The following is a 288,358-nucleotide window of genomic DNA, read 5'->3' on the forward strand; positions in this document are numbered from 1 at the left end:
CAAGTGTCATCACATGGCTTTCTTATAATGACGCCAGCCATTGGATTTAGGGCCTACCCTATTCCAATGTGACCTCATTTTAACTTGATCACATCTGCAAAGACTGTATTTTCAAATACGGTCATATTTCAAGGTACCAGGGTTTAGGACTTGAACATATCTATTTGGGGGACACAGTTCAACCCACAACAATGGGACTAGTCTATGTGTGGAGCACTGCAGACAACAGAGAGCCAATGCTATTCTATCTTAATTTTGCCAGTCTATCAGACAATTCCCATGGGAGGAGGCATTGTTCTAGTCTTAATCAGCTTCGGAAAGAGAGAAGTAGGAGAATGAAAGCTTAGTAAGTCCTACCTAGTCTATACTTCCTTATTCTAGCATGACATTGGTGCTGCCCCGGCATTACTCTGCTGATACCCTGGGATCAGCAAATAATAGGCTATTACTGTCTATGGAAATAATGGTATATATAAAGGGCTAATGCTCAAGAATGGGGGGGAAAGGTAAAAATAAAATTTTAAAGTTTTCTAAATACGTTCTTTCACTGCTGCCACTGTCTTCTTCCCTCCCTTCAGCTCCTGTCCTGAATGCCCACACATAAATCACACCTCTAGGGGTTTCTCACAGGTTTGGTTTTTTTTCTTTGTTGTTAGGAATGTTTCCCTCTCCATTTTGTAATTTCTCCAGAGTTGATTTTGGGATTCACCATCTTCATGGCAATTGATAGTCTGGCTATCATTTTTTTTCTTTTTTTAAATTTTTATTTTATATTGAAGTATAGTTGATTTACAATGTTGTGTTAGTTTCAGGTGTACACCAGAGTGATTCAGTTTTATGTATATATATCTATTCTTTTTCAAATTCTTTTCCCATTTAGGTTATTACAGAATATTGAGTAAAGTTCCCTTTGCTATACAGTAGGTTCTTGTTGGCTATCTCTTTTACTTATTCATTTATTTTGGCTGCACTGGGGCTTAGTTGCCACTTGCGGGATCTTTAGTTGTGGCATGCGGACTTCTTAGTTGTGGCATGCAAACTCTTTGTTGCGGCATGCATGTGGGATCTATTTCCCCCACCAGGGATTGAACCCAGGCCCCCTGCATTAGGAGCGCGGAGTCTTACCCACTGGACCATCAGGTTATCTATTTTAAATATAGTAGTGTGTATATGTCGATCCCAAAATTTATCTACACCCACCCACCACCCACCTTTCCCCTTTGGTAACCATAAGTTTGTTTTCTAAGTCTAGGAGTCTGTTTCTGTCTTGTAAATAAGTTCATTTGTATCTTTTTAAAAATAATAGATTCCCCATATAAGCAATATCATATGATATTTGTCTTTCTCTGTCTGACTTGCTTCACTTAGTATGATAATCTCCAGGTCCATCCACGTTGCTGCACATGGCATTATTTCATTCTTTTTAATCTGCCATCATTTTAAATCTGAAATCTTAATGTTTTATTTACAGGGAGGAATAAAATTTTTTCATCTATAATTCAGAAGCTAAGTAAATAACAAAATGAAGCCAGTAAAGCATCCATTGGCATCTAGTAGTGAATTGGCAAATGTTCCAGAATTAACATCAAAAAAGGAGTATTTAATTCACCATTGTCACCTAAACCAAGGGAAAAACATAGTGCAAAATTAGTACATGATAAACTTGAACCAGTGGTCTTAAGGTCTCCACCAACAGGGGAATCCATCATAAGGTATGCTTTGCCCATTCCATCAAGTAAGACAAAGGAGTTAATAGCAGAAGATGAATTGATCAGGAAAATTACCAAACATCTGAAGATGGTAAGATACTTGGTGCCTGGGTTGGGGGTCCCCATGACCATTGTCAGGTTTAGTGATTTCCTTCGAGGACTCACTGGACTCAGTATATAGTCATATTGATGGCCAAGATATATTATAGTGAAAGGGTTAAAAGCAAAATCAGCAAAAGGAAAAGGCACATGGGGTGAAGTCTCAAGGAAACCAGGTGCAAGTTTCCAAGATTTCTTTCCCTTTAGAGTCACACAGGACATGCTTAATTCCTTCAACAACAGATTGTTACAGCACATGTGAAATGTCTACCAGAGGAGCTCACTAGAGACTCAGTGCCCAGGGTTTTATTGGAGGTTGGTCACCTAGGTACTCTCTGCATAGCATGTACCAAAATTCCAGACTCCCTGAAGGAAAGCAGGTGTTCAGCATAAATCATATAGTTGGTACAATGAGTTTAGGGACAGTGAGCCACTGTCATCAGTCAATGAATAGTGGGAACCCTCCTGAAATCCAACTTCTGAGACACAAGCAGATCTTTCTAAGGATAGGCTTTTCTGAGTCTCATGCCTGCTCTGTTAGCTCTTCTCTGCACTTAGAAACTCTAGCTCTTAGTGTTGGGGAAAAAAAATCTTCCTATTTTCTGAGTTTCTTCCTTGCACAGTGATCCAGAATTGAGTTGTAAATGTACCAAATACCAAGTGAGAACAATGAGGAATAGCACAGATATACAAAAAATATATAGTTCATCTAACTTCCAAAATACAAGTTTGCTCAAAGTTCAGGGAGTTAGCTCAGAGAATTTCCTTTAAAAATGTATTGCTTTCTGGTCTCCATCTCTCTATTTTCCCCACTCTCTTCAAAGAGGAAAGCCACGTCAATTAGATTTTGAGGAAAACTTTGGTGGTAAGTAGAGTTGATGCTTCAGCTGTTCATAGACTCCCTTCAACACAGAAATGGAAGAGTCATAGGGCCTTCATTGCTAGGGAGGGATCAAGACCTATTGCTCATACTCCTTTTTCAGGATGATATGAGGTGGGGCATGAGATGGAAAACTTAAGTTTATGGTACTGGTAGAAATAAGTCTTACTGCTAAAATGGTTCTGACATGGTTAATTAAATATCTTTTTAGATTTAATGTAATATTTTTACCCTATATAAGTACATAATTTGCTTTGATTTTCTCATAGGTTGTTTCTACTTTGGAAGAAACCTATGGATTTAGCATTCCAAGTGGAGAAGAACCAGTTGTGAAGCCTGAACATGAAGGATTAACCTTTCCTGTAAGTATATGTAATGCTAATGTAGAGAAATTAATGCTGAAAAGGGCTAAGATTTTCTTTTAGAGTCTGTATATGTTCTCAGAATGAATCCCCCATCCATGAAAATGATCCTCCTAGGAAACCTGAAAATAGTTTACTGATTTTTCCATTCTCTGCCAACACTTATCTTAAAGTTTAATTAAGGCATGTCTATATCTTTTTTTTATTACTAAAGTATTTATTGGATTTCAATTTTAAATGTTTCCATTCATTTGTATATATTCTTAAACATTTTATTTATTTATTTATTATTATTATTTTCTATTCCTGTTAGTCATCCATTTTATACACATCAGTGTATACATGTCAATCCCAGTCTCCCAAATCATCACACCACCACATATCTATATCTTGAGCCTGCTTTTGATGCTAATGCATCCCTTGTTTAATATGTAAGCCTGTGGTTGGCTGTTGGTTTGCAATGTATATTCTTTATTATGTTAAGAAAGTATTCTTCTATTTATGGTTTGCTAAATAAAAAACCCCCAACATTGAAGAGATTACTGAGTTTTAATAAATCTCTGTGTTGTATATATTAAAATGATATAACTATTAAGGTGATTATGTGGTTCACCTTCAGTCTATTGATGAAATGAATTATTTTTACATATTTCTTAATAGTCGACTATACTTTAATACATTGTACTCATTGGTCATTATTCTTCTATTTTATAATTAGTTTTGTTAGTTAGGGATTGAGTTTGACTTCATGTAATAAAATACCTATGTTGGGTCTTTCAAACCATGAACATAATATGTTTCTCCATTTATTTGATTGATTTCATTGTCCTGTTTGATTTCTTTCTTCAGCATTCTGTAATTTTCATCATAAAGATCCTGTATATTGTTCTTCAGATTTATACATTAATATTTCATGTTTTTTGGAATGATTTTAATGGCATTATATTTTTAATTTCAGTTTCCACCTGTTTGTTATTAGTATATAGAAATATGATTGATTTTTGTGTGTTGATCTTACATCTTGCAACCTTGCTCAATGTACTTCTTTTTTTTTGAAGGTATTTTTTTATTTTTATTTATTTTTTTATTTATTTATTTTTTTTATTAGTTTCTGCTTTATAACAAAGTGAATCAGTCATACATATACATCTGTTCCCACATCCCTTCCCTCCTGTGTCTCCCTCCCTCCCACCCTCCCCATCCCACCCCTCCAGGCAGTCACAAAGCACCGAGCCGATCTCCCTGTGCTATGCAGCTGCTTCCCACTATCTATCTACCTTACGTTTGGTACTGTATATATGTCCATGCCACTCTCTCGCTTTGTCACAGCTTACCCTTCCCCCTCCCCATATCCTCAAGTCCATTCTCAAGTAGGTCTGTGTCTTTATTCCTGTTTTACCCCTAGGTTCTTCATGACATTTTTTTTCTTAAATTCCATATATATGTGTTAGCATACGGTATTTGTCTTTCTCTTTCTGACTTACTTCACTCTGTATGACAGACTCTAGGTCTATCCACCTCATTACAAATAGCTCAGTTTCGTTTCTTTTTATGGCTGAGTAATATTCCATTGTATATATGTGCCACATCTTCTTTATCCATTCATCTGATGATGGACACTTAGGTTGTTTCCATCTCCGGGCTATTGTGAATAGAGCTGCTATGAACATTTTGGTACATGTCTCTTTTTGAATTATGGTTTTCTCAGGGTATATGCCTAGTAGAGGGATTGCTGGGTCATATGGTAGTTCTATTTTTAGTTTTTTAAGGAACCTCCATACCGTTCTCCATAGTGGCTGTACCAATTCACATTCCCACCAGCAGTGCAAGAGTGTTCCCTTTTCTCCACACCCTCTCCAGCATTTATTGTTTCTAGATTTCTTGATGATGGCCATTCTGACTGGTGTGAGATGATATCTCATTGTAGTTTTGATTTGCATTTCTCTAATGATTAATGATGTTGAGCATTCTTTCATGTGTTTGTTGGCAGTCTGTATATCTTCTTTGGAGAAATGCCTATTTAAGTCTTCTGCCCATTTTTGGATTGGGTTGTTTGTTTTTTTGCTATTGAGCTGCATGAGCTGTTTATAAATTTTGGAGATGAATCCTTTGTCGGGTGCTTCATTTGCAAATATTTTCTCCCATTCTGAGGGTTGTCTTTTGGTCTTCTTTATGGTTTCCTTTGCTGTGCAAAAGCTTTGAAGTTTCATTAGGTCCCATTTGTTTATCTTTGTTTTTATTTCCATTTCTCTAGGAGGTGGGTCCAAAAGGATCTTGCTGTGATGTATGTCATAGAGTATTCTGCCTATGTTTTCCTCTAAGAGTTTGATAGTTTCTGGCCTTACATTTAAGTCTTTAATCCATTTTGAGCTTATTTTTGTGTGTGGTGTCAGGGAATGATCTAATCTCATACTTTTACATGTCCCTGTCCAGTTTTCCCAGCACCACTTATTGAAGAGGCTGTCCTTTCTCCACTGTACATTCCTGCCTCCTTTATCAAAGATAAGTTGACCATATGTGCGTGGGTTTACCTCTGCGCTTTCTATCCTGTTCCATTGATCTATCCTTCTGTTTTTGTGCCAGTACTATACTGTCTTGATTACTGTAGCTTTGTAGTATAGTCTGAAGTCAGGGAGCCTGATTCCTCCAGCTCCGTTTTTCGTTCTCAAGATTGCTTTGGCTATTCGGGGTCTTTTGTTTTTCCAAACAAATTTTGAAATTTTTTGTTCTAGTTCTGTGAAAAAATGCCAGTGGTAGTTTGATAGGGATTGCATTGAATCTGTAGATTGCTTTGGGTAGTAGAGCCATTTTCACAATATTGATTCTTCCAATCCAGGAGCATGGTATATCTCTCCATCTATTTGTATCATCTTTAATTTCTTTCATCAGTGTCTTGTAACTTTCTGCATACAGGTCTTTTGTCTCCTTAAGTAGGTTTATTCCTAGATATTTTATTCTTTTTGTTGCAATGGTAAATGGGAGTGTTTTCTTGATTTCACTTTCAGATTTTTCATCATTAGTGTACAGGAATGCCAGAGATTTCTGTGCATTAATTTTGTATCCTGCTACTTTACTGAATTCATTGATTAGCTCTAGTAGTTTTCTGGTAGCATCTTTACGATTCTCTATGTATAGTATCATGTCATCTGCAAACAGTGACAGCTTTACTTCTTCTTTTCCAATTTGGATTCCTTTTATTTCCTTTTCTTCTCTGATTGCTGTGGCTAAAACTTCCAAAACTAGGTTGAATAAGAGTGGTGAGAGTGGGCAGCCTTGTCTTGTTCCTGATCTTAGTGGAAATGGTTTCAGTTTTTCACCATTGAGGACAATGTTGGCTGTGGGTTTGTCATATATGGCCTTTATTATGTTGAGGAAAGTTCCCTCTATGCCTACTTTCTGCAGGGTTTTTATCATAAATGGGTGTTGAATTTTGTCGAAAGCTTTCTCTGCATCTATTGAGATGATGATATGGTTTTTCTTCTTCAATTTGTTAATATGGTGTATCACATTGTTTGATTTGCGTATATTGAAGAATCCTTGCATTCCTGGAATAAACCCCACTTGATCTTGGTGTATGATCCTTTTAATGTGCTGTTGGATTCTGTTAGCTAGTATTTTGTTGAGGATTTTTGCATCTATGTTCATCAGTGATATTGGCCTGTAGTTTTCTTTCTTTGTGACATCCTTTCCTGGTTTTGGTATCAAGGTGATGGTGGCCTCATAGAATGAGTTTGGGAGTGTTCCTCCCTCTGCTATATTTTGGAAGAGTTTGAGAAGGATAGGTGTTAGCTCTTCTCTAAATGTTTGATAGAATTCACCTGTGAAGCCATCTGGTCCTGGGCTTTTGTTTGTTGGAAGATTTTTAATCACAGTTTCAATTTCAGTGCTTGTGATTGGTCTATTCATATTTTCTATTTCTTCCTGATTCAGTCTCGGAAAGTTGTGATTTTCTAAGAATTTGTCCATTTCTTCCAGGTTGTCCATTTTATTGGCATAGAGTTTCTTGTAGTAATCTCTCATGATCTTTTGTATTTCTGCAGTGTGAGTTGTTACTTCTCCTTTTTCATTTCTAATTCTATTGATTTGAGTCTTCTCCCTTTTTTTCTTGATGAGTCTGGCTAATGTTTTATCAATTTTGTTTGTCTTCTCAAAGAACCAGCTTTTAGTTTTATTGATCTTTGCTATCATTTCCTTCATTTCTTTTTCATTTATTTCTGATCTGATGTTTATGATTTCTTTCCTTCTGCTAACTTTGGGATGTTTTTGTTCTTCTTTCTCTAATTGCTTTAGGTGCAGGGTCAGGTTGTTTACTCGAGATGTTTCCTGTTTCTTAAGGTGGGATTGTATTGCTATAAACTTCCCCCTTAGAACTGCTTTTGCTGCGTCCCATAGGTTTTGGGTCATCGTGTCTCCATTGTCATTTGTTTCTAGGTATTTTTTTATTTCCTCTTTGATTTTAGTGATCACTTCGTTATTGATTAGTGTATTGTTTAGCCTCCATGTGTTTGTATTTTTTACAGATCTTTTCCTGTAATTGATGTCTAGTCACATAGCATTGTGGTCGGAAAAGATACTTGGTACAATTTCAATTTTCTTAAATTTACCAAGGCTTGATTTGTGACCCAAGATTATGATCTATCCTGGAGAATGTTCCATGAGCACTTGAGAAAAATGTGTATTCTGTTGTTTTTGGATGGAATGTCCTATAAATATCAACTAAGTCCATCTTGTTTAATGTATCATTTAAAGCTTGTGTTTCCTTATTTATTTTCATTTTGGATGATCTGTCCATTGGTGAAAGTGGGGTGTTAAAGTCCCCTACTATGATTGTGTTTCTGTCGATTTCCCCTTTTATGGCTGTTAGTATTTGCTTTATGTATTGAGGTGCTCCTATGTTGGGTGCATAAATATTTACAATTGTTATATCTTCTTGGATCGATCCCTTTATCATTATGTAGTGTCCTTCTTTGTCTCTTCTAATAGTCTTTATTTTAAAGTCTATTTTGTCTGATATAAGAATTGCTACTCCAGCTTTCTTTTGATTTCCATTTGCATGGAATATCTTTTTCCATCCCCTTACTTTCAATCTGTATGTGTCTCTAGGTCTGAAGTGGGTCTCTTGTAGACAGCATATATATGGGTCTTGTTTTTGTATCCATTCAGCCAATCTGTGTCTTTTGGTGGGAGCATTTAGTCCATTTACATTTAAGGTAATTATTGATATGTATGTTCCTATTCCCATTTCCTTAATTGCTTTGGGTTCGTTATTGTAGGTATATTCCTTCTGTTGTGTTTCTTGCCTGGAGAAGTTCCTTTAGCATTTGTTGTAAAGCTGGTTTGGTGGTGCTGAACTCTCTCAGCTTTTGCTCGTCTGTAAAGGTTTTAATTTCTCCATCAAATCTGAATGAGATCCTTGCTGGATAGAGTAATCTTGGTTGCAGGTTTTTCTCCTTCATCACTTTAATTATGTCCTGCCACTCCCTTCTGGCTTGTAGAGTTTCTGCTGAGAGATCAGCTGTTAACCTGATGGGGATTCCCTTGTGTGTTATTTGTTGTTTTTCCCTTGCTGCTTTTAATATGATTTCTTTGTGTTTAATTTTTGACAGTTTGATTAATATGTGTCTTGGCGTATTTCTCCTTGGATTTATTCTGTATGGGACTCTCTGTGCCTCCTGGACTTGATTAACTATTTCCTTTCCCATTTTAGGGAAGTTTTCAACTATAATCTCTTCAAATATTTTCTCAGTCCCTTTCTTTTTCTCTTCTTCTTCTGGAACCCCTATAATTCGAATGTTGGTGCGTTTAATGTTGTCCCAGAGGTCTCTGAGACTGTCCTCTGTTCTTTTCATTCTTTTTTCTTTATTTTGCTCTGCATCAGTTATTTCCACTGTTTTATCTTCCACCTCACTTATCCGTTCTTCTGCCTCAGTTATTCTGCTATTGATCCCATCTAGAGTATTTTTCATTTCATTTATTGTGTTTTTAATCGATGCTTGATTCATCTTTAGTTATTCTAGGTCCTTGTTAAATGTTTCTTGCATTTTGTCTATTCTATTTCCAAGATTTTGGATCATCTTTACTATCATTATTCTGAATTCTTTTTCAGGTAGACTGCCTATTACCTCTTCATTTGTTAGGTCTGGTAGGTTTTTATCTTGCTCTTTCACCTGCTGTGTGTTTTTCTGTCTTCTCATTTTGCTTATGTTACTGTGTTTGGGGTCTCCTTTTTGCAGGCCGCAGATTCGTAGTTCCCGTTGTTTTTGGTGTCTGTCCCCAGTGGCTAAGGTTGTTTCAGTAGGTTGTGTAGGCTTCCTGGTGGAGGGGACTAGTGCCTGTGTTCTGGTGGTTGAGGCTCGATCTTGTCTTTCTGGTGGACAGGTCCACGTCTGGTGGTGTGTTTTGGGGTGCCTGTGGCCTTATTATGTTTTTAGGCAGCCTCTCTGCTAATCGGTGGGGTTGTGTTCTTGTCTTGCTAGTTGCTTGGCATAGGGTGTCCAGCACTGTAGTTTGCTGGTCTTTGACTGAAGCTGGGTGCTGGTGTTGAGATGGAGATCTCTGGGAGATTTTCGCTGCTTGATATTACGTGGAGCTGGGAGGTCTCTTGTGGACCCGTGTCCTGAAGTTGGCTCTCCCACTTCAGAGGCACAACACTGACTCCTGGCTGCAGCACCAAGAGCCTTTCATCTACCCGGCTCAGAATAAAAGGGAGAAAAAGTAGAAAGAAAGAATTAGTAGAAGAAAGAAAGAGAGAGAGAAAGAAAGGAAGAAGAAAGGAAGGAAGGAAGAAAGAAAGAAAGGAGGGAGGGAGGAAGGAAAGAAAAAGAGTGAATGGAAGAAGGGAGGGAGGCAGGAAAGAAAGAAAAAAAGAAAGGAGGGGCGGAGGGAGGGAGGAAGGGAAGATAGGAAAAAAGGAAAGAGAGCAGATAAAGTAAAATAGAATAAAGTATGAAATATAGTAGCATTATTAAAATTAAAATGTAATTATTGAAAAAAAACGGACAGATAGAACCCTGGGACATATGGTGGAAGCAAAGCTATACAGAGAAAAATCTCACACAGAAGCGTACACATACACATTCACAAAAAGAGAATAGGGGGAAAAAATCGAAAATCTTGCTCTCAAAGTCCACCTCCTCAATTTGGGATAATTCGTTGGAAAAAGAGGAAAGGGGGAAAAAGTCTGAAATCTTGCTCTCAAAGTCCACCTCCTTAATTTGGGATAATTCGTTGTAAAAAGAGGAAGAGGGGAAAAAATCTTAAATCTTGTCCTCAAAGTCCACCTCCTCAATTTGGGATGATTTGCTGTCCATTCATGCACTCCACAGACGCAGGGCACATCAAGCAGACCGTGGAGCTTTAATCCACTGCGTCTGAGGCTGCACAGAGAGATTCCCCTGTCTCTGCTCTCACAGCTCCCGGTTCTCAGCCTTGGACCTGGCCCCGCCTCTGCGCGTAGGTCGCCGGAGGGCGTGCGTTCTTCGCTCAGACAGGACGGGTTTAAAGGAGCCGCTGATTCGGGGGCTCTGGCTCACTCAGGCCGAGGGGAGGGAGGGGCACGCAGTGCGGGGCGGGCCTGCGGCGGCAGAGGCCAGTGTGACGTTGCACCAGCCCGAGGTCCTCCGTGCGCTTTCCCGGGGAAGCCGTCCCTGGGTCCCGGGACCCCGGCAGTGGCAGGCTGCACAGGCTCCCCGGAAGGGGGTGTGGACAGTGTCCTGCGCTCGCACACAGGCCTCTTGGCGTCGGCAGCAGCAGCCCCAGTGTCCCACGGCCATCTCCGGGGTCCGCGCCTTTAGCCGCGGCTCGCGCCCGTCTCTGGAGCTTCTTTAAGCAGCGCTCTTAATGCCCTCTCCTCGCGCACCAGGAAACAAAAGGGAAGAAGAAGTCTCTTGCCTCTTCGGCAGCTCCAGACTTTTTCCCCCCCGGACTCCCTCCGGGCTAGCCGTGGTGCACTAACCCCTTCAGGCTCTCTTCCTGCCGCCAGCCCCAGTCCTCTCCCTGCACTCGACTGAAACCAGATACCCGAGCCTCAGCTCCCAGCCCCGCCCGCCCCGGCGGCCGAGCAGACAAGCCTCTCGGGCTGGTGTGTGCCTGAGGGCACCGATCCTCTGTGCGGGGAATCTCCCCGCTTTGCCCGCCACACCCCTGTTGCTGTGCTCTCCTCGGTGGTACTCCGAAGCTTTCCCCCTCCGCCACCCGCAGTCTCCGCCCGCGAAGGGGCTTGTAGTGTGTGGAAACCTTTCCTCCTTCACGGCTTCCTCCCACTGGTGCAGGTCCCGTCCCTATTCTTTTGTCTCTGTTTATTCTTTTTTCTTTTGCCTTACCCAGGTATGTGGGGAATTTCTTGCCTTTTGGGGGGTCTGAGGTCTTCTGTCAGCGTTCAGTAGGTGTTCTGTAGGAGTTGTTCCACGTGTAGATGAATTTCTGATGTATCTGTGGGGAGGAAGGTGATCTCCGCGTCTTACTCTTCCGCCATCTTCCTCTCAGCCGACTCAGTCTATCTTAACTAAAATTTTTGTAAAGGGAAGTGATAGCTTTGTCTCAGCGAAATAACCGTATATGGCATTATGAATTCTTAACATAATATTATACCAAAAATTCATCAGGGTATAAGCAGGATAAAAGATGATTTGTGTTATAAATAAGTAATATTTTAGCGAAGTTTTTTGGGTGTTTGATGTATATTTTTTTAAATGTAAGTTTATTCTTCTTTTCCAACATGTATAGCTTTTATAACCAACCCATGTCTTCTTGCATTGGCCAGAACTTCCAAAATCAAATTAAATGGTTGTGATGTAGAGTGCAGGAGTATCACTCTTCTTTTGTGCTTTGAACTGAGAGTGCCTCTACACTTTCACCTGTGATGATAGGTTATCTGAGATAAATATTTTTTATTATGGTCAGGATGTTTTCTTTTGTTCAAAGTTTATTAAGAATTTTTAACCAGCAGTTGAACTCATTTTAATCAGTTGACAAAAATTTTTTCACTGCGGTAAAGTATACATAACATTTGACATTTTAATCATCTTTAAATAAAGTATACAATTCAGTGGCATTAACTGCATTCACAGTGTTGTGCAACCATCACTACGTCTATTTCCACAACTTTTCATCACCCCCCCAAAAAAACTTGTTAAACGACAACTCACATTCCTGCCTCCTTCCAGCCCCTGGTAACCTCTAACTTACTTTCTGTCTCTATGGACTTGCCTATTATGTTTCATGTAAGTGAAATCATATAATATTTGTCCTTTTGTGCCTGGCCTGTTTCACTTAGCATAATATTTTCAAGGTTCACCCACATTGTAGCATGTGTCAGAATTTCATTTCTTTATATGGCTGAATAATGTTTCGTTGTATGTACATACCACATTTTGTTTATCCATTCATCTGCTGATGGACACTTAGGTTGTTTCCACTTTTGACTATTGTGAATAATGTTACAATGAACATGGTGTATGGTATCTGTTTAAATCTCTGTTTTCAATTGTTTGGGTAGGAGTGTATTTGCTGGATCATAAGATAATTCTAGGTTTAGCTTTTTGAGCAACTGTACAACTGTTTTCCACAGTGGCTGACCCATTTTATGTTCCCAGTAGCATTGTACAATGGTACACATCCTTGCCAACGCTTGTTTTCCTTTTTGTTTAAATTATGGTTATTCTAGTAGGTATGAAATATATCTCTTTGTAATTTTGATTCACATTTATTTAATTACTAAAGATGTTAAGCATCTCTTTTTGTGCTTATTGGTAATCTGTATATCTTCTTTGGAAAAAAATGTCTATACAGCTCCTTCACCCTTTTTTTTTTAAGTGAGTTGTTTGTCTTTTGTTGCTGAATTGTAGAGGTTCTTTATATATTCTGGGTATTAAACCTTTATCAGATACATGGTTTGCAAATATCTTCTCTGTTAAAGTTCTGTAGCTTCCTGATTTCAGAGAGCAGGGCAAATCATCAGCTGGGGTCACTGGGGGTAGGTCTTACTGCAGTGACAGCTCCAGTACCAGGGAGGGGTTGCAGTGGCATGAACTCCAGTCATCTCTGTCAGCTGGCTTCTGTGTCGGTGAAGGCTGTGGGGTTCCTCTCATATCCATGGTGGGGAGACTTGCTGGGCTTCTCCTGCTCTTATTTTCCCTATGGGGTGAAAACCCTCTCAGGGCAGCTCAGGCACTGAGCTGCTCTGGATTGGGGGATGTGGTGATGCAGGTAAAATACTACCTACATTTTTCTGTGCAGCCATCCTTGGTTTTTGAGCTCCATGGGGTTTCTGCTGCTTCTTTGTTGGAGTCCAGAGCTTTCCCAGAGCTGTTTTTGTTGGTTTATAATTATTTATTTATTTATTTTGTTGTTTCTGTTGGGGAGATGAGGGTTGAGACCTCTTAGCCCTCCATCTCGCTGACATCACCTTCCCAGTCAGTGTTTTTTTTTTAATAGTTTCTTTTACTCTGTTGAGAATTACCATCAGTTCACTGACAATGTCCATCTTTTCCTTTAAATCCATGAACATATTTATAATAGCTTTTTTCAAAGTCCTTTTTCAGCTAATTCCATATTTGCATAATCTCTGGATCTATTTCTATTAACTTTTTTCCCCTGGTTTGGGGTCATATTTTCCTATGTGCATGTCTAGTATTTTTTAAATTATTATTACATGTTGCTTATTATGGATTCTATTTTTTTTAACTCTCAGTAATGTTTTCTTATTTTGAAGAATACTGTTTTTAGTTTTTGAAGGCATTTAACTTACTTGTGGCTCAGCTTTGTCCTGTTGAAGCTTGGTTTTGGGCTTTGTTAGTCCATGCCTAGACTAGTCCTTTCTTTAGGGCTAGAGTAGCCCTACTCCTAAAAAGGGCCTTTTTGAGCTCTAAGCTAAGCATTTTGGATATTAGCAAGGTTTCTCCGTTTCTCCACTCTGAATAATTGGAACCCCAGTGTCTCCCATCACTATGCAATATCTGTAAACTCCACTCAGCTCACAGCTCCAAAATAATTTATTTCTTCCAGACTTTATTGTGTGTATTGTTTGTGGGCAATTTAGTGTTTTCCCAAAGACTCAAAGGACTTTATGCAAATTTCAAGCGCTCTATGCTTATACCTTTCTATATGGTACCCTGTTCCACAAATTCTGTTTACCTCATTAGACCCAAACCTTGATCTCTGTCTCTTTTCAGTGAGATCCTTTTCCTGTATTTGAGCTGTACTTATCTGTACTACTAGGAATGCACCCTGAGAAGACCACCAAGATGAATAATGTGTTTCTCTGCTCCAAGGGATTACAGTCTTGTGCTCTCTGTTTCAACTGCCCAAAAGCATTTGCTTCCTATATTTTATCTAGATTCAATTTTCATAGATCATTGATTTATTATCACAGTTTGTACACTTAGCCTTTGTAGTTCACTGTACACATGCTAAAAAGGAACATATTGGAAACTCATATATGTTTTTATAATGAGGATATAACTCTTTCATGTGTAACTCTTCCTATTCCATGAGGAAGGGTCACATACTTTTTCAAAGTTTTCCAGGTACCTAGGTTATCGGAGGGCAAAAACCATGTACTTTTGCAGAACAGAAAATGGATAATGTAGGAGATAAAAATTTGCCTATGGATCAAAATTTAGACTCATATGTTGAGGTACATTCTCTCTATACCCACTTTGTTGAGAGGTTTTTTTTTAATCATAAATGAGTGTTGAATTTTGTCAAATGTTCTGCACTTGGGATGATCATGTGATTTTTATCTTTCATTCTGTTAATATGGTATATGACATTAATTGATTTGCATATGTTGGATCATTCTTGCATCTCAGGGATAAATCCCAGTTGGTCATGGTATATGATCCTTTGAATATCCTGTTGAATTCAGTTTGCTAGTATTTTATTGAGAATTTTGCATTTATGTTCATCAGGGATATTGGGCTGTAGTGTTCTTTTCTTATGTTGTCTTAGTCTAGCTTTGTTATCAGGGCAATACTAACCTCATAAAATAAGTTTGGAAATGTACAAAAAATGTACATTCACACACACACATACACACACCTGCTAGAATTTTTATTGAGATTGCATTTAAAAAAATTTATTTATTTATTTATTTATTTATTTATGGCTGCATTGGGTCTTCATTGCTGTGTGCGGGCTTCCTCTAGTTGTGGCGAACGGGGGCTACTCTTTGTTGCGGTGTGTGGGCTTCTCATTGCAGTGGCTCTCTTGTTGTGGGGCACGAGCTGTAGGTGCGTGGGCTTCAGTAGTTGTGGCACTTGGGCTCAGCAGTTGTGGCTTGCGGGCTCTAGAGCGCAAGCTCAGTAGTTGTGGTGCACAGGATTAGTTGCTCCAGGGCATGTGGGATCTTCCCGGACCAGGGCTCGAACTTGTGTCCCCTGCATTGGCAGGTGGCTTCTTAACCACTGTGCCACCAGGAAAGTCCAAGATGGCATTTTTTAAATACACACAAACACACACACACACATTGGAGAGGATTGATACCTTTTCAGTACTAATTATTCCAACCCATAAACATGATACATATCTCTATTTCTATACTTTTTAAAAAACTTCTCTCAGTAATAATTTTTACTTTTCCCTGTGGAAGACATGCATATTTACTGGAAAAGAGGAACATTTTCTAACTGTAAAGTGGTAAATTCAACTGGAGTACCCCTAAATTTATATGCAACCAAGAATACAGCTTCAAAATATATAAAGCAAAATGAAATAGAACCAAAAGGAGAAATAGAAGTTCCATAATTACAGCTGGAGATTTTAACAGATTTCTCTGTAAAGAAAAAGAAGAATTGAACATCAAGATTATCAAACATACATATACACATATTAAACATATACTGGATCATAAAGCAAGGATGAAGAAATGTCAAAGGATTAAAGTCATGTACACTGTCTTACGACCAGAGTACAATAAATCTAGAAACTAATAACACAAATTTAACTATGTCCACTTTATCTGATATTAGTAGAACCACACCAACTTTGTTTTAGTTAGTATTAGTATGATAAATCCCTTTGCATTAATAGAATAAAGTTTAAGTGATGCTGTATGTCTTCTTCATGTCTCTGTTGGAGCTTGCTCAGTCTTGAGAAGCTAAAGTCACAAGAAGGCCACATATAGGTCTTCTTATCAATAGTCCCAGTTGAGGCAGACATGTGAGTGATGAAGTCTCTAGCTCACATTGTCCTTTCAGTCACAAAAGTTTTATTTTGATGAAGTCCAATTTATCTGTGTTTTTATTAGTCACATAGAATTTTGGTGCTACATGGAAGAAACTATTGCCTAACCTAAGGTCATAAAGATTTACTCATATTTTCTTCTATAAGTATAATTTTAACTCACTTTTATGTCTGTAATACACTTTGAGTTGTATATAATGTGACACCGGAGTCCAACTTCATTCTTTTACATGTGGATATTCACTTGTTCCCATCACCATTCGCTGAGAAGACTGTTCTCTCCCCACTGATTTTTCTTTTGGAAAATCAATTGATCATAAATGTGAGAGTTTATTTCTGAACTCAGTTCTATTATATTAATATATATGCAATAGTAAGTTTTTAAATTGGAAAGTGGGAGTTCTCCAACTTTTTTATTCTTATTCAAGATTGTTTTGGGTACTCTAGGTCCCTTAAGTTTCCAGTTGAGTTTTAGTATCACCTTATCAATTTCTGCAAAATAGCCATCTGGGATTTTGATAGGGATTAAATTGAGTCTGTAGATTATTTGGGGTGTATTGTGATCTTAACAATATTGTCTAATAATCCATAACCAGGGGTTGTCTTTCCATTTATTATATCTTATTTAATTACTTTCAGTGATGTTTTGTCATTTTCAGTGTACAAGTCTTACACCTATTTTGTTAAACGTATTCTTAAGTGTTTTATTGATTTTGATACTATTGTAAATTTAATCATTTTTCTTAATTTTATTTCCAACTGTTTCTTGCTAGTGTGTTGAAATACAACTAAATTTGTATATTGATCTTATCTCTAACCTTTGCTGAATTTATTTATTCAAATAGGTTTTGGTTTTTTTGAGTGTGTGTGTGTATGTGTATATTCCTTAGATATTCTCTATGTGATTTTTTTATTGTTATTCTCTTCTCTATTTTATTTATTTTTGCTGTAGTCTTTATTATTTGCTTCCTCTGCTTGATTTGGGTTTACTTTGTTTGCTGCTGGTGGTCTCTTTTCTTTTCAAAATAAGAGGTATCTGAAGCTGTACATTTTTTTGTAAGCATCACTTTATCTGCATCCCATACATTTTGGTATGACACGTTTCTGTTTTCTTTCATCTCAAAGTATTTTCTAGTTACCTTGTGATTTCTTTTTGATTGGTCATTTAGGAGTGTATTGTTTCATTTTCACTGATTTGTGAATTTCCTTAATCTCCTTCTATTATTGATTTCTAATGTCATTCCACAGGGGTTAAAGAACATACTTTATATGATGTCAAACCTATTAAATTTATTGAGGTTTGATTTATGGCCTAGCATATTGTATATCTTGGAGAATGTTCCATATGCATGTGAGAAGAACACGTGTTCAGTTTTTGTTGGATGGAATGTTCTCTAGAAATCTATAGACCTCTGCAGAGCTCTAGTTAATTTACGGTGTTGTTCAATTATTCTGTTTCCTTCTTGATCTTAGTTGCTTTATCCATTATTTAAATTGGGGATATTGAAGCCTCCAAATATTATTGTTGAAATGTCTGTCTGTAATTGCGTATGGTGGGTCATGAAATACCACAACAAGATTTTGGCCTGGAGCTGGACTCCTCAATATACATACACAAATATAGATACACACATATTCATACACATATATACCTACAGAAACATACATGCATATACACATAGATATATTTAGAAATCATGGGTCCTCATGAATGTCTTCAGTTCCAGTCCATCTCCTCAGGTCTTTTTTCCTTCCTCTGTTTTGTATGTTTATATCGTTTCTTCTACAGTATGTACTTGACTGAACAACATCAACACATTTACTCATTTGATATATCCTATGTGCTGCTAAATTTGTTTCAGAATTATTTGCAGTTTTACTTTCCTTTTATTATTTTGTTGATTTAAGTTTATTTGGGGGGCAATATGTACAACAGTAATGTACTTCCCAAAGTCTAAGTGTGCAAAAGGTATACAGTTGTCCCTTGGTATCCACAAGGGATTGGTTCCAGGACCCTCCTAGATACCCAAATCCAGAGATGCTCAAGTCCCTAATATAAAATGGTGTTCTATTGGCGTGTAGCATATACACATCCTCCCAAATACTTTAAATCATCTCTAGATTACTTATAGTAACTGCTACAATGTGAATGATATGTAAATAGTTGTAAATACAATGGAAATATTATGTAAGTAGTTGCTGGCACATGGCAAATTAAAGTTTTCCTTTTTGGAACTTTCTGGAATATTTTTCTGAATATTTGCAATCTGCATTTGATTGAATCTGCAGATGTGGAACCTGCAGATACAGAGGGCCAACTGTACTTAGAGAAATATCATTCCTCCTATACTCCCTAGTCCTCCTGTCACCCCCTTGAAGGTAACTAAGTATATTGTTTTCTGATTTATCTTCCTTGTGTTTCATTTTATACAGATAAGTGTCTATTTTTGTCCACTTTTCCCCCTTATTTCCCATTTGTTCTTACTTAAAAGGTAACATACTAGATATCCTTTTTTTAATTTAAAATTATGTCCTGGAAATGATAAGTTTAAAACACAACCCCATTAAAACTGTTCTCACAATTTTCATGTCAGATCTAGCATCATGGTAATTTAATTTTATAAAAATGAGAGAAAATGCTGCTGTATATATGTTTTAAATCTAGAGATTTCACAATAGATCTGTCTTTTTTATTTAGTAGACTAAAATGTATCTCTTTATGTAGCTCCTGATAAAGAATCAGATGAAAATCTGCTGCTTGAAAATGAAGCAGTGCCAAAAACTAACACACAGATATTGAAACTAAGAACTTCTAGAACAAATAGCTGCAGTGGTAAGAATGATAATTTTATAGATCTTTAAATTATTTGAAGTTAAGCTCATCAAAAGATCCTTTTTCTTTGGTTTTCTTTAAATAATGGATAAAGCAACTAAGATCAAGGTGGAAACAGAATAATTGAACAACACTATATAGACGTTTGTACATATATTTTTCAGAAATTTTACACCTTGATGTAAGTGTGAATACCCTAAGATAACTAGAAAACTAAAATGAAACCTTTGATACCTTTTGTTTGCTATTTGCATGGTCAGTGACTACTGTGTAACAAGAGTGCCTCCACACACACTCGTGAAAACTACCCACACAAATTTCTCACTTCACTTCTAGGGTCTGTTTAAATATATCGTTCACTGCTGTAGCTTTGCAGTCCTCTTCCTTTAATGTTGCACAAATTAGAAGAAACTTTGCTGATGACTTGGTATATCCAGAGGTTTTATAATAGATCCATTTTTCTACTTAGCATTTCTTATAACTCAGCCAAAGGATATGCTGTCTCTTCAAGAGCAATTGCCTGAGGACATAGCTCTAATTTTAAAAGGCCAGTCTCAAATTAATGATGGAGCTACAGGAAGTGACAGTTTTGATAGTAAGTAATTAATTTAAAATCTTGAAAATTATTTTCAGTTAAATTCAGGAGAGCTTTGCTCCATAGTTCATGAATATATCTACAACCATTTTGTTCATTGGTAATTTATCTGTGTGTTCTATAATTTCTGAGTTGGATGGGTTAAATTTCCTACTATGATGATGGATTTCTCTGTTTCTTCTTATGTTGTGTCAAGTTTTGTCTTATATCTTATGATACTTTATCATTAACATTCATATAAATTTAAAATTAATAATTTTCCTAGAGGACAGACCCTTTTGGCCTAATAAAGAGACCCACTTTATCATTTTTATAGTTTTTGTTTGGTTTTTTTTCGCCTTGAAAAACTACCATGCCTGCTATTAAGGTGGCTCCAACTTCTGGCTGGAATTTGCATGACACATTTTTTTTCTGTCCTGTTGCTTTAATCTTTTTATATCATTATTATTTTTCTGTATCTCTAGTACGAAGCTTATAGCTGTGTATTTTTCAAATTCAGTCTGGTATCTTTGTCTTTTAATTAGCACTCATAATCACACTTCATCAAATTTTGGTATTTTGAGATTTAAGTTACATTTTCTTTGTGCTTCCTGTTCTTACTGTCTGATAAGTATCTTTTATTTTCTCTTCTGCTGTATATTTTTATATCATTACATTTTGTTCTTAGACATATCTGATACCTCAAATTTTAACTTAATTCTAAAGTGTGAATATACCAATAAAACTAAATATTTTAAATAATTAATATTAATATTAACCAATATTGAATTATTAATTTTACATTATTGATATCTCTGAGTATCTAAACAGTAACAAGACTGATTCTATTTGGAGAAGTGAAAAATGCAGTCACATGTGTTTATTCTTCAATAGATAGTCTCTTTTAATAGTTATTACCACAAAGTATGATCTGCTTATATTAAGAAAGAGACAAAATATTGTTGGGTAATTAACATATTGTATTGTATACAGTACTCACACAACTGATCTGGTTCTCTGGTGCATTTAAAACTCCTCTTATAGCTCAGAGTTTGGATGAAGTATCAGATGAAAATATGTTGCCTAATACTTGGAGCTGCTAGAAAGAAAAAATTCAGTAGTAAATATCATTATAAAAATTATTATATTATTGTAATTGAATTAATTGATTTTAATTGAATTAAGTGGTTCATGAATATGTAGCCTGATACACCTTAAAAATATCACTGTCAAGTTTTTAAAAATCATATTTAAATTTTTTATTTCTCAGTTTCCTTGAATTTGTGGTTGATTCTACCATTTACTGAAACATGCATGTTGAATTCTTTTACTATGATTTTGGATTTATCTATTTCTTCTTGTATTACTGGCCTCTTTATACTGTCTATGTTATCAGGTGTGTACAATTTTTTAAAAGTACATACTACTAGTGAACTCAACTTTTTATTTTTATTAAAGAGACCATCTTAATCTTTGGTAAGGTTCTTTGACTTAAATCCTGTTTTGTCTGGCATTGCCATAACTATAGCAGATTTATTTTGATTAATATATGCATACATATCTTTCTTCACCTATTTACTTTCCACCTTTCTGTATCATTGAGCTTTGGTATGGTGTATCTTATAAATAGTTTATAGTTAGATTGTTTATAAATCCAGTGTGACTTTCTTGTCTGTTCCTAGAACATGGAATCTGTCTATAATTATTAAAACTATTGATATATTGGATTTAAATATTCTGGGGTACTTTGTTTTTTCCCACCTAATCCATTTTTCATTTTTCAATTATGTTGAATCATTATTTTTGTTTATTCCATTTTTAAAATCAATCTTATGTTTTGAAATGTGAGAACTTAAAAAATGTGAATATGCTTAGAAAAATGAAGTGTACCTTCAACTTTCAAAGCATGTATATGAAATAACAGAGAGCCTATATGTGCTTTCAGTAAAAACACTCTCATGGTTACATTTAACCTCATAGTCCAGTCTTATTTTTTGATCATTTAAAAAATTGTAGTCATTTGCTTAAATTGTCATAAAAATGAATGGAAAATTTAGGTGGTACTTAGTATATCTTAATAGTTCAGAGGCTTTACAATAAAAGTTTCATGTTTTAGTGGATTAAAAGCTTCTTTTCTTATAGCTGAGAAAATGGATATTAGCTGGAAATATTTCACCTGAATATAAAGTTTTAACCTCAAAAATTCCATCTCAAATTAAGAATCTTGCAAGTTCTAGAAAATTGTTTTTGACAGTTTGACTATGATATGTGTATGTGTGGATCCCATTGAGTGTGCTTTACTTTGGTTTTGTTGAGGATTAATGTTTTTCATAATATTGGGGAAGTTAATGATCGTTATTTCTTCACAAATTCTTTCTCTCCTTTTCTCTCCTTTTCCCATTATACATATATTGATACTCTAGTTTCCACTAGTCTCTGAGGCTCTGTTCATTTTTCATTCTTTTTTCTTTCTCATCCTCAGACTGTATAATCTCAATTTACCTCTGCTCAGTTTCACTGATTCTCTGCCTTTTTAACCCTTTTGATTCTCTCTTTCCATTTCAGTTATTGTTCTTTCAATTCCAGAATTTTTAAAATTCTTTTAAAAGGTTTCTGTCATGTTATTGATACTATCTGATGGTGAGATATAATTTCTATACTTTCCTTTAATTCTTTAGACATAGTTTCCTTTAGTTATTGGAACATATTTTATAAAGCTCGTTTAAAATCTTTGTCTAGTAAGTTCAGTGTCTGGGCTTCCTCATTGAGAGTTTCTTTTGACTGCTTTTATTCTGTTCTGTGTACTGGCCACTCTCTTGTTTCTTTGCAGGTCTCTTACATTTTTTTGATTGAAGACTAGCCACTTTAAATATAACATGCAACTATGGAAATCAGATTACTCCTGTTCCCCGGAGTTTGTTTTTTTTAATTTATTTGATTGTTTAGTAAGTTTATTGGACTAGACTCTAAAGGCTGTATTCTTCATTGTATGTGGCCACTGGAGTCTCTGCACAGTTAGCTTAGTAGTCAGATAATGATTGGACAGAGATTTTCTTAAGTGTAATGAAATCTCTCTGCCCCTGTTGAGAGGCTTCTGTTATTTTAATGACTCTGTCAATTGTAATAGTTGATTATCTTGGAAATTTAGATGGAAAATTATACTAAGTTTATAGTACAGTGTTGTTCATTATAAGCACAATGTTTTACAGCAGATATCTAGAACATTTTTATCTTGCATACCTGAAACTATACTTACTGAACAGCAACTTTCCATTTCCCCCTTCTTCCAGCCCATGACAACCACCATTCTACTCTTTGGTTAGGAGTTTGGCTACTTTAATATCTCATATAAGTGGAATTCTGCAGTATTTGTTCTTCTGTGACAGGCTTATTTCACATAACATAATGTTCGAGAGGCTCACCTATGTTGTCACTTATAACAGGATTTCCTTCTTTTTTTTTTTTTTTTTTTTTTTTTGCTGCACCACACGGCATGTGGGATCTGGCATGCGGCATCTTAGTTCCCTGACCAGGGATTGAACCCACGCCCCCTGCAGTGGAAGCACAGAGTCTTAACCACTGGACCGCCAGGGAAGTCCCATGGATATCCTTCTTTTTAAAGAGTGAATAATATTCCACTGTATGTATGTACCACACTTTCTTTACCCATTCACCACTGATGGATGTTTAGGCTGCTTCCCCATCTTGGCTATTGTGAATACTGCTGCAATGAACATGAGAGAACAAATATCTTATTGATCCTGGTTTCAGTTCCTCTGGATGTTGTACAGAAAAGTAGGATTGCTGGATTGTATGGTAGTTATTAGTTTTTTGAGGTACCTCTGTACCATTTTCCATAGTGGCTATACCCTTGTACATTCCCACCATCAGTGTACATCCTCACTACCATTTATCTTTTGTTTTTTTGATCATAGCCATCCAAACAAATGTGAGGTGATATCTCATTGTGGTTTATTTGCATTTCCCTGATGATTAGTGATGTTGAGCACCTTCTTAAATACCTATTGGTCATTTTTATCTCTTCTCTGGAAAAATATCTATTCAGGTCCTTTGCCTATTTTTTAATCAGGTTGTTTTATTGTTGTTTAGTTTTAGGAGTTTCTTACATATATTTTGGAATTAACCCCTTATTACATATGTGGTTTGCAAATATTTTTCCCATGCCATACATTGACTTTTCACTCTTTTTATCATTTACCTTGCTGTGCAGAGCTTTTTAGTTTGGTTCCACTTGTTGATTTTGCTTTTGTTGCCTGTATTTTTGATATCATATCCAAGAAATCATTGCCAAGACCAACATCATAAAGCTTTTCTCCTGTGGTTTTTTCTATGAGTTTTATAGTTTTTGGTTTTACATTTAAGTTTTTAATCCATTTTGAGTTTATTTTTTTGGTACGGGTCCAATTTCATTCTTTTTCTTGTGGATTTACAGTTTTCCCAACATCATTTCTTAAAGAGCCTATCCTTTCCCCATTGTGTATTATTGGCACCTTTGTCACTGATCAGTTGACTATATGTGCATGAGTTTATTTTTTATCTATTTTCTTCTATTGGCCTGTGTGTCTGCTGTTATGCCAGTATCAACTGTTTTAATTACCATAGCTTTGTAATATGTTTTGAAATCAGGAAATGTGATCAAGATTGTTCTGGCTATTCAGGATACTTACCCTTCCACGTGAATTTTAGGATTGTTTTTCTATTTCTGTTTTAAAAATGCCATTGGGATTTTGATAGGGATTGCATTGAGTCTGTAGATCTCTTTGGGTAGAATGGCCATTTTAACGATATTAAGTCTTCTGATCCATAAAAACGAGATGTATTTTCATTTATTTGTGTTTTCTTTATTTCACCAATATTTTTTATATTTTAGTGTGCAAGCCTTTCACCTTCTTAGCTAAGCTTATTCCTGAGGATGTTATTCCTTTTGATGATAATGTAAATGGGATTGTTTCTTAATTTCCTTTTCAGATTGTGCAATGTTAGTGTATGGAAATACCACTGATTTTTGTATGTTGATTTTGAATCCTGCATCTTTACTGAATTTGTTTACTACCTCCAGAGTTTTTTGTGGCGTTCATGTCATCTGTGAATAGAGATAGTTTTACTTCTTCCTTTCTGATTTGGATGCCTTTTATATATCTTCATTGCCTAATTGCTCTGGCTAGGACTTCCACTACTGAGTTGATTGGCATGGCAAGAATGGACATTCTTGCCATGCTTTTAACCTCTGAGGAAAAGCTTTTAGTTTTTCACCATTGAGTCTGATGTTAGCTTTGGGCTTTTCCCTTATGGCATCTATTACGTTGAAATTTTCTTCTGTTACTGGTTTGTTGAGTGTTTTTATAATGCAAGATTGCAGAATTTTTTTCAAATTTTTTTTGTATCTGATAATCACGTGATTTTTTTTGAGGCTGGCTAACACAATGACTATATAACAATTTACTAATTTTTTATTGAGGTAAAATTGGTATATAACATTATATGTTTCAGGTGTACAACATTGTGATTCAACATCTGTGTTCATTACCAAGTGATCGTTACCAAAGGTCTAGTTACCTGCCATCACCATACACTTCACTCCCTTCAGACATTTCACCCACACCTCATCCCCCTTCCCTTCTGATAACGACCATCTGTTCTCTGTGTCTGTGAGATTAATTTTGTTTTTATTTGTTCATTTGTTTGTTTTAGATTCCACATATCAGTGAAATCATATAATTTTTGTTTTTCACCTCTGACATACTTCATTTAACATAGTACCCTCAAGGTCTATATTGTGGCACATAGCAAGATTTCATTCTTTTTTATGGCTGAATAGTATTCCATTGTCTATATAAACCACATATATGGTATCCATCTGTCCATTGATGGACATTTAGGTTGTTTCCGTATCTTCGCTATTGTAAATAATGGTGCTATGAACATCAGGGTGCATATATCTTTTCATATAGTGATTTTTTTACTCTTCAGATAAACACCCAGAGGTGGAATTGCTGTTCATATGGTAGTTTTATTTTTAATTTTTTTGAGGAACATCCATACTCTTTCCCACAGTGGCTGTACCAATTTACATTACCACCAATACTGCCCAATGATTCCCTTTTCTCCATATCCTTACCAGCACTTGTTATTTCTTGTCTTTTGGTAGTTGCTATACTAAGAAGTGTGAGGTGGTATCTCATTGTGGTTTTGGTTCGCATTTCCCTCCCGTTTAGTGAAATTGAGCATCTTTTCATGTATCTGTTGGCCATCTATATGTCTTCTTTGGAAAAATGTCTATAGAGACCCTCTGTTCATTTCTTAATCAGATTGTTTGTTTGTTTTGCTACTGAGTTGTATGAGTTCTTTATATATTTTGGATATTAACCCTTTTCAGATAAGTAATTTGCATATATTTTCTCCCATTCATTAAGTTGCCTTTTCATTTTGTTGATGGCTTTCTTCGCTGTGCAGGGGCTTTTTAGTTTGATGTAGTCTCACTTGTTTATTTTTTGCTTTTGTTGCCTTTGCTTTGAGTTTCAAATCCAAAAAATCTTCACCAAGACTGATGTCAGGGAGCTTACCACCTATCTTTTCTTCTAGGAGCTTTATGTTTTCAGTTTAACGTTCAAGTCTTTAATCTATTTTGAGTTAATTTTTTGTGTATGTTGTAAGAAAGTGATTCAGTTTCATTCTTTAGCATGTGTCTGTCCAGTTTTCTCAACACCATTTATTGAAGAGATTGTCCTTTCCCCACAGTACATTCTTGACTGGTTTATAATAAATTAATTGACCATATATGTGTGGGTTTATTTCTGGGCTCTCTGTTCTGATCCATTGATCTGTGTGTCTGTTTTTATGTCAGTTCCATACTGTTTCCATTACTATTGCTTTTTTTTTAATTTTCTAAAATTTTTATTTATTTATTTATTTATTTATTTATTTATTTGTTGGCTGTGTCGGGTCTTAGTTGCAGCATGCAGGATCTTTATTGAGACATGTGGTATCTTTCGTTGTGGCACGTGGGCTTCTTTCTAGTTGTGACATGTGGGTTTTCTCTCTCTGGTTGTGGCACATGGGTTTCAGGCCATGTGGGTTCTGTAGTTGTGGCACGTGGGCTCCAGAGCACATGGGCTCTGTAGTTGTGGCATGCAGACTCTGTAGTTGAGGTGCGTGAGCTTAGTAGTTGTGGCGCATGGGCTTAGTTGCCCTGCGGCACGTGGGATCTTAGTTCCCCTACCAGGGATTGAACCCATGTCTCTTGCATTGGAAAGAGGATTCTTTACCACTGTAGTACCAGGGAATTCCCCTACTATTGCTTTTCAATACAGTTTGAAATCAAGAAGCATAATGCGTCCAGCTTTGTTCTTCTTTCTCAAGATTGATTTGGCTATACATAGTCTTTTGTGGTTCCCTACAAATTTTAGGATTGTTTGTTCTATTTCTGTGAACATGCCATTGGAAATTTGATAAGGATTTCATTGAACCTGATGATTGTTTTCAGTAGTATGAATGCTTGAACAATATTAGTTCTTTGATTCATCAGGATGGAATATCTTTTCATTTATTTGTGTCTTATTCAGTTTCTCTCGTCAGTGTCTTACAGTTTTCAGTGTGCAGCTATTTCACCTTCATAGGTACTTTATTCTTTTTTATGGCTTTTTATTGAAATATAATTGGTTAACATATAACATTAATTTCAGATATACAACATAATGATTTTTTAAATTTAAATTTTTTATTGAATTATAGTTGATTTACAGTGTTATGTTAGTTTCTGGTGTACAGCAAAGTGATTCAGATATATATATATGTATGTGTGTATACTCACACATATATTCTTTTCTTTTTTAATCTATTTTGTTTATTTATTTTTGACTGTGTTGGGTCTTCATTGCTGCGCACAGGCTTTCTCTAGTTGTGGTGAGTGGGGGCTGCTCTTCATTGCGGTGTGTGGGCTTCTCATCGCGGTGGCTGCTCTTGTTGCAGAGCACAGGCTCTTGTCGTGTGGGCTTCAGTAGTTGGAGCATGTGAGCTCAGTAGTTGTGGCTCACAGGCTCTAGAGCACAGTTCAGTAGTTGTGGCACATGGGCTTAGTTGCTTCGCAGCATGTGGCATCTTCCCAGACCAGGGCTCGAACCCATGTCCCCTGCATTGGCAGGTGGACTCTCAACCACTGTGCCACCAGGGAAGCCCAGTTAGCCCTTTTTTATCTATTTTATATATAGTAATGTGTATCTACTAATCCCAAATTCCAAATTTATCTCTCCCTGCCTTTTCTCTTTGTTAAACATAAGTTTGTTTTCCATGTCTGTGAGTCTATTTCTGTTCTATAAATAAGTTCATTTGTATCATTTTAAAAGATTACACAAATAAGTGAGATTGTATGAGATTTGTCTTTCTCTGACTTACTTCACTTAGTATGATAATCTGTAGGTCCATCCATGTTGCTACAAATGGCATTATTTCATTCTTTTTTTATGACTAATATTCCATTGTGTGTGTGTGTGTGTGTGTGCATACATACACACCACCTCTTTATCCATTCTGTCGATGGACATTTAGGTTGCTTCCATGTCTTGGCTATTGTAAATAGTGCTGGTGTGAATATCGGGGTCCATGTATCTTTTTGAATTAGAGTTTTTGTCTTTTGCAGATATATGCCCAAGAGTGTGATTGCTAGATCATATGGTAACTCTATTTTTAGTTTTTGAAAGGTCCTCCAGACTGTTCTCCATAGTGGCTTTACCAATTTACATTCCCACCAACAGTGTAGGAGGGTTGCCTTTTCTCCACACCCTCTCCAGCATTTATTATTTGTAGACTTTTTGATGATGGCCACTTTGACTGATGTGACGTGATACCTTATTATAGTTTTGATTCGCATTTCTCTAGTAATTAGCAGTGTTGAATATCTTTTTCTGTGTGTGATGGCCATCTGTATAACTTCTTTGGAGAAATGTCTATTTAGGTCTTCTTCCGTTTTTTGATTATCTTGTTTGGTTTTTTGATATTAAGCTATATGATCTGTTTATATATTTTGGAAATTAATCCTGTGTTGCTTGCATCATTTGCAGATATTTTCTCCCATCCTGTAGGTTGTGTTTTCATTTGGTTTATGGTTTCCTTTACTATACAGAGACTTTCAAGTTAAATTAGGTCCCATTTGTTTATTTTTGCTTTTATTTCCATTACTGTAGAAGACAGATCCAGAAAAATATTGATGCAATTTATGTCAAAGAGTGTTCTGCCCATGTTTTCCTCTAGGAGTTTTATAAATAGTATCCAGTCTTACATTTAGGTCTTTAACAACATAATGATTTGATATTTGTGTATATTGTGAAATGATCACCACAATGTGTCTAGTTAACATCCATCACCATGCATAGTTACAAAACTTTTTTTCTTGTGGTGAGGACTTTAAAGATCTACTCTCTTAGCAAACTTTCAAGTATTCGATACAGTATTTTAATTATTATGTTGTGGTTTTGATTTGCATTTCTCTAATGATTAGTGATGTTGAGACTCTTTTCATGTACCTCTTGGCCATCTGTATATCTTTTTAGGAAAAATATCTATTCAGATCCTCTGCCCATTTTTTAATCAGATTAGTTTTTGTTCTTTTGCTATTGAGTTGTATGAGTTTTTCACATATATTACATATTAATCCCTTATCAGATACATGATTTGCAAATATTTTCTCTCATTTGATAGGTTGCCCTTTTGTTGTTGGATTTTTGCTTTGCCAGAGCATTCCAGTTCGATGTAGTCCTACTTGTTTATATTTGCTTTTTTTGCCTTTCATTTTATTGTCAAACCCCAAAAATCATTTCCAAGACCAATGTCAAGGAGCTTACTGCCTATGTTTTCTACTAGGAGTTTTATCATTTTAGGTCTTACATCAAGTTTTGAGTTAATTGTGTATGGTGTAAGATGGTAGTCAATTTCATTCTTTTGCACATGGCTTTCCAGTTTTCCCAGCATCATTTATTGAAGAGACTGTCCTTTTCCCCTTGTATATTCTTGGCTCCTTTGTCATAAATTAATTGACCATATATGTGTGGGTTTGTTTTAATTTCCCTTTTGGCTTGTTTTTGATTCACTGGTTGTTTAAAAGTGTATATTTAGATTCCACATCTTTGTGAATTCTCCAGTTTTTTTTGCTATTAATTTCTGTCTTTTTAATATTTATCTATTTATTTGGCTGCCCTGTGTCTTAGTTGTGGCATGCAAGATCTTTGTTGCTGCGCGCGAGATCTTTGTTGCGGCATGTGGGATCTTTTTAGTTGCGGCACGTGGGATCTTTTTCGTTGTGGCATGCAGGATCTTTTAGTTGCGGTACACAGGATGTTCATTGCGGCATGTGGGATTTTTGTCACGGCATGTGGGCTCTTAGTTGCAGCCTGCGAGATCCAGTTCCCTGACCAGGGATTGAACCCGGGCCCCCTGCATTGGGAGCACTGAATCTTAATCACTGGACCACCAGGGACCTCCCTTTGCTGTTTATTTGTGGTGTCCTTCCATTGTGGTAGGAAAATATACTTGAAGATTTCAGTCTTCTTAGATTTTTTAAGACTTGTTTTTGACCTAACATGTAATCTATCCTAGAGATGGTTCTGTGTGCACTTAAGAATAATGTGTATTCTGCTGCTGGGTGAAATATATGTACGTTTGTTGGACTATAGCGGTGTTGAAATCCTCAACAACTTTATAGAGTTGTTTTCCAGAGACTTTTTTTGTTCCTTTTTTGGGGTCATATTTCCCTGTTTCTTGTTGTTCCTTGACACCTGTGTTGCTATCTGCATATTTGAAAAAACTATTTCCTCTCCTTCTCTTTACAGACTGGCTTTCTATTATTTATTTTCTTGACTGATTTTATTTAATCTATTTATTTGTTATTCAGGTATGATTAACATATAAGACTTCTGTTTCCTTTTTTTCACCCTTTTACACCCCCCAGCTTTATTGAGATATAATTGACATGTAACATTTTGTAAGTTTAAGGAATAAAACATGGTAATCATACACACATATATTTCAAAATAATTGCCACAATAAGGTTAGTTCATGCATCAATCATCTGAAATATTTTTTGTGGCAAGAACATTTAAGATCTACTCTTTTAATAACTTTCAAGTATGTAATACACTGTCATTAACTATAGTCACCAGGCTGTACATTAGCTCCTCAGAACTTATTTATCTTATACCTGGAAATGTGTACCCTTTGGCCAATATCTTCCCATTTCCCCCACTTACAAACCCATGGTAACCACCATTTTACTCTTGGTTTCTGTGAGTTTGGTTTCTATGATGTTAATATGGGCTTGTCATATAGCCTTTATGATGTTGAGGGAAGTTCCTTCTATGCTCAATTTGTTGAGAGCTTTTCTTATAGTATTCTTATCTGGCTTTGGTATCAGGGTAATGCTGACCTCATAAAATGAATTAGGGAGTGTTTTCTCATATTCAGCTTTTGGAAAACTTTTTGAAGGGTTGGTATTAATTCTTCTCTAAATGTTTCCTAGAATTCACCAGTAAACCATCTAACCCTGGGTTTTTCTTTGATGGGAGGTTTTTTTTTACTCATTCAGTCTCCTTAGTATTAATTGGTTTGTTCAGATTTTCTGTTTCTCCATGATTCAGTGTTGATAGACTGTATGTTTCTTGGAATTTATCCATTTCTTCTTGATTATCCAGTGTTGGTGTACAATTTTTATAGTATTCTTATCCTTTTTATTTCTGTGGTGTCCATTATAATTTCTCCTCTTTGATTTTTTATTTTATTTGCTTGAGTCTTTGTTTTATTTCTCAGTTGAAAGGTTTCTCAATTTTGTTTAACTTTAAAAAAAACAGCTGTTACTTTATTGATTTTTGTATTATTCTTCTAGTCTCTATTTCTGCTTTGATATTTATTTCCTTTCTTCTGATAACTTTGGGCTTGGATTTTTTTCTTCTATTTCTAGTACTTAGTTGTAAAGTTAAGTTGTTTGAGATCTTTTTTCTAAATACAGATGTTTATTGCTTTAAACTTTCTTCTTAGAACTGCCTTTGATTCATCCCATAAGTTTTGGCATGTTGTTTTTATTTTCATTTTTTTCAAGATAATTTTTTATTTTATCTCCATTTGTTCTTTGACTCACTGATTATTTGAGAGTGCATTGTTTGATTTGCTCTTACCTATGAATTTTCCAGTTTTTCTCCTGTTATTGATTTCTTTTCTGCAACCATTGGGTTCAGAAAACATACTTGGTATGATTTCAGTGCTCTTAAATTTGCTAAGATTTGTTTTGTTACCTATTATATGAACTACTCTGGAGAATGTTCTGTGTGTTCTTGAAAAGAATGTGTATTCTGCTGCTGCTATTGGTGGAATGTTTTGTATATGTCTGTTAGAGCTCGTTGGTCTAACGTATAGTTCAAACTCAATGTTTCCTTATTGATTTTCTGTCTAGATGATCTATCCATTGTTGAAAGTGATGTGTTGAAGTCCCCTACTTCAACAGAAGTGTTTTCTCTTTTTTCCCTTCAGATCTGTTAGTATTGCTTAACATGTTTAGGTACTCTGATGTTGGGAGCATTTATATTTATTGTTTTATTTTCTTGATGAATTGACCCCTTTATCATCATATAATTACCTTCTTTGTCTCTTGTTACAGTTTTTGACTTAAAGTCTATTTTGTCTGATATGAGTATAGCTATACCTGCTCCCTTTTGGTTTCCATGTTGCATAGAATGTCTTCTTCACCTTTTCACTTTGAGCCTATGTGTCCTTAAAGATGAAGTGAGTCTCGTGGAGGCAGCATGTAGTTGAATCTTATTTTTTTATTTATCAACTCAGCCACTTTGAACATTTTGATTAGTGAATTTATTCCATTTACATTTAAAATATTTATTGAGAGGTAAGGACTTGCTAATGTGTCTTATTGTTTTCTGGTTATTTTGTATTTCCCATGTTCTTTTCTTCCTCTCTTGCTCTCTCCCTTTGTGAATTAATGATTGTCTGTAGTGGTACACTTTGCTTCCCTTTTCTTTATTTTTTTATGTATCAACTGTAGGATTTTGCTTGTCATTTTCATGAGGCTTACATAAAACATATTGTAGATATAACAATCTTTTTAAGCTGATAATGTCTTAGCTTTGATTACATATAGATATGCTACCCTTCTACTACCCCCCCAATATTTTGTTTTTGATGTAACAGTTTACCTCTTTTTGTATTGTGTATCCATTATCAAATTATTGTAACTATACTTATTTTTAGTAATTTTGTCCTTTAGCTTTCATACTAGAGCTGAGTGATTAACACACCACCATATTATAGTATTAGAGTTTTCTGAGTTTGCCTACATATCTGTCTTTATTAATGTGTATTATATGTTCATGTGTTACTAATTAGCATTCTTTCATTTCACACTGAATAACTTTTTTTTAGCATTTCTAATGTAATGCAAGTCTAGTGATGATTGACTTCCTCAGCTTTTGTTTGTCTGTGACAGTCCTTCAGTTTTGACAGATACCTTTACCAGTTAAAATATTCTTGGTTGCAAGTTTTTTTTTTTCTTTCAGAACTTTGAATATATTATCCCACTATCTTCTGGCCCACAAGGCTTCTGCTGTGAAGTCCACAGATAGCCTTATGAGAACTCCCTTGTATATGAAGATATTTTTTTCTATTGCTGGTTTTAAAATTCTCTCTTTGTCTTTGATTTTAGACAGTTTTATTATAATGTCTTGGAAATGATCATTTGGGGTTGAAATTTTGGGGTGACTTATTAGCTCATGAACCTGGATGTCCAAATCTCTCTCCAGATGGGAGGTTCTCAACCATTACTTTTAAATAAGCTTTCTACCCTTTCTCCCACTTTTCTCCTGAAATTCCAATAATGCATAGATTCTTTTAATGGTATACCATAGTTCAGGTAGGCTTTCTTCACTCTTTCTTATTATTTTGTTGTTGTTGTTTTCCTTTTACTGGATAATTTAAAACAATCCATCTTCTACTTCACAGATTTTTTTTCTTTAGCTTGATCCATTCTGATGTTGATGCTCTTTATTACATCTTTCATTTCATTAATTGTATTCTTCAGCTCCAGAATTTCTGTTTGATTCTCTACTATGTTTTCTGTCACTCCGTTAAACTTCTTATTTTGCTCATGTGTTGTTTTTCCTGATTTTATTGGATAGTCTGTCTGTGTTTTCTTGTGGCTCACTGAGATTCCTTAAACATTTTTTTGAATTATCTTTCAGGCTAAGTGTAGATATTCATTTCTTTGGGGTTAGTTACTAGAGAATTATTTGTTTCTTTGATGGTGTCATGTTTCCTCGATATTTCATGTACCTTGGCATCTTGCTTTCCTGGCTTTGCATTTGAATAAGCAGGCAACTCCTTCAGTCTTTACTTATTGGCTTAATGAGAGACATACCTTCATATGTCCAATCTGCTTGGTATTCTGGGGCTTTCTCAGGCTTTTTCTAGGGATTTGCCTGCTCCACACTTCTTGTCACATTTTTAGGGAGGGGGAATTCTTAAGATTATATGCCTTCTCTCAGTCCTACAAAGCCAGGCTATGTGCTGACACCCTCCCGTTTCTTTACTTTCCCCAGAGTGGTGCTGAATGATAAAATTTTATGTGCTTCCTTCCAATCTGGCAGAATTGAGGAAGCTTTCTGAACATGCTCACTGTCTACAAAGGCTCAATCTTGCTCCCACTGAGTGTACACAAAGTGATCCAGCCATGTGGTGTGTGTGTGTGTGTGTGTGAGGTGCACTAAGTGTTGATGGTGCCCACGGCAACTTGAGGGTATCCACAGGTGAGGCTTTCCCAGTGGCTTGTGGATGGGCTTCCTGATGATTCCACAAAGTGGTTAGTAGGATTAACATCCCTTTGATGCCTCCAAGAGTCCTGGATGCTGTTCTCCAAGCACTTCCCTACCTTCTAGTTTTTCAGTACACCTCACCTTTCTGGATAGGGTAAGAAAGAAGTTGGGCTCTTTGGCAGCATCCTGAATAGCTGGGAAAGCCAGTCACTCACACACATGCTCTCACTTTCTCCCATGGGAGAAATCATAGGCCAAGAAAGTCTCTCTTGGAACTGAGCTTTGCTTCCTTGGAGTGATGTGGTTAAAGAGAAACTAGTCCTCTTATCCTCTTTATTGCATCAAATCTTGGATTTTTGTTGTTGTAGTTGCTCCAACACTGTGCCGGAACTTCTCTGCTATACTCCCAGACTTGCACAAAGACACTTTCATCTGTGGGTAATTGTAAAACTTAGGTCCTTTGGGGAGAAGAGGGTAGAAAAGTCTTATTTTGCCATTTTGATGATATCACTCCTCTGTTTTCTTATTGATATTTTGTTTGATGTTCTATCCATTATTGAAAATGGGTATTGAAATCCACTGTTATTATGTTGCTCTCTCTTTTTCCAATCAGTTGTCAGTGTTTGCTTCATATGTTTGGAGGTTCTGATATTGGGTGCACATATATTTATAAGTGTTATATCTTCTTGATGAATTGGCCCTTTTACTATTATATGATGTCATTATTTGTATTTTTTGATAGTTTTTGTTTTAAAGTCTGTTTTGTCTGATATAAGTTTTGTCACTCTTTCTCTCACTTAGTTAGCATTTTTATGGAATATCTTTTTCATTATTTCACTTTCAGCCTGTTTATGTCTTTAAACATAAAGTTATTTTCTTATAGATGGCATATAGATGGGTCTTTAAAAAATTGATTCAGTTTTTAAAAATTGGTATCTTTCTCTGTGTGTGTGTGTGTGTGTGTGTGTGTGAGAGAGAGAGAGAGAGAGAGAGAGAGAAATAGGTATCTTTTGACTGGGGAGTGTATTTTTATTTAAAGTCATTATTGATAGGGAAAGATTTACTCTTGATCATTTTGTTAATTTTTTTGGTCTCTTTTTAGCTTTCTGTCTCTCTTTTCCTCCCTTGCTTTTTCCTTTTTGTTTTATTGATTTTTTAAAATTTTCATTTTCATTATTTTCTTATTTTTTCCTACATATCTTTTATAGATATTTTCTTTGTGGTTACTATAGGGCTTACATAAAGCATTCTATAGTTATAACAGTCTATTTTATATTGACAACAATTTGATTTCAATTTCACACAATAACTCTACTGTTTTACTCTCCTCCTTTTAATGTTCTTGTTGTCACAAATTATATCTTTTTTATATTTTGTATTTATTAACATTTTTATAGTCTATGTTTTGTATACTTTTGTGTTTCTGTTTAGATTACATTAATTTCAATTTGAATGACTCTCTCTGGTATTCCTTATAGGACAGGTCTAGTGGTGATAAGCTCTCAAGCTTTTGTTTATCTGGGAAAGTCTTTATTTTTGCTTTGTTTTTTAAGAATTGTTTTGCTGGGCCTCCCTGGTGGCGCAGTGGTTGAGAGTCCGCCTGCCGATGCAGGGGATACGGGTTCGTGCCCCGGTCCGGGAGGATCCCATATGCCGCGGAGCGGCTGGGCCCGTGAGCCATGGCCGCTGAGCCTGCGCATCCGGAGCCTGCGCATCCGGAGCCTGTGCTCCGCAACGGGAGAGGCCACAACAGTGAGAGGCCCGCATACCGCAAAAAAAAAAAAAAAAAAAAAAAAAAAGAATTGTTTTGCTGGATATAGTATTATTAGTTGGCAGGATTTTTTTTTCTTTCAGCACTTTTAATGTATCATCCCACTCCTTTTTTGTCTTCAGGGTTTCGGCTGAGTAATATGTTGGTAGTATTGTAGGGGTTCCTTGTATGTGAGAAGTCACTTTTCTCTTACTGATTTCAAAATTCTCTCTTTGTTTTAGACTTCTGATGCTTCAATTATAATGTGCCTTGGTGTGAACTTCTTTAGGTTTCCTTTTTGGAGATATTTAGGTTTCTTCAAACGGGGTATCAGTTTTATCTCCCGGATTTGGGAAGTTTTAAGCGATTATTTTCAAATAAACTTTCTGTCCCTTTCTGTCTCCTTCTGAGACTCTGTAATGTGTATACTGGTTTGTTTTACAATGTCCCATTTGTCCTTTCAGTTCTTTACTTTTTCATTTTTATCTTTTTGCTTTCTATGATAGGATAATTTCAGATGACCTGTCTTCAAGTTTGCTGATTCTTTCTTCTGTTTCATCAAATCTCGTATTGAACCCCTCTACTGAATTTTAAATTTCAGTATTGTATTTTTTAGCTCCAAAATTTGTGTGGTGTTTTTTAAAGTATTTTCTCTCTCTTTGTTGAAATACTCATTTTGTTCTTGCAACATTTTACTGAGGTAGTTAAGAGTTTTTATGATGGGCATTTTGAAATCTTTGTCAGGTAATTCATATGCATACATTTCTTTAAGATAAGTTTCTGGAGCCTTTTATTGGGCCATGTTCTTCTTGCTCCTTGACACTATGTGTTAATGTCTGCACATGTGAAAAATCTACCACCTCTCTGCATACTGGATTCATACAGAGGAAAACCTTCTCCCGTCAGCCTGGCTAGAGGTTCTGGAGACCTATCACACCTATTGTGTTGATGTGTCTTCTCTGGACTTGTGTATGTAAATTCTTAATTAGAAGGGGTTCCCTTTTGTACAGGAGTTCATGATCTCTTGCTCCCTCTGGTATCTATGTGCTGTTCTGCAGACCCTGTGGAGCAGCACCATACCACCCAACTCTTGTTTGTTTGTTGGTTTTGTTTTCAGCAGTCCCCAGACATGTAGTATACGTGGAGGCTGGTCAGTGCTCTGAGAGATACAAGACAGATAACAGTCCCTTGGCATAGTTCTTTAAAAGTCTGAACATTGGACATATATTTGAGTCTTCTCCTTCCTTCCCCAGGGAGAATCTTGGACCTGTTTTCTCAAATGCATTGTTCTGAGCTGGGGAGAGGAGCTTTGACTTTTGAGTGCATCCTGGTCTAAACTGTCATCTTTGTTCTTAGTGGTCCCTAAACAACTAGAATATTCTGGGTCCCATTAGTACATCAAGACAGGCAATACAGAAGCTAGGGCCTCAGGCATCCCCCTGAAAAGCTGAAATGTGGGTGAATGTTCCAATTCTTTCCCTCCCCAGGAAGAAGCTGGGATTGGGGTGGGGGGTTTGCCTGCTTGTATACTAGCTCATATTGGGTGTATACTTATTGAGTGTATACTAGCTCATATTATCACCTTTGTTCTCAGCAGCTCCCAACCTTGGGCCGTTTCCTCTCAGTGTTGAGATTCAAGCCAGACAGAAACCAGTCCCACAGTAGCCTCCCCAAAAGTCTGAACTTTGGACACATGTTTTAGTCCTTTTCTTCACTTCCCAGGGGCAAGCTGGGAGCTGACATTTTCCTCCTGATCAGTGGTGCTGTGATAGGAGGAAGGATTATTGCTAGAGGGTGTCACAGATTTACCTTCTGGCTTCTGTGTTGCTGGTTCATCTTCACCCATTGTGCAGGAACCTCTCACCTGGTCTCTGCGTTTCTCACAAAGAGAATTGGTCCTTGTATTGTTGTTGAATTGGTATCTCCATGGGGAGGAGAGTCTAGGGTTTTCTGTTCTGCCATCTTCCTGATGTCACCGTCTTAACTTCTTAACTTAGATGTGGCCATGTGATTTTCTTAGGTCAGTTTAGCAAGAATCGGTCATGTGTGGAAGCATTAGGGGCCAGTGTGTGCTTCCCTTCATTCTCTCTTTTCCTTTGCTGCTGTGGCTAGGAATGTTGCAGATAGTAAGATTTATATGAGCCCTAGTTCCAAAGTGATAATGTTGAGCAGAACCTTTAGGTAAACTTCAATGAACATGGAGTAGGGACAGGAAATAGATCTTTGTATTTAAGCCACTGGAATTTTACAGTTGTTTGTTACTTCAACATAATCTCACCTATCTCAATTTATGCAGTTTGCAATGATACAATCATAAATGATATGGCCAATTTTTTGTTCTGTTCTTTTTTAGTTTGGGCATCAGGATACTGTTAGCATTTTTAAATGAAATGGAGAAAAATGTGTCTTTTTCTAAATTTTTTATAGTTTATATAGCATAGATATTCTGTAATCCTTGATGGTTTCATAGACATTTCCCCTAAAACTCTTTAGCCTTATGACATTTTTAGCAGTAGATTTTCAGTATTTTCTCCTGAGGATATTAGTCTATTCAAGTTTTTTTGCATTTCATTAAATATAATATATTTTGTTAGAATGTTATTTACTTTGTCTAGACTTATATCATTTTTGATACAAAGATATATAAAATATTGTCTTATAATTTTTAAATATCTTCTATTTTCTATAGTTATATTCTTTTTGTATTTCTTGTATTTACTGGAAGAAGTAAAAGTAGTAGTTTAGAGCTCAGGCTCTGGAGCTGAACTTCTTGGGTATGAATTCAAGGTCAGCCAGTTATTAATCATATAACTTTGGTTAAACTAATTACCTTCTCTGTCCCTCAGTTTTCTCGTGTACAGATGAAGGAATAATATTTTGTGCTTTAAAGAATCATTTTGATAATTAAGACATGAGCTTGAGAAATTAAAGTGGTCCCGGACAGACATTTTCACAAGTTTCTGATGGAATCCAATGTAGTTCCTTCCCTTTTAAAAAATTTAGCTTTTTACAGAACAATAACAACACTGATAACAATAGTACTGTGTTATTGACAGGCTTCTAATGCTTCTTCAAATCCCAGAGCAATCATTCTCCTGAAATCAGAGTAGACAGAAATCATGAATTCTAATTCTAACTGGTGAAAAGTGGACTGTGCCCTTGGCACTCACTTCTTTTAAACTTCTAATTAAATTACTCTGTATGATTTTATAACTCATACTATTCTTCTTTTTTTAGTTCTAAGATTATCCTAGCATTAGCAAGTAGGAATTTATCCAAGATAATTACTATGGCTTTATGACATGACCCTAGTACTTGTAGTCATTGAGAAATTCCCTACTGTTTAGTATGACAAGATGTCCCATGCTGTCTTGCACATTTCCTGTCTTGCACATTTCCTGTCTCATAGCTGGAATCAGCTGTTTTTCCTAGGAGCTTTGATTTTTTTTAATGGGAAATGTTATTAGAAACCAAGATCTGAAAACTAATTGTGCCCATTGGTACTGGGGTAGCTTTGAGGTACATTGAGCAGTCAGACTAGAAAATACAAATACACATGTGTGTCTATATGTGTATATATATATTTATACATGCATACATATACATATTCGTACATACATATACCTACAAACACACACATGTGTGTATGTGCATTCATATATACATAGACATATTTAGAAATTATGAGTTTCTTACAGATACTTTTAATTCTAATCTATCCCCTCAAGGCTTGTTCTTGCCTTCTTCCACTTCCTATGTGCATGTCCCTTCTTTCATAGTGTAAATCCTGACTTCACACAACATCAGCCTATTTACTTGTTTGCTCAATCCTGTAAAACTCTAAAATTGTTTTAGAACTGACTGATTAGCTTATACCATTAGAAAAACAAACCATGTAAAATGTTTCATGATTTTATTTCTCTTACCCAAGATTGAGAGTGTAGTACTGTATTCATGAGTTAGTTGGATTAGTGCCTTTTTTATTTAAGTTCAGTTGATTTATTTCTTAAGTTGCTTTCCTGTTTACTGCACTCATCATATCCTTGTTAATATAATTTTTTGGAATATATAGAATATCAACCTACTTTCAAAAGAGACCGAGAGAGAGGGAGAGGGAGAGGGAGGAACGGAGAGAGAGAGAGATCATCTTTTCCTGAATACCTTCCCCTACATTCCCCAGTTTACCCCTTCTGTTGCAAGTAACCATCTATTATATCGTTTTCTGGTTTATTATTTCTGTATTTCATTTTGTAAATGTAAGTGTCTCTATTTTTCTTAATTTTCCCCCTTCCCCTTCTTTCTTACCTCAGAGGTAATATGCTAGATATCTACTTTTTCACTTTTATTTTTCACTTAACATTCTTTCTTGGAAATTCTTTCATGTCAGTTTCTGGAAAACTTTTTCATTCATTTTTACAGCTGTATATTTATAGTTTATAGTATATTTCTTAGGTTATTCAAGCAATAGTCTGTGAATATTTAGGTGGTTTTGAATATTATTCAATTACAAATGATGCTCTGGTAAGTAACCTTGTGCATATGTGTCTTCATTGTTTGGCGTATGATTGTAACCTAAAGTATAAATAACCCAAGAAAACTAGAGACTAATAGAAATATATTCAAAACACTCATTAAAACTTTTCTCACAATTTTCATGTCATATCTAGCATTATGGTAATTTTTTTAACTTTATCAAAATGAAAGAAAGTTCTGCTGTACACTTGTATAAAGTTGAAGTTTAGGTATTTCACAATAGGTATATTTTTTCTATTCAGTGGACTAAATGCATTTCTTGATGTAGGTTATGATGAAGCATCAGATGAAAAGATTATGCTTAACCATCAGGATTCAGTGTCAAAAACCCAAACACAAGTAAAGAAACAAAGAACTTTCAAAAGGGAAAGACTCTCTAGTAAGTACAATAATCATAAATAACTTCATATTATTTTAAATTAAACTCATCAGAAGATCTTTTTTCTTTGCTTCCTGAAGATATATCTCAGCATATATTTTGCAGAAATTTTACATGTTGATTTAAAGTATGAATACCCTAAGACAACTAGAGAGCAAAACTGAAATTATTGATACAATTTGGTTGGAATTTCTGATCATAAGACTATTTCATTCTCAGTATCCATTAAGGGCAATAATAGGTCAATAGTTGTCTTACTAGCTGTGTACCTTTCAGCCAACCTGGGAAATTTCTGCTCCAAAAGATCAGTAGGTGCCTCTGACCTATGTCAGTGTCTTTTTGCTATAGGCTTTGATGGGTGAAAAGAGGTCAGTAACTTAAAAACCAAATGGGGATCAGATGGGTCCGAGGGAAGGCAGCTTGAATGGCCTGTTGGAAGTCCTCCAGAGCATCCTGTTGGTTGGGTCTCCACTCAGAGGTAATAGCCTTTATGCTAACCCCACAGATATGTGCCATCAAACCCCTGTGGGCAGAATGCAAATGTGTTAGTAGTCAGAGTCCCATCAATATTCAGACTTTTTTTTTTAATAATTTGGGGAAGGGAGGGCCAAAAGATATGCAAACATCTCCTCTGGAGTAAGATTTTTATCTTCTACCCTGGAATTTCACTTGGATACTAAGTCCTTGTCTATATTAATGACCCAGCCATGTTGCCCCATATGGATCAACAGGGTGTGCAGTCCTGTGGGATGGTGCCTTTGCCTGGGCCCACCAGAAGGATGTCATCAATATAGTAGAAAGCTATTATTCCCTCTGTGAATGGGACATTTTCTAAGTCATGCTCTATCCATTGAAGATAGGCAGATGGGGAATTTAGGGAGCCCTGTGGAAGGACATTGGTGGCATATTTCAATTAATTCTACATAAGGGTAAACTGATCCTGGTCATTTGCATGAAGAAGGATGCTGAAAGAGAGTTCAAGTTGTTGGTTGCTATATACCAAGTTCCTTCACCTTGGGCAATAGCTTCTATGACAGTCACAATGCCAGTGCCAGGTTGGTACTAACACTGTGCAGCCTTAATTACTTAGTCTGTAGGCACCTGACGTTTTGTGCACAGGCCTGTTAAATGGAGAAATAGTCTATGGAATTTGTTGGCTTCTTTAAGCTCAGCAACAAGGGCAGTTATTTCTTTTTTACACCCAGGGAGTCAGTATTGTTTTTGGTAGATAGGGGCACTAAATTCTGGTAGTTGGGTCGCTCAAGATCTTCCACCTGCCCCATTAAAATATCCTAACTGCAGCAAATCCCGTCACAACATGAGAGTGAATGCGAGTGGTGGGTCACGTAAATAATACATCTATACTGACAATATATTCCATAGTAGAGGCCATAACAATGCACTGTACGGTAGTGTGGGCTGGAAAAGGTTTCTGTTTGTGGTGGTGGCCCCAAACCAGACAGCATTATCTGTTTTCCCCTCATCCTGGTGCCAGGGCTTGTGGGGATTACAGTTATCAGTGTACCGCCATCCAAAAGGCCCAAGAAATGTAATTCTCACCTGCCTGCAATTTGTACTGGAATAGGCCCTTATATATCTTTACTGGGGATGTAGGTACCTTGGTATAACCCTATCTTGTTTTTTATTTTTGAAAGCTGTGATCAGGGTCAGTGTATGTGGAGTTCTTTGATCCATCTCAGAATTCATTGATAAAGGTAGCGAGAATAGCACTTGCATTATTCATAGCGGCCACCACAAAGTGGACCATAGTGGGGCTACATGTTGGGTCCTCATGGCCCATCATCTAACAATGAGTACCTTGGTGGAGAGCATTAATTTCCTGCTTTGAGACCCCACTGTATGGTAATCAGGCCCATAGATTTTTAGGTAAGGTCATTGCCCATAACATCCAGCAGAGGGAGCATGATTACCATTTTTACATTTTACATTTTACATTTTTACATTATTACATTTTTTCTTTCTGGGCAGTAATTTCTGCATGCCTGAAAATTTGCCAATTAGGATCTGACTATGTCACAACTGACTGACACAACTTATGAGGAAATTTGATTCAGCTTGATAACCAATAGCATTCACAAAAGTGAACTTAGAAATCTGAGTCTGGTAAGACCCAAGTCTAAGTTCTCTCCAGGTCACTGGGCAAAGTGATTCCAAAGTCCTATACATTCTTTTATATTAAAGGCATGAGTCTTGGTGTCAGGACTTAGAACTAACAATAGTCATAGAGTATAACTCAGCTTTCAGGGTCTCTGATGACTTTTAGGTCTGTCTCTGGAGAACCATAGCCATTAGCTAGGGAATTGTTTCCCTAGCTCTCTTAAGAGTCCCTCTGTTAGATCTCTAATTTGACTCATTAGTGGAACTTGACCAGAGTTTGGAGGCTAAAGTGAAGGTCCAATGTTCCCTTCAAACTGAAAGTCTTATTTAACAATTTGTGAGAACTTTCTAAGAGTGCTCTGTGGCCTCCACCAGCACTTGCTGAGGCTCACTGGCTAAGTGTCCCACTGGATCCTCACACTCTTGCAGTTGATCCATTTGCACAGTCCCAGGGTGGCCCAAATCTTCTCTCACACCTCCTAAAAGTCCTTTGTAGGATCTACAGCATTATGTTGATCACTTTGCTCACTGTACCAGTTTCTCAGAGAGCTAGAGAGCTGCCGGTTGTCAAGTTGGCCAATTAAGATAACAAACTAAACAAAGTAAAATTCTGCCTTTTTTCGCTTACTCTGATAGTATAAGCAAGAATCTAAACAGAAAAGGGCTGAAGCTCTACCAGTCTTCCATTTTCCCCACAAAACAGCACTAGGCAAGGGTCAGGTGTATCATTATAGACAGGAGAGAGTGGGGGCAACATCTCACTGCCCCAAACAAAAGGCTCCTGCTGTTTTAAGGACACTGGGCCCAGGGGAAGGATGAGGAGGCAGAGTTTGGAGCAGATAAGTACTTTACACCGAATCAGACTGAGAGCAGTGTCTTCCAGGTCTGTCTTTAAGGTGGCATAGGTAGAGGCATCTGAACAGTACAGGTTCAGTACATCTGAACCTCTGAATGGAGGTTCCTAGGCCAGAATGCAGATAAATTTAAGATCATGGCCATCTAGAAGTGGAGGTTAAGGGTCAGCCTGACTGCAGCTACTTCTAGTGCGTGCAGTGTGTACATCAAGTCAGTGTGGGGTTGGAAGCTTTTCCCTATAAGAACTGCCAGGTAGGTTTGTAATTGCTTATGGGGCTGAAAGATCATATTACAGGGTTTGGACTTGCAGTTGGAACCTCAGTGTATGTATACACACACACACACACACACACACACACAGGCACACATTCATATGTACCTATACCTACATACACATAAAAGTGAACATATATATGCATATACACATACATAGGCATATTTAGAAATTATGAGTTCTTACAGGCACCTTCCATTCCACTTAATACCCTTAGGGCTTGTTTTTGCCTGCCTTCATTTTATATGTGGATGTCCTTCCACAGTGAGAATCCTGACTTTGAGCAACATCAACACATTTATATATTCACTCCATCCTATAATACTTCTAAAATTGTTTCACAGTCACTTAGCTGATACCACTAGGGAAAAAACCTACTAAAATTTTTGTGATTTTTTTTTTTTTTTTTTGCATCCCACTCTCTTGCCTAAGACTGAGAGTATATGTCAAATACTGTTGATGAACTACTTGGATTTGTGCTTATTTTTTCCAGCAGTAGATTGATTAAGGTTGCTTCCAACGTTAGTCTTTTTATTTTTTACTTTAGTTTTATTTTTGGAATATGTAAAACATGAACCTTTTCTAAAAGTAATAAATATGCAAAAAATATATATAAAGCATAATTCCTTTCTTATTCCTTCCCTACATTCCTTAGTCCTCACCCTCCTTTAGTAGGTATCCAACTAAATTGGTTTTTGGTTTCTCTTTTCTGTTTCATTGAAAAAATAACTTTTTTCCCTCTTTATGTATTTCTTTCTTATGTCCCTTTCTTTCTTTTACAAAAGATGAAAAAGATAGCATGCTAGATTTATTTTATTTTATTTTATTTTTTTTGCGGTACGCGGGCCTCTCACTGTTGTGGCCTCTCTCGTTGCGGAGCACAGGCTTCGGATGCACAGGCTCAGCAGCCATGGCTCATGGGCCCAGCCGCTCTGCGGCATGTGGGATCTTCCCAGACCGGGGCACGAACCCGTGTCGCTGCATCGTCAGGAGGACTCTCAACCACTGCGCCACCAGGGAAGCCCTAGATATCCTTCATTTCAGTTTTTTTTTCATTTATTGTTGCCTCCTAGAAATCCCTCCAATTCGTTTTATAGAGATCTTTTGCATTTCTTTTACAGCAGTAGGTACACTTGTTTATACTACATCATGTACCATAATTTATACTTTACCGTAGTTTATAATATATACTTTAAATTATTCAACCAATCTTCTATGCTTATATATTTTGCTGGTTTTAGCTATTTTGCAATTACACATAATACTGTAATGAAAAACTTGTACTTACACATTTTCTTTTTTTTTTAAGAAGTCAACATAGGTTTTTTTAAAAATATCTTTATTGGAGTATAATTGCTTTACAATGGTGTGTTAGTTTCTGCTTTATAACAAAGTGAATCAGCTATACATATATATATATATATATATATATATATATATATATATATATATATATATATATATATATATCTCCCCATATCTCCTCCCTCTTGTGTCTCCCTCCCACCCTCCCTATCCCACCCCTCTAGGTGGTCACAAAGCACTGAGCTGATCTCCCTGTGCTATGCGGCTGCTTCCCACTAGCTATCTATTTTACATGTGGTAGTATATATACATTTTCATTGTTTGGCCTATAAATATGTATTTAGCTAAAGTATAAATAACACAAGAAAACTAGAGACTAATATAAAACATATTTGATGCCTAGGAATATTTATGAAACACGGAGACCGTTTCAACATACATCTATCAAAAATGATCTTGCAATTTTCATGTGGATCTAGCATTGTGGCAATTTACTTAAAACTTTATAAAAATGAGAGAAGATGCTGCTGCATAATTATCATAAATTTGAAATTAGAGATTTCACAATAAATCTCTGTTCCCATTTAAGTGGAGTGAATGTATCTCTTTTTGTAGCTCATGATAAGTACCAGATAAAAAGCTTATGCATGAGAATCAGGATTCAGTGTCAAAAATCCAACAGCAAGTAAAAAAAGAAAGAAATCTCAGAAGGGAAGGACACACTAGTAAGTATAATAATTATAGATAATTTTTAAATATTTTAAATTAAACTCATCAAATGATCTTTTTTGTTTGGTTCATGGATATGTATTTGGGCATACGTTTTATTTTATTTTATTTTTTAAATTAAGTCAATTTATTTATTTTTAATTTTTTGGCCTTGCTGCGTGGCATGTGGGCTTAGTTCCCCAACCAGGGATCAAACCCACGCCCCCCTGCAGTGGAAGTGCAGAGTCTTAACCACCAGACCAGCAGGGAAGTCCTGGGCATATATTTCATAGAAAATTTCCACTCTGACCTGAAGTGTTAATACCCTAAGATAATTAGAGAACAGAAACAAAAGTATTGATACCTTTTGATTGGGATTTCTAGTACTAAGATTACTTTAAGGCCTTGGGTTATGTACTCAGTATGATTCAATAACAGACCATCAACTGACTCTTAAAGGGTGTACGCTTCTGAGCTCTCTCCAGGAGATTTGGGTCCATAAGTTCAGCAGTTGACTCTGACCTGTCTGTGGCAGTGTCCTTTAGTCATAGCCTATAGTTGGTGAACAAAGAGGTGCTGAGACCTGTAATTCAAACAGGAAATGTGGATCACAGGGACCAAGGGGAACGGTCAAATTCAATGTCATGAGATTTTTCCATATGTTTTCATCAAGAAATTTTATAGTTTTTGGTCTTAAGTTTCAGTCTCTAACCCATTTTGAATTAATTTTTGTGTATGATGTAAGGTAAACATCCAACTTTATTGTTTTACATGTAGATATCAGTTTATTCAACTATTTCTTAGAGACACTGTCCTTTCCCCATTGATTGGTCTTGACACCCTTATTAAAGGTCATCAACTATACATGTGAGGGTCTAAGCTCTTTGTTCTATTCCATTGGTCTGTATGTCTGCCTTTATGCCTCTACCACACTATTTTGATTACTTGTGCTTTGTAATAAGTTTTGAAATTAGTAAATGCTAGACCTATAAATTTGTTATTCTTTTTCAAGATGTTTTGGCTATTTGGGATCCTTTGAGATCCTGTATAAATTTTAGCATGGGTTTTTCTATTTCTTCTGCAAAACATGCATTTGGATTTTTATAGGGATTACACTGAACCTGTAGATTGCTTTGGGTAGTACTGAGACCTTAACTATATTAAGTTTTCAAATCCAGGAACATGGGATGTTTTTTCATTTATTTGTCTCTTCTTTAATTTCTTTCAGCAGTGTTTTTTTTTCTCTCAGCAGTGTTTTTTTAAATTAATTTTTATTGGAGTATAGTTGCTTTACAATGTTGTATTAGTTTCTACTCTACAGAAAAGTGAATCAGCTATACATATACATATATCCCCTCCTTTTTGGATTTCCTTCTCATTTAGGTCACCACAGTGCATTTAGTAGCGTTCCCTGTACTATACAGTAGGTTCTCATTAGTTATCTATTTTATACATAGTATCAATAGTGTATATATGTCAATCCCAATCTCCCAATTCATCCCACCCACTTCCATTCCACCTTGGTATCCATACGTTAGTTCTCGAGTCTGTGTCTATGTTTCTGCTTTGCAAATAAGATCATCTATACCATTTTTCTAGATTCCACATATATGTGTTAATATACGATATTTGTTTTTATCTTTCTGGCTTCACTTCCATGTTCTGGCTATCATCAGTAGTGCTGCACTGAACATTGGGGTGCATATAGCTTTTTGAAATACATTTTTCTCTGGGTATATGCCCAGTAGTGGGATTGCTGGGTCATATGGTAGTTACATTTTTAGTCTTTTAAGGAACCTCCATACTTTTCTCCATCATGGCTGTATCAATTTACATTCCCACCAACAATGCAAGAGGGTTCCCTTTTCTCCACACCCTCTCCAGCATTTATTGTTTGTAGATTTTTTGATGATGGCCATTCTGACCAATGTGAGGTGATACCTCATTGTAGTTTTGATTTGCATTTCTCTAATAATTAGTGATGTTGAGCATCTTTTCATTTGTTTGTTGGGCATTTGTATGTCTTCTTTGGAGAAATGTCTATTTAGGTCTCCATTTTTTGATTGGGTCATTTTTTTGATATTGAGCTGCATAAGTTGTTTGTATATTTTGGAGATTAATCCTTTGTCAGTTGCTTCATTTATAAATAGTTTTTCCCATTCTGAGTGTTGTCTTTTTGTCTTGTTTATGGATTCCTGTGCTGTGCAAAGGTTTTAAGTTTCATTAGGTCCCATTTGTTTATCTTTGTTTTTATTTCCATTTCTCTAGGAGGTGGGTCAAAAAAAATCTCACTGATTTATGTCAAAGAATGTTCTGCCTATGTTTTCCTCTAAGAGTTTTATAGTGTATGGCCTTACATTTAGGTCTTTAATCCATTTTGAGTTTATTTTTGTGTTATGGTGTTAGGGAGTGTTCTAATTTCACTCTTTCACATGTAGCTGTCCGTTTTCCCAGCACAACTTATTGAAGAGGCTGTCTTTTCTCCATTGTGTATTCTTGCCTCCTTTGTCATAGGTTAGGTGACCATAGGTGCGTGGGTTTATCTCTGGGCTTTCTATCCTATTCCATTGATCTATATTTATGTTTTTGTGCCAGTACCATGCTGTCTTGATTATGGTGGCTTTGTAGTATAGTCTGAAGACAAGGAGCCTGATTTCTCTGGCTCCGTTTTATTTTGTTTTTATTTTTTTACTGTGTCTTTTTTTTCTGGCTCCGTTTTTCTTTCTCAAGTTTGCTTTGGCTATTTGGGGTCTTTTGTGTTTCCATACAAATTGCAAAATTTTTTGTTCTAGTTCTGTGAAAAATGCCATTGGTAATTTGATAGGGATTGCATTGAATCTGTAGATTGCTTTGTGTAGTATAGTCATTTTCGCAATATTGATTCTTCCAATCCAAGAACATGGTATATCTCTCCATCTGTATCGTCTTTGATTTCTTTCATCAGTACTTTATATAGTTTTGTGTGCACAGGTCTTTTGCCTCCGTAGGTAGGTTGATTTCAGCAGTTTTATAGTTTTCAGTGTACATGCCTTTTGCCTCCTTGGTTAAGTTTATTCCTACATATTTTATTATTTTTGATGAATTGTTTTCATAGTTTACTTTTCATATTGTACATTAATAGTTTGTAAAAATGTAACTGATTTTTACATGTTGATTTTGTACCCTGAAACTTTGCTGAATTCATTTATTAATTCTCATGGGGTTTTTGTGTGTGTGTGTATGCATGTGTGAATCTTCAGGGTTTTCTATGTATAAGGACATTTTATCTATGAACAGATAATTTTACTTCTTCCTTTCTAATTTTTATACCTTGTATTTCTTTTTTTGCCCAGTTGCTGTTGTTAGGACTTCTAGTACTACGTCGAATAGAAGTGGTGAGAGTGGGCATCCTTGCCTTATTTTTGATCTCAAAGGAAGTTTTTAGTTTTTCACCACTGAGTGTGATGTTAGCTGTGGGCTTTGCATATATAGTCTTTATTATATGTGGGTATTTTGCTTTTAATCTTAGTTTGTTGAGTGTTTTGTTTAATCATAAAAGGATGTTTAATTTTCTGTATCAGTTGAGATGGTCATGTGTGGTTTTCTTTTTTTCCTTCATGCTGTTAATGTGATGTGTCACATTAATTGATTTTCATGTATTAAATCAACCTTGCATTCCAGGAATAAATCCCACTAGGATGTGGTATTTAATCCTTTTAATGAGCTCTTGAATTCTGTTTGCTAGTATATTGTTGAGTTTTGCATCTGTGTTCATCAGGGATACTGGCCTGTAATTTTCCTTTCATATAATCCCTTTGTCTGACTTTGGTGTCAGGTTAATACTGGCTTCATAGAATGAGTTTAAAAGTTTTCCTTTTCATTTTTTTGGATGAGTTTGATGAGGACTAGTGTTAATTTTGTTGTTGTTGTTGTTAATGTTTGGTAGCATTCTGCAGTGAAGCTGTCTGGTCCTGGGTTTCTATCTGTCGGGAGGTTTTTGGTTACTGATTTAATCTACTAGTTACTGTTCTTTCAGATATTCTGTTTATTCATGATTCAGTTAGTAGGTTGTGTTTCTTAGAATTCATCCATTTTTTTCTAGGTATTTCAGTTAGTTGGCATACAGTTGTTCATAATGTTCTCTTATAATAATTTTTATTCCTATGGCATTGGTTGTAATGCCTCTTCTTTCATTTCTTATTTAATTATTTGAGTCTTTTCCCTTTTTTCTTAGCTAATCTAACTAAATGTTTTCAATTTCGTTGGTCTTTTCAAAAAACCAACTCCTGGTTTTATTCGTTTTCTTTATTGTTTTTCTCTTCTCTGTTTCACTTACCTCTGCTCTAATCTTTATTATTTCCTTCCTTCTGCTATCTTTGGGTATAGTTTTATCTTCTTTTTCTAGCTCCTTGAGTTGTAAAGTTAGGTTGTTTACTTGAGATATTTCTTCTTTTTTAATGTAAGCATTCATAGCTATAAATTTCCCTCTTAGCACTGCTTTCATCGCATTGCATATATTTTGTTATGTTGTGTTTTCATTTTCATTTGTCTCAAGATAATTTCTAATTTCTCTCACAATTTCTACTTTACCCGTTGGTTTTTTTGAGAATATATTTTCATATTTCCCACATATTTGTGGATTTTCAAGTGTTTCTGCTACTATTAATTTCTAGTTTCTTTCCATTGTGATCAGAAAAGTTATTTTGCGTAATATCAGTATCCTGGAGAATGTTCCATGTGTACTTGAGAAAAATGTATTCTGATGTTGTTAGGTGGAGTTTTTTTTGCATATATCTGTAATGTCCAACTGGCCTATAGTGTTGTTCAAATCCTCTAATTTTCTTATTGATCTTTTTTCTGGTTCTTTCCATTATTGAAAATGAGGTTATTGAAGTCTCCTACAATTTTTGTTTTATGGTCTATTTTTCCATTCAATCTGGTTAATGTTTTCTTCATGTATTTAGGAGTTCTCATGTCTGATGAATATATGTTTATATATATAAACACTATAATGTTTATATTTATATTTATAATGTTACATATTCCTGGAGAATTGACCTTTTTCTTATTATATAATGTCTTACTTTGTCTGTTTAACAGGTTTTGACTAAAGTCTCTTCTGTCTGATATTATAGTATAGCCATCACTATTCTCTTTTGGTTACCATTTGCATGGAGTATCTGTTCCCATCCTTTCACTTTCAGTCTATATATGTCCTTAGACCTAAGTGAATCTCTTGTAGACAGCATTATAGGTGGGTCTTATTTTTTATACGTACAGCTAGTCTGTGTCCAGGGAGTTTAACCCACTTACATTGGTAGGTTGTGTGTTTCTAAGAATGTATCCATTTCTCTAAGTTATCCAGTTAGTTGGCATACAGTTGGATAGGAAAGGACTTACTTTTGCCATTTTGTTAATTATTTCCTGTATGTCTCATAATTTTTTGCTCCTCATTTCCTATTTTACTTTCTTCCTTTGTCTTTCATTGATTTTTTTTTGTAGTGACATGCTTTAATTCTCTTCTCATTTCCTTTTGTGTACTAGTCTTCTCAGGCTGCCATAACTGAAAGCCATAGACAGGATCACTTAAAAAAAAAAAAAAGAAAATTATTTATTACAGTTCTGTAGATGAAGTCCAAAATCTAGGTGCCAGTAAGTTAGATTTCATTCTGAGATGTCTTTTCTTGGCTCATAAGTATCCACCATCTATTGTGTACCCACATGACCTCTTCTTTGTGTGCAAATGGAGAGAGAGAGATAGAGAATGAAAGCTCTGGTGTCTCTTTTTATTAGGGCAGTAATCACATCAGATCAGGATCTTACCCTTATGATGTCATTTAACCTTAATTACTTCCCTCCCCCCATCTCCAAAACCATCATATTGGAGGTTAGGGCTTCAACATATGAATTTTGGGGGATACAAACATGTATCCATAACATGAATAGTCTATAAATGTTTTTGTTATGGTTACAGTAATCTATTTTATACTGGTAACAAGTTAACTTCAAACACATACATACTTCAGCCACTAAACTGTACTCCTTTAAAGCTCTTTCCCCTCACTTTATTTATTGGTGTCACAAATCACATCTTTCTATATTGTGTGCCCATTAACATAGATTTATAGTTATTTTATGCTTTTTCTCCTAATTCTATATAAGAATTAAAAGGGAAGTTATGCATCAAAATTTCAGTAATATAGGTTTCTACATTTGTCCATATATTTACCTTAACCAAAACCTTTATATTATCATACAGCTTCATGATGCCATCTAATATCCTTTCATTTCAACTTGAAAGACTTACTTTAGTATTTCTTGCAGAGCAGGTCTAGTGGTATGAACTCCATCAGCTTTTGTTTATCTGTGAAAGTCTTAATTTCCCCTTCAGTTTTGAAGGACAGTTTTGCCAAATATCACATGCTTGGTTGACAGTTCTTTTCTTTTGCAACTCTGAAAGTATCATCCCACTGTCTTATGGCCTGCAAGGTTTCTGAGAAATTCATTTATAATCTTATAGAGCCTCCCTTGCACATAACAAATTGTATTTCTCTTGCCTCTTTTAAGATTTTCTCTTTTTCCTCGACTTCTGACAGTTTGACTACATTGTGTTTTGGTGTTGGTCTCTTTGGGTTTTTCCTAGTTGGAGTTTATAAAGCTTATTGAATTTGTATATCCATTTCTTTTTTAAATTTGGTTAAGTTTTGTCATTTCTTCAAATAAACTCTGCTCCCTTTTTTCTCTCTTCTCTTCTGGGACTTTCATAATCCATATCTTGGTCCACTTGATAGGGTCCCATAAATCCTTCATTCTCTCTACACTTTTCTTAATTCTTTTTTCTTTTTGCTCCTCAGATACAATGATTTCACATGACCTGTCTCCCAGTTTGCTGACTTTTTTTTCTGCCTGATCAAGTCTGATGGTGAACCCCTTTAGTGAATTTTTCAATTCAGTTATTATATTGCTCAGCACCAGAGTTGTTTTTTTTTATAGTTTCTATATCTTTCTTGATATTCTAATTTTGTTCATGCTTCATTTTCCTGATTTCATTTAGTTTATATTCCTTTCAGCTCATTGAGAATTTTTAAGACAGTTGTTAAAATTCCTTGTGAGGTAATTCACAGACCTGTGGTTTTTTAGGGTTGGTTTCTGGAACTTTATTTTATTCCCATTATTGGGACATGTTTCCATGTTTCTTTGTATGCTTTGTCATATTTTGTTGAGATTTGGGAATTTGAAAACATAGCTATCTCTCTCAGTCTTTTCAGATACAGGGGAACACCTTGACTAATAAGCCTCACATGGAGGTTCTGATACTTCTCAAACCTTCTCTGGGGATGTATCTTCTCTGGGCTTGTGTGTACTCTTTTATTCTAGTATATATGACTTTTTTTTTAACTCTCCTGATTTCCCTAAGAGGCTCTCTCCTGTTTCTTCTCAGGAGCTTTTTGTTTTGGTTTCTAATGTATTCCTCCACCTGTAATCTCTTGCTCCTCCATCATTTGCAGAACTTCATAACCCCTGCAGCTCTAATGTGTGACGGCACTTGCCTTTGTTTTCAGCAGCCTCCCACCTGGTATCTAACTATGGAACTGTCCCCATCAGCTTTCCAGATCAGGCAGGACAGCAACCAATGACTCAGGCAGTGCCTAGACATGACAGAAAGTTGGATGCAAGTTTCACTCTTTTCATCCCAATGGAGGATCTGGAAATTGCGAGACTTCCTTGTGACTGTGGCACACTGTGGCACACTGTGCCAGGGAGATGGTGGAGCTAACTAAGCTGGGCAAAATGCCATGACCCTTCCTACCCTCTTTGGTACAGTTTTTCTTGGTCAGTAATGCACTTGGATGATGCAGTTTCTTAACTGGTTTCTAGAGTTCTCATAATGGTATTTTGATCTGTATATTGTTATTAACTTAGTGTCTCCATGGGGTAATGAGGGTCTGGAACTTCCTAGTCCTCTATCTTCCTGATATTTTATCCTATAATTAAGTTTTAACTTAAGTATGAAAGTCCTACGTAGGAAATATAGAGAATGATAGAAAGCACATGTGATGCCTAGCATTATTAATGAAATAATGAGACAGTTTTAATATATACCCATTAAAACTCTTCTCTTTTCATATTAGATCTAGCATTATGGTAATCTACTTATAAGTTTATAAAATTGAGAAGAATTTATGCTGTACATTTGTTATAAATTTTGGGTTCACAATAGATCTGTTTTTCTATTTACTTGATTATATGCTTCTCTTTATGTAGCTCAGTTTGAAGTACCAGATGGAAATCTTCTCTATGAGGATCAAGACTCAATATCAAAAACACAAATGCAAGTAAATACACAAAGAACATTCAAAGGTAAAATATACCTTAACAAGTATAATAATTACAGATGACTTTAAATTATTTTAATTAAACTCAGTAGAAAATATTTTTCTTTGGTTCATGAATATGCATCTGAGATTATATTTTATGCAATATTTATAGTTTCTTTGATGTTAGTTGTAAATACCCTAAGAAAATTAGAGAGCAAAAGTCAAAGATCAGCTTGGTGCTTTGTGACCGCCTGGAGGGGTGGGATAGGAAGGGTGGGAGGGAGGGAGACGCAAGAGGGAAGAGATGTGGGAACAGATGTATATGTATGACTGATTCACTTTGTTATAAAGCAGAAACTAATTTTTTTAAAAAAAGTCGAAGTATTCATAACTTTCATTGGTATTTCGGGTTGTAATATTATTTCACAGCCATAGGTCATATACTCAGACACCAAGGCTCAATCATAGGCCAATAATTTTCTCACAAAGGATGCATACCTTTCAGCAGACTGGAAGATTATAGGTCCAAAACTCCAAAGGGTGTCTGTCTGTGACCTATGATAGTAGCCTTCTACCACAAACTGTACTTGGTGAACAGAGATGTTGCTGAGAGCTGTAACTCAAACAGCAAATGAGGATCAGAGGGCCCCAAAGGAAGGATAGCCTGAGAGGCCTGGTGGAGGGCCTCAAGTGCGTCCTCTTGGTTGTGGCCCCACTGAAAAGAGTGGCCTTTGAAGTAATCTAATAGTAATGGATGTAATGGATGCCATCAAGAACCACACATGGGGACTGTGAGAGTGCAAGTATCCAAATAGTCCCACCAATAGCTGAGCCTCATTTTCAGTTGTTCAAGTAGAGTGTGTCAAAGCTTGGCAGTCTTCTCCTTTGGAATGAGATGTTGTGCCCCCCACAGATTTTGCCCAGGGATTTCAGTTAGGTACTGGGTAACTATGTCTTATCTGTAATAATGGTCCAGCCATGTTGCTACATATTGGTCTGTAGGATGTCTAGTCCTTGTTAAGTGGTGCCCTTGTATGGGCCTATTTGGATGATGTCATCAATAGACTGGAAGGCTAGTGCTCCCTCTGGGTGTAGGACATTTCTAGGTCATGACTGTTTAGTGAAAGATAGTTGTGGAATTTATGTAGCTTTATGGAAGGACATTAGTGAGGCATTGCAATATATTCCCCATATGATGAACTGATCCTAATCATCCATGTGGACAGAGACACTGCATAGGGTATTTGCACTGTCTATTACAGAATACCAAATTCTCTCACTATGGACAGTAGCTTCCATGACAGTCACAATATCAGATACAACTAGTGCCTGGGGACTACATCACTGAGCTGCCAATTATCACTGGAGTCTCTACACACACAAGGACATATGCCCAGGTCCACTGAGCTACTGAATGAAGAAACAGTCTCAGGGAGAATTTCTGCTTCATTAAGCTCATCAATAAGGACAGTTATTTACTTTTCTTCTTCACTCATTTGTTTTTGAGGAACAAAGTACTAGATTCTGGTAGTTGAGTAGTTTCACAGTCTTCCACTTGTCTTGCTAAAGTGGTAATTTCTATCAGGGTTTAGGGGTGAATGCAAGTAGGGGTTCATGTAAACAATACTTGTATACCAATAATGCATTCAACAGTGGGGGCCATAACAATGGAGTTTTGAGGTGGCCTGAGTGGGTACACTGTTGTGGGGTCTGGGTAAGTTTCCCATTGGTGGTGGCCGTGGAGTACCACCTCAGCATTATGTGTCCTCCTCATCCTGGTGTCAGGGGTTGTGGTGATCACAGTCACTTATGCACCCATGTCCCACAGGCTTGGAAATGTAATTCTGCACATCTCCATTGAACTCTAACTTTATCATAAGTCCTCACATTCCCACTGGATATATGGGGCCCAGCCTAACCCATAGTCTTGTTTATCTTGAAAGCCGTAAAGTCTTGGTAAAAGTTGGCAGAGTATTTTGATTCATGGCAAGGATCACTGGGAAAAGCAGAAGCCTAGCACCTGTGTTAGTCATAGGCCACAGTAGTGGCCTGTTGGGCCTCCCTTATCCCACTGCCTGCCCTTTGGGTCCTTGGTAAATATCCCATCAATCTACTCCTTTGAGACCCTGTTTTGGGGGTAACACACCCTTTGATCTCTTTAAGGCCTTTGCCCAGATGGTCCGGGGTGGTTACTAGACTACCATTTTTACATCATTCTCTCTTCTGGTCAGTCATTGCTATCTTGGCATTATTCACTATTAATTGTCCAGAAATTTGTCAGTTAAGGTCCAGATTGTGCCGTAGACCAATTTCCCTGACTTTATTAGGATGTTTATCGAGCTTGATGTCCAGCAATAGTGGCACAAATGAACCTAGGAACCTGAATCTGGTTAAAAAAAAAAAAAAAAAAACAATCTCATCATCTGCTGTCCTCATTCCCTCATTGTATATCTTAGGCACCACCAGGGTGGCCTTTTCAAGTATAGTTAAATCATGTTTTACAAAGGCAAGGATGAGCCATCTGTCAGATCCAAAACAGTACCCAGCTGAGGAAGGAGAGAGTCTTGGATGTCTGTATTTTTTCATACTCCTTTATTCCACCTCCTTGTGCAATGTGGCCATTGTCAAGGCTCTCCAAAAAATGTTTCTGTATTAGCAACCCGGCAAGGTTACATGATTACTTCTTTAACAAGATACTCCTTTAAATGTGAAGATGAACGACCCACGTCTATAAGTTCTCTTCAGGTCACTGGGTAAAGTGATCCTCAGCACTCCTTTTCATTAAATCATGAATCGCAGTAACCACTATGGCAAAGGCTGAACATAAGTTTCAGGAGCATTAGATCTAACAGTAGTCATTGAGTGCAACTCAGCATGCAGGGTCACCAACAACTTTTGATCCCATTATTGATGAAACTGTAAGTAGCCAAGGAATTGCTTCCCCAATTTTGTCAGAATCCCTCTGTTTGATGTTTAATTTGACCCACCCACTGGGCATCTTGGCCAGCAAAACAGGACTATTAAAATAGGAGGATCATGTAAACAATAAAATAACACTCTGCTAAAGCATGTCGCACAATCTGTCAGCAGTTCCTGAGACACATTGGCCTGAATGGTCATGTGCCCTGTGGGAACCTCAGACTCTAACAAATGACTCAGAAGTGCCCCCTTAGAGAGCCCTGAGGACTCACTAGTGCTCCTTCCAGAAAGGAATTGTGCTTCATTGACCACATTGCTCACTGTGCTAACTTGTCAGGGAGAGAGCTGCCAGTTTTTGAGTTGGTCAAGTAAGACAGCAAGTAACTTGAAAGTAAATTTAAGCGTTTATTCACTTACTGTAATAGTATGAGTCTAAACAGGAAAGGTTCCCAGCCACACCAATATTCCATTTTCCCCCACAGAACATCATTGGATGAGGGTCAGATACATCAGTGCTGACAGGGCTGGGGTGGGGGAAGATCATCTCACAACCAAAGGAGCTCCAAACAAAAGGTTCTTACTGTTCTATAGATCTGAGAGGAGGTAGAAGTGGGAGGTCTAGGAGGAGTGCAAAAGTACTGAAAACAGAGTCAGAGATAATAAAAATGTCTACAAGGTCCAATGAAAAGGTGGTCTATGTACAGGGTCTCAGCTGAGTCCTCCCCACATAAGAATGCTTCAGAATTGAGGCACTCAGACTAAGAATGCAGGTATGGCCTTAGTCCATGACTGCACTACTTCCAATGTCTGCAGTGCACTGGCTATGTCTCAAAGTCTAGTGTGGAGTATGAAGATTTTCCCCATGACAGCTGCCAGATCAAGCCTTTATAATTGTCTAAGGTTGGGCCTGACAGCTCACGCAGAAGATTTTGGCATGTTGTCAGTGCCTCAGTGTAAACACATATGCATGTCCACATACAGGTACACATGAAATACATATATGAATATACATATCCATATAGTCATCTTCATGTATGCTTACATACATAGGCATGTGCACATATATGTGTATATGCATATTCACAGACATATTTAGAAATCATGGTTTCTCAAAGACACTTTCAATTTCATTCTCTCCCCTCAGGACTTGTTCTTATCTTTCTCTGTTTCCGGTGTGTATATCCTTCCTTCCACAGTGTGAATCTGACTCTGATCAACATCAGTACATTTACTCATTTGCTCTATCTTATAATGCTTCTAAAATTATTTCAGAATGTAGAACCCTAGAAAAACAAACCTACTAAAAGGTTTCTGTGATTTGCAAACATAGAGAACAGATTTGTGGCTGCCAGGGGAGTGGAGGGTGGGGGTGGGATGGATTGGGAGTTTGGGATTAGCAGATGCAATCTATTATATATAGGATGGATAAACAACAAGGTCCTACTGTATAGCACAGGGAACTATATTCAATATCCTGTAATAAACCATAATGGAAAAGAATATGAAATATATATATATAACTGAGTCAGTTTGCTGTACAGCAGAAATTAACACAACATGTAAATCAACTGTACTTCAATAAAACAAATTAAAAAAATAAATTCTCCAATAAACAACTTACGGTTGAAAAAGAGGAAAAAGGTTTTGTGATTTGTTTACAGTTCACCCCTCTGCTCTTTTGCCCAGGAGTGAGGGTGTACGTCAAATACTATATTGATGATTTACTTGCATTAGTGCTTTCTTATTTCCTTCAGTAGATTCAGTTCTTTAAATTTAGTTTCAGTTTTAGTTCCTTTTCTTATCCTTTGTAATTTAATTTTTCTGTTGATACATAATTGACATATAACATTAGTTTCAGATGTACAACATACTGACTTGAGATATGTATATATATTACAAAAAATATCACAACAATAAGTTTAGTTATCATCTATCACCACGTATAGTTAAAATTTTTTTCTTGTGATGAGAATTTTTAAGATCTACTCTCTTAGGAACTTTCAAATATGCAATGCAGTATTAACTGTAGTCACCATGCTGTACATTTTATCTCCAGTACTTATTTATTTTATAACTGCGAGTTTGTACCTTTTGACCACCTTCACCCATTCACCCACCCTCTACCCCCTGCTTTTGGCAACCACTAATCGGTTCTATGAGTTTTGATATTGGTTTTGTTTTTGTTTTAATTCCACATATAATTGAGATCATACAGCATTTGTCTTTCTTTCACTGACTTACTTCACTTAGTATAGTACCCTCAAAATGCATCCATGTTGTCCCAAATGGCAAGATTTCCTTCTTTTTTATGGCTGAATAATATTCCTTTGTATATATGTATACTACATTTTCTTTATCCATTCATCTGTCCATGGACACTTAGGTTGTTTCCATGTTTTGGCTATTATATTATTATTATAAATAATGCTGCAGTGAACATAGGGGTTTAGATATCTTTTCAAGTTAGTGTTTTCATTTCCTTTAGAAAAATACCCAGAAGTGGAATTGCTGGATTGTAAGGTAGTTCTATTTTTAGTTTTTTGAGGAACCTCCCATAGTGTTTTCCACAGTGGCTGCACCAAATTACCTTCCCACCAACAGTGCACAAGGGCTCCCTTTTCTCCACATTCTCACCAACACTTATTTCTTGTCTTTTTGATAACAGCCATTCTAACAGGTATGGGGTGGTATTTCATTGTGGTTTCGAGTTGCATTTTCCTGACGATTAATAATGTTGAGAACCTTTTCATGTACCTGTAGGCCACCTGTAATGAAACATGTCCTTTCAAACCCTCTATCCATTTCTTAATCAGATTTTTTTCTGCTTTTGCGTTGTATGAGTTATTTCTTTATTTTGGATATTAACCCTTTGTCAGATATACGATTTGCAAATATTTTCACCCATTCTGTAGGTTGCCTTTCATTTTGTTGATGTTTTCCTTTGCTGTGCAGAAGCTTTTTAGTTTGATGCAGTCTCACTTGTTTAGTTTTGCTTTTGTTGCCTTTACTTTTGGTGTCAAATCCAAAAAGTCTTCACCAAGACTGATAATGTCAGGGAGCTTACCGCCTATGTTTTCTTCTAGGAGTGTTATGGTTTCTGGTCTTACATTCAAGTCTTTAGTTAATTTGCATTGATTTGTGTGTGTAAGATAGTGGTCCAGTTTCATTCTTTTGCATGTAGCTGTCCAGTTTTCCCAACATCATTTATTGAATACACTGTCCTTTCCTCACTGTGTATTCTTGGCTGATTTGTCATAAATTAATTGACCGTATATGTGTAGGTTTATTTCTGGAATCTCTGTTCTCTTCCATTGATTTATATGTCCATTTTTATGGCAATACCGTACTGTTTTGATTACAATAGCTTTGTAATACACAACTGACCCTTGAACAACACAGATTTGAACTGCATGAGTCTACTTATACACAGAGTTTTTTCAGTAAATACATGCTGTGGTACTGCATAATCTGAGGTTGGTTGAATCTGTGGATGCAGAGCCATGGCTATAGAGGGCCAACTGTAAAATTCTGTGTGGATTTTCGACTGTGTAGGTGGGAAGGGAGGTCAGTGCCCCTAACCCCCATGTTGTTCAAGGGTCAGCTGTAGTTTGAAATCAGGAAGTATGATGCCTCCACCTTTGTACTTTTTTCTCAAGATTGTTTTGACTATAAAGGATCTTTTGTGATTCCATACAAACTTTAGGATTTTTTTGTTCTATTTCTGTGAAAAATGCCATTGGAAATTTAATAAGGGTTGCATTTAATCCATACCTTGCTTTGGGTGGTGTAGACATTTTAAAAATATTAATTCTTCCAGTTCATGAGAGTGGAATATCTTTGTATTATTTTTGTCTTCTTTAATTTCTGTCATCAATATTTTATAGTTTCAGTGTATGAATACTTCATCTCCTTTGTCAAATTTACTTTTTTTCTTTTTGATGTCATTGTAAATGGGATTATTTTCTTAATTTCTCTTTCTCATAGTTTGTTGTTAGTGTATAAAATGCAATTGATTTTTGATTTTTTTATATTGATTTTGTATGTTGCACCTTTACTGAATTCATTTATTAGTTCTAACAGCTTTTTGGTGGAGTCTTCAGGATTTTCTACATATAGCCTTTATTGGGTTGAGGTAAATTCCTTTTATCCCTAATTTATGGGAGTTTTTATCATGAAAAAGCATTGAATATTTTCAGATTTTTTTTCTGCACCTGTTGAGATGATCGGGTAATATTTATCCCTTGCTCTGTAATGTGGTGTATGTGTCACATTGATTGATGTTGGACCATCCTTGCCTGAGTAGAGTAGATACCATTTGGTCATGGTGTATGATCTTTTTAATGTGCTGTTGAATTGTTTGCTAGTAGCTTGTTGACAATTTTTGCATCTGAGTTCATCAGGGATATTGGCTTGTCATTTTCTTGTGGTGTCTTTGTTTGGCTTTGGTATCTAGGTAATGCTGGCCTCATAAAATGAATTTGGAAGTTTCTGTTGGTGAATGTTTGTGTCCCCCCCATAATTCATGTGTTAAAATCCTAATGTCCAATGTAATTGTATTAGGAGTGGGGAGGTGCTTAGGTCATGAGGATGGAGCCCTCATGAATGGAATTAGCCCATTCATGAATGGGCTAAAATTTTAGAAAAATTTTCTGTTTTCTGTTTCATTTATTCCTGCTCTAACCTTTATTACTTCCTTCCTTCTGATAACTTTGAGTTTAGTTTATTTTTCTCTTTCTAGTTCCTTGAGGTGTAAAGTTAGGTTTTTTTATTTGAGGTCTTTTTTCTAGCTGCCCACAGACAATCCAGCTATGTTGATTGCTTCAGTGTTCTAATTAAGGTGAGATAGAAGTGGGCCTCTCAGGCAGCACCCTGAAAGGCTTTGAGAGCCTTATACTCACTTCCCTCTCTCTTTCTCCCATGGGAAAAATTGTGGGTGAGGGAATCTCTCTCTGTGTTGAGCTGTGCTGACTTGGTGGAGGGGTGACATAGGTAAAGCAAAACTGTTCTTCTTACCCTTTTAATGCAGCTATCTAGGATGTTATGTTCCACCAGCATGCTGGAACTTCTTGAGTGGACTCTGAAGCTCTCATAAATGTATTTCATCCATGAATTGTTAAATCAGTGTTTCCGTGGACTATGGGACTGCGATCTCTTAGCCTGCCATTTTGCTGATGTCACTGCCTGAATTATTTTAAATTAAAGTGATCAGAAGATATTTTTCTTTGGTTCATGAATCAGTATTTAAGCATATATTTTATAGCAGTTTTACACTTAGTCTAAAAGTGTGAATACCCCAAGATAGCTAGAGAATAAAAGCCAAACTATTCATAACTTTTGGTTGGTATTTCTAGTCATAAGACTATTTCATGACCATGGGTCATATACTAAATATACACCAAGGCCTTGTAACAGGCCAATAGTAGTCACTTAAAGGGTTTGTACCTTTCATCTGACTCCAGGTGACTATGATACCAAAAGCCTAATGGGCGCCTCTGGCCTCTGGCAGTGTCCTTCTGCCATAGGCTCTAATCAGCAAACTGAGAGGTTGCTGAGATCTGTAACCCAAACACAAATGTGTATCAGAGGAGCCAAGGGGATGGACAGAGTCAGAAACCTGTTGGAGGGCCTCTAGGACATCCTGTTGCCATGTCGTACTCAAAGGTAGAGACCAAAAATGGTATCCTAATAGACAAACGCCATCAAGATGACCACATGGTGAATGTCAAAGTACTAGTAGCTGAAAAGTTCCACCAATCTTTGGGCCTCCTTTGTGTTTGTGGGGGCTTAGAGGAACTAAAGCTTGGCAGTTGTCTCCTATGGAATGAGACATACTGCCTCTTCTCAGTTTACTCCCAGAGATTTCACTTGGGTACCAGGTCCTGGTACTTTTTCTGTATTAATGGCCCAGACTTAACTGTCACATGTAAGTCCACATGCTTTCTGTGTTTGTTGGGTAATTCCCTTGCCTAGGCCTAGTGGAGGTTATTGTTAATATAGGGGGAGGCTAGGGCTCCATGTGGGAGTGGGACTTTTTCCAGGTCATGGCCTTATGGAAGGACATTAAAAGTGCGTTGCAACCCATTACACATATGGCAGACTGATCCTGATCATCCCTGTGGACAGGGATGCTTAAAAGAGACATTTGTAATGTCAGTTGCTTTGTACTTGCCTCAGCTTGGGCCACAGCCTCTATGGCTGTCATAATTTCAGGTAACACTAGTGCTCGAGCTGCGTGACTGCATTGAGCCTCTAATAATCAATTGAATCTCCATACACCTGAGGCCTAATCCACAGGCCAGATGGGGCTACTGAGTGGAGAAATAGTCTTATGAAGAATTTTTGCTTCATTAAGCTCAGTAATGAGGAAGCTGTCTCTTTTCATCCTCTAGGGAGTTGCTTTGGTAGTCAAAGGGACTAGGTACTGGTAGACTGTTAGGTTCAGACTACCTAATAGACTACCAGAGCCACTGAAATGCCCTCAGTTGTAGTGTTTATGATCATGGCTTGCAGATAAGGATGGGGTGTTAAGGATGCACACTTAGACCATATATATATATATATATAGTTTTCCCTCATCTTGGTACAAAAGGACCAGGGAATGAAATTCTTCCTCACCTCCCCATTGAACCGTGACCTTGGCAAATGTTCTCATGTTCCCAGTGAGGACATAGGGACCTTGGCCTAACTCATAGTCTTGTTTATTTTTAAAGTTAAGAGGTTTGGGTAAAAGTAGAGAGATGCACTCTGATTTCAGGTCAAGATTCACTGGGAGGGTTGGAAGGAATATTATTTATATTAGTCATAGGAGTTGTCAGTATGTGGACTCTGTTGTGCCCCCAGTGGCCATTATCTAGTCACAAGTATCTGATGGAGAGTCTATCAGTCTCCTCCTTGAGACCCATTGTTGGGTAACAAGACCCATAGATGTCTTTGGGAAAGACCTTAACCCAATGATCCAGGAGTAAGTACCCAATTACCATTTTTACATCACTCTGACTACTAGTGAAAAGTTAGTGTCTTGCCAGTAGCTGCTTTTTCTTTGCTTGGAAATTTTTCATTTCACACATGGATTGTGCCATGAACCAAGTGACATCACCTTATAAGGAGGTTTAATTGAGACAGGTGACCAGTGAGAGTGGCAAGAATGAACTTAAATCTGAGTCTGGTAAACAATCTCATCATTTACTTTTCTTACTTCTCATTGTCAAATCAAGGAACTATCAGGTGGCTTGCAGAGCCCCTTATAGGTGGCCGTAAGAGTAGACCAAAAAAGTTTTCCAGTGTCAGAGAACTCACCACGATTGGACCAAACCAGTCCAAGAACAAATAATAGCTAGTAAAGGAAGGAGAAGGTCTCAGGTGTACATGACATTTCTCCCACCTACCTCCTTCTTTATCCTCCTTGGTCAAAGTGGCCATGGAAGATGTTCTGAAAGAGGGGGTTCTGTAGTAACACACCAGGAAAGGTGCTTCTGTCCTTAAATAATTTTAACAAGATTACTTGCTTTGTGGTGGAATCAAACTATCCAAATCTCTTTGGTTTCTTTGGGTCACTGGGCAAAGCAATCCTGAGGGCTCTACCTACTTTCTCATTAAATATGAGAAACATTTGTTGCATCAAGGATGTCATCACTGCCCGGGACATGTTTAGATTTAACAGTAGTCCTCGTGTCCTATTCTGCATGCAACTTTAGGTGACCAGCTACATTGTTTTCTGGTTTATCTTTCTTGTATTTCCTTTTCTAAAGGTAAGTATCTTATATTTTCTTTTCATTTCCCATTCTTTTCTTTCCTAAAAGATAGCATACTTGATACCTTCTCTTTTCATTTTTTCTACAATTAATCTATCTCCTAGCAGTCCCTCGAAGTTGGGTTATAAGTATCTTTTTATAGCTTTATGTGTAACTCTTTGTACCACATCATACACCATAATTTGTGTTACCCTAATTCATAGTATGTACCTTGTTTTTCAACCAATCTCACATGCTAGTACATTCAGGTGCTTTTGAGTATTTTGCAATTAAAAATATCATGTAATGAATAACCTTTACATATACATTTTCATTATTTGGTCTATGAGTATATATTAACCTAAGCTATAGTAATCTAAAACAAGTAGGGACTAATATAAAATATATTTGATGCCAACAAATATTTATGAAACAGTGAGTCTTACACACATTAAAATTTTCCTCACAATTTTTATGTCAGGTCTAGCATTATGATAATTTACTTATATTTTATGTTTATAAAAATGAAAGAAAATACTGCTAAACATGTGTATAAATTTGATATATAGGGATTTCACAATAGACCTGTTTTTCAGTTTAATGCACTAAATATATCTCTTTATGTAGCTCATGATCATGTGTCAGATGAAAATCTTATGTCTAAGCATCAGGACTCAAAGTCAGAAACAGAAATGCATGCAGAGAAACAAAAATCTTCTAGAGATGAAAGTCTCATTAGTAAGTATAATAATTATAGATGACTTTAAATTATTTTAAATTGTACTCATCAGAAGATCCTTTTTCTTTGGTTCGTGAATATGTATTTGGGCATTTTTTTTAACTAGTTAAAAGAATCATTGTATTTATTTTTTACACAGCACAAATGCAGGTGACACAGTAAGTCCATAATTCCTCACAAAATTTATTAACTTATCAACTGAGAATCTATGTTCTTAAAATCTGCATCATTCATAGCTATACACTCTATGGAATCCATTCCATAGTAGCAGAGGAGAACCTTAACTCAAAGCACCAAGTTTCCAGGCATTACTGCAAATATCTTGTTTGCATTCTCTGATACATGCAGTCAAATTGCCTATGAAGCAAATACCAATTCACCTTAAGCTCCAATGGATAAGGGAAAACAATTGGGAAACCAACATTATTCTTACATCTAAAACTGATTCTACCTGTTTACCTTGTTATATTTCTTTCCATGAACACTTTAACTTTTTTTTTTTTTTTTTTTGCGTTACGCGGGCCTCTCACTGTTGTGGCCTCTCCCGTTGCGGAGCACAGGCTCTGAATGCGCAGGCTCAGTGGCCATGGCTCACGGGCCCAGCTGCTCCGCGGCATGTGGGATCTTCCTGAACCGGGGCACGAACCTGCATCCCCTGCATCGGCAGGCGGACTCTCAACCACTGTGCCACCAGGGAAGCCCCATTTTAACCTTTAATGGAGCTATAATTAATATGAATATAAATTGAAACTTAAACATAATCTCTTACAGATTCATCTAACAATTTAGGACGTTCATATCTGTTTCATAAGTCCTGAGGAAAACAAAACGTGACCTCTAATCTAGAATATTCTTGCAATCTTTATTAAAAGTTAAATTAGAATTTTATAGCAAAGTAATATGGTCTGTTTGTCCAAATTATGGATTTAAAAATTCCTTAATTTATTTAGATTAAGATACAAAGCTGATTTCCAGTATATTTTATAGGAGTGTGTTTTCATTTTTTGAACAAGCAGGGTTCAGTGGACATTTTTAGGATCTTGCTCGCATCAGCCCTGTGTATACCCAGAGATTACTGGATCCACTAAATGGACAATGAAAACTGGTCGAGGCTGTTGATGAAAGCTTCAACAGGAATCTGATACACAGACACAGACTTTATTGTTATAGTCAGTGGAACTGAAGTCTTCCTTAAAACTGTGCTTCTGATAGGCTGAAGATAGAATAATGAACTGTTAGTTCTTTAAGCCAAAAATGCATGGATCTGTTCTACAAAGGCTTCATTCTCTGCCTGTGGTCAGTAACTTGAGGGTCTTCTGTAGATTCTGCACTGCATTGCTGACATCTTCATGCTGCAAAGCTCTGCCAGCGTTATTTGCAGTATTTCTGAGGTCTAGCAAAGTCCTCTGATGTTAGTTGGGTATCTCCCTGGGAAACTGTACTGAAAAGTGCAGGATCAATGGCCAGAATAGTCTGTGGATAGTGTTACTTGTTACACCTGTGCTGTGAGGAACTTCTTCTGGGGTATTAGCAGGAATGTGGGCACCGGGAGGAATTTGTATTCCAGTAAAGCTGCTTGATGGCATGTTGCTTGGGTCATACGTTGAAGATGACGACTGAGGGGCTGAGTGGGCAGAGAGGTTGCTCCAGCATTTTCATTTTCTTCAACATCATTATCTTCTTCAATCCCACCAGGCCCTGCTTGAGGAGTCTCTCCATTCTTTAAAAAATTATGAATATATGTTGCCTTCCACCTTGCATACTTTCTGTGTTTCACGTTTTCAACAGTGAGTTCTCCAACCGCTATTTCGACATCTATTAAAAGACTTTCAGTTAGAAGGACTTGATCATGTTTTTGTGAAATCGCCCAGCATGATCTTCATTATCTACGTACAAAAACATTTTCAAAGCATAAATCTCCAAATGGGCAGAGCCAACTATTTCTTGAGTTACAGCTTCATTATCACCCAGCTGTTTCATAAGAGCTTCTAACTGATCCATTAGCTTTGGTGAAAATGTACAACATTCAGGGGTTTTGCTATCAACCTTCATTCCTGTTTGCATTGCATACAAACGACAGTAATAAGCCACCACGGGGGGCCCCACTTGTCATGCTCCTGAGCCGTCCTCAGATGATGCTGTACGCTCTTAAACTGTGGGGGCAGTGGGGGCAGTGGGGGCAGCGGAGCAAGTGTGGACATCTCCACTCCAGGAATCCTATTTGGGCACGTTCTTATAGAAATTTTGCGCTGACGTAAAGTATGAATGCCCTAAGATAATTAGAGAACAAAAGCAAAACTGTTGATAACTTTTGGTCGGAATTTGTTGTCTTGAGACTGTTTCACAGTCGTGGGTCATGTGTTCAGTATCCCCTGAAGCCAATAATGGACTAATAATTGTCTCTTAAAGGGTGTGTACCTTTCAGCGAGCTGTTCCTAGAGATGATGAATTAAAAACCCCAACAGATGCCTCTGACCTGTGGCAGTGTCCTTCTGCCTTAAGCTCCAGTTGGTGAATAGATAGTTGCTGAGATCTGTAACTCACATGGCAAAATGGATCAGAGGGGCCAAAAGGAAGGGTAGCCTAGGTGGCTTGTTGGAGGGCTTGCAGGTCATCCTCCTTGTTGTGGCCCCACTGAAAGGAAATGACCTTTCTTGTAACCCTTTAGATGGATGGCATTAAGAATGCAAGTAGATGAAGAGTTCCATCAGTCCCTGGGCCTCCTTTTTAATTGCTGGGGCAGAGAGGATCAAAGCCAGTCTTTTCCCATGGAATGAGACAATGAGACTCCATACCCAGGTCAAGCCCAGGAATTTCACTTGTGTACTTGTACGTTTTCTGTAAAAGTGGCCCAGCAAGTTGCCACCTGTGTGTCAGCAGGGTGTCCAGCCCTTGTTGGGCTGTTGTCCAGCTCCCTTCTCTGGACTCAATAGGATGACATTATCAGTAGAGTAGAGGGCTAGTCCCTCCTCTGGAAAATCTGCAGATTTTCTAGGCTTTGATACATTGATGACAGATAGGAAATTCAGATAGACTTGTGGAAGGATATGAATGGTGAATTGTACCCATTCCACATAAAGATGAACTGACTGGAATCATTCCCATTCAGAGGGATACTGAAAAGGGCGTTTGTGATACCCATTGCTGAATAACAAGTTCCCACACTCTGGACAAGTTACTACGACAGTCACACTGTCAGATACCACTGATGCCAAGGCTGTCCTGTTGATTGAACAGCCAAAATCAATTGAGTATCTGTGAACTCAAGATCAGGTACACAAGTCAAGTGAATTATTGAATAGGGATATAGTCTCAAGGAGCCTTTGGCTGCATTAAACTCAGTAAAGAGGGCAGTTTTTCCTTTTTCTTTCCCAGGCAGATTTTTGGGAGACAGAGGTACTAGGTGCTGGTAATCGGGTAGGTTCACAATCTTCTTGTGCTCCTCTAACATGGCCTTAAGTGCAGTAATTTCCACCAGGGCTTGGAAGAATGAGAGTAGAGTTACACATAGACAATATGATGGTACTCTCCTGGAGAGCCCCATGGTGTCCACTAGCACTTCTGGAGGCACATTAGCCTGACCAGTGATGTGCCCTGTGGGACCCTTTGACTCTTGCAAATGATCCAGCAGTATGCCCTGAAAGAGTCTCACTAGCACCTCTCAAAGTGCTCCTTCCAGAAAGGAATTTTACTTTATTGACTACTTTGTTCTCTATGCCAATCTGTCAGAGAAAGCTGGCTGTTTTGACTTGGTCAATTAAGATAGCAAGCCAAACTGAAAGTAACAATTAAGCTTTTATGTACTTCCTATAATAGTATAAGCAAGAGTCTAAACAGGAAAGGTCCCCAGCTCCACCAGTGTTTCATTTTCCCCATGGAACCAAACCAGGCAAGGGTCAGATGTATCAGTGCGGATGGGAGTAGGGGTTGGCGGAAGATTATCTCATATCTGAAGGAGCCCCAAACAAAAGGCTCTTGCCCTTTTATGACCTCAGGAACCTTGTGGAAATTGATGTAGGATGGCTAGGAGTGTAAAAGTCCTGAATACTGTGTAGTAACTGAGGAAAGTATCTTTAGGTTCCCCCAGTAAAGTGGTCTACACAGAGGCACCTGAAAAGTACAGTGTATCAGCTGACCCCTCCCCCTTTCACAAGGAGGCCTCTGATGGAGGCACCTGTATAGGAATCCAGAATGCATAAGAGCATGGTATGGATGGGCCTTAGTCCTCCACTGCAACTACCTCCAGTGTCTAAAGTTCACTGGGTATGCATCAAATTTGGTGTGGGGTGAGAAGTATTCCCCCATGAGAACTTTCAGGTAGAGACCTTGTAATTGTCTATGGTTGGACCTGCAAAATCAAGCAGAATTTTGACCTGCAGTTGAATTCCTGTATATACATATGTATACATATATATGCAAATATACATACAGATATTCATACACACACCTACACTGAGTGTCCTTTGTGTTTGTTGTGGTAGAGACAGAAATAAGCTTGGCTCTTTGGAGTGCTTGAAAAAAGCTTGGCCTCCTTTGTATCTTGTGGGGGGTGGAGAAGGAAAACAGTTTCCTTGGAGCTTGGAGTAACAGTGTACCCCTTTCCACTTTGCCCCCCGGGATTTCAGTTGGGTATTAGATCTTTGTACCTTGTTTACATTAATGACCCAGCTGTGCTGTCACGTGTGGGTCATCATAGAATCCAGTCCTTGTTGGGTAGTACTCTTAGCTGGTTTCAGTGGAGGATGTCATCAATATAGTGGAAGTTTTAGTACTCGATCTTGGAGCAGGGCTTTTTCTAGGTCATGGGCTTGTGGAAGGACATTAAAGGTATGTTGTAACCCATTGCACATAAGGTAAACTGATCCTGGCCATTTGTGTGAACAGGAATGTTAAAAAGGGCACTTGTGATATCAATTGCTGCATACTTACTTGACTCACCTTGAGCAGTAAACTTCTGTGAAGGTCACAGGACCGTGTGATGCCAGTGTCTGGAGCTGTACTAGGGCATTGAGCCAGCGGTAATCAATTGAGTCTCTAGGCACCCAAGGCCTTACACACAGACTGAAAGGGCTTATGAATGGAGAAATAACCTCATGGAGAACTTTTGTTTCATTAAGTTTAGCAATAAGGGCAATGAGTTGTTTTTGGATGGTAAAGGTGCTAGGCGCTGGTTTTCCACATGCCCCCCTAAAATGGCCCTAAAATGCAATAGTTCCCATCAGGGCTTAGGGGTGAGATGCACATAGAAAATACACCTAAACCAATAATACATTCAGTAATGGAAGCCATAACAATGGAGATTTTTAGTGGCGTGTAAGGACATGCCTATAGTTGGATTTGGATAAAGATCCCATTTGGTGAGCTCAGACCAAAAACCAGTGAGCATTATCTGTTTTCTCCTCATCGTAGTGTCCGTGGTTATAGAGATCTTAGTCATATGTGCATCAGTGTCCAAAAGGCCCAGATATGCAGTTCTCACCTATCTCTACATTGAACCTTAGCACATATCCTCATATCGCAACTGGGGAGATAAGAATCTTAGCCTAACCTTAATTCTTGTTTATATAGAACACTGAGAGGTTGGGTAAAAGTAATGGCACGGGGTTTGTGTCTCGGGTTCATCTCAAGATTCACTGGGAAATGCAGAGGGAAGAGCACTTGTGTGAGTCATAGATGTTATCATCATTTGGACTCTAGAGTGTCTGTGTGTGGGGTCCCCTATGGACCACTACCTGGCCATGAATTCCTTGGTGGAGAGTCCATCAGTGTTCTCTGTGAGTTCCCGTTGTTGAGTAACTAGACGCAGAGATTTCCTTGGGAAACCACTTAAACAGGTCATCCATAAATGGGTTCCTGATTACCATTTTTAGGTCACTTTCTTCACTGGCCACATGATATCTATCTGTTGCTGGTTCTTCCTTTCCCTGAAATTTGTCAGTGAAGATCTGGATTGTCTTGTTGACATCACCTTATAAGGAGGTTTAATTGAACTAGGAAAACAGCAAAGGTGGCACAAATGACACTGGAAATCTGAGTCTGGTTACCAGTCTCATCGTCTACTGTTCTTGCTGCTCGTTGTTGAACCAAAGGACCATCAGAGTGGCTTATCAGGCACCTTCCAGATGGTTATACGGGTGGTTAAAACACCTTTTTTCAGTGTCAGGAAGCTCATCATAAGTGGGCCAAACCTGAGAAAGGAGCTGGGGAAGGAGAGGGAATCAAGTGTTCACCTCATTGCCCTCCCCGCTTCCTTGGGCAGAGTGGCACTCTGAAAGGGGGAGTCTGTTGTGACACATCCCTTCACCAAGTTTCACAAATTACCTCCTTTTTTTTACTGGGGTATAGTTGTTTTACAATGTTATATTGGTTTCTACTGTACAGCAGAGTGAAGTAGAGTTCCCTGTGCTATACAGCAGGTTCTCATTAGTTATCTATTTTATACATATTAGTGTATATATGTCAATCCCAATCTCCCAATTCAGCCCACCCCCACTTTCCCCCCTTGGTATCCATACATTTGTTCTCTGCATCTGTGACTCTATTTCTGCCTTGCAAACAGGTTCATCTGTACCGTTTTTCTAGATTTCACATATATGCCTTAATATACCATATTTGTTTTTCTCTGTCTGACTTACTTCACTCTGTATGACAGTCTCTAGGTCCATCCACATCTCCTCAAATGACCCAATTTTGTTCCCTTTTATGGCTGAGTAATATTCCATTGTATATATGTACCATGTCTTCTTTATCCATTCTTCTGTCTGTCGATAGACATTTCTCCAAAGAAGACATACAGATGGCCAAGGGGCACTTGAAAAGATGCTCAACATCACTAATTATTAGAGAAATTCAAATCAAAACTACAAGGCATCACCTCACACCGGTTAGAATGGGCATCATCAGAAAATCTACAAACAATAAATGCTGGAGAGGGTGTGGAGAAAAGGGAACCCTCTTGCACTGTTGGTGGAAATGTAAATTGATACAGCCACTATGGAGAACAGTATGGAGGGTTCTCAAAAAACTAAAAATAGAACTACCATATGACCCAGCAATCTCACTACTGGGCATATACCCAGAGAAAAACGGTAATTCAAAAAGACACATGCATGCCAGTGTTCATTGCAACACTATTTACAGTAGTCAGGTCATGGAAGCAACAAATAACCTCCTTATAAAGAGGAGAAGTACCCCAGTCTAACTGGTCACCTCAAGTCACTGGCAAAGCAATCTTGAGAGCTTTACATTCTTTTTCATTAAAAATGAGTCTCAAAAAATCACTGCATTATAGGCTGTCTTATCAATGCCAGGGACAGACTTAGCACTAACAGTAGTAATTCAGTGAGCATGGTCTTCAGTGTCTTTGGTAACAAACTATTTTGTTTTCTGGTTTATCTTTCTTATGTTTCATTTTGTAAAGGTAACTATCTCTTTTATTTGTTGGTTTGCTTTTTGTTCTTTCCTGAAAGATAATATACTAGATATTCTATCAGTTTTTTATTTCATTTAACATTATATACTAGACATTCCTCCATGTTAGTTTAGACATTCCTCCACGTTCGTTTATGGGATCTTTTTCATTCCTTTTACGGTTGTATGTACAGTTGTTTGGACCATACTGTACAGCATAGTTGATATTACCATAGTTTATAGTATATACCTTGGTTTATGGAACCAGCCTCCTACATTTCTACATGTAAGTGGTTTTGAGTATTTTACAATTGCAGATATGCTGTAATGAATAATCTTGTACATATACCTTTTCATGGTTTGGTTTATGACTATGTTTTAAGCTAAAGTGTTAAGAAAACTGGGGACCAAACTGGAACATATTTGAAACCTATGAATATTAATGAAATGGTGAGACACTTTGAGCAATTCATCAATCACAGTTTAAGTGTTCCTACTAGTCCTGACTCCAGTAGTGGGCTTCTGCTCCTGGAGTTCAGCTGCCAATAAACTATGCTTCTTATATCCACCTCTGTCTCCAATTTGGGGGGCAGCATTTTGCCTTGACTTTGATAAGAAAAAATATGTTTAATTTAAAAAGTTTGCTAGGCTTTTTCTTATTGTGAGAGTGGAAGTAGTAGTGACTTCCAAGCTCTTACATGTCGTACAAGAAATAGAAGTCCTCTCACTACTATTATTTTAACATTTCAACATCCTGTATGATTTAAACTCTATTATTTATGATTTAGCGGCCTTTCATGTACACATTTTTTCATTTTTAATTTATTGTACATTTGACATAAAACGTGTAAATTTAAGGTGTAAAACGTGTTAATTTGATACATTTATATATTGTTATATGATTGCCATTGTAGTGATAATTAGCACCTGTACTACATTATATAATTATTCTTTCATTTTATTGGTTGGAATAATTAAGTTCTAGCCTATTAGCAAGTTTGATGATTTTAGTACGATATTGTCTGTATTCATTATACTATGCATTAGATCTCTATTTATTACTCACGTTTGTACTCTTTAAACAACATTGTTTCTATCACCCCACCCCGTGTCCTGTGGTTAACCACAATTTCTTTCTCTGTTTTTACAAGTTTTGCTTTTTTAGATTCCACATGTAAATGATGTCATACTGTATTTTCCTTTCTCTGTATGACTTATTTCTCTTAGCATAATGTACTCATGATTCATCCATGTTGTCTCAAATGACAGGGTGTCCTCCTTTCACATGGCTGAATAATACTCCATTGTATATATATACACCACATCTTCTTTATCCACATCCACTGATGGACTATTTGGATGTGTCCATATTTTCCAGTTGTGAATAATGCTGCAATAAAAATATAAGTGCATATATCTTCTCAAAATCCTGTATTTATTTCCTTTGGGTATGTACTTAGAAGCAGAATTGATGGATCAGATGGTAGATCTATTTTTAATTTTTTGAGGAACCTCCGTATTTTCCATGGTGGGTAGACCAATTTACATTCCCACTAACAGTGTACAGAGATTCCCTTTTCATTATAGTTTTGCCAGCACTTGTATCTCTTTTTTTTTTTTTTTTTTTTTTTTTTTGCGGTACGCGGGCCTCTCACTGTTGTGGCCTCTCCCGCTGCGGGGCACAGGCTCTGGACGCGCAGGCTCAGCAGCCATGGCTCACGGGCCCAGCCGCTCCGCGGCATGTGGGATCCTCCCGGACCGGGGCACGAACCCGTGTCCCCTGCATCGGCAGGCGGACTCTCAACCACTGCGCCACCAGGGAAGCCCGAGCACTTGTATCTCTTGGTGATAGCCATCCCAACATGTGTGAGATGATATCTCATTGTAGCTTGATTTGCATTTCTCTGATAATTAATATTGTTGATCATCTTTTCACATATTTGTTGGCCATTTGGTTGTCTTATTTATTTATTTATTTAAATTAATTAATTAATTTTAATTTATTTTATTTTTGGTTGCGTTGGGTCTTCATTGCTGCACACAGGCTTTCTCTAGTTTCAGCGAGTGGGGGCTACTCTTCGTTGCAGTACATGGGCTTCTCATTGCAGTGGCTTCTGTTATAGAGCATGGGCTCTAGGTGCACGGGCTTAAGTAGTTGCAGTGTGTGGGCTCAGTAGTTGTGGCTCATGGACTCTAGAGTGCAGGCTCAGTAGTTGTGGCACATGGGCTTAGTTGCTCTGGAGCATGTGGGATCTTCCTGGACCAGGGATCTAACCTGTGTCCCCTACATTGGCACACGGATTCTTAACCACTGCATCACCAGGGAAGTCCAGTTGTCTTTTTTAGAAAAATAACTTGTTAGTTCTCTGCCGATTTTTCAATTGGATTGTTTGGTTTTTTGTTATTAGGCTGTATGAATTCTTTATATATTTTAGATATTAACCCTTTATCTGATACATGGTTTCCAAAATTTTCTCCCATTCCAAAGATTGCCTTTTCACTATATTAATTGTTTCTTTTACTGTGCATAAGGTTTTAACTTTGATGTAGTCCCATTTGTTGAGTTTTTCTTTTGTTGTTTGTGCTTTTGGTGTTATATATTTAAAAAAAAAATCATTGCCAACACCAGTGTCAAGGAGCTTCTTCCCTACATTTTCTTCTATAGTTTCATCATAATTTCTGCTCCATATATTTATCATACCAACTTTACCAGAACTAGGTAATTGTTAAAATGATAATAATTCACATTCTGGTTTTGTTTATAATTTTAATAAGAATATTTTTTGGTGCTTCACCATAAATCAAGGTGTTATCTGTTGGATTGAGACAGAAATATATTCTATATTAAGAGATTAATGTCTAGGAGTAAATCTATAATTCTAATTTTTCACGGAGTTTTATCAAGAGTAGATATTGAAATCTATTAAATGAACTTCTGACATTTATTGAATAATCATTTTTTCTCTTCTCACTTGATGTAAGAATATCTTCCTAACCTCTAGACATTATAATCTTCTTGGAATTCGGCCACAGTATGTGGTTTTCAGTAGTGTTTCTGTATTTAGTTTACTGAAAGTTTTCTTCATCTTGGTAGATCAAGATGCAGATGAACTCTCAGATGAGAATTTTATACTTGAAGATCTAGTACTAGCTAAAGGATACAAGGATAAAATTCAAACAAGTGGAGTTTATGAGTCTCAAAAATTAAGAGGTATGAATGATATTGATAAACATATTTTAAAAGTCATCATAAAATACTTGACAATTTAAAAATATATTTTAAATGTGCATCAATTAATTTATGTTTTATAGTTGAATTTTTTCCTTAGGTTAGATATTTTAGAATACAATTTAACAAAAATTGGAATTCTGCAGAACTAATAAATGCAGTAATGATATTAGCACCCCCCCATTCCTTCTTGTAGTCTTTAATATTCTAAGTATTATACTGTATTTCTTAAATTTATTGAGCAAGAAACCCTGCCTTTCTCTTTTTATGGAGTAGTGTTTCATAGAGAACAAGTTTAGGAGATGCTTTTCTAGGAATCTTACGGAGCTATTATAGTTATTTCATTTTTAAAAGTATAACTTTTACCCAGCATTCACATTTCAATTCTTATCAAGTACATTATCTGCTAAAAATATTTGTTATTATCCAGTAGACCTATTCTTTATATTGTTATATGGTTTCAAGAAGAGAAAAGGAACATTTGTTTTTTATCTACTGGATCTTACTCTTGATATCATTATATATTTTCTACTACAGCTCTTTGATATTAGTGTATTTTTTGTTGTATATTTTAAATAAATTTATCTGTTTATTTTTTCCCTTTGCTTAAAAAATGAATTTGAGGAAAAATGGACATTATTAGAAAGATTGGAAATTTTTTATTTGGATTTTTGACTTAGTATAACCGAAGATTTGGTTTATCTTTGTGCTTCTTAATTGGAAGATTGGGATTGACATATTACACTGTTGATACTATGTATAAAATAGATAACTGGGCTTCCCTGGTGGCACAGTCATTGAGAGTCCGCCTGCCAATGCAGGGGACACGGGTTCATGCCCCAGTCCAGGAAGATCCCACATGCCACGGAGTGGCTGGGCCCGTGGGCAATGGCCGCTGGGCCTGCGTGTCCGGCCTGTGCTCCGCAACGGGAGAGGTCACAGCAGTGAGAGGCCCGCGTACCGCAAAAAATAAATAAATAAAGAAAGAAAGAAAGAAAGAAAGAAAGAAAGAAAGAAAGAAAGAAAGAAAGAAAGAAAGAAAGAAAGAAAGAAAGAGAACATACTGTGTGTAGCACAGGAAGCTCTACTTAATGCACTGTGGTGACCTAAATCGAAAGGAAATCCAAAAAAGAGGGGATGTATGTATATGTATAACTGATTAATTTTGCTATACAGTAGAAACTAACACATTGTAAAGCAACTATACTCCAATAAAAATTAATTTTAAAAAAAGAATATTTTCAAGTGAAAAAAAAAAAGAACCAAATAAAACCTAGGTGTTTTAGGTTGTTTCTGTTACTTTTAATTTATTTTGAAATATAGAAAGGTATGATAAGAGTTAATGTAATGAACACTTGTGTGTCTGTTTCCCAGTTTAATAAATATACGTTAAATATTGAAGTCCGACCCTCTCTATTCCTCTCAGATTATTGCCTCCTTCTGTTCTGAATTTGATGTTTATCATTACCATATATATTTCTTTATACTTTTGTTAGGTATGTTTTCATCTGAAAAGGATTTATGCTATTGTTTTGTTTGTAGTATGCTGTATGCTTTCTTAAGCAACTTGCTTTTTTGGTTCAAGATCACTGTTGATAATTTTAGTTCTTATTCATTTATTTTTATTGCTGTATATTGACCTGGTTTATGAATATATTATAATTAAGTTGCCCATTCTCCTGTGGATGAATATTTGTGTTGTTTCCACTAGGAGATACCTATCTTATGAGAGGTAATGGTAGGGGTAGTGTTTAAAAGTATGGATGCTGGAAATAGACTGCCTGTCTTTGGTGCCTACCTCTGTCTCTTACTAACTGTGTAAGCTAGTTAATCTCTCCATGTCTCAGTTTCTTCATCTGAAAAATAGGGCTAGTAATAGTATGTACCTTACAAAATAATTGTGGGAATTATATGAAATACTTTAAAACAATGGATGCCTGAGAACCAGCAGATAGTACTGAACCCTGTATATACTGTGCCTTTTCCTGTGTTTCCTGTCCATAATTTATTTGATGGTCAATAGGTCATTATTAGTATAATAAGGGTTACTATAACATAAGTACTGCAATACTATGATGCTCGATCTGATAACGAAGATAGCTACTAAGTGTCTAATGGGCAGGATATACAGCATGGATACGCTGGACAAAGGGATAATTCATGTCCCAGGCAGGACAGAGCAGGACAGTGTAAGAGTTCATTACCCTACTCAGAACAGCACGCAATTTGAAACTTATTGTTTATTTCTGGAATTTTCTGTTTAACATTTTTGGAACAGGGTTGACCACGGATAACTGAAACTGCAGATAAGGGGGGACTACTGTATTTTTGACCTTGTAAAAGAAATAGAAAATTCCATTTTTATATGCTATAGCATAGGATTTAATCCTTTAAGATTTATGAAGAATTCTACCCATGAAAATATTTGTTCTTGGCAGTTTTCAAAAGTGATTAATTTAATTGCACATTTTAATTTTTACTTTTTCTTTCCATTTTTTTCCTGGCATATCTTGCTTTTTTTTTTCTTCTTTTGAAAGTACTAATTTCATCTAGATTTTAAATCTTATTTCTGTTCCTAGATGATAGAGATATATTGGTGGATAAATGATGATGTTTTCCAAAGAAATATAACCAGTTGTTGGCTTTCAAATCCCACCCACATGTTAGAATTAATCCTTTCCCAAGTTAGGTAATTCTCTTGTGGCAATAATTGATGATTTGTTTTATCCTACGAACATGCTTAAAACTTTTAAATTACTTGCAGATATTTTTAAATCTTGGAGTTCTTGTAACTAACTGCCTTTCTAGGTTCTCTTGCGAATTTAGATGACCCAGGAACCTCAGACCTACATTTGTAACAATCAGTGGGAGTTAATAGCTTTATATAAGATATGTACAGGCATACCTCAGAGATATTGTGAGTTCGGTCCAGACCTCTGCAATAAAGTGAATATCACAATAAATTGAATCACACAAATTTTTTTGTTTTCCAGTACATACAGAAGTTATGTTTACACTATACTGTAGTCTATTAAGTGTACAGTAGCATTATGTCTAAAAAAATGTACATACCTTAATTTAAAAATACCTTATTGCTAAAAACTGCTAACAATCATCTGTCTTCAGTGAATTGTAATCTTTTTGCAATAGTAACATCAAAGATCACTGATCACAGATCACCATAACAAATATAATAAAAATGAAAACATTTGAAATATTGCCAGATTACCAAAATGTGACACAGAGACATGAAGTAAGCAAATGCTGTTAAAAAGTGGCACCGATAGATTTGCTCCATGCACAGTTGCCTCACACCTTCAATTTGTGAAAAACGCAGTATCTGCAAAGTGCAATAAAGGTGAAACACAATGAAATGAGGTATGCCTGTACTCTCCATTTCATTTCTGCTATTCATGCCACTCCAAACATCATCAGGTTTATTTCACTCATATTACATTCTCAATCTCAGTAGACATTTGAGTTTACTAGCTAGAGTGTAGGTTTTAGAGTCTAAAGGAACAAAATTCATTTCAAACTTTTGTGCTTAATAACTATGTGACCTTCCAAAATATGCGTAATCTCTCTAAGCTCTATTTTCCTCATCTGTTAAATGATAATAAAAATACCTACTTCCTAGAATTCTTATGAGGATCAAATGAGATAATATTTGAAAAGTAAAGATATAATAATATCTAGCAACTAGTAGCTAGTAAATTTTTTAAAATTTTTAGACATATTTGTATTTAATTGAATAAGCAGTATGTTAAATAGTTAATTAAACAAGATTAAATAATTATATGGTAACATCATTCTAATTAACTTTATAATTTTATCCCAACAAAATGTTAGTTTTAAATCAACTAATCTGGCAATCTATTATTATTACAGTTAAAAATGAAGCAGCCTCAGAACATCCAGATACCGCAGAAAATCTTCCAGCAGTGAATCCATCAGTTAATGACCTAATATTTCAATTAGGTTTAAACAAAGTGGTAGGTAAGTAGAGATTTATAATGTTTGGGCACAGTAGAACACTTTCTAAGAGTTAAAGTATTTCAACTGTGTAGTACAGTTATTAAAACAAGAAATTCAAACATAGGACAACCTTTTTCAATTTAATACAGTTGGCCCTCTGTATCCATGGGTTTCACATCTACAGATTCACTTGACCACAGATCAAAAATATTCTGAAAAGAAATTTTCACAAAGTTCCAAAAAGCAAAACTTTGATTTTCCATGCACTGGCAACTATCTACATAGCATTTATAGGTATTTATATAGCATTTACATTGTATTAGGTATTATAAGTAACCTAGAGATGATTTAAAATATACAGGAGAATGTGCATAGGTTATAGGAAAATATTACACTGTTTTATACAAGAGACTTGAGCATCTTCAGGTTTTGGCATCCACAGGGGATCCTGGGACTAATCCCCTGCAGATACCGAGGGACAACTGTAATAATTTCATTATTTTATTAACCAATTGATATATCAATTAATATGTATCTTTTTTTTTTTTTTTTTTTTTCCTGTACGTGGGCCTCTCACTGTTGTGGCCTCTCCCGTTGCGGAGCACAGGCTCCAGATGCGCAGGCCCAGTGGCCATGGCTTATGGGCCCAGCCGCTCCACGGCATGTGGGATCTTCCCGGACCAGAGCACGAACCCATGTCCCCTGCATCGGCAGACGGACTCTCAACCACTGCACCACCAGGGAAGCCCAATTAATATGTATATTTAAAAGAATTTATAATGTGCTCATTACTCCACCAAACAGACATTAATTAGGTAATGCTTAAGAGTTTATCTGCTCATGAAAAAATATATATAGGCTTTTCCCTACATTATGAATTTTCATGACATAGACTAAATGCTATATTATCAGTTCGTCAGAGAACACAATTTTCATTACTTATATCATCTTTTATGATAAGACAATGAAAAAATGGAACTATCGCTAGATAGGCAATATGGCTGCTTTGTGATCTTCCTATCACAAAGTTGGCAAATTTCTAATAGTTAAGAAACCTGTGCTAGGGAATTCCCTGGTGGCCTAGTGATTAGGATTCAGGGCTTTCACTGCCGTGGCCTGGGTTCAGTCCCTGTTCAGAGAACTGAAATCCCACAAGCCATGCAGCACAGCCAAAAAAAACCTATGCTAAAGCTGGTGTGGCCAAAGGACTAAGTACTTAAGTACTTTGCAATAAGATAAATTTAAGTGTTCTGTAGCAGCTTCTAAACAACCACTTTAAAGCAGATGTCAGAAAAATGGCAGACTAGGAGGCCCTAAGCTCTTGCTCCCTGACGGAAACATTAAAAAAAAAAAAAAGAAAAGAAAAGAAAAAAAAAGCAGAAAGCCATCAGAACCAACTTTGTCAGAGCATTGGGAAACAGTGAAATGTTTACAGTAACCAAGAGAATGCACAATTAAGAAAAAGCCATCTTCAAACTGGTAAAATTTTGTGGAAATGTGAAGCAGTGCCCAGCACAAAAAAAAACTACAAAGAATAGGAGCACTCCTACCACTAGACCTGCTCTATAGAAAATGCTAAAGGAAATGCCTGAGGTTGATGTGAAAGGATGTTAGACAGTAGGTTGAAGCTGTATGAAGAAAGAAAGATCTACGGTATAGGTAAGTACATGGCAAATATAAAAGCCAGTATTATTGTAATTTTAGTTTGGAGCTCTACTTTTAATTTTATATAATAGTTTAAAGAAAAATAATTATAAGTCTATGTTATCGGGCACAAAGTGTATAAAGATACGATTCATAACATCAGTATCAAAAAGAGAGGGATTGAGCTGTATAGGAGTACAGCTTTTGGATGTTATTGAAGTTAATTGGCATCGATTTAAACTAGATTTTTTATAACTTTAAGATGTTATACATAATCCTCTTGGTAACCAAAAAGAAAATATCTGTAGAATATACACAAAGGAAATGAGAAAGGAAACAAAACTAGTACCTTAAAAATATCAATTGACAGACTTCGCTTGCAGTCCAGTGGTTAAGAATCTGTGCTTCCAATGCAGGGGGCATGGGTTTGATCTCTGGTTGGGTAACTAAGATCCCACATGCTGCATGGCACAGCCAAAAAAAAAAAAATCAATTGAACACAAAAGAAGGCAGTATTAGAGGAAATGAGGAACAAAAAAAATATAAGAAATACAGAAAACAAATAGCAAAATGGCATCAATAAGTCCCTTAAATGTAAATGGATTAAACTTTCTAAACAAAAGGCAGAGATTGACAGAATGGATAAAAAGAATATCCAACTATATGCTATCCATAAGAGACTCACATTAGATCAACAAAATTGACAAAACTTTAACTAGACTGATGAAGAAAAAAGAAAGAAGACTCACGCTATTAAATCAGAATAGAAATTGGGAACATTAGTGCCAATTTTACAGGAATAAAAAGCATTATATTTATTGAATAAAGAAGAAAACATTATATCTCAGTAAAACACTCTTCATAATATTTCCTTATTTGACATTTGTATCTTTAAAAAATACAAAAAGAATTTTAGCAATTTTATAGTAAAATATTTCCTCCAATATTAGAAATGAGATAAATGTGTATTATCACTATTTCTACTCATTTTTGTACTGGCAACCATAGTTATTACAAAAAAATTAATAATAAAACTTGTAAGCATTCAAAGAAATAAAACTCATAAATTGCAGATGATGTAACTGTGCAGGTATGTAATCTAACAGAATCTGTAGTCTACAGATAAACTCTTAATCAACTGGATTTATTAAAATTACTGAATATAAAATAAAAATGTATAAAACTCAGTTTTATTTCTATATACTGAGAACACAAAATTAGAAAATGAACATTTTTTAGGAATGATAAAATTTTGTATTAGCACCAAAACAAATAAAAAATCTAGGAATAATTATTTTTTAAACATATGCAAGACTTCTGTCTTCCACTTTAACATGTAAAGAACTTGGAAGTCCTCACTTCTGCCCTCCAAACCAATAAAAGCTGAAAAAACTGAAAGCCAACAACTCTTCTTAGCCCCATCAGAGAATTGAAGTCACAGGGCAAGCTGCCACTCTCAATCTGTGGAGATAGATGAATATTGAAAATTACATACTCCTGGGAATAGAAACCAACATTGGAGCCAGCAATTAGGAGGAAAACTTAAGAATAATTGAATAATTGCCAGAAACTGAACATGAACTAGGTTGAGCAATAAAAAAGTTCTAGGACACAGCCTTGGTTATGCCATACACCTTCATGAAATTTGCCTCCAGGAGCCCTACCAGGTACCTTAGCTGAGTATCAGAAATAAAATCTACTCATGCTTTCAGCAAAGGGAGGAGAAAAGAAAACATTTGAAATACACCAATAACATTCTTCTTAACAAAGGCCTGCCTTCAAGAAAAACTACTTTACTAGAACCTAACAGATGTGAGGTAAAGGAAATACCAAACTCCGACCTCTTGGACTTTCAACATTGGGGAAGGGAGATATCCAAGTCCAGCCCCCTTTAGCCTTTCTGTCTAAAGAATCTTGAAGAATCAAGAATCTAAAAGAATCAAGAATCTCGTTTCTGGGGGAAACAAGCTGAGAAGCAATTGTGAAAGTCACAGACCATAGACTGCCAATAAAAGACCGAGATCTAATCATAGGATTATAGAATGCTTTTCCGCTCCCTCATACCTTACCACCACTTCACCAAGGCCCGTGGATAATAGGGGGTTACAGATGGAAAAACTGCAATTCTCAGCTTCCATTAAAGAAGTATTTTCTAGGGAAAGCCAAAGACAATAGGGGAGACCAGAAAAGGAAAATAAAGGAAATTTTAGCCTGTGACACCAGCTACAATAAAACAGAAAACACAGTCTAACTCCTCTCCAGATGAACATAAAACATCATAATAAAACCGTATATACTTCAGTTCTTTTACCTGATACATCATGTCTAGCTTTACAAATTATAAGGCATGATAAAAGAGCAAAACACACAGCTGAAGACACAAAGCAATCATCAAGACCAGATGAAGATACGGCAGAAATTTTGGGATTATCAAACTGGGAATTTAAAATAACTATAATATAATAAGGGCCCTAGTGAAAAAGTAGTCTACATGAAAGAACATATACATAATGTATGCAGAGATTAAACCTCTAAGAAATAATCAAAATGAAATGTTATAAATCAAAAGCACTATAACAGAAATTAAGAATGCCTTTGATGGGCTCCATAGTAGACTGGAAACAGCCAAAGAAAGAAATCAGTGAACTTGAAGATACGACAATAGGAAATTCCCAAACTGAAAGGCAAAGAGAAAAATAATGAAAAAAGTGGAACAGAGTATTTTAAAAACTGTCAAGAATCAAAGGTATAACATACCTTTCGTAATGGGAATACCAGATGTATTGCAGAATAAGGAGACATGGAGGGAAAAATAAATATTTGAAGTAATATAGGCCGAGAATTTTCAAAAATTAATAACAGGAACCAAACCACAGGTAGAGAAAGCTCAGAGAACATGAAGCAGGATATATACCCAAAAGTCTATACCTAGACATATTTAAATTTCAGAAAATCAAAGACAAAGAGAAAATTTGGAAAGAAGCCAGAGGGAGAAAAACCCACCTTAACTGTGGAGGGACAGGTAAAATATTACGTAGGACTTTTCTTCAAAAACCATGCAAGCAAGAAGAGAATGGAGTGAAATATTTAATGTGTTCAAAGCAAACAAACAAAAAACCTCATCAACCTAAAATTTTTATACAGCAAAATTATACTTAAAAAGAAGAAAAAATAAAGACTATCTGGGTCAAGCAAAAAGTGAGTAAATTTGTTGCCAGTAGAACTGACTTGCAAGAAATTGTAAAAGAAACTTTTTTTTCAAGGAAAAGAAAAAAATGTATCAGTCAGAAACTCAGATCTACATAAGTAAAGGAAGAGAATTAGAGATGTAAGAAGTGAGGGTAAAATAAAGATTTTCATTTTTTTCTTCTTAATTGATCTAACATAAAATTTTGCTCAAAATCATAATAGCAGCAATATATTGGGGAAATTATTGCTTATGAATAATTTCTGTTACAAGGTTCCTGACTACCCATGAAGTGCTATAGTGTTATTTGAAAATGGACTTGGATTAGTTGTAGAAGTACACTTCAAACTCTAGGGAAACCACTTAAAAATACAAAAAAAAAAAGAAGTATAATTGATAAGAAGAGGGAAAATGTAATATTTTAAAAGAGAAACAGAACATGGGCCTGCATAGAAAGCAGTAACAAATATGGTAGATATTAATCCAGCTATAACAATAATCACTTTAAGTGTTAATGGTCTAAATATACCAATTAAAAGACAGAAATGTCAGAGTGGATTGAAAAAAAGGTCCAACTATATGTTGTTTATGAGAAACCCACATTAAATATAATGACACACGTAGATTTAAAATAAAGGGATGGAGATAAGGAAACATCAGCAAGATGGCAGAATAGTAGGCTTATTACTTTCCCTCCTCCCAGAGATTGCACTGAATACAAACCTACATACAGATGAATTCCCTCTGGAAGAAATCTAGTTACTAGTTGAGTGACTCCTGTACATCAGTCAACTGAGAAAATACCCACATTGAAACAATTCGGAAAAGCTGAGACATAGCTCATGCCATAAACCCCACCCCTGGCACAGACACTTACAACTCGGAGGGAACAACTGGAGGGAGCAAAGGGTCTGGATCACACATCTAGAACCCTAGCTTGTAGCGCTGCCACCCAAGTGCCTGGCTCCCAAATTACCTAGCTTGGAGAGCCAGTGTGGCTCAGAATTCACAAGTTCTTCAGAAGCAAATTTTAAAAGGGGGCCATTTTGAAATGGGTGCATGTGCACTTCACACAGCTGTCCTCCTGGGCTCAGTACAGAAGGAATAGGCAAAAATGCAAGGCTTTCAGTTTCTTCCTGGAAGAGATTTGGCTGCATTCTTTCGCAGCTGCTGCCTGAAGGTCAAGCTTCTAATCAGCTTCTCATCCAGGAGCTGATTAGGATCCTCCTGGGAGCCTGAAAGAGCTTGTGGGCATTTCCCCTACATTCTCCCTGCAGGTTACTCTAACAGTAAAACTAAGTCTCCAGCTTCTCCTTAAAAGGAACTTGTTCACACATGTAGTGCCCCAATTTTTACAGCTGCCACCCAAGGTGTGGGCCCCCAAATCACCTAGCTCTAAGAACCAACAGTGTTTGGCTTTTGTGAGTTTCCCACAACCACATTAAACTAATAGGCAGTCCTCTGGAGGCTGGAATGGGTACATGGGGACTCCCTGTGCCTTCCCATGGCTCATCTCATGGTTAAAACCGAGTCTCTAGCTTCTCCCTGAAAGGAGATGTCTTAACATCCCAACTTATATGTCTGCCACCCAAGGGACTGACACCTAAGTCACCTAGCTCTGGGAGCTGATGGGGCTTGGCATTTGTGAGTCCCCCAGGCCCAGAGAGATCAAAGATGAAGTTATATATAGGTACAAAAGCACTCTCAGTACCTAGTCTCTCTAGATCAGCACAGAATGAGTAGGCAAAATCCCTCAGCTCCCAGTTTCTCCCTGATAGGAGCAACTATATTTCTAATATTCTAACTTTCCCAGCCTCAGCCTGACGGTTGGGCTTCCAGTTAGCCTGGTAAAGGGGAAGGCAGTTAGTAGTCATCCAAAAGCATGAATGGGTATGGGGGAATTTCCATGTCTTTGGGGCACTGACTAGGCTTGGCACAGACTAATCTGGGAACCACTAAGAACAAAGACAGCAGGTTGGACAAACACAAAGGTTTTAGGGGCAACCAGAAGATCAAGTCAGGCTGATTGGCAAGGTTCACCTACTACACGAGGCCAGTCTGTCGTGACTGGGAGAGGTAGATGTTTTATGTAATTCACAGAAATCAACACCGAGAATCAAGGAAACTGAAGAAACGGGAATATGTTCCAAATAAAGGACAAATCTCCAGAAGCTGACCCTAAGGAAACAGAGATAAGTGATTTACCTGACAGAGAATTCAAAATAAAGATCATAAATATTCTCACTGATGTTGGGAGAGCAATGTATGAACAAAGTGAGAATTTCAACAAAAAGCTAGAAGACATAAAGGAATATCAAACAAATCATGAAGCTGAAGAAAAATTAACTGACCTGAAAAAAGTCAATAGAGGGATTCAGTAATGGACTAGATCAAGCAGAAGAAAGGATGAGTGAACTCAAAGATAAGTCAGTGGAAATCATTCTATCAGAGCAGTAAAAAGAAAAAATATGAAAAGGAGTGAAGATAGCATAAGGGACTTATGGGATACCATAAAGTGAAATAATATATGCATTATGGTAGTCACAGAAGGAGAAGAGACAGAGAGAAAGGGTCAGAAGGCTTACTCAAAGTAATACTGGCTAACAATTACCAAACCTGTGGAAAGAAACAGACATTTAGATCCAGGGGGCCCAAACAATACCGAGTAAGATGACTACAAAGAGACCCACATTGAGACACATTGTAATTGATAAATGGAATATTGCCTGTCATATCAGTAAGCATAGGATGTCGCAGTTGTCAGTGATTGCAGCCTTCCAACGTGAGCCGGTGAACCCTGAGGAAACTCAGGAAGGAAAGAATACCTGCCATCTAGCAGCCATCAGACTGTAGCCGCTTCCTACAGTGAGCCCTGAGGAAACTCAGGATGTGAAAACACAGGACACTGGCCCCAGAGAGCTGAGGTGCACATCAAAGGAATGATTTCAGTGAGCCCAGACTCTTGCCTCTTCCCATACACAGAAAAGCACTAAATTCCTTAACTTGGGACATCTGGTTTTCTTTAATTAACAATTATCTATTGAAGTTCAGACTACCTTCCCTTTGTTACAAAACTTTTATATAACCTAGCTCCCCACCTCGCCTCCTCGGAGCAGTTCTCTCAGGGTTACTTGAAATGCTGCCTCCCAGGCAGCCACTATGGAAAGCAGTATGACGTTTCCTCAGAAAAATTAAAAATAGAACTACCATATGGTCCAGCAGTCACACATCTGGGAATATATCTGAAGGAAATCAAATCACTCTCTAGAAGAGACATTTGTACACCCATGTTTATGATATATATACACATATATATATGTATGTATATGTGTTATACACACACACACACAATCTAGCCATAAAAAAGAAGGAAATACTGCCCTTTGCAACAATGTGGATAAAACTGTAGGGCATTTTGCTAACTGAAGTAAACCAGACAGAGAAAGACAGATGATGTATGGTATCACTTACATGTGAATCTAAAATAAGAGTCAAACTCATAGAAACAGGAGAATGGTCGTTGCTAGGTCCTGGGGTGGTAGGTTAAATGGAGAGTGGTTAGTCAAAGGGTTCAAACTTTTAGTTATAAGATAAATAACTTCTGTAGATTTAATGTACAGCATGATAACTATATCCAGTAATACTGTGTTGTATACTTGATATTTCCTGAGAGTAGATCTTAAGCATTCTCACCAAAAAAAAAAAAAAAAAGAGTTAACTATGTATGGTCATGGATGTGCTAATTAACTGGATTGTGGGAATCATTTCACAATGCATATGTATATCAAATCATCATGTTGTATACTTTAAATATATTACAGTTTTTTGTCAATTATACCTTATTAAAGCTGTAAAAAAATAAATATATGCACAAAGAGGCACACACACACACAGAAGGTAAAGGCTTAGGGAAAGATATACATGAGTAGCTATATTATTACCAAAGTAGACTTCAGAGCAAGGAAAATTACTAGGAATAAATACATGCATTAGGTAATGATAAAGGAATCAATTCTTCAAGAAGACATAACATTCTTTAATGTGTATATACCTAACAATAGTGTCTCAAAATACATGAGGAAAAAACTGATAGAACTGCAAAGAGAAATAGGACACATCCATTATTATAGTTGGAGACTTTAACACCTCTCTATCAAAAATGGACAGATCCAGCAGGCAAAAAAATCAGTAACAGCAGTTGAGTTCAACAACACCATCAATCAACTGGATCTAACTGATGTCTATTAGAATACCTCCTCCAACAACAGAAGGATACATATTGCTCTCAAATTCACATACTCTGCTCACAAAGATAGACCTCATTACAAAACAAATTATACCTTGAAGATTTTAAGAAATAGAAATCCCAAAAATTATGCTCTCAGCCTACAATGGAATTAAACTAGAAATCAGTCATAGAAAGATAGCTGGCAAATCCCATAATACTTGAAGAGGAAACAATACACTTCTATAGCACATGTTCAAAGAAGTATCAAAAGAAATCAGAAATATTTTGAAGTAAGTGAAAATAAAAATACAACTAATAAAAATTTATGTGACACAGTGAAAGAAGTGCTTAAAAGGAAATTATAGCATTTGATGCATATATTGGACAATGAGAAAGATCAAAAATCAATTATCTAAGCTCCACCTTAGTAAACTAGAAAAGGAATGGCAGAAAATTTTTGATAAGATGGACTTGTTTAAAATTAATACTTATACTCTGTGAAAGACACTTTTAAGAGAAAGAAAAGACATGCCACATATTGGGAGAAAATATTTACAAAACACATATCTTAAGAAGGACTTGCATTTGAAATATATTTTAAAAGATTAAATTCAACACTTAAAAAAGAACCCAATTTAAAAACTCTCAAAATATCTGAACAGGCACCTCCTCAAGGATGATGTGAAGATGGCTAAGTGTGTGAACTCACATGTCATTGGATAATTGCAAATTAAAACAACGAGATACCTAATGAAACACACCTAGGAGAATGGCTAATCCAAAACACTGACAACACCAAGTGCTGTCAAGAAAGTGCAGTACAGGAACTCCTGTTCATTCTTGTTGGGAATGCAAAATTCTATACCCACTTTGGAAGACAGTTTGCATTTTTTTAAAGCTCAACGTACTCTAACCATACAATCCAACTGTTTTGCTCTTAGTATTTACCCAAATGAGTTAAGGTCTTATGCTCACGCAATAACCTGCATTAATGTTTACAGCAGCTTTATCATGGCCCCAAACTGGAAGCAATCAAGATGTTTTTCAGTAAGTGAATGCATAAACAATCTGTGGTACATCCATATAACGGTACATTATTCAACAATAAAAATAAATGGACTATCAAGCCACAAGAAGACATGGCAGAAACTTAAATGCATATTGTTAAGTGAAAGAACCCAGTCTGAAAAAGCTGTATAATTTCAACTGTATACCACTCTGGAAAAGGTAAATCTATAGGCAGTAAAAAGATCAGGAGTTCCCAGGGGTTCAGGGTGAAGGGGGATAAATGGTTGAAGCTCAGGGAATTTTTAATGTGCCAAAGCTATTTTGTAAGATACTCTAGTAGTAAACACGTGACATTATGCATTTATCAAAATGCATAATGTACATTTATGCACATTATGCATAATGTACTATACAAAATGAGAGTTATCTCTCATGTAAATCATGGGTGTTAATTATTAGTGATGTATCAGTATTGGATTATCAATTGTAACAAATGTATGATCTAATACAAGATGGTAATAATAGGGAAACTATACTGGTGGAAGCGAGTATTTATGAACTCTCTGTAGTTTCTGCACAATTTCTCTGGACTCCTAAATTGCTCTAAAAAAACAAAGTCTATTAAAATGTTTAAAAAGATGTTCAAAGTCTCAACACAGCAAACTGCAAAACATTATTTAGAGAATTTTAAAGAACTAAATAAATGGAACTATATTCCAGGTTTATAGATTAGAAGACTCAATATTTTAAAGAACAAATTTCTTGAAAATTAATCTATGTATTTAATGCAGTCAGTATCAGAATTTTAGCAATAATTTTTCTAAAAATTGACAAGGTAATTCTAAAATTTATATAGAAATGCATAGGGCCAAAGTAGGAAATATAATCTTGACAAGACTAAAATTGAAGGATATAAAGTACCTGGTATCAGGTATTATTATAAAAATAAAATACTACAAGCAGTTTGCTACTGGTACAATGATAGATAAATAGAGTTAAGTGTATTGAAGACAAAGAAGAAAATATGTAACAACAGTAAAAAATACATTCTTTTCAAAATATTTCTATTCATGTGCATATTATAAAATAATAGGCCTACTAGAAAATGCTATAGGAAAATATGTTCCTGTCTTTGGATTAGATATTTTTTAAACAGGATACAATTGATACTAACTATAAATGTAAATGTTTTAAAACTGGATTTAATATTCAGAATTGTATCCATTAAAATACACCATTAAGATATTTAAAAAGCAAATGACACTCACCATTGCAGCAAAAAGAGTAAAATACTTAGGAATAAACCTACCTAAGGAGGTAAAAGACCTGTACTCAGAAAACTATAAGACACTGATGAAAGAAATCAAAGATGACACAAACAGATGGAGAGATATACTATGTTTGTGGATTGGAAGAATCAATATTGTGAAAATGACTATACTACCCAAAGCAATCTACAGATTCAGTGCAATCCCTATCAAATTACCAATGGCAGTTTTTAAAGAACTAGAACAAAAAATCTTAAAATTTGTATGGAGACACAAAAAACCCTGAATAGCAATCTTGAGGGGAAAAAAATGGAGCTGGAGGAATCAGACTCCCTGACTTCAGACTATACTACAAAGCTACAGTAATCAAGACAATATGGTACTGGCAGAAAAATGGAAATATAGATCAATGGAACAGGATAGAAAGCCCCAGGGATAAACCCATGCACCTATGGTCAACTAATCTGTGACAAAGGAGGCAAAGATATACAATGGAGAAAAGACAGTCTCTTCAGTAAGTGGTGCTGGGAAGGTAGCTACATGTAAAAGAATGAAATTAGTACACTCCCTAGCACCATACAGAAAAATAAACTCAAAATGGATTGAAGACCTAAATGTAAGAGCAGACACTATAAAACTCTTAGAGGAAAACATAGGGAATACACTCTTTAACATAAATCACATCAAGATCTTTTTTGACCCACCTCCTAGAGTAATGGAAATGAAAACAAAAATAAGCAAATGGGACCTAATGAAACTTAAAAGCTTTTGCACAGCACAGGAAACTGTAAGCAAGATGAAGACAGCCCTCAGAATGGGAGAAGATATCTACAAATGAATCAACGGACAAAGGACAAATCAACGGACAATCTCCAAAATATATAAACAGCTCATGCAGCTCAATATTAAAAAATCAAACCACCCAATCAAACAATAGGCAGAAGGCCTAAATGGACATCTCTCCAAAGAAGACACAGATGGCCAAGAGGCACATGAGAAGCTGCTCAGCATCACTAATTATTAGAGAAATGCAAATCAAAACTACAATGAAGTATCACCTCACACCGGTTAGACTGGGCATCATCAGAAAATCTACAAACAACTGCTGGAGAGGGTGTGCATTGTTGGTGGGAACGTAAATTGATACAGCCACTATGGAGAACAGTATGGATGTTTCTTAAAAAACAAAAAGTAGAATTGCCATATGACCCAGCAATTCCACTACTGGGCATATACCCAGAGAAAACCATAATTCAAAAACACACATGCACCCCAGTGTTCATTGCAGCACTAGTTACAATAGCCAGGTCACAGAAGCAACCTAAATGCCCATTGACAGACGAATGGATAAAGAAGATGTGGTACATAAATACAGTGGAATATCACTCACCCATAAAAAAGAATGAAATTGGTTCATTTGTAGAGGTGTGGATGGATCTAGAGACTGTCATACAGAGTGAAGTAAGTCAGAGAGGAAAACAAATACCGTATATTAACGCATATATGTGTAATCTAGAAAAATGGTGCAGATGAACCTGTTTGCAAGGCAGAAACAGAGACAGATGTAGAGAACAAACGTATGGACACCAAGGGGGGGAAAGCGGGGGGGGTGGAGGGATGAATTGGGAGATTAGGATTGACTAATATGTATAAAATAGATAACTAATAAAGAAAAAAAAGAATTGGTTGTTCATCCACAATTCCACAAAGTAGAAACTCAGCAGGTCGTTTATGAAAGAGCTGCAGTAAAGGTTAATTAGCACAAAGGGAATTATTCTTTGTTGCTGTGGAGTTAAACTTTAGCCTTAAATTCCTGGTTTGTTAAAATAGTTTCAGTACTTAATTTTCAGGGCCATGATTGATCAATATGTCCCTTATAAACTGAGTTTTAGCTAGCCAGTCCCAATGCTGTAAAGAAAACATTAAAAATAAATCATTTCAACCCTTAAGAGAAAAAAATGCAAATGACAGAGTAGGTTTGCAGCACAAATATCCAACAGAAAGCTTTCAACCAGATATTTAAAGAATTTCTAACATAGAAATAAGAAATAAATTGAAAACCCAGTAGAAAAATGGTCAAAATCTTAATCATGTACTTCACCAAAGAAGATATCTAAATCACTAATAAACATTTGAAAATTATAATCCTATTAGTAATCTAGAAAATTGGAGTTAAAATCATGAGGATACTATGACATACCATCATTGAGCCTAAATCAGAAAGAATGACAGAATCAAGTCATAATGTTGTAGAGCAACTATTACAGAACTTTCAGAAACTGCTGGTAGTAGTATAAACTGATATATGCACACACTGGAAAACTGTTATTTCTACTCCTTATTGGGAACTCCAATAAGATTGATGGCTGACTTTTCATCAGAAACTATGGAGACCAAAAGGCAATAGGATGGCCTATTCAAAATGCAAAAGAAAAATAACTGTCAACCCAAAATTTTATATCCAGCGAAATTATCTCTCAAAAATAAAGGTGAAGTAAAGAGATTTTAAAACAAATAAAAAACTGAGAAAATTCATTGCTAGCAGATTCATTTTATGACAAGTACAAAAGAAAGTTCTTCAGGCTGAAAGCAAGTGACCGCAGGCAGTAATTTGAATCCCCTAAAAAAGAGGCTGGGTAAAAGTAATTCTGTAATTACAAAAGATAGTATAAATACATACATGTAAAGAAATAAAGCAATAATTAAACAATAATTAAACATAAATAATGTTAAGTTTTAAAAATGACTTTATATATATATAGCTTATAGGTTATTATATTTATAATACATATAACAACAGTGCAAAAATGTGGAGGAGGGAATAATGGTATATGAGGGTAGCATTTCTATACCTCACTGGAATTACTGGAATATACTTAGTATAATTCTGATGTAGATTCTTTTTTCATTGTGAAAAAATTGACCTATAACACTGTGTATTTAACATTTACAATGTGTTGATACATTTGTATATTGCAACATGATGACCACCCTAGTGTTAGCTAATGCCTCCATCGTGTCAGATAATTATCATTTCTTTTTTGTGGTAAGAACATTTGCCTAGTCTCTTCTAAAATTGACTGTGGTGATGGTCATACAACTCTGTGAATATATCTTTAAAACCATTGAAATGAACACTTTAAATGGGCAAATTGTATAATATGTTATATATGTTTTAAAGCTAGCTCAGTGAATGCCAAGAAGAAGAGGATAAAAAAGGATTTCAAAAGTGGGAGGGTATAATAAGGGAGAAAACTGTGACTTTTACTAGATTATACATTTCTCCAGCACATACGTTTTAATTGCTACTACTTAACCTAACCTTCCTTCAGATGCTGTTCTCATTGCCTCTTGCTTATTTAAGTATTCTTTGCTTCCTTAATTCAAATGAGCAAGTCCTTCTTACATACACCAGTTGGAGAAAGAACTAGGGAAGCTAAAATATAACTGCTAATAATCCCCAGTTTTGTTTTGCTATAGATCTTATTACTTTCACAAAATGTTGCTACTTAAGTATTGAAAACTTGTTCTGCCTAATCTGACACACCTGTTTCATTTTGGTAATGGTGCTGCAGCAGGTAACCACCTCTACACAGATTGCACAACCTTTAATACTTACTGACTCATCCATTTCTCTGAAAAAAGACTTCCATCTGGGTATCTTAGTCATGACAGGTTTCTAGCTTCAGGTACCTGCTCTGCTAAAAACAAATTCACCACAAAATTTTAGACCCAATAGTTGATCATTTCTAATTATTCCTTTTCAGTATAAACTCTCCTTTAATAATATTCATGTATTTTTCTTGTAATTGGACCTAATTGCAGTTACTAAATCAAGCAAAAATTTTAAATGACATAGGAACTCAAATGGTAAGTGACCCAATCTCAATCCAGGTACTTCTACAAACTTAACCATTTCTTCCTCCCAAGCAACAAGGTCTACATGCTAAAAGGACCTGGGAGAGCACGTTTTTTCAGTCTATAAAACATTCTGTTATTCTTTTCCATCACTGATGCCTACTTTGTTTACGCTTAAGTAACATAAAAAGGGCATTAAAATATTCCTGGATGAGTCCATGTATTTCTGCTCCATGGTAAATTTCCATGGAGACCCTAGTTTGCAACATAATCTTAGGAAAAAACTGTTATATTCCACATCACTGGGTATATATCCCTACAGTATGATTATGAGTTTAATGTACACTTAAGAGTTATATTATTATCATAACTCTCCCAGATATTTTAATTTAGCATAAGAGATAGCATTGTATGGAAAAAGCACTGGTTAAAGAATTATAAGTTGGAAGGTTGTACATCGAGTTTGTCATTATCTGGATACACAATCTTGGTCAAGTCATTAACATCTCTAAGCCTCAATATATGGAGGCTTACTGATTGCTAACAGCCATTCCAATTCTAAGGTTTAATGATTCTGCAACCCATATAATCCATTATAATGCATATTTATTAATAACAAGGCTAATTAAGATAGTACCACACATGGGGGGGCTTCCTTGGTGACGCAGTGGTTGAGAATCCACCTGCCAGTGCAGGGGACATGGGTTTGAGCCCTGGTCCAGGAAGATCCCACATGCCACAGAGCAACTAAGCCCATGAGCCACAACTGCTGAGCCCATGTGCCACAACTACTGAAGCCCACACACCTAGAGCCTGTGCTCCGCAACAAGAGAAGCCACCACAATGAGAAGGCTGTGCACTGCAACGAAAAGTAGCCCCCACTTGCCACAACTAGAGAAAGTCCACATGCAGCAACGAAGACCCAACAGAGCCAAAAATAAATAAATAAAATAAATTAAAAAAATATATATATATATATATATAAGATAGTACCTCACATGAACACACAGACACACACACACTTGTGTTAGGGTTACTTTACAAAGTGTTTTGATATCTGTTTGTTTCTATAGAAATTGATCTAGAACACTTGAAAGATACTGTTGGAAGACGTATATTAATGGCAGAAATGAAGATACAACCAAAGAGTGTCCCTGGTAAGTCTCATCCTTCCAAGTCTAATCTTTATGGTTTATTTACCTTCTTTGGAGTTTAAGTATGAATTTTTTAATGATAAGAGTACTTGTATATTATTATTATATAGGTAAAGTCTTCATGATTACCCTCATAATTAGTTGTACTGTGGTATTTACTAGAACTTTAAAAGTTAGCTAGACATTATGATTTTTAGAAATGAGCCATTTAAAAATTAAACCATAAAATTAAATGCTGTAGTGGCCTTAGAATATACTTGATGCAAGTATGTTCAGTTCTGTTCTAATCTTTTTCTATTACTGGCTTAGATAGAAGGAAAAGGAGAAAGGTTTCCAGTTGAATGTGATAATAACAAGGGGAATTTAACAGATAGTTAATTCATTGGTTACCATTTCTCTCTATTTGATGGAAATATCAGGTATATTATCCTAACTCATCTGTGGTAGAGTCATTAGTTATGTTACTTAGTTCAGAGATTGTACTACAGCCTTTACTCTTGTAACAGTGATAGACACACTGCCCTTGACTTCTGGTATGACACCAAGAGGCAGACAATTTAACAGAGATGTAACAGAAAGAGACAAAGACAGCACTCCTAAAACCACTATTATCCAAGGCTTTTTCCCTTGGGGAGCAACAGTTGTGCTTTCAAACTGCAAAGGGAAATGACTTCAGTAAAATATTTTAGCCAAATAACCAAAAATGTAAACAAGAAAACAATAATAATATGCCCTGTAAGAGGAAGAAGTCAGTATGCAGAGATGCTATATTATATATGTAAAATATTCAGTTTTCAGCATAAAATTATGGGTCATGTAAAGAAACAGTGAAATGTGACATACAACAAGGAAAAAGACATGCAACAAAAACTGCTTGTGAGAATCCTAGATATTGGACTTAAAGAACAAAACTAAAAAGCAGTTATTATAAATATGTTCAAAGAACTAAATGTAAACGTTATTTAGAAGGAAATGAAGGTCTGATAGTGTTTCATCAAATAGGGAATATATACAAAGAGAAATACATTAGTTTGAAAGGGAACACATGTAAATCCAGGAGTTGAAAGTACAATAACTGACATTTTTTAAATCCAGTAGGGGGTGTTCAGTATTTTTACACTGTCAGAAGAAAGAATCAGCAAATTTAAAGTATGGAAATAATAGCATGGACAGCAGAGGCATTAAAGAGCAGAAAATATCATTTTAAATAATGACAAAAGAAAACCAGATATTATAAATAAAATGGTTAAAATAATAAACACTATACATACATGCTTTGTCTTCTCCTCTCAGTTTCTCTGTATAGCACAAAGTTATGTAAATAAATAATTTAAAAAACAATTGTAATAAATGAATTTATGTTTATATGTTTCATATATAAAAATGGAAAAAAATTATAAGAATTAAGTCATAAAGAGAACTATATATGTAGAATATGAAAATAACATTTCTAAATCTTCCTGGAATTTAATCTGTTTAGTAGAAGTAGATTCTAAAATTGACTATGGTGATTATTACACAGTTCTATGAATATACTGATAAGCATAGAATGGACATTTAAAATGGGTCAATTGTATAGCATGTTACATGTTTTTTAAAAAATAGTTTAGTGAACTCCAAGCAGGGTAGGACTTTTTAAAAGACTTAAAAGCAATAGGAGAATGTTGTGAAGGAGGAAAATTGTGGCTCTCAATAGATTAGGTTTCTCCACCCCATATCAATTATTATGCTCCTAGTTTTTAATTCAGTCTGCCCTCAAGGGCTGTTCTCACTGCCTCCCTGCTCACCTAAGGATCCTTTGCTTTCTCAAACCAAATGAATCAGTTCTTCTAATTATATCTGTTGGAGAAAGACCAGAGGGCTAAAGTTTGTCTGCTGATGTTCTCCAGTTACGTGTTGCTATAGCAGAATTTACTTTCACAAATGCCATAACTTAATTACTAAAAACTTGTTCTGCCCAATCCAACGTGTCCTTGATTTTAGTAGTGACACCCCATATGGTCTTTACCTCTGTTTAGATTGCAGTGGTGATAAATTTGTGCTGCCTTAGTGATAGGGCATATTTGAAATATTCATGGGCTCAGCCATTTCTCCAAAGGAAGGCTTCCAATCTATAAATTCTGGATATGACAGGTTCCAACTTCATTTACATGCTGTGTTAGAACGAATTTTTGCCCACACAAAACTTTACGCAACAGGTGACACAGAGTCACCAATTCTCATTATTCCTTTTGCAATGTAAAATTCTTCTAAATAAATTTTTTCTGATATTGGACCTAGATCATCATTTCTGAATCCAACAAAAAGTAAAAACCATGTCAAGACTCAAATGGAAAGGGGTACAACATCAGTGCTCACATTCCTGCAAATTACCCATTTCCTCCTCCACAGGGGAGAAAAGGTCTACATGCTAAGAGAACCTGAGAGGGTGATTTATCTCTGTCCACAAATTACTTGTTTTTCTTTTCCATCAGTGATGCCTACTTGGCAAACAGTTACATAACCTTAAAAAAGGGAATTAAAGTATTCCTGGACAGGTCAAAGAATTTCTGCCTCACAGTAAAATTCTGTGACTGTGATGCCCGTTGTTGGCAATTTAACCTGGGAAAAAATGTCATGTTTGGCCTCACCAGGTATATCTTTACGGTATGAATATGCTTTTAATGTAGAGGAGAAAGTTATATTTATTAAAATAAACTCTCTAGGATGACTTAAATTTGCAAAAGACTTTGTATTTTATGGATAAAACCCTAGTTAAGGAATTATGAGGTATCAGTTTATGGATCAGTTTTGTCATTATCTAGATTTGTGGCCTTGGTCAAATCACTAACCTTTCTAGGCCTCAATATAATGGGGCTTGTATGATTGCTAACGGCCCTTCCAACTCTAAGGTCCTGTGAGCGTACAGTCCAGGCATTTCATTATAATTGTTGTCCTATAATTTTAAAATGCTAATTAAAGGAGTACTATACACACATAAACACACACACAAACACATGTTAATATATACCTTACAAAAGTGTTTTGAAACTGTTTATTTCTATAGACACTGATACAGAGAGCTTTCCAGATGCTATCGGAAGAGGTATAATAAAGGATGAAATCAAGACACAATCCAAGAGTCATCCTGGTAAGAACAAGAATATTTCAAGTCTATTTCTGCTTTATTTATCTTCTCTGGAGTTTATTTAAATTTGGATCTAAATGACTATAGTACCTATATGCTATTATTATAGGATGAAACGTTTTCCCTAATTCCCTCCTATTATTATTGGAACTCTAGAAGTTACTAACAATGGAAAATTAGTTACATAGTGTAAGTTTTAGAACCCATTCATTTAAAACTTATCCATAAAAATTCAATGCGGTAGTAAGCTTAGAATATGCTTGATGGAAGCATTTCAAATGCTGTTCTTCTCACTTTCTTTTTCAGGCTAGAAAGATAGTTGCTTTGTATTTGCAAAAGCAGAAAGGCTGGTTTATGAATGGGATTAAAAGAGATTTCATTGCTTACTAATTCCCTCTATATAATTAAAATACCAGGCACATTTTCAGTATCTCAGGTGAAGTAGAGGTGTTTAGTTTTGTTATATAGTCCGTAGTTTACACTACTGCCCCTTGTCTTGGTGTTACAGTGTTTGACACACCACTTCTTGATCTTTGGTTTGATATTAAAGGAGGCAGAGAGCTTAACAGAAAAGGGAAGGAGACAGTCAACAGGAAAAACAAGTGTCATCCAAAGGTGACTGTTTGCATACCCAAGTCGCTGCCCCCAGAGGAGCAACATTAGAAGATTCACACTGCAGAGAAGCAGACTTCTCTACAATAGAATATATTCCAGCCAAGTCACTAAATAAATAATCAGGCAAACAGCAACAGCAAGCCTCCAAAGGGGAGGGGAACTCGGTATCCAGATTTCTTACAAGATATTGTCTAGAATGCCCAGTATAAACCCCCCAAAAATATGAGACATGCAAAGAAACAGTAAAGTGTGAATCATATACTAGGAACTTCAGGAAGGGTAGGCTTAAAAAATAATTTAAGCAGTGGGAGGGTATTGTGAGGAGGGAAGTTGTGATTCTTACTAGATTGCAGATTTCTCTAGCACATACTCCCTTTTCCCTCGTCCTTAATTCTATCTGCTATCAAATGCTCTTCTTAATGCTTCCTTGCTTATATAAGCATCTTTACATGCTTCTTTCAACTGGGCCTGTCATTCTTAACCTATACCAGTTGGAGAAAAACCAGAGAGCCTCAAATATATCTACTCAATTGGATCTTTAGCACTTACTTGTGGTCTCAGCCATTACAACAAAGTAAGATCCACCTTATGGTGTCAGGTTCAGGATAGGTTTCCAACCTCTGGGGCATGCTCTTCTGTAACTAGCTTTCATTCACAAAACACTGGACACATAATTTGACCCAAGTCAGCAATCCTACTTAACCCCTTTTTCAATATGAATTTTTCTTTAATAACTTTCATGTATTAAAACAAAATACATGAATGTTATTCCTCTCCTTTGACCTAGTTAGTACTTCCTAAATCCCGCCAAATGTCCAAATCACATAAAAACTCAAATGGGATGGGATGCAGTCCCACTGCTGGTACTACTGCAGATTTACCCATTTCCCCCTCCCCAGCTACAAGGTGTATATAGTAAGAGGACCTGATAGGCAGTTTTTCTTAGACCACAGAATATCTCGTTACTCTTCTACATCTTTGATGTCTACTTGATTTACATAGCCTTAAAAATGGCATTAAACATTCTTGAGGGAGTCAAGAATTTCTACATGGTAGTAACTTTCTGTGATGTGGGACCATGGTTTGTCTCTTGACCAGTGGGGGAAAAATGCCACGTTCCACTCATAGGTATATCCTTACAGTATGAGTGTCCTCTTAGTGTAAACTTGGCAGTTATATCATTTACGCGAACTCCTCAAGATGATTGACGTTTGTATGGGACGGTGCATTGTGTATGAAAAACACTGGTTAAGGAATTATGGGGCATCAGCTTGTACTCAGTTTTGCATTATCTTGGTGTGTGTTCTCAATCAAATCACAAAACATCTCTAAGCTTCAATATCATGAGGCTTATATGATTGCTAAGAGCCCTTCAAATTCTAATGTTTTATGATTGTGCAATGCAGACATTATATTATGTCTCTTCGATAATACAAGTACTAATTAAGTTAGTACTACACACAGACACAAGGACACACATACATGTGTGTTAATGGTTACCTTACAATGTGTTTTGAAATTTGTTTTATATCCATAGAGACTGATACAGAACGCATGACAGATACTGTTGGAAGAGAAAAAGCAATTGATGAACTCAAGAAACATCATAAGAGTCACCCTGGTAAGAACAAGAATTTTCCAAGTCTAATATTTATGGTTTATGTCTTCTCTGGGATTTAATTAACTATGAATCATTAATGATAACACTAACTGTGTGTTAGTATTAATGGGCAGTAATCTTCATGAATTTCCTCTTATAATTAGTTAAACTCTAGTATTTACTATTAATGGAAATTTAGCTGGATATTTTTTAGTTGTAATCTCATCCATTTGGAAAGTAATCCATATAATCCAATGCTCTAATGACCTTAGAATATGCTTGATTTAAGTATTTATAACTGTGATTCTACTCACTTTCTTACTGGCTTAGAAAGGAATATTGCTTTGAAATTGAAAAAGCAAGAAAGCTAGTTGATGAGTGGTATAAGAAGAGAAACATAACAGTTGTTTCACTGATTGCCAATTTCCTCTACATAATTAAGTTGGTGTGTAAATTTATATCTCTACTAGAGTGGAGTTCTCTAGCTGAGTTTTATCATTCACAGATTACTGCTTTAGTCCTGGAGTAACAGGGTTCGATACGTTTCTCTTTGTTGCAAGAAATACTGTCATTATGAACTTTTTACAGAATTGATGCTGAAAGCTAGCATTGGAAAGTAACTAGATCCTCAGATATAAGCACCAAAATATGTTTTCACTGAAATTTAAGGCAAGATTTCTGAAACTTTGCTTTTGAATGCTTTATTTTATTATATTCTCGCTTTTATTCCTGTAAGAAAGTAGTGTTGTAAATGAATCAAATAAATATTACTTGCTCCAACAGCTTTAACTGGGGAAAAGCTGGTGGTGTAAAAATGAAATTGTTGGAACCAAGCAGTTAAATTTGGTGTATTACTATAAGCCATTTTTCCATGTCTTTAACTTTCAGAGTATTTTTGGTTAGGTTCTTTCAATTAATTTTTGCTTCAGTGTTGCTTATTAATAGGAGTCCTTGTCACTTTTGAATAACAGCCTTAGACACAGCAGTAAAGTGCTTTCATTTACATCCATTCAATTTAAAATGTCATGCCTTTTATCAGCAAAATTAAGTTAATTATTTTATACTTACCTGTTAATGGTGAGTTTATAATTAAATGCTCTAAAGAAAATTTTATATGAGCAATATAAATTGCTAAGAGAAAAGGTATTGAAAGGGGAGTACAGATCAAATATAGAAATAAATATACTTGTTTAAGATAAAATGTGGTTAGATTAAAGGTCAAAATTAAGTAAGATGCTACCTAAGAACACAGAACAAAGAAAAGGAAGAGAAAATGAACAATTAGTTTATAGAAATTGGAGTGATAGAAAAGTAACCACTCAAATGTGGGAAGAAAAACTGCAGAAACAAAGACTAATACATGGAGTTTGGGAAGTAGTGTGCAACTAGTAATGGTGTCTATGTGAATTTTTTTTTAAGTTTTACGTTAGGTGAGAATTTATTTAAAAACAAAGATATGTCCACACAACATCAAACAGAGTTTTTTTTACCGGCACATTGCACCAAGTAAATTCTCAACAAACGTGATCAATTTTTTACCCTTTGACAATCAAAATAAGAGATATAACAATATAAAATAAATATCTGACTACTTAGGATACTTTCTGTAGTATGCTTTTAAATTTTTACTCTTTATGAAATATTTTAAGCACCCAGAAAATATGTAACACTAACATAAGGTACACAACATTCTAATGGTTCCCTATCTATGATGTTACAATCCCAATCCCTCCCTTCTCAGCTTTTATCATATGCAGTCATAAAGAATATATAATGATGCTCTATACAAATATATTCCAAAATATTTTATTGTGCCCTCTTTATTTCTTATTATTCTTCATTATGGAATTTTCCACCTTGTCTTCCTCCCCACTACCCACATTACTGCAGGTCAGTCAAATTTATAAAAAATGTGTGTGCACACACACACATATACATACACACTCCTTTTTAGTAGAAATTCCCAAGTTATCTGCTTTTACTTCCGTTTTTGTCTCTAGAGTATATTTTTATGCCATCTCAGCAATACTTTTTAAAGTACATTTTTTAATCTAGCATTTTAGTTCTTGGAATTAGAGAGGTCATTTGGGATAGCTAGTTTCCTATACTGCTGCATTCAAAATTACATTTAAATTGGAATACCAAGCTGTACCAAAATATTTTCATACAATCTAGGCTTGAAGCTTTCATGAAAATAAAATCAAGAATAAACATAAACATGACAGTATGGCCCCATTACCCTAACATGCCTTAAGGCTTTTATTTTTAGTAATTTGAATATCCTCCCCAGAGTCTACTCTTATTTGACAAATACGAATGACTAGCTTAGGGTCATGGCTTCTGGAGTAAATTGTGTCAACAATATTTTATTTTCTCAGTAACAGCCTCTCAGGCTGTGGCTTCAGTTTAATCTCTAGCCTCTGATAAAATAAGATGAGGTTTATAATCTTTGTTTAAATGGGAGTGTTCTACAATAGCACATATTACTTTTATAATAAGTAGGATATATGAAAAATAAATCTTATGAACATTGATTGAATGGGGTGAGGGGAAGCCAGTGTTTCATGCATAGAGCTCTGATCTCCAAAACTATTCTTATAAATGCATCCTTCTAAATATAGTGTATAGATCAAATAAAGAAGTGAATATTGTGCTTCAAAGTAAAACAAGGTTGGGATACAGGTCGAAATTAAGGAAGATGCTAAGAATGGAAACTGTCCATCAGAGAAAAGCCATGTGTGCCACCCTCCCTATCCGTTTAAAAAAAAAAAAAAGTGAGAGCTTTGCTGCTAATTAATTTACCTACGAAGAGTAGGAAGAGCTCTTGTACATGTGCATTTGCAAATACTAAAAATGTTACTCCATCAAAATGCTATAAAAGAAGAACCTTTCTTTACAAAAGAATCTTTCTCAACCAGAAGGAAAAAAGCTCTCTAAATGACTTTGAAAGAATTGGACAAATCAGGGAACTAAGACAATGAGTGAAATTCCCCCTAGAATATTTGGCGAGAGAGAAGGAATTTTACAGTGGTGACATCAACAAGGTAGAACAGGAGTTTTCTACCATCTTCCACCGAAAGAAAACCAACTTGACAATCACCCACAGACAAGAGAGCCTTTGTGGAAGTCCAGGAGTTAAAGCAGAAAAGTTTCAGCACACTGTTGGTATAAAAAAAAAAATCCAAGATTGGAGGCATTGAAGAGGGTAAGAAGAACAGTTTACCTGCATCACTCTTCCCCCAGGACAGCAAACCTCGGTGCCAAAAGAGCCCTTCTCCTCCCATGATTTCTCCCATGGGGGAAAGTGAGAACATGAGTGACTGCCCAGCTTCTCTAGCTGTACAGGACACTGTCAAGAGACCCATTTCTCTCTTGTCCCATCCAGAGAACTGTGTCATGAGCTGCATGACTAGGAGTGGTGAGTGGCTGAGAGAACAGCAGCCAGGGCTCAGAATAGAATATATGAAAGGGATGTGGATACTGCTTACCATGTCAAGGACTCCATTGGGAGTCCCACACATCAGCTGCTGAGAACACCTCACCTGTGAACCCCCTAAAACTGGCCCATACACATTTCCAACACTCCATGCACCTCAGCTACAAACCCTCACCCTGTGATTGGCTCCCTGTGTGTGTTCCCAATGGCAACAAAAATGAGCTTTCACAGACAGCTAGTGAGCACCCACAGAAAGCAGTCCCAAATCTGAAGGCCTTGGAGAAACCACAAAATGGAACATACAGCACTGCCAGAGGGAAGGCAAAATGGAACCTGGCAGCAACCAGTCTGGCATTACAGGATAGGAGGAAGGCATACAAGCTTACGAATTCTGCCACAAAAGATAGCAAGAAGTGTAGAGTAGATGTACTCATAGGAAAGGTCTAAGAAAGCCTCAGAATCCTCAGCAGGGCTGATAGAAAGGATTTATTTCTGAAAAGCCATCAGTAGAGCAAGGAGGAGGTGACTGCTTCTTCAAATGCAATGACAGCAGTGCAAACATCAAGGAACATGAAAAATCAAGGAAACATGATGATGCCATGAACGAGATACAATAATTTTCCAATAACCCCAAAGAAAAGGAGGTTTACAATTTAACTGATAAAGAATTCAAAATAGCTGTTTTAAGGAAGCTTAGCAAGCTACAGGAAAACACAGAAAGATCAACAAAAGCAGGAAAACAATGCACAAATAAAATGAGAAGTTTAGCAGAGAGTAGAAATCATTAAAATCGAATCAAATTCTGGGGCTGAAGAATACAGTGAATGAAATGAAAAATGTAATAGAGAATATTAACATCATAATGGATCAAGCGGAAGAGAGAATGTGTGAAGCAGAAGGCAGTACCTTTGGAATTATACAAAGAAGAGTAAAGAAAAAAATTTTTAAAGAATGAAGTAAAACAGTGAACTATAAGATAATAAGCTAAAGAGAACTTTAGCTGGCTGAGAACTTCCCAAATCTAGGGAGAGATTTGAATGTCCAAGGTCATGAAGCTCATAAATCACCCCCAAATTTCAATTCACAACAATATCTGCCATGAAATATTATCATAAAGCTGTCCAAAATCAAAAACAAAGGTAGAATTTTAAAAGTAGCAAGAGGAAAATATTTCTCTCATACAGGTGAATCCTTATCAAGCTATTAGAAGCTTTTTCTGCAAAAACATTGCAGGCCAGGAGAGAGTAGGATGATATATTCAAAGTGTTGAAAGAACAAAAAAACCTGCCTAAAAAGAATACTTTACCAGACAAAGCTGTCCTCTAGAAATGAAGGTGAGATAAGACACGCAAACAAAGGAAAGCTGGGTGAATTCATCACCATAGAACTGCTTTATAAGAAATATTGAAAGGAGTTTTTCAAGCTGAGATGAAAGCTCACTTATGAAAATATATAACACACCCTAGTAAAGGTAAGTATATAGTCAAATTTCAAATACTCTGATGCTGTAATATGGTGGCGTGTTAAATCTATCATAAAGGTTAAAGGACAAAAATATTAAACATAACTACAGCTACGGTAATGGATACACAATATAAACCAAAGGTAAATTACGACATCAGAAACAGAAAAGGTGAGGAGTGACGTCACCAAGATGGTAACATAGGTCATTCCTGATGTCACTCTTCCTCACAAGAAGAATTACTAAAAACTGTTCATGGACCAGACACCACTGAAAAAATCCTAGAACATGGGAGTGAGGCTGTAGCGCACCCCCTGCACAACAGAGACCAAGACACACCACATTAGACGGATAAGAGGAGCAGCCGCTCCTGACCATATTGTCCTTCCCCCAGGCTGGTGCAGCACCACACCAAGAAGTCTCCCCTCAGCCCTCAATTCCTCCAGTTTGAAACAAGAGCCCAGCGTGGATTTCCAGCTCTACCAGCATTGTGGGTCATTTCTTGAGAGCCCTTACTTCTTACCACAGGGATTTCGGGGTAATCGCTGGGCTTGACTACTGGGAATCTGATTGTGACAGAGAAGGGGGAGGGACTGGCAACAACCAGCACTGGGATCTTGGCAGACCAAGTTCCTACCCAGAGTACCCAAGCAGTAGTCCTGACCAGCAGCTTTGCTCATCTGGAGAAACAAGAGGGTGGCACAGTCTCACCAGGTGACACACTGAGATGCAGGTCTGTATGGTTTAGTTCCTCAAATGAAGAGCCTTGACAGCTCTGGAGCCCTGTCTACCCCCTCCAAGCAGGGGAGCTGAGTCCTAGCTTGATATACTGCTGAGTAGCTCCTTGCCCCACCTTATCAGGCAGATGAGTCAGAACACCTGGAAACTATGGAGCACTTCTTGAGTGAAGAGTATGGCAGGCAAAGCTGATTGTCCATAGTGCAAGTCCAGTGGTACTATTTAACCAGGGAACTTGGGGAGCAGGTCAGCTTGAGTCAAGACTTCAAAGAGCCTTGGAGGGATTGGAGTCAGTTTCCCTGCTTGGCCCAGGCAGGGAGCTAATTAGTAGCCCCCACCAACTGTTGGACAAAGTTCCTGGCCCCTCTTGACCAGAAAGCCTGATCAGGAAGACCAGGGGGCCTGCTTGTAGGTGGCCCTCCCATTCTGCCCAGGCAGGGGAGCTCAATTTTGCCTCACTCCTGAGTATAGCTCCTGGCCCTTCCTGGCCAGAAAGCCTGGCCAGAACACTTGGAGGATTTGTATCCAAGCAACAATTGAGCAGAGAGTACAGCAGGCAAAGCCAGTGGCACCATTCAGCCATGAAATCTGGGGCTCATTGCTTGAGTCAAGACCATAAAAAAAGAGCCTCGCCAAATGATGCGACTGACAAGGGCTTAATTTCCAAAGTATACAAACAGCTCATATATCTCAATATCAAAAAAACAAGCAACCTGATCAGAAAATGGGCAGAAGACCTAAATAGACATTTCTCCAAAGAAAACATACAGATGGCCAACAGACATATGAAAAGATGCTCAGCATCACTAATTATTAGAGTAATGCAAATCAAAACTACCATGAGGTATCACCTCACACCATTCAGAATGGCCATCATTAAAAAGTCCATAAATGACAAATGCTGAAGAGGATGTGGAGAAGAGGGAACCCTCCTACACCATTGGTGGGAATGTAAATTGGTGCCACCACTATGAAAAACAGTATGGAGTTTCCTCAAAAAAACTAACAATAGAGTTAGCATATGATCCAGCAATCCCACTACTGGGCATATATTTGGACAAAACTGTAATTCAAAAAGATATATGCACCCCTACGTTCATAGCAGCACTATTCACAATAGCCAAGACATGGAAACAAACTAAATGTACATCAACAGATGAATGGATAAAGAAGATGTGGTACATATATAAAATGTAATACTACTCAGCCATAAAAAGTAATGAAATAACTCCATTTGCAGCAACATGGATGGACTTAGAGATTATCATGCTAAGTGAAGTAAGTCAGAGAAAGAGAAAGACAAATACTATGTGATACCACTTATATGTGGAATCTAAAATATGACACAAATGAACCTATCTATGAAACAGAAACAGACTCACAGACAGAGAACAGACTTGTGGTTGCCTAGGGGGAGGGGATTGGGGAGGGATGGATTGAGAATTTGGGATTAGCAGATGCAAACTATTATATATAGAATGGATAAACATCAAGGACCTACTGTAAATCACAGGGAAACTGTATTCAATATCCTGTGATAAACCATAATGGAAAGGAATATAAAAATGTATACATATATATAACTGAATCACTTTGCTGTACAGCAGAAATTAACACAACATTGTAAATCAACTTCAATAAAAAAATATCATATCATCTACAGAGAATATCTTACAAATGGGGAAAAGATAGTCTCTTTAATTGTTTTGGAAAATTGGATATCCATATGCAAGAATGAAATTGGACCTGTATCTTATATTGGTTATAATGTTTCACTCAAAATGGATTAAATATTTAAATGTGAGCTCTAAAACCTCAATACTCCTACAGTAAAACATAGTGAAAAAGCTCCTTGACATTGGTCTTGGCAATGACATTTCGGACATTGCACTAAAAGCACAAGCAACAAAACCAAAAGTCAACAGCTTGGACAACATCAAATTAAAAATCTTTTACACAGCAAAAGGAACCATCGAAAATCACAAGGCAACCTAAGGAATGGGAGAAAAGATTTGCAAACCATCTATGTGATAAGGGGTTAATATCCAAAGTATATAAGGACTCATACAACTCAATATTAAAACAAACAAACAATGTGACTATAAATGGGAAGAGGCCTGAATAGACATTTTCCCAAAGAAGATATATGAATGGCTAATGGATACATGAAAAGATGCTCAATCAAGAAAATGCAAATCAAAGCCACAGTGAGATATCATCTCACACCTGTTAAAATTACTATTATCAAAAAGATAAAAGTTGGTGAGGATGTGGGGAAGAGGGAACCTTTGTGCAGTGTTGGTGAGATTTTAAGTTGATATAGCCACTATGGAAAACAGTATAGATGTTCCTCCAAAAATTAAAAATAGACTCATATGATCCAGCAATTCCACTTCTGGGTACATATCTGAAGAAGTCAAGTCACTATTTAAGAGAGATATCTGCACTCCCATATCCCCTGCAGCATTATTCACAATAGCCAAGTCTTAGAAACAACCTAAGTGCCTGAAGACAGATGAAGAGATAAAGACAGATAATCAACCGAATATCATTCAGCTATATAATAAAAGGAAATCCTGCCATTTGGGACAGTGTGGAACTTGAGGTCATTATATAAGTGAAATTAAGTGAGACAGAAAGCATTTGTATGATATCACTCATATGTGGAATCTAAAAAAACTGAACTCAGAAACAGAGAGTAGAATAGTGGTTACCAGGGGCTGTGGGGTGGAGGATATGGGGAGATGTTGGTTAAAGGGTACAAACTTCTAGGGAGAAGAAGAATAAGTCCTGGGATCTAATATACAGTGTGATGACAATAGTTAAAAGTTGCTAGGAGAGTAGATCTTCAATGTTCTTACTACAAAATTTAAAAAGGTAATTATGTGTGGTGATGGAGGTTTTAACTAATTCTATTGTGGTAATCCTTTCATGTATCAAATAATCACATTGTACACCTTAAACTTATGCAATGTTTTATGCTAACTATGTCTCAATAAATCTGAGGAAAAATGAAAATGTGGTATAGACATATAATAGAATATTATTCAGTCTTAAAAGATAAAGATGTCCTTCCATACACAACAAGGATGAACCTGAAAGGTATTAATGCTAAATGAAATAAACCAGTCACAGAAGGACAAATAATGCATAATTTCACTTATATGAGATGTAAAATAGTCAAACTCACAGAAACAGAGAATAAAATGGTGGTTTCCAGGGGCTGGGGGTAGGGGGAAATGGGTAGTAGTTAAATGGGTGTAAAGTCACATTTATACTACATGAGTGAGTTCTAGAGACCTTCTGAACAACATTATGTCTATAGTTGACAATAGTCTTGTGCATGTAAAAATTGTTAGGGGGAGTGCTTCATGCTAAGTGTTCTTACCACATACACATAAAAAAGCAAGGAGACAAGAGTAGTCTTTTAGAGGCGATGGATATTTTTATTACCTTGATTATCGTGATGGCATCACAGGTGTATGCATATTTTCAAATTCATCAAAATGTATAAATATGAGCAATTTTTGTATACTAAGTATACCTCAGTGAAGTTGGGGGGAAAAAAGATGCTACCAAGGAACACAGAATAAAGAGAAGGAAGAAAAAAGGATGAAATAGTTTATAGAAACTGGAGTAACAGTAATAGATGAGTGGCCAAACTGTGGGAAGGAAACATTACAAATGCATAAAGACTAATACATGGAGTTTGAGGAGTAGTGTGTAAATATTTAGACTTCATATAATTTTTGTTTTTAAACTTTATTTTAGGTATGAATTTATTTAAAAACAAAAATGCATTCTCATATCAAGAAGATTTCTACGCCAGGCACATTGCACCAAGTAAATATAAAACAAAAGTGATTAATTTATCACCCTTTGATGATGAAGGTAAAAAATTATATATAAAGATATAAAATACTATATAATTATTTAGAATGGTTCTTGTGGTATGGTTTTTCATTTTACTCTTTTTGCATCTTTTTATTCAGAAACATCTTAGATAAATCCTTGCAAGCCTGAAGATGAAACAACTTTAATTTATCCTTTTTACTAGCAGAATTGTTTATTTGATCATTCTTCTATTAAAGGTCATTGACTTTTTAAGCTTTTCACTACTAAATGTGTCCATGAATATATATTCTTACATTTGATGTTTTTATCTCTTTGGGGGTAGTGTCGCAGGATTGGTAGTGTTAAAGCGTATATTAATTTTTAATATTAAAAGATACTGTGAGACTGTTTTCCTAAAAGGGTGTTAACATTTTTACCAGCAATTTGGGAAAAATATACTTTTGTCTATATAACTGTCAGCCATACAGATTAGATTGGTGGGGTTTTTTTTCATTTATGCCCATCTTAGAGTTATTAAATCATATCTCAGTCTTCTTTAAATTTTTTCCACATTTGTTAGTGTTATTTTACTAAATAATTACCCAAAAACTATTTAGCTTAAAGCATAACTATTCATACAGTTCACGATTTGGAAGTTAGCACTGTAGACTGCTGTGAGCTGGGCTAACTTACACATCTTTGGTCAGCTTGTGGTCAGTGGCTTCACTCACTTGTCTAGCAGTTGGCTCACTGTTATTTGGGACAATACAGGTATATAGTTGGATTCATCAGGAGATAGAGACCACACTAACTGTTTGAAAAGGGAGCAAGAATAAAAAACTAGTTAACTAAGTATAAAATTGTTAGCCAAGTAGCTGAAAGTGTAAAAAGAATTCTAAGGTAATATGGAGAAAGCAGTTTCAGGAGAAGTTTCCACCATTAGGGCTAAAGGAGACCTCTGAGTGTAGAGGATATTACTTGGCTGATTTTCAGGAAGAGTCTCAGATGTACTTCTGAAGAGGAGGCACTGCTAGTGTCTCGGGTGGTGAGAATTTAATAAAACTTGTTTTGCATATGTTGGAAAGAATGCAAACCATCTGTGTCATGGAAAGAACTTCTCCTCCTGGGAAAAAGAAACATTGCTGGCATGATGTTCACCAGAACTGAAAAGGGACATGAACTCTCAGGAAGCCCATTGGTAACCAAGTGGGAGAAACAAATCCCTGTTTCTTTTCCAAACTTGCAATCTACGTCAAGCTTGTCCTATTTGCACAGCCTAACTTGGAGCTACCTGGCAAAGCAAAAATGTAGTTTTTAGAATCCCAGATCCAGTACCACAAAGCAGAAAGTAGAAGGGTGGTTTGGGAGCTAAGAGAAAATAAGCTTTTCAAGTGTCACAGGAGGTGACCTGGCTCCATGTCTCTCATCTTCCAGCTGGTTGGCTTAGGGGTCTTTACATTGTAACCTCAGGTTCTTAGCACAGCATGTGGGGCAAACCTTAATGAACAAGCAGTTTTGACATCTCTGCATTTGTTTGCTTTTCTTGCATTCACTAAAGTCATATACTAAGATCAGAGTTGTGTGGGAAGACATGAATACAGGTTGTCAAGGACATGTTGAGGCTGTTATCGAATCCAGTGCACCAGTGCTCCCTCTGTTTGCAAATATCCATGATCCCTACCCCCTGCATGCAAAATACATGTGCTCTTCCAAGAGCTACACAGATTCTCATTAAAATTTGGCATCAGTGCCAAAGACCACAGTCTTGTGATCTGTAATCATTTTCAGAGACAGTTCCTGTGATGTGACTTCCCACAAAACACACACACACACACACACACAAACAATATAGTATCACAGACAAGGATTGACTCCATGGTAGACACTCCCCTACAAAAAGGTGGAAAAAAAAAACAGGCATATAGCAGTCAGTGATCCATAAGTTTAGGTCATCTTTTCCATCATTTGATTATATGTTAATTATCATTTTCTCAGTAAAACTATGCATTCAAAAACCAAGATGTTGGGAGATCCCAGGAGGGAATATAGACTAGGACATACAGAACTGACTTCACTGCAAATGTATGACAGGTGACATCATCATCATGATGGCATAAGATACCCCTCCTAAACTCTCCTCAACAACAAAAATTTGACATCCATCCATGAACAAAAGTGACTTTGTGGGAGTTTGGGATCCAGCATCATACGCCAAGGGACCCAGAGGAGTTTCATCCACCTGTGCATCAAATAATAGGAAGATACACCTCCATCCTGACTGTGGACCCTTCAGTAGCTTATGAACTGGTTCTAGCCTCTCTTGGCCATGGTCCAGAAGCATCTGGATAACCCCGACTTGGGCAGTCACCACAGACAAGAGAGCCTTTATGAAAGTCTGGGCTTCTAGAGGAGAAGTTCCAGCGCTCCAGTAAGGTGAAAAATAAGAATTTGGACACATTAGAGTGGATAAGAGGAACAGTTGACTTTGCCCACCTTCCCCAAGGTGACACAGCTAGGACCAAGCAAGGCCATCCTGTGAGTGGGGTGAGAGGTGGGGTGGGAGGAAGAGCAGGTGAATGAACACCAGGCTTCCCCAGCTGTCCAGGACACTGCCAAAGAGACTCATTTCTCTCTCGCAGCATCCAGAGTACTAAATTTGGGGTGAGAAGAGATCAGGAGAGAGGCACATAACATTTTGAGGGAGCATTAAAGGGATTCGGTTCCTGCTAACTATGCTGTGAACTCCATCAGAAAGCCCACCCATGAACTTCTGGAAAGCCTCACCTGCGGATCCCCCTGGCTAGCCTGTGGCACCCAAGCGACAGGCATGCCTCACCCACTTTCCCTCACGCTGCAGCCAGCTCCCTGTGGATGCTCCTGAGGGTGGCGGCAGAGCAAGGTTTGTTGGACAGCTAGGGAGCACTTGGAGAAAGCAGGCCGGAGTCTGTGGACCAGAGAGAAACCAGAAACTTGAGCTGTAGCACCACTTTAGGGACACAAAAGGGTGGCAGTCAGCATTGGGGCTGATGCGTTGCAGAATCCAAAGATATACAAGCTTAAGAATTCTGCCACAAGAGGGAGCAAGAAGTGTGAGTAGGTGTATCCACTCAAGGTCTGAGAAAGCCTCAGAGTCTGTAACAGTGCTGATGGAAGGTATTTCTTCCCTGAAGGCAGTAGTAAAGACTGGAGGAAGTGACTGCTACTTCAGCTATGAAGACAGCACACAAAACCCCGAGCAACACGAAAAACCAAGGCAACATGATACTACCAAAGGATCACAATAATCTTCCAGAAACCAACCCCAAAGACATGGAAATCTGCAATTTACCCAATAAAGAATTCAAAATAGCTGTTTTATTTTGTATGTGTTAATAATTATATATATTATTAATCTATAAAATATACAATATTCATATATATGTACACACATACACACACAATAGAATACTGTTCATTCCAGTGAATGTATGTCTTTATTTAGATTTCTTTAATTTCCCTGAGCAATGTCTTGTAACTTATGGTAAAAGCTGTGCCCCTCTGTTAAATTTATTACAATGTTATTATTTCTGATGCTATTGCAAATAAAATTGTTTCCCTAATATCGTTTTTGGATTATTCAATGCTCTTATATAGAAATAAAATTTGAGTTTTATTTTATATGTCCAGCAATACAGTTTTATGCAGTAGTCTTTTTTAGTCAGTTAATTGAAGAAAAGAGAAAAATGTATATTGTCATTTATATTTACCTATATAATTACCTTTAAGGTGCTTTTTTATTTCTTCATGTGGATTTGAGTTACCATCTGGGTGTCATTTTGTTTCAGCCTGAGGTTTTCCCTTTAGCATTTCTTTTAAGACATGGCTGGTAATATAAGATCAAAATCTCTTAATTTTTTTTTTAAATTTAGAAATATCTTTGTTTCATCTTTATTTTGAATGATAGTTTCTCTGGGTATAAAATTCTTGGTTGTGAATTTTTGCTTTCCGCCCTTTGAAAACAGAATCCCCCTGCCTTCTCTCCTCTAGTCCTCTTACTCCTCCAGCCCTAGGCAACTACTAGTCTAATTTCTGTCTCTATAAAACTTGCCTATACTGGACATTTCATAGAAATGGAATCTTATGAGTTCTTTTGTGATTTGCTTCTTTTACTTAGCTCTGATCTCCAAACTAATCTTCTAAATATACATCTCTATTATTTTAATTAAATTAATGATCTCAAAAAATTAATGTTCATTATTTTAATTTTATTTTATTTTTATTGGCAACTAACTTAATGTGTGAGTATTAAAAATAAAAATAGTTATAAGTGTGATCCATCTTACAGCTAACTTATTTTCTAAATATTTCTGGAAGAACCTTATGAGTACTTTTCACCCCATGTGACTGAACGTCCAAAAGTACTTCATATAGCATCTAGGGCTGGGTCAAGTGTTTATAAAACCTTCCACTTTCCTTCATTGAATAAAGAACATTCAGGTAATTTGTAATATTTTTAGTGTACAATGTGATGTTTTCAATGAATAAAGATTTAATTATATGGAAGTTACCAGATTGTACTAGCCTTAGTCATATTATCAGTTTAGCAAAACATAAGTGAAAGTAAATTCTGAATTAAGCTCATCTAACATACATGCATGCTTAGTGGATGAGTAGTGTCTCTGGCATGGCTCTTCCTTCCCCACCACCACTAAATTGGAACTCGAGTTTTTTCTCAACATCCTTTCTTACACGCTATTATAGATCCTGCAGATGACTGAGATAAACCCATCTTATAATCCTCTTCCTTATATTTATATATACTTCTTTTGTCCAATCCCAGGCAAGGTCAATAGAAAGAGTCACCATGAGGGTAAGTATGAAGGAAGATAAACATTATGTTCATTTTCTTCCTTTCCTTTCATTATCATCTCCCAACCATCTAATCCACTAATATTTAAGAACTAATTTACAGACCCTATTTCTTATCCATTGCTCCAGTGGTGTTATATAATCATGCTTTATTTCTCTGCAAGATACATATTGTGGGAATTAAACACATTAATGTAATTTTTCTACTAACTTTGAGAAACTACCATCTAAATACTGCACATTCTGCATTTTATTTTAATGTATTTTTCTCTAAGTGAGCATACTGAAACTGTTTTCATTATTACATACTTTTATTTTTAACAGTGCTCAAAATATGTATCTTTAAAATAGCATTTCTATAGCATCTCTCCCTCCATTCTAGCACTAGATTTTTCACTGTAGGAATACAAACTTCTTTTTTTGTTAAATAAAGATATGCTTTATTTAAGATAAAGATATGTAGAGATAAAAACTTTACTTGAGAATTTACTGATTTGATTGCTTAAGTATTTTTTTCACTGACATACTATTTAAAAAGCTCTTTCTCTAACATTTTTATATAGTTTTTTAGTTATTTCTTTTTCTTGATTTGCACCCTTATTGTTTATGATTATAAATATCAAATACCCAGCAAGGAAAAATCAAAGAGAAAATATTTGTGTTAGTAAAGCTGCTTTATCTAAATTATTTAAAAAAATATACAGAAGCTGTACTTTAGAAGTGGATTAATGAGATTTATTTTAACTTTTTAAAAGTTTAAATGAGGTTATTTCTAGAATAATTTAGTGACACTTATTTTTTAGGGCATCGAAAAAATTTGACCGTAAACAAAAAGAAAGGTGAACTTGATATTCTGCCTGCTGTGATCGCTACAACTAGAAAACCTATCTATAAAGGTAAAATAATCCATGCTATACAAAGATATATGAAATAAAACCTTATACTATGTTTCCAATGACTCCATTTACCAATCACCTCAAACCTACAGGCCCTCTCCTCCCGACAACCTGTTAGGAGCAAAGCCAAGTATATTTTTCCAAACATTTTTTCATATACACACACACAGACACACACACAGAGAACATATATGTTCTATACAATAAGAGGATCATATGCATTGATTGTCCTCACCTCTGATCCAAGTAAAAATTTTTTTAACATCTTTATTGGAGTATAATTGCTTTACAATGTTCTGTTAGTTTCTGCTGTATAACAAAGTGAATCAGCTATATGCATACCTATATCCCCATATCCCCTCTCTTGTCTCTCCCTCCCACCCTCGCATCCCACCCTTTGTGGTGGTCACAAAGCACCAAGCTGATCTCCCTGTGTGATGCAGCTGCTTCCACTAGCTATCTGTTTTACATTTGGTAGTGGATATATGTCAGTGCTACTCTCTCAATTTGGCCCAGCTTACCCTTCCCCCTCCCCATGTCCTCAAGTCCTTTTTCTACGTCTGCATCTTTATTCCTGTCCTGCCCCTAAATTCATCAGAATTTTTTTTTTTTAGTTTCCATATATATGTGTTAGCATACGGTATTGGTTTTTCACTTTCTGACTTACTTCACTCTGTATGACAGTCTCTAGGTCCATCCACCTCACTACAAATAACTCAATTTCATTTCTTTTTATGGCTGAGTAATATTCCATTGTATATATGTGCCACATCTTTATCCATTCATTTGTCGATGGACACTTAGGTTGCTTCCATGTCCTGGCTATTGTAAATAGTGCTGCAATGAACATTATGGTACATGACCCTTTTTGAATTATGGTTTTCTCAGGGTATATGCCCAGTAGTGGGATTACTGGGTCATATGGTAGTTCTATTTTTAGTTTTTTAAGGAACCTCCATCCTTTCCTCCATAGTGGCTGTATCAATTTACATTCCCACCAACAGTGCAAGAGGGTTCCCTTTTCTCCACACCCTCTCCAGCATTTATTGTCTGTAGATTTTTTGATGATGGCCATTCTGACCGTTGTGAGGTTACCTCATTGTAGTTTTGATTTGCATTTCTCTAATGACTAGTGACGTTGAGCATCCTTTCATGTGTTTGTTGGCCATCTGTATATCTTCTTTGGGGAAATGTCTATTTAGGTCTTCTGCCCATTCTTAGATCGGGTTGTTTGTTTTTTTGATGTTGACCTGCACAAGCTGCTTGTAAATTTTGGAGATTACTCCTTTGTCAGTTGCTTCATTTGCAAATATTTTCTCCCATTCTGAGGGTTGTCTTTTTATCTTGTTTATGGTTTCCTTTGCTGTGCAAAAGCTTTGAAGTTTCATTAGGTCCCATTTGTTTCTTTTTGTTTTTATTTCCATTTCTGTAGGAGGTGGGTCATCTTGCTGTGATTTATGTTATGGAGTGTTCTGCCTATGTTTTCCTCTAAGAGTTTTATAGTGTCTGGCCTTACATTTAGGTCTTTAATCCATTTTGAGTTTATTTTTGTGTATGGTATTAGGAAGTGTTCTAATTTCATTCTTTTACATGTAGCTGTCCAGTTTTCCCAGCACCACTAATTGAAGAGGCTATCTTTTCTCATTGTATACTCTTGCTTCCTTTATCAAAGATAAGGTGACCATATATGCATGGGTTTATCTCTGGGCTTTCTATCCTGTTCCATTGATCTATATTTCTGTTTTTGTGCCAGTACCATACTGTCTTGATTACTGTAGTTTTGTAGTATAGTCCGAAGTCAGGGAGCCTGATTTCCTCCAGCTCCGTTTTTCTTTCTCAAGTTTGCTTTGGCTCTTTGGGGTCTGTTGTGTTTCCATACAAATTGTGAAATTTTTTGATCCAAATAAATTGGTACAGATTTCTTTCATTTCTCACACCTTTAAGTTGCTGCATATTTTATCATATGAATGTGCTATAACTTATTTAACCATTCCTCTATTGAAAGACATTTCCATTTCTTTTATTGAAGTATAGTTGATTTCCAGTATGGTGTTAGTTTCAGGTGTACAGCATAGTCATTCAGTATTTTTGCAGATTATATTGCATAATAAGTTAATACAAGATAATGAAAATTATCTGTGCTATATAGTATATCCTGCTGCTTATCTACTTTATATATAGTAGTTAGTATCTGTTCATCCCATACCCCTAATTTATCCCTCCTCTCCTTCTCTCTCCCCTTTGATAACCACAACTTTGTTTTCTATATCTGTGAGTCTGTTTCTGTTTGGTAAATGTATATTCACTTGTATTATTTTCAGATGCCACATATAAGTGATATCATATATCATTTTTTCCCTGATTTATTTCACTAAGCATAATATTCTCTAAGTCCATCCATGTTGCTGCAAATGGTAGTATTCTTTTTTTCTTTCACACACACTGTATTTTATTTTTACAAGAGATAAATAAACTGACACCATGCATTGTAAATGGATGACCACAACAAAAGCAACAATGATTGCAATAAGCAAACAAGAAACACACTCATACTATGTCATAATATTGACATTCAGTCCAGTAATCCTCCACTGTAACAGCTCCTTTACTTTGCTGTGAAAATTGATTCATATATTTTTTGCCTCTGAGTGCTTCTGGGATTTTCTTTTTTTTTTTTTTTTTTTTTTTGCGGCACGCGGGCCTCTCACTGTTGTGGCCTCTCCCGTTGTGGAGCACAGGCTCCAGACGCGCAGGCTCAGCAGCCATGGCTTATGGGCTGAGCTGCTCCGCAGCATGTGGGATCCTCCCGAACAGGGGCACGAACCCGTGTCCCCTGCATCAGCAGGCAGACTCTCAACCACTACACCACCAGGGAAGCCCTCTTTTTTTTTAATTGAAACAGAAATCACAAAAATTATAATCATCCTCATCATTTCACTCAGTCCCATGTAATTAATTTTTTTTCATCTTGATCTTTTGTTAGCACTTTAATGAATTCATCAGTTTTCCATTAGAGTTCTGAAAATGCTTATTCATTTAGTTCAGCAGTATAGTCAGTTACCAGAAACCTGTACTTGTCAAGAGTCTTTTCCATGAATTCCTTGAAGATGAAACCCTTTCATAGGAACATTTTTGTGAAAGCATCAGAGTACACCCAGAACTGTATGTAAGTGGCAAAAGACTTAAAAATGACCACGGTTAAAGATTTGATGAAAGTTCATAATAATGCAATTGACAAGGAAATTTAGTTATTTCTGAGATATACATTTTAAAGTAATAACTAGAATTATGACTTACAACATTATAACAGAACATAAAAGATTTTTAGAAATTTCATGTAATGTCTCAAACACTTATATTAACATATTTCCATACAAATAACCCAAAGAAAGTTTTGTGTTAGTTGGGTTTTTTGTTTGTTTGTTTGTTTATACTGCAGGTTCTTATTAGTCATCAGTTTTATATACCTGTCAATCCCAGTTGCCCAATTCAGCACACCACTATCCCCACCCCACCACGGGTTTCCCCCTTGGTGTCCATACAGTTGTTCTCTACATCTGTGTCTCAACTTCTGCCCTGCAAACTGGTTCATCTGTACCATTTTTCTAGATTCCACATACATGTGTTAATATACGATATTTGTTTTTCTCTTTCTGACTTACTTCACTTTGTATGACAGTCTCTAGATCCATCCATGCCTCAAAAAATGACTCAATTTCATTCCTTTTTATGGCTGAGTAATATTCCATTGTATATATGTATCACAACTTCTTTATCCATTCGTCTGTCGATGGCCATTTAGGTTGCTTCCATGACCTGGCTATTGTAGATAGTGCTGCAGTGAACATTGGGGTGCATGTGTCTTTTTTTTTTTTTTTTTTTTGCGGTATGCGGGCCTCTCACTGTTGTGGCCTCTCCCGTTGCGGAGCACAGGCTCCGGATGCGCAGGCTCAGCGGCCATGGCTCACGGGCCCAGCCGCTCCGCGGCATATGGGATCCTCCCGGACCGGGGCACGAACCCGTATCCCCTGCATCGGCAGGCGGACTCTCAACCACTGCGCCACCAGGGAGGCCCTGCATGTGTCTTTTTGAATTATGGTTTTCTCTGGGTATATGCCCAGCAGTGGGGTTGCTGAATCATATGGTAATTCTATTTTTAGTTTTTTAAGCAACCTCCATACTGTTCTCCATAGAGGCTGTATCAATTTACATTCCCACCAGCAGTGCAAGAGGGTTCCCTTTTCTCCACACCCTCTCCAGCATTTATTGTTTGTAGATATTCTGATGATGCCCATTCTAACTGGTATGAGGTGATACCTCATTGTAGTTTTGATTTGCATTTCTCTAATAATTAGTGATGCTGAGCAGCTTTTCATGTGCTTCTTGGCCATCTGTATGTCTTCTTTGGAGAAATGTCTATTTCGGTCTTCTGCCCGTTTTTGGATTGCGTTGTTTGTGTCTTTAATATTGAGCTGCATGAGCTGTTTATATATTTTGGTGGTTAATCCTTTGTTCGTTGATTCGTTTGCGAATATTTTCCCCCATTCTGAGGGTTGTCTTTTCATCTTGTTTATGGTTTCCTTTGCTGTGCAAAAGCTTTGAAGTTTCATTAGGTCCCATTTGTTTACTTTTGTTTTTATTTCCATTACTCTAGGAGGTGGATCAAAAAAGATCTTGCTGTGATTTATGTCAAAGAATGTTCTTCCTATGTTTTCCTCTAAGAGTTTTATAGTGTCCGGTCTTACATTTAGGTCTCTAATCCATTTTGAGTTTACTTTTGTGTATGGTGTTAGGAAATGTTCTAATTTCATTCTTTTACATGTAGCTGTCCAGTTTTCCCAGCACCAGTTATTGAAGAGACTCTCTTTTCTCCATTGTATATCTTTGCCTCCTTTGTCATAGATTAATTGACCATAGGTGCGTGAGTTTATCTCTGGGCTTTCTATCTTGTTTAATTGATCTATGTTTCTATTTTTGTGCCAGTACCATATTGCCTTATTACTGTAGGTTTGTAGTATAGTCTGAAGTCAGGGAGTCTGATTCCTCCAGCTCCGTCTTTTTCCCTCAAGACTGCTTTGGCTATTCGGGTTCTTTTGTGTCTCCATACAAATTTTGAGATGATTTGTTCTAGTTCCTTAAAAAATGCCATTGGTAATTTGATAGGGATTACACTGAATCTGTAGATTGCTTTGGGTAGTATAGTCATTTTCACAATATTGATTCTTCCAATCCAAGAACATTGTACATCTCTCCATCTGTTGGTATCATCTTTAATTTCTTTCATCAGTGTCTTATAATTTTCTGCATACAGGTCTTTTGTTTTCCTAGATAGGTTTATTCCTAGGTATTTTATTCTTTTTGTTGCAATTGTAAATGGGAGTGTTTACATAATTTCTCTTTCAGATTTTTCATCAGTAGTGTATAGGAATGCTAGAGATTTCTGTGCATTAATTTTATATCCTGCAACTTTACCAAATTCATTGATTAGCTCTAGTAGTTTTCTGGTGGCATTTTTAGGATTCTCTATGTATAGTATCATGTCATCTGCAAACAGTGACAGTTTTACTTCTTCTTTTCCAATTTGTGTTCCTTTTATTTCTTTTTCTTCTCTGATTGCCGTGGCTAGGACTTCCAAAACTATGTTGAATAATAGTGGTGAGAGTGGACATCCTTGTCTCATTACTGATCTTAAATGAAATGCTTTCAGTTTTTCACCATTGAGAATGATGTTTGCTGTGGGTTTGTCATGTATGGCCTTTATTATGTTGAGGTAGGTTCCCTCTGTGCCCACTTTCTAGAGAGTTTTTATCATATATGGGTGTTGAATTTTGTCAAAAGCTATTTCTGCATCTATTGAGATGATCGTATGGTTTTCATTCTTCAATTTGTTTATATGGTGTATCACATTGATTGATTTGCATGTATTGAAAAATCCTTGCATCCCTGGGATAAATCTGACTTGATCATGGTGTATGATCCTTTTAATGTGTTGTTGGATTCTGTTTGCTAGTATTTTGTTGAGGATTTTTGCATCTATATTCATAAGTGATATTGGTCTGTAATTTTCTTTTTTTGTAGTATCTTCGTCTGGTTTTGGTATCAGGCTGATGGTGGCCTCATAGAATGAGTTTGGGAGTGTTCCTTCCTCTGCAGTTTTTTGGAAGAGTTTGAGAAGGATGGGTGTTAGCTCTTCTCTAAATGTTTGATAGAATTCACCTGTGAAGCCATCTGTCCTCGACTTTTCTTTGTTGGAAGTTTTTTTTTTTTTTGCTGTTCACGGGCCTCTCACTGTTGTGGCCTCTCCCGTTGCGGACACGCAGGCTCAGCAGCCATGGCTCACGGGCCCAGCCACTCCATGCCATGTGGAACCTTCCCAGACCGGGGCACAAACCCATGTCCCCTGCATCGGCAGGCGGACTCTCAACCACTGTGCCACCAGGGAAGCCCTTTATTTTTTTGTTTTGTTTTGTTTTGTTTTGTTTTGTTTTGCAGTACGTGGGCCTCTCACTGCTGTGGCCTCTCCCGTTGCGGAGCACTGGCTCCGGACGTGCAGGCTCAGCGGCCGTGGCTCACGGGCCCAGCCACTCCGCGGCATGTGGGATCTTCCCAGACCAGGGCACGAACCTGTGTCCCCTACATCGGCAGGTGGACTCTCAACCACTGCACCACCAGGGAAGCCCTGTTGGAAGATTTTTAATCATAGTTTCAATTTCATTACTTGTGATTGGTCTGTTCATATTTTCTGTTTCTTCCTGGTTCAGTCTTAGAAGGTTATACCTTTCTAAGAATTTGTTCATTTCTTCCAGGTTGTCCATTTTATTGGCATAGAGTTGCTTGTAGTAGTCTCTTAGGATGCTTTGTATTTCTGCGGTGTCTGTTGTAACTTCTCCTTTTTCATTTCTAATTTTATTGATTTGAGTCCTCTCCCTCTTTTCTTGATGAGTCTGGCTAATTGTTTATCAATTTTGTTTATCTTCTCAAAGAACCATCTTTTAGTTTTATGATCTTTGCTATTGTTTTCTTTGTTTCTATTTCATTTATTTCTGCTCTGATCTTTATGATTTCTTTCCTTCTGCTAACTTTGGGTTTTGTTTGTTCTTTGTCTAGTTCCTGCAGGTGTAAGGTTAGATTGTTTACTTGCAATTTTTCTTGTTTCTTGAGGTAGGCTTGTATACCTATAAACTTCCCTCTTAGAACTGCTTTTTTTGCATCCCATAGGTTTTGGTTCGTCGTGTTTTCATTGTCATTTGTCTCTAGGAATTTTTTGATTTCCTCTTTGATTTCTTCAGTGCTCTCTTGGTTATTTAGTAACGTATTGTTTAGCCTCCATGTGTTTGTGTTTTTGACGTTTTTTTCCCTGTATTTCATTTCTAATCTCATAGCGTTGTGGTCAGAAAAGATGCTTGATATGATTTCAGTTTTCTTAAATTTACTGATGCTTGATTTGTGACCCAAGATGTGATCTATCCTGGAGACTGTTCCGTGCACACTTGAGAAGAAAATGTAATTTGCTGTTATGGGATGGAATGTCCTATAAATATCAGTTAAATCTATCTGGTCTATTGTGTCTTTTAAAGCTTCTGTTTCCTTATTTATTTTCATTTTGGATGATCTGTCCATTGGTGTAAGTGAGGTGTTAAAGTCCCCCACTACTTTTGTGTTACTGTTGATTTCCACTTTTACAGCTGTTAGCAGTTGCCTTATGTAATGAGGTGCTCCTATGTTGGGTGCATATATATTTATAATTGTTATATCTTCTTTTTGGATTAATCCCTTGATCATTATGTAGTGTCCTTCCTTGTCTCTTGTAACATTCTTTATTTTAAAGTCTGTTTTATCTGATATGAGTAAAGCTACTCCAGCTTTCTTTTGATTTCCATTTGCATGGAATATCTTTTTCCATCCCCTCACTTTCAGTCTGTATGTGTCCCTAGGTCTGAAGGGGGTCTCTTGAAGACAGCATATATATGGATCTTGTTTTTGTATCCATTCAGCAAGCCTGTGTCTTTTGGTTGGAGCGTTTAATCCATTCACGTTTAAGGTAATTACCAGTACGTATGTTCCTATGAGCATTTTCTTAATTGTTTTGGGTTTGTTTTTGTAGATCCTTTTCTTGTGTTTCCCACTTAGAGAAGTTCCTTTAGTATTTGTTGTAGAGCTGGTTTGGTGGTGCTGTATTCTCTTAGCCTTTGCTTGTCTGCAAAGATTTTGATTTCTCCATCAAATCTGAATGAGATCCTTGCCGGTAGAGTAATCTTGGTTGTAGGTTCTTCCCTTTCATCACTTTAAGTATATCATGCCACTCCCTTCTGGCTTGTAGAGTTTCTGCTGAGAAATCAGCTGTTAACCTTATGGGAGTTCCCATGTATGTTATTTGTCATTTTTCCCTTGCTGCTTTCAATAATTTTTCTTTGTCTTTAATTTTTGCCAATTTGATTACTATGTGTCTCGGCGTGTTTTTCCTTGGGTTTATCCTGTATGGGACTCACTGCACTTCCTGGACTTGGGTGGCTATTTCCTTTCCCATGTTAGGGAAGTTTTTGACTATAATCTCTTCAAATATTTTCTCTGGTCCTTTCTCTCTCTCTTCTCCTTCTGGGACCCCTATAATGTGAATGTTGTTGCGTTTAATGTTGTCCCAGAGGTCTCTTAGGCTGTCTTCCTTTCTTTTTATTCTTTTTTCTTTATTCTGTTCCACAGCAGTGAATTCAACCATTCTGTCTTCCAGGTCACTTATCCGTTCTTCTGCCTCAGTTATTCTGCTATTGATTCCTTCTAGTGTAGTTTTCATTTCAGTTATTGTATTGTTCATCTCTGTTTGTTCTTTAATTCTTCTAGGTCTTTGTTAAATGTTTCTTGCATCTTCTCCATCTTTGCCTCCGTTGTTTTTCCGAGGTTCTGCATCATCTTCACTATCATTATTCTGAATTCTTTTTCTGGAATATTGCCTATCTCCACTTCATTTAGTTGTTTTTCTCGGGTTTCATCTTGTTCTTTTATCTGGTACATAGCCCTCTGCCTTTTCATCTTGTCTCTCTTTCTGTGAATGTGGTTTTTGTTCCACAGGCTGCAGGATTGTAGTTCTTCTTTCTTCTGGTCTCTGCCCTCTGGTGGATGAGTCTATCTAAGAGGCTTGATGGGAGGGACTGGTGGTGGGTAGAGCTGACTGTTGCTCTGGTGGGTAGAGCTCAGTAAAACTTTAATCCACTTGACTGTTGATGGGTGGGGCTGGGTTCCCTCCTTGTTGGTTGTTTGGCCTGAGGCAACACAACACTGGAGCCTACCTTGGCTCTTTGGTGGGGCTAATGACAGACTCTGGGAGGGTTCATGCCAAGGACTACTTCCCAGAACTTCTGCTGCCAGTGTCCTTGTCCCCACGGTGAGCCACAGTCACCCCGCCCCTGCCTCTGCAGGACGCCCTCCAACACTAGCAGGTAGGTCAGGTTCAGTCTCCTGTGGGGTCACTGCTCCTTCCTCCCCACCCCTGCCTCTGCAGGACACCCTCCAACACTAACAGGTAGGTCAGGTTCAGTCTCCTGTGGGGTCACTGCTCCTTCCCCTGGGTCCCGATGTGCACACTACTTTGTGTGTGCCCTCCAAGAGTGGAGTCTCTGTTCCCCCCAGTCCTGTCAAAGTCCTGCAGTCAATTCCCACTAGACTTCAAAGTTTGATTCTCTAGGAATTCCTCCTCCCGTTTCTGAACCCCCAGGTTGGGAAGCCTGACGTGGGGCTCAGAACCTTCACTCCAGTGGGTGGACTTTTGTGGTATAAGTGTTCTCCAGTCTGTGAGTCACCCACCCAGCAGTTATGGGATTTGATTTTATTGTGATTGTGCCCCTCCTCCCCTCTCATTGTGGCTTCTCCTTTGTCTTTAGATGTGGGGTATCTTTTTTGGTGAGTTCCAGTGTCTTCCTGTCAATGATTGTCCAGCAACTAGTTGTGATTCTGGTGTTCTCGCAGGAGGGAGTGAGACGGCAGTATTCTTTTTATGACTAATATTCCACTGTATATATACCCACCACATCTACTTAATCCATTCATCTGTTGATGGGTACATGGGTTGCTTCTGTGTTTGGCTCTTGTAAATCGTGCTGCTGTGAATATTGGGGCACATGTATCTTTTCAAATTAGTGTTTTGGGCTTCCCTGGTGGCGCAGTGGTTGAGAGTCCGCCTGCCGATGCAGGGGACACGGGTTCGTGCCCCGGCCCGGGAAGATCCCACGTGCCGCGGAGCAGCTGGGCCCGTGAGCCATGGCCGCTGGGCCTGCGCGTCCAGAGCCTGTGCTCCATAACGGGAGAGGCCACAGCAGTGAGAGGCCCGCATACCGCAAAAAAAAAAAAAAAAGTTAGTGTTTTCACTTTTTTCCGAATATATACCCAGGGGAGGAATTGCTGGATCATACGGTAGTTCCATTTTTAGTTTTTTTACAGAAGCTCCATACTGTTTTCCATAGTGGCTGCACCAATTTACATTCCCACCAACAGTGTATGACGGTTCCCGTTTCTCCACATCCTTGCCAACATTTGTTATTTGTAGACTTTTTTGATGATAGCCATTCTGACAGGTGTGAGGTAATTTGTGTTTTTGATTTGCATTTCTCTAATAATTAGTGAGGCTGAGCATCTTTTCATGGCTTTGTGTGGACATTTTCACAATATTAATTCTTCCAATTCAAGAACACAGGATATCTTGCCATTTATTTGTGTCTTCTTTAATTCCTTTCCTCATTGTCTTATAATTTTCAAGGTAAAGTGTTTTTGCTTAAATTTATTCTTAAGTATTTTTTTCATGCTGTTGTAAAATGGATTTTTTTTCTTATTTTCTCTTTCAGATGTTTCACTGTTAGTATATAGAAATTCAACTGATTTCTGTATGTTGATTTTTGTATCCTGCAACTCTATTGAATTCATTTGTTCTAAGTTTTTTTGTGGAGTCTTTTGGATCTTCTATATATAAAATCATGTCATCTGAAAACAACTACATTTTACTTCTTCCTTTCTGATGTGGATGTGTTTTATTTCTTTTTTTTTCTCTAATTGCTATGGCTAGAACTTCCAGTACTATTTTGAGTAGAAACGGTTAGAGTTGGCATCCTTGTCTTGTTCCTGATGTTGGATGAAAAAGGTTTTAACTTAACACCATTGAGTATGTTAGCTGTGAGCTTGTCATATATGGCCTTTATTAGGTATACTCCTTCTATAACTAACTTGTTGAAACCTTTTATCATGAATGGGTGTTGAAATTTGTTAAATTTTTTCTTCATCTATTGAATTGATTATACGATTTTTATCCTTAATTTTGTTAATGGGGCATATCACATTTATTAATTTGCTATATTGAATCATCCTTGCATCCCAGGGATGAATCCCACTTGATCTTGGCTTATGATCCTTTAAATGTTCTCTTGAATTCTGTTTACTAGTATTTTGTTAAGAATTTTTGCATGTATGGTTATCAAGGATTGGCGTATAATTTTTACTTATAGTGTTCTTGTCTGGCACTAGAGTCTGAGGTGTGGACATGTGCACATCTCCTGTGGAATCGAGGTCTAGGTCTCTGCAGTTTGCTGCAGTGACTTGGGGAGAGAGGGGGACTCAGCTACAGCATGGGCCCTGGGATGACAGGGTGCAGTAGTGGCTTGGGCTCAGGGAGCAGAGTGCAGTAGCAGCATGGTATGGGGATGGTGTGTCAAAGCCCCAACTCTGGCCCAGGGAGGCAGTCACAGAGCAGCAGCAGTGCACCCAGCTGATAACCCATTAAAGCCAGATGGGTCCAGATAATGGCTACAGAGGGTGGAGTACAGAGCAGCAGCAGCTTGGCCTGGTAATGGTAAGTCAAAGCCACAACCTAGGACCTGGGGTGAGGCTCAGAGCAGTGGCAGCTCATCTGGTTCCATAGGCAGTAAGGCGCTATGGCTTCCCAATCTCAGAGAATGGGGCACAGCAGCAACTGGGTCCTGGGGACAGGTCTTACTACCGTGACAGCTCTAACCCTGGGGAGTAACGGGGGAGGGGTGTGGTAGCGTGGGGACTCCAGGCAGCTCAATCAGCTTGGGATTAGCACTGGTGCATATGTGGGAGTTCCCCATGGCAGTGAGGCTTGCTGGGGTTCTCCTCTCCTTTTCCTCATGGGGTGCAATTCCTCTGAGGGGATCCCTCCTAGCTGGCCTGGGCTAGAAGATGAGGTGACTCAGGTAAAATGCTTCCTGCATTTTTTCTATGCAGCCATCCTTGGATTTTGAGCTCCTCCAGATTTATGCTGCTTTTTCTTTGTAGTGCAGAGCTCTCCTAGAGCTATTTTCATTGGTTTGCAGCTGTTCGTTTATTATTTTGCTTGTTTGTGTAGGAGACAAGCATTGGGACCTCCTAGCCCTCTATCTTGCTGACATCACCTCTATCATTATTTATTCAAAGAAATTAAGCATCTTTTTTGTTCCTTTACTTTTTAAAGCATAATAATATATCTTGAAAATATTTCCACACCAGCATATCCAAATCAACCTAATTCTTTTTAAGTCTTTTATATCTGAGCATACCACAAATATGTTATTATTGGCAGTAAAAGTATATTACTTTACTAGGCCTCTGTTAAATGGGCACTTTGGTTGTTTCCAGTTTTCTTTCTATAACAATGTTGCAACATACATCATTGAGGTCAGCAGATATTTTATAATCCAATCTTGACTCCATCAGTTCAGAGATATGAGTCTTCCACCTAAAAGGAATTGCCACTGTTTCTTCCCTGAAACTGATTTCTTTTGATTCCTTTCTTTTGCAGCTCAGAAACTGACTTATTTAAAACTGACTGATCTTTTGAAAAGCATAGGTATATTAAGTATATACATTTTATGTATTCCAAAAAGCAGTAATCTAGTGAACTTGAACTTTTTGAAGTCCTCTATCAATGCTTCTCAAAGTGTGGTCCCTGGACTGGCAGCCTGGGCATTAACTACGAAATTACTAGAAATACAAATTCTTGGACCCCACTCCAGACCTACTGAAATAGAAGCTGTGGGGTTCAAAGCCACTAATTTGTTTAACAGGTTCTCTGGGTATTCTGATGCAGGCTAAAATTGGAGAAACATTTCTATAGAAACATAGGTAGTTAGATTTATGTACTCTTTTCCATTTCCATTGTTAATATTTGTATATAATATTCTGTTTTTCATGCTGTCACATATAATAAAAATTATATCAACTATTATGAAATTTAATAGAACTATTTTTTTAATCACACAATAATTTCCCTTTAAAGTGCCATATACTGCTACCCGAAAATCTCTACCCCACCCATACTTTTGAGAATAAATTAATTCTGGGCAAAATAAATAACATGAGCAAATTCGTCGAGACAGCAATGAAATTGCAAGAGTGGAAGCCTTATGAAAATAACACTGCCTTGAGTGGATGCTGCTTATTGAACAATAATGAGAAAGATCCTGAATAAACAGGGTAGACCCAGATCATGGAGGGTGAGTTTGAATGGCTTTTCCTTTTTCCTAAGTTTGAAAAAGTTACAGCTGTCTTTTATTGAATAAATTACAAATGATGAAAATATTCACCTGATTCAAAATAGCAATGTTTAAACACTGCACAACCAATTTCAAAATGGAAAGGAAATAAATATAAATGCCCCATGACAATAACCTAATTGATATGTATGGGAGCATATTCTGTGGAATTTGTAATGAGACAAAATACAAGTGATAAGAATTTTAAAGACATGAATCTTGCCAACCAATGTTAATAATATTGTTGTTAACAATCTTATTATTATAATAATGTATAATATTGTATATATATGTTTATAATAATGTATAATATTGTATACATATATGTAACAGCCAATGTTATTAGCAATTTTAATAATAGTTAAGATATTATTTTTAACCACATTTTTACTGTGCCCTGGGAAGCATAACTATTATTGGATGAAACTGTCTATAATCCAGTCTGGATTATTACTGACATAGGTATTTAAACTTATAGAAAATCCTTTGGTACCTTGAATGTTACTATATTTCGTCAGCAAGAATTAGAGCAGTAAGTAATAATATTAACCTAAGTATTGTGGAGTTATGTTTTGTATCAGTATTTAATAAGGAAATTTGGATTGCTATAGAAACAATATAGAGTGGAATAAAGTTGATGAAATAGTGACTATCCTCTATAATCTCTCATTATAAAATATTATATTTTACACAGTAGTAAAAAAAAACTACAACTTACATGGCAAGAAGAAATCATCAGTTGAGTGAGCATAAAGTATCAGTCAAGAGAAAATAAATGGAGGAATTCTTCACTAATTACTGATTATTCTCTGAAACTGTGAAAGGTCCCAGAGGTAATATAAAAATAATATGTATTAATAACTTTTGTGAGGGTTTTAGAGAGAATACATGCAGAAATGAATAGGAGAATTGTTGTTGCAAGTTGCCAATTGGATTGTGAGCAATGCAAATTTTATACTTCTCTCTAGAATTATTTTTCTAACATAAATTCAGCATAGCAGTCTGATCCTATGAATGCTGATTGCTGGACCCAATCCAACTTCTCAGTTTGCTTCTGTGGACTATCCAGATAACAGTGAATATAATTTATACATCAATTATGTGATCATTTGATTAAATGAGCTAATATATGTGCTAAATCAGTGCTTTCCAAGCCTATCTACAAAATAGGATTCACCTGGGGTGCTTTGAAAGCTACCAATTCTCTGCCCCAGCCCCAGACCAATTAAACCAGATTCTCCTTAGGTGATTAAACAGTGCAGCCAGAGTTGAGCACCATGATGCTTATTATTTGATGATATAAGGGAAATCAACTGATACCTCAGCCCATATACAAGTGGTTGTGGCTGATTTTCTTTTTTTTAATCCGGATCTTGTAGCTACTAGCCTAGTGGGGCCCAATAAATAGATTCAGTCTATATTGGGTTCACTTAAATGTTTCTTCTCCCATACCACCTCGTTCATGGCAATTACAACTTCCTCTCCAAGCACTCCCCAACAGAATTTCCTATGATAATGGAAATGTTCTATATCTGTGCCCTCCAATATGGGAGCTATGAGCCATATGCAGCTATTGAGCTCTTAAAATGTGGTTAGTATATTTTAATTAGTTTAGATCTAAATAGCAATGTACGGTTTGTGGCTCCTATATTGGACAGCACAACTCAAGAATTATCAGTGATCCAGCAACCAGTCAGGACCTGGGAAGGCAGTGAGCTATCCAGAGGGACATATAGAAAACCTTTTTACTGATTAATGACCAGTACAACTAAATATATCTCCCAGGAGAAGTAGGAGCAGGAGTAGTATTTCAGCAGAGCTGTTGGATAAGATGTAATGCTTCTTAGGATAGCAGGATGGCCCTTAATATTGAGCAGATGATGTCAGTTTCAACCACAGACTCTGAATAGCTCAAATTCAGCCAGGATTAGTGGGCAAAAGTGAGTAGGCTACAGCCTTTGGAAGGCTTTGGTTGCCTTCAAAGGTAAGGCAAGTCTCATCTGTTCTTGAGAAGGTCAGATAATTAGTAGTCAGGGCACAGTTATAAGAATGAATATCTAATGATCACTAGAAATTCAATAATTCCTTTGGTTTTATTGTGATTCACTCAAAACCTAAAAACTTTTAGAGATCATATTAATGCTTTAAGTAAACTGAAAAAGGCTCAGTGAGTATTTCTCTAGACTTCTGAATACATTTTTTACTATGGTTGTTCTAAAAATGGTACTGCTAAAGAGAGATCTGGACTACCTAATCCAAAGTTTAATGTGAGGTCTGCTTTGGTAGGTAAATTAGAATAACATCTTTATAAACAAGCTCTGTCCAGAAGGTAGTAGAATAATTTTTTGTTCATAAAAATTATGTGATCATTCATGCTGTTGAGGCTTATTCAGTTGGCGAGAGTACCTCTAAGCATTCCATTTTCTATTTGTCACAGTCCTTAATTGAAATCATATTATTGGTATCTTAAACATTCAGTTCCAAGATGTCTCATAGAGCTGGTCCAGGAGATTAGAGAGCAACAGGAGCAGACAGTAATCTAAATGTAACCACTTGATATTTTAGTATTTGATGAGAGGCAAAAATCCTTATTTTTCTTTTCAAGAACATGAGATTACTTGCGGGGAGGGGTGTGGTTCAAGGAACATATTTTCCCCCTCTGTATATTGGTGGCTAACTTCTTGCACAGGGCCATGATTTCAGGTGTGGAGAGAGAGTAGTTTCCTAGATACCAGATTACACAGTTAAGTTCCTGAGGCAGGGGCATCATGCAATTGTTTTCTGATTTAGAAAACAATTCTCAGTTTGTTATGCTCCTCTCTAGGTCAGTGAGCACTACAGTGGCAAATAAATGGAATTTTTAAACAGGGTGTAGGCAGTAACTGTAACTTATAGGATATGAATTTTCAACAGAAATGGCTGAATCACTGGGCCAGGGAATAGGGGTATTGGTCACTAGCATCCAGAATATTGATAGCTTCTTATTGAGTGAAATCCTGGTCCATGCAGCTGCTTGACATTTTGAAGTCTATCATTGCTTTAATCGAATGGCAGGAACCCACAACTCAAGAGTTTCACGGAGACATAGACTGCTATCTCTGAACATACAGACGGGGAAGAGAAAAAGCATTGTGATTGTTCTCTCTCCCGTACCTTTTCTACCCTCCTATCACCTTCCAGACAGCCAGTCAGGTGCCTGAGTTGCAGATGGCAAGCTACAGGCTGGGTGCCCATGGTCAACTTTCTCAGTTCCCCAAAATACAAGCATAATTCCTATCTTAGAATTCCCAAGCCTTTCAGTTTGGGCATGGGTCAGAGTGGTAGAAACTATGTGTGGACAGGCTCTCATGTGTACATACAGTCTCATGGTTAAGTCTGTCAGTTCAGAGCATGTATTCATCATTTGAGAATCAAGGACACAAGTTCATTTAAATTGCTCAAGGTCATAGAGCAGATTAGCAGCAGATAAAGGATGGGAACCCATAAAATTGGACCCTAAAGTCCAGGATTTTAATCTCTAGTATATATCCCACCAAAAGGCTATAGTCCATAATAGCCAGCTTTACAATGTTATTTTTAAAAAATTATTCTGATATTTGTTTAAAATGGTAATGAAGACTTTATTTGACACTATTGCAGTAGTGGACAAAGACTGAACTCAACTCCAAACATAGCAAAAACAGCTGGGGATTTATAGCCAATGAGGAGAGTAAGTGAGTGGATCAGTGGATGTAACATTACTAAGAGGAAGCATCAGGGGTGGGGGATTCCTACTAAATTACCCTAACAGCCTTCTTGATGAAGGCAGGCCAAGGACAGGGCCAAGTATGAGGCCTGCTTGAAAAGAGGTCTTAGAGGAACCCAACCAAAGTTTACTAAAGGAGAGATTTTTTGTCAAGGTTCAGCTAAAATGAATTTTTTAAGCATTGAGAGAAAGATCATTGATTTTGAAAACCAAAATCTCTGGATAATATTTTGAAAAATGCCATGCAATTAGTGTAGAATGTACTCTAATGATGAGAGATGCACAAAGCTGAAAGTTTTAGAAATGCTTGTGTGTATATTAGAAGTTCAATTAAATGAAAAACATAACAACTTGGTTTATTTTCAGAACTCTTCTTTACCATGTGGAACAAATTTGAAGCTAAGATAAAAGCCTCTGTTGCTGATGTTAAGAAAGCAGCTCTCTGTTGAAGTTCCAACTTGCTTCTATTCACTCATGTCCCTGTAATGCCTTCTGGTGTGGTGTAAAAGCAATTAAATGAAATTTGTGCTCTGCATGTCTTGATAATGTCATAATTATTTGTGTCAATTATTTGCAAATCTATTCTTTATGATACTATATAGAGAAAAGTCACTGCCATACATTTCTTACACTTCCAGATAGAGGAATGTATATATATCTATATATTTCATCAGCACAGTAATTTATTTATTTTTTTTTTTTTTTGCGTTACATGGGCCTCTCACTGTTGTGGCCTCTCCCGTTGCGGAGCACAGGCTCCGGACGCACAGGCTCAACAGCCATGGCTCACGGGCCCAGCCGCTCCGCGGCACGTGGGATCTTCCCAGACCGGGGCACGAACCCGTGTCCCCTGCATCGGCAGGCGGACTCTCAACCACTGCGCCACCAGGGAAGCCCAAGTAATTTATTTTGATAAATGTGAGAATGTGAGACGTAGGGGAAGGATAACATTTTATCCTATTTTCTCTACCTTCATTTTGTAGAATATATTTCTTTAAACACCCTAGATTTTAGAGCACAGCTTGTAACAAATGATATACAACATATAATTCTTCTCCATGTAGAATTACTTTTACAACTTGATATTTGAAAGATGGTTTTTTGGCTTCTACTTAGTTTATCTAGCTACAATAGTCTCGCTTTCTTGATTGTAGGAAGTCTCTCAGTGTCAGAAGTGGTTCTTAACATTGAATAAATTCTACCTTCATATAAGTTATTCCTGTTGGTGGAGCTTGAGTAAAACTGAAAAATATTTTAAAGGCAGTTAAATGAGACAATATTAAAAGTAGAGTCCTGGGTCAGTGCCTGGCACCAAAGATGACCTAATTATTATCATCAGAACCATTGAAAATGCTTTATAAGCTTTTCTTAATTAAGAATAATCCTTTAAGTACAATATTGATTGAAGAAAAGTTATACTGGTAACTGAAATTCAAGACAAAAATAATGTATGTAAACACTAAACTCTAGTCAATAAATTTGTTTCTTGCAGGAATAAAGGCTACCAATTCTGAATATACGTGTATACTGGGGTTGCACAAATAAATACAGGAATGATGGAATGTAAGAGCCAGGTTTCTCAGTGCTGGAGAGAGAAATTATAGGTAAGTAAGTTGGAAAGCCTAGAATAAACCCCATGGTAATGGGTATGTCGGAAAGTCTTCATACTATTTTTGCAACTTGTATGTAAGTCTAGAATTATTTTTAAAACATTTTTCAGTAATCACCCAGAGAGTATTTGTATAATGAAATGAGAATATGAACAGGAAACCCTAAATTTAAGATTTGGACAGAAGAACAGGTTATGTTTGTTTGTTTTTTCCATTCATTTATTAATTCAGTTAAAATTCAGTGTTTATTATATCCAGGCACAGTGTTAATTGTTTGGTTTACAAGGGTAAACCAATCAAGCATCATTTCATCAACTCAGAATCTAATGAGGGAAACAAATGTTAAATGAATATGTATATAGTAAGGTGAATTATATACAGAATTTGTGAATCATAAGTATGTGTACATATAACACTTTTTAAAATAGAAATATTGTTAATTTATAATGATTTGATAGTTTCTGGTGTACAGCAAAGTGATTCAGTTATATGTATGTATAGACTTTTATATATATGTAAATATATATATACTTTTATATTTTCATATTCTTTTCCATTATAGTTTATTACAAAATATTGAATACAGTTCCCTGTGCTATACAGTAGGAACATGTTGTTTATATATAGTAGTTTGTATCTGCTAATCCCAAACTCCTAATTTATCCCCCCCGCCCCGCCCTGAACTTTCCCCTTTGGTAACCAACCATAAGTTTGTTTTCTATTGTCTGTGAGTCTGTTTTTGTTTTGCAAATAAGTTCATTTGTATCATTTTTTAAGATTGCACATACAAATGATACCATATATTTGTCTTTCTCTGTCTTACTTCACTTAGTATGATAATCTCTCTCTTTAGAGAAATCAGCTGATAACTTTATGGGGGTCCCTTGTAACTAACTCTTTGTTTTTCTCATGCTGCCTTTAGAATCCTCTCTAACTTTTGTCATTTTAACTATAATATGTCTTGGTGTAGGTCTGTTTGGGTTTATCTTGTTTGAGACTCTTTGTGCTTCCTGTACCTGGATATGTTTCCTTCTTTAGGTTTCATAAATTTTCAGCCATAGTTTCTTCAAATACATTTTCGATCCCCTTTTCTCTTTCTTCTCTTTCTGGGATCCCTACTATGTGTGGATTGTCTTGCTCTATATTATCCCATAGGTCTCATATGTTGCTTTCATTTTTTTTCATTTGTCTTTCTGTCTGCTTTCTGATTGGGTGATTTCCATTATCCTCTCTGCCAGATCACTTATTCATTGTTCTGCATTATCTAGTTTGCTGTTTATTGCCTTTTGCTCAGCTTTCATCTCAGCAAGTGAGTTTTCTAATTTTAATTGGCTCATCTTTATAGTTTCTAGTTCCTTGTTACAATGATCTGCATTTCTATTGATAGCCTTTCTTAACTCCTTCAGTATTTTTATTACCTCCTTTTTGAACTTGGGATCTGGTAGACTGAAGAGGTCTGTTTCATTGTTTTCTCTTTCAGGGGATTTCTCTTGTCTTTTAAGGGTTCTGTTTTGATAATATATGTTCGCTTTCATAATTTAACCATAATACTGCAGGATTATGTTTCCTTTTTCCAAAGTGTGTAGAACACATCATATATGCCTCAGAAGTAAGGATAAAGTGATTGACATTAAAGGCCTTGGATAAAGCTTAATGACCAACAACTGTAAGAATCAAATAGGATAGTAGCAATGAAAGTGTGATGAAGATATGAGGTATGTAAGAAACAAAATAAACTAGGCTGTTCAAATAGAAGTCTGAAAACAAAATTGGATTTAATGGCTGAGTGGCAAAGGAAGGATGCACCACACAGGTCTGACTTAAGAGTTGTCCAAAATGGAAATTGAAAGGCTTCGATATAGGGCAAAAAGGGAAGAATAAGACTGAATAGGGCAAGATGACAATTTCAAGTTGTGAGTTGGCTGAAGAGGTAGATTATAAACTCATGTTCACAATTACTTACCTTTAGAGATTGCATCACCAATATGGAGAAACCTGGTTTCAAGTAGGTCTGGGATGGAGAAAGAAAAATTTCAAAGGGCCTAAGGTTATGCTTAGATTGGCAAGATTTTTTTTTAACCTATTTCATTACAGTCTTACTTAGAAATAAGAAATGAAGTTGGGAATTCCCAGAGGTACCTTCCATTGCTAAGGTGATTGAAGGGGAAAATGGTACTAATTGATAATTAACACTTGTTAAAAATTTACAAGATTTAAATTGTCTTTGAGGAGTGACATCAGCAAGATGATGGACTAGGAAGCTTGGAAAAAACTAAACGCTGATAAAATAACATTTTAGGAGCTCTGGAAACTAGTCAGATCACAAAAGAAGAGAGCAAAAAAGAAGAAAGGAACAAAAATGAACTACAAAAACAACCAGAAAACAGTAAGTACATTTGCATCAATAATTACTTTAAGTATAAATGGACTAAGTACTTCAATGAAAAGACACAGAGGAGGGACTTCCCTGGTGGTGCAGTGATTAACAATCTGCCTGCCAATGCAGGGGACATGGGTTCGATCCCTGGTCTGGGAAGATCCCACATGCTGTGGAGCAACTAAGTCCATGTGCCACAACTACTGAGCCTGAGCTCTAGAGCCCACGAGCCACAACTACTGAACCCGCACGCCACAACTACTGAAGCCCACGTGCCTAGAGCCTGTGCTCCGCAACAAGAGAAGCCACCGCAATGAGAAGCCCACACCCAACAACAAAGACCCAACGCAGCTAAAAATTTAAAAAACGACACAGGGCTTCCCTGGTGGTGCAGTGGCTGAGAATCTGCCTGCTAATGCAGGGGACACGGGTTCGAGCCCTGGTCTGGGAAGATCCCACATGCCGCAGAGCAACTCGGCCCATGAGCCACAACTACTGAGCCTGCATGTCTGGAGCCTGTGCTCCGCGACAAGAGAGGCCGCGATAATGAGAGGCCCGCTCACCACGATGAAGGGTGGCCCCCACTTGCCACAACTAGAGAAAGCCCTCGCACAGAAATGAAGACCCAACACAGCCAAAAAAAAAAAAAAAGACACAGAGTGGCTGAATGGATAAAATACAAAATGCGTATATATGCTGCCTACAAGAGTCTCACTTGTGAATGGATAAAGATGTGTATATGTGTGTGTATGCACACACATAATTGAATATTACTCAGCCATAAAACCAAAAGCAATCTTGCCATTTGCAACAACAGGGATGGACCTAGAGGGTATTATGCTAAGTGAAATGTCAGAAAGAGAAAGACAAATACTATACACCATTTCATTTATATGTGAAATCTAAGAAACAAAATAAATGAACAAACATAACAAAACAGAACCAGACTCATAGATACAGAGAAAAAACTGGTGGTTGACATGGGGGCGGGGAGGGGGTTGAGTTAAATAGGTGAGGGAGATTAAGACAGACATATAAACTTCCAGTCATAAATAAGTCACAGGGATGTAATGTATCACATAGGCAATATAGCCAATAATATAATAATTGTATATGGTGACAGATGGTAACTAGATTATTGTGGTGATCATTTGTAGTGTATAAAAACATCAAATCACTCTGTTGAAATCTGAAACTAATATTGTAAGTCAATTGTACTTCAATTTAAAAAGAAAAGAGAAAAATTTTAAAAATAAAAGAGAAAGAAAAAGCCTAGTAACAGTGATCGTAAATAAATAGGCAATCTGAACATAGTTATAATACCAAGGAAACTGAAGCAGTAATCAAAAACCTCCTGACAAAAGCCCCAGAACAGATGGCCTCATAGGTGAGTTGTACCAAATATTTAAAGAAAAATTAACATCAATCTTAATTCAAACTCTTAAAAAATTGAAAGAGTGAACACTTCCTCACTCATTCAAGAGTCTGTATTACCCTGATTCCAAAGACAAAGACATCACAAGGGAAGAAAAATATAGACCAGCATCATTTGTATATATTAATGTAAAAATACTCAAAAAATGCTAGAAAACTGAATTCAACAGTTAAAGGTTTACAAACCATGACCAAGTGGTATTTATTAATGGAATGCAAGTGTGGTTCAACATATTAAAATTATTGAATGAAGTGTACCACATTAACAGAATGAAAGAAAAAAAACACATGATCATCTCAATTGATGCAGAAAAAGTATTTGACATAATTCAATACCTTTTCATGATTAAAAACACCCAAAAAACTAGGAATAGAAGGAAACTAACTCAACATGATAAAGCCATATATGAAAAGTCCACAGTTAACATACTCAATGATGAAAGACTGAAAGCTTTTCCTCTAAGATCAGGAACAAGATAATATTCTGACTCTTGCCCTTTCTATTTAATATAGTACTAGAAGTCCTGGCCAGAGTAATTAGGAAAGAAAAATTAATAAAAGGAATCCAAACTGGCAAGGAAAAAGTCAAATTATATTTTTAGACAACATGATCACCTTATGTGTGGAAAACCCTAAATATTCCACATGCAGAAAAACTAATAAACAAATTTAGCAGAGTCCAAGGATGCAAAATCAACACACAAAAATCAGTTGTGTTTCTACACTAACAATGGCCAATTTGAAAAGGAAGAAAATAATTTTGTTAATGATAGTAACAAAAAGAATAAAATACTTAGCAATAAACTTAGCCAAGAAGGCAAAAGATTTGTACACTGAAACTACAAAACATTGCAGAAAGAAATTAAAGACACAAATAAATGAAAAGACTTCCCATGTTCATGGACTGGAAGATAATACTGTTAGGATGTCAGTATTATCCCATGTGGTCTACAGATTCAATGCAATCCTTATCAAAATTTGAGTTACATTTTTGCAGAAATGGAAAAATCCATACTAAAATTTATATGGACCCACAAGGGAACCCAAATAGCCAAGACAATCTTGAAAAAGGAGAAAAAATTTGGAAGTTTTACAGTTTCTGATATCAAAATTTTCCACAAAACTGCATAAACAAAACAGTGTGGTACTGGCATGCCGACAGGCATATAGGCCAATCAAATACAATAGAGAGCCCATAGATAAACCCTTGCATATATGGTTGAATGAATTTTGACAGGGGTGCCAAGACCATTCAGTGGGGAAAACAGTCTCTTCAACAAGTGGTGCTGGGAAAACTGGATATCCACATGCAAAGAAAAAATTGGATCCTTACCTTACACATATTTAAAAATTCTAAGTAGATCAAAGATGTAAACATGAGTGCTAAAACTACAAAACTCTTAAAATGGGGAAAGCTTCATGACATTAGATTTGACAATTTCTTGAAAATGATGCGAAAAGCACAGACAACAAAGGAAAAAATAAATAAACTGGACTTCAACAGAATTTAAAACTTTTCTACATCAAAGGATACTATCAACAGAATGAAAAGGCAATCCACAGGATGGGAGAAAATATTTTCAAATCATATATCTGATATGGCATTAAGATCCAGAATATATAAATATCTCCTACAACTCAATAACAAAAACAAAAACCTGATTTAAAAATGGGCAAATGGGGACTTCCCTGGTGGCACAGATCATTAAGAATGATGAGAATTGGCAGGTTAAGAATCTGCCTGCCAATGCAGGGGACACAGGTTCGATCCCTAGTCTGGGAAGATCCCACATGCTGCAGAGCAACTAAGCCCATGTGCTACAACTACTGAAGCCCATGTGCCCTGGAGCCCGTGTGCCCTAGAGCCTGAGAGCCACAACTACTGAGCCCATGCACTACAACTACTGAAGCCCATATACCCTAGAGCCCGTGAGCCACAACTACTGAGCCCACGTGCTGTGACTACTGAAAGCCCATGCACCTAGAGCCCATGCTCCTCAACAAGAGAAGCCACCACAATGAGAAGCCCGCACACTGCACCAAAGAGAAGCCCCCTTCATTTGTTCAGTCTGGTGGGTTTTTATCTTCCTCCTTCATCTGCTGTGTGTTTTTCTGTCTTCTCATTTTGCTTAACTTACTGTGTTTGGGGTCTCCTTTTTGCAGGCTGCAGGGTCGTAGTTCTCGTTGTTTTTGGTGTTTGTCCCCAGTAGCTAAAGTTGTTTCAGTGGGTTGTGTAGGCTTCCTGGTGGAGGGGATACTGCCTGTGTTCTGGTGGATGAGGCTGGATCTTGTCTTTCTGATGGGCAGGTCCACGTCTGGTGGTGTGTTTTGGGGTGTCTGTGGACTTATTATGATCTTAGGCAGCCTCTCTGCTAATGGGTGGGGTTGTGTTCCTGTCTTGCTAGTTGTTTGGCATAGGGTGTCCAGCACTGTAGCTTGCTGGTCATTGAGTGAAGCTGGGTGCTGGTGTTGAGATGGAGATCTCTGGGAGATTTTCGCCGTTTGATATTATGTGAAGCTGGGAGGTCTCTTGTGGACCAGTGTCCTGAAGTTGGCTCTCCCACCTCAGAGGCATAGCACTGACTCCTGGCTGCAGCACCAAGAGCCTTTCATCCACACGGCTCAGAATAAAAGGGAGAAAAAGAAGGAAGGGAGGGAGGGAAAAACGGACGGATAGAACCCTAGAACAAATGGTGACAGCAAAGCTATACAGACAAAATCTCACACAGAAGCATACACATACACACTCACAAAAAGAGGAAAAGGGGAAAAAATAGTAAATCTTGCTCTCAAAAAAAAAATGTCATGAAGAACCTAGGGGTAAGACAGGAATAAAGACACAGACCTACTAGAGAATGGACTTGAGGATATGGGGAGGGGAAAGGGTAAGCTGTGACAAAGCGAGAGAGTGGCATGGACATATACACACTACCAAACGTAAAATAGATAGCTAGTGGGAAGCAGCCGCATAGCACAGGGAGATCAGCTCGGTGCTTTGTGACCACCTAGAGGGGTGGGATAGGGAGGGTGGGAGGGAGGCAGACGCAAGAGGGAAGAGATACGGGAACATATGTATATGTATAACTGATTCACTTTGTTATAAAGCAGAAACTAGCACACCATTGTAAAGCAATTATACTCCAATAAAGATTAAAAAAAAAAGAAGCCCCCCACTCGCCGCAGCTAGGGAAAGCCCGCGTGCAGCAACAAAGACCCAATGCAGCCAAAAATAAATAAATAAATAATAAATTTATTTTTAAAAATGGGCAAATGACTTGAATAGACATTTCTCCAAAGGAAATAAACAAATGGCCAACAAGTATGTGAAAAGATGCTCAACATCACTAATTATTAAGAAAATGCAAAACAAAACCACAATGAGATATCACCTCACATTCATTAGAATAGCTAATTTTTTTAATCACAGAAAATAGCAAGTAGGTAAAATGGTACGTTTACTGTAGAAAATGTATGCCAGTTCCTGAAAATAATGAAACATATACCCAAAAGAATTGAAGGCAGAGACTGAAACAGATACTTGTATACTCCTGTTTATAGCAGCATTATTCCACAATAGCCAAAAGATAGAAGCAGTCCAAGTCTCCAACAATGGATGAATGCATAAAGAAAGTGATACATGTACATACAATGTAATGTTATTCAGCCTGAAGAAAGAAGGAAATTCTGACACATGCTACAACATGGATGAACCTTGAAGACTTATGTAAGTGAAATAAGCCAGTCTCAAATGGGCAAATACTGCATGATTCCACATATATGAGATAGAGTACTCAAATTCATAGAGACAAAAGTTAGAATGGTTGCCAGATGCTAGGGAAAGGGTGAATTGGGAGTTATTATTTAATGGACAAAGTTTCTGATTGGAAAGATTAAAAAAAATTTCTGGAGATGGACGATAGTGATGGTTGCACATCATTGTGAATGTACTCAATGCCACTGAACTGTACACTTAAAAATAGGTAAAATGACAGATTTTATGTTACGAATATTTTACCCAATAAAAAAGGTTTACACTGTTTTCTAATTATAATTTTTCAAGATAATTTGCTATTTAATTTGTTTAGAGAAAAATGAAGAAAATCTAACAAGAATAAGCTTTGAAAATATTCTAGAGGAGCAAAGACTTTAAAGCTTTTAGAAGAGTTTATAAATTTGTTTTCCAAAGGATACAGAGAGCAAAGTCACATAAAGGTAAGAGTATAACAAAATTTCATATCTGGGTCACTTAACTTTAGCAATTATTTTCTTGAAAATTATATTTAAAAATTTTTAAATAATAGCATCAATAAACTAATGTAAACTCTGAGATATCACTGAATTTTCTACCTACATTTTGTTGATTTTAATATTAAAATTTTACATAAAACAGTAACCTTGAATGGTAATTATTTTTCTGTATTCAAATAGAAAGATACAATTCAATACTAGTGACTTTTCCTTAAATGGATTGTGAATGTGTAACACTTCTAACTTTGCTTTTTTTTAACTGAAGGGAGATAGGGTTGAGTTAATCATACTAATACTGTGGCATATTATCATCACTAGTTTATTCAAGGTCCATCTCTTATTTTTACATTATCACATTCATCCCTATCCTTCTCCCACTACTCAGCTACAGGCATTTGCTCTAATGTATTTAATGTGTCCTTAGATAAACTTGATGTTTGAAAAATATATGTTTTATGCAAGTATTTTAAATTTGCATAGCGGGCTACTGTAGATCTCTTACTTTTTTCTTTTCAACAGCCATACGTTTTAAGCACTATTCTGTAGTTGCAAGTATATCTGAGCCATTGCTTCTCACTGATGCATCACACTCTAATGCTCTAGTCATCCAGTTCCCTGGTGATGGGATCCAATTATTTTGTAACCACATGCCTTTTTCATGTTTGCTGGGTGAACACCCGCAAGAATGAGATTGCAGGGGCCAGGGTATAATTTGTTTTCCTGAAGTTCTACTCAGCTGTTCCAAAGCAGCAGTACTAGTTTGCACTTTCAGTGGCAGTGCCTGAAGGTTCCTGTCAACCACTCACTAACACTTGATGTTACCAGGCTTTCTAATTTGTCCTAATCAGGTGAGCATAAAGTGGTATTTCATTATTCCAAATTGTATTTTTCTAATCATGATCATCATCTTTAAGCAACCGTTTCCTTTTGTATATATTTTTATCCATATACCTTTTAGCAATTTAGGTATTCTGTTCTAAGGAAGGGTTTGATTTATTATCTATTTGTGTTGATGTGCAGGGGTTCCTTACATAGTCCAGATATTTATTGCTTATTGGTTTAAAACGTTGCCAATATTTTCTGCCACCTATGCCATTAACTATGTCTCTATTGTCTAGTTGGTCAGAAATCTTTATTTTTAATACAGTGAAATACATTAATTGTTGTATTGTGATTTGGGTTTAGGGGCCTTAGGAAAGTTATTACAAAGATACCTTTTACATTGATTTCTATTAATTTTATACTTTTGTCTTTCATGTTTAGATCTTTGATCCATGAGAAATCATTTTGGTATGTGATATACTACAGGGATCCAATATTATTTTTCTCCATATTATGAGTCATTTTTTCCCAGTTCCATCTACCAAAAGAACCATTCTTTTCCTGATTGATTTATGAAGCCACATATATTGTGTGCTAAGTTCCCACAGAGATGGGATGTTCTTCAGGTCTCTGATTTGCTTCTTACACTACTCTATTTGTTCCTACACTACTATCACACTATTTTTTACATCGATTTGTATTGTACCGTTTATCTGGTAGGATAAGACACCAGCATAGCTCCATTTTTAAAAATTGCTCTAGCTATTCATAGACCTTTACTCTTCTACATAAAATCTGTATGGGAATTGCATTAAGTTCTTAGGTTAATCTGGAGAGAAGTGGCAGCTTTACCATATTAGTCATTGCACCTTGAATATGAGGTAATTTCCATCCATTTTTTTCTTCTTTTAGTATTTTAAAAGCAACTTTAACAATTTCTCTATTAAGGTCTTATGTATTCCTTGTTAGACATACATAACCTAACCCTTGTTAGGTTAAAGTCTTAATGCTTAATTTTTGTTGCTATCTTATTTTATATTTTTCTAGTGAGTTATTGCTGGTATTAAAATGTATTGAATTTTACTAGCAGAGTTTTTATCTGGCAATCTTTTTGAACTTTCTTACTGGTTCTAATAGTTTGCATATATAGAAGTGAGTATGTCATTCCTCTTGCAAACATTTGTCTCATATCGTCTGACAGGCTCTACATTTTATGGAACACTAGTGAGCAGAGAGATCATCTTTGGTTTGTTGCCAGTATTAAAGCAAATCAGTCTAAATTTTTTCCACTGAGTATGTTTTTGCTTTAGGCCTCTGCTAGATGGACATTTTAAGTCAAGAATGTCTTTTAATTTTTTTCCAGCATTATTGAGGTATAAGTGACAAATAAAAATTGTACAATATATGTATAAGGTATACAATGTGATGATTTGATATATGTATTCATTGTGAAATTATTACCACAAACAAGCTATTAACATATCCATAACTTCACATACTAACCACTTTGTATGTGTATTATATGAACACAAGATCTAGTCTCAGCAAATTTCAAGTATATAATACAGTCTTATTAACTATAGTCAGCATGCTGTACATTAGATTCCCAGATTTTATTCATCTTATAACTGAAAGTTTTTACCCTTTGGTCAACATCTCTCCATTTCCCCCACCTTCCAGCCCCAGGCAATAACCATTCTACTCTCAGATAGTATGACTTCAAGTTATATACATACACATACACACACACACACACACACACACACACATTTTCTTTATCCATTCATCTGTCAACAGACACTTAGATTCTTTCCATATTTTGGCTGTAGTGAACAATGCTGTAGTGAACATTGGACCAGTTCAGGTAACTCTTCGAGATCCTGATTCCAATTCCTTTACATATATATATACTCAAAAATGGGATTCTAGATCATATGGTAGTTCTATTTTTAACTTTTCTGAGGAACCCCTACACTGATTTCCATAAAGGCTATATCTGTTTACATTCCCATCAAAAGTGTACAAGGTTTCCCTTTTCTCCACATCCCTGTCAGCACAAAAAGTGCTTGTCTTTTTGATAATAGCCATCCTGACAATTATGATATCTCATTGTTGTTTTGATTTACATTTCACTGATGATTAGTGATGTTGAGCATCTAATCAAATACCTGTTGGATATTTGTATGTCTCCTTTGGATGATGTCTAAATAAGATCCTTTGCCCATTTTTACATCTTGCTATTGAGGTGTGTGAGTTTCTTATATATTTTGGATATTAACCCTTTATTAGATGTATGGCTTGTAAATATTTTCTCCCATTCCATATACTGCCTTTTCATTCTGTTGTTTTCCATAATGTTTTCTCTGCTGTTGCAGAAACTTTTTACTTTGAAGTATTCCCACTTGTTTATTTTTGCTTTTGTTTACTTTGGTTTCTGTGTTATATCCAAAAAAGCATTGCCAAGACCAATGTCAAGAAGAATTGTCTCAATGTTTTCACTTAGGAATTTTATGGTTTCAGGTCTTACATGTAAGTCTTTAGTACATTTTGAGTTAATTATTTTTTATGGTGTAAGACAAGGGTCCAATTTCATTCCTTCACAGACAGCTATCCATATTTTCCTACACCATTTATTAAGGAGACTATCATTTTCCCCACTGTGTGTTCTTGACACCTTTGTGAAAGATTAATTGACATAAATGTGTGGGTTTATCTCTGAACTCTCTATTTGTTTCCATTGGTCTATAAGTCAGTTTTTAATGCCAGTAAGATACTGTTTTGATTACTATAGCTTTGCAGTATAGTTTGAAATCAAGAAGTGTGATGCCTCCAGCTTTGTTTTTCTTTTCATTACTGTTTCTATACCCTTATTTATTACTGGTCTGTTCAGATTCTTAGTCTTAGTAGTTTTTGTTTCTAGGAATTTACCCATTTCTTCAGGTTCCAATTTGTTAACATATGATTACTGACAGTAGTCTCCTATGATTCCTTTTTATTTCTATGGTATCAGTTGTAATGTCTCATCTTATTTCTAATTTTAATTACATGAGTATGTTGAGTCTTCTCTCTTTCTTGGTTAGTCCACCTAAAGTTTTGTCAATTTTGCTTATCTTTTCAAAAACCAACTCTTAGTTTCATTGATCATTTCGAATCTCATTTGTATTCTTGTTCTGTTTTATTTCTTGTTGCTCTGATCTTTTGAATCTCCTTTCTGCTAACTTTGGGCTTATTTTGTTCTTTGACATGTAAAATTAGGTTGTTTATTTAAGATATTTAAGATACTTCTTTTTTCTTAATGTAGGCATTTACTGCTATAAACTTGCCTTAGTTTTTGCTTTTGCTGCATCGCATAAGTTTTGGTATGCTGTGTTTCCAATTTTGTCTCAAGTTATTTTTTTGACATCCCTTTGATTTCTTCTTTGACCCGTTAGTTGTTCAGGATCTTGTTGTTTAATTTCCACACATTTGTGACTTATGCAATTTTTCTTTTATTTTTGGTATCTAGGTTCATACCACTGTTATCAGAAAAGATACCTGATATGATTTCAATCTTCTTAAATTGTTAACACTTGTTTTGCAGTCTAGCATATGATCTATGCTGGAAAATGTTCTGTGTACTCTTAGAAGAATGTGTTTTCTGTAACTGTTGGATAGATTGGTCTGTATAAGTCTTTTAGATCCACTTGTCTGTAGTGTTATTCAAGTCTGCTGTTCCCTTGTTGATTTTTCCATCTGGATGATCTATCCATTGTTGAAAGTAAAGTATCGAAATCCCTTACTACTATTATTATACTGCTGTCTCTACCTCACTTCAGATCTGTCAGAATATTTGCTTTATATATTTAAGTGCTCCAATGTTTGGTATATATGTTATAATTTTTATATACTCTTGACAAATGGACTCCTTCATAATGGTGATCTTCTTTGTCTCTTGTGACAGACTTTGACTGAAAGTTTAGTGTGTCTGATAAAAGTATAGGACCTCTACTGTCTTTGGTTACTATTCACATGGAATATCTTTTTCCATATATTCACTTTCAGCCAATGTGTGTCCTTAAAGCTAAATTGAGCTTTAAGTACTCAGCATACTGTTGGATCCTGCTTTTAAAAAACCAGTCAGGCACTCTGTGTCTTTTGATTGGAGAATTTAATCCATTTGAATTTAAAGTAATTATTGATAGGTAAGGAGTTATAGCCATTTTTGTTAACTGTTTTCTAGTTCCTTTTTTTCCTTCCTCTCTTGCTGTCTTCCTTTATGATTTATTGATTTTTTGAAGTGATATGCTTTGATTTCTCTGTCTGTTGTGTATCTACTGAGGTTTTTTTCTTTGTAGTTACCATGAGGCTCACAAACATCTTAAAGTTATAACAGTCTATTTTAAACTGATAACGACAACTTCAATTGCATACAAAAATGCTACACTTTGGGTTCCCTGGTGGCACAGTGGTTGAGAGTCCGCCTTCCAATACAGGGGACATGGGTTCGTGCCCCGATCCGGGAAGATCCCACATGCCGTGAGCCCGTGAGCCATGGGCGCTGAGCCTGTGCGTCCAGAGCCTGTGCTCCACAACGGGAGAGGCCACAACAGTGAGAGGCCTGCGTACCTCAAAAAAAAAAAAAAAAAAAAGCTACACTTTTACTTCTCTCCCTACCTCTTTTATGCTATTGACATCACATTTAACTCTCTTGATACTGTGTATCCATTAACAAATTATTGCAGCTATAGTTACATGTAATACTTTGGTCTTTTAACATTTATACCTGAGTTAAAATTTTATATAATTTATATATATAAATATATATATATTTTTTTAATATAATTTATATATACCACCATTACAGTATTACAGTATTCTGATTTGACTATATAGTTATCTTTACCAGTGAGTTTTATACTTTATATATTTTCCTGTTGTAACTTAGTGTCCTTTCCTTTCAGCCTGAAAAAGTCCCCGTAGCATTTCTTACAAGGCAGATCTAATGGTGATAAAGTCCTTCACCTTTTGTCTGGGAATGTCTTCATCTGTCCTCATTTCTGAAGGACAATTTTTTCATGTATAGTGTTCTTGGTTGGCAGGTTTTTTGTTTTCTTTCATCTCTTTGAATATATTATCACACTCTCGTGTCCTGCAAGGTTTCTGCTAAGAAAACTGTTGATAGCCTTATGGGGGGAGGGGAGGCTTTATGTGGCAAGTCATTTTTCTCTTGCTTCTTTCAAAATTTTTCCTTTGTATTTGACTACTGAGAATTTAATTATAATGTGTCTCATAGTAGTCTTCTTTGGGTTGAGCTTGCTTGGGGTCCTTTAAGCTTCATGAATCTGGGTGTCATTATGCCTTCTAAGATTTGGGAAGTTTTCAGCTTTATTTCTTTGAATAAACCCTCTGCTCCTTTCTCTCTCTCTTGTCCTTCTGGAATTCCCATAATGTGTATATTCATTTGTTTAATTAATTATGTCCCATAAGTCCCATTTGCTTTCTTCATTCTTTTTCATGTGCTTTCCCCGCTCTAATTTCAAATGGTCTGTCTTCAAGTTTGCTAATTATTTCTTTTACATGGTCAATTAGGCTTTTGAAGCTCTCTAGAATTCTTTAGTCCTGTCATTGTATTCTTCAGCCTCAGGATTTTTCATCTGTTCTTTTTTTATGGTTTCTGTTACTTTATTAAACTTCTTTTGTTCATGCATTTCCCTGATCTCATTTAGTTGTCTATAGTGTGTTTTTTTTCATATCATTGAGCTCCTTTAAGATGATTAGTTTGAATTCTTTGTCAGGCAATTAGTAGATCTCCATTTTGTTGGGGTCAGTTACTGGAGCTGCATCAGTTTCCTTTGGTGGTGTTATGTTTGCCTGATTTTCATGATCCTTATAATCTTGCATTGGTATCTATGCATTTTAAGGCACAAACACCACTTTTAGTCTTTACAGTGTGGTTTTAGCAGGTAAAGACCTTCTCTTGTTGGTTCCTAGATGATGGGATTTGCTCTGGTATTGCAGTTAAGTGTGCTTGGAGCCAGATCATATGGCTGCTGCTGCAGGTATAGGCAGGCATGACTCCCAGCAGGTCTCTGGGCTGGCAGGATCACTCCTGGACCTCAGGTGAAAGTGGCTGGAGCCAGATAACAGGCTGATAAAAGGATCCATAGCCAGACCAAGGTTGGAGGGCCTGCTACACACAGCATAGATGTGGATTTCTACCTGGATCCCACAAAGGCACTATTGTCCAGGGATAGGATAGCTGCCAAATTATTGTTGCTGTGTGGTGTTACCAGTGGTTGTTCTCTTATTCTGCCATCTTGATGATGTCACACTCTGAATGCTTTTTAAAACTATCGACTGATATTTTAATTTTTATTGAAGTATAGTTGATTTATGATATTGTGTTAGTTTCAGGTGTACAACAAAGTGATTCAGTTATACACACACAAACACACACACACAAACACACATCTTTTCAAATTAGAGTTTTCCTCTTTTCCAGATACATGCCCAGGAGTGGGATTCCTGGATCATATGTTAACTCTATTTTTGGATTTTCAAGGAACCTCCATACTGTTTTCCATTGTGGCTGCACCAACTTATATTCCCACCAACAGTGTAGGAGGGTTCCGTTTTCTCCACAACCACTCCAGCATTTATTATTTGTAGACTTTGTTGTTGTTGTTTTGCGGTATGCGGGCCTCTCACTGTTGTGGCCTCTCCCGTTGCGAAGCACAGGCTCCGGACGTGCAGGCTCAGCGGCCATGGCTCACAGGCCCAGCCACTCCGTGGCATGTGGGATCCTCCCAGACCAAGGCACAAACCAGTGTCCCCTGCATCAGCAGGCGGACTCTCAACCACTGCGCCACCAGGGAAGCCCTATTTGTAGACTTTTTGATGACAGCCATTCTGACTGGCGTGATGTGATACCTCATGTAGTTTTGATTTGCATTTCTCTAATAATTAGTGATGTTGAGCATCTTTTCATGTGCCTGTTGCCCATCTGTATGTGTTCTTTGGAGAAATGTCTATTTAGGACTTCTGCCCATTTTCTGATTGGGTTGCTTGTTTTATTAGTATTGAGATGTATGAGCTCTTTGTATATCTTGGAAATTAAGCCCTTGTTCATCACATTGTTTGCAAATATTTTCTCCCAGTCTGTAGGTCGTCTTTTTGTTTTGTTTAGAATTTTCTTCACTAGCTGATTAGAGTGTTGGATTTAATTACTAGATCTTCTCAATATTCTTGCATTCCATCTTTTCTTGTGTGTGTGCCAAACTCTGCCTGTCCTTTTAAATGTGTTCCTTATAAATGACCTATTTTGATGCACCTTTTTTACTCCAATTACCATTTTTGTAACAGCTATTACATTAGGGCTTACTTCTCTATTATTTCTTATATATTATACTGTATTTTCTATTTATTATAATCTTACTTATATTTTTTAGAGTCAGTTTATTTCTGCCTTACACATGACTCTGCTAACAATTTTTTATCTGGTTTCCTCACTGGCCCGAATGACTCTTTATAGAAGATGCACCGTAGTCTGATACTCTTCTATCCAATCTTCCTTCCTTCATTCTCGTGTGTTAGACCTCCATCACAATTTCAAGGCTCTCCTGGCCAACATCTACTCCATCTCCCCCTTATCTTTCACAAGCATTTTCTCCAATAAATCTAGCACAATTCTAATTCTGTCTTGAGACCTGCTTCACAGGAGACATTTTTATTTTGTTGTTGATCTCAGAGGAAATGCTTTCAATATTTTGTAATTAAGTATAATGTTTTGAGTTATTCTTTTTTGCAGATTCCCTTTATCAGATAAAGACCTCCTCCCCTTCTATTATTAGTTTCTGAGTTGTTTTCTTTAACACGACTATGTTTTGAATTTTATTTAATACTTATCTGCATCTATTAAGGTTATCAAATGATATTATTCCTCAATTCTGTAATATGGCAGATTGTACTAATTAATATTTTTAATTGTTTTCATTGAGGTATAACATAGTAAAGTAGGTAAAGTGCATAATCCAAAGTATACAGTTCAATTAATTTTCACATTTGTATATAACCATATATCTACCACCAAAAATCAAAGTCAAGATATAGAACATTTCCATCACCACAGAAATTTTCCTTTTGCTCTTCCCAGTCATCACCCACTCTCACCCAAAACTAATCACCATTCTGATTTCAGTCACCAATGATTATTTTGTCTATCTTGAACTTTACATGAATAGAACATATAGTGTGTACTCCTGTGTCTGTATTCTCTTAGTCAACATTTGTGAGATTTATCCAAGTTGTTGCATGTATCAGTAGTTCATTCTTTTTTCCTTTAATCACTGTTTTGTATTGCATTGTATAAACATATAATGAACACTTGGTTTGCCTCAAGTTGTTGACTCTCAGAAATAGAGGTGCTATGAAACAATTTGTACATGACATCTGGTAGGCTTATGTACTCGTTTATCTAGGGTAAACACCTAGAAGTGAAATTGAAGGGCTGTAAGTTATGCATATGATTAAATTTACTAGATAATGCCAAACATTTTTCTACATTCCCACAAGCCACAAATGAAAGTTGCATTTGCTGGACATTCTTGGGAATAGTCGATATTACCATGTTTTTTCCATTTCAGCCATTCTGGTTTGTTTGAAGTAGCATGTAATTGCAGTCATTGTGTTAATATACATATCCCTGTTGCATAATTACATTGAGCATCACTTTCTATGTTTATTCATCATTTGGATCTCTTTAGTGACATGGCTGTTCAGGTTTTTTGCCAATTTTTCAAAGTGGGTTATTCTGTTTTTTACTTATTGATTGTAGGAATTCTTAACATATTCTGAATACAAATCTTTTATCACATGTATGTATTCCAAATTTTATTTCCCAGTATCTTGCTTGATTTTTCACTCTATTAATATTTCAATCAACAGAAGTTCTTAATTTTAGTGAAGACCAATTTATAATTAATTTATCTTTGTTTCCAATATTAGAAATTTCTGCCTACTTAAAGAAGATGCATTTCTCTAGTAGTAGTATGGTTCATTATTTCACATTTTGATTTCTGATTCTTCTCAAATTAATAATCATTCATGGTGTTCAGAAGCACTAGAGTGCCTGATGACTGAGTCTAGGTAAATTCAACTGGCCGATTCACTCAGTCTGTATTTTTTAAAGAGCCTCTTTCATAGTGGATGTTCTTTGATGAGCATTAAATGTGATACTACACACTGTGGGACCTGTGAGTTTATCTATCTGATTCTTTTTAAACTTTTTTCCCCACTCTATTTTTTCTCTTTCTAGGCTTCTGACCAACCAGAGAAGTCATTCACTACTACCAATGAGCAAGTATTTTTACCTCAGGCTACTTCTCTTTACATACTAAGTGGATGAGCACATACAACCTGAGCTCTGACCTTTGGGAGGATCTCTCCTTGGAGGGCTACCTGTCTTTCAGCACCACCTGAGTATGGAGTTAGAATATAGCAACAATCCATTTTTAACTTACATCCATATACAAGGTGATCCTTGCATAAATCTTTGGCTTTTTTCCTCTTCCATCAGCTAGACATAAGGGACTCTCCCACCTTCTGACTGATCTATCTATGGATGTGATCTGAGGAGGTGCTGATGATGGATGACATGGAGGTCTGAGTCATCAGCTCATTCAGCTTAACTTGAGCCCTCTGGCCTTACTCATGCCCTATCTTGGATGCACGGCAGCTACCCTAGAATAGATTGCTATTGGACCCACCTGTCATTTTAATGTGAATCATCTGACAAAACCCAGATTATGATTAACAGTTATAGTTTCATAGAAACTTGATGTCCCACAGACAGTAGTTCTCTATCAAGGTCCATTTTTTTATGTCAGCCTTGCCCTAAGGATATAGATTTTTATTCTGCTACTTGAGCTTACCATAAACTCCATATTCATCTTTCCAACCACTTCATATAATAGAGCCTATCACTTCATAGGATTCAAGTATCTTGTCTGCTTAACCCTAGACTGCACCTGCACCAGAGCTCTTTCCTGAGTCCCATTCAAAGCTGGCAGCATCACCTGGTATATGGGTCAGGTGAGTATTTCCACGTTTCAAATATGCATCCTCCAGAACCCAAATATGATTACCAGGCACTTCCTTTTATTCTTCATTGTGAGATCTGTGAAATGTAATAATTTGTCTTTCACTTTTGAGGCGATATCTTAGCATGCCCCTAATAACTTTACTGATTTGGTTTGCCACTGAATATTTATAGGGTTTGTCTCCCACCCCCTGGAGTACATATGGCTATGAAGGCATCCAATGTACTGTGATCTCTTAACCATCTGAAATAATGAACTTAGTTCTGAAGACACAGTGAGCTGATGTGATATTTATCAGCATGTCCAACTAGATCACATCCCTTCAGATGTTTATGAGCGAGTGAGAGAGTAAACACTGCCATGTAGATGTATACTGTTGTCCATCCCAAGTGGATGCAAATTATTTCTGACCTTTTCTGGTAAAAATGAAAAAAGAGCACATATAGTGGCCATGTACCAGAGGCCATGAAAATCTGCTCTAGGAAATATATCACATCTGTCATAGCAAAGACCAGTGTACCTACTAGTTGAGTCTAGTAGGGGCAAACTGGCAAATTAAACAACATATGATGAAAAGCACCATGCCTGCATCCTTCGAGTTATTAAGGTTTACATTAATTTCTGCTGTTACCCTTGAGATACAATAGGTTTTTAAAACTTACCATCTTAGATGGGTCTGTAGCAGTTCAGAGGCCTCTATTTGGCCTTACCCACTGTATTTGTGTTCTGTTATTGCTGTAACAAATTACCACAGAGTTAGCACTTAAACAAAAATTTATTACCTTGCAGTGCTGTAGACTAGAAGTCCAACACAGGTTGCACTAGACCAAAAACCAGGTGTCAGCAGTCCTGTGTTTCTTTCTGGAGGCTCTACCAGAGAGAATCCATTTCCTTGCCTTTTTGGGCTTCTATATGCTGCTCACATTTCCTTGGCTTATGGCCCCTTTCCTCCATCTTCAAACAAATGTATCTTTCTGACCGTTTTCCCATAAACACATTTCTCTCTGGCCCTCTTCTGGTGAGAGCTCTCTTTCTGGATGCCTTCTCACATGGCTTTTCCTTAGGGCATATGGACAAACAGCCAGAGAGCTCTGGTCTCTCCTCATGTGGATACTAATCTTATCAGATCAGGATCCTATCTGTATGACCTCATTTAACCTTAGTTATTTCCATAAATGCCCAATCCCTGAATACAGTCACATAGGGTTTGGGGGACACAAACATTCAGTCCATAATATCTAGGATGAACTGTGGTTATTAATGTGTCAATTGGTTCATTAATTAGGACAAGTGTACCTTACCAATATAAGATGATATTATTAAAGAAGTATATTAATCATGCCTTTTTATTTTCTGTATTTTTGATGCTTTGACATCTGGGGCCCTCCCAGGGCTAACCAATTCCTCACCTGAGAGCGCTGTTCAAATACAAAGTAACCAATCCAGACCCCACCCCAAATAATCTGCTTTACCAGGCCCTCTGATAATTGAGTCATTTAATTCTAAAATAATGTGTTTTCTGTTGTAATATCTAATTTTGTCTTCCATTTTTTATCTTAGTTAATGTAGCTAAGGGTTTGTCAATTTTGTTGGCCTATTCAAAAAACCAACTTTTAGTTTCTTTTTTTTCTATTGGTTTTCTATTCTCTGTCATATTGAGGTATAATTGATAAAACTTTTAATATATTTAAGGTGCACATGTTTTATATATGTACACATCATAAAATGATTACTATGTTAGGTACCTGTATACTTATAATTGCTGTATCTTTCTGACCTTATCTTTATGTTTTTCTTGTTTTGGTCTTAAAGTCTATTTTGTCTGACATAAGTACAGCCACTCTTGTTCTTTTTTAGTTGCATTTACACGCAGTATCTTTTTCCATCCTTTTACTTGCAGCATATGTATGTCCTAAGATCAAAAGCGAGTCTCTCGTACATGGCATATAGTTGAATTTTGTTCTTTTCTCCATTCAGCTAATCTGTATCTTTTGATTGGTACATTTAAACTCTTTACCTTTCAAGTAACTACTGATAGAGCAGCACTTACTGTTTCCATTTTGTTAATTCTTTTCTATATGACTTAGAGCATTTTTGTCCCTCTTTCCTTCTCTTGCTGCCTTAATTGATGTTTCATTGATTTTTTTTGGTATGTACATGCTTTGATTCCCTTAATTTCTTGTGTGTATCTTCTATAGATAATTTTTAAATTGAAGTATAGTTAATTTACAATGTTGTCTTAGTTTCATTTGTACGGGAGAGTGATTCCGTTTTGCATATATATTATTTTCCACTATTATAAGATATTGAATACAGTAGGTGCTATACAGTAGGTCTTTGTTGTTTACTGATTTTATATATAGTAGTGTGTATATGTTAATCCCAAACTCCTCCAAATCCCCTTTGGTAACTGTAAGTTTGTTTTCTGTGTCTGCGGGTCTATTTCTCTTTTGTAAATAAGTTCATTTGTATAATTTTTTTACAATCCAGGTATAAGAGATATCATGTATTTGTCTTTGTCTGACTTACTTCACTTAGTATTATAATGTCTAGTTCCATCCATGTTGATGCAAATGACATTTCTTTCTTTTTTATGACTGAGTAGTATTCCATTATGTATATGGGTGTGTGTATATCTTTTCGAATTGGAGTTTTCTCCGAATATATGCACAGGTGTGGAATTACTGGATCATATGGTAAGTCTATTTTTAGTTTCTTAAGGAACGTCTATACTGTTTTCCTAGTGGCTGCACCAATTTACATTCACACTAACAGTGTAGGAGGATTCCCTTTTCTCCACATCCTCTCCAGCATTTATTCTTTGTAGACTTTTTAATGATGGCCACTCTGACCACAGTGAGGTGATACCTCATTGTAGTTTTCATTTGCATTTCTCTTAATAATTACTTATGTTGAACATTTTTTCATGTGCCTGTTGGCTACCTGAATGTCTTCTCTGGAGAGATATCTATGTAGTTCTTCTGCCCAATTTTTGATTGGGTTTTTTGTTTTTTTATAAGCTGTATGAGACATTTCTATAGTTTTGAAAATAATCCCTTATCAGTAGGATCATTTGCAAATATTTCCTCTCAGTCCATAGGTTGTCTTTTCATTTTATAGATTCCTTTGCTGTGCAAAACTTTTCAAGTTTAATTAATCCCATCTATTTTTGCTTTTATTTCTACTACTCTAGGAGATGGATCCAAAAAAGTTATTGCTGCAATTTGTGTCAAAGAGTGTTCTGCCTGTGTTTTCCTCTAGAAGTTTTACAGTATCCAGTCTTACGGTGAGGTCTTTAATCCGTTATGAGTTTATTTTTCTATATGGTGTTAGAGAATGTTCTAATTTCATTCTTTTACATTAAATATCCAGTTTTCCCAACACCACTTATTGAAGAGACTATCTTTTCTCTATTGTATATTCTTGCACCCTTTGTCATAGATTAATTGACCAAAAGTGTGTATATTTATTTCTGGGCTTTCTATCCTGTTCCATTGATCGATATGTCTCTTTGTGCCAGTACCATACTCTTTTGATTACTGTAGCTTTGTAGTATAGTCTGAATTCAGGGAGCAGGATTCCTCCAGCCTCCGTTCTTTGTTCTCCAGATTGTTGTGGCTATTCAGTCTTCGGTGTTTCCACACAAATTAAAAAAATACTTTGTTCTGTGAAAATGCCATTGGCAATTTCATGGGAATTGCACTGAATTTTTAGATTGCCTTTGGTAGTATAGTCATTTTGACAATATTGATTCTTCCAATCCAAGAACACAGTGTATTTTTTCATGTTTGTGTCATCTTCGATTTCTTTTAATCAGTGTGTTATAGTTTTTGGAGTCCAGGTCTTTTTGCCTCCTTAGGGAGGTTTATTCCTAGGAATTTATTCTTTTTGATGTGATGGTAAATGAGATTGTTTCTTTAATTTCTCTGATACTTCACTGTTAGTGTATACAAATGCAACATATTTCTGTATATTAATTTTGTATCCAGCAAGTTTACTGAATTCATTGATGAGCTCTACTAGTTTTCTGATAGCATCATGTCATCTGCAGTTAGTTTTACTTCTTTTCCAATTTGGATTCCTTTTTTCTTCTTCTTCTTCTCTGATTGCTGTGGCTAAGGCTTCCAAATGTATGTTGAATAAAAGTGGTGAGAGCAGGCATCCCTGTTTTGTTCCTGATCTTAGAGGAAATGCTTTCAGCTTTTCACTGTTGAGCATGTTAGCTGTGGGTTTGTCATATACAGCCTTTATTATGTTTAGGTATGTTTCCCCCATGCCCAGTTTCTGGAGAGTTTTATTATAAATGGATGTTGAATTTTATCAAAAGCTTTTTCTGCATCTATTGAGATGATCATATGGTTCTTATTCTTCAATTTGTTAATGTAGTGTATCACTCTGATTGATTTGCAGATATTGAAAAATCCTTGCATCCCTGGGATAAATAAATCCCCCTTGATGATGGTATATAATCCAATGTATTGTTAGAATCAGTTTGCTAACATTTTGTTGATGATTTCTGCATCTATGTTCATCAGTGATATTGGCCTGTAATTTTAGTTTTTGTGACAGCTTTGTCTGGTTTTGGTATCAGGATAATGGCCTCACCGAATAAGTTCGGAAGTGTTCCTTCCTCTGCAAACTTTTTGGAATAGTTTAAGAAGGATAGGCGTTAACTCTCTTCTCTAAATTTTGGCAGAATTTACCTATGAAGCTATCTGGTCCTGGACTTTTGCTTGTTGACAGTTTTCAAATTACTGTCAATTTCAATTCTGGTAATTTGTTCATATTTTCTATTTCTTCTTCGTTCAAGAATTTGTCCATTTCTTCTAGGTTCTCCATTTTTATTGGCGTATAGTTGCTTGTAGTAGTCTGTTATGATCCTTGGTATTTCTGTGGTGTCCACTGTAACTTCTTTTTCATTTCTGATTTCATTGATTTTGGCCCTTTCCCTTTTTTTTCCTTGATGACCCTGGCTAAAGGTTTATCAATTTTGGTTATCTTTTCAAAGAACCAGCTTTTAGTTTCATTGATCTTTTCTACTGTTTTTTAAATCTCTATTTATTTCTGGTTTGACCTTTCTGATTTCGTTCCTTCTACTAACTTTGGGTTTTGTTTGTTCTTTTTTCTCTAGTTGCTTTAGGTGTAAGGTTAGGTTGTTTGAGATTTTTTTCTTGTGTCCAGAGGTAAGCTTGTATTGCTATGAACTTCCCTCTGTAGAACTGCTTTCTGTGCATCTCATAAGTTTTGGATAGTTGTGTTTTCATTTTCATTTGTTTCTGGGTATTTTCTTTAACTTCCTCTTTGATTTCTTCAGTGAGCCACTGGTTGTTTATTAACATATTGTTAAGCCTCCACGTGTTGTTGTTGGTTTTTTCTGCATTTTTTTTTTTTTTTTCCGTTTGCTGTGCCACATGGCTTGTGGGATCTTAGTTCCCCAACCAGGAATCGAAACCATGCACTTGGCAATGAAAACTCAGAGTACTAACCACTGGACCAACAGGTAATTCCCCCCCTTTTTTTTTCTTGTAGTTGATTTCTAGCCTCATAAAGATGCTTGATGATTTAAGTTTTCTTAAATTTACCGAGGTTTGCTTTAAGGCCACCCATGTGATATATCTTGGAGAATGTTCCATGTGCACTTGAAAAGAATGTATTCTTCTGCTTTTGGATAGAATGCTCTATAAATATCAATTAAGCCCATCTGGTCTAAAGTGTCACTTAAGGCCTGTGTTTCTTTATTGATTTTGTTGGGATGATCTGTCATTGATGTCACTGGGGTGTTACAGTCCCTCACTATTATTGTGTTATTGCCAATTTCTCCTTTTATGTCTTTAACATTCGTCTTATACATTGAGGTGCTCCTATGTTGGGTGCGCATATATATATATATATACTTACAATTGTATCTTCTTGGATTGATCCATTAATCATAATGTAGTGTCCTTCTCTGTCTCTTGTAAGAGTCTTTTTTATTTTAAAGTCTGTTTGATCTGAGTATTGCTACTCTGGTTTTCTTTTGATTTCCATTTGCATGGTATACCTTTTTCCATCCCCTCACTCTCCATCTGTGTATCTAGGTCTGAAGTGAGTCTCTTGGAGGCAGCAAATATTTGGGTCTTGTTTTTGTATCCATTCAGCCAGCCTGTGTCTTTTGGTTTTGGAACATTTAGTCCCTTTACATTTAAGGTAACTATTGATATGTATCTTCTTACTGCAATTTTGTTGTTTTGGATTTGTTTTTGTAGCTTTTTTTCCCCCTTCTTTTGTTCTCTTGTGATTTGATGACAATCTTTAGTGTTATGTTTGGATCCCTTTTTTTGTCTATATCTATTATAGATTTTTGTTTTGCAGTTACCATGAGGTTTTTCTATAGCAGTCTATATTGATACATGCTTAAGTTGCTGACCTCTTCATTTCAAATACATTTTAGATATTCTGCATGTGAACTCTTCTCCCCTCAAAATTACTGTTTTTGATATTATAAGTCTATCTTTGGGGTGTGTGTGCCTTAACTGCTTATTTTGCATACAAATAATTGTACTACTTTTGTCTTTTAACCCCACTAGCTTTGTGTGTGGATGATTTACTACCTTTACTGTATGTTTGCCTTAGTAGTGAGCTTTTCCATTTCATAATTTTGTTTCTAGCTGTGGCCTTTTCTTTTCTGCCTAGAGAAGTTCCTTTAGCATTTTTTGTAAAGCTTGTTTGGTGGTGAACTGTTTCAGCTTTTGCTTCTCTGTAAAGCTTTGATTTCTCCATCAAATCCGAACAGCCTTACTGAGTAGAGTGTTCTTGGTTGTAGGTTTTTCTCTCTCATTACTTTAAGTACATCATTGCCACTCCCTTCTGGCCTGCAAGGTTTCTGCTGAAAAATCAGCTGGTGGCCTTATGGGAGTTCCCTTGTATGTTATTTGTTACTCTTAATATTCTTTTAGTCATTTTGATTACACTGTCTCTGCTGTGTTCCTCTGTGGGTTAATCCTGTATGGAACTCTCCACAATTCCTGGACTTGGGTGACAGTTTCCTTCCTCCAGGTTAGAGAAGTTTTCAGCTATTATTTCTTCAAATATTTTCTCAAGCCTTTCTCTTCTCCTTTTGGGACCCTGATCATGCAAATATTAGCCTGCTTTATGTTGTCCCAGAGGTCTCTTAAACTGTCCTCGTTTCTCTTCATTCTTTTTTCTTTGTTCAGCAGCAGTGATTTCCACTACTTTGTCTTCCAGCTCATTGATCTGGTCCTCTGCCTCATTTAGTCTATTGATACTGTGTAATGTATTTTTCATGTCAGTTATTGTATTCTTTAATTCTGTTTGGTTGTTATATTTTCTAATTATTTGTTAAAAACTTCTAATTTCTCACTCTGTGCATCCATTCTCCTCACGAGTTCTTTGATCATCTTTATGATCATTACTCCAAATTGTTCCTTGTGTAGATTGCCTATCTATCTCTACATCACTTAGTTGTTCTTCTGCAGTTTTATCTTGTTCCTTTCTCTGAAACATATTCCTTTGTCACCTCATTTTGTCTAAATAGTTACTTGTATTTTTATGTATGTAGTAGGTTGGTTATGTTTGACCTGGGAGAAATGGCCCTCTATAGGAGACAACCTATGCATCCCAGAAGTGCGCTCTCCTCTCTTCACCCAAGGGCAGGGGGCCAGCTGGTCCCAGGGTGGTCACTGGCATGCATTTGTGGACTCAGTCTGAAGGCTGCTAGACTATATAGCTTTCTTGCTTCTGGTTTCTGCTTCTGGTGGGTGAGGCTAATCTAGAGACTTCTGCAGGATTCCTGGTGGGAAGGACTGGTGCCTGCACCCTGGTGGATGGAGATGAGTCTTGGTCCTCTGGGGGGCAAGGGGATGTCTAGCAGTGTGTCTACAGGTGGCTGTGTGCTCATGAAGTCTTTAGGCAGCCTGTCTGATGGATGGCACTGTTTCCAAGAGAGCTCATGCAGATGAACGCTCACTGATACACCTGCCACCAGTGACTAAGTCCCCAGGGTGGGCCACAGCTGCACCCTGACTCCCCAGGAGACCCTCTGAGACCATCAGGTATGTCTGGCCCAGGCTCCTATCAAATTACTGCTTTTGCCCTTGGTCCCAGTGCGCATGAGGTTTTATGTGTACTCTTTTAAGAATGAAGTCTGTTTTCCCCAATCCTGTGTAGCTTCTGCACTCAAGCCCTGCTGGCCTTCATATCCAAATGCTCTGGGGGCTCCTTTTCCCAGTGCCAGACCCCCCAGGCTAGGGGGCCTGATGTGGGACTCAGAACTCTCACTCCTGTGAAAAAATCTAATACAATTATGCTCCAGTTGGTCGGTCACCCACCTGGGGGACATGGGATTTGATTATATCACAAATCAGCCCCTCCTATGTGCCTTGTTTTATGTCTTTAATTGTAGGGGATCTTTCTGGTAGGTTTCAGTCTTTTTCAACACTGATCGTTCTGCAGAGTGTTGGACTTTGGTGTGCTCCTGAGTGGGGGTGAGCTTAGGGTACTTCTATTCTGCCATCTTGGCCACGCTATAGCTACTTTCTTTATGATATCAGGGACTACATCAAACATCTTAATGTTTGAAATAATAATGGTCAGGAGAAAGTGTCAAAATGGCAGCATAGAAAGACGCCAAGCTCACCCCTTCTTACAAAAACACCAAAATCACAACTAACTTCTAAATAACCACTTACAAAAAAATGCTGGAACTTAACAAAAAAGATAACCTACATTCACAAAGAAAGAAGAAACCACAATGAGACAGTAGGAGGGTGATAAAATCAACTCCCATACTTGCCGGGTGGGCAACTCATAAAGTGGAAAATAATTATACCACAGAAGTTCTCCCACCAGAATGAAAGTCCTGAGGCCCACATGAGGCTTCCCAGCCTTGAGGTCTGGCAACAGGAGGAGGAGACCCCAGAGGATCTGGCTTTGAAGACCGGTGAGGTTTGATCACAGGAATTCCACAGGACTTGGGGAAACAAAAACTCTACTCTTGGAGGGCACACACAAGGCCTCCTGCACACCATGACCCAGGGAAAAAAGCAGTGACTTCATAAGAGACTGGGCCAAACCCACTTACTAGTATTGGAGGGTCTCCAGCAGAGCCGGGGATGGCTGTGGCCCACTGCAGGGACAAGACACTGGCAGTGGTAGTTCTTGGGAGTACTCATTGGCATTAGCACTCCTGGAGGCCACCATTTTCTCCCAAAAACCTAGCTCCACCCAACAGCCTGTAGGCTCCAGTCCTGGGACACCTTAGGCCAAACAACCAAGGAACAAGACCCAGCTCCACCCACCAGTGGGCAGGAATCAGTCCTTCCCACTGGGAAGCCTGCACAAGCCTCTTAAACAGCCTCATCCACCAGAGGGCAGACAGCAGAAGGAAGAAGAACTATAATTCTGGAGCCTGCAGAACAGAAACCTCAATCAAAGTTACATAAAATGACATGGCAGAGGAATATGTCCCAGGTGAAGTAACAAAACCCCAGAAGAACTAAGTGAATTGGAGATAGCCAATCTACCAGAAAACGAATTCAGAGTAATGATAGTGAAGATGATCCAAGATCTCGGAAAAAAAAATGGAGGCACAGATCGAGAGGATACAAGAGATGCTTAACAAAGACCTAGGAGAACTAAGGAACAAAGAGATGAACAATACAATAACTTAACTGAAAAATACACTAGAAGGAATCGATGGCAGAAGAACGGATAAGTGAGCTGGAAGACAGAATGGTGGAAATTACCGCCACCGATCAGAATAAAGAGAAAAGAATGAAAAGAAATGAAGACAGTATTAGAGACCTCTGGGACAACATTAAAACACCAACATTTGTATTCTAGGGTACCCAGAAGGAGAAGAGAGAAAGGACCTGAGAAAATACTTGAAGAGATAATAGCTGGAAACCTCCCTAATATAGGAAAGGAAGCAGTCACCCAAGTCCAGGAAGTGCAGAGTCCCGAGGAGGAACACGCCAAGACACACGGTAATGAACTTGACAAAAATTAAAGACAAAGGAAAATATTAAAGGCAATAAGGGAAAAGCAACAAATAACATACAAGGAACTCCCATAAGGTTATGAGCTGATTTCTCAGCAGAAACTCCACAGGGCAAAAGGGAGTGGCACAATATATTTAAAGTAATGAAAGGGAAGAACCTACAATCAAGAATACTCTACCCAGCAAGTTTCTCATTCAGATTCGAAGGAAAAATCAAAAAGCTTTACAGACAAGCAAAAGCTAAGAGAATTCAGCACCACCAGACCAGCTTTGCAACAAATGCTAAAGGAAATTATCTAAGCAGAAAAGAAAAGGCCACAAATAGAAACAAGAAAATTACGATTGGAAAAGCAAATATAAAGGTAGGAAATCAGCTGCACACAAATATGATATCAAAACCAGCAATTGTGAGGAGAGCACAAATGCAGGATATTGAAATTGCATCTAAAATTAAAAGACCAGCAACTTACAACAATCTTGATTATATATAGATGGCTATATCCAAACCTCATGGTAACTGCAAACCAAAAATCTACAATAGATAAACACACACACAAAAGAAAAAGGAATCCAAACATAACACTAAAATTAGTCATCCAAATCACAAGAGAACGAAAGAGGAAGGGAAGAAAGACCTACAAGAACAAATCCAAAACAATTAACAAAATGGCAGTAAGAACATACACATTGATAAATACCTTAAATGTAAATGGATTAAATGCTCTGAGCAAAAGACATAAGCTGGCTGAATGGATACAAAAACAAGACCCATATACATTATGTCTACAAGAGACCCACTTCTGATCTAGGGACACATACAGACTGAAAGTGAGGGGATGGAAAAAGGTATTCCATACAAATAGAAATCAAACGAAAGCTGGAGTAGCAATACTCCTATTAGACAAGATAGGCTTTAAAATAAAGACTTAAGAGACAAAGAAGGACACTACATAATGATCAAGGCATCAATCCAAGAAGAAGATATAACAATTGTAAATATATATGCACCAAACATAGGAGCACCTCAATATGTAAGGCAAATATTGAGTTGGCCAAAAAGTTCGTTCGCATTTTTCTGTAATATGGAAAAACCTGAACGAACTTTTTAGCTAACCCAATACTAACATCCATAAAGGGAGAAATTGACCGTAACACAATAACAGTGGGGGACTTTAACACCCCACTTTCATCAATGGACAGATCATCCAGACAGAAAATCAAAAAGGAAACACAGGCCTAGATGACACATTAGACCAGATGGACTTAACTGATATTTATAGAGCATTCCATCCAAAAGCAGAATATACATTCTTCTCATGTGCACATAGAACATTCTCCAGGAGTGATCACATGCTGGGCCACAAATCGAGCCCCAGTAAATTTAAGAAAATTTAAATCATACCAACAAGCATCTTTTCATATCACAATGCCATGAGATTAGAAGTCAACTACAAGAAAAATAAAAAAACTAAAAAACACAGGCACATGGAGGCTAAACAGTGTGCTACTAAACAACCAAGGCTCACTGAAGAAATCAAAGAGGAAACCAAAAAATACCTAGAGACAATCAAAATGAAAGCATGACAATCCAAAACCTATGGGACACAGTAAAAAGTTCTAAGAGGGAAGTTTAAAGCAATATAATCTTACCTCCAGAAACAAGAAAAATCACAAATAAAAAACCTAATGTCACACCTAAAGCAACTAGTGAAAGAACAAACAAAACCCAAAATTAGTAGAAGGAAAGAAATCATAAAGATCAGAGCAGAAATAAATGAAACAGAAATGAAGAAAAGAAAATATCAATGAAACTAAAAGCTGGTTCTTTGAAAAGATAAATGAAATTGATAAACCTTTTTAGCAAGACTCATCAAGAAAAAAAAGGAGGGCCCCAATCAATAAAATTAGAAATGAAAAAGAAGTTACAGTGGACACCACAGAAATAGAAAGGATCATAAGAGGCTATTATAAGCAAGTATAAGCCAATCAAATGGACAACTTGGAAGAAATGGACAAGTTCTTAGAAAGGTACAGTCTCCCAAGGCTGAACCAGAAGAAATAAAAAATATGAACAGACCAATTGCAAGTACTGAAATTGAAACTGTGATTTCAACAAACAAAAGTCCAGGATCAGATGGCTTCACAGTCAAATTCTATCAAACATTTAGAGAAGAGTTACACCTATCCTGAAACTATTCCAAAATATCACAGAGGAAGGAATACTCCCAAAGTCATTTTATGAGGCCACCATCATCCTGATACCAAAACAAGTTAAAGATACCATAAAAAAAGAAAGTTACAGGCCAGTTATCACTGATGAACACAGATGCAAAAATCCTCAACAAAATACTAGCAATCTGAATCCAACAATACCTTAAAAGGATCATACACCATGATCAAGTGGGATTTATCCCAGGGATTCAAGGATTTTTCAATATCCACAAATCAATTGGTATGATACACCACATCAGCAAATCAAAGAATAAAAGCCACATGACCATCTCAATATATACAGAGAAAGCTTTTGAAAAAGTTCAACACCCATTTATGATAAAAACTCTCCAGCAAGTGGGCATACAGGGAACATAGCTCAACATAATTAAGACCATGTATGACAAACCTACAGCTAACATCATACTCAGCAGTGAAAAAGCTGAAAGCATTTCCTCTAAGATCAGGAACAAGACAAGGATGTCCTCTCTCACCACTTTTATTGAACACAGGTTTGGAAGTCCTAGTCAAGGCAATCAGAGAAGAAAAATAAAAGGAATCCAAATTGGAAAAGAAGAAGTAAAACTGTCACTGTTTGCAGATGACATGAAACTATACATAGAAAATCCTAAAGATGCCACCAGAAAACTACTAGAGCTCATCAATAAATTCAGTAAAGTTGCAGGATAAAAAATTAATAAGCAGAAATCTGTTGCATTAACAATGAAAGATCAAAACGAGAAGTTAAACAATCCCATTTACCATTTCATCAAAAAGAATAAAATATCTATGAATAACCTACCTAAGGAAATAAAAGACCTGTACTCTGAAAACTGTAAGACACTGATGAAAGAAATCGAAGATGGCACAAAAAGATGGAAAGATATACCATGCTCTTGGATTGGAGGAATCAATATTGTCAAAATGACTATACTACCTGAGGCAATCTACAGATTCAATGCAATCACTATCAAATTACAGTGGCATTTTTCACAGAACTACAACAAAAAAATCTAAAACTTTGGAGACACAAAAGACCCCGCATAGCCAAAGCAATTGTGAGAAAGAAAAACGGTGCTGGAAGAACCAGCAGATTAGACTAACCAGATTAGTCTCCAAAATTTACAAACAGCACAGTGTCAAAAAAACAAACAACCCAATCAAAAAATGGGCAGACCTAAATAGACATTTCTGCAAAGAAGACTTACAGGTGGTCAAGAGGCACATGAAAAGATGCTCAACACCACTAATTACTAGAGACATGCAAATCAAAACTACAATGAGATATCACCTCACACCAGTCAGAATGGCCATCATCAAAAAATCTACGAACAATAAATGCCAGAGAGAGTGTGGAGAAAAGGGAACCCTCCTGCACTGTTGGTGGGAATGTAAATTGATAACAGCCACTATGGAGAACAGTATGGAGGTTCCTTAAAAAACTAAAAATAGAGCTACCATAGGATCCAGCAATCCCACTCCTGGGCATATATCTGGAGAAAAAACATAGTTCAAAAGGATAGATGCTCCCCAGTGTTCATTGCAGCACTGTTACAATAGCCAGGAAATGGAAGCAACCTGAATGTCCATCGACAGCTGAATGGATAAAGAAGATGTGGTACATTATTACTCAGACATTAAAAAGAATGAAATAATGCCATTTGCAGCAACAGGGATGGACGTGGAGATTACCATACTAAGTGAAGTAAGTCAGAGAAAGACAATAGCACTTAACGTGTGGAATCTTAAAAAAGAAAAAAAAGATACAAATGAACTTATTTACAAAACAGAAACAGACTCACAGACTTAGAGAACAAACTTATGGTTACCAGGGAGTGGAAGGGTTGGGGGGAGGGACAGATTGGGAATTTGGGATTCACATGTACACGCTGCTATATTTCAAATAGATAACCAACAAGGACCTACTGTATAGCACAGGGAACTCTGCTCAGTATTCTGTAATAACCTAAATGGGAAAAGAATCTGAAAAAGAATAAAAACATGTATATGTATAACTGAATCACTTTGCTGTACACCTGAAATTAACACATTGTTAATCAACATACTTCAATGTAAAATAAAAATTTTTAAATCTTAAAGTTAAAATAATCTATTTTAAATGAACAACTTAAATTCAACTGCATACAAAAACTGTTTCATGTCTCCACTCTTCCAGTTATTGATGTCACAAGTTACATATTTTTATATTGTGTGCCCATAACATAGATTTGCTATAATACATTCATCTTTTGAACCCTATACCATAATTACAAGTGATTTATGTACCAACACTACAATAATACCACAGTATCCTCTATTTGTCTATATACTCACCTTTACCAGAGAGCTTTTTATTTTCATATGGTCCCATGCTGTTGTCAGGCATCCTTTCATTTCAACTCAAAGCACTTCCTTTAGCATTTCTTACAGGGAAAGTCCAGTGGTGAGGAAATCCTTCAGCTTTTGTCTATCTAGGAAAGCTCTGTTTTCTCCTTCCCATTTGAACAACAGCTTTGCAATATGATATAATATTCTTGGTGTTTTTTCATTCAATGCTTTGAAAATCTCATCACACTCCCTTCTGACCACTAAGGTTTCTGCTGAGAAATCTGCTGATCATCCTACAGCAAGCAGCTCCCTTTTACAAGTCACTTTTCTCATGCTGTTTTCAAGATCCACTCTTTGTCTCTTGAGTTTGATTATATGTCTCAATGTGACTCTCTGGTTTTATCCTATTTGGAATTTGTTAAATTTCTTGCATTTCTATGTCCATTTCCTCAAATTGGTGATTTTTTCAGCCATAATTTCTTCAGATAGGCTTATCAGTCTGCTATTTCTGCCATAACAAAATACCAGAGTAGGTGTCTTAACAACACATTTATTTTCTCACAGTTCTAGAGGCACTAAGTCCAAGATTAAGGTGTTGTCAAGGTTGATTTCTAGTGAACCCTCTCTTCTTGGCTTGTAGACAGCTGCTTTCGTACTGTGTCCTCACATGGCCTTTCCTCTGTGTACAGCAGAGCTCACTGGGGTTTTTTCCTCTTTGTATAAGGACACCACCTTATGACTCACTTAACCTTAATTATCTCCTTAAAGGCCCCATCTCCAAACACAGTGACATCAAGAGATTAGGGCTCTAAATATGAATGGGGCAGTACACAGTTTGGTTCATAACATTCTGCCTCCTGACCCCCAAAAGTTCATGTTCTTCTCACATGAAAAATACACCACATCCCAACAGCCCCAACGTTTTAACCCATTCCAGTATCAATTCCAAGTCCAAAGTCTCATCTAAATATCATCTCAAAAGGTATGAGATTTTAGGAACAATTCATCTGGAGACGAAATTTCTCTCCAGCTTTGAACCTGTTAAACTAGACAGGTTATCTGCTTACAAAATACAGTGATGGGACAAGCATAGGATAGGCATTCCCATGCCAAAAGGAGGAAACTGGGAAACAGAAAATGGTGCTGTGTCCCCGGAAGGACAAAAACCTAGCAATGCATATTCCACTAGACCTTAAGGCTCAAAGATAATCCTCTTTTGCTGGGTGTTCTACCCTCCATACCCACTGGGAAGGCAAAATTACCCCCACACCCCTAAGCAGTAGCCCCATGCCTGTGGCTCTTTGCAGCAGCAGCCTGGTTTGTAGAAACTGAGGAAGTGGCTCCACTCTCTGAAACCGAGGAGGAAACAGCCTTGTTCACTGGGCCTGTATGCACTGGATTTGTGGTAGGTGTGGCAGCCCTGATGATCTCTGAATTGGCTTTGGGGTCATTCTTCCCTTTTCTTGAAGGATAAAGTTGTATGCAGCTAAATAGCTTTATGGTCTGCTGATACTGAAAGAAGTCTGAAAGCCTTGCTTTCTTTCATCTCCTTTTCTGCTGGTATAATCCCACCTCTATTCCTGGCTTCAGTTGAGATGGCTGATTAAATCCATGAGTAATCTCTATGGAGTGACTGTCCAGCCACACCCTTGGGGTTCTCTCCAGAACACACTTTCTCATTTTTGGCAATACTGAGAGGTTGAGAATTTTTATATCTTCAAGTTTTGATTTATTTTTGCTTATAGTTCCTTCAAATCAATCTAACTCTTCCAGCTTTGACCCATCACCTCATTCTAAAACCACTTCCAGATTTTTAGGTATTTGTAGTAACAGCACCCCACATCTTGGTACCAAAATCAGTATTAGTCTGCTTGGGCTGCCATAACAAAATACCACAGACTGGGTTGCTTAAACAACAAAAATGCATTTTCTCACAGTTCTAGGGGCAAAAAGTCCAAGATCAAGGTGCCATCAGGGTTGGTTTCTGGCCTCTATTCCTGGCTTGCAAGGAGCTGTCTTCTCACTGTGTCCTCACATGGCCTTTCCTCAGGGCTCATACAAAGAGAAGACTCTGTTTCTTCTTCTTATAAGAACAATCAGTTCTAAAAGATTAGTGCTCTATCCTCATGACCTCATTTAATCATAATTACCTTCTTAAAGGCCCCACCTTCAAATACAGTCACATTGGGGGTTAGGGCTTCAAACAGGAATTTGCGGAGGCCAGGGGTAGGGGGCACAGTTCAGTCCATGACAGATCCTCTGCCTTCTTCTCTCTTCTCATTTCAGGACTCCTACAAAGCATATGTCCACTTGATGGTGCCCCATAAATCCCTTCATTTTTCTTCATTCTTTTTCCTTTTTGTCCCCGAGTTGGTCACTTGAAATGGCCTATCTTCCAGTTCACTGATCCATTTGTTCTTCTTCCTGGTCCCAGTGTGCTGTTGAACCATCTAGTGAATTTTTAATTCAGTTAAAGTATTCTTCAGCTCCAGAATCTGTTTGATTCCTTTTTATGGTTTCTGTCTCTTTGTGATTGTCTCATTTTATTTATACACTGATTACCTTACTGCATTTACTTTCCTATTTGAGCATCTATAAGACTTTTATTTTGAATTATACGTCACAGATCTGTTTCTGTTTTCTGGAGATTATTTTTTTTCCTTTGTACGTTTCCCTGTTAGTTTTTATGCCTTCTGTTGAAATGCAGGCATTTGAAAGAACATCCAGCTCTCCCAATCTTTGCAGACTAGCTACATACAAGGGGACACCTTCAACCTTAGTGTAATGTTGGTGGAAATGTAAATTGGTACATACACTATGGAAAACAGTATGGAGGTTCCTCAAAAAATTAAAAATATAATTACTATATGACCCAGCAATCCCACTTCTGGGTATATATCCAAAGGAAATAAAAACAGGATATCCAAGAGATAGAACAGTACCATGTTCGTTGCAGCATTAGTCACAATAAACAAAATACGGAAACAACCTAAGTCTCCATCAACAGATGAATGGATAAAGAAGATGTGGGGTGTGTGTATACACACACACACAAAATATTATTCAGCCATGAGAAAGAATGAAGTCCTGCTATTTGTGATAACACGGACAAACCGTAAGGGCATTATGCTAAGTAAGCCAAGTCAGACAGAAAGACAAATACCATATGACCTCACTTATATTTGGAACTTAAAAAGCCTAACTCATAGAAATAGAAAGTAAATGGTGTTTACCAGGGACTGAGGGTAGGGGAATTGGGGAGATGTTGTTTAAGGGTATAAACTTGCAACTAGTAGATGAATAAATTTTGGAGATCTAATGCACTATAGTGATTATACTCAGTAATACTATATTATAAAGTTCTAAGTTGCTAAGAGACCAGATCTTAATTGTCCTCACTTCAAAAAGAAATGATAATTATGTGGTGTGACAGTGGTGTTAGCTAACACTGCAGTGGTAATCATATTGCAATATATAAATCAACACATTGTATACCTTAAACTTATACAATGTATGTCAATTATATTTCACTTTTTAAAGGAGATATCACAAGGAAAATTAGAAAATATCGAGAGACAAATGAAAACACAACATTGCAAAAATTATGGAATGCAGTTAAAATAGTGTTAAGAGGGAAATTTAGAGCTGCAAATTCTTACGTTGAAGATTACAAAATCAACAACCTAACTTTATATATTAAGAAACTAGTAAAAGAAGAACAAATTAACCCAAAGCTAGCAGAAGGAAAGAAATAATATAGATTAGGGCAGAGATACACAGAGAATAGTAAAACAGTAGAGAAAATCAATAAAATGAAGATTGGTTGTTGGAGATCAACAAAATTGACAAAACTTTATTAGCTAGATAGGCTAAGAAGAAAACAGAGAAGACCCAAATTACTAAAATTAAACATGAAGAGGGGACACTACAACTGATGCCACAGAAATAAAAAGGAATGTGAGAGAATACTATGAACAATTATATGGCAACAAATTGGGTAATCTAGAAAATGGAAAAAGTCCTCGAAATATACAACCTGTCCACATTGAATCTGGAAAAAAATTTAAAAATCTAAACAAAACTGTAACTAGTAAGGGAATTGAAGCAGTAATCAAAAACTTCCCAACAAAGAAAACTCCAGGACCAGACAGCTTCACTAGTGAATTCTACCAAACATTTAATGAAGAATTAACACAAATCCTCCTCAAATTCTTCAAAAAAAGTAAAGAGGTAATTAATGCATCTTAATTAATTATATGACTAAGAAGACCAGTATCCCTGATGAATACTGATGTAAAAGTACTCAACAAAATGCTAGCAAAATGAATTCAATAACGTTCAATAACATATTAAAACAATTATATATTAGGACCAATTAAAACTTATTCCTGGGATGCAAGGATGTTTTGGCACATGAACATCAATCAGTGTAATATACCATATTAACAAAATGAAGGACAAAAACCACATGATCATCTCAATAGATGCAGAAAAAGCATGTGACAAGATTCAACATCCTTTCATGATAAAGATACTAAACAAACTGCATTTATAAGGAATATATCTTGACATAACTAAGGCCATATGTGACAAACCCACAGCTAACATATACTCAGTGGTGAAAAGTTTAAAGCTTTTTTATCTGAGATCAAGAAATTCAAGACAAGAATGTCCACTCTCACCACTCTTATTTAATACAGTACTAAAAGACCTAGCCAGAGGAATCAGGCAAGAAATTAAAATAGATGGCATGCAAATCAGAAAGGAAGAAGTAAAACTGCCTACTTAGAGATGACATGATCTTATATGTAGAAAATCCTAAAGACTCCACCAAACTAGTAAGTGAATTCAGGAAAGTTACAGGATAAAAAAATCAACATAAAAAAATCAGTGGCATTTCTCTTCATTAACAACAAATTATCCAAAAATTAAATAAAGAAAACAAACTCATTTATAATAACATTGAAAACAATAAAATACTTTGGAATAAATTTAACCAAGGAGGTGAAAGATCTGTACACTGCAAATGGTAATATGTTGGTGAAAGAAATTAAAAACAACACAAATAAATGAAAAGATATACTCTTTTCATGAACTGGAAGAATTAATATTGTTAAAATATCCAGACAACCCAAAGCAATCTACAGGTTCAATGCAGTCTCTATCAAGATTCTAATGGTATTTTCTACAGAAAAGAAAAAAAAAATCTCAAATTCTTATGGAACCACAGAAGACTCTGAATAGCCAAAGCAATCCTGAGAAAGAAGAATAAAGCTGGAAGCATCACACTTCCTGATTTCAAAGTACACTACAAATACTATAGTATTCCAAGTGGAATGGTACTGGCATAAAAAGACCAATGGAACAGAATCAAGAGCCCAGAAATAAGTCATCACATATATTGTCAAGTAATATTTAACAAAAGCGCCAAGAATACTCAATGGAGAAAAGACAGTCTCTCCGATAAATGGTGGTGGAAATACTGGATATTCACAGGCAAAAGAATGAAACTGGACTCCTATCTTCTACCACTCAAAAATGAACTTGAAGTGGATTAACAACTTAAATGTAAGACCTTAAACCATAAAACTCCTAGAAGAAAACAAAGGGGAAAAGTTCCTTGACACTGGTCTTGGCAATAATTTTATGGATTATACTTTATGACAACTACAGTATAAGCAACAAAAGCAAAAAAATAATAAGTGGGACTACAACAAACCGTAAAGCTTCTGCACAGTGAAAGAAACAATCAACGATATGAAAAGGCAACCAACAGAATGGGAGAAAATATCTGCAAGCCACATATCTGATAAGCAGTTAATATCCAGAATACATAAAGAACTCATGTAACTCAATGGCAAAAAATGTATAGGTAAAAATAATCCATTTAAAAATGGGAAGACCTGAATAGACGTTTATTCAAAAAGAGATTCAAATTGCCAAAGGTACATGAAATGTGGTCATCATCACTAATCATCAGGGAAATGCAAATCAAAGCCACAGTGAGATAGAGATCAAGATAGCAGAGCAGGACATCAAGCCTACCTCCCCTTCATAAACAAATCAAAAATACAACTACATGTGGAGCAACTCTTGCTGAAAATGACCTGGAGACTGGCAGAACGGCTCTTCTACGACCAGGGACGTAAAGAAAGATCTACACAGAGTCTGGTTCCAGTCTGGGGGGTGGGGGTGAGAAGTGTTCTGGTCAGGACCCGTACCCTTGGCAGGGGACCCAGAAGAGGAGAGGGCTATCACCAGCACTGGGATCCTCCCTGGGGAGGGTTTTGAGTCACCTATTAGGAACCCCAACCCTGGGGTACAGTTCTGGGAAGAGGAACCCCCTAAGCTGGTTTGAAAATCAGTGGCACTTACAGGGGTGTAAGAAACCGAGGCTCTGCTTTTGAAGAGTCCATGCACAGACCCACTTACTCTCAATCACAGCACAAAGGCAGCAGACTGAAGACTGCCTGGGGCCCTGGCCAGCTTGCAAGGACCCCTCCAGCATGGCCCCCAGCCTGTACACCAGGCTCCTGTTCCAGCCCCTCTTTCCCCAGCGCTGCTCCCCACTAATGTGGAGGCTGCCATTGCCAACAAGAGTGTGCACACTTGAAGAGATGCCAGCCCTGCCTCTGAACAGGTTGGAGACAGCCACTGCCAGCCTGTGCTTTGGTGCATACACTCAGGAGGAAGTGAGGCTAACTCCAGGGCACCAGTCCCTATGCACACTTGGGAGGGGGTAGGGCCAGCTCAGAGGTGGGCACCAACCCAGCCTCTAACCAAGGCATGCATACTGGGTGAAAAAGTGAAACCAGCAAAGAAGTGAAGCCCCAAGCCCTCAGGCCCTGGCCACAACCCTAACCAAGGAGGAGACTACCATCACACCAGGAGAAACCCAACTCCGTCAGGGGTTCTGCTCCAGCCTCTTGGGCCCCCATCCCATAGGGCTGTAACAGCCACTGAGCAGAGAAGCCCAGCTTGCACCTGGCTCTAGCTCTAGGCCCTCCAACTCCAGCCCCACCTCCCACCAGGGTGGTGGCTGCCAGCACACCCCTAGGGAAGACGCAGCCCATGTTCACTTTAGATCCAGTTCGCACCAAATCTGCTGGGTACATGCAGACTACATAGGGACATTCACAGAAGGACACACCTTCAAGACCAGGATAGGTAATGGTTTCACTTAATTTCATAGAGACAGAAAAATTAAACAAAATGAAAAGACAGAGGAATATGTTTCAAATAATGAAAAACAGCCCTTGAAAAAAAACCCTAATGAAACAGATAAATAATTTACCTGAAAGAGTTCAAAGCAATAGTAAAAGAATGCTAACTGAACTTGGGAAAAGAATAGATGAACACAGTGAGAATTTTAACAAAGAACTAGAAAATGAAAACCTATAAGAGCTGAAGAGTATACTAGTAGGAATTAACAGCAGATTAGGTGATACAGAAGAATGAATGCATAAGCAATCTGGAACATAGACTAATGGAAATCACCCAATCACTTCAAGCTTCCCTTGAAGCTTCAAGTGTACTAACATTCACATTATAGAGGTCCCAGAAGGAAAAGAGAGAAAGGGGTTGAAAATGGATATTATAAGCTGAAAACTTCCCAAACCTGAAGGAGGAAACAGATTTCCAAGTACAGGAAGCACAGAGAATCTCAAACAAGGTGAACCCAAAGAGACCCACACCAAGACATATCATAATTAAAATGGCAAAAGTTAGAGGTAATTTTAAAGGCAGCAAGAAAAGGGAATGACATAAAACTATCACATTTTTCTGCAGAAACGTTTCAAGTGCTGAAAGAGAAAAACCACAACCTAGGATACTCTACCCATCAAGGTTATCATTCAGAATTGAAGGAGATAAAGAGCTTCTCAGACAAGCAAAAACTAAGAGAGTTCATCAATACTAAACTTATCTGACAAGAAGTATTAAAGGGTCTTCTTTAAGTGAAAAAGAAAAGGCTACAAGACAAGAAATTATAGGAAAGGAAAAATTCCAATAGAGGCAAATATACAGTAAAGGCTGTGGATCAATCACTTAAATAAACTAGTATAAAGGTTAAAAGACAAATTATAAAACAAACATAACTACAATAAACAGTAGACATGAAGATGTAAAGTATGACGTCAAAAACAAAAAGTGGAGAGGGTAGTAAAAAACATATCTTTTAGAATGTGTTTGAACTTAAGTTATTGGTTTAAAACAAGTATAGTTATAGGTCAACATATATGAACCCCATGTTAACCACAAATCAAAAACGTACAACAGGGACTTCCCTGGTGGCACAGTGGTTAAGAATCTGCCTGCCAATGCAGAGAACACGGGTTTGAGCCCTCGTCTAGGAAGACCCCACATGCCGCAGAGCAACTAAGCCCATGTGCCACAGCTACTGAGCCCGAGTGTCACAACTACTAAAGCCCACATGCCTAGAGCCCATGCTCTGCAACAAGAGAAGCCACTGCAATGAGAAGCCCACACCCAAGGAACGGTAGCCCCCACTCGCCGCAACTAGAGAAAGACCACCTGCAGCAACGAAGACTCAACGCAGCTAAAAATAAAAATAAATTTAAAAAAAAAAGCCTACAACGCATTTACAAAAACTAGAGAAAGAAACACAAACACGATACTAAAGAAAATTGTCTAACCATAAAGGACGAGAATAAAAGAACGAACTACAAAAACCAGAAAACACGTAACGAAGTAGCAATTAGTGCATACTTATCAATAATCACTTCAAATGTCAATGGACTAAATGCTCCATTAAAAGACATAGGATGGCTGATTGAATAAAAAAACAAGACCCACCCATATGCTGCATATAAGAGATTCACTTCAGAGCTAAAGATACACAGAGACTGAAAGTGAGGGCATGGAAAAAGATATTTCATGCAAATGGAAACAATACACATTCAGACATAATGGACTTCCAAACAAAGTTTATAACTAAAAACAAGGGTACTATATAATGATAATGGGGTCAATCCAAGAAGAGGATATAACATTCTTAAACATATATACACCTAATACAGGACTACCTAAATATATAAAGCAAATATTAACAGACATAAAGGTAGAAACTGACAACAATAGTTATAGTAGGGAACTTTAACACCCCAATTACATCAATGGACAGGTCATCCAGACAAAAAATCAGTAAGGAAACAGGGGCCTTTAATGACACATCAGACCATTGGAATAGATATCTCCAAAAATAGGGGGGAAAAAAGTGAAAAAATAGAAAAAGAATGTGTACATTCTTTTCAAATGTACATGGAATGTTCCCCAGGATAGATCACATGCTAAGCCACAAAACAGGTCCAGGTCCATCTGTGTTGCTAGGCAGAAATACAGGGTATTATGTTTAGTGAAGTCAGTCTGATAGAGAAAGACAAATACTGTATGGTTTCACTTACATGTGGAGTCTAAAAAGTAAAACAAATGAAAGAATATAACAAAACAAACAGGCTCACAGATACAGTGAACAAACCAGTGGTTACCACTGGGGAAAGGGGTTCGGGGAGTGGCAACATAGGGGAAGGGGATTAAGAGGTATAAACTACTATGTATAAAATAAGTAAACTACAAGAATGTAATGTACAGCACAGGGAATATAGCCAACATTTTATAGTAACTTTAAATGAAGTATATAAAAATATTGAATCACTATGCAGTACACCTAAAACTAATATAATATTATAAATCAACTACACTTCAATAAGAAGAGAAAAAAACAAAAACAAAAACCAAAAATCACAATGAGGGACTTCCCTGGTGGTAGAGTGGTTAAGAATCCGTCTACCAGTACAGGGGACACAGGTTCGATCCCTGGTCCAGGAAGATCCCACATGCCACGGAGCAACTAAGCCCCTGCACCACAACTACTGAGCCTGCTCTCTAGAGCCCATGAGCCACAACTACTGAAGCCCACGCACCCTAGAGCCCGCGTGCCACAACAACTGAGCCCGTATGCCACACCTACTGAAGCCTGCACGCTCTAGGGCCTGCATGCTGCAACTACGGAAGCCCACGCACCTAGAGCCTGTGCTCGCAATGAGAGAAGCCACCACAATGAGAAGCCCACACACTGCAACGAAGGGTAGCCCCCGCTCGCCAAAACTAGAGGAAGCCTGAACACAGCAACAAAGACCCAACACAGCCAAAAATAAATAAAATTAAATTTTTAAGAAGTCACAATACCTTTCACCTGTTAAGAATGACTATTATGAAAAAGGCAAAAGGTAAGTGTCAGAAAGGATGTGCAGAAAAGGGAGTCCTTGCGCACTGCTAGTGGCAATGTAAATTGGTTCAGCTACTATGGAAAACAGTATGGAGGTTCCTCAAAACATTAAGAATAGAACTATCATATGATTCAGCAATTTCACTTCTGGTTATGCATCCAAAGGATACTAAAATATTAATCTGAAAAGATATGTGCACCCCTATTTTCATTGCAGCATTATTTACCAATAGCTAAGACACTGAAATAACCTAAGCATCCACCAACAGATGAATGGATAAAGAAAATGTGGCATATATATATGAAGGGATATTATTCAGCCATGAAAAAAGAAATCTTGCCACAAAATAAATCAACTTGGAGGGCATTATACTAAGTTAAATAAGTCAAAGAGAGACAAATACTGTATGATCTCACTCATGTGGAATCTAAGAAAACTGAACCCATAGCAACAGAACAGACTGGTTGCCATAGGCTGGGGGTGGGGTAAATGGGTGAAGATGGTGAAAGGGCACAAACTTTACAGTTGTAAGATGAAGTTCTAGTGATGTACAGCCTGTTGACTGTGGTTAACAATACTGTATTGTATATTTCAAAGTTGCTAAGAGAGTAGGTTTTAGAAGTTCTCATCAAATTACATAAGAAATTTTAACTATGTGAGGTGATGGATGTGTTAAATACCCTTATTCTGGCGGTCTTTTTACAGCATATGAATGGATAAAATCATTGTTGTACACCTTAAACTTACACAATATCATATCAATTATATCTCAATAAAGTTAGGAAAAAAAGTTTTTAAAAAGTTACAAAGAAAAAACTTACATTTGCAATGTTGTGCAACCATCACCACTATTTCCAAAATTTTTAATCACCCCAAATAGAAACTCTGTAACCATTAGCAATAGCTCCCCCTTTCCAATCCCTTCCAGCCCCAGGCAACTTCTCACCTATTTTGTCTGTATGAATTTTGCCTAGTCAGGATATTTCCTATAATTAGTCATACAATATTTGTCCTTTTATGTCTGATTTATTTCACTTAACATAATGTTTTCAAGGTTCATCCCTGTCACAGCATGTATTAGAGCTTTCTTCCTTTCTATGGCTAAATAATATTCCATTGGTTGTATATGCCACATTTTGGGTACCCATTTATCTGTTGATGGACACTTGGGTTGTTTCTACCTTTTGGCTATTGTGAATAATGCTGCAGTAAGTATTGGTGTATAAGTATCTGTTCCACCAGCAATGTACAAGACTTCTAAATTTTCTACATTCTCACCAGCACTTGTTACTCTCCACTCTTTTTAAATTACTGCCATCCTAGTAGGTGTGAAGTGGTATTTCACTGTGGTTTTCCTTTGCATTTCCCTGATGGCTAAATTATGTAGAGTATCTTTTCATGTGCTTATTGGGCATTTGTGTATCTTCTTTGGAGAAATGTCTACGCAAGTCCTTTGCCCATTTATAATTTAGTTTGTCTTTTTGTTGTTGAGTTGTAGTTCTTTATATATTCTATATATTTTCTTGTCAGATATTTAATTTACAAATATTTGCTCCCATTCTGTACATTTTATCACTTTCTTAATAAAGTGTCCTTTAATGCACAAGTTTTAAATTTTGATGAAGCCCAATTCATGCATTTTTTTCTTTTGTTGCTCATGCTTGTGGTATCACATTTAAGAATCTGTGGCCAAACCCAAGGTCATGAAGATTTACCATGTTTCCTTCTAAGAATCTTACGGTATTAGCTCTTGGGTCATCGATCCATTTTGAGCTAATTTTTGTATGTGGTGTGAGATGGGGTGGTCCAATTTCATTCTTCTGCATGTGAAAATCCAGTTAGCCAGAATCATCTGTTGAAGACACTTTTTTCTTCATTGAATAGGCTTGGCACCCTTGTTTAAAATCAACTGCCCATGCGTGTATGCATTAGACAACTCTTTTGAGATGTAAAACGGAATAGAGAACAGATGATAACTCGCATGTTTGTTAGTGATGGGAATGATCTAGAAGAGAGAGGAAAATCAATAATGCAGGAAAGGGGAAGCACACTGCTTGTTTTAATAGTCAAGAGGGGATGGTACTGAAGATATAAGTGGAAGGACTGACCTTGGAGTACAGAGTTTATAAGAACTGGCAGGAAGGCAGAGTGTATCACTGCAAATGCTGCTAGGTAGGCAGTAGCGGTAACTCAGGGAAATGAATCCCACCTATTCAACAAATACTTACGGTCACCTACTTACTTCATGACAGACGTTCTAGGGGTTCAATGATGAATCAAAACACACAGGGTCCTATATTCTTGGAGCTATCAAATCTAGGGATAAGACAGAAACATCAACTACAAAGGACGTGTGGTAGGACTGAGGATGTGAAAGTGGAGATGGAGATGGGGGCATTGGGACAATATAATCAAATCCATGTTTTAAAATGGTTGCCGAGGGGCCAGTTACTTAGCTACTGAAGGAGACCTGAATGTTGGTCTATCACCCAGGAGTAATTCTGATCAGTAAGCAACATTAACATGACATTGTTATCATTAAGTAACATCAACAACATATCACCTACTACACATTAAATTGAAGACAATGCTGTCTTCTAACAGTTCTATAAACTATTACAGTAATGAATAAAATTATGGGATTTAAATATTCAGAATAGTGTTTCCTCTCACAAAGTGATCCTTAATTAACTCTTGTTTAATACACCAGTCTATTTTAGAATTAGTCCTGAGACCAAAAACCCAAAGTAGGTAGAATACAAGTAAAATTAAATGAAATACCACTAAATACCTTTCGTGGTCCTTGAAAAATTCATGTAAGATCTTAACATAGTTAAAATCCAGTGAAGACTTAAGACTGTAGAAGGAAATTAAATAAAAAGATAGTTACTACCTGTGGACTTAACTAATATTTGTCTTGTGATTCACCCTAGCATTTTGTACATTTTGATATGTATGACAACTTACCACCCTCACAGTGGTGGAGGCTTAATGGGCTATCTAATCTAATCCAGCCTCAAAATCTGCTCCCATGGATCACTCACTCAGAAGCCACTTCCACATCTGCCTAAATTCTCAGGAGAATCCTGGGACATGACAGCTGTCCAGAGAGCCAGTGAACTGTCTCTATAGGCTCCAGAAGAGTCCTGGAGATACTTGCTGTTTCTGAACTCCTATGAACTTATTAGGTCAGAAATGACTTAAGTTTTCAAGGACACAGGCAAAAAAACAAAGACAAATGGCCTCTATTCAATAAGGTTACCTCTCAAACTCTAGTAAGCAACAGAAGAGCAGGAAAAAGACAATTCCAAAATCAAAAGTTGACCACAGTGCTTTTTAACTAGTATGATGAACTGTTCTTGTGGCTCAAGGTCTTATCTGGGCGTGTTTATCAAAGAATTTATAAAGTTATCCTCTGCAAAAGAGTAAGAAAACTTTGTAAAATGTCAGAGAATCACTGCAAAATGTGCCACTGTCGACACTTAGGCATGATACCTAACATTTCATAAATTTTCAAAATAAAGAGTTTGAATGAAAAAAAATTTACAACTGTTATTTTCTTTCAGGACTCATTAACTTTTGGAAAGCACTTCACTGGAGGTCAAAATGTACTATTTGCTAGGAAAATAAAAAATATTTTAGTGACAAAGTTCTATGTGGTTTCAAAGCTAATTATCAATCTCTTAGACTGTGTTTTGAAACTGCCAGTTTTAAGCCTAAAATTATTCAAATGCCAATGCTGTTATGGTCAGCATGAGAAATAAATTCTATACAATTCCTCCAGCTTCCAAATAAAAGGATTTCTATAGTCAGAAAATCTGTTTATAAATTATAATATAAAATTAAAAATTCACCATATTTCAGCATCAAAAACATATGCCAGGAAAAAGAATCACGTATTGAATATAACAGAAAATAGGCTCTGTACCTATTTATTAAAAAATCTCATTATAAAAGCAAACTTGTGGAGCAGAAATATGGTATATTCAGTTCATCTGGTTATGCCTCGGGTGTAAGGAAATGCATTGAACCAAGCGGCAGTGTGGGTGGTGGGAACGGAAAATGAAACAGGTGAAATGGATAGTTGATGAAAGAGGTAATTTTCCTCATCAAGATGTGTAATTCTCAACTGAAAGATGATTTAGTCTAAGCTAGGAAATACATTTAAGTGGAACAGGTAAAAAAATATACCAATTTTTAAAAATGGGAGGGGCACTGCAAATGTGAGAGGCTGGTAAAGTTGAAACTTTTACCACAATCCTCTCCCCAAATCTCTGACACTTATTGTATTGCTCCAGGAAGGGATATATTTCTTTCAGTAAGCTTCACACAAGTATTTTTTATGGATACATATACTTTCTAACATAAACCAAAGCCAAATGAAAATAAAAACTTATCAGAAACGTAACAATTCCCTGTCTATATATTAAATAAAATGATATAATTTCCAGCTTCTAGTTAATAGCTCTAAGAGGATGTTCATGAAGAGTTAATTCTGCTTAATATAGGGATGAAACCTGTCTCCTAGGGAGGGAAGAGAAGGGGGGGAGAGAAGGGGTTTACCCAGTATTATACAGAGAAGCCCAAAGACAGTCTGAAATTTTATTTTACCACCTCTCTCCTCCCTCCTTCCCTTCCTTCTTTCCTTCTCTCTTTTAGCCTAAGTAAAATACCCAATGACCAGGAATTTTCTGTCAGTCTCTTTAAGCTATAAAAATTTCAGGCACACAAACTGACAAAATATATAAAACCCAAACATCCAATTTAAATATTTTAGGCATTTTTATTTAATAAATAACTTCAGTAAATAGCATTGTAAAAAGTGAACTGTTAAAATTAAAAGGCACTTAAAATAAGAATGTGACTAGTATGAAACCAAACAGGAAATTCAAACAGTGAGAAGTAAATATACAGTGGTCTGTTACAGCACTAATTGAAATTAAGAATTGCTTAACTGATGGCTGCTGCATAAGCCATAGTACAATTTCACATGGTCATTAAAAAGGCAAATGTACAGCTAAAACATCAATGAAAAAGTACTGATAAAAAAAGTCTTACCCAAAATTGCAAACAAATACATTAAATGATTAGAAGAGGTGATAAAAAGCACCAGGATTTAAACAAAATAAAATGAATAAAATAAAATTAAATTCACCCAGAGGTCCCCAATTCAGCAAATACTATGTAAATTAAGGCCTTTATATAAATCAAGGACTTTTTTTTTTGCAGAAAATTCCCCAATACTTTTATCCAAGGCTTGAATTTAAAAAAAGAAGGCATAAAAGTTACCAAGATTAAGTAACTCTTAAAATGGCACACAGGTTTTAAAGCTATGTTTTCCCTTCCTAACTCTCTGGCTTTTCCCATGGCCTTTATAGATCAAATATTTCATTATTTTACACAAGTAACTCCCAACATACTCATCTTTCAGATATATCATGTCATCAGTCATGTCTAATAAGGAAAATAACAAAATAATAAATTTAAAACAATTCTAAACTAGCTAGAAGGACATTCACTTTGGATTCTGTATAACTGAAAAGTGACGTATCTGCAAAACGAGAAATCAGTTTTAATACTTGATCAACAGAAACTCTCATCATATTCATTACTTTAACTACTGCCCTTTCAATCACTCTAGAAATATCTCTTAATCCACTAAGAGCTGGATTTCAACAGTCCAGGAGGAAAAGGTCAAAAAGGCACAACGCAACCTTAGATAAGGATAACCATCCTGTCTCAAGTCTTCTGTCAGTCCCTGGCATTGATTATAACATTATTTTCAAAATAATAAAAAAACTTTCAAATTATACATATTGTACATTTTCAGAACCTGCCCATGAGAGAACCACAGGAACACTGCCCTGAAACTACCTTTACTGTGGCTGTGGAATCACTACTTTGCACTCAGTGTTATGGATACGCACTGGCAGCGCTCATTTTCCCTCATACTTCGGATTGACAACAGTTGTCACAGCACTCTTATAAATAGGATTTTCACCCTAAAAAAAAAGAGAAAAGTTATCAGTCACTCTACTGAAGTCATGTAACATTATTTACAAGACAATATTAAAAGTAAAGGTCGTTTTCAGAAGTCATTTCCATTTTATCTGTCCAGGTATCACACTGAATTTTTTAAAAGGCATTAAAAAGTTTACACAAAACTTGAAAATGAAAGCTTTGCCCTACAGGTCTAAAGGTACCCCTGTCATCTGGCATTATTTCCTTTCTGAGCCATTCCTCCACTGGAGGACGTGCTGTTAACGGCTTCTCTCTTTTAAACTGGTTTTGAATGCCTGTCTTGAAACTAATTTTGAACTTAAGGAATTCTTCTGCCATCAACTGCCCGATTCTTAACCCTTACTGTGCACAAAGGTGCTTGATAATGAACAGACTCCTTGGCTTTCATCTCTGTGAGGGAGATATTCTTCTGAGGCTCTGCCACAAAAGTTGTGGAGAGTTCTAGGGTAAGACTGTCACAGTGTCACTACGGGCACAGTACCTCCACCAAGGCATCACACTGCCGCATTTGCTTAGACAAAAATAATTTCCATTCTTCATGAAATAATTGCTATTCTTCAATATCGTACTGATGAAATGTTTTATTGTTAATACTGTATTTTACTAAAGAGTACTGAAATCAAGCCCAGTAAATGACTCCAAGCCATAAACACAAGAGATTTTTCAATATCCAAAACTTAACTGACACTGATGTTTTAAAACAGGAAAATAACATACATCCCCGTGCTATCATTTTCTTTAAAAATTCTCTTATGCTAAGTGATACATTTAAATATCTGCTACAGCATTCTTTCTCCTGCTTGAAAGTCAAGTGAGAAATATGGCTAAATATTCCTATCTCAGAGGAAATATCATTGAGCACAAATGAAACAAATATTAAAAACTTAAAACATTTAAATTTTAGGAAAAAATTAAGATTTTGAAATGCTGTTTAGTTTTATATCTTACTATAGAACCATCTGAGGTGATTTCAAAAAATATAGAAGGCATCTAAACAGTAATTTTTGCTTTTAAATTTTATTCACACTTCACTGCAGGTTATATTTGGATATAGTTTTCATTGCCACAATTTCTGCCTCCTAGGAGGGTACAGTTTTGTGGATGACAAACATGAAGATAAATTAAGGCGCTCTGAAATAGTACAAAATAGAATTATGTACATAAAAAGGGAACAGTATAAGAAAAAAGGGATTGACTCTGAGAAGATCAGGGATATTGTCAAAATGAAACTGACTGTAGATAAAACACTGAAAGGTATACAGACACACATACACATGCAGTCAAGGTGTTGGGAAAAGAATGGCTCAGTTAGGTAGAAATATACATAGTTCAGAAGTTTTTAAGGGTGCATGTGTATGTTCTGAGGAGTGGGGAAGGGAAAGGAGACAAGAAAGAAGGCAGTGCCAGATCACGCAAGGTCCTGTGTGCCATGCTAAGAAGACTGAATTTATCTTGCAGACAGGAAATCACTGAGGGAAAATGAAACATATTAAGGGCTGGGTCTTGAGAGACACCAAATAAACCACTATAACTTCAGCTTAGCAGTGAGCCTGGATACCGACTGAAACGTGACAATGTGCCTTAGCCCCACCCCACAAAACACAATTTGACCAGTCATTTCTGAAACATGGAGGAACTCAGGATCCCTCAGAGACAAACATCATATAATCTGGATGATAAAAAATCACATAGGATATCAAACTCTGAGCTCTAATCCCAACTGGAGCTAAAATATGATTATACAGACATTGTAGCAGACATTTCATAATGGAGACCGGAGTCTGGATCCCGGCAACTACGTTGCTAATGAGTGATCAGTACAAGTAAGTTACATTCTTTATTTCCACCTTCCTATTATATGAAGCTAGGACTGCCCATTCTTTCAAATATGCTAGGAAAATAAATTACCATTTGTTTCTTTAAACTAATGCATTAGATAAATCTCATGTTTAATACTTAAAAATTATAAGGGAGGTAACAACAACAACAAAAAATAGAGAACAACAACAAAAAAAAAAAATGAAAGAAAAAAACACCTATAAGTTATAGATGAATCCAAAGTACGATTTATATGGCAGAACTTACCTTTGGAGAAAAGTTTGCCTTTTCATATACACAAACATTTATACTTATTATTTCAAAGTCCATCCAAACAAAATTTTAACATGCAAGGTTAGAGGTAAAATTAAAGTATCTGCATTGGGCATCACCTTAAATGAAGGTAAGCTAAAATAATGCAGATTAGTTCCCATGTTCAGAGTGCAACCCCTCCCCATCCCAACAAAAAGCAAAGCCTATTTAAATCAAGAGAGCAGGGTTATGTTCAGCAGTGACGTCCTCTGATCTCAGTAAATGTCATCCTTGTGCTCCCTCTGGAAGGGCGGACATGGTGGTGATTGCTGTGGTGTGTTAGAAATGCAGTGCACAACCGTGGGGACTAGCAGCCCACGTTTAATGTGCCGAACAGCTTTAACAATCACAAAGCTGGTAATCTGATTTTTTTAATGTACCTACATGAGTAGTCTATGTGCTGAAATAATCAGAGTGCCTATTATCTGAAATATGTTAATGATATAATAACTGACTGGCAACCTTGGTCCCATATCGGAAAAGTACTTTATAAGCCATGATTTGTTTTAATTTCTTAATGCTCATTCATTAATTTCTATTGTTTATTTCTACTTTAATTTTTCTTGAGAAGACATCTCAAAATAACCTGTAGCCATTAATTTGCCTGGATTTCACTAACGAATAAAGAAATTTTTACAAAACTTTCGCATCTTGAGTTGCTCAAAATGCTTATTTTGGCTGAAGAAGTAATACTGTAGCCAAAAATTGACTTAACAATGAAAACATTAAGTTTCACTATTAATTATTGATAATTTCCTTCAAAGCACAATTTAACATACAGCAAAGGTGAAAATTTCACCTTTCAATAGGAGATACAGAAACTTTTCTCATATAAGAAGTAACCATATGAAAGTGTCAATATTTGATTTTTTGACAGGGAGGGAGGGAGGGAAAGGGATCCCAGCAAATCAGTTTCCTTCTAAAAATGACTTTCTGTAAAGCATTAAGTGAGAAAGAAAAGAATGTATCAAACCTCATACTAACAGGAAAACGTACCAAACTACCCATATATGAACCTGACAATAATTTTCTGCCATCAAATTTAACTTTGCCATTTCAAAAGTCTTAAAATCTGCTTAGAAATAAAAGAAAAATCTGACAAGTAATGGTTTCTAATGTTATCGGTACTGCCTGTATCTCTTAAAAATATTAAACATTCCTGTACTTTAAGATCTTGTTATTATTTTATAAGTATACTTCTCAGAGTAAATAAGCAAATCTGCAGTGTTGGTTTCTAGGTAACAAAGGGATCTCCCAGTTACAATGTCTGCCCAACACAGTAGTGCTAGAGTAACACTAACACCATTAAGTTAATCAGAAATACCAAAAAGTGTCATTTTCTGTAAAGAGTGATCTCCCTCTTCCTAACCAGGTAACAGCGTCTCCCGAAGACACTGATTGCTACTAATATAAGGTAGTGGTTAAGACCCTGGACCCTGGAGCCCAGGGGCCTGGGTTTGAATCTCAGCTCTTCCATTACCTAGCCCTGCAAACTTAGCCAAGTTACTGAACCCCTCTGTGCCTCAGTTTTCCAATATGTGAAATAAGAATAAAAGTAGTTAGGAGGGCTTCCCTGGTGGCGCAGTGGTTGAGAGTCCGCCTGCCGATGTAGGGGACACGGGTTCGTGCCCCAGTCCGGGAAGATCCCACATGCCGCGGAGCGGCTGGGCCCGTGAGCCATGGCCGCTGAGCCTGTGTGTCCGGAGCCTGTGCTCCGCAACGGGAGAGGCCACAAGAGTGAGAGGCCCGCGTACCGCAAAAAAAAAAATAAATAAATAAAAAGAGTTCTGGATCACCAGTCAGGAGAATTGGTCCTAATCACAATCTTTTTATCAGAGAGTTTTAGGGGCTTACATAATTATATTAAAACATGCTAGTGGGAGGGAGGGAGACGCAAGAGGGAAGGGATATGGGAACAGATGTATATGTATAACTGACTCACTTTGTTATAAAGCAGAAACTAATAAAATTAAAATAAAAAATAAAAAAAACATGCTAGAAGCACTTCATGAAAACTCAGTTACAAGGAAGAAGACTGTCCACTACTACTAAAAGAGAAAATGATAAATTTGTCATCTAGGTAAAGCATATACTCACCAAAATAACTTACCCTAGCTTAGAGAATACACTAACCAAGCTTTATTACCACTATGAAATTTTCAACTAAGTTTTTATTTAAAACTATAATAGGATTTTTCTCTTTAAAGTCTTTGTTACCTTTCAAAAAAAGTTCAGTGTTAGCTTTGAGTATTAGAATTATTCAATAACTAAGAAGAAGAAATATATATAAATAAAGGGTTCTGATTTTTAAAGGAATTTTAAGTTACAGTCAAGAACTGAAGATTTTCAAAATACTTCTAGAATCAGTAACGATGACACTGTAGTTATATATTATACTAATGTTATACCAGGTTACATTTATTCTCCTATTTTGAACTTTAGTTTTCATGTTCACTTTTCATTGTTTCACCCTAAAACTTACATATAATAATTTGTTATATTATTATAAGGATAATAATACTATCTAAAGCAAAGGACTCTAGTAAGGATTATAACTGACAGGCTGCTATCATACACTACAGTCATTAGCCAAGAACAACCACACCAAACAATATCACTACTGACTCCATGTTAAAGCTCTGGAAAGTGACCCAATGCCATTCTACTTACTAAGTGGAAGAGCTGGGACTCACCAGGTCTCTCTGATCACAAAGCACATTCTCTTTTCACTACAACACAGCTGCTGCTTCTATACCATAAAGCTTAATCCAAAGCCCCTCTAAACACTACCTGTATACACACATAAAAAGAAAAGCCATAGTATAGCCATATAAATAAAGCCAGACTTAAAAAAAAAAAAAAAGGCAGCAATAGTGATAAAGGGCACACAGTGCAGTAGAAAGGATAAATTTCACATGCAGACAGAAAATGAAAGAAAATACGAACGGCAACTTAGAGACCAGCTTTACGTCCAAAGTTTGGATTCTTGAAATTATTAATAGGACTCTTGTAAATCGGATTTTCTTGCTGAAGTAAAAGAAATAGTTTCTAATGATTTCATCAGAAAAAAGCTGACATGTATAGTGTTTAAACACTATAAAAGAGAATTTTTTACTATTTTTACACTTCCAAAATTAATTTTTAAAAACCCAAGCAAATTGTAGTAAAATGCAAATGACTAAAATTCATTTACAATTTAACAATACTGAAGATTGTCACTGCTTTCTTGTATCAAAAGATAAATACACGAAGGCCAACGCTTGGCTGCCGTGGCCTCCCACCCCATGCTTCAAAGCACTAAATGCTGGCATCAACTTTCATCACTTACAGCTTCTAAATTTTTATAAAGCCAGGTTTATTAAGTTGTAAAATTGCAGAGAATAAAAATACACTTTTTAAGTACATAGTTCCATGAATTCTCAAATGTATAAACACACCCACAATGAAGATCATCCCAAGATCCCTCGGGCCCCTTCCCCCAGCTCCAGCCCCTGCAAACCACTGGATCTCATTCCTGCCTCTAGGGTTTTACCTTTTCCAGACTGTCATATAAGTGGAATCATACAGTATGTAGCCTTTTGAGTCTGGCTGCTTTCTACTTAGGTTTCTTTGTTGGGGGAAAAGAAAAACAGAAAAAGCTTTCTACTGAATAGCTTGCTATTATTTAGGATTCTATTTTACATGAGGAAAAAAAAAAGCAGAAGAGCGGATTTAAGGTTAAAATTATTAAGGAAATAAAAACATTGACCACAGTAACCAGAAGAAACATTCTTATAATTGTTTTGTTTTAATGGGATATACTTAAGATGTTTTCTATTTTTCACTAAATGCAAGTTTTCTGAATAATAAATTTTGGGGGGAATAAAATATTTAAAGGACTTTAATCATCAGCTTTAGAGCTAGTAAGTCTTAGAAGTGTTACATTTGCTTTATGAATCACCCTCCTTTTTAGATGATTTCCAACTTACCGTGTCCCATTTGGCATTCATTTTTTCCTTTTCAAATTTGGCAAATTCCCTTCTGTCATGAATGATCATTAAAAGCTTCCAAATCAGCAGCAATGCAAGGCCAATAAGAACAATTCCAGCAACCACACCTGCTACAATTGGAATAATATCTGGACCAGTGGGGCACTCTGTCAAGTAAGAAGTAAAGGATGAGCACATAAGGGATTAGAATATGAAGGTACAGCCAAAGTTACAAAGAGCTGGGCAGTCTCATAAAAAAACACACAGGAATTAAAATCCCAAGGTAAGTGAATGTACACTATCCCAAAGAATCTATAAAAAAGATACTAGAAGTAACAGATGGGTTTACAAGACCCCAGCATACATGATCAATAAAGAAAAGTCATGTAGTTTCTATGTATTATATAGAAATTGATTTCTACAATTTGGAAATAGAAATTTAGAAAATGGTATTTTGTACAATAGCACCAAAAATCATGATATACCTATGTATAAATCTAAGAAAATATGTGCAAGATTTACATGCTAAAAATTACTAAACACTGATGAAAAAAAGACCTGTATAAATGGAGAGAGATTCCATGTTCATGGATTAGAAGACTCAACATTGTTAAAATGTCAGTTCTCCCCCAATTTTTTTTTTTAATTAATTAATTTATTTTTATTTTTGGCTGCATTGGGTCTTCGTTGCTGTGCGTGGGCTTTCTCTAGTTGTGGCAAGCGGGGGCTACTCTTCGTTGCGGTGCACGGGCTTCTCACTGCACTGGCTTCTCGTTGCGGAGCATGGGCTCTAGACACGCAGGCTCAGTAGTTGTGGCACGTGGGCTCAGTAGTTGTGGCACAAGGGCTCTAGAGCGCAGGCTCAGTAGTTGTGGCGCACGGGCTTAGTCACTCTGCAGCATGTGGGATCTTCCTCAACCAGGGCTCGAACCCATGTCCCCTGCACTGGCAGGCGGATTCTTAACCACTGCACCACCAGGGAAGTCCCTCCCCCAGTCTGATCTATAAACTCAATGCTATCCCAATCAAAATCCTGGCAGGACGTGTAGATATCAAGCAAGTTTATTCTAAAATTTACGAAGAAGTAGGAGAACTAGGAAAGTGTTTCAAAAGCAGTTTCAGAAAAGAACAAAGTTGGACAACTTCTATTACCAGATTTCACAACTAGCTATGAAGCAACACTAACTGAAACAGTATGGTATTGGCTAAAGGACAGATGCCTGGATTAATGGAAAACAATCAAGAGTCAGAAACAGGCCCACATATATAAGGTCATCTCATTTTCAACCAAGGTGGAGAAAGGTCAACCTTTTCAACAAATGGTGCAAGAACGACTGGAAATCTACATATAAAAAACTGGACCTCACTCCATATACTAAGATCAGCTCACAGTGGGTTACGGACCTAAATGGAAAACCAGGAACTATAAAACTTTTAGAAGAAAACACAGGAGAAAAATCCTTATGAACCTGAATTAGGCAAAGAGTTCTAAGACATAATAGTAAAGAGCAAGATCTATAAAAGAAAAACTTGGTAAATCGTAGTTCATCAAAATTTAAGCTTCTGGTCTTCAAAAAAACACTTAAGAAAATGAAAAGACAAGGAGGCAGACTGTGAGACAACATTTGAAAAATACATATGCAAAACCATACAGAGACTTCAAAAAAACAGTTTGGCTGTTTCTTCTTAAGTTAAATATATGCCTCCAAAATCCATTCCCAATATTTATCCAGGAGAAATTAAAACTTACATTCCCATAAAAAATCTGACCACAAATGTAGAAAATTCCAAAGTATATTAAAAGCACCCAGAAAAACCAAGATAAAAATGTTTAATCTTTTGAGAAGCTGAACAAATTCTTGCTGTATAATATCCTTTAACAAATTATCTTTCCCAGTGTCCAAGCCTAAAATCAAGCTCATATTTAAATATCATTAATAATGATGGTGCTCTTACCGAGAGCCTACTGCCAGGCACCGTGCTGAGGGCTCTGTGGGAGCTACTGCATTTACTCCTCGGACTCTCCATTCAGAAAACTTAAAACCTGCTTTCTCTTTCCCTTATTTATTAATTAAATACTAGTTTAAGCTCTGAGAGATTAAAAGTGTCCCAACTTGGACATATAATAGTCCAGCTGGCAGTTGTTCCTAGATATTAGGGAAAGTGCCAATAGCCCTAAGCAGTAAAAAGACATTAAAAGAAAATGCAAAGAATTTTGAAATGATCAGGCTTCTACCTGGAGTCTCTACAACATGAACAGTGGCCTCATTGTTCCCATTCACTGAATATGTGAAGTAGAACCAGCAATCGTCAACGTCCTTCTCCTTGCAATGGGACAGGGGATCCACCTGGCCTGGCTGGGGCAATTTGTCCCGATTTTCAACCTTGGTGATGTTGAAATGTGAACATTCCTGAGCACACGTGTCTTTCTTTTCTCCTTTGTTGAAGGCTCGGCACTGAACACATTCCCTGTTAAAATGCAAATGATTACATTTATTATTTAAAATAATATTTGCTTAAAGTTTATTTTGTGTGCTAGACTCAAAATTTAACCAAATTAAGCCAAGAGCAATAGAAAGATATAAATAAAGAAAGAAACATATTTCTAGATGGGAAAACTAAACATAAAGATGCTAGTTTCCCAAGTGATATTATAGATTTATTACAGCTCAAACTAAAATCCTCCAAAAGAAATAAGAGAGTAGGAAAATAAAACTAGCCCTATCAGATATTTAATACACAATTTAAAGCCAAAATAACTTTTGAAATGTGTTGCTGGTACAATAGTAGCTCTTTCTTCCAGGGACAAAACTTTCCATTTTATTTAGTTTAGTCAAAAGATAGTTAATTAAGCAATTGGTAATGCTAATTTAACAAAGGTTACCACATGGATTCACTTACAGAGCAAACTCGTACTGAAATAATTGTACCATCACTCTCGTACGACACATTTCAATATCATGTGACAAACACCAGCTACTGAGAAAGAACTTTTAAGATTTAAAAACTGGGCTTCAGTGTGACAGTTTATTTACAGCGTAACCTGATGTTAGCGCTGTTCTCTGTATTATGTGCTGATACAGAGGCCAACAGACAGCGAGTTATCACCCATTTCAAGCAATTCGGAAATACTCACTTGTGCTCGGCACAGACTCCAAGGCACGTCTGGCACATCTCACAGGTCGGTCCTTGGAACTTGGGATCTGTACACTTACAGGCGCCACACTCACACACGCCCCGGCCATTGCAGATCTGCCCGTTCACAGCCATGCAGGAGGTAGTGTCCAGAGAACAGTCACAGGCACTGCCGGTGTAGTTAGGGTTGCATTCACACACGCGACACTTGCAGACACCATTTCCTGCAATAGAAAATATCATTTCTCATAACAATGGTAAAAATGTAAAATCAGAGCATCGACCGAAAAGTGAGAACAAGCAATAACGTGTAAGAAAGGCTGTCTGTGGGATGCAGGGACCCTCCGTGCTGCCCTTTTTCTATTCATTCACTAAGCAAACTCTCAGGATTTTTTATTGTATTAGACAGGACCACATTTTATAACCATCTTCAGATCCCTTCTCACCTCCACAGATTAAGCCATTGGATCTATCGCAGTTGAAATTATCACACTCGCAGAATTTGCCAGAATAAATCTCGTTTGTATTATCCCTCTTCCGACACACACACTGCCCACAGACGCACTCCCCGTTGTTGCTGCATATCTCTGAACTGTTCTCTTTCCTGCAGTAAGCGTCCATGTCCTCACTGTTCACCTCATCGCTGCTGCATTCACAGTGTCTCCCGACACGGCCCTCGTTGCACCTAAACAGAGTCCAAAATTCCAATCACGTAAAATAAAAATAAGTGAAAGCAACGAGTCATGCTGTGAGAAAGACTGGGAGAGGAAGTAAGACTACGAACATTATCTTCAAACTACACTTTTATTACATGTCATGCCACACGTCACAGACGTGCACAAAAGTGTACATATGCACACACACAGAGCCATTCAAATCCATGTGGAATCTACACAGGGGCCTAGGAAAAAAATCCCTCTTCAGGAAAGTAACCATTTTGATCAAGATGAAAATACAATCTGGGGCTTCCCTGGTGGCGCAGTGGTTGAGAGTCCGCCTGCCGATGCAGGGGACGCGGGTTCGTGCCCCGGTCTGGGAGGATCCCACGTGCTGCGGAGCGGCTGGGCCCGTGAGCCATGGCCGCTGGGCCTGCGCGTCCGGAGCCTGTGCTCCGCAACGGGAGAGGCCGCGGCAGTGAGAGGCCCGCGTACCGCAAAAAAAAAAAAAAAAAAAAAAAAGAAAATACAATCTGGCAATGAACAGGCGAACAAAACATTTAGAAGCATAGGATAAACTTATTTTTAAAAGTGTGCTATGTTTTCAAATGATACGCTATTTATTACATTTGCTATTATAGGTGAAGCAACCGTCCAATTGTTAATCTAAAAAAATACAATAAACACACCCCAAAAGGTGCATGGAAGTTGAAGAAAAACACACTGAGCCTATCATTTGAAAATATAACTAACATACTGATTAAAAATAAATTTATCCTATGGATCCAGACTTTTCAGCCACACTGCATATTTTTAGAACACCTAGTGTTCAGACACTGAAGACACTAGTTCTGTATCTGGTAAATACACAAAAAGAAGGAAGGCAAAACATTTTCAAGATGATCTTTCAGTTAAGTAATATTTTACTAAAAATGGATCTACACAATTCAGTCAGGATATATATGACATGGAAAATTTTAAAACGTTAACATTTTAATTGCTATTTAGAATAGAAAGCTAATAACTGATGGCAAAATACAGCCATCTATTTTTCTCGTGATTAAAAACCCTTCAAAGCATTGCCATTTGGGGCTGACATCTGCATCAAAATATTCTTCCCTCCTCCTATTCTTTTAAGGAGAAAGATTATTCAGAGTACATTCACTTTTAATTTTTAGTTAAAAAGTAATCACAGTATGAAAATAAAATTTAAAATAATCTGACTATAGTTTTGTTAGTAGAAGATTCTATGTTCTGAAAATACTGTTTTCTTTTTAATTTTACAAGGTATACTGATTTTTTAAAAGTTATTCCAACGATTCAGAAGTACATGTAATACATGTACGGTGAACATCCTTTATTGCTTCCTAATTCCATTTCCCAGATACAATAAATATTATTTTATATAAGCTTATCTAGCTCTAGAGAATTCAGACTGCTATAATGAGAGAAAAACCCAAATGCTACCTTAACCATTTGTTAAATATACATCTTGGATGGCTATAAAAGCTTTTTACAGTAAAGGACAGTCTGCCTAAGAAAAAAAAAAGGCAGGGAAGAGCTTTCCATAAATAGCACACACAAGATCATCAAATTGATCTTGTGGTGAGCAACAGTGGCTGGGAACAATCATTTATTTGCTCCAATAGACAGAATCTCTCTGAACGCCCAAACAGAGCCTGCCCCTGCAGTTGTCCCAGCCACAGTCCCCCCGCACTCCGTCAGTCTCCACAGTCCCAGCTCACCTGCAGGCTCCACACTCAAAGGTCCCATTGCCATCATGACACTTGGGACTGCCAGGGATGCCTTCACTCTGGCATTCACATTCACAGATGAACTGAAGAATAATCTCTACTTCTTCAGTGAAGCCCAGAGGCTTAATTTTAATGGTTTCAGAATTCTTATTTGGACATTTATTTGAAGTTACGCTGATTTCAAATTGAACCTTAAGGGAAAACAAGAAGATAAGTTAACAACTACGCAATTTAAATCTACTAAAAAAATTGCAAATAGCCACTCCAAATTATATTTCTTTAACTGTTTCTCAAATTATAAACTACACTGCTTGTAAACAAGCAGTTTTTTCTTTTCTTCGGAAAATGTTTATATAACATACCTCATCCCCAATGGAAATATTAGAGCATTTTCTCCCATTTTCCCCTGTTCCATTCACCCCATTCTTGCAGTAAGACTTGTAATTTATTGTTACTCCTTCTGGTAATTTGCTGTTTTCCAAAATGACTTCTGAAGACAGGGACTAAAAGAAAGACTATTAAACAGAGGAAAGGCAAACAAATGCTACTATAAAATAAGTTGAATGCATAAATCCAATGGATAAAATGAACTGTTAAGAAACAGTACCATTTAAATAAAATATCTGAAGCCAAATCTTGAGTGACCAGAAAACACAAAACCCAGAGAAACTGGCTCTAATTAATAAGGATCAATTCTTCAAAATAATGTACATGACTGAAAAAAGTATTTATGGTTTAATTACTGAGTTAAAATTTTAATGATGATACAGCACAGAGGGCTGATATTAATTATGAGGAGTCCTAAGAACTCAGAACACTTTCCTCCCCCAGTGGCAACACAGCTCTCCTCTGGCCCTACCAACTTCCAGCTCACTAGGGACTAAAGTAAATGATCTACTACACAGTCCGGGAACAAATTTGCTTAGGCACAGCTGCAGCCCTGCGCCCTCACCCCCCAAAAAAAGAAAACCCCAAGTGGGAGGATTCAAGCCACTGCGTTTTTAGAACAGCAGATTGCTCAGGACCAACAGAGAAGACTGCAGCAGCAAGCTCTCTCCTGGTCACATTCCTGCATGGATGGAGCTGGGAAAGCATTAAGATAATGCTGTAAAGACAGAGAACAAAACAACTATGGGAGAGACAGGGAACAACCAGAATCTAGAAAATCTTTGTAAAAACCTCTCTCTCTTCGAGTAGGGTCTTTCCAAAGAATTCTGGGAACCCCTGGCATGAGGTAGAAAATATCTAAAATTCAACCCATCAAAAGGCTGGGGTGGGCTTCCCTGGTGGCGCAGTGGTTGACAGTCCGCCTGCCAATGCAGGGGACGCAGGTTCGTGCCCCGGTCCGGGAGGATCCCACATGCCGCGGAGCGGCTGGGCCCGTGAGCCATGGCCGCTGAGCCTGCGCATCCGGAGCCTGTGCTCCGCAGCGGAGAGGCCACAACAGTGAGAGGCCCGCGCACCGCAAAAAAAAAAAAGAAAGGCTGGGGTGGTATACACAGTACAGGATGGTTACTGTTCTATTACAAAGGCCTCCAGACGACTTACAACAGTTATTGACCAATGGTGAATGAGTATCACTAAAGTACTCTGAACTAAAGCTCAAGATGGAGAAAATTCCTCTTTAATTTCAACTTCCTTCCAATCTGGGGGGGAAAAACATCTTATAAATCTTATTAAAATGGTAAGTCAAATATATGTAAATACATTCATATATACTTTATGGTACATGCATATATGACTGTGTGTACCTCTTGAAAACAGAGAACTATATACCCTGAATATATGTCGAGAAGAATTGGCAAAAAAAAAAAAAAAAAAAAAGCTTTTCTGACACAATTCATCAAAATAGATGAATCTATAAAAAGAAGGTGTGGAAAAAGAAGACTGAGGTCATCCTATAAATCTAAATATAAGTTGTTTCACACTTGCTTTCCAACAAGGAGACCTATTACTTAACAACATTAAAACAGAATTTAGAAATTTTCCCCACATGCCTTTGTTACATTTTGCTCTGCAGATAATTATGTATTTGTAAGAGAATATGAGTTTTTCCTCCAGATGCAGAATTTAAGTTTTATGTTGTCTTCTGGGGCTTGCTAAATTGTGTATGAAAGGAGTTTTACTTTTTTTGAGAAAAGTACTCTCCATAGGGTATTGCCCAAAACAGATCTTATTTAAAATGCACTCACATTGTATGCATCGATGATCAACTGAATTACATTGCTGGAATTTGCAGATAATGTTCCTACTGCTGACTTAGGGATCAAATTTTTCAGTTCCTGCAATTAAAAGATAAAACATAAAATACAAGTACTACTCACGTAACTAATTAGCATCTACTGAGTACTTACTATTTATTTTTAAATAACAGTTCTCGATACATTTGCTAAATAAACATAAGGAGTCAGACCTAAAAACAACTCGCTTTACAATGTAACTAAAATTAATATACACCACTTTTGTAAAATCCAGTCTGTAGGGGCTTCCCTGGTGGCGCAGTGGTTGAGAGTCCGCCTGCAGATGCAGGGGACGTGGGTTCGTGCCCCGGTCTGGGAGGATCCCACATGCCGCGGAGCGGCTAGGCCCGTGAGCCATGGCCGCTGAGCCTGTGCGTCCGGAGCCTGCGCTCCGCAAGGGGAGAGGCCACAACAGTGAGAGGCCCGCGTAACGCAAAAAAAAAAAAAAAAAAAAAAAAAATCCAGTCTGTAGCTGGTGACATTTCCCCACATTTCAATTCAGACATATCATTTTGCCTCTAATGACTAAACAAAAAGAGTCTAGAAATGTGTTCCTCTTTTGATCTCACATGTATATATTTACCTTGTAAACGGGCTGAAATTCTTCAGTAACTGCAAAAATCGTCTGAATGTTATTTTCACTTAGTTTTTGGACAAGGTGAGCAATAGAAGGATAATCCTAAGAAATTAAGTAATAAAATTTAGTATGTAATTACATCCAATCTACTCCAGGTTTTCAATACTTGCTGAAAATAATGATTTGCAGATATCAACTGGATTACTTTAAAAAGACTGCTTGAAACAACACAAATTATTGAAGTGGGTGCTGTCTAGTGGGTTTCTAATCCTTTTCTATCTTTATATGTAAATTTTAAATTTCCATAATAAAAAGACTTTAAAGAGTAAGATTATCTGTGTATATTAAATGTCAGAACAATGAAAGTAAAGAACTGCCAGTAATTAAAGGTTATTATTATCTACTTATCACTTAAGAAAAAGACCAAGATTCAGCAAGGTTTAGATTTCTTCCAGACCTTGAATAATTTGCCAATCTTTATTTTCAGTAGAGGCAGGGTGCCTGCTTTCTTAAATCATGTATAACTAAGACAAGGAGTGTTAAGACTATACAAATGATTTGTTTAGACATAACATCGAGCTTGCTACCCCTTGACGTAGCGAGTGAGAGGAGACAGAGCTTTGGGCTGAGGCGCAGAGTCGGAGTCAGCAGCTCCCCTCACCCCCAGGCCCTCATCTACGTGGAAGGAAGCAAGCACAAAGCCAGAGCCTCAAAACAGCAACACGAGCTTTCCTGCACATTAGGTCAGGGCCCAACTTACCAAAATAACAAAACCCCAAACCCTGAAAACCCCACAAGCCAGTCACCCACAATACTCTTAGTATTAGACACTAAACTCAATCTGAATCCATTCAATATGTAAGGAGCTAAGCACTTACATAATAATGGCTCATTGTGTACACATCGTTTTCCAGGTGACACTGTCCATCATTTGGTAAAACAATGCCACCAAGTTTCCCATCTCCAGCAAAGTGAAACCCAGCATCCGTGGAAAACACCAGCAGCCGCGTCACATTCCTCCAGCCAATCAATGACTCGAAAAGAAAAGGATTTCAATTTTAAAATACTACCCACAATTCAGCATAAATCTTTTCATCTTTATGTAGGCTACCACCGCACTCTCAACCTAATTCCGTATCTTCTCTTTTCACAATGCCAATATCCTTGCTGATGAAGGCACAGAGACCACTGAATAAAACTCCTCCACCCCACTGTAAAACTCCACCTTGCCTGGCTGTCCATCTCTTTCAGCTCTTTTTTAAAAACTGTATCTTTTAAAGTTCATGTCTCTCTCCCCATTAGAAAGTACGCTCGCTCTGTGCAGGGCAGGGACCACATCGGGTTTTGTGCTTCATCTTATCTTCAGCAGTCAGCACAGTGCTTGGCACATAGTAGGTGCTTAATGAGTAAATGCAAATGTCTCAGCCCACACCCCTCTTGGCCCAGATATCACTGTCTCATTCCCATCCATCCTTGCTCCACCTTCTGTAGCGTATACTTCCTTTATCAGCCACCACATTGACTTCCTTTTTTAATTACAGAAAAAGTACCTTCTCCAAAGACTTGCCCTGCTTAATTCCACCCATTCTAACCCATCAGTACTGCTTATTTGTTCATTTATTTTATTTTCCACCTTATTCAGCAAAGGATTTAAAGTAGCAGTAAAATCCTCTTCTATGGTAATTTTATAATCACATCTGTCTAAATACTCAATTACATCTGTGTATACCCTCATAAGACTATAAAATCCTTGAAGGCAGGAATTAAGTTTATTAATGCCGGCAGTCCAAGTAGAATGTCTGTCTCTTTTTCATGCAGAGAAGTAAGTGGAACAGTTCCTCTTAGTCAGCATGAGGAAAACCGAGAGTAGCGGCCACAGATGCTGTGGCTTGTTTTAATCCCAAGGCTAAGGCACAGGTAGAGGCAGCCCAGAGAATGCTCCCTCCACAGTGAGCTGCTAACAGGATCACAAATGAATGGCTGGAGAGAAAACAGGCATCAGCCTGGGCACTACCTGGAATGTCACTCTCTTCCCCTTTAAAAGCAGAGACTATCCTTAAATTGCAACTACCCCAGTGAGAAGTCAAGAGTAACGATAATCTAGTAGTTAATATTTGCTGGGTGCTTAGTGGCACTGTATATGGATTACCATATTTAAACTTCATAACAACCCTATGAGGTTTATCTGTTATTATCCCTTCTTAAGGAGAAGGAAACAGCCCTCTAGAATGGCAAGGAAATTGCCTAGTGGATGAGCAGTGATGGGAACATTTGAAGCCATTTCCTAACAGTCTAAGGACTGTTGTCTTAAACACTATACCATATTATCATCTTGGGTATCAAGTTACACATTAAAAATTGGTTGGAAAATAACCATTAAGAAGCATCTGGAATCAAGGAAGGTCTTCTAGAGCATACGGGTACTCTAAGGAAAAAGGGGCGGGGGGGAATGAGACAGTCAGGTACTTAAACTTTATCTACCTCACAATGTTTTCTATTTTCAGCTTCAGCTGAATCATTAAAAGGTCACCTCAAAATCATCACCTGGTAAATGGGTCATAAAATTCTAACCACTAGCCCAATGGAGATCAGCTTACTACTACTGAAAATCTTGCAATTAAAATTACAATTATATGACTTCTCAAAATACCTGTTCTCATATAGCTTTCAAACTAAGACTTTAAAAGTTCTTTCTTTTTGAATGACACGGGGAAGATACCTCTCAAAGATGATAAGCAGAAGAAAACTGACCAGAGGAAAATGGTGTCTGAGACACAGTCCATTTGAGCACTTTTAATGCTCCTGGAGACGTCCCAGATAACCCCAATTCCATCTCAGGCACAAAGCCAGAAAGCTAGGGTTCCTGGGCCTCTTCTAAAAACCTAGAGCACCAGCTAAAGCTAAAATGCCCCACTGTTTCAAATGGTGAGCATTCTGGCTTTTAAAACCCTGTGTAAATGAACTAACTGCCTCGTTTAAATAGGGGCAAAATGATTATGCTTTTATAAAGCATTTGTAGTTGGAGGGAACTTAAGGGATTAGTCAAGTATGCTACAGTAATTAAGGTAACTTCTTCTGACAGCAAAATCACATTCAAAATTCACACAAATAATATCCTTTTGTAGAAAATGAATGCACTCACTCCACAAACTGCAACTTGCATGATTGCATCAAAGCCACCTTCTGGAGAATCCAAATTTCCAGATATGCGCTGTTTACCAACAAGTTCATTAAATACCTCCCCTTTATCAGTAAGGCTGAGCACATTTTTATAGCTAAATGGGCTGGTGCAGTTCTGTTCACTTGTGCAAGGGTTCCTGAGTTTAGCTGGTGTTGTGCTAATGTAAGGCATCACGGTTTTCTCCACAAATGAGCCAAACCCTGTGAAGGAAAATGCACACACAGTGATGACAGATGGAGGGTAGATGGATGGACGGATGGATAAACTGCATGAAAAATATCAAGTACATTACCACCTGTAAGTCAATCTTTTTCTTTAATAAGAAATAATAAGGGTTTTAATAATTAGGTTTGGAAAGGAGATCACTATGAAAAATCCAGGTCTGACGTGAGATTAAGGCTGTAGAGGCAGGTGTGGTCATACTAACTAGTAATGAAAAAAACTGTAATCAACATGTTTATAAAATATATCAACAAATCAATGCATAAATTCCTGTGAAAACATGCAAGCATTTCATTACCTATGTGGTGTAAGGTGTGTCAAATAACATGATCACCTACAGTAACAGATGAACAAGGAGGCGGAAAAATTATTAGATGTCTGACAGGAATATCAGTTCTCTCAAAAAGAAAAGACTAAAACCTGGCCTGTTTATCTCACATGCATGTGGTGAAGAACAAAACTGCCAGTATTTATACAAATGAAAACTATTCATTTTCTCAAACTTCCTACCAATTCGGAAGTCTGAAGTAATCCTCCTCATTTCATTCATCAAATCAGTTCCAAGGCTTTTCACATTCTCCAAGTCGTCTTTCATAGAGTAGGAGAGGTCCATAAGGTAGTAGAGGTCAATGGGATAGTCTTCAGCTCGCTTGAATTTTAATGTCAATGTCTGTGGCTCCCCTAATTAAACAGAGATTAGAAAAGAAAATAAGCTTGCCAACAATCCAAAAGCGAATGAGAAAAACCAAGTAAATTCGATTGATAAAGTATACACTATAAACTGTATTATCGACATAGTTTTTACAAAAACCTGGGCATTCCACAGGTAACTGAATCAATGGATGTGTACTCATTTCAATCACAAATACTTAAAATGCCAGGCCCCGGGGATGGTGAAAAAGACAGCATTCCCCATCCACAGCAGGCAAGACAGGCAAACAGTGGGTTGGTAACTATGACAGAAGAAAACAGACAGCCAGAACAACATAAACTAGACTGGGTGGGTGAGGCAGATACACTACAGGGTACACCAGACTTTTTAGAGACTAACGTTATAAAGTGAAGACTCTTCTTTGTTTAATGGGATGCACTATATGCAGTGAATAACATAACCTGATTTTCACTGTAGAAAACCTGAAGAATAGTTTTAAAGATGATTATAGAGACAAAGAAACTTGTTAAGAAACTATAGCAAAAATCTAAGAAAAAGATAAGGATCTGAAACAATGAGGAAGGAGAAGAGATGTACCAGAGGTGTGAGATATAATCTACTCAGAAAATACACGAGAAGGAAGAGGTCTGGGTGAAAAGTCATTAAATTTTTAACTTGCAAATTTTCTCTATATAGACTCTTGGTTGACAGTTGGATAACTGGGTTTGGAGCTTAAAAAGTCTGTGTTACAGCCCACAAACGGCTTTAAAGCCATGAGAGGAAAACCAACAATTAAGTGGACTACAAAGAGGAAGGAAGAAAAAAGACACAGAAGGGAGACTGCAAAGCACTGTTAATAGATAAGAAGCAAAGCAGGAATGTTATCGCAGACGCCGCAAGGGGAGCATTTCAAGAAGCTCAGAGGCATCGCTTGGACAGGAAGGTTAATAATAAAAAAAGGCCTGACGAGGGTCCACCAGGCCTGGTGGTTCCAGGTGCCAGCAGAGCTTTGCCAGAGCAGCTCTAGAAGTGCAAGGCTGCCAGCACCAGGCTGAAGAGAGAGCAAGAGGGGAAGGGGCGGCGGGGAGGCAGGCACGGGACAGTCCTCTGAGAGGAAGGGGCGGGAAACTAGAAGAGGAGAAAGGGGGCTTGTTTCTTCCTCCTTTTTCCCAGATGCAGGACTGCTCCAGATTCTTATGAAAACCTTAATATTTTATCAATACTGAACAAAAACAAAGGAAAAAATAGATTAAAATGTTGTCTGTATATTATGTAATTATACCAGAAGATGGATATTTTTATCTTTAAAAACCCATTAGGGCCTCCCTGGTGGCGCAGTGGTTGAGAGTCCGCCTGCCGATGCAGGGGATACGGGTTCGTGCCCCGGTCTGGGAGGATCCCATATGCCGCGGAGCGGCTGGGCCCGTGAGCCATGGCCGCTGGGCCTGCGCGTCCGGAGCCTGTGCTCCGCAACGGGAGAGGCCACAACAGTGAGAGGCCCGCATACCGCAAAAAGAAAAAAAAAAAAAACCATTAAATCTAATACTTTCTGAATCTTTAACAGAATTTACATTAGACACAGGTAACATTTACTTCAGGTACATGTGTCTTACAAATTGTTATACCTGCAAAAAATTTCTAAAAGTTAATGTATTCAACATTTCTATTTGAGTGTCAGTCCACATATGAAAATGAACCCTCAACAGAAACTTACATCAAGTTGTCAAAAAGCTCAAGTAGACACAAAGGCATTCATAGAATCAGATTTCTGTACCTGATCGTAACTGCAAAACCACCTGCTGTGGTTGGATCTGAGTAATATCTTCTGGCTGCAGCTTCTCTGCTGTTCCTTTGCTACGGTTGGTGACATTTTTATTTTTCTTTATATCTTTGGAGCCTCTGGGATTTTCAATGTCATCTGGATGACAGCCCTTCTTTTTTAAGGCTTCTAAATCATCACATCGAGCAGAAGTAGGCATTCCTTCTTGTAAAAATGTCTAAGTGACGTGTAAAATATAGGTATAAATAAAAAGTATAGTGGTCAAACCTTTTACATAATCGTAACTGCAAATAACTAATTAAATTGCAAAAATCAGGTAACACATCTAATGTATTTCATTTCTGGTTTTTAAACAAAATGCTCCCTTCATCCAAACCATAATAAACAAAACAGATAAAAACAAAAATTTGTCCTTGAAAGTAATACCGTTATTGCTAATATATTACTAGTACCGTATTACTTTAGTAATACTTAGAGGACTGACCTAAGTGTACCTTTTAACAGTTTCATGTTCAAATTCAGAGTATCTACTCAAAGAAATTTCTTTTGTGAAATTACTTATTTAGCATGGTTAAGAGCCACTAATAATATATATAACCAAATATCAGACAAATATTTTTTCCAAAGTTTCCCTTAGAAAAATTCTTAGAGTCTCTCATATTATGTAGCAGCATCCTTCATGATATTTTGAACAACTCAATGTACAGGGAAAACATGTCACCCTAAAACCTTTCTTAAAAAGGAGAACAAGAAATTTACCACAAATTTAGTAAGTACTCTTGGAGGTTTACAAATATTTTAGGTATTGGCTATTATTGTAAACAAGCCTTTTAGAACTTTTTTTTTTAATGTAAGTGATTATATGACAGGGTCAAAAACATATATAGGGTGAATTTTTTTTAAATAAAAAAGGTTGTAATGGTATGTGAATGGTACTTGTGGCATGGGGTAAAATTTCCACTAGTGACATGATTTTAAAATGTGCTATTTTTATCAGATGACTAAGTGAAAGCAAAAACACTGCTGTTAAGATGCATGTAAAGGTTCTAAATACATTTTTCATAAATGTGAGGAAGGGGAACAATGACGGTCTATTCATGTATATGTGTGTGTATCATTTTAAAAGGTGCACTCCTAATAGACATTTAACTTTTTCACATATACCCCTAAAAATTTGTATTTAATTGGCCAAAAATCTTTTTTAAAATCTTGACATTGGGAAAATGAGGAAATGCCTTTCATTTGGGGTCACTTTATGTTTTGTATGGTTGTTTATTATCTACCAATTTCATGGTGCTGAATAAAGTGAGGGTATTTATATACAAAGATTACAAAATGGTTTTGATCAGTTATTTTTTAAAGGAAACATAGTACTAAATGAGAGCCTCTCTGTACTTAGAAAAACTGGAAGGGAGAACCATGGGCCCAACGGTTCAAAGCTGCACAACTTTTATGTGTGGTCAAACCTAAAATGCTGCCAGAGCACAGGGGCCCAGTGCAGGATCCACTTCCAAATATTAGCCAGTCCAGGAAACTAAGATCACAACACTCAAGTAAAATTTCACTAAAGATATCCCAAAATAGCTTTAATAATTTAAGAATTATGCCACAAAGATGGCTAAATTATTGAAAGAATAGTTTGGCTAGGATAACCCTAAACCCCTGATAAACTGTAACCCTCATAAAATGGATGCTGTTGTTGAGAACGGCACGTACCACTATTATAATCTTCTAAGTGAAACTGCTTTAAGTTCATTTGATTCTTGTAAGATCAGAGATAAAGGAGGCAGATCATGCTCATTTTCCAGGTAAGAAAACCAAGAGTTTCAGTTAAGTAAGCCTAGTCCGAGACAAACTCAAGGCACTCCCTATTTCCTTCACTGTCTCCAACTTAATTCCAGAATACCGTTTTAGAACAGAAGGTACCAGTAGAAAATTTTTAAAATAACAAAACGAAAACTTCTCATTTTGTCTTTCATAGGTCAAATCATACAAAATATCTGACATTTGACCACTATCGCCCACAAAACAGGCACTTGACTGTGGGGTCAACTGCCTGAGTAAAAACAAACAATAAGCCTTTGACCTTCTGATATTATTCACTCTGTAAATAAATTATATACCCTCAAAATGACTTCCCGTTACCTCCAGTACCAACTTAGCATTCATCTGTTTATTCATTCATTCAATATTTAGTAAGCTTTGTGGAAGGTACCATGTTAAGCAATGTACAGAGATGACAAGAGTGAATAAAATTTAAAGCCTAACCTCAATGGGCTTTGATTAGGATGCAAATCAAGTGTATATTAGTTTAATTAAAACATAATTAGGCAGGTTGATTAGGATGCAAATCAAGTGTATATTAGTTTAATTAAAACATAATTAGGCAGGTTAATGTATACCTCTCCCATCATAAAAAAAGGGAAAAATCTAAAACAGTCCAATGAAATGGCTAGAGGTTTTTGGGAAGCTGTCCAATAGAAACAATGCACACTACAAAGGTGAGCTACGTATGTATTTTTAAATTGTCTAGTAGCCACGCTGAGAGGAAGAAAAAAAAGAAACGGGAAATTAATAATATATACAAAATGTCAGTGATTTCAAAAATCATTAATGTTGAAATGCTAAGTCTTCAATCTCTGGTATGTATTTAAGGCTGACGGGAACTCTCAATTTGGACCACCCATATCTCAGGTGCTCAACATCACCACACATGCCTAGCACGCCCTGTGCTGGGCAGCACAGCTCCAGAGCATCTCACAGGATTACACAGAGCTGACGCTTATTCAGTCAACAACGAGGAAGTGAAAAGTCACATCGAACACTTCACAAGGATATAGTTTTGGGCAACACTAAATGACTAGAGAATAGATGGAAAGACTTGAACAATCTTACTTACTGAATTTGTGCACCATCCACAATTTGGCCCTGCTTGTATACACTCTCCACATGATTTGGCATTTGCTTTTAAACATCTGTTTTCATCTGTCAGGAGAAACAAAGAATAGACCACTTTACTTGAAGTGTCGAGAGAGAACAGTGAAGAATCTGGATCACAATGACAATACAACATATATGAACGTTAAATATAAACACTATGAACCTCGTTACTAAGCTGATTCGGACCTACCCCCCAGAGAGAGGTGATTTTGGATCATCTTGGCACAGAGAATCATAAAAAGACACAGTTATCTCTCTTGTATTCTATAGCAAAGACTAGGTACCCTTAATCTATACATTTGTCCTTTTTTTCCAAAGGCATGATTTCAGGCTCTCTCATGTTGGATGGTCATTAATTCTCAGGATTGTTCTTACAACTGGGTAAAAGTATTATTTCTCTTCATTTAACTCATCCCACCACACCCATACCCCACCCCCTCAAGCAGGCACTTTCATTTTCGTTTGTTAAATACTTGAAAAGTCCATATTCACCTAATCCACAACCCCTTGATTTTTCAGGTCTGTGTTCAAAGTACACCATATAGTTCTTCAAATCCGTGTAAGGATCAGCATGTCTGCCGTGTGGTAAGTACTAATATGGACTGTCTCCAATGTATGTTTTCTGATTATAAACCTAACACACGTTCATTATAAAAAATTTGGAAAATATGTAAAAGTATAAAGAACAAACTAAAAATCAAAACCTGCTCACTAAGAGATAACTACTGTTAACATGTTTTGTATATTTCTTCTCAGTCTTTTTTCTAAGCAGATAAATAAAACAATAGCAAGGAAGCAGGCATATACAGACATTAGTTAAATGAAATCAAGGATATACATTTTATATACTACTTTCTATATTTAATCCAAATGTTTCATTCCAAATTCTTCAAAAACATGGCCTTAATGATTACATATTCCATTATATTAATGTATCCTATTCAATGATGGATAAATTTAGATTGTTTTTAATTGCATAGTTCACACATGCCACACGAACCCTCCACATATATACACATACATGCATATATATATATATGCACCCACTCTGATGACCATTCTTATAATGTAAAACTGATTATTTCCTTATCACAAATTAAAAAAAAAATACTGAGGCGAAGAGTATTAACTTTTAAAGATTCTCAGTACACACTAACTTCTCTCCAGCAGTAACGTTCAAATGCACACTCCCACAAGCAGTGTACACACACCATTTCACCATACCCTCAACAAGAAACACTTTTTTAATGCGAAGATTTTTTAAAATTCATTTAACAGGTATAAATAAGAACATCAATTTAATTGTCAGTTACTGAAGATTTCATTTTTTTTGTATTTTTACTGGCCATTTCTTTTATAAATTTTGTTACATCTTTTGCAAATTTTCTATTATCATGTTCATCTGTTTTTATTAGAGCTCTACATTTGTAAGTAAAATTAAATCCTTATTTAGTTTCTCATTTTGTCGATGGTGTTTTGACACACACTTTGGTTTTTTATGTTATTGCTGGTTTTATGTCATTTAAATTTATCAATAACTTCCCTTACGGTTTCTTTCTTCATTCTTCCGTGTGGTAAGTCCTTCCACCGTAATATCAAACAATTGTTCTATGCAGTGTATTTTTTGAGATTTGGAGAACAGAATTGGACATCTGTTATTCCAGATGTGGATGCACCATGGTTTATAAGAGGATTAAATATATTTTCAGGTTTATTTTTCATTCCTCTCCTATATGACACCAACATTTTGCAAGACTTTTGATCAAAGAGCAAGAACATCTTCTGGAAAGCCAACTGTTCCTGCTCTCATTCTTTTAGATAGTAGTGGATAGTTCATAATCCACTGTTCTACACATTTACTTCATTTCCTTCTAACGATGTTAACACGCCTTTGCTTTCTCTATGCTCACTTACACACTCTATGATATTCCCCAAAGAGCTCTGTGCAGTGCATCCTATTCCCGTTGTCACTCTGGGTGACTGGAGGAGAGCCTGAGAAAGGGCCTTGCAGGCACTGGAAGGGCCCCGCCCTCAACTCTGAGGGAGGTGAGGCCACGGCAAGACTTTCAGAAGGAGGAAGATGACCGGATGTAGGTTTTTCCAGGAATCTAAAGTGCTCAAAAAGTGACACAAGATACTGAAGTGAAAAGACAACTATGAAACGTCTTTTTTTTACCTGCTTGGCCAAACACATAGCAAACTGAACTGATCAATCCAATCCAGAAAATCAGTTGTAAATTCATCTGAAATATAAAATGTACCATGTTATATTAAGGAAAAAAAACATATAAAGCCTAATCATTGCCACTCACCTGACCGTCCGCTAATTTCTAAGTGTAAAGGCACCTTCCTCCCCAGCCCTTCTCCATGCTTAACATCCACCTCTCCCCCCGGTACCTCACCTTCCACTCCAGATCCCCAGAATCCACTCTTACTTTTCTCCAAATCAATTATACATTAATATTTAATTAACAGTGCTCAAAACAGAAAGTGTCAAGTATTCCTACACCTAAAAGCTATTAAGTCTTTGTCCCATGGAATCTCTGTTACCTCCTGTGACTCCTAGGGGCCAAACAGGCATATCCATATGCCTCAGTTACCTCAACACTGAGTGTTAGTTTGAGTGAACCTTTCAAAATCCTGATCATGTCATCCCCTTGCTTACAACTTTTCAATAGTTTTTATTTCTTCTAAGGCTAAGACCAACATCCTGTACAAGGCCCCAGCTCAATTTTTGAGTTTGATGTCCTGTAACTATTTCTTAAGAAAATCAACTTCTGTGCATGGAATTAGTAAAATATTCAGTTCAATTTCCTACAATTTCTAGATCTACAAACTACACAAAAGTGGGGGAGAGGGACATCAGAAGACCTGAAAGAGGCTTAAGTGTCTTTTAGAATCTCAAAGGAAAATTAAGTAAGAGTCTGTATATTAAGCAGGATACCTCAAACGCCAACCATTAGGTATGTAACTGTTTTGTGTGAATCAAAGTTTTCACAATATTAATCTATACCTTACCAGAGTTGGTCAAAGACGGCTATAGCCACAGGTCGCTGACCCTATTCCTTAACTACTTTTACTGCTCTTGGACTAGCAGCCAGTCTAATAATTATGCATGAACACCTGCTCCTTCCACAAGAATGCAAAAAAACCAAAAGCAAATATAACACCCCCCACCAAGCAAAGTTTAACTTTACTACTTAGCAAAGAAATATAAATTAAAGCAATGTAAGGTAAACCAACAAGCAGGAAAAAAAAAAAAGTTTTTTAACCCAACGAAACAACAGAACAAAGACTTACTGCAGATGGCTAAGAGAGACCAGAGATGGCTGCAAACTGGTATAACTTGGGGGAAAATAATTTAACAATCTATATCAAAAAGCATTAAAACTGTTTCTACCCTCTGACTTAGTAAACAAGCTACTAGGAATTCATCCTAATAATTTAAAATATAAAAAGTGATACACATGCACATACACTTTCAGTATAGACTCTAGCATGTTTATAACAGACAAAAGTGCCAACGTCCTCTAGAATGATGGGGAAAGGGCTAACTATCAACTTGATGGACTGCTGGAGTCAAAAGAATACTGTAGTAACATCAAAAGGTTTACAGAATAACTTTTGGATGCAAAGAACACATTAAGATGACAGGTATGTAAAAATAACAGTATATAAACATATAAAGTAACCAAAGAATCCTGGAGATGACAGTTATAAGCATAATATAAAGACAATGGGTTCATTTGTTTTTAAATTGTTCTAGTGTTTTCTTCTTTTCACTTTCTTAGTAAAAACAATTACGGCAGGGTACTGTGTGGAATTTTTTTCTTTCTTGGTGAATTTCCTTTAATAAGAAAAAAAAATTCCTTTCAAAACCCCTCATTTTCAAGGGCTTATGTTCTTGATACAATCCCACAGCTCCAAGAAAATGCTTTAAAGTTATGTTCTGAGCACCCCTGGGATACTGGGTTTCCTCTGTCAAATGCTGCTCACATTTTCTGGTTTCCCAAAGAAAAGCAGTATGAATAACTTGCACAGTCATCCACTTTGCAACTGTGCTCGGAGCAGCCAGTTCTGTTATGCCACAGTTTTGCTTACGTTATTACTTGTGACTGCATCCAAAAGCCCAACAAAAGCTGCGGGTCACTGAAGTGTGAAATGCCTGACAGTTTACCTTTTAAGGCCTGACTAAAAGGTTTGATGTGTAAAAAATCCACGCAGACTATAATTCTAAACAATTCAAATAATGTTATCAATTCCAAAGCTATGATTAAAAGGACCTGGAACAGCAAGACGCCCGAAGAAATGCATGACTGTGATGAATGGAACATCTGGGCAGTTTCTACACAAAGAGAACAGAACAAATATTTGGTCCATATATGGACTCTGATACGTGTGTCTTCAGGATACAACTCAGGTCACCTTAAGGACCACTAGACTACCTTGGGAAACCTTTAAAATGTTACACAACTCAGAGAAGCACCACTAAGGTGAAGTTATTTGGTAGCAGGAAAAGTTTCCTAACATTCTTAGGTCCCATAGCTTTAAAATACTACTTTAATGCCATTTTTCTTTTCCTTCTATAAACGTTGATGCGCCAAAGATCAGCCTCCTGAGGAAGCAGGCAGCGCCAGGGCTGTAGAGCCACCGAAGGAACCAGGGTGGAGGGCAGCCCGAGGCCAGCAGCAGCCCTGCCAGGGCAGCGGCCAGGCCTGCAAAGGCCAGGCCTGCAAAGGGAAGCAGAGAAGCCCTAGGAGACGGAAGACGGCGGCAGTTAGGGGAGTAAAGGAAAGCCACGAGGACGGCCGGGCGGAGACAAGAGCAGCGAGGAGGGCCCCAGGAGAGCAGGCAGCAGAGAGGCGGCGGGGCGAGGGGGCAGGGAGGAAGGGTGGCGCCCCAAGAGCTCTGGAGACTTCCAGACGCCCTGAGGCAGCACCGGTCAGTGTGTGGTCCAGGGAGAACCCCAGGCCTGAAAACCCCTACCCTGGGAGGTGGGGCCCACACCCCAGGTGACTCTCAGGCTGAGAAAGGTGCCCCGCGGAGTCTCCCCGCAAGAGCACTCCACACAGAACAGTTCCTGAGGAGAGGCCACCAGGGAGAGACGCCTTCAGGTCCTGTCCTCATCCTAACTTTCACTGTCTTCACGATCAAAGGTCTAGAAATAGTTATCTACCTGGGTCTCCGTCTCCCTCCTCCACCTGTGTAACTGGGTGTCCGCTTCCCACCGTGCATGTGAAACTGCTCTTGAAAAAGAAAACTTCCCAGGCCTATCCTACTCTCTGCATCCACCCATTCATTCATTCATTCAAAACTTTAGTGCCTGCCTACAAAACGTACCTGGGGACATACATCAGTTTACCACCCAAAGAATTTACACAGCAACACTGACTACACCTCACTGTTCTTTCTTAACGTGCTCTGTTCTCATGAACTTCACTGGCTTCTCCCTTACCTTCTGGATGTTCTTCCTCTGCCAACTCTGTCAGGCTCTGTGCCCTACTGGAGATACAAAGATCGCTGTCTCAAGGAATTTTCAGTTCAAAGACAAAAAATACAAATAATTACAATGTGATATGGTGGTTTCTACAATGAAGCTAAGGACAAAGTGCGCTGAGGATGCCAAAATCTGCCGGGACAAGTTCAGAAGCTTCATGGAGGCTCAAACCGCAGCCTCATAGGAAACGAGCAGGAACTGGAGAGAAACACCCCAGGCAAAAGCTCTGCACGTGCAAGGCCACGGAGTCCTGAGAAGAACTGTAATAACTTCTTTCCAATCTTATTACTAAACATACACGTTTGGGTGACTTCTCTCTCTCCCCCCAAACTGGAATTGATTTGCTCTAGCTTTACAGAAAAAAAGACTAGAAAAAATGTATTTATATGTTATTTGTAGTTAAATCTGGTCAGTGGGATGAGTGATTATTTTATCCCTGTAATTTTCTACAGTAAGTATAAATTATGTTAAAATCTTAAAATATCATAAAGGCCAAAAAGAATCTTAAAGTACTTAGGTATTTCTGAGACTTAAATTATAAGCTGGAAATAACAGAAACCGAGACCAGCAAGGCAGGAGGTTACAGTCAGGTTACAGAGAGCCTTAAATGCCATTCACGCTGAGAGTTTAGATTCTATTCTACATGTAGCAAGGAAGCTGGAGAAAAATGGCACAGGGTAGTAACATGACAACATGTAAGTGGCAGAAAATCAGTGGGGTAGAGGATGAATGGCAAGACAGGAGCTACTGGACAGGTACAAAACTTACTGCTGAGGTTTCAGAGTAACAATGGACAAGAAGACAAATCAGTGATTAGCAGGGACCTGAGGGCTGCTTAGATAAGGAAGACGGTTGCTTAGATAAGGCAGGGTGAGAGAAGAAGGGATCATCACTTCCAAATGAAGAAGGCAGAAGGAGAACGGAGTTAGGGGAGAAAATACTGACTTTGATTTAGAAATGTGGAATGTGAAAGGCCTGTGTGAAATCTAGGAAAGATACAAACTGGGAAATTAAGACCTATGGGCCTGGCTTTCAGGAATTCAGGGTTAGAGATACATACCCAAGAGTTGTGGACGGCAATGAAATTATGAAGATGGTTGAGACTGTGAAGAAAAGAATACTAAGGAAGAGAGGAGAGCTGCAGGCAGACACGAAGAGAGTGATGGAGCCAGGCCCCCCTAGAGCGAACAGGCGTGCAGCACAAGGGGCATATTCCCCTGAATAGAGGTGCAGCATCTTTCTCTAAGTCAGGGCAGGGGGTAAAAAGCTGAGCAAGTTCATTCATCACAGCTCACGTTTTTTCCTGAAATAGGAAGCAAGGACAAGTGCTGGGAGAAAAGGGGAGGGGGGAGTTGGGAGACTGAAGAAAATCAAGAAGATGCAACAGGATTGTAGAGCAATGCTGAGGGCCCAGCAGGTACCGGACACCCTAATTATAAAGACACATTTCTAACACTCATCTCACTTGAAACTACCTGTTAAGCGTCTGCCCTGACAGGTTCTAAGCACCAAGAACACAGGACCTAGAAGCACCTGGCATAAAATCAGTGCTCATAAACTTTAGCTGAAATACATTAAACTGTATGACATTTTTCTTGGACATTATTTAGAAGCCCAGGAAAGAAGAGCTTCTCAGAATTAGTTACTATGCAGACCCTCTTTAAAGAGCAAACAGTTACTGTAGACACCCTAGGGATAACAATTTTCAATTCACTTAGGTATATGCAAGCCAGTTTACAGCTAGATAGAAAATGCCTCATGCTCCAGGCTCCTGTACATTATGAACCAAAATTCACTTACACATACAAACACAAACATAGGCACTGAAATAACATATATATATATATATATATCTATATATATACACACTCAGTTATAAGGTGGTCAACCAGATAATCCACATACTGCTTGTTTATTATTATAATTATTTGCACAAAAGCCCAAAATTTTTAGAAATTCCTGTAGCAACACTCAAAAATCGCTGAGACTACCTCCCATGGGTCCTTAAACTCCAATTTGAAACTGCTGAATTAATTCCATTGTTTACAGAGCAAGTGCAGGAGGAGGAAGGGGTCCGAGCAGTGGCAGTGCTGACAGAACATCAACAAAGAGAAGAGGACAAAGTCAAAGGCCCAGAGATCAGGGTGCAGGTGAGAGAAAGGGGCTGAAGAGCCGGGCGTGACATTTCAGGGTCAGGCAGTGTGGGGTAAACGGTCCAGGTGAGGAGACAGCTACGGGGACTGGTTTCGCTGGGGTCTGTCCCCAGAGCGGAGCCTGAGGTCACGCATGTGTGCTAGTGGCTCACTCGGAAGGTGGCCCGGGAACGAGAGGTGCTCAGGAGAGCAAACCAAGGGGAAAGGCCAGGGCGCGTTAGCTGCCGCAGCGGGTGCCTGGGGGCTTGGTCTTACTGAGAAGGTCTGAGAAGTGTATACAGTTCACCCCCTGGATCCATAGGTTCCACTGGTGGATTCGACCAATGACAGATGGGAAAAAAATTTTTTTAATTCCAGAAGGTTCCAAAAAGCAAAATTTGAATGTGCCCTGCACAGGCAACTATTTACATAGTATTTACATTTTATTAGGTATTATAAGTCATCTAGAGGTGATTTAAAGTATACGTGAGGAAGTGCATAGGTTACATGCAAATACTACACCATCCTGTAAGAGAGACCTGAGCCTCTGCGGATTTGGTTGGGGGTGGGGAAGACAGGACGTGTCCTGGAAACAGTCCTCCTAGAATACCAGGGCCAACTGTAGAAAGTGTGTCCAGAGGAGGATCACCGTGAAGACACGTCTGTCAGTTCGAGTCCCCACAGGTAGAAGTCTGCCCCAAGGGCATGAGCTGCCGTACACTTCCAAGAACAACAGTGCAGCAGCCCAGAAGGCTGCTGCCAGCTTCTCATTCTACGGACAGACAGGGCTTGTTGGAGAAGCCCCAGGGGTTGAAAAGACAGAAGCACTCGAGACAAGATGCAGTCAGCCGGAGTGAGTCACAGAACTGCTCTGAGCTGCAGCAGCGGGACCCAGAGGAGGCCAGGAGGAAGTGAGGGGGACAGAAGCGGTTTCGAGTCCAGCGCTCAAAGCCACGGGAGATGAAAGAGCCAGAAAAGTGTTAGACCAGAATGTGCGAAGTGTCACCTGCATTGACTCCTGAGAGCCTCAAGGATGGCAAGAACCGGGGAGGGGATTTCAGCTGGGTGACTCACGTACAGACATGTACATGTATTAAGACAAACACAAACAACCTCTGTTTAAAAGATTGAGTATTTAAGATGTATGTAGTAGCTCTTACCCATCTACTATAGATGTGTAAGTAAGGCTGACCTGCCTTATGAATTGTCATCTTCTAGAAGTCAAGTCTCCATGTCCTCTGTACCTAGCACGGTACCTTAATATTTAATAAATTAAGAATCTAAAGATAACTGCAGATACTCTGAGGTGTCCAAAAAAAAAAAAAAGTAAGCTTAACAAGGGCAAGAAGGGTGCTGTGCCCACCACTGTTTGCTAAGGCGTAGCAGAGTTCAGAGTGTGGACTGTGGAGCCAGATGCTTGGGCTGAAACCTCTGATCAACCCCTGATTAGGTGGGTGATACTGGAGGGTTATTTAATCTATGCCTCGGTTTCTTCGTCTTTAAAATGGGCAAGGTAGTTCCTACCTTATAGGGGTTATGTGAAGTTTAAATGAGTTGTAAATATAAAGCATTTAAAACAGCATTGGGCACATTGTAAGCACTACCTAGACGGTGCTTGTTATCATTATTACCACACATTACAGCTGGAGCTCGACAACTTGATTCAATAAAGAAGTAACTGTTTTTAAAAGGAACAAAATTGGGTCATTTGTAGAGACATGGATGCACCTAGAGTCTGTCATAACGAATGAAGTAAGTCAGAAAGAGAAAAACAAATATCGTATATTAACGCACCTATGTGGAATCTAGAAAAACGGTACAGATGAACCTGTCTGCAAGGCAGAAACAGACACGAAGACGTAGAGAACAAACGTATGGACACCAAGGGGGGGAAAGGGGAGTGGGATGGATTGGGAGATTGGGATTGACATATATACACTAATATGTATAACACAGATAACTAACAAGAACCTGCTGTACAGCACGGGGAACCCCACTTCGCTGTACAGTAGAAACTAACACAACACTGTAAAACAACTATACCCCAATTTTAAAAAAAAATGTTTTTTAAGTAACCATGTTTGAATGTTTTGCTTTTTTTCAATCCTAATTATAACCAAAAACTCTGAATTGACCCATGTTAGGTGAAACACAAGATACGGAAGAAAGGATAAAGTGTAAGGGTTAGAAAGAACACAACTGCGAGCAATAGATTAAGACTGATTTTTAGAGCCACTCAAATATTATTTTGATATGACATCAAAACCTTATACTGTATATAATAAGGTTTAATCATATGCTAATTATATTAATTAGATACTAATTATTATGTTAAGTATAATTAGATAATAATAATTTAGGTTCCACATTTAAGTAGGATTATTCTACTTTCTAACAATTATATTTAGAACAAATTGTATGTAAAACAATAAAAGCAGCAAAACCTCAGTGCTTTTTATTACTACATTAGATAAAGCACGGATATTTCTGAATGTTAGTATCACAAATCACCTTAAAAAAAGATCAGGGTGGAGGATAACATACCTAATACAAATAGAAATAAGCAAGAATGACTTGAGGCTTCTTCTGTCATGGGGAAGCAAATCTAGGAGAGGCAAAAAGAAAGAAGGAAACTGCCCTGAGAAGATACAGGAGAAACTTGGATCAGAAGCTTGGAACAGTCTGGTTCACTCAGGGACTGCTGCCCACTGAGGACTACTTCAACAGGAGACCTGCTCATTCAGAAGAGGCCGGACGAGGCGCACCAGGCGCAGACAAGAGTAATACAGTAACTGAGGTTTTGATGATTTCAGGTAATTTGTAACAGAGAGTTGTCTTACTTTTATTCCGACACTTTCAAATGACTATAATGATGACAATAATAATGAAAATAATAACAGCTAACTATCTTCTCTAAGTAACTCTACAAGGTTGGGAATGATATTACCTTTGTTTCATATATGAGGAAACCAAACCACAGAGAGGTTAAATAACTTCTCCAAAGTTGCACAGGTAGACCTGAAACCAGACCACCTGAATTCTGAAGCTATGACCTGACTCTGGGCTCCATTAAACGACAATTTTTTTTGAAGGCCTACTCAGTCACTATTTTAAAGATAGAAGAACATCCTTCTACTGTTAGAAGTGACTCAGAGCACAGAAATGGAAAGGACTTAAAATGTTCTGTGAGTTTATTTCTCAGTCCTTCAAAGTGATTGGAGGCCAACAAGTTAAGTATTTTAATTGTCAAATTTCATGAGTATACCCACAAGTTATGGTCTCATTCCTACAAAAGCATTTCATCCTAATATCATTTCTTACTAAGCTAAATTTTATCTAAAGGGTCATAACTCATCCCGTGAACAGTAAATAATGTTAAACACCTCCCCAAAACAATCTGCTTTTAGTGGTTAACAACCTCAAATATGTGCAATTGTTCCCCTTGTCAAAAACTGTACATAGGGGCTTCCCTGGTGGCGCAGTGGTTGAGACTCTGCCTGCTAATGCAGGGGACACGGGTTCGAGCCCTGGTCTGGGAAGATCCCACATGCCGCAGAGCAACTAGGCCCGTGAGCCACAACTACTGAGCCTGCGCGTCTGGAGCCTGTGCTCCGCAACAAGAGAGGCCGCGATAGTGAGTGGCCCCCGCTTGCCACAACTAGAGAAAGCCCTCGCACAGAAACGAAGACCCAACACAGCAAAAATAAAAAAATAAAATAAATTAATAAACTCCTACCCCCAACATCTTTAAAAAAAAAAATGTACATAATTACTTTTATCTCCACTGTAAACTCATCTTTATTCATCAAGGTTAAATGTGGTTTTATGAGCTGTTCAAACTTTTAAATACACACTTATTATCTATTAATGTTTTTAACAATGTGACAAATCAGTCATTTGGCATTTCTTTTTACATTTACAGATAAAGTCTTCAGAAATTTTATAAGTACTTTATTTGTAGAAATTAAACAATTACACTTGAGAGAAAAATTACTTTTAAAAAAATGTGGTGAGTTACATTTACTTCAAGTTTTAAAATTAGGTGCCCAGAAGCCAACTATGCCCAAAAGGTCATAGTACAAAAGGAAATCATCCACAAAAGATTTAGTCCTACAAAATCTTTGCACAGGAACACATTTTTATCCAATACAACTAATTAAATTCAAGTCAACAAATACCTATTGCGTATCTACCATGTACCAGACACACAGATGACAAAGCTGGGAACCCAGGAGTATTCGAAAGCCCAAGCTTTCAATATATGTAGGTTTCTAATAAGAAAGGTTAAGGGTTCTCACCAGTCCAATACTCTCTTCCAGAGAACAGAATTTGCTTCCTTTTTTATACCCTAACATTTTAAATCGTTTCACCTTACTGGTGAAAAAGATTCAGATACCTATACTGAGATATATTATAAGCCTCTCCTAAAAATATAATAAAGGTTGGATTCATCTCAAGTCTGTAACACCAACACTATTTTCTGTATCTGCTTTTAAAAGGAAAAAAATAAATAGTCCAATAATAGATTAATATCTACAAATCAACACAGTCCAGAAAAGGAACACGGAGCCAAGCTGAAAGCCTCGGGGAATTACTGTGCAGTTCATCCAGCTTCTCCCCACACAGAGCAAGCAGATGGGAGGATGTAAACGGAAGGAACTCTGAGAGGCTGCTCTTCTCTATGCCATCAAATTTGAGAGTGACAGCTTGGGGATGAATTCCTCCGGGGCAAGAGCACCTTTCCCCCTTGCAGGAAGAACAATTAAAACTAAACATTTTTCCCCTCTCTCTGGCAGGAAGAGGTGCGTGGCAGTGACCATGGAGGTGCTTATGGCCCAAGTAATAAGCTAGAATTAATGATTAACAGAACTTAGCAGATAAGATGAAAGGGGGAAAAGAGAGGGAACAGGAAAGAGAGGAGGTTGAGTACTCCAAGGCAAAGACACAACACCCCCTTTGAAGTCCTTTTCCACCCACTGTGGTCGATAAATAGTAGTCTGAAGTAGAAAACTTTCTAAAATTCACTACTCCCACCCAGAAGGAAAAAAAACCTTTTTTTGAGCACTGACCCCTTCTTGCCCAAAGGTAGTAACAGCCTGAGTTGAGTTCCAACGACAAAGGTTCAACTGCTCCAAAGCTACAGGCTTACAAAAAAATTTGAAACCTGAGAACGGGGCCAATACTTTAATTACAGAGTAACAGAACAAAATTCATCACTAGTGACTACTCTACCCACCTTCTCCAGGAAAATGAGAACATGGAAGATCAATCATCACCACCCACCGCCACACACTGCAACGGAAAGATAAAGAATGGAAATACTTCTAGTGGGCAAATAAAAAGCCTCAAAGATAAAGAAGCTGGAAGTGGGGAGAAGTAAGGGCATGAAACTGAACATCTAAGAAAAATTTCTACAGCAGAAAAAGTGGAAAGAAAATGAAGAATCTCCTCTGAAAAAAAAGGAGAATGAACTCATTATGCTCTTCAAGGAATTTAGAAAATCTCAAATAGATTTTATAGCAATCAGAAACAGTAAAACCACAAAACTAGAGGAAAAGTATAGAGATAAGGAAGGAAATTTAAGTTGAAATCCTCTACAGAACTCAGACACGTGAGGAACAGAATCAACATGACAGGAAGAGCAGGCTTGACCACAGGGAATTCAAAGTAAGTCAAGGCAATTAGAAACATGATACAGCCAATAGTGATCCAATAAGTAGATAACTGGTATACCACCACCACCACCTCCCCTATCAAAAGGTTATAGCCTTTACATGAGGACAAAAGAAAAATGAATTAAGCATTAAATTCCAAAAACTGGTGAAGGGACACAAAATATACTCAAAGACTACAAAAGGACTTAAAATACAAGCAAAAAATAAACACTTTAAACAAAGCTATTAAGGCATAATATTAAGGGCTGATCCAAAATGAGCATGAAAAGTTGCCTGAACTTAATTCTTCGGAGATCCTCCTTCCACTCAACAGATATTACCCAGCAGTTGACATATTTCAAACCAGACTAGTGAGCTGTTCCTTCTTTATACTTGGCCTTTATACTTGGCTATGTCTACAGATTTTGCCTTTCCCTGTGAAGGGAAAAGAAGCGTAAGTTAGCAACTGCTTTGGTTGAGAAATTTTACTTTGGGGCAAGTTTACAAAGATAACTATGAATGGAGCTAGCAAAAAAAAGTTTACCACCTTAATTAATGGTATCAAAAAGCAAGATTTGTTCCACATAATTTCAATTAAGGAGAATTGTAAGTTATGTTCCCTTGTGTAATTTTATCTACTTTTCAGGAAGATCACTCCAAAATTCTTACTTGATCAAAAATTTAATAAATTTTGACCGTATCTTTTGTCACATCTCTTCTCTGCCCTGTACTGGATTGAAACATAGTGCTGAACATATTTTAAATATATATATATATATACATATATAGAGAGAGAGAGAGGATAAATGTTTTAAAGCCTAACTAAATATAGGTAGAAATCAATTTCTCACTTTACTCAGCACTAAGTTGGGAATAATGTCTACCTTAGAACTACTGCAAGGATAAAATATTACCATGCATGTAAAACAAATATCTTTACAGTGACCTACAGATCAGTTTACTTGATTACTGCTTCAACTCATTCACTGACTTCTAAACGTAAGAACCTGAGTGACTACTTAATTAATGGTTCGAGGTCTTTTTAAACCACGCTTCTTTAGTGAGTGCAAATCCACTCCCTGTTGTGTTTCTGCTGTGCTTTCCTAACATAATACTAAATGCAACTTTTAAAACTACAATCTCTTCCTCCAACAATCAAATATGACCCACCATCACGCCTTCTGAGAAGCAAAGAAATTACTATCTGAAATAAATAATGAACTATAAAATACTGGAGGTAATTATTCCTAATTTCACAAAGACTATGAAAGCTTAAGTTATTTACAGATTCATTCAATAAACATTTATACATGGAAATGTGACCTCCACACATCAAATGGTACACAATTAATTTTTCATGTAAATGCTTCCCTCATCACTCCACTGAAACTACATTCCCTACAACAAAATTAAATATTAATTTTTCTTCTACCTTTCTGAAATTTTTTTGGCCTTCATTGGCTCTTAATCTCTTTACCAACCACCATAAGCGAATTAACTCCTCCTTTTTTTTGTCCCAAAAGATATTCTTGATAGTGTCTAGCGCAGTAAATGACAAACCTTCAGTGATGCTCAATAACACAGTGTTGTTTTAATTCAAATTTCTATTATAACTGATTGTAATCATGTCTGTGAACCACACCAGACTAGAGCTGGAGGGCAAGAATCCAGGCCTTCATTTTATACAACCTTCATTTTATTTATATATATTTATACTATAAATGCATATATACTTATATATGTATGATTATATATCAAAGTAGTCAAGCAATATTTATTTGCTAAATTAGACTGTATTCTCCCTTCTAACTATACTGTCCTTTGACCATGTCACCTCTGTCACCCGTCTCTTTGGTCACACCATTCCAAGCTCCTCTACACAGCCTTCCAAAACCACTTAAGCCAATGCTCATCTTTTCCTCAAAATCTATTAGAGAGGGGCTTCCCTGGTGGCGCAGTGGTTGAGAGTCCGCCTGCCGATGCAGAGGACACGGGTTCGTGCCCCGGTCTGGGAAGATCCCACATGCCGCGGAGCGGCTGGGCCCGTGAGCCACGGCCGATAGGCCTGCGCGTCCGGAGCCTGTGCTCCGCAACGGGAGAGGCCGCAGCAGCGAGAGGCCCGCGTACCGCAAAAAAAAAAAAAAAATCTATTAGAGAATATTACCTGGTACAGTACCTTGTGTAAAACATTCTGTGGTATTTGCTATGGTTCCCTAGATTGAACACAACTTGTCCCAACTAGATAGTATCCTCAACAGCAAGGTGCAGGTCAACTTCTTGATCTATACCCACTCAGCACTGCACTGCTCAGGAAGTGCCACTCAGTATACTGATGGATTAAAATGTCATGGACGGGACTTCCCTGATGGCACAGTGGTTAAGAAGCCAATGCAGGGGACACGGGTTCGAGCCCTGGTCCGGGAACATCCCACATGCCACGGAGCAACTAAGCCCGTGCGCCACAACTACTGAGCCTGTAATCTAGAGCCCGCGAGTCACAACTACTGAGCCCGCATGCCACAACTACTGAGCCCATGTGCCTAGAGCCCATGCTCCGCAACAAGAGAAGCCACCACAGTGAGAAGCCCGCACACTTCAACGAAGAGTAGCCCCCGCTCGCCGCAACTAGAGAAAGCCCACGCGCAGCAACAAAGACCCAACGCAGCCAAAAATAAATAAATAAATTTATTTTTTTAAAAAGGCATGGACAACAGAGCTCCACCCGGACAGAGAGCTAACAGTAACCCACTTGGCTCGCCAGCACTGGCAGCCTTCTCAAAGCCACGACTTGGCACAGCACCTATCCTCTGGGGTGAGGGCAGGAGAAGATGGCTGCTCATGGGAGAGGGAAGACCTGCACTCTGCAGGGCCAGGGCATGCAACAGCTGGCCTTCAGCTCTTCGGTGACACAGAGAGAGAAACCAAGAGACCACTTTATGGTGCAGATGCAGAAACCAAAGCCCTTTCCAGGTGAGGTGTTCCAAGAATCGTCCCAGAGAAGTTCAGGCCCAGCTTGCCCAAAACCCAAGTTCCCCAATCAAGAAGGCTTTGCTGCATCCAACCGCTTACCTAATGATGCTTCTCTCTTCACCTCAAACATGCCCATCACAGGAAATCCCTGAAAATACCCAGTTCACTCACTTAGCTATCATAGGAAGGAATCAGAAATTCAAACAAATTGGGGAAGGAAAATGCTTTTCTAGATTCCTTTTCCTCCACCGGGCCCTTGACTGTGAAAGTGTTCCCAGGGCCTCTCCGCGGCCCCTTTTCACTGTACACGCTCTCCAGTATTTTCATCTGCAGCCTAGAGCGTCAACTAGTACTGACTGACGAGGGATTCCCCAATCTCAGTCTCCCAGCCCGACTGCTGGTTTTGAGCTCGCAATGGGCATGTTCCACTACACCCCAGCTGTCTCAGCAGGATGAGTTCAGCACTCCCCTCCCTCCAGGCGACCAGCACCACCCCCTTGTGGTCGCGCTGCCTGCCTCGGCCAAGCGCACCTCTTAAGCAGAGACCCGGGCCACTTCAGTTCCTTTCTCCTCTCTTACCTCAGACACCAGGTCTGACCCGTCCTCCCTCCTAAAAAGTAGTCCTCGTAGCCCCACCCAAGGCATCCCCACACCAAGGATCTCCAAAGCTTTTTAATACTCACCTTTATTATTAAAAAAAAAAAAACTTGAGCATACATGTACCCCAAAATATGTACTTACGTACAAATTAAAATACATGTACTTCTACAGCAATACAGTAAGATATTATAAACCATAATAAAAATTTAAACTTTAAAATATGAGATTAAAAATATATATATATATAATTAAGTCTAATATTGTCTTCCTACACTCCAGTGAGTTATTTTATACATCCCTGGGGTCCAGGAAGCTGTACTTTGGAGACTGTTTACTGAAATTAGTCCTACAATTGCGTGTTTATACATGTATGTACTATGTATATTTGAAGCAGTTTTTCACTCACATACACACATTTCACGATGAGATGATATACACACGCTTTAGCAAACTGCTAAATATAGCTAACCTTAACCTTATCTTCCAAAGCCACAAACCAAAAATAAAGCTTAGAGGCTTTTTTAAAAAATTATTTTATAAATAAAACTTAACTCTGTAAAAGTCTCATAATTAGCCCTCTTTAAAAGGTTGAGAAATTTACAAAGTATAGTTTAGCTCCTTTCGCATACAGCTCCTGAACAAGACATACCACATTTTTTTCACCCACCTACTGACATATTCGAAGGCTGCTAATGTTCTGGGGGTTTCCTGGACTGCACCTCCTGTAACCTAGATACATACAGTTTTTTCAGTTTTCTACAGCTATAGACACTGCTATCATTTCAGCGTTCTGAAGACTAATGTACTCTCCCCTACTCATACTCCTGTAAGCCCACCCTCCAGACCCCGACTCCCACCTCTGCAATAGCAATATAAAAGGACAAAAACCCCACAACATATAACCAGTCAGAACAGACCTGCGGACACAACAAAAGATATTTACATATTTGCACAATATGATCTTCTAGAATTCTACTGACAACCTGACAGATCCTAACTCTCCATGCAGAGTGGGGAAATCAGTCCACATGAATTCCCTCAGATACTAATTCAGCTTGTGACACGTTCAGAAATGTCAATTCTCAGAACTCCAAGGTTCTGAAACTTTTACCAGTCAGATGTTTCATCTCATCACTCCAGCGGAGTACTTAAGGACAAACCAGTGCACTTACAAAATGATTTTAAAAATATATATTTTCTTCAGATAGAATATTACCCCCGACGCTGTAAGCCACAATTTGGCAAGAAGCCAAGCAATGAGGCTATTAAGCGGCAAGCATTCCATGAAAACTAGCACCACCTGAAACTGTTAATTTTCACTATTTTATAAAGTGACCAGATGTCCCCAGAGTTTCTCCAGGAGTTAGGAATTTATCGACCCCAATATAGAACTACATGGTCATCAGTGATGCTAATTTGGGGCAGCTTTTAATTATACTGACCAGAAAGTTGAGGAGAAAGCCACCCAAATCCAGTGATTTTCAATACTGCTGATTCTATACTTTGCACACACAGAATATTGGGAAAATAATCTTAATAGAGAACTTAACATTCTTTTAAAAAGAATCGACATTACAAAAACTTAAAATTTTACGTCTGTGAAGTCAACATACATGACTTAATTTGGAGTTTGTTTGCTTTCTATTCACAGGAGTAAAGTATTAACCACATCCCCTGTCTTCTTAACTAGGGAATGAATTTTAGGGTGAGTAAAATGGCTTTCTCCTCAAACGCCTGTAACCAAAATATTGATTCGTTTCATGTGTTTTCTATTTATCAGTTAATCATCTTCAGTCCCTCATTTATTATCAATCAATGAACTAAAATTATTTTCAAATAGAACATTTTAGTGGGACTCTTAAGTAAGCCCTGACCCCGTGGGCCTAGATGTCCACAAATCTAGAAGGGGCAACTTGCAACTAAAATCCCTTAATCATTTCTAAAGTGGTCTATTACACAACCTATTGTAAAGGCAGACATTTTTGTACAATCAAAACAACAATAAAAAATAATCCAGTAATTCTACCCACCTATTTCTGTGGAACGCAGATCCAAAGAAACCTTACTAATATTACCGATCACATGCTGAGACTTTTTAAGAACTCTTTTTAATACACCAAGAAGGAAAGAAAAGAAATTAATATTTATTGAGCATCTACTCTAGGTGTCTTCCATTTTACATTTGCTTTTCACTACACTGTACTTTTGCAAAGTTACTTGTGGTTCAAACATGGGTTGCTAGACGCCATGGATTGTCTTCATACAGCTGGATGACCACCTATGCTCCCTGTGCCTCAGTTTCTTCACTTGTAAAATAGGGATAAAAACGGCACCTACCTCGTTGGACCGGCTCCGGGATTAAATGAGAAAATAAAGGTAAAGTGCGTAGAGCTAAACTTGGCCCTTACTGTCGTTATTATAACAATTACTAGTTTTATTATTAGTGTAGGTATTTTTCCCATTTTACAGATGGGGAATTGGAACCTTAAAGAGCGTAATTTACTAGAGCTAGGTTTTGACTCAAAAGCACAAATCTGATGAAACAAAAATTGCTCAGGCATTAAATGCTAGCATTCTTAAAAATACAACTTGTTCTGAAGCATAAGGAACGGCACCAATCAGGCACAGGTCGGGCATTAGCCCTGGACACCGCCGGGGCGTCTACACCCAGCATTAGGGGCCCCGTTTCCCGGCGGCTCAGCGACGCCCCAGGAGCAGAACTGGAGCCGGGGGTGAGTGGCCCCAGCGTGGAGGCCCGGCAGCCGGGGTCGAGGCCGCTCCCCGGACGCCGGCCCGCGGAGGCCCGTCCGCGCCTAGCCCGCGGGGTCGTGCCCACGGCCGGCGTCCTAGCGGGGGGTCCCGGCCCCGGGCCTCCGCGACCGCGGCTCGGGGCGGACAGAGCCCGGGCAGGCCAGCGCCCTCCGACGACCCCCGGCTGGGAAGGTCCGGGAGCGGGCGCGGCCCGACTTCCTCCCCGCCCGACGACTGGAATCCGCCCCGAGGCCGCGGCCCCCACGCCTGCCCCGCGGCCCTGGCCCGGCCGCGCACCGAGCACGTCGCCCGCCCGCGCCCACCTTCTCCCGCGGCGTCCGGCCCGCGCGGTCAGCTCGGCCTGTGCTCCGCGGCTCCCGCTCGGCCTGTCCCCAGGGCTGGCTTGGCTGGCGCCGGGCTCGGGCGCGGCGGCGGCGGCTCCGCCTCCTCCTCTCGGGCGGGAGGAGGAGACTCAGCGGCGTGGGGCCGCCTCCCGGCAGGAAACGACCCCCGCGGCACCGCCTCCCAGGCGCTGCGATCCCGCTCCTCAGGCCGTCGCCGCCGCCCTCTCCCTCCGGAAGCGCATTCCTCCTGGGCCGCGTCAGCCGCGCCCGCTGGGGGAGGCGGAGGAACGGGCAGGGGCGGTGCGGGACCGGGGGAGGGGAGGGGAGGGGAGAGGAGAGGAGGGGGCCCCGGGGACAAAGGAGCGGCAGGATCGGGCGACAGACTCCGCCGCGGCCTTCGCGGTGCCTCAGTTTCCTCTGCTGCCGGGAGAGGGAGGGTTTGCGCGGCCCTGCGCACCTTAATATCCTCCCGTGAGGGAATTCTGGAGCCTCCTTCTCGGCCTGTCTTAGGTGCTGCTTCCCCAAAGCCGCACGTCTGTCCGGCCCGCGGTCCGTCCGGCTGGCCCAGGACTGCCCGGTTTTGAACCCTGGGAGCCCTGCCTCCCGGGAGCCGCCTCAGTCCCCGACAAATCGAGACACTTAGTCACTCACCTTGCAAGGCTTCGTGGGACCAAAAACGTTTCCCTTTTGGAAGGGAAGTGGCTAAAGCCGGTATTACTTTTCTGACGTGAGGATTTGCTTGACTTATGTCTTTGAGAAAGGGGAAGACTCGGGGAGGAAATGGGTGCCAGGAAAGATGGAGATGAGTAAAGTTTTAGAGAAAAACTGGTGAGTTGGGGAGCAGCTTTTGTTAGGTTAATCTGGAGGTCCATTTATGGGGAACAGGGATGAGAAGGAAAAGTTTCATCCTTGATAGAGTTTAGTTCATCCTCACTTTTTTGAGTAGGTGGACAGGGGGCTGGAGAAGGGACATTTAAGAGAAGTGAAACATTTCATTATGAGCATGGCTGGGCGCATTTTGATAAGAGGATTGAAACCTGTGCCAACCGGCAGCATACCGAAACCCGGTAACTCAGAATATGCTGCTGGCAGGCTGCCATTCTGTTAGCAGAAAATGTGTGTTGCCACGTGGTGAGCTGTAGCACCCTGTTGGGCACAGAACTCAAACTACTAGATTTGTGAAACTGGTGTTTCATTTGGGGGAGATTAGAAGCCGCGATGCCCATTTGGCTGCCAATCTTAAATAAGAGAAAACAAAACAATCCCATCTATGGAAATTTTGCCCGTTGCTCGCCAGCAAAATCGAATCTGTTGGTTACATAATCTCTGGAAACCTCTAAAGAAATGAGAATGATTTTTCCCACTTAATGGATGACCAAACCTAAGAGACTAAATGATGTTTCCTTATTTGTGGAATCTAAAAAAGGATACAGATGAACTTACTTACAAAACAGAAACAGACTCACAGACATAGAAAACAATCCCATGGTTACCAAAGGGGAAGGGGGGTAGGATAAATTAGGAGTTTGGGATGAACGTATACACACTACTATATATAAAACAGATAAACAACAAGGACCTACTGTATAGCACAGGGAACTACATTCCACAACTTATAAGAACGTATAATGGAAAATCTGAAAATATGTATATAATATATATCATAAATATATATATAACCGAATCACTTTTCTGGACACCTGAAACTAACACAAGATTGTAAATCAACTATACTTTTTAAAAAATAAATAAATAATGTTTCTATATTAATAACCCAGTGGTGCGGCTGCCATCAGACCTCAACATTCTTGAATTTAAAGATACTGGTTATACCACTTCAAAATTGATGAGAACTGGCTTGGTCTCAGCACAGATTACAGTTCTAAAGGTAAAGCGTAATTTATCCATGCTTGATTTGCACTACATTTCCCAGAACTTTCATCCCTATGTGATTTGCCACAAGAACATTATGAGGTTCACATTTGCACAACACTAAACTAAATTAGTTCAAAGGCAGTGTCATCATCTTTTTAATCCCAGTGTCAAACACTGTTCCAGGTCACACAATAGGGGCTCAGCTAATATTTGATAAATGAATAAATGTGTCCTTTTGCTCCCCTGGGACCACATCAGAACATCTGGCTAAACTCAAGTGTGAGAAGCAATTTATGTACAGAAGTCATGAGCTTTGAGGAAACAAGAAATTAAAGAAACATGTCAGGAATATGACTCCACTTGTTTTTAATCACATGATTGTGGAATACAGAATTGGGAGTGGGGGTGAGTCAATGCTGACTCAGGAGTGGACTGCCATCGTCTCATAGTGTGAACAACTTTGGGACTCAGCCTGTCAAATATTATCCTGTCCAGTAAGCCACAAATCATCCCATGATAACTTGAAGCCTTTTCAATCTTTTGAAAATGGAAAAGCCTCTAAACAGTAAAACGTTTTACAGGCAAATATTTTAGTACACATTCATGTATAAATGATTTTCCAATTGCAATAATCATATCACTTGGGCAAGACTCCATGGGGTTAGGGCAAAGGGTGAATACCTGCGTTGTGAGAATAGGAGTATACCCAAACAAAAATGTTTGGGTCTTGACCATTGGCTGGCACATTACGGCTCAACCCATATCAGATCAGTTTTAAATAAACAGTGTGGGGACTTCCCTGGTGGTGCAGTGGTTAAGAATCCACCTGCCAATGCAGGGGTCCAGCCCTGGTCCAGGAAGATCCCACATGCCGCGGAGCAACTAAGCCCATGCGCCACAACTACTGAGCCCCCATGCTGCAACTACTGAAGCCTGCGCGCCTAGAGCCTGTGCTCCGCAACAAGAGAAGCCACCACAATGAGAAGCCTGCGCACCGCAACGAAGAGTGGCCCCCACTGGCCGCAACTAGAGAAAGCCCGTGTGCTGCAACGAAGACCCAACGCAGCCAAAATAATAAATAAATAAATTTATTTATTTATTTTAAAAAATAAATAAATAAGCAGTGTGGCTTTGTGTCCCAGTATGTCCAGATAACCCCAGTTTGTGTGTTGTCCAAGCATACTTATTAATAGCACCCCTTTTCATTCTTAAAAGTACATCCTGATACAGATGATAGATTGTACCATCACCCTATAAATAAGAGTGTCCAGAAAACGAGGGAAAAAAAAAGTAATTTTAGCAATTCAAACGGGATGCATAGGGACACATTGCAAATCAGATCCCAGATTTATAGGTGAAGACCAATTCCAACAATGATCATCAGGAAAAAAATTGTGTGGGAATAAGTGAAATGAATTAGGCAGTTCCTATGTAATATAGATGCCCTACCAGAAGATTTAATGAAAGAAAACCCTAGAAAGTAAGTAGCTTGGCTGATCAACAGACTTGGGTTTTAAATACCACTGTAAAAGTGTGCGATGGCTTCCGGAGCAGATTGATTGCCAGTGGCTAGGTAAGTCTTCAGCTGCTTTTCTAAGAAATGTTTCTACAGAGTGATCTGGATATATTTTTCTCATCTGCCACCTTCTTTAAACATAAAAAAAGAAAAAGATGAGCGGATGATGTTAGAAGGAATAGAAGTCTCCGATAATTCCCTATAATACGTATGTGGATGTGCTTCTGAATCATAAATAACTTCATTCCTTTACCTAAGACACTAAACTCTCTCTATGACAATGTGAATCTGTGTGCCCTGGCTTAAAAGAAAAAATAGCCCTGGGAATTATTAACATTTTGAAAACCAAGGAATGTTGAGATGGTCCTCCATTTCCCTCCTTTTTCTGTCTCCAAATATATAAATAACATACAAATTATCAAATACTGCAAAGAAACTGGAAGTTCACTTATTTTGCAACTTCTTATTTTTGTCCTTGGAGCTTTGACTGAGTAAACGCTGCTCAATACCCTGTTATAACTGCCAGAGGAACCATGAGTTTGCCACAAGGTCATCAGCAACTGTGTACGTACGGTATGTGGCAGTGTACTGGGCTAGCCCATCCTGAGGCTTTAGTTAGTGCTTTATTCCTTTGCTTATTTAAAAGTAAGCTGGAAAAGTGTCAGAACAGTCTGCCCTTCTAGCTTAGGGCTAGCCACTGAGTCTTTTCCTTTTCTAGACAGTTCACGGTTGCTGGGTTATGGATCTGAATATGGGCCACGTATGAGTAAGGCTGCCTCAACTGTTCAGCTTCCTGTTTTCCATATATAGCATGCTCATTTTTTTCTTGTTCAGTCCATGGAGTATTGCCTCTGCTGGATGTGAGCACTCCCTGCCAGTTTTCAGAGGCTGAACATTTTTAAGAGCCCAGAGGGAACAGTGTTTTTAGGCAGCTCTTTTCAGACACTGAGTTTCTTCAGCTGGAGAAGGGAATGTGCCTTCCCAAATAAGAATGAAGAATATGCCAAATGTAAGCAGTTGAATAGTGCTGGACGTATTTTTAGGAACTGGGGTCACTCAGTACAGGAAATGATGGTGCTACCAGCAACTTATGGCTAGAGACTCTAAAACATTATTTCTCTCCTCATTTAAGTACTTTTGAGTATCTTGAGAAAATTTGGCAATTGGAATTAGGAGCAGCTGGATTTGGGGCCAGATTCATCAGGGAGTGGGACAAGTAGGTTAGCTGAAAGGTGTGTTTGTTTGGTAAGTGATACAGCCCTCCTCCCCCAAATTAATCCCCATAACATTTTAGAGAGAGTTCTTGCTGTGTGCCTGTGTATGGGAAACAATGAATCCATGGCCCCCCAAAACTATAGACACAATTTCACTTAAACATATAGATCTGCATTTTTGCAGATAATTCTGGTTTTCATGGGATCTTAATCCCAAAACATTAAAAATCACTATTTTAAACACAGTCCCTTTTATAGACCAGGAGCCTAGACACATTTCTTTGTTGTCGTGGGCTTGGAATCTTGACTTGTGTACTAATTAATCTTATCTAAAACATTTTTTTTTAACATCAGATACACCTCCAAATATTTTGCAATAATAAGATTTTCCCTGCAGTGTTATTTAACCTGTAGGAGGTAGAACAGAGAAAGTACAATCTTCTGTGATCAAACCATATGACTAAAGAGTGTGCTGTTTGTGTTTACTTTTCAAGGTAAAATAAATTTCAAAGAAAAACCAGAACATTTTATTTCAAATTTCCAACTTTACATACTAGGACTTAAATGCCTTCAAATTATATCTAAAAATCACCCTGATTGAAAACTGTTGTAAATTTTTAATTAGATTGAGAACAATTCTAAATTAATTTTAATTATACTTCCCAAGAATATTTTCCATTTAGTATTAAGAATAACAAGCCCTGTGGCTCTTCTCTTTTAGGATTTCTGCATTGTTGTTGGCTGATGTCATAGGCTTTTCAGTCTATGATCACAAGAATTCCCTATTTATAACTGCTTATGGCTGCCACATGCCTAAAATGTCAGCTACACTGTTTTTCTCTTACAGTCAGAACATTGGCTGTAGAAATGAAACTCATCAATTAAAATTTCACCCGTAGGGAGAAAGTATTTGCAAAAGACATAGCTGATAAAGGACTGTTACCCAAAATATACAGAGAACACTTAAAACTTAATAATAAGAAAACAAATAACCTGATTTAAAAATGGGCCAAAGACCTTAACAGACACTTCACCAAAGAAGATATACAGAAGACAAGTAAGCACAGGAAGAGATGCTCTACATCATATGTCATTAGGGAATTTCAAACTAAAACAACAGTGAAATACCACTACACACATACTGGAATGGCCAAAATCTGCAACACTGATACTACAAATGGTGGTGAGGATGTGGAGCAACAGAAACTCTCATTCACTGCTGGTGGGAATGCAGAATGGTGCAGCCACTTTGGAAGACAGTCTGGCAGTTTCTTACAAAATTAAACCTACTCCTACCATATGATGTAGCAATCACCCTCCTTGGTATCTACCCAAAGGAGTTGAAAAACTGTCCACACAAAAACCTGCACACAAATGTTTATACTGACCTATTCATAACTGCCAAAACCTGGAAGCAACCAAGATGACCTTCAGTAAGTGAACGGGTAAATAAACCACAGTGCCTCCAGACAATGGGACATTATTCAATGCTAAAAAGAAACGAGCTGTCAAGCCATGAAAAGACACGGAGGAAACTTAAATGTATGTTACTAAGTGAAAGAAGCCAGTTTTTGAAAAGCCTGTGTCCTGTACAATTCCAACTGTGTGACATTCAGGAAATGGCAAAATTAATTAAATAAATTCTAATACGTCCACGGGATGAAATAATCAACAGCTTTAAAAAAGAATGAGTTAGACCGGAATGCACTGATTATAGAAAGATATTTGATAAATATTAGGTGTGCATAACGAACAAGATGGAGAACACATTGTGTGTAATTCTTTTTATGAAGCGGTGATAGTATTATCCACATTTATAGGCAAGGGAACTGAGACAAGAGAGGTTACTTTGAAAAACGAATAAGTAACAGAACAAGATTGGTATGCAGGCAGTCTGGCTCTAGAGTCCAGACATTTATTCACTGCACTTTACTGTCTCTGATCTCTTTTGTGATTTTACACAAGAGACACTGTCTGCCCTGTTCCACCTACACTGCGACTAGTCAGGTAAGTCTGTAATTCTGAAGGTCAGGAGTAAAACGTCAATCTCTTTGCACATATAACCCATGTTCTCCAATACCAGCATTTCCAATAATAATAAGGGGACATTTTCATCTCCATCTATGTTACTCCTTGTCTACCTCTTAATTGAAATATATATATAATACATACACATATATCGGTATTATATTTTTTTCTCAAGAAGGAAAGGATGACACAAGATTGTCATTGTTATATATCATGCAAACAAGCAAACAATCTCATAGCTGAGATTGTTGAATCAAATTATTCCAATGTTGGTCAGGTAGATATTTTTCATTAGATGTCTTATAAGATTCTATCTTTCTTAAGGGCAGTGACTGTATCTGATGTGTTTATATGTCTAACATAGTGCTTTACATATACGATTATATTGCTTCTCTTTCATTGAAAATAATATCACCACCTGTCTTCTTTGACCTCATCTTAAACCATCTCCCCTTTGCCCACTATAGTTTAGCCATATTTCCATGACTTCACCAAGCATGTTCCTATCTTGGAGTTTTTGTGCTTGTCATTCCCTCTACCTGAAATGCTCTTCACATGTCTACTTCCTTCTTGTCAATAAGAGTTCAGCTTAACTACCACATCTTTAGAAGGTCTTTCTAACCCCCAACCTAAAGTTGCCTCCCAGGCCCTCTCCATCACATTGCCATAGTTTAAGTCTCTGCATGGCACCAGTCACTAGCTGATATTTTTCTATTTATTTTTTCTTTGATAATTTTCTATCTTCTTCCACTAAAGTGCAAACTCCAGAAGAGCAGCTAATTTGTCTGCCTAGCCTAGCTCCCAGAAGTGCCTGGAACAAGTAGAGAGCAAAGACATAGTCATTGAATGAATGAATAAGTACTTGTTCTTTTTTTTTTTTTTGGCCATGCTGCACAGCATGCGGGATCGTAGTTCCCAGACCAGGGATCAAACCCGTGCCCCCTGCAGTGGAAGCAGGGAGTCTTAACCACTGGACCACCAGGGAAGTCCCAGTATCATTCATTATTTATTTAGCAACTAGTATGATGATTATTTTAATGCCATGGAATATTACAAAGTAACATTAAAATAACATTTTTGAAAGCAATTTCTTACTGCAGCTTTCATTCTAAATCTTGCTATTAAAAATATTCCATTTAATTCAATGTAAAAACACTCAACAAACTAGGGATAGAAGGAAACTACCTTGAGATAATAAAGACCGTATGTGAAAATCCCACAGTTAACATCATTCTCAATTGTGAAAGGCTGAGAGTTTTTTTCCTCTAAGATCACAAGATATCACAAGATATGGATGCTCATTTTCACCACTTCTATTCAACATAGTACTGGAAATCCTAGACAGAGCAATTAAGCAAGAAAAAGAAACAAAAGGCATCCAAATTGGAAAGGAAAACTAAAATTATGTCTGTTTTTAGAGGACACGATCTAATTTGTAAACAACCCTAAAGATTATACACACACACACACACACACACACACTCACAACTGTTAGTTCTTTTCAGCAAAGTTGTAGGATATAAAATCAATACACAAAAATTTGTTGTGCTTGTATACACTAATAATGGACAATTCAAAAAGGAAATTAAGAAATCAATTCAATTTACAGTAGCATCAAAAAGAATAAAATACTTAGGAGTAACCTTAACCATGAAGGTACTTTGAATACTATAAAACGTTGCTGAAAGAAATTAAGAAGAAACAAATAAATGGAGAAACATCTCATGTTCATGGATTGGAAGACTTAATATTGTTAACATATCAGTACTACCCAAAGTGATCTGTAGAGTCAGTGCAACCCCTATCAAAATCCCAAGGACTTTTTTTTGTAGAAATAATTATCCTAAATTCATATTGAATCTCAAAGGACCCTGAATAGCCAAAATAGTCTTGAAAAAGAAGAATTTGGAGATCTCATAACTTCCTGATTTTAAAACTTATCAGAAAACTGCAGTCATCAAAGCATGTGATACTGGCATAAAGATGGACATACAGACAAATGGAAAAGAATAGAGAGCCCATAAATCTTCACACATATGCTCAAATGATTCTCAACAAGGGTGCCAAGACTATTCAATGGGGAAAGAACAATTTCTTCAACAAATAGTATTGGGAAAACTGGATAGCCACATGCAAAAATTGGATCCTTACCTTTTACCATATAAAAAATTTAACTCACAGGGCTTCCCTGGTGGCACAGTGGTTAAGAATCTGCCTGCCAGTGCAGAGGACATGGGTTTGAGCCCCTGGTCCGGGAGGATCCCACGTGCCGCAGAGCAACTAAGCCCGTGCGCCACAACTGCTGAGCCCGCGCTCTAGAGCCTGTGAGCCGCAGCTGCTGAAGCCTGCGTGCCTAGAGCCCATACTCCACAACGAGAGAAGCCACCGCAATGAGAAGCCCGCGCACTGCAACAAAGAGTAGCCCCTGCTCTCCGCCAACTAGAGAAAGGCCACGCAGAGCAACAAAGACCCAATGGAGCCAAAAATAGAAAAATAAAATAAATTTAAAAAAAAATTAACTTACAATACATCAAAGACTGAAACATAAGACCCAAAACTATAAAATTCATAGAAGAAAACCGAGGAGAAAAGCTTCATGACATTGGATTTGGCAACAACTTTTTAGATGTGACAACAAAAACACAGGCAACAAAAGTAAACATAGACAAATTGGACTACATCAATATTAAAAGCGTCTGTGTATCAAAGGATACAATAAACAGAATGGAAAGGCAACCTATGGGATGGGAGAAAATATCTGCAAATCATATATGTGGTAAGGGGGTAATATCCAGAATATATAAAGAACTTCAACTCAACAGCAAAAAAACAAACAATGCAATAAAAAATGGGCAAAGGACTTGAACAGACATTTCTCCAGAGATGTACAAATGGCCAATAAACATATAAAATGATACTCAACATTACTAATCATTAGGGAATTGCAAATCAAAACGACGATGAGATACCACTTTAAACCCATTAGGATGGCTACTATAGAAAAAAGTAATACAAAGGACAGGCTGAGGATGTGGAGAAACTGGAAGCTTTGTGACTACTGACAGGGATGTAAAATGGTGCAGCTGCTGTGGAAAAAGTATGGTGGTTTTTTTAAAAAAATGAAAATAGAATTACCATATGATCCAGCAATTCTACTTCTGGGTACATACCTAAGAGAACTGAAAGCGAGGTCACCAAAAGATATTTGTACATCCATGTTCACAGCAGCATTATTCACAATAGTCAAATGGTGGAAGCAATCCAAATGTCTATCCATGGATGAATAGATAAACAAAACACAGTATATACATACAATGGGAATATTATTCAGCCTTTAAAAGGAAGAGAATTCTGACACATGCTACAACATGGATGAGTCTGAGGACATCAAGCTAAGTGAAATAAGGCAGTCAAAAAAGACAAAAATTGTATGATTGCACTTATATGAGGTACTTAGAATACTCAAATTCATAGAGACAGAAAGTGAAGATGTGGTTGCTAGGGATTAGGGGTTGGGAAAATGGAGAGTTGTCAACAACAACAAATGGGTGTAGAGTTTCAGTTTTGCAAGATGAAGAGTATTCTGGAGATTGTTGTACAACAATGTGAATGTACTTAATACTACTGAACTATACACTTGAAAATAGTGAAGATGGTAAATTTTATGTTTTGTGTTTCACACAATTTTGAAAAACGCATATTTCCTAGTTCACACACTAAAAAGACTTAGAAACAAATGGTAGCCTAGAAGCAATGATCACCCTTGGTGTCGAAATTGTGGTCTACTGGAAATTCCCCACCTGTTAGGTGCTAGGAAAATGATTGATTCCAAACTTGAAACAGGAAATGTACAAGATGGATTGAGACTCTGTGTGTGTGTGTGTGTGTGTGTGTGTGTGTGTGTACATGTGTGCCTGAAACCAAGGAAACTATCAGGATTAACTGGATTATATCAAAGGACATAGGAACCACATATGGGTTGAAAAGAGATGGGATATTTTGAGCACTGAAGAGAAAAAATGACTGCAATTGATTTAAACACATTGAATATACAAAAATTCATGAGTTCATTATTTTTTTTCATTTATTTTGTAACTGAAAGTTTGTACCTCTTAATCTCTCTCCCCTACGTCTCTCCTTCCCCCACTCCCTCCCCTCTGGCAACCACTTGTTTGTTCTCTGTATCTATGGCTCCATTTTTGTTTTGCTATGTTTGTTCATTTGTTTTGTGTAGATTCCACATATAAATGAAATCATACAGTATTTGTCTTTCTCTGTCTGACTTATTTCACTTAGCATAATACCCTCCAAGTCCATCCATGTTGTCAGAAATGGCAAGATTTCATTCTTTTTTGTGATTGAATAGTATTCAATTACATACATACACATCATCTTTATCTATTCATCTACTGGTGGTCACTTAGGTTGCTTCCATATCTTGTATATTGTAAATAATGCTGCAATGAACATAGGGGTGCATATATCTTAATGTTTTCATTTTCTTTGAATAAATACCCAGGAGTGGAATTGTTGGATCATATAGTAGTTCTAGTTTTAATTTTTTGAAGAATCACCATACTGTTTTCCACAGTGGCTGCATCAATTTACATTCCCACCAACAGTGTGTGAGGGTTCCCTTTTCTCCGCATCCTCCCCAACACCTGTTATTTGTTGTCTTTTTGATAACACCCATTCTGACGGTGTGAGGTGATATCTCATTGTGGTTTTGATTTGCATTTCCCTTATATTAGTGACGCTGAGCATCTTTTCATGTGTCTGTTCCCATCTGTTTATCTTCTTTGGAAAAATGTCTATTCAGGTCCTCTACCCATTTTTAAATCAGGTTCTTTGATTTTCTGATGTTGAGTTGTATCAGTTCTTAATATATTTTGGATATTAACTGTTATCAGGTATATCACTTGCAAATATCTTCTCCCATTCAGTAGACCGCCTTTTCATTTGTTGATAATTTCCTTCACTGTGCAAAAGTTTTTTTAGTTTAATGTAGTCTCATTTCTTTTTTTTTGCTTTTGTTTCCCTTGCTTGAAGAGACATATCCAAAAATTATTGCTAAGACATGTCAAAGAGCATACTGCCTGTATTTTCCTCTAAAAGTTTTATGGTTTCAGGTCTTACATTTAAGTCTTTAATCTGTCTTGAATTTATTTTTGTGCGTGGTGTGAGAAAGTAGTCCAGTTTGATACTTCTGCATGTAGCTGTCCAGTTTTCCCAACACCATTTATTGAAGAGGCTATATTTCCCCCATTGTATATTCTTGCCTCATTTGTCATAGACTGATTACCCATATAAGTGTGGGTTAATTTCTGGGCTCACTATTCTGTTCCATTGATCTATGTGTATGTTTCTGTGCCCGTATCATATTGTTTTGATTACTGTAGCCCCGTAATATACTGTGAAATCAGAGAGCATGATACCTCCAGTTTTGTTCTCCTTTCTTAATATTGTTTTGGCTACTCAGAGTCTTTTGTGTTTCCGTACAAATTTCTTCTTATCCTATGAAAAATGGCATTGGTATTTTCATAGGGATTGCATTGAATCTGTTTGGGTACTATAGTCATGTTAACAATATTAATTATTTCAATCCATGCGCATGGTATATCTTTTCATCTGTTTGTATTGTCTTCAATTTCTTTAATCAGTGTTTTATAGTTTTCTGAGTACAGGTCTTTTACCTCCTTAGTTAGATTTATTACTAGGTATTTAATTCTTTTTTGTTGCATTTGTAATGAGTTCATTTTTAAGAAAGAAGAAACAGAAATAGTTAAAAAGTGAACAAACAAAAATTTTAAAACAACAACAACAAAAGAAAACCCTCTTTGGTCACCATTGGAGGTGGCCAGAGTACTAACTTTTTACTCTGGAAACTGGTAATTAGAACAAAAGAATTAAGCATTTATCCTGCCTTTCTTGTTTGAATTGATTGGCAAAGTATCTATATTGGTGTATTTGATTAAGCAAAGCTCTTCTTTACAGAAGAACAACATCCATCAATAACAACTATAGAAGTAATGATAAAAGTGAAAAAAATACTATTTGGCAATCTCTGTTGTAATAACTGATTCTTCTAAAAGCTATTAGGTAAAGTTTGGCAGAGGGCTGCACAAGAGGAGGATTAGACTTCTCTCACCTGAACTCAGGTCATCTTAGCATTACTAAAAGTCTGTCAACCAGACAGGTGCTTCTTTTGTTTTGTTTTGTTTTTGCGTTACGCGAGCTCTCATTGTTGTGGCCTCTCCCATTGTGGAGCACAGGCTCCAGACATGCAGGCTCAGCGTCCATGGCTCACGGGCCCAGCCGCTCTGCGGCATGTGGGATCTTCCCAGACCGGGGCATGAACCCGTGTCCCCTGCATCGGCAGGCGGACTCTCAACCACTGCGCCACCAGGGAAGCCCAGACAGGTGCTTCTTAACGTGATACATTATGTAGTACAAAGCACCACCTGTAGAATAGTTGTGCAGAAAAAAAGCAGAACCTAATCAGGTATTTAGATCTTACTTTACATTGGTAGGAAATACAGGAGATAGAGGAACAATTTAAATGACACCACAAGAAAACATCAGAAAACTCCAGACAGGGCTTCCCTGGTGGCGCAGTGGTTGAGAGTCCGCCTGCCGATGCAGGGGACACGGATTCGTGCCCCGGTCCGGGAAGATCCCACATGCCGCGGAGCCGCTGGGCCCGTGAGCCATGGTCACTGAGCCTGCGCGTCCGGAGCCTGTGCTCCGCAACAGGAGAGGCCACAACAGTGAGAGGCCTGCGTACCACAAAAACAAACAAACAAACAAAAAACAAAAAAAAACACCTCCAGAACATGGGATACTCTACAGGACTCTGACTTGGTTTTTACAAGTAAAAATCTTGAAAAGAAAACTTGAAGAGGAGAAAGATGTATCATGGTTCATAATATTAGTCTCTGCTTTTGTGTGTTTTCATAAATTTTTATGTTATAGGGTTAAAATTATTATGTATTACAAATGCTGCATTTTAAACTATATAGAAATTAAAACATACTCTACAATTTCAACATTTCAACAAACAAAATTCCCTCCATATTTCTGGATTTCCTTCTCATCTTACTCTAACTTTGTGCCTTATATAGATTTGTCCACTGCACTTAATCTTTTCTATTGGTTTTCCTCAAATTGATGGAAACAAGAAAGAGTTTTAATTTTAATTTAATCGGGCTTCCCTGGTGGCTCAGTGGTTAAGAATCCACCTGCCAATGCAGGGGACACGGGTTCAAGCCCTGGTCCAGGAAGATCCCACATGCCGCAGAGCAACTAAGCCTGTGTGCCACAGCTACTGAGCCTGCACCCTAGAGCCCATGCTCCGCAACAAGAGAAGCCATCACAGTGAGAAGCCCATGCACCACAACGAAGAGTAGCCCCTGCTTGAAGCAATTAGAGAAAGCCGGAGCACAGCAACAAAGACCCAACGCAGCCAAAAATAAGTAAATAAATAAATATAATTTAATCATAATCAGAGTAAATAAAAATAAGGAAGGCAATTTTCATACTTTAAACTTGTTAAAATTACACATTTATAAAAATATAAATAGATCTCTTCATGTTTTTTCCCCCAAAACATATATCTTTAATAACCATAAAAAAATGGAAGCTATTTTTGAAAGTAAGTACCTACTTCGAAATAAATCCCACTTTTCAGGAGAATTACCTCTGTTGATTCTAGGAAAAGACTTATTCTTCCAAATACCTTGGCTTTTAGAATGAAGCAAATCTAGTACAGCACCAATTGTACCCTTACGGACATTAAATAATATTTGGTGATTATAATTACACTCTTCTTTTAAAAAAGAGAAGATACTGTGTGGTACATAGATGATGAGGTATGTTCACAACTTACTCCATAATTGTCTTCTAAAATGCTGAATTTCCTTCTTTGAGGAGCGATTCTGAGTCAGTCAGAGATACATAGTCAGTCCTAGGCAGTACAGAGGAGACTCATTTATTGGTACTCTGTGTGGATTGCTGACATTGTGGAAAACAGAATTAGTATCAAAAGCAGATTGGTGTATTGGAAAGTGAGTCAGGGAAAAAAAAATAATGAAAACCCCAGAAAGAATAAATGACAACATTAACATAAGGTAATTTACATAAACTCAAGATGGAAACCATTTACCTACAGATTTGACAGATGGGTGAACAGTGACAGTGTACAGCCCCTGACAAATGTCAGTCTGAAAATGGCATGCCTGCAGACTCCACTAGTATAGAAATTGCAGCCAAAGCATCCTATACGAATCAAGAAGATTCCTAGCATAGACAAGTTATCATTAATTTGAATCTAGTCTCTTAGAAATCCCATTCATGCATCTCAAAATCTATTTTCAACAATAATCCTATATCTTTGATACCACATCAAGTTTTTTCCGCCTCTCATTATATTTCCACCTCCCTCTCCCACCCTCCCAAGCAGTATTCATCTGGGGAAGGAGAGGTAAAATAGAAGCTGCTGGTTTCTGCAAAGTTATGGGGATGAATATGCCATTTTGAGAATTTGAGGAGGACCCAAAAGCACTCTGGTGGGCTGTTTCTGAGGCAGAAAAGTCTCTCCTTGCGTACTGCATTTTGCAAAACAGCATGATTTAGTACAAAAGCTTGCACTCTGATGTCAGACAGACCTGGAATCTCATTCTGATTTTTAATACTTCCTCCCTGAGCTTAGCTTTTTCACCTGTTAAACGGAGATGTAATGGCCTTCTTCTTAGGGTTCTTATGGACAATGAAGGAGACGACACAATATATATAATGTAAAAGTTAGGGCTTCCCTGGTGGCGCAGTGGTTGAGAGTCCGCCTGCCGATGCAGGGGACACGGATTCGTGCCCCGGTCCGGGAAGATCCCACATGCCGCGGAGCGGCTGGGCCCGTGAGCCATGGACGCTGAGCCTGCGCGTCCAGAGCCTGTGCTCCGCAATGGGAGAGGCCACAACAGTGAGAGGCCCGCGTACCGCAAAAAAAAAAAAAAAAGTTAAATGAAATACTATCTGTAATGAAAATAGGAGTGCTGGTACCTATTTGAACTCCCTTCCTTTAAAACATCTTAGAAGACCACACTTGTGAGCACCTTGGTTCCAGCCTCAGCGGCCCGGCTGGGCAGGAGCAACTACCCAGGGGCCTCGCTCTGTACCCTCAACACTCAAGAGCTCCTATTGTCTCTGGCATGTAATTTCCTTAAGGGGCTGGTTAGATCCTTCCAAGAATGCTGTGTAAAGCACTGATTGCCTCAGAGCAATCGGGAAAAGTTCAGAGAGGAGCCACAGGGAAGATTAAAGGACAGAAGGCTAAAACACTAAGGAAAAAACCAGAGCAAGTAGGATTCCTGAACCAGGGAAAGTAAAGGCTGGTTACCACGGAGAACAGCATTCCAGTGCCACCACGCCATTCAGTAAAGTAGAGCCACTCAACTGTGTTCTCCGTGGCACTCTGAAAAATGTTAACTCTGCCCTGGTGCACCTGGGGACCCACGCCCTACTGACCCAAATGGGCGTGGGAGGAGCAGGGCTTAAAGAGATTAGACTTGAATATAAGCAAGAAGCAAAAAAAATATGAGAGAGGAGAGAAAAAGAGGAGGAGAAGACAGGATAGCTGGTCAGATGTAGTCTCTGCAGCTCAGAGCCGGCCTCAGCCGGGAGGGGAATCTGATCCCAGAGCTACCCGAAGTGACTGGTTGGTGTTAGCACTGTAGCATTTACAGTGTTCACTAGTTGCAGCAACTAGAGTAGAAACTAGAGTCACTGGCACCTTTGTTGAGGTGTGATTAGGATTCCCGCAGGCGGGCGTTCAGGAAGCAGCCACAGCTCACCACAGCCTGAAAGTTCTCTCTCTATCACTGAAAAGAGTAATTTGAATAAAAGGAAAAAAAAATCTTATATTTGGGTGAAAAAAAATCTCCCATCTCTAGGGAGGAAAAGAAGTCAACTTTTGGTGGCTGTGAGAATGAAGAGGTCTCAGAAGCGATAGCTCTGAGACAGAAAATGGAAGCCTGCGCGAAGTGAAATATCTGAATGTACAAGTGGGGTGGAGGGTGGGGCACGATAGGAGACAGCTCCGTGGAGAAGCAGTAAAAGTGAGCCTTCTCATCAGGGTGAAACGCTCAAGTGAGAGACAAAGCTCAGGGACGACTGAAGGGCTGGGGATTTCGTGTATCTCTGCACAGAAAACACCCCACACTTGATAACCACGAGGTGCTTCAGCCCTGGCATATCCAGACCACCTCAGACAACACACCCCGTGAAACCCAAGTCCGCTGCAGTCCCATCCAGGGGGAGGTCCAGCTCTCCTGCTTCTCAGTGGAGAAATGCAATGTACTCAGCCCTCGGATTCCGGGTAAATAAGACAAAGAATGGTTGAGTAGGAATTAGTCATTGCATAATCATCTCCAGAGATCTTTACAAGCAGGCTATATTTTGATTTGCCACTAAACAGTTTAGGTCATGCAGACTGGAAGCCTGAGGAACATGCTACGTGATTTCTCATCCCTCCCTAGACTTGTAGATTTTCAGAGCTATGGGTGCCCTCTCCCTTGGGCTATTAAAGAGAAAAATTGGCGCTAGCACTAGGCTGACAAAGCAGAAAGCAGATTTTTTTCAGATGTTACAAGAGATACTTAATGATATTATTCTCATAAAAGATTACACTTACTCGAGGCCACAGCTTTTACAGCAGGATGACTAATCTGAGAGCCTGCAATGTAAATTAGAGCTGCCACCTCAAGCATGTTAAAATGCTTGCAGCTGGTCAATCAGGATGTTATGCAAAAATGGATGGGAAGGAAAACACCTTTTGTTACTATTCCATTTTGATTACATTTTGATGTTACCAGTGTTGGGTTGGATACCTGTACTTATATTTTGAAATTTTGAACTTCCTGTAACTCATTGAAAATAAATTCCCTTTCCTCTTTTTTTCCTGTAATCTTAATGTCATTTGTAAAATAAGACAATATTGCCTCTAGCTACAAGTATTGATAGATTTGCAGTTTGCTTTTGAGCTTGCGACATTGCCAGTGTAGAGTTTAAACATTTTTCTACTCTAAATTTCATCACAAAATCTCTTACTGTGAGTAGTGTTTTCTTAGTAAATGTTGATACAACATTTCAAACTTTTTCAGCTGATTAGTCCACAGCAATTCTAGTTATTTATAAAATTATTAAAAATCTTTTATGGATCTTATTGTAGGTTCCCTTGGAAAGTGCAATCTTAAGTATTATTCCAGTTTTCTTCTCCTTAGAGGACTTCTGATAATGTTTTCTTTCACAGAAATATGTACTGATAGCTCTTCTCTTTCCCAGTTTAGTCAAATATAAGGGGCAGAGAAACTGTCCTAAAAGTGAGGCTGGAGAGAGGGGCAAAAGAGTACGTGAGCCATCCCAGAGAGAGGAAATGAAAAGAGACAGGCAAAACCGAAGGCAGAAGAGACACACAGGATGGCTCAAAGTGAAACAGCTAGAAGGTTAAAGGTGCTTTCTCTACGTGATGTGAAAGGACCAAGGAAGGAGCAGTGAGCTTTCAAAGAGCTGCTCAGACTTGAGGTCTATGGTTCTGACTTTGGAACTACCCCAAGGCCTCATCATTACCCAGGGGCTCAAAGAGAGGTCTGGGCTAGAGTCATCAAACAAATCTTAGAGATGTTTGTCATCTTATTATTTATGTTTTTTGGTGCTTTGATTGCAGCTTGTGCCAGGTTCAATTAAATATCATGACCAAGGAGATGTCATCCTGTCTCTTGCAACATCATGATTTAATCACTTAGACACACATCAAGCCTCAAATGTTGCCTGGAGATTGCTGATGTGACTCAGCTACACTTCTTGGTTGTCCCATCACTGTCTAGTATAGGAATTGTCCTGGTGGGTAGCATTCCAGGGCAGATCCAGCTCCTCTCTTAGTTCCACTGGGAACTCTGTTCATCCCACTTCTAAAGCCAAATGGATGCTACTATCAACAGAGTGATTACACAGTTATTAAATATGTAATTTAACAGTGTTGTCTCAGGTTAATTTAACTAGGCATTACAGGCAGAGCTATTTCACTTCTGAGCCACAACTGAAATCCTGACCATAATGCACTCACTTTTAGACAGGCATGGTGATGTCCATAGTGCTTCTCTTTAGTAACGTTCTGGGGTTATCCTTATACTGAGCAGAATGGAACCACAGGCTGAGTTCAGAGTGCACAGGCCTTTGGCGGGACTCAGGGATTAGCCCAAGCTGGTCACTTACCCCTTTTAAAACATCACTGAAAAGACTGGAGTTGTAGAATATATTTCCCAAGGAGCAACTCAGCTGCCGGGAGAGATAGGGAGAAAATGGACTCATATGGGATTCAGCTGTGAATACTTGAGATGCCTACTTTTTACAGCTCTGGCTTATGTCTCTCTATCCTTGTTTCTGGCACAGGCCAGGAATAGGCACTCCTAAGGGGCTCCCAATTCTTCAGTGCTCATGACACACTAGACAAGAATTTTACCCACATTATTTCACTTGATTGTTCGTAACAATCATGTGAAAAAAGTGGTAGGGTCCCAGTTTTATAGATTATGAAATAAAAGCTAAGAGAAGTATGTATCTGAGGTCCACAAACTGCTAATGTCCTCAGTGAGATTAGAACAGAAATTGAAATCACTTAGGTGTGTTTGTAGCAATTTGACATTGCTAAAATATTTCTACTGTATTTTGCAACAGTATCAGTCCACAATAATTTTGAAATAACCAGAAAGAAAGGAAGAAGGAAAGAAGGAAGGAAGGAAGGATGAAAGAAAGAAATTGATTCTTCCCTTAAACAGCTTGAGAAATATAGGCTTAGACATTCAATGATTAGTCCAAAGTTGCATATCAGGTACATGTCAGAATAAAGATTTACACCCTCTCCTGGCTTCAAAGCGCTTGCTGTTTAGAATGACATTCTACTATTTCCCAAGTCAATAATGGTGATGGTGAGTTAAGAAAGAAACAAGCCAGCAATCTGATGACAATTTGTCATTAGTTTTAGGAGATTTGGGAACTCAAGCTTCAGAATTTGAAGGACTGAACTAAGAAATAGATTTCATACCAAAGCCAAGGTTCTGCCGCTGTACAGTCACCACTACCATCATCTTTTTGACCATGGTTATCATGGTCAGCATGGACTGAGAACTGAGAGCAAAGAATTGTACCATGTGCTTAACATGAATTATCCTGTGGTCCCAGGACAAGTCAGTGAGGCAGGCACTGTTTGGCTAGGCAGCAGCAGAGCCAGGATGCCAAGAGGATGTGCCTGACACCAAAGCCCAGGCATTTAACCACTGTGCTCTACTTTTCCCACCTATAATGCGTGACAGATTCACAAAGATGTCTGGGGAGGCACTCAAGCTTGTTTGTGAATAATGGGGACCTGGGGATCAGACAAACTGAGTTTAAATTTGGTTCAAGAGCTGTGGAATCATAGACGTGTTTTTTAACCTCTCTGTGCTTCAGTTATCACGTCTGTAAAATGGGGGTAAGACCTGCCTCAAAAGCTTGTGGTCAGGATTAAATTTTTTAAACGCGCCCTGTTTGGCACACAGTATTCGATAAATTGTAGCAATTGGTAATATTGTTAAAATTATATATCAGCACTTTTTAGGTTGACACAAGAGTAAAACAACGTGGAGTATTATACTTTGTGGATTTTGACTCTTGGTCGGACTTTACAAAATTTTGCTTTTCACAATAACGTGCGGCTTTATGGAGTTCCATCTAACATGCTACGTAAGAGCACAATTAACCTAATACCTCCTTTCTATTTGCTAGGATGCCACAATCTTTATTTCAGGTCTTCTCATTTCATTAAATTGCTGCTCTTTTAAATACTGAAATAAGCAGAGCTCAAAAAACATCAGGAAGCTGTTACTCCAAGGAAAGGAAACCAGCATTTATGCACTTGTTTGTTAATTACCAAGATATTTATGATTTCGGTTCTAAGAATGTAAGCTCCAGAAACCAACGCTTGGAACACTGCCTTGTGCATAGCAGGTACTCCATATATACCTGTGGAACAAATGCATCTTATTGGAGAACTCAGTCCCAGCAAGTTATCTTCCTTTCAATTCTATTTAAGTCTGCTTTTTAAAATATGTATCATTAAAAAAATAATGATAACCTTTGCTGTTTTTCTACTAAAAAGCTGTATCATGTCACTTTTCTGTATTTATCTACATTAAGGAGAAAAGAGCAGCCCGAGGCTACAGGCAGGCCTGCGCTTTAGCGGAAGGTGTGTGTAGTGCTGCTACCTTGAACCTACGCCTCTTTCCTGCCTGCAGGGCAGGGAGTGCCGGCTGTGCGCTGGGTAAGCGGAGTAGCCGCCTGAGTCACGGTTACATCGCCCTGAGTCAGGCTCTCCCGGCACCAGACCGGATGTCAGATCCTGCTGCTGCATCTCTACGTGATGCTGCTCTGCAGGCCCCATTCCTTCAGCCCCTCCCGGCTCTGCAGTCTGTGCCGGAAAGGAGGGGTGTGGGCCAGAGGCAGGCCTTGCTCCTGGAGCAGGAAAGACTCAGATCACCGCCTGCTGATGGCTTCTGCCATCTCGCTGACGACTCTGCAGAGCTCCCTGGCTCTCCTGCTTTTTCTGCCCCTGCTGTTCATTTACCGACCTCTCTCCATGTCCTTACGAGGATTCAAGACTCAGCAGTGCCTCTCTTCCAGCTTCACTGAAATTTCTCGGGTAATAAACTAAAGAAAGAGGCTTATGTTTGAGTAAAAAAAATGTATTAACCCCAGTGACATGATATGACTGTGTGACTCCACAAATCTTTGGCCCATAATTTCCTCATCTGTGAAATGTGAGGTTTGGACCAATGTTTCTGGCACTGGGACCTGATGCCCTGAGAATCTGACTCCCTTGGCCCCAGTGGAGCCCGGGAAACTATATTCATAAAAACTCCCCATGTGGTTTGGATGGGCAGCCGGGCTTGCGCATTATTGGACAAGATCATTTCCAAGGTCCTTCTAACTCTAAAATTCTATGAATCAAGATCTTCTTTTCCCCAATCAAGTCCCTGAGTCAAAAAAGGAATTATTAACTGTGTAGGTTTAGGTGGACCACAAAAAGGTAGAAAGATTCTTATAATTTTATTCTGGTAAAAATGAAATGCTTATATCTTCTTTTAAAAAACCAAGTTCAAATACCATATGATATCACTTATATATGGAATCTAAAATATGACACAAATGAATGTATCTACAAAACAAAAACAGACTCACAGACATAGAGAACAGACTTGTGGTTGCCAAGGGGGAGGGGGGTGGGAGAGGGAAGCACTGGGAGTTTGGGATTAGCAGATGCAAACTAGTATATACAGGATGGATGAATAGCAAGATCCTAGTGTCTAGCACAGGGAGCTATATTCAATATCCTGTGATAAACCATAATGGAAAAGAATATGAAAAAGAATATATATATGTATAACTGAGTCACTTTGCTGTATAACAGAAATTAAATACAACATTGTAAATCAACTATACTTCAGTAAAATTTTTAAAAAAAACAAGTTCAACTGGGCAACTGCAGAACTGTTTCTGTTTAAGCATGAAATTTGTAAGCGTGAAATTTTGTCCTGAAAAATTCCAAACTGAACGGAAGTCCCAAGTCAGAGCCCAGTGCTCTCTGGCCTCTCACTGCCTGGGTAGGTTCCAGGTCCCGGGAGAGAATGCAGTCGGCTGGCTGGGTCAGCAGGATTTGAGTTCTCCCATGCGGTTTGCAGCCACAGCTGGCCAAGTTCATTGTAAGCAGCACTTCCTGCCTTGTTTGTGAGCTACCAACTGCATTAGGAAACAAAGACTGTCAAATTAAAGTTTCTGACCGAGGCCTTTGTTGAGAAAGTTACATTATCTATGACATCAGCGACAAGGCCAAAAGCAAGAAAATATATATGAATCTATTCCCTCAGAAGTACTCAGAAAAAGGCAGGGAGGCCAGATGTTTCCTTTCTGAGTGACAAAGGGCCTGAGGACAATAGGGAGGAGGAACAACTCTGAAAGGTCCACTTGGACTTCTGTCTCAGTGCCTAGGGATGCTACCAAGTTCCAAGAGGACATCGTACCCCTGGATCCTAGGTCAGGGCCTGGCGAATAATAAATGCTCAAGAAATATTAAATAAATATATGGATCAGACAGTTCTGGTCATCGAAAGACTGCTACCTGCTGAGGGTTAACTCAGGAAAAACTCTACTAAATTATAAGCTCAAAAAGGCAGAGATTAGCTCTTATTCATTTTGTGGGGCTTGGCAACATCATCAGTACACATTTGTTGAAATGAGTTGGCCAAGAGCTCTTCTAGTTAAGCGGGAAAGTGAGTCAACAAAGGAGCTGGCTGTATGTATAATATAAGTTATACATACAGTTTTTTTCTTGAACAATTAAGGACACCTAACTATCAATGACAATACTTATGTCAGTAAGAGAAACAGCATTTTTCAAGGAAATGGGTCTATGAACATTAATATGATAGTTTTAGGACAAAACACTGAGTGATTTATAATAGTGAAAATTTTGAATTGCCCTAATTCAACAGGGAACTTGTTAAATAAACTATGATGCTTTCGTGCAATTATATTTTTAGTTAATATCACGTTTTCAAAAACATTTAATGTCATGGGGAAATTTATATGTGTTAAATCAAAATGATGTGGTAGGGCTTCCCTGGTGGCGCAGTGGTTGAGAGTCCGCCTGCCGATGCAGGGGACACGGGTTCGTGCCCCGGTCTGGGAAGATCCCACATGCCGCGGAGCGGCTGGGCCCATGAGCCATGGCCGCTGAGCCTGCGCGTCCGGAGCCTGTGCTCCGTAACGGGAGAGGCCACAACAGTGAGAGGCCCGCGTACCGTGAGAGGCCCGCGTACCGGGAAAAAAAAAAAAAAAGATATGGTAGCAGGAACTGTTGATTCCTCCCAGCCCCATCTCCCATCTCTTCCCTAACAACATGGTTTTGTCAAGGTTTCTACCTGCCTCTGCATAGCTGTGCGCTTCAGGGAGCAGCCCTGCTCTGGGGAGCCCATCACCAGTTGTCGCCATGAATGCCCCTTGCAAGTGGTAGGCGGAGACATAGGTAGGTATGAGGTCATTTCAGGACAGTGAAATGTTTGGGGAGGGGAGCAAGCTTCTGGAAAAGTTTTCCTCCATCTTGAAAAGAGACGCAAGAAACCAAAGTTCTGTTTCTACTAAACGTTGGCGGGTCTGCACATGATGTCTGCACCGTGTGGCTGCCATGCAGTGAGGCTGGGCTGAGCTGACACCAGGAGAAGGCGGGAAGATGGGAAGGCCCAGATAGGGGAGGGGGCGGCTGCTAATCCACTGGTCACTCAACCTTGGCATCATCTGCTATAGGTCAGTGGCCAAAAGTCAGTTCATCAAATGCCCACCCACTGTAATCAATTCCCCATATGCCCAATTTGCTGAATTTACTCACTTATTTCAACTATTTAGATATTTAGATATAGTTGACTGATTTTCAGTTAGTCTTCAAAATAGTACTTAAGGAATATTAAATTTGTTTTAGTCCAGTTCCTTGTTGCTATAACTTGAGACTGACTTTTAATTAATTGTTCTTCTTAAGAAGTCACCTTATCTCTGGACTTACGTGAGCCAATTATTTCTGATTGTTTAACACAAATGAATATTGAGTCCTGGTTTTCTCTTACTTGCAGCTGAAAGCATATGAATATCAATACATGTAGGTTAAGAGAGAGAGAGAGAGAGAGGGAATTATCTCTCACTTAAGCCTGAATTGTAGGAATGGGAATATGGCTGATTTGTGCATCTATTATGCTTATCTTTGTACTTTTCTATATTCTCCAATTTTTAAAATAATGAACATCTATTGCTACTATAAATAAAGTGGAAAACTAGTCTTAAAAACTGGGTTAAGTGCTATAAATGTTGTCAGTGCTAATCTCAGAGGGCTGTAAGATCATTGAGAACTGGCAATGAGTTAAGCTTAGTGAGTGATGGGTGGGCAGGGAAGGCTTCCCAAAGGAGAAACCATTGACTTAATGCTAGAAGAATGAGTATGCATAGGATGAGTTGGAGGAGGTGAGGGTTAGGACCTCTGACTCCATTGTTCCTGATTTGGTTGAGGACGACTAGGGGAACACTTTCAGAACATTTATTGTCTCCTCTATGCCTTACGCTTTTCAAATATTCAATCTACTTTCACCATCACAACAATCTTGAAGCAGGTATTACTATCTCCATTTTATAGAGGTAAGGCCTGAAGCTCAAAAGCTCACACAACGAACAAATGGTGGAGCTGCAATTTTAATGCAGGTCTGATGTTAAACATCCCAAGCAGCAGCCCTCAAAGATGAGCTTCCTGGGGGTGAAAAATCAGGACATGGAAGCAACCTAAATGTCCATCAACAGAGGAATGGATAAAGGAGATGTGGTACATATATACAATGGACTACTACTCAGCCATAAAAAGGAACGAAATAATGTCATTTGCAGCAACAAGGATGGACCTAGAGATTATTATAGTAAGTGAAGTAAGTCAGAAAAAAACAAATATCATAAGATATTGCTTATATGTGGAATCTTAAAAAATGGTACAGATGAACTTATTTATAAAAGAGAAATAGAGTCACCAATGTAGAAAACAAACTTATGGTTATCAGGGGATAAGGTGGGGGTGGGGATAAATTGGAACATTGGGATTGACATATATACACTACTATATATAAAATAGATAGGACTTCCCTGGTGGCGCAGGGGTTAAGAATCGCCTGCCAATGCAGGGGACATGGGTTCAAGCCCTGCTCCAGGAAGATCCCACATGCCGCAGAGCAACTAATCCCATGCACTGCAACTACAGAGCCTGCACTCTAGAGCCCGCGAGCCACAACTACTGAAGCCCGTGTGCCTAGAGCCCGTGCTCCACAACAAGAGAAGCCACCGCAATGGGAAGCCCGCACACCGCGACGAAGAGTAGCCCCTGCTCGCCGCAACTAGAGAAAGCCCGCGCACAGCAATGAAGACCCAACACAGCCAAAATAAATTTAATTAATTAATTAATTAAAAATAAATAAAAAATAAAGTCTCTGTGGAGACGTTAAGTACATATATATAAAATAGATAACTAATAAGGACCTACTGTATAGCACAGGGAATTCTTCTCAATACTCTGTAATGGCCTATATGGGAAAAGAATCTAAAAACGAGTGGATATACGTATAACTGATTCACTTTGCTGTACAGCAGAAACTAACACAACATTGTAAATCACCTATACTCCAATAAAAATTGGAAAAAAAATCATAGCATGTTAGAGCTGCAGAGACCACTCAGATGAAGAACAGCTGTGATTGTGTGTAATCGAAACCCAACTCAAAGCACTTAAACGAAAGTGGAATGTATTGCCTTACATAGCGATGAAGTCTGAAAAGAGTGGAACCAGCAGGAGGCTTGGCCGTACCCAAGGGTTAAGGTTGTGGCCAGTACAGTCAACATTTCTCCTACAAAAGGAGAGAGCCTTCTCCCAAGACTGCAGAGAGGGGACTGTAGGAAAGATACCTCTGCGATGCCACTGACCACCCTCTGTGGTCCCCAAAACTGAGGCCCCAAAGAAGCAGCTTCTCAAAGTCAACTAAGGTCAAGGTGGCCCAAACACCCATCCAAAAATCTGTGAAAAGGATCTGCATCATTTTGTTATTTGTTGTTTATGTATCACTGTTGTCTGTCCTTAAAAAAAATCTTATCGCCTAAGAAGTCTGGACACAGCTACTTGGTCTTTGTTTCCACAGACAGAGGAAAGGAACTCACATTTCCTGGCATCCAGCAGTAATGAACACTGACCACAGGGTGACCTTTCAAGGTAAGGCTTTCATGAGCATTAGGCAGAATGCCTGTTTTTCAACCCAGTGCGGAATATTTATATTTTAGAACCTTTTCATTAAACCATTGCTGCAAGAAAGTGGACCATCTATTTCTTTTTCCTGTACTTAGTCCTTAGATCAGGAGTGGGCAATTTTTTTCCACAAAGGATCAAATAGGAAATATTTTTGGCTTTGCAAACCATATGGTCTCTGTAGCAATGATTCAACTGCAGTCATAGTGCAAAATCAGCCATGGACAAAATGTAAGCAAATGAGCATGGCTGTGTTCCAATAAAATTTCATTTTCAAAAACAGGAAGTGGGCTATATTTGGTTTGCAGGCCTTCGTTTGCTAATCCCTGCCCTAGAGCACTGATTTTTCTTTAAAAATTGCTGATTAAAAAGCACCATTAAAAAAGAACCCATGACAGAGAAAGATAACTTCACATTTTATAGGGGTGTATTCTGTCTTAGTTGTTTTGATGATTATCTGAAGGAATCAGTATGAAATAAGAATTATTGTTACCTGTTTTGTGCTTCTGTTCATTCCAGAAGAGGAATAACCTTATCAAGGCATGTAGCTTAAAATCTTTAATAGAATTATTTTAATAGAATAAGAAATTTAATTTTCAAAACCCCGTATTCCAAATGTAAATTTGATTAAGAGAAAGAACTACGTAATCTGAACTCTGAGTAGATGGAGTGATCAAAAATTTGCAGGATGAATAAATTATATTTTCCTTACTGTGAAGGGGAAATTGACTGATGCAAGAATAACCACTATTTTATAAATTTTTTAATTTATTTTTGGCTGCCTTGGGTCTTCGTTGCTGCACGCAGGCTTTCTCTACTTGCGGCGAGCAGGGGCTACTCTTTGTCGTGGGGCGCGGGCTTCTCATTGTGGTGGCTTCTCTTGTTGCGGAGCACAGGCTCTAGGTGCGCGGGCTTCAGTAGTTGTGGCATGTGGGCTCAGTAGTTGCGGCACGTGGGCTTTCCCTAGTTGCCGCGAGCAGGTTCTACTCTTGGTTGCAGTGTGCGCAGTGGCTTCTCTTGTTGCAGAGCACGGGCTCTAGGTGCGTGGGCTTCAGTAGTTGTGGCTCACGGGCTCTAGAGAGCAGGCTCAGTAGTTGTGGCTCATGGGCTTAGTTGCTCCGAGGCCATGTGGCATCTTCCCAGGCCAGGGCTTGAACCTGTGTCCCCTGCACTGGCAGGCGGGTTCTTAACCACTGCGCCACCAGGGAAGCCCGGGAATAACCACTATTTTAAATCTCTAGAAATCCCTGCCCAATGACAGATGTAGAATTCAAAACTTGTTCACAGACTATACTTGGCTTTTCAAAAATTGATAACACTTTATTTTTATAAATTAAAAATATTTAGACTAACATAAACTTTTAACATTTATTAATATACAGCTTCAAATGTATACACCATCTTATTAAAACTTAAAAGAACTCCATTTTGGTGATCGCTATTATCATTTTCTTCTACCATGGCAAAAACAACCTCAAAAATATAAACTTAACTCACGTGTACATGGTAGCCTCAGACACTAGGTGCATTGGGCATTATTATCCTTACTTTCAGATATAATGCAGCATCAAGATCAGGAAGGTGAGCTGATTCTTCTCTAGTCACACACTAGTGACCAGCAAAGTTAGAACCAGAATCTAGATTTTTGGACTCCAAGTCCATACTCTTGTACTCTACCATATTGAGCTAACTGGCCTCATTGACACTCCAACTTTTCTAATCTTCAAATGCTTCACAGATTTATAAAACTGAGTAATAAACAATTTCAATTTTCAATTGCAACTTAGAACTATGTTTTGAAAATCACAACAAAAAAGTTATATGTTTTAGGCAGATCACTTAAATCTGTAGAACAAAGGGGTAGTACTAGATATGGGGTTTCAACCTGTGCTCTGTGGATGCCTAAAAGCTCAGGTGAACCTCAGGAATCAGGAGCTTTTGAATATGCTTAAGTCTTCCAAAATTGATGTCATGTTTTTGGCCCAGCCATGAAAACTGACTATCCAAGAAGGCTATGTACCAGTTTTAATATTTTATTTTGCTAAATTAATGAGCCCTGTAGAATTTTATTTGAAAAAATATTACTTTGCTAAATAATTTACTAGGCTAAATAATTTTTCTTCCAGCTTTCATATTTTGTGATACTCTGATTTCAGAATCAAATCTACATCTGAATGTGAAAAATATACAATGAGGAGAGCAAACAATTACATAGTTCCTTCCTTCCTTCCTTTCTTTCTCTCCCTCTCCCTCTCTCTTCCTTCCTTTCTTCCATCTTCCTTCTTTCCTTTCTTTCTTTTTTTTTATAATAGCCTTTCTGATGGGTGTGGCCTGACTAGTTTTTAATCAAGTAAGAAGCTGAAGAAGAAAGGAAACTAACGAGCATAAGAATCCAGTGACATTAAAGCAGAACCAAAGCAACTCAGAGACTCCATCTAAGCAGCTGTTGTAGGGTCTCCTTGCTACATCCTTCTGTGGATATTCCCTAGGGATCTCCATACACTAATGAGAAAGCAGAGGCACATGATTATGTTATATGCCAAATATGCTATGATTTCAATCTGTTGTTCTCTGGAGTCATAGGTAGGATGTCTGGTTGAAGCAACCTTATAAAAGGTTCTGTGGATACAATGTTAACTGAACTATTTTTTACATAGACTCTAAGGTGGATGGATTGCTTCCCAAACCCGTCTCCTGTGCAAAGTATACTCTTGAGTTCCAAATATACAGATGGCCATTTAAGGACATAAAACAAAATCAAAGAATTCAGAAAAAAATAAATTACACATTCTTAGATCTGGAATGTCATGTGTGAGTGGATGTTACTTTTCCAAAATAAATGGAAACCTCCAATTCCAAGATTATCTAGGAGATCAGTGTCTAACCCTTCCTTCAGTGTTCCCTTCCATCACACTTGTGATTCACCTAAGCACCCCCTTGGGTTTCAGTGTCCTTCCAAGGGTCATCTGTCTGATTCCTATACCCAACAGAGCACAATACTTATATCTGAACAACTTAGCACTGCCAATGTTTCTCACTGCCAAATGGAGTTTCGTTGCATATTTGTCACCCTCAGGCAAAAGAGGCGGCTAGTCTACTCCACACAATACTGCTCTGTCTTGATCCCCATCATAGTCCTAGAGAGAATGAGCTTAGTTGAGTTTGCTCTGTGCTCAATCAAGCTGCCTCTACAGTGAATACAGCCACACACAGCCATCGCTCCAGGGAAAAAAAGGCTTTGTGCCAGCCAGAGCGGCTGGGTTGGAAGGAACACTTAGCATCAGCCACATATGTGTCCAAGCCAGCCTTCACAAATCCTGTGGGGCTTGGCTTTAGTCTGGGTTACCGGCTTGGAAACACATTTTCCTCAAGATAATTTTAAAATAGACTTTGTTTTTTAGATTAACCAAAGTTTTAGGTTCTCAACAGAATTGAGCAGAAAGTGCAGAGAGCTGCCCTGAAGTTGTGTCATACAGAATAGCTTCACTGCTCTGAAAATCCTCTGTGGCTGCCTATCCATCCCTCCTTCTCCCCTAACCACTGGCAACCACTATGTTTATGTCTCCATAGCTTTGCCTTTTCCAGAATGTCATGTAATTGGAATCATACAGCATGTAGCCTTTTCCAACTAGTTTCTTTCACTTAGCAATATGCATTTAGGTGTCCTTCATGTCTTTTCGTGGCTTGAGAACTCTTTTTTTTTTTTTGGTATATGGACATAAGTTTTTAACTCATCTGCATAAATACCAGAGTGTGATTCCTGAATTATAAGGTAAGAGTATGTTTAGTTTTGTAAGAAACTGCCAAACTGTCTACCAAAGTAGTTGTACCATTTTGCATTCCCACCAGCAATGAACGAGAGTTCAAACGCTCCTTGTCAGCATTTGGTGGTATCAGTGTTTGGATTTTGGCCATTCTAATAAGTGTGTGTTAGTATCTCATTGTTGTTTTCATTTGCATTTCCCTGATGACACGTGATGTAGAGTATCTCTTCCTATGCTTATTTGCCATCCGTATATCTTCTTTGGTGAGGTGTCTACTCAGATCTTTTGCCCATTTTAAAATCTGGTTCTTTTCTTATTGTTGAGTTTTAGTAGTTCTTTCTATATTTTGGGTAACAGTCCTTTATCAGACGTGTCTTATGAAATATTTTCTCCCTGGCTTCTCATTCTCTCCACAATCTTTCGCAGGCCATCCTCAAGATAATTTTATTTCTGACAACGCATTGTTCTGCTGTGCCACTAGACTTTGGTCTGGATCATGCTATTAGTATTATTACCTAAACTACCCTCTCTGTCTTAAAATTCCCTCCCTAGAGACTGTGTTCTTAAGCAGATGGAAGCACGACATGCCTAATAATTGATTTTGGATAACAGGGCTCTCAGGCCAACCTCTATGCAGTCACAAAAGGCTCTGTTATGTGCTAACCCACGACATAGCTGTCTGGACACCCTACATTTGCCCGAAAGGATCATATAAGTGATCCATGACAGGACAAAGATTGGATTAAAAAAATTTTTTTGATCAAAAAATACAGAGTTGAAACTATACTGTATTGTATTGCAGTGGTAGATGCATGTCATGGATGCTGTGTACATGTATACATGTCAAACGCCAATTATGCATCAGGCAAAATCCATAGACCATACAACAATAAGAGTGAGTCCTAATGGAATCTATGGACTTGAGTTAATAATCATATACCAATACTGGCTCATCAATTGTAAAAGATGTACCACAATAACTCCGGATGTTAATAATAGAAGAAACCGTGCGTTGAGGGCTGTGGTACAGGGGTGTATAGGCACTCTCTGTATTTCATGCCCCATTTTCAGAAAACCTACAACTGCTCTACAAAAATAAAGTCTATTATTTAAAACAGATACACTGCCTCCACCTTATAAAGTAGTTTTATTTACATTTCAGATTAGTTGATTTGTTCGAAGAACATTTTTTAAAAAGGTAAACACAATAACAAAAAGTTAAAAACATCAATTCATTTAGGTAGAAAGTTAATTACCTGAATAACGATGTAGTGTCTTAAACATAACTCTCCCTCCCTGATTCTTTGCTAAAGTGATTCAACTAACGTAGAAGGAGAAATTTCATCCCATCAGTGGAAACTGGACCATATTCTTACATTCTTTTTTTTTTTTTTTTTTTTTTTGCAGTACGTGGGCCTCTCACTGTTGTGGCCTCTCCCGTTGCGGAGCACAGGCTCCGGATGCACAGGCTCAGTGGCCATGGCTCAAGGGCCCAGGTGCTCCGCAGCATGTGGGATCTTCCCGGACCGGGACACGAACCCGTGTCCCCTGCATCGGCAGGCGGACTCTCAACCACTGCGCCACCAGGGAAGCCCATTCTTACATTCTTGAGATTGTGGAAGGTGGAACTCTAAGAGGGTTTCCTAAGAGCCCCACCTCTGGGTGTACACAGCTTGGATAACGCCCTCCTTTTGAATGTGAAGAGAACCTTTGAATACGAAGGGTAGCTGCTCCCTTGATTAGATTGTGTCACGTGGCAAATGCTGATGGGATGGATAGTCACTCCCCTGACTGCATGATGTTTCATAAGACACTCTTGTAGCAAGACACTAAGGAGACTGCAGTCAGAGCAATGCACTTCTGCTGGCCTGGAAACTTGCAAACATCTGCTTTGTGACCTGACTTCGGGGGCCACGTGGCAGCAGACTGCAAGTGGCCTTAGGAATTGACCATGGTTCCCAGCAAGAAAACAGGGGCCTCGGTTCTTTGGCAAGGAACCAAATTCTGCCATACACTTAAGGAGCTCGGGAAAGGATCCAGAGCCTCACGTGGGAACAGCAGCCGCGGACCACATTGTGATTGTGGCCTGGTGGCACCTGATCAGAGGACACGCCTGGACTCCTGACCCATGCAAACTATTACATAATACATGCATGTTATTTGAAGCCATTAAGTTTGTGGTCATTTGTTATGCAGCAACAGAAGACTACTACAGCGGCCATACAGGGGAGAATCAGATTACAAGAAAGCCTGTGTGGTCTTGCTCACCTCTCCTCGGGGAAACCCTTGGACTCCATGGTCAGATCTGTGTTTGAGGGCATCCTTTCACCAGCCTAAATCCTTCCAGTTGGCCAGAGGAGTAGCTCCAACCCCAGCTGGCCCCATGGTTGCCTGCCTTGTGGAGAGGACTCGGCATGCTGGCCGGCTTTCCTCTGGCACACCTGAAAGGGATCCACCTGCTCTATGCCCTCACCTCCAACCCACCTAAGAATAGGCTCACTCACTATTGGTCGAGACTGTTTCTTCCTGGGAGATCCCAGAGCCAGAGCAATGTGAGTGCTAAAGAGACTCACTCTAGCTAATGCAAGTAAATAAGCTAGACAGCAGCAACATCACTAACTACAGAAGTAGAATCTTCCGGTCAGAAGAGGAGCACCAAGATGACCATTTAGAACAGAGGAACCTCTATGAAACAAGAACCAGGAGAGAGTTTGGAAGAAACATCCTAGTTCATATTCACAATGAGATTTGAGAGGATATTGCATCCATTAAACAAACAAACAAACCAGGTTTTCGTCAAAATAAATCCTCTGAAAATAATTCTTTGACAAAAATTTTAAACCGTAATTGCCAAAATAAAAATCTAAATAATGACTGTGAATAATGTAATAGACGATCCCCAAATCTGAATATTGATGGAGTGTACACACAAGAGAGATCATGAGAAAAGAAAAGTACTTTGGAGAACAGATTTAGAAGTCTAATCCAAAAATAATCAGAGTTCTAAATGCAAAAAAAAAAAGGAAACAGTAGAGAATGAACAATCAATGAAATAATAAAAGGCAATTCTTCAGAGCTGGAGAAAGGATGGTGCCTGCAGATTGAAAATGTTCATTGACTAATGACAGCATTATTTTTCAAAAGCCCATTTCTAATACCAAGAACCATGAGGGTGTGAGATTTTACCAGAGTTACACGTTAACAAGGAAAAGAATGATAACTCAGCATCATAGATATTCAGAGATTCAGAATGTAATAGTATACCAACCATGTACACTTTTTGGATAATTACTTGTGAAAATACTTTAGTTTTTTCAGAGTAAAGATCATAGAAAAGGAAAAGATACAATATACAAGAAAGGACACTAAGTAGTAAAAATCCAATAAAATTTAGACTAAAATCTAAATAAAATTTGAGAAATGAAGTGTGATGCAATTAAAAGTAATCTTGAAAAAGAAATCATATTGTAAGAAAATAATTATTAGAGCTTCTGGAAAATTGGGCAGATTATTCAGTAAAACCTGGGGAAAGGAAAGAGGAAGGGAAGGAGGGAAAAATAAAAGCTTGCAAAGGGTTCCCATTGGGGTAGGAAGTCCAGGACATTGTTTTAATTTGACATAGATTCTGATAGAGAAATATAGACTCACATGTCTTTGGTAAAATACAATAGTGACCACCAGTAGAACTAAAGTAATACGTAGAACTGCCTAGTCAATAAAGAAAAACATATAAAAACTGGTCTAAAGAAGGATAAATCAAGAGAGGAAGATAAGAGTAAATCTTAGACGTTCTTATCATAAGAAAAAAACTGTAACTATGTGTGGTGATGGACGTTAACTAGACTTATTGGGTGGTCACTTCACAAAATATACAAATATCACATCATGTTGTACACCTGAAACTAATATAATGTTATATGTCAATATACCTCAAATAAAAACAGAGAAAGAGAGAGGAGGAAAAAACAATAGGGGAGGGGGCCTTTCTGCAGTGTTCCCTCATGGGACCTGCCTTCCACCATGCCCTTCCTAGCTTCCCCTCCGGAAGAGTCATCTGTGCCAAAAGACGAAGCACTGGGTGTTAAAAGATATGAACTCATGGCTGACAGCACCTCATTCACCTTTTCTTTCCCTGTGTCTGGTGGGTAAACTGACTCTGGGCCCGAGGAAGCTCTGCAGATTCTCTCTCACATGCACGACTGGGCAAGCTCATCATTGCTTGGGACTGTGGGAAAGTGAGAATCCCACCATTCAGGCTTGGGCAGGAGGCGAGTGAGGGCATCTCCCACACTTCATGTCTAAACCACATTCTGGAGAGCGCGTTTTCAGGGCTCAGTGTTTAAATACCCACGTAGCTAAGAGTAAAGTGGGCACCTTTGTCTTTTCGCCTGCTGTGGAAAGCCGAGGGAACGGACACTGATTGGTTGGATCAGCTGATACACTTGGGGAGGGGTCTTTGATCATAATACCATGATGGTTAAACTGGTAAAACTTCAAACATATCTCAACAAGAACAGCTTCAGCTGCAGAAACAGCAACAACGGAAAATTGACCCTCGTACAATTTAGTAGGTAGGTATGTAAAGGTTTTTGAGGAAAGGGAGAGAAATGAAACTATAACATTTTAAAGTCTGTTGACTTTGACCCAGAAATTCCTCATGTATAATTTAACTTTAGGGGAAAACTTGGTCATGGGTGTGTAAGAATTCAAAGATGCTCACCACAGTGTTTTTTGTAATCAAGAAACATCATTGGGGCTTCCCTGGTGGCACAGTGGTTGAGAGTCCGCCTGCCGATGCGGGGGACACGGGTTCGTGCCCCGGTCCGGGAAGATCCCACATGCCGCGGAGCAGCTGGGCCCATGAGCCACGGCCGCTGGGCCTGCGCGTCCGGAGCCTGTGCTCCGCAGCAGGAGAGGCCACAACGGTGAGAGGCCCGCGTATCACAAAAAAAAAAAAAAAAAAAAAAAAAAAAGAAAGAAACATCACTGAGGGGAACCCTAAGACTTCTTTAGGAGGAGATACAACTGATAGGCAGTTCTATCAGTCAATGGCTGCAGCCAATACGAAAAATGGGATTGATTTACACATATTAATCTGTAAAGTTATATAAAATTCATTAAGTAAAGAAATTCCATTGCAGAGCATTATCTATATTATGATCACATCCATGTGTGTGCGTGTGTGTTTATCCTTAGAAAGAGGTCTGGCAGGATATTTTTGATCTCTCTGGTCTCTGGGGAGTGTGAGACTCTAAGGGATATTTCACATTTTTCTTTTTTGCATTTCAGTACTGCTTGATTTTTCCATGATGAGAATGTTAACTTCTCTTAAAGAAACGAAAAGATAGTCAATTTAGTGAGAAAGTGTTATTTTTTTTGGATATACTTGGAAATTTGCAAAAGTATTACTTTATGCAAGGAAATGCTTACTGGGTAATTGTTTGGTTTCCTATGTTACCTTGCTCATTTAATCTTAGCAGCATTATAGAGGTATTTTCCTAGTTAATTTACAGAGAATAGATATTCCCCCCACCCCTTTCTGGCCAATTTTATGGAATCCAAGAATAAGCCCATGGGCTCATTCTGGTAATGTTTAAATTTCCCATGTTACAGACATTATTTATTATCATCTGATCATCAATATAATGATATTAAAAACTATATATTGATTATTGTCATCTGATAATAGCACTATATACAACATAAAAAACCATATATTGATGATCAGATGATAATAGGCTGTGACAGAAAAGTTTAAAGAGTATATATTGTTTCCAAGAGGTTCAAAAAGCTTTACGGGCATAATCACAGAACAATTTAATAGAGTACTAAAAACTAAGTAGAGACAGATGCTATGACCATTTTATGAGTGGAAAACTGAGGTAGCCTGAGCTATGGACACACTGGAAAAATAGAAACGTTGGGAATAGGTGTAAAAGCTTTTGATTCTTTTCCATTCATCCAAAAGTCCCTTCCCTCCTTTTGAAATCTTTTTGGTCAAAATCCCTGGTAGTTCTATTTTTCACTCTGCCAGTAACAATTATGTCACAAACATCAAAGCAGTTACAGTACACATCCATAATCATTTCGACTGGTCAGCAAGGTTGCCTTATATGTACTTTGCATTATTTTTTAACCTACAGCAGTACTTCAGTCGCAGAGATTTTGTCCTAGATCATCACCTGGACTCTATTTAGAATATTTTTGTTTTCTTTAAATAAAAAACAAGTACATGTAGGAAGAAGGTAGGAACTTATTTTTAAAAGTCAACGTTGAGAAAGGCCTGTCTTTCATTAGTTCTCCAGAATTTTAATAACTGTTTACCAACCTTTCCTGCAGTTAGATTTCCATTTGCAACACTTCCCTTTTCTGATCTAAAGGGCAGGTTTGTCCTGACATCCCCCAGTCACTCGTACTTAAGGCAACTGACTCAGGCTTCCCCGGGGTTTTTCGCCCGGCAGTTTCTCTCTATATATGGTAATAATGCTCAGCAGATCCGCGCGCGCTTCCCGGAGGAACACTGGAAAGAGAAATCACGTGAGCGCAACTGGAGCCTGCGGTTGGCCTGGGCAGCTCCTCCTCAGTGAAGAGGTGAGAGGTGATTAAGAAAGACTTACCTCTTCCTGGAGAGATTTCAGTCCACGCTGCCTGCCCGGAGCCGCCAGCTTCCCCGGGGCGCGTCCCCAGGTCGCCGGGCATCACCTGCTGTCCTCCGTCCCGGCCGGGGTCCCGGGTCCCAGCGCCCCCGCTGCTGCTGCTGCTGAAGTGCTTACCCTCCCTCCCGAGATCTCACCGAATTCGCGCAGGGCAGTTATCCTCCTGGGTCCCTCTTCAAAGCAATTCCATATTAGAGTCAGGTGTGAAGTCCACTGTCAGCTGCTTTCTACTAACTGAAGTACAATGCTATCCAGAAGCAGAAGGATAAACTAAATGTCTCCCTTAAGTAACTTGGGGTTTCTCAGCCCTGGGGTGTCCGGGCTCTTCTGAAACGGTGGCACAGGCTCTTGGATGATGATGCTCTATGGCTTTTGGGAACAATCTCATTGCTGCTCATCCTGACCGTAGCTTCCGTCTGTATATTCCCACTGTGCTCTTCCCACCGGAACTCCCCCAACTCTGCCCTGCAAACTTCAGTCAATCAATACTGTATTATAATCAGTATAATCTCACTTCGTACTGTCATCAAGACCACTTTCATTGTTTGTTCCCTCCACTGTTTCCTTCCTGGGCAAAACCAAACAAAGTCAATCAAACCAAAAACTTCAGAAAAACAAAGTGTGTGTACTCAGGTCTCAAGAGTCTGAAAATCCTTCTCACTTTTCCAGCGGAATGTAGATAGATGTAGGTATGAGAGTTTTTGTTTTCTTATAAGAGATAAGAGGACAAACAGAAATGTGTGAGCCATGGTGCTTAGTTTTTCCATCCTGTCGTTTTATTTTTTTGGAATGGGATGGGGAAAATGTAGTTATTGCCTGCCATCTAATGGACTGAGTTGGAATTGCACCTTGCCACTAAGATCCAGTGGCTAAAATTCATACAAATAGTGTACTGGTTCAGATAAAGAATGATGAATTCTACAAACACGTCTACTTTCAAGCTTCAGAGTTCCACAGGTTAAAGAAAAAGTGAGCATTCCTGGTTGTAGACTTTTCCCTTTCATCACTTTAAATATATCATGCCATTCCCTTTTGGTCTGCAGAGTTTCTGCTGAAAAATCAGCTGATAGCTTTTTGGGAGTTCCCTTGTATGTTATTTGTTGCTTTTCCCTTGCTGCTTTTAGTATTCTCTCTTTACATTTAAGTTTTGTCATTTTGATTACAATGTGTCTTGACTGTATGGGACTCTCTGTGCTTCCTGCGCTTTGGTGACTGCTTCCTTTCCCAGGTTAGGAAGGTTTTCGGCTATTTTCTCTTCAAATATTGTCTTGGACCCCTTGTCTCGCTCTTCTCCTTCTGGCACCCCTATAATGTGAAAAAAAAATCCAATGAAAAGGACACAATGATAAACGTGTTGCAAAGCTGGAGAGCAGGAGTTTATGTTAAATCAAGATGGAAAGAATCAAGAAAATCTCACTTACAGAACCATGTGATGAACAGCTGTGTGCAGTGAGGCAAAATTGTTGTCATCAGTGAATGCATTCACAACATTATGGAGAGCAGTGGCTTGAAATGACGGCCCAAGAAAGCAAAGCAAACAAAGCAGTCTCAGTCTATACTGCCAGAGTGGAACTTCAGTCATCACCCAGGCTATCCTGTACATCCAGTTAGTCATTTACGCTTTTCAGTTTTTTCCTTTATCATGCTTCTGCTGCCTCTCCATTTTTCTCTGTTACCACTACTAAGAATGGGTAGTAGATAATTTTCCACATTCCTTTCCATCTTAGCTCTAACCAGCCTGTGTATTATTTGCCAGACTAATGTTCCTTCAACACCGGGTCACTATTGCTTCAAACTATCCTGGAAACTTATTTCTCTTTCTTCCTAAATACCTCTTCCATCTGGTTTCACTGTTGCTTTAATCAGGTCTCACTACCTATACAATTTTATTCCCTACTCTTTAACTTTTGGCCAGTCGCTTCATAGCCCCTTGAATAACCCTGGTCCCCGTTCCTTTCAAGTCTTCTTTGACTGCAGCTCCTCTCATGAGAGACACCTGTCCTCCTCTCCTTTTGGGCAGCCAAATTCTCATCATTCAGGATCCAGCCCAGCTGTTGCCCCTCAGTGGACTCCCTCCTTACCTGTGAAATTTTAGAGAAATTAGAGGTTCTATTCTGAAACTGAGTCCTTGGGCAAATACTGTCCAATGGTTTCCTATTATTTCTCAGATTTGAGTTCCATCTCCTGCAAAATCTGTTGTGAAATACTCAAGGCCAGATACTCTTTCTCACCCACTTGCCATCCCCCCTCAGGATCTATATTTCTGGGAACACTGGGAGCTCATAGGTACTTGATGATGGGTTTTCTTGAGCCTCAGCACAATTCTGCAAGGAAGATGCAGCTGGATGGTTATTCCCATTTTATGAATGAGGATGCTGAGGCCCAGAGCATTTGCAAGACTTGCTCTCGTCAATGACAGAGCCAGGGCAGGAGCACTGGGGTCTCCTTCAATGTCTAGGGTTGCCCTTGGTGCTGCCCTCAGACCCGCACTGATAGGTGAAGTCATGCCTTAAGCCCTTACTCACTTTCAGATAGATAACTTAATTTTCTTACAGATAACTGACACGGGCTTATGTTATAGGGAGTGGCCAGGCAACAGAATATCGTCAGGGTGTGTGGTTATGCCTCCTGCTTGGCAACTTCAGTTCTTTCTGGGTGGTTATGCCACATTTTCAGCCCACACCCATTTGTCCTGTTTGAAAACCACAAACTGGTTCTTGGGCGACAACAGTTTTCAGCACAGCCTCTGATTAAGCGACCGATGTGCTTGTTTAAACCTTTAAACAACTGTGAATGTGACTGTCTCCTGCCCCTTCTCACATGATGAAAGGTATCCTGGGGCGCCCAAGCTCACGCGGTGTGCTAATTAAAAACAGCTACTACCAGGCTGTCTTAACCAGAGTCGTTAGGGAGTCAGGAGGATTTCTAGGTAGTTCCAACTCTGGCCACAGGATGGATTCATTTTCCATCCTGTGTGCATCTCCGGAGACTTGCCAGCATGGAATCTCTCCACGGATGTGCTGGTGCTCTCGTTTCTGGCTCAGCCCTACGACCACGGTGGTTGGCTCAGCAGGAGTCGGTAGCAAAAGGGAAATATCATATCTACATGCAGCTGAGCGATTCCGAGAGACGGCGTTGCTGAAATGTGTCTTATTAAATACCTAGAAGATAAATGCTTAAGAAGACTGTTAAGCAATTCTACTGACTCAGAATACGTTTGTGTATTCATTGAACAAAAAGCAGTAGAGAGAGGCTTAGATTGTTTAAAGAAAATCTAAATATGCAGTCCTAACAAGTGTCTTTTTTAACTGCATGTCTAATGAAATGATCAGAATTTATCTAAATTGCATTTAGATAAATGCAATATTACCTTTGTTTTATGATGATACTGTTAACATATGAAGAAGATTAGTTTCCAACTAAGCTATTAAAAAGTTTCATGATACTAGTGGCAAGAAATTTTCAACTAAGAATTAAATCCAAAAGTTTCAGTTATACAGATGAATAAGTCCTTAGACTTCTACTTAACAGCACAGAGCCTGTAGTTAACAACACTGTATTGTATACTTAAGATTTTGCTAAGAGGGTAAACCTTAGGTTACACAAAAAAATAAATAATAAATAATGAGGGCAGGAGGAAACTTTCAGTGGTGATGGAGATGTTTCTGGATCGATTGTGGTGATAGTTTCATGGGTGAATACTTATCTCGAAACTCATCAAGTTGGATACATACTAAACATGTACAACTTTTTGTATGTCAATCATATATCAATAAAGTGTTTTTTTTTTAAAAGAGTTATATCTGACTGGGAAATTGCCATAAAACGTACAGATGCAGTGCACTCGTGAGGATCTTAGAACTACTACCACTGAAAACTGCCCAGACATAACTTTTACGGAATGCAAAACATAATCACAAACTTCATTTCCTTTGCCCTCCCGGAAAACCAGCTATTCTGATCCCTGTTTTAGAAAGGCTTAGAAAGTCAAATGGCTTCCAAATCTTACATGTCTCCTACTGTGGTCTGGGTGGGGGTGAGGACTTCGACCTGAAGCCACACCATGTGACTTCACATCCATTAACTACCCAGACATCAGTAAGTTAAGATACAAACTCCATCATGATATAATATTGACTATTCAACCCTTAGAATATGTTTGCCTAAACTATTATTTTTTCTAGTCTTATGGAAATTTGGATGTTCCCTGAACAAATTTCTAATGTGGCACCTTGGGGAAAAAATCCCTTAAAAATGTCTTATACCGTAAATTTCATTGTGTGTGAGTCACCTAGATTGTATGACTCTTCCTGTCACTTCACACAAAGCTTAGTTAATGAAGATGACAGAGGACTTGGATCACCTCCATGGCTTCTGACCCTTTTATTTGCCAAGAGCATCTGCAAAGCCACTTGCTAAGTACCTAGGATCAGAACACCTAAGGCCCAGAATATCTAATCAATCAACCTCGGATACAGTCATCACAGAACAATAAACCCAGGATGAGAGGTTGGAAAGCACACTGGAGGCTGTTGCTTATCTTTGATTCTTCTCAAATTTATCACTCTATTCCTTGAGCCCCGGATGCAAACCACATCCTTTCCATTTAATGGGACAGATTTGTGCTGATAGATGGTGTTGGCATCCCATGATACACTGGAACATCAGATTTCCTGGTGACAAGATCCTGGGTAGGTTTGTACGACCAAGTCAACTTAGTAGAAAATTCTATATTGACTTTTCATGTCCAAGACTCTAGTTTCTGATTTCTTGAGTGCCTAGGGGAGGTATTGCTGATGGAAATGAAAGCTTGATTGATTAGAACAGAGATGTGCCTTTTAAAAAACTGAATTGCCGGCCTTAAAGGATCAAATTCAACTCTCAAGAGGGAGGCTGCCCTTATAATTCTTTTTTCCTCCTAGGCATTGGGATTCATTTTTTCATGCCTTGAAACAGCAAATTGTGGACTACCATTTGAAGAGTCTTGTGTAAATTGTCCTTCAGACCTAGGTCTAGAGATTATAATCTATTAGCAGAGAGCTGAAAAAATCCACACACTAGAGGCAAAGCAAGCCGTTTTCTCACTTCAAATGAAGTCTGCAAAAGGGAGCTCTTGGTGGGGGTGGACATTCAGTTAGAAATGTTAGAAATTGAAGAGCACTTAGCAATGGCCTTACAGGCTGGTCTGGCACTCCGTACCTCTAACTGTGGCTTCAGTGTGATTACACTCAGCTTCCTTGTGTCTGATTGGCACGCATACAGTGTGTCCATTTTCTACCCTCTCCGGAAGCAGGCATTAGGCTGCTGGTCTGGACCGTTTCTATCTAGTTCAAGGGTGATCTCTGGGTTCAAGTCCCTTCTAAGTCAAGCTCTAAGTGACTCCAAGGCAAAAGTGAAACCTGAACTCTCAATGGGACACAGAAGCAGACTGGACACTCAGAGCACTCAGAGGCATTCTTGGTGGGGAATTATTGAGTCAAATCATCTCCCTTTCCCAACCCTTTATAAACTGACACCTGCATAACACGATCAAGGTTATCTTTGCCTTCTGTAAATTACTTAATTTTGTGTGTGTTTGTTAAAACCAAATAATGTTTATTCATACTCAGTTTAAAATATTTTCCTATGAATGGGAGTTCCCTGGCAGTCCAGTGGTTAGAACTTGGTGCTTTCACTGCTGTGGCCCAGGTTCAATCCCTGGTCCAGGAACTAAGATCCTGCAAGCAATGAGGCACAGCCAAACAAACAAACAAATATATATTTTTTCCTATGAAAAGAAAGGTTTTCTGTTTCTTAGTGAGATAAAGTTCACATAACATAAAATTCACCATTTAAACCATCTTAAACAATTTTGTAGTTTTTCATATTTTACAGTTTTGTACAACTATCAAACTAACTCTAGACCATTTCCAGGATCCCCAAAAGAAAACCCGTAAATGTTAGCTGACAGTCCCAATTTCCCTCTCCCGGCATCCCCTGGCAATCACTAATCTACCAAGAGTAGATTGGTGGTTGTAAATTTCTTAATTTATATGGTTTTGACTAGATAGAATGTTCCCAGGCACATGATTCAGGAAGTAGAGAGGAGTACATGGTGAACTCTTCTTGTCTTCATCCCCCACAGACCCAGTTTCCCTCTCTGGTGACATGTTTTTACCCATTTCTTTATCCTTCCAGAGATAGTCAATGCCTACATCTGTACACACACATACAGAGCTTCCTATGTTATATGGGCATATGATATTTCATACAAATGGTTGTGTGCTCTCTACCTTACTGTGAAAGCTAACAATTTGATTTTGAAGCTGCTTCAATTTTTTTGGCTGCTGTATAGTATTCCATTTCATGGATGTGTTATAATTTATTTAATCAGTTGTTGTTAATAGACTTTTAAATTGTTCCCAGTCTTTTGATATTACAAACAACTCTTCAGTAGACATCTTTCTACATACATCATTTACACATATATTAATATATTTGTAGGATAAATTTCTTGAAGTGGATATGACAGATCTTAATTTTGTCATAATTAATGATATACTTCTGATTTTTATTAACACTTCCATTTCTATCTTTCACTGTGTGGTCTGTGTTTTTCTTTTTGCTGATAATATGAAAATTTTTAAATACTTTATCTAGTTGTTTGTTTTTATAAAATATAGTATACTTAAGACCTCTGTTTCTTTGATCAGCATTTTTTTTTTTGCGCCGTATGCGGGCCTCTCACTGTTGTGGCCTCTCCCGTTGCAGAGCAGAGGCTCTGGATGCACAGGCTCAGCGGCCATGGCTCATGGGCCCAGCTGCTCCGTGGCATGTGGGATCCTCCCGGACCAGGGCACAAACCCGTGTCCCCTGCATCGGCAGGCGGACTCTCAACCACTGCGCCACCAGGGAAGCCCTGATCAGCATTCTTTGACTCCTTACTTTATTAATGCTGAAATCACTAATGTTCACTTCCTCTCCCCAATATTCCCTCTACTAGCTGATTTTCTTTGACTTTTATTATTCTTCTCAATGTTTTTTTTTTTAATTCTACGAGCTTACTGCTTTTAAAAAAATTTTTTTTAATTAATTAATTTATTTATTTTTGGCTGCACTGGGTCTTCATAGCTGCATGCAGGCTTTCTCCCATTGCAGCGAGCGGGGGCTACTCTTCATTGCGGTGCACAGGCTTCTCACTGTGGTGGCTTCTCTTGTTGTGGAGCATGGGCTCTAGGGTGCATGGGCTTCAGTAGTTGCAGCATGCGGGCTCAGTAGTTGTGGTGCAAGGGCTCTAGAGCGTGCGGGCTCAGTAGTCACAGTGCACAGGCTTAGTTGCTCCATGGCATGGGGGATCTTCCCAGACCAAGGATCGAACCTGTGTCCTCTGCATTGGCAGGCAGACTCTTAACCACTGGACCACCAGGGAAGTCCAATGTTTATTTTAAAATAAACTCCTATTACTTGGTTTATCAGCTTTGATGCCTGGCTGTGGAGGTAAGGAACTCTCTAAACCTACATTACTTTCCTCTTTATATCCTCCTTTTCCTCTGAATTTTGTTATTTTAGAATGTTCCCATTGTTAGGAAATATTTCTTTTTGTTATCCAGTAGCCTTACTAGGATGTGTCTCAGTGTTGATAATTTGATGTAAGTTTTTTATCCTGGAATAAGATGTGCCTAAAATTTAGATTCAAGTCTCCCGTTAAGTCTGGATCTCATTAATATGTCTTCTATATTTACCCTTTATCTCCAATCCATTCCTGCTCTTGTTTATTTCTATTTTACTTTCTCACTCTTGTTTTCCACATTCCTTACTGTGTTCTCAGCAGTGTCTATTCTCCTTTGTGCTTCTTCCAAAGTTCTTCATATTACTGGGACTTCCCTGGTGGCGCAGTGGTTAAGAATCTGCCTGCCAATGCAGGCGACACAGGTTCGAGCCCTGGTCCGGGAAGATCCCGCATGCCGTGGAGCAACTAAGCTCGTGTGTCACAACTACTGAGCCCACATGCCACAACTACTGAAGCCCGTGCTCTGCAACAGAGAAGCCACTGCAATGAGAAGCCCGGGCAGTGCATCGAAGGGTAGCCCCTGCTCGCTGCAACTAGAGAAAGCCCGTGTGCAGCAACAAAGACCCAACGCAGCCATAAATAAATAAATTAAAAACAAACAAACAAAAAAACCCCAAAGTTCTTCATATTTCTGTGAGGGTTTGTTTCATCTCCTAATGGGTCCTCATAACCCAACTTTAAACTCTTGTTTTATAAATCAGTGGGTTTATTTCCTTTTGTGAATTCATGGTGATACACTTGATGCCATTTTTTGCCTGGTCTGTGGTGCAATGCTTTTTAATTTGTCACCACTCCCCCAACACACACTCTGTTTCTTTTTGTCTTTTTTCTTGCAGTATCTTTGCATACTACATCCCATGGTGATTTGATCTGGCTATCACTCATTGCAGGTAGTGCCTATGAGGCAGGAGACAGCCTTGTAAGTTGTTGGGGATTCCTCCAGAATGGGCAGAGTTGGTCCAGGTATTTCAAATACAGATCAAACAAATATGTCCCTTACAATTTGCAAGGTGTCACTAGATTTTTATAAGGATTGGTGAAGTGATTCTCTATTTCAGTCACCTTATTTAACTTTATAAAAGGTATAAGTTTCAATAACTCCAATCATTCAATAAATATTAAAGAATGCTATTTCTGCTCCTAGAGCTATTGTAGGTTAATGGGGATATAGAGATGACACCAATGACAGAATTTACCTTTTGAAGTAGGATGTGCCAGGCACTGTATTAGGCATCTATTATCATATCAAATTCTCAAAACTTTCATGTGTTAACTTTGGTATTGTAATAAACAAGTTCAATATCTCTGAGGATTACAAAAACAAATATTGATTTCAGGCTCATTACATTAGGGCTGAGGGTCAGCTGCAGCTCTGCTGGCCTGTGCTGGCCTCCAAACTTCTTTTCATTCTGAAAACCAGGTTGAGGCCGCTCTCTGGGACAGCAAAGGGCTGGTGAAAACTTGCAGTGCTTCTGGAATCATCTGTTCAGGCATGACAAACATCCCATCCATTCTTGTCCCATTGCCCAAAGCAAGCCACACAGCCACACCCAAAGCAAGTGTGGCAAGCAAGCATATTATCTAAGGAGAAGGTTGGCCATGGCAGGGAGAAGACAAAAAGCTATGAACAAAGAATGCAATCTGCCCTCAGTTGCTTCTCTGCCACAAGACACTTTCACCTCTCCCTAAGATATTCAAAACTACCAGGCACTGGGCTCAGAAACCCAGAATCTGGAGCTACACACCATGTTTGCTTTCTGCCCTTTTTTTTTTTTTTTAACATCTTTATTGGAGTATAATTGCTTTACAATGGTGTGTTAGTTTCTGCTTTATAACAAAGTGAATCAGTTATACATATATCCCCATATCCCTTCCCTCTTGCGTCTCCCTCCCTCCCACCCTCCCTATCCCACCCCTTTAGGTGGTCACAAAGCACAGAGCTGATCTCCCTGTGCTATGTGGCTGCTTCCCGCTAACTATCTATTTTACATTTGACAAGTTGTTTGTTCCCTGCTTCCCAAACACTCAAGATTACACAATGGTGGAGTAGGGACCCCTTATTAAAGAATGGGGAGAATGGGAGGTCCATGCCAGTCACTGGTTCATACATTTCCGATATTCCACTGAGTGACTGCTGCAAGCTCCCCGACCCTGATGGTAGGGAATGCTCCTTGATTTCTTCCAGTTACACTCTCTGGGAGTCACTTCTAAGTCTGTGTTCTCCATGGTGCCTGACTCCACCTTCTGGACAGTTCTTCCTTTTCCATTACGCTTCCTGGTCTCTCCTGAAATGAATATTGGAAAGCATGCCATTTGTGGCTGAGAAGCCGTCTCAGACTGCTTCACATCTGCAAGAGATTGGGGACCCAAGCGTTATTTTGTGATTTGAACACTTATAGTCTCTTCTAATCCAGGCTGGTGGTGCTTTTGGTAATCTCTCTCTCTACATAACTGCTTTCATTTTTAATCAATTTGATCCCAGTAAGGTCCATGTAAGTCAACAGCCACACCCATAACTTCTCAAGAAATGCCTCCAAAGGTACTTTGATCTCATTAAGATTTAGATGACTGCACCTTACTCTCTTTTCCCAGAGACATTTTGTCAACTGAGATAATTTACTAGGGCCATGTACATCTAATGAGCAGACTCAACAACGGGCGTGTTGGATCTATGCCCAATCCTTGTCTTAATTTGAGACTCTTTTACCTGTGAGAACTGAGAGTTTCAATGTTCAACCCTAAAAGTTCTGGAATTTCTGGACACTTGCAGCTCTGCTGGACTCATTCTGGTTCTGCTCCATGTGTCTTCTGATTCCAGAACTAGGCTGAAGAAGTAGCCAGCGCATGAGACTTGATGGTCTCAGGATGGGGGGCAGAACACGAGAGCTGAGGGGAACACACGATGCCTCTAAAAACCTCTGCTCAGATGACGCAAATGGTTCATCTGCTTATGGACCATCTTGGCAGGTCATGCAACCAAGCCCCAGTCAGTGGGATGAGGATGTCTACAGGGAAAACTGGAAAAGAGGAGAAGGAAATGGTAGTTGTGAACAAATGGTGCAATCTCCATGCCTCATGAGATAGATATGTTGTAACTCTCTCCATAGAGAAGGACATGGGGCTCAGAGAGGTTGAGTGCCTTGACCGAGGTCCTGGAGTCCTTAGTGGTAGAGCCAAGATGTGGTCCTAGGGGGTCTTACCCCAGGATGCTGAATCATTTTCCAGATGCCTCCTTTGGGAGCTCTCATTTTTGTGAACTATCCATACCATCTTGTCTAAATTTTCAGCAGGCTTTAATAAAAACAATTTTAGTAGAAGACTCAAATATGGCAATAATAAAGCTTTGTAAGATGATGTTATGGATTTCCTCAAGAAATAATTCATTAAATTGATGCCAGTTGTAACTTGTGAGATCATAAAGCTCAATGCAGGGATATTGAAACCATGAAGGTAATCCAATCACAGCATGTTCAATAAACTCTCAGCCTCCTCTGTGAATTGCTTTGCTACACTTTCAGCCAGAACCTGAGAATAGGAAAACTTAAGGTATCAGATCATGAAAAGAGTTCAAATTCATGAATCCTACCCCAGATAAGGCAATCTTTTTTTGTGTGTGTGGTACGCGGGCCTCTCACCGTTGTGGCCTCTCCCGTTGCGGAGCACAGGCTCCAGACGCGCAGGCTCAGCGGCCATGGCTCACGGGCCCAGCCACTCTGCGGCATATGGGATCTTCCCGGACTGGGGCACGAACCCGTGTCCCCTGCATCGGCAGGCAGACTCTCAACCACTGCACCACCAGGGAAGCCCCAGATAAGGCAATCTTTCAGGACAAATCCTAAAAGATATGTCATTATCAGCCTGAGTGGATTCAAAGGGAATCCAGCTCCTGTTAAACAACATGGTCAGGAAAACCGGGATTAAAGCCACATGTTACAAGCCCATCACAGGCAAGTGTTAGAATTCCAAATATGGTCTCCTCCTCATTCTTGACTCTTCATCCTTTTACCACTCACGTTTCTTCAGAACTGGCTCAGATTTGTCTGGTAGAAGAATTTTCTGTAAATTGCATTTACACTTATCTCCAGAGAGGCATGGAGCTTAGACCTATTACAGAGTGCAGCTCCCAAATGCTCCCTAAATAAATATCTTTATATACAGATTAAATCAAATTAAAATGGAGTCAAGAGCGGCCTTGAGGAAAGAGTCATAAAACACAACCCACACCCTGAATGATGTGTACGGTGTAGGAGGAACAAGGGGAGAGATGACTTGACTTGATGGAGCTGGTCCTGTATTGCCTTATGGATATGGTCAACCAGGGCTGAAAGGATGAGGGAAGCAGCACACACCTATTGGCAGTAAGTGAGAGTCAGAGAGAATCTGCTGCAATGGCCACGCTCAGGGAGTCCTTCTGGGGAAAAGTGAGTGGGTGTCACTGGTATTTGTCCACACACTGGGGTATTCCATCTGTGCAAGTGGCTACTTTTGCCCTAAGAATTTCCTCAGCCATTGAATCAGGAGAGGTGAACTGCTGTAATGGATGATCTTTGATATTCAGTAGCTTAATGGCATAGAAAGTTTATGTATCAATCAAGTCCAGTTGAGGATTTGGTGGATAGCCTCCCACAGTGATTCTGGGATCCACGATCCTTGCATCTAGTGAGCCTGCCATCTCTTGAAGTCTCAGACTTCTCCACTTGAGGTTTCTAAGAGTAACGTCTATTGTATTTGCCCACATTTCATCAGCCAGGACTGTCACACGGCTTTATCTAACTGCATGGGAAGCTGTGAAGTGTAGTCTTCCTGGGTGCCTAAGAGGAAAATGAAAGGGTTTAAAGAACACGTTACCAGACCCATAGAGGCAAAACCCCCATAGGTAAGAATCAAGTGATGTCCACATCCATGAAGAAAAACGGCTCTGATAAGTCAAGGGGTTCTCTGCCCTTCAGCAAAAGAAGTTCAGGGCCTCCCTGGTGGCGCAGTGGTTGAGAGTCCGCCTGCCGATGCAGGGGATACGGGTTCGTGCCCCGGTCTGGGAGGATCCCATATGCCGCGGAGCGGCTGGGCCCGAGAGCCATGGCCTCTGGGCCTGCGCGTCCGGAGCCTGTGCTCCGCAACGGGAGAGGCCACAGCAGTGAGAGGCCCGCATACCGCAAAAAGAAAAAAAAAAAAAAAAAAAAAAAAGAAGTTCAGAGCCCTGGCACCCGGTAGAGAGCCCTTCACAGTTCAGCTCCACCCCACCTTTCTGGTTTCAGGTCTTACTGCTTCCCCCCCCAGCGCCCGCCTTCCCTACCCCATGCACTTCACACTCTGGCCAGATCAGACTACTGGCTATTCTTTGAATGTGTCACATATCTTCACACCTTTGGGCCTTTGCAAATGTTGTTTCCTGACTGAAACACCCACTCTTCCCTCCACAAAAGCCAGCCCAGACATCTCTTCTCTATGGGCCCTTCCTTGGACTCCCTCCCTCAGACCAAATTAACTGCCACATTCTTCAAGCTCCCACAACATCCTATATATTATTTTATTATAACTTACCACATTGCATCTCACTCGGGTATTTCCCCCCATTTTACAGCAGGTCTACGTGTCTCTCCCCCTGTACTGTCAAATGTGGGGGAAATACCTGAGTGAGATGCACCCCTGGGAGTCCTGAAGGTATCAGTGTCTAACTGAAGAGGCTCTTACCAAATAAATGTAAGTCAAGGATCAGCCAGAAACTTGGGATACAGTAAGAGACTGAGTTTTATTTCAGAAAAGCTGTAAGCTACTTGGAACTCTGCTCTAGATGCATCATTCATCCCTGGGTAAAGAGAAAAGCTAAAAGAAACTATAACATACATTTCAGAGGCCAAGATAATCATGATATTGTGTTCTTTGCAGACACAGTGTTGATTCAGGTACATGGAAAAGGATAAAACCAAGCTCTCTAAGAGTCTCTGATGAAATGCAATCGTGACACATTTGCATGGAGGAAGCCTAAAGTTTTGGAGAAATGCAGAAAAGAAATAGGCTTATATTAAGATGTCATCGCATGGTCCTGGTAAAGGGAGCCCTTCCCTGGGAGCTGAGGGAGCTGAGCCCTGCCGAGGTTACTCTGAATCCTTTCCCTATAAATAAGCTTGAATTTCTACCTCACCAAAGTCAACACAGACAGCTACAGTTCAAAACAAACTTTTCCATGACGAGAATGGATTGCAAGATAAAGAGGCATTTATGGCTCTAGGCTTAGTAACTTTCAGGGTAAAATGAGTTCACCTTCTATTCAGAATTTTTATTTTCCGCCCTTCTCATTTCAAGTGCTCATGCTCATACAAGCTCACAACTTCTCTCCTGGCTCTGATTCCCCACTGCCTCAGGCCAAACCTTCTAAGACAAATTTTCCTAGCAGTCAATGCCATGCTGATTGCTCCCAGTCCTGTTAAAAATAGACCCCGTTAGCTGCTTCAATCCTTCAAGAATAAGGGATGAGGTCATTTTCTGCTCGGAGAGTAGATTCAGACTGTGAGTGATCGGCATCAGCGCATTCAATTGCCGAGGAAACAGGTGTTCAAGTGACTTCTCCCATCCTGTTAAATAGCCTTTTCATACATTGATCCACAGACATGTTTCCATTCTCATGACTGAATAGGCAACCCTGTAATTTGTCAGCTACATCCATTTTTCCCCCACCCCCTGGCAACAGCTCCTCTTCAGTTTCTGCCAAGATTGTCTATTGTCTCCATAAGTTTCTGCCCAAGGTAAGTGATAGAAGGATGATCTTATGGAATTAAACAGCAAAAAGCAACAAGCACGTAATTTAACAGGACTTGCAGGCATGGCTAATGGGGTTCCTACCAACTGATTTTCCTGTGTTTCCCGACAATAGCTTAAAGTTACTAAAACTTCAAGCTTCAGAAATGACTTCTCAACAAAATTGGGGCCAAGGCAGGGGGACGTAGAGAAAGAGAGGTAATTCAAAAATGAAAGTACTGAACACTAGAAATAAGGAAAGTATCAATTAAATTTCTTTCAAATCTTTCAGTTATTGTGTAACATATTAAACATAGGAGGTGTGGAAACCACAAAGCGTGTTTACACCTGAGCAGGCTACCTCTTAGCAAATACCCTAGTACAACATTAGGGTCAAGAAGGCAACTTCAGCTTTAAGGCCCCAAATTGGGCAAAAGATTACAGCTGTTCAGAGGGGAAATCGAGGTAGATTTTAGAGAGCAATGGGTCCTAATTCCAGCCTTAACTTTGAATATTTCCCTGACTTAGAACAAACAACTTCATTTCTCGGGACCTTAGTTTCTTTATCTGCAAATTGAGGAAATTGAATTAGATGATTTCCAAGGTCGCTTCTGATTCTAATGTTCTGTGCATGCCATTTTCTAGTCTGTATATCATATCATGTGGAAATTCAATTCCATAGTGTTCCTGCCCCCAGTTTACGTCACCAGAAAATGGCAACAGCAGTGAAATTAATCCCTTGTTGGCTCGTCTTAATATTTTCAATTCTGAAAGAGTCTGTGTGAAGGTGTGCATATGCATCTATCTGGGGTACGTGTTTGTGTAGGAGTTATATTCAGATTTGAAGGCCTTAAAGTAACCAGGTAAAGCCATTGTGTTTAGGAGACTAAAAACCAGAGTGTCAGCCATAGAGAAACATAGTACTTTGCTTTCTCTCCCTGACTTTTTATTTTCTTCAAACTACCCCACTCCCTCTCTTACTTCTTTTTCACAATCAGAGAGGACTCCTGCAGACCAGGCCTCTGGCATCGAGGTTCCCCTGATGCCTGTTAGGATGGCCTTGGCCTTCCCAGGGAAGGTTAGGGGTAGTTAACAGAAGAATTGGAAGCATCCCAGACTGGAGATGAGGCTCACCTGCACCAAATTATGACACCAAAATGGTGAGGGAGCAGTTTGACTTCTTTGGCCAGAGGACGTTTTGTAGCTTCAGAAGGATTCTGAGCAAACTTCTTCAATGCTGCCTCCTCATTGTAGGGTTTGGAAGTATTTTGGTGTTTGCTATCTAAAGTGCAAAAAAAAAAAAAAAAAAAAATCAGTTTTTCTTTGAACATATGCTTTTGCAAAGTTTAGTCTTTCTCAACCTGGTTATTTGAAGCTAGGTGTGCTATAAATTGCCCTATATGCATGTTTTGAATAACAGACATTATGTTCCTTTAGTCTTACTTTTATCAAAAAAGAGACGAACAATTTAAGACATTCAAAACAGGAATTAAAAAAATAAAATTTCATGGTACAGATTCATTTTAATGCCCCCAATTATTTTATTTATATTACATGATAAGGTACTTGGTCCACTGACCTTTAGCTGATTTTTTTCCTTTATTTTTTGGCTATGCCGTGAGGCCTGTGAGATCCCAGTTCCCTGACAGGGGATCCAACCCGGGCCCCCTGCAGTGGAAGCGCGGAGTCCTGACCACTGGACCGCCAGGGAAGTCCCTTTAGCTGATTTTTCTCTGTGTGTCCAGCAGGGTGCTGTTAAGGACTGTGACACCTGTCCTATAAGCTAATGCTGGTGCTGGAAAGGAGACCTGGCTGGGGACGTGGAACAGGGCTCATTAGAAGTCTGCTTGCTTGAGGTACTGAGGGCTCCTGGAAGCAAACGCAGCCTCAGGAAAGAGGCAACCAGATCCACAGACTTAACCCAGTAGCAAAGCCTCACTTACCGGTCGGAGTAGGGAATTCTGCATCTGTCACTCTGGGTTTTTCTTGGCTGCTTTCCCATAAACTCATATCTCGTGAAAAATGTTTCCCTAAATAAGGACTGTTTTCCTAAAAGCTCTCCTGAGACATTGGGGCACAAGGAGGAGGACTCAGGGGCCCCAGTACAGTGAGATGATGGTCAGTGGACATGACAACCTCCGGGGAAGGCAGACGTGATGGGGACAAGGGGGGTGACGGCGTCCACTGCAGAGGCAGAAGTGCCTGTGGAAATGGTTTGTGGAGATGGTGTGGGAAGTCCTGGAGGAGGACGAGGCCTAGGGTGCTCAGTGGAGGCTGGAGGCCACAAGGGGGAAATGTTGATGGACACTGTAGATGCATCCAGAGGGCCTCAGAAATATTTGGGGCAAGGGGATGCTGAATGCGCAGAGCAGATGAGGCCAAAAAGCAACAAAAAATTAGTGACAGAGGATGGGATTTTCATTTGCCCTCCTGGAGCTTGTAATCTATTGGGGAAGACAAGACAGTCACCCCTGAAAAATTAGGAAATGATAAGAATAGGATGTGATCAAGCACCTCCGTGTCATCAGAGTCTATCTGTCTTCATCACAGTGGAATCTGACACGGCCTTAAAGAGTGAGTGGAAGTAAGCAGGTAGAGAGCCTTCGAGCAGTGCTGAGAGTTGCAGGCCGGTAACGAAGTCTTCTTACAAGTGCGTGGAGCCCTTGCCTTATTCATGGAGCATGCTAGGAATTGTCTGCGTTGTGTGGTTAATCCTCACAACAGTGTGAAAGGCAGGTGTTATTTTGTACAGAGCTGAGAAAGGAAGGCTTGGCTAGATTAAGCGACCGGCCCACGTTCACACAGTGAGGGGAGAGCTGAGTCAAGGGCGGATCCCAGAGCCATCCCTTCCCCAAGAACAGCAGGATCAGGAACGTGGTGCCGCAGGCTGGAAAACCGAGAGCAAGCCGAGGGGTTTGTGTGCAGCTCTGTAGGCAAGGGGAGCTCACTGGCACTGTTTCTGGAGAAGATGGCAAGGATGTTCATTGTGGTTGGGCTAATTAACCAGGAAGTAAGATGGGAGGAACAGGAAGATAAAGGCTGTCTGCTGGAGGGGGCGTTGAGTGATCTAGGCCTCGTGGAATAAAGAGGAATGGCGAATTGAACAACATTTGAGAGGAAAAGACTGCAGGTCTCCGTGACTCGTTCTTAATGAGGACCAGGAAGCCTACTGAGACTTGGGAGACTCTCCCAGGAAATTCTGCCTTCTGTTTGGTGGGCCAGGTTCTGGCAAAGCCGGGCCAGATGCCAGGGCTCCACAAGCTCATCAAACTGAATTTGAAATTCAAACTCAGAAACAGACTGTGGGAACGGGCTCAGAGCGGGCATTGGGCAGGATCAGAAAGGCAGGTAGTAAAGGTCTCTCTGGGACCCTAGAGTCCTTGCCAAGTCCAATCAAGAGTGTGGGCAAAACAGAAGATTCTGTGGGCCAGAACCTGGATGCCACAAAGTGCAGGAAGCACAGAACTGAGATGAGGTCAGGAATTTCATTTGTCCTTCCTCCAAGCAAGGACACCAAGGGATGCAATCAGCAACTAGCCTCTTAGAATTACAGCTTTAACTGAGCTGTGTTATAGTGTAGTCTCAATCTTTGAAAGTGCTTAGGCTCTATCTTAGATGCCTGGTATCACTCAGCTGGAATAGTCAGTAAGTTACAGTGCCCTAGTTTTCATCCTGGAATAGTGTGTGTTCGAAAAATTGTCTAATGTTAAAACGTATCAGTAATTTATTTTCCATTGTCTAGGTCAGAATATAACTATGTGATATATATCAAATGAATTTCATGGCTACAGTCCAAATGTAACAAATGAATCATTTGAAACTATCCACATATTGGTGATGCCAAATTTTTCATTTTCTCCCATTTTATAAATGCATCATATCTCAGCTCAAAATCAATCTATTAACCTTGAAAACATTTTGAGCTGGAATGAAGGTTAGAAGTGAACTTTGCGACCTTCCACGTGATATTAGTCATATTTAGCAATTATTATTGGCTTTGAGTAATGAGGAGTCAGTTGAGACAGGAATAGTAACGTGGTGGTTACCAATAAACTAGACTTCAGAGGCCACGGGGAAAATGAAAAGCATGCAAAATCAGGCCTCTTAAACCTTGAGCTTGTCTGCCACAAAGCTCCTACGTTTTAAAAATAAATTTGGAAATTTTGGCAGCTATCCTGATGAATTACACATAAAATACTCTAGTAAAATCTTTGTTAGGAGATAAGGAATTCTGTTCAGTGGATTTGAAGGGCAACTGAAGATTTAAAAAAATGATGTGTCTGCCCCCTAAACCTCCATTGGGAAGAGTCTGATGGATTTCCCAGGTGCCAGGACTGGGGGCTGCAATAAAACAGGAGGAACAATGCAGGTAGAAGCTAAGCAGTGTTATTCTTTTAAAATTAAAGTCCAAATAAATGTCTCAACTAAAAACGCCTTAGGAATACATAAATACATTATCCTCTGGATGAATTTTATATTACATTATATTGATTTTAACACAATATAAAATATAATAAGGATACTTCTGGGTTCACAACATGAAAGAACAGTTAATGATTTGCCCATATGGGACATATGAGAATACTTCTCTTACATTCTTCTGCCATGTTTTATGGATAATCTACTTCCATACCATTAACGGTATGAAAACTTGCTACCATAAATGGAACATTTTTCATCTCAATTATTTGTTAGAAATAAAATAAAAATAGTGCCATCTTTACTGTAAAAGAACCTAACTTCATGGAATGGGAAAGTAATTGTAGTTGTATTATTTTATTAATTTAGAAATGTTTCACATATGAACAATCGTATTTCTTCTGCAGCCCTTAAAATGTGTACTATTGTATAATATTACTCACAGAAGAAAGGAAACACTAGATTTATCTCTAATGCCAAATGCCAAATATCTACTTCCAAAGTGAACTGAGTTTTTAAGCAGTTGGTTTCCTAGTATCTTAGCTTATGTTATGTTAAAGGAGAAATACATCAATTTACATTCATTTAAAAATTAATATAAGAAGATTGTTAAACCACAACTATAAGTTGTGAAATCAGGAAACTGTGGAATGGAGATGAACCACCTCTGGCAGAACAATGAGTAACGGGAAGGTACTTTCAGTAAGTGTACTCCATGACTTTTCCAGAGAAAGAAAGAAATTAGTGAAGACATGCTGACCAAGGGACGTAGAATCATGAGAATTTATCAATTGAGTTAAGAGAGTTCCCAATTACATTGGGAATCAGAAATTTTGCACCAATTGCTTGCAAGTTATTTCCTTTTCTTGTCTTTTGTTTTTTCTAACTCCTGTATCAGCTGGAAAACTTTCTGAGTAGCTATAGCAAAAGGAACCGGTGGGCCCATCTAATATAGTTTCCATGCATCCCACTGAACATCTACTACACCCCTAGGTTCACTGTAGGTGAATTCCCCTTGAACTGAAAATCCCCAGCCCAGTGGAACTCCTCGGAAAATGGTAGGAGTCTTAATTTCCAGAGAAGATCCAAATAGAGATCTTTAGAGGGGATTTCAGGAATAAGCAATGCATCTACGCTACTGAAGCCACAAAATACATTAATTTCCTCTCTAGGAAAAGGATCCAGAGTCAAGGGCAACTATAAGAACTTGCAAATATCTTTGAGTGTTATCGTAAAAGAGGACTGATTAATCCTAGGGTATACCAGTGGAAGACTTGAGCTGATATGGGTTTTATCCCCACAATTCTCAGTGACAGCAATAGGGGATTAAATCACAAACTTGTCCTGAGGTTAGTGTTTTACCAGGAACATGCTTATAAAGAAGTATTAGAATTTACTTTTTGTCCTCTTTTGTGGCAGGTAACAATGTACATGTTTTGTTTAACCTCTTCAGTTGTTTGGAAATGTTTTGGTTTAACTAAGGAGTACTTTATTAATGGCAGTTCATCTCATAGCTCTCTTAATGACTTGGCCTAAGAACAAGATTAAACTTCCTGAATTTGATTTCTCTAAAACATATCCACCAAATGCAATTGCCCTTTCTGTCAAATAAGCCCTTACTGGTGTGTAAGTCTGAAGCGATTTTTTTTTCCTCTCTAATTACGGTTGTTCCAGACTCTTGACATTCTCTAAATCATCTTTCGCTGAGTACAAGAGGTCCACGAGGAAGTCAAGATCGATGACAGACTTCATCTCTCTTGAATTTTAATGCAAATGTCTGTTCCCCTAATCAAACAAAGGTTAAAAAAGGAAATCAAATTAGCTTATTACAAAAGCCAGCATAACTGAACGGACAAGAAAAATGCTTTCTGCATGAAACGCCCTTAATCAATACCTTAACTAAGAATGTCACTGGAAAGAAGGGTTCATATGTGGTCAGTCATAATCTGCAAATCAATACGCTCTTTTTAATAAAGATTTGACCACAGCAGCTCAATAAGCATTGCCCATAAGAGTTTCTTTCTTTACACCAAAAGGAAACAAAATTACAGCATAAATGTAACGTTCAGGGCATAACCTAAACTGTGAGAGAATTCAAGGTCGGGGCTATTTCACCCTTTAATCATTGCATATTAAGTATGGGAGAGAGTCTCCTTAGTACCTTGTCTCCGATTCTAGTCCCCTATGTAATTTAACTGTTCAAAAGTAAAATGATGTCAGAATATAGATTACTTATTAGAGCTAGATCTAGGTGCAATTTTCCTATGCTAGACTTAGTTTGGCTGTCTGAAACTATTTAATCAAATATTATACATTCAATATAGCTTCAATTTTGTTTTTTAATTCAAGTCTACAGAAATACAGTCATGTGGCAGATAACTTTTTATAAGTAAGTGTACTTTCATTGTATTCTGTCAAAACCATAATCAACTAATATCTAATAGGCACTTTCTGCATGCAGTAGCACCGTTAAGTGTTAAGTTGTTAGCATTGCTACCAGCGTGACCTGGAATCTTCCTCTTATAGGATGTGTGACCTTGGGCATGATCACTTAATTTTCCGTATTAGAAAGTATGAACATGAAAGGTGTCTACTTCAAAGGCCATTTTGGAGATTTAAGGACATAACACACGTAAAGATGTTAACATAGGGCATGGCCCATTGTAAATGATAAATGGTAACTCTTATTATTAACTATTATTGAATTGTGATGTGGGAAAATAAAGAAATACAATTTAACACATAGTTCTGGTTTGGGCAGCTCAATACCACTCAGTAGAATTAAATAAAATATACCTTGGAACAACCTATCAGGCCACTGGAGATACTTAACCATAGTCTGTAATTTTACCATATGTCTTTGATTTGCTTTCTTTCTCTTCTGCCATCAAATGAGATAGTGGGAACATGTGTTTATTTAAAAAAATTTTCCTTAATAATAATTAAAATAATTTTTAAAAGACCTCATAATAGCTTATTAGAGAAGTCCGAATAACCAAAATAAGTAAAGGGAATAGACATTGTTCTGAAGAGTCTGCATACAAAGTTACTTTAAACACTGAATACACAGCTTTTCTTCCTTTACCCCTCTTCTTTGAGATATAATTTCTTTTTATTCTTTCACTGGAATTTCTTTCTTAAAGAAGTTTTACAAAGCATTTTCCTTAAAAAACCTTGGATTGCTTAGCCTTGATATGCATGATCAATTTATTTCCTCCTACCCTTGAAAAAATACATACTATTCTCATCTTTCTGAGATGATTTTGGAGTGGTTTCTGCATAAAGTAGGAGGTCTTTCTCTAAGTATCAA

The 288,358-nt window shown here is 38.0% G+C and overlaps 2 protein-coding genes and 1 pseudogene across 4 annotated transcripts; 1 reads left to right on the plus strand and 2 right to left on the minus strand.

The window, feature by feature from the left end:
* Positions 1 to 1,522: 1,522 nt before the first annotated feature.
* Positions 1,523 to 158,019, plus strand: CCDC7 (coiled-coil domain containing 7; the record flags this gene model as incomplete). Its single annotated transcript, XM_081228226.1, is given in 25 exon segments — positions 1,523 to 1,583; positions 1,586 to 1,800; positions 2,958 to 3,060; positions 18,958 to 19,065; positions 19,535 to 19,660; positions 41,010 to 41,120; positions 46,288 to 46,296; positions 46,299 to 46,397; positions 54,625 to 54,720; positions 65,954 to 66,064; positions 76,570 to 76,686; positions 80,593 to 80,700; positions 96,946 to 97,029; positions 100,073 to 100,156; positions 102,306 to 102,389; positions 111,776 to 111,895; positions 116,658 to 116,687; positions 117,490 to 117,582; positions 130,938 to 131,054; positions 131,788 to 131,926; positions 135,205 to 135,320; positions 136,331 to 136,442; positions 143,818 to 144,471; positions 154,622 to 154,839; positions 155,327 to 158,019. Coding segments are annotated over 19 exon segments (1,851 nt in total). The 3' UTR covers positions 131,030 to 131,054; positions 131,788 to 131,926; positions 135,205 to 135,320; positions 136,331 to 136,442; positions 143,818 to 144,471; positions 154,622 to 154,839; positions 155,327 to 158,019.
* Positions 67,346 to 68,308, minus strand: LOC308613453 (vacuolar protein sorting-associated protein VTA1 homolog; annotated as a pseudogene). Its single transcript has one exon. The product of its transcript is annotated as a vacuolar protein sorting-associated protein VTA1 homolog (transcript).
* Positions 158,020 to 184,951: 26,932 nt separating the features above from the next.
* ITGB1 (integrin subunit beta 1) lies at positions 184,952 to 229,945 on the minus strand. 2 transcript variants are annotated; one of them, XM_081226992.1, is made up of 16 exons: positions 229,850 to 229,945; positions 211,621 to 211,687; positions 209,404 to 209,489; positions 206,499 to 206,721; positions 204,583 to 204,753; positions 203,812 to 204,050; positions 201,548 to 201,703; positions 200,676 to 200,771; positions 200,045 to 200,134; positions 198,215 to 198,355; positions 197,844 to 198,043; positions 195,889 to 196,127; positions 195,444 to 195,666; positions 194,544 to 194,776; positions 192,308 to 192,474; positions 184,952 to 186,190 (listed from the first exon to the last, which is right to left on the minus strand). In XM_081226992.1, the coding sequence occupies exons 2-16, from the start codon at positions 211,685 to 211,687 to the stop codon at positions 186,125 to 186,127; spliced, it is 2,397 nt and encodes a 798-aa protein (XP_081083118.1). In that variant the 5' UTR covers positions 229,850 to 229,945; the 3' UTR covers positions 184,952 to 186,124. The 2 variants fall into 2 exon arrangements, with proteins under 2 accessions (XP_081083118.1, XP_081083117.1); XM_081226991.1 differs by lacking the exon at positions 229,850 to 229,945 and adding an exon at positions 229,372 to 229,525.
* Positions 229,946 to 288,358: the final 58,413 nt, after the last annotated feature.

Source organism: Mesoplodon bidens (genome assembly GCF_964165515.1).
Source record: "Mesoplodon bidens genome assembly, chromosome: 3".
Classification (NCBI taxonomy): Eukaryota; Metazoa; Chordata; class Mammalia; order Artiodactyla; family Ziphiidae; genus Mesoplodon; species Mesoplodon bidens.

Coding starts and splice junctions, on each gene's coding strand:
- ITGB1 (XM_081226992.1), bottom strand. CDS start 211,687: ATGAATTTACAACTGATTTTCTGGATTGGATTGATCAGTTCAGTTTGC. Junction 198,044..198,214: donor ATATTTCCATTGGGGATGAG/GTATGTTATATA, acceptor TTTTCCCTTAAG/GTTCAATTTGAAATCAGCGT. Junction 196,128..197,843: donor TTTGAGTGTGGAGCCTGCAG/GTGAGCTGGGAC, acceptor GACTCTGTTTAG/GTGCAACGAGGGCCGTGTCG.